The sequence below is a fragment of the Ochotona princeps genome, chromosome 14 (assembly GCF_030435755.1).
Source record: "Ochotona princeps isolate mOchPri1 chromosome 14, mOchPri1.hap1, whole genome shotgun sequence".
NCBI lineage: Eukaryota > Metazoa > Chordata > Mammalia > Lagomorpha > Ochotonidae > Ochotona > Ochotona princeps.
The window spans coordinates 22,151,993-22,440,350 of record NC_080845.1 but is presented as its reverse complement, the minus strand read 5'-3'; the positions used below and the strand labels follow the sequence as shown (position 1 = coordinate 22,440,350).

Sequence of the window (288,358 nt, the reverse complement as noted above, 5' to 3'; positions counted from 1 at the left end):
GCAAAAAAAGATCCTAACCAAAAGAGAGAGAAAATTGGGTTGATATTTGAACCCAGCTGTTGAGGAGAAGAAGAATCAGGAAGATTCCCCATGAGATCACATCAAGAACCTTAGAATGAGAAAACTCTGTGTCTCTGGCCTAAAGCCTGAGCTGCCACAGCAGTGAAACAGCTTCTAATTTTAGATATATTAAATAACTGATAATGACATGACCTTGTTAAAAAGCCATGTTGGAGGGGAAAAAAGGAGACACTGTTAAAAATAGCATGCAGTCTCCCAGAGGAAGTTGCCAGGTAAAATATGGTCTCACAACCATCATGCAGGCTCTAAACGATGTGCCAACCAACACTGCTACCAAATGTGGGGTGGCCCAAAGAGTCTGCATGCTCTCGGAGACATTCTTTGCAAGTCCCCAGCAAGGGGACCTCAGCATGCTGAATCATGAAGGAAGACATTTACCCTGGGAAAACAAAGAGGTAACAGGACTGAATCCTTAGTCTCAAAGGGCGGCCAGTCTAGTCATGCACATGGTGGCAACTCCAAGACCTGCTGCTGCTGTGAGCAGCGGTATGACCACAAGCTAGTCCTAACTGGGAAAGCTGCCTCATGCCTTGCCTGAGAGCAGCTGAAATGTGGCTGCTGGCATCCTAGGAAACAGGCATCTGCAATACAAAAACCTACATAAAACCAGCAGGCCCCACAGGGAGGACAGGGAAATGGCAGCAGCGGCTGCCAGGCAGAATGGACCGGACCCCCCACCCCATACAACTTCTCCATTCTGCCTGGCACTGCAGACACACCTCAGTGACTTGGCTACCTCAAGCATCATTAAATGCTTTTAGCAAAGCTGTCTCCAAGGAGCAACCGGCTTTGAAAGCCAAATTGAAAAAGGTCCATCTGATCATGTAATTGGAGAGAAAGTCGGATCAGTGCCATGATAACACATTAGAGGCATTTGGAGATGAATGAAGGGAAGGAGGGGATGGCTAACAATTAGCAGGGTCCCAGAGGGCAGCGATGTGGCTCCTAGGGAGGCAGTGCTGCCAGTCACTTTCCTTCCGATATCACCAGTCCATCCCTCCCCCAGGGACTCCAGACCCAGAACTTGCTGAGCACCCCTTAGCCAAATCTCATCCAAAAGGTTTTGTGTCTGCGGTCCAACCACACAGCTGAGAAACAGAGGCTCTCACCAGGAGCCTTCAGCCTTTCTAGACAACACCTGGAGACATTGTGGGTTGTCACTGCTGAGAGGGGTTTTTCTACTGGTAGTCCGTGAGCAGTGGCCAGGAAAGCCAGTCAGCACCCAGTGACGTCGCACAACTCCCACAACGAAGAATTATTCAGCCCAAATGTCAACAGTGCTGAGGCTGAGAAAGCCTGGTTTCAAATAATGAATGTTTTCTGACCTTTCATCCTTTATAGACTTCCTTTATTTTTATACCTTGGAAGGCAATATGTTTCCTCTTTAAAACAAAAGAAATTGGTTTGCCTTATCATCCCTACAGTAATGAAAAAGTCCCTGCATGGAAGATGCTCTCACGATGTTTTCTTATTTCTATTAGAGAGTCTGATAGAATTTGGAAGGTGTGGGAGATGACTGTGGCGACACTGTCAGAAGTAAACAACTGGAGATTCACTTGGTTCCTGCATTAGAAGCCAAAAAGTATCCACTACACACTTCTGGAGACCCCGCAGTTTAAAACAATGCTTTGGAAAAACTTGATGTGAGGATGATGATCTGTGAAGAGGAGGATGCTTGCTGGGAGTGGGTGGGACCACACTACTGCCTGGAAAAGTCTTTGTACACAATACAATATCTTATGAGACTTCTTGAAACCGTCAGTGCTCCCCTATTACACACGGGACAAAACACTGCTGTTCTGCCTGTGGCTCTGACTGGATTTTGCACTTGATTATTTCCTGGACCATTCCACCTCTCTTCCACTGAATACCACACATGTCTAGCACATGTCCTTTCCTGAGCTGAAATGCAGGTGTTTGCCCCTGCCTGCAAGACTCTTCATCACGCTTTCTCATCCCAACTCCCAACTTTCCTTTTGGATTTCTATCAAACGTCAACCACTCCAAGGAAGATGCTCTCTTTGGCGCCCACCCAAGCTCAACAACCCTACCTGAGCCTGGTGCTGCCCTGAAGAACTCCCAGAAAAACCTGTTCCTACCTCCACTACAGCATCTAGCATTCAGCTAAGTGCACACTATCACTATATGCTTTGAACATGACCTCCTGGGCATCCCTGTGAGCGTGCACACACACTCACATACTCACACTCACACACACTCACACATACACTCGTCTGACTTCCTAATCTGCATCAAGGCTTGGGTCCTCAGTATCTTCTTGAGAAAAGTCAGAAGAAGAGTATATAGAGAGGAAAGAAATGGATAATGAGCAGACAGGAGAAAAGAAAGAAACAAGGAGAATGGAGAGAAAGAGAGGAAAGGCAGGAAAGAAGGCAGACTAGGAAGGAGGAACCAGGAAAGGGCAGTTGGGGAGGGAAGGAGAGAAGAATGGAAAACACATTTTAAGAAGAAAGAGAAGAAAACAGGAGAGAAGAGAAGGGACATCTGTTTCATTACCACATGCTTACACGTTTCTCTACTCTCTGGATTTGAGGCAAATGCCTACATTACCTCGCTTTAAGAACACATAGGGGGCCCGGCGGCGTGGCCTAGCGACTAAAGTCCTCGCCTTGAAGGCCCCGGGATCCCATATGGGTGCCGGTTCTAGTCCCGGCAGCTCCACTTTCCATCCAGCTCCCTGCTTGTGGCCTGGGAAAGCAGTCGAGGACGGCCCAATGCATTGGGACCCTGCACCCGCGTGGGAGACCCGGAGGGGGTTCCAGGTTCCCGGCATCGGATCGGCGCGCATCGGCCCGTTGCGGCTCACTTGGGGAGTGAAACATCGGATGGAAGATCTTCCTCTCTGTCTCTCCTCCTCTCTGTATATCTGGCTGTAATAAAATGAATAAATCTTTAAAAAAAAAAAAAAAAAAAAAAAGAACACATAGGAACTTTGTTACTTCAGACGCACTTGCATGATTACTTACCACAGACTAAGCATCCTTAAACCCAAATATCCGAAGTCCAAAATGTTCCCGAAGCCAAAGATACTGAAGCACTAATATAATGTCACAAGTGGAAAAATCTGCACCGTGACTTTCTTTCCTGCTCAAACTTATTAAAAAAATATTATAGGAAACGTCCTTCGGGCTAGGTGTATAATGCATATAGAGACTATAATGAGTTTCATGTTTAGACTTGGATCCCATTCCCAAGATATATCATTATGTCTATGCAATTTGGAAGAAAAATCTAAAAATAAAAAATATTTCTGGTTCCATGCATTTTGGATAAGGGGTACTCCATCTATAATCTGTTGTAAGTTTTGTGATATTAATCTGTGCAGCTTCATTGCATAGTGTGTCTGCAAACATTATTTGCTAAATAAATAAAAAGGTAAGAGAACCCATGGAATAGTGTTAGTCACTAATTTTATTAATGAAATTCTCCTGTGTGTGGTTTTGGTTTTTTGTTGTTGTTGTCGTTGTTTGCTTGTTTGTCAAGAAATCAGGAGAGGAGCTAAGGTTTGGGCTTTTTACCTTCACCTAAATTTGTTCTGCTTCTGGAGAGACCTGCTCTAAAGCATTCGAGACAGTGGCATATACATTCTCACTTTAAAAATCAATCCCAGGAGCAATTTATTACAGGGAAATTTCCTGGACTCCAAGAAGCACCTTGAAGTCAGGAGATGATTAATTTGATATAACTGAAGAGCTGCAAACATCTGCTCCCCGTTGACATCTGCCTCTCATTAAGTTCTGGCCCTCTGTCTCCCTCTGCACTGGGGGCTGGCTTGTGCGTTGATCTGGTAACTCTAATTATATGGTAAGCCCAGTGCTCAAGGCCCTTGTGCCAACCACCTGGTGGGGGCTCAATAAAAATGTGCTCTATGGCATTGTATTCCAGATCCACCCTGAGCACTTTGAAAGTCTTCTGTCACTCCTAAATAATAGAAATAGAAAGCAGTAATGAGAGTGGTGAGCATATTGTCATCTTGTAGCTCTGGTTAAGGCTGAGTCGGAATAAACTCAAACCCTTGGTTGATGCACATAAACAAATCAGTCCCATGAAAAACCTTCCAAACATGCTATTTGACATCAGGTTTTGCAATCACTCTTTAATTATGCCTCTCACTCCACTATCCTCTTGCCCCCTTATCCTGCCATCCATGTCATTGTCTTAAATTACATCTCTGATACTGAGCCACCTTATTGAGAAACTTCCGAGGCTCACCCATAAATACACATCACCTTTTCAACATTCACTTCTAACCTTCTGGAATACACATAACTTCTGTTCCAAGGACTTCTTGTGGAACAGCCCTGAGTTTGGATCTCACCGTCTGAGTTAGTCTGCTTGTATTCTTCTTTATACATCCATATCATGTCTTGTGTAACACATGGAAAGTTTCGAGGATGTCCATCACTAACTTGATTCTATGTCTTATGAAAAAGGAAAAAAAACCATTTATTCAGACCTAAATACAGCTTCCTATTGGTAACTCAGAAATATTGGTTCTAGAACCACCTCCTCATGGTTACCAAAATTCATGGATATTCAAAGCCCTTATATAACATGGTGTGTGGTCTACATATAACCTATTTGATTCTCCCATTAACTTACTTAAAACTTTGTGTTTAAATGACACCTATACATATGTATAAATCTATAAACATCTGTACACAATATTGAGTGCTATTTCAGTACATATATTCATTGTATAATAATCTAATCAGGATATTTAAGCTAATCATTAACTTAGACATTTATCAATTACCTGTGATAAGCACATTCAAAATCCCCTTATTGCGGGACTGGCATGTTGGCTCAACATGCTTACTCCCCAGGCAGGTTCAATGGTCAGAGCTGATCTGATCCAAAGCCAGGAATCAGGAGCCTCTTCTGGGTCTCCCACATGGGATGGGAAGTGGAGCAGCCAGGGCATCAACTGATCCCCATATGGGATCCTGGCACATACAGAGTGAGAACTTTATTCATTAGGCTATCATGCCAGGTCCCTGGAAATAAATCTTTTGAAAAAATAACCTTACTGTTATGGACTATACTGTATTTTATTGTTTTATTGTTAATTATAGTCACTAAACTGTGTAATAAAACACCAGAACGTGTTCTTTGTACTTAGATGTAGTTTTATACCCATTGACCAGTCTCTCCCCACCTGCTTTCCTTCCTACCTCTAGGAAGCACTATTCTATTCTACATCACAATGGTATTAGCTTTTGGAAATTTTACAAATATGGAGATCACAAAATATTTGTCTTTCTGTGCTGGGCTTGTTTCACTTGTTAAATTCATCCAAACTGCAACAAATTATAGAATGGCTGAACCTTTTTTTCGGGGTGTGTGTATGTGTATGTGTACATATCACCTTCTCTTAATCCATTCCTTTGAAAGTGGACACTCATTTTGGCATTAGGAACTGTTTTGCAATAAACATCTTGTAAGTAACTATACCTAAGGCAATGCAAATGCCAAGTAAAGAGCTGATTTGCTCTACTGACAAGAGAAAGGAGTGATTACAATTTAGGTAACTCCTTTTTCTGAATATTTTCGATGAGTTACTGTTAGAATCTAAGGATGATGAACCTGCAGCTAGAGGGACAATTGTAAATGTATGTCTTCATTGTAGTCTTTCAAATCTACAACCAAAATTAGAGCCTGAAAACACTCAGGAATGCCTTTACCCATTTCTCCCCTCCCCCCACGCTTTTCTCGTACATCTAGGCCAACTCCATGTCTTTCCTTCCTTACTCTAGGCTCCCATTCCAAAATACCCATCCTGTAGCTCCCCATGCAGGTTCTTCTGTCTCCTTCCCTGAGAAAGCTTTTTATTTCTGTATCCATCAGCCCCCGTAGCTTCTAAGAATTTTTCCAAAGGAGTCCTACAGCTAATCCATAAGCAAAACAATTCGTCCTGCCAAAAGATAGGGTAGGGGAAAAAAAACACTGAGAGCAAAAATATATTACAGCTTGTCTTACTCTTGTCACACTATGGACTCTACACGGAATGTTCTTTGGCCTTTGCTAACCATGAATACTGCTGCCAGAACAAAACCCAAAATAGAGGCTCCCCTCCCCTGCTCTTCAGAGTGTCCAGGATGCCCTCTTGGAGTATTTGGCACTCTTTGTCTTATCATATAGATTTTGGTACTATTGTAGTCTTACTACTTTTGAAAAATCAGGGGTAAATCTCATCAGTCAAGCCCCTGTCTACTGTTCATTACTTATCCAAATATCACTTACAAAGCAGTGGCTTTCTGCACTTTCTTTCTGACCTTGATTGGTCATCCTTCTGACGTCAGAGCAGCCAGCACTAACTCACTATGTGAAGTGCAGTGGATTGTCTGTTTCTCTACATCACCTGCTCTCACCTCAAACACATGTGTACATTGAAAACAGGAAAATCACTTGCTCATTCCCAACTTGCCCAATGCCTGACCAACAGATGTTCTCAGAAAATGTGCAAAGAACCAGTGGCATGTGTGCCATTTCATGTGAATCACCCACCTCCAGTACCTAGTCCTAAGCATGACTTCATAGGTACTTGAAGCATTTCTCTTGATGGATTTTCCTTTTGGATGTAAATTTAAGTAGACTATTCTCTAAAAATGTTCTCAAAGTGAAAAAATGGTTCAGGAAAAGGGAAGGATTACAAGTAAACAGGTCCAACCAGTTTCTTTCCCTCTGGATACAAAGCCAAGCTTGCAGTTGTCCCTAAGAGAATCACACTCGGGTGTGATAGCAGGCTGACTGTAGGTCCTCCTTCTACAACCTGCAAGGCTGCAAGACCTTTCATTTCTGTATTGGAATATTCTGTTAAACTGGACTCATGTGGCTCCTTTGGTTAATGGTGACAGAAAATGTGACTCCAGGGCCACATAACTGTGAATACTACTGGCCTAGAAGCTGGAACAGATTGATACAATTGGCAAACCCCTCCTAGGCTACTCTTTGCAAGAGGGGGAGAAAATAGAGTGATTAAACTTAATCACTATTATGCATTATGCAATTAATCTCCAGCATCCCTGGACAGCTCTCCATGCTCACTATCTTAACACCCAGCCCACAGAGATGGGCCCACTGACTATGTGTCCAGTGTATAAAAGAGTCTACACACAAACTCTTTTCCAGTGCAGTCCTCCTGTACAGCAAGTGATTAGAGGAAGGAGGGTGTATTTTCTTTGACAAAGTGTCTGAGTCAGAAGTTTCAGGTCAATACAGACTAGGAAAGTGGCTACTGGTTTTTGTCCATGTATAAACCCAGCTCCAGCCCCAAAAGTGGCTTATGAATCCATTTCCCTTGACAGAAATCAGGTCAGACTCTGGCATATATATGATTCAAGCCAATGAGGTGTGAGAGAAAATCTGGAGAACTGTGGGAAAGTGTTCTTCAACAACAACAATTGAAAAAAAAAGTATTTCTCATTCTTCCCCTGGCCATTGTCCTGTCTGTGTTATCTTCAGCTTCAGCAGCCATTCTGCAATCAAAAGAGAAAGAGGCCTTGTCGCTGTCCCGCAGCGATGGACTTGGTGCACGGAGCCGATAATAACACAAGTGGACCCTGACTGATGGTCAAAGCCGTAGTTTATTAGTGGCATCAAACTTTATACACTGAGGGCCATACAGGATAAGGGAGGAAGTATTGAGCTCATCAACAAAACCATCAATGCTTTTGTTTGGAACTCTTTTGTCTTGTATATTCTACCAGGTGTTCTCATATACATACTGTCCACTCAACTGTTCTTATGCAAATGATATCCAATAAGGTAAACAAAAGGTAGCCATTTGGTTATTCTCCTCCAAATATTATCCAACCAACTGTAATCCTGTGCTCACTGACCTTCTACGGTCACAATGTCCTCCTACAAGGCCTGAGGAGGGAAGACAAGGGCAGCAGAGGTGATGCCGCCACTGTGCTGCGGGATGGTTGGCACTGGCACCTGCCGCCCTCTGGAGTTCTTGGAATATGAAATGGTGCATCTCTTCAGTGTCTCAACCCAACCACGCAGAATTAACTTTCTGCTATTATTTCAGGCCTCAATAATTTTAACTCATCTGGATCATCTGAATCACTAAAGCTTTGGAGCATTTAAATATCACTCACAGGTGCTGCATTGTCACGTAGAGTGAAGACTCTGTACCAGTTTCAGCTACTTTCCCTTCAGGTTCTAACCTTACTTCTGTACTCTGTTCTAGAGATGCCCTGGCTTCTGTCTGAAAGAAAAGGGCTTTGGGCAATGGCAAACATCATGATATTTTCAATATCCTTTCATTCCATTGATGAAGTTCCTGTCCATAGCCAACACTTGGTTAGGTTCCCAGTGAATTAAAAGGACAAGTGATCTGACCCCTAAGGAACCTTGAAACTGAAAAGCTATCGTTTAAACAACTGAGTATTCGTATCTCATACAGCCATTTGTTTATTTTATTTATTCAGCATTTAGTGAGCAATTGATCTATGCCATGAATTCTACAAAGGACTGAGGATACAAAATCAATGGGCTTTTTATTCATTCAACAAACTTACAATGAATTTCTACTTCATGACAGTTAAGCACTGAGAATTAAATTATGATGAAAAAACATGCAGAACCTGCCCACAAGGAACACACAGTGCAGACAAACATTGTCTGGGAGAGACAGCCGTTTATCATACATTCACACAAACATTAGGTGAAGAGGAGGAATAGGACAAATGAGAACACTCTAGAGAAAGAGAATTGCAACAATGATACTGAAACATCAGGGAGGATGGACAATTCCAAAAGTCCAAGCTTGTGTCACTGGAGCTCAAGGAGAAAGGGGGAAACTCTCTTTACATTGTCCCTGGAGAGGCAGGAAGCAAGGAAGGGCTAGACCACAGAGAACCTTGGCAGCATGTTGAGATATGTGGATTTATTTTTCCTAAAGTTCCAAATGAGACATCACAAAATTTTAAACAGCATAGTAAACTGATCAGATTTTTCTCTAGAGGGCCCATACTTGGAGTTTGAAAGAATAGTATAAAAATAACGTGAAATGAGAAATGACTTAATAAAGGCAATGGCGATGGTCATGGAGAGGCAAGGGTGGATGGACGGGAGATGCCGAGTAGAAGTCAGCAGAAGATAACATTAATGATTGAGCAAGGAAGGAAAGATGACGTGGTGAAGAGGATGCCCACTGGGGGTTTTGAAGGAAAGTAGTTTGAGAAGGTATGCAATTTCAGTGTGGTTGCTTAGCCACATACTGTATCCAAAATTAGGCCACCAAAGTGAGACATTAAGACAAACAAGTGTGAGACTCCAGAGAAATGTCTGGACCACAGAAACAAATCTAGGTCCACAGTGTAAAGGTGCTATTCAAAGGCAAGAACATGGAGGAGGTTACGCAGGAAAAGAATAGCAAGTGAAAAAAGGGCATCCCAAGAGACCCCTGAGGATGATCTGGGCATGTTCAGACTTGGGAACAAAACTAATGGGAACAAGTGACACACATCTGAGCAAAGACTGAAGCATGCCACACAAACCAACAGACTGCTAAATAGCACATAAGCTTCCTGCTACTGAAAGCATGCCCTTGTGAAGAGATAATTTTAAATGATGTCTTTATATGACTGAAATTTGTAAGAAAAAAATAATGATATGACTGGATTCAATCATTATTTTTTAATTCTGTATGTTCTGTTGATGGGCAGTGATGTGCAAATGAGAGATTAAAATAGATGTTTCATTAGTTATTATAAATTTATGCCATGAAATTTATTTTCTTGTCTTCATTTCGAAGAAATCACTAGTTATGCTATTATAATCAAGGTTCTCATATACTCATGTTCTTTTCATAGTAGTTTCAAAATAGACAATTGAGGCAATAGCTTCTGGAGATGTCAGCATAACTGTTGAAACAATGATTCAGTTCAGAAACTAATCATTAATTTTTTATATTTTGCTCAGATATTGTAATGAGCACAACATATAGTACACATTATAAAATATTTTATCTTCATCATGTCTCATGGTCATATCAAGATCTGTGAAGAAAAAAATCAACATTCAGTGTCTACTTCACACTCATTTCATTTAACCCTATGCATATACCAATTCAAGAGTCATATGAAGTGTTTAATTTTGCAAAGGTTTCTAGGTTTCTGCGGGTCACTAATGTAAATCCACATTAACTCATGAGTGCCCCTGAAACTATAAATGGAAAAGTGAAAAAAATGCAAGAAAATGGGAGTTTTGCACTTTGGAGAAACGACATTTCATTATGCAAGGATGCATTGCATTCATGCCATCTGAGAAGTACGATTTGACACATTAATTAATTTGTCTTTTATCTAACCATTTCTGCAGCTCAAATCCTCCCTACACACACAAGAAGTATCCATCTCTGGATTCTGAAGCAGCACAGCACACCAACCTTCATGGGACTTGCACTCAGGCATCCATTATTTGGAGAGTCTGCAGCAGAAGATGGAGATAAGGGTCTCTGTGGGCCATGAACAGTGTTCATTGCAAGAGTGGCTGTTTAAGGCTATGAGGTAGACTAGGGTAATACTCAGTCCTGGGTCTCAAGCACTTGGGTTTTCTCTTGAATTTCCTGGGGCAGTGTGATATGTGGGACCATTTAAAAGAATCTATTCAGGGCAAGAGATCCGTTAATAAGTTTAAAGGCTCGTGTGATGAGCATCAACAGTTAAAAATGAACAAATCCCAAAAGAACAAAATATCAGATACTTTCTATGATATAAGACAACTTTCATTCAAAATACAAAGCAGATAGAGACATAGGTAAACATGTACATGCATATATTTGTCTGGAGGAACTGTGTAATAAAGACTAGCATTGTCTAGAAGTGAAGATACATTGCAGTGTGCATCGCTACTCCCAAACAGAAGATGGATTCCCAATGTAACTGCTAAATATATCTTGACAATAAGATGCTGTACTTTCTATTATTGTCTATACCTATAATGTCATGATACAATAAATAGCAGAATGACAGACTTGTGACTGTTGTTGAGCGACTCCACTGTCGAAATAATATAGAGGAAAACAGTGGAGTGTATGGAGGCCAGAAGGGGAACTCCCTAAGCCTACAAAACCGTATCATGAAAAATAATTTTTTTAATGGATGAAGGGACTCCCATGAAGAAGTTTGAAGTGGAACAGCTGACAAAATCCAAAGTGATATTACAAAAGTAAAAGGAAGAGGGTCCGGAAAGGTGGCCTCATGGAGCCCCTCAGCTAGGTCAGAGCACCCACTGGTACAAAAAAAATGCCAGGTCTGGATGTGGGCTGGGCTAGCAATAACAACTGCTGGTGCATGCAAGAGCTGGGTCTGGAGATGGGGCGGTCTAGGCCACATCATCCTCAGTGTGCACAACAGCCAGATCTGGGGACAAGATGAACTGGGCTAGACTGTGGCACTCATCAGCACATGTGAAAACTAGGTCTGGGGAGGATCTGGAAGAGTTCCTCAGAGCTTCCCCCAACGAGGCCACAACACTTGCTGTTACAAGAATGAGCTAGGTCTGGGGACAGGTGGGCCAGACCATCTCATGAACCAGTTCACACAGGAACAGGGATTCTGGGGTCTGGCAGGGCCAGAGTAGGCTGTAGCATCAACTAGCACACACAGGGATCAGATCTGCATACAGTCCTGTATGGGATTGGGATGGAGGGGAGTGGTCATCCTGACCAGGCCATGACACCAAATAGCACACTGAGGTTGCATCTGGGGACAGGTCAGGCTGGGCTGCTCTGCAGAATCCACTAGCACACATGAGAACTGAATCTGGAGACCAATTTTGTAAGGACTCCAAGGAATCAGTTGCTGACTCTGTCAGGAGAGACAAAATATAAGGATGCACATGAAAGACAGTACAGCTGGCCTCTCTGATTCAACGGAGGAACTTGAATGCCTCACCAAAAAATGGAAAGAACAGGTTGAATAGCACTACAGGCCAAATGTTCCACCAAGCATGTAAGGCTATGGACATACAGAAACATAGACAACCAAGAAGTATTGAAAGTTGTATCTTATACCTGGGGCAATGAAGCCATCTCAGAACAATCAAGACCACTCAAGTACCATTCTTAGAAAATTCTCCTCACCATCATGGTCCCTGGGATGAAACACAAGGACCATTTCTGTCCCCTGAAGCTGATGTGATCTGGTAGCAAGAAGTGGTGCAGCAATATGCCCTCTGACTCCTAATCCCAAGGTCACAGGAGGGAGGGAGTGGTCTTTACTCTCACCCACCTCCCCCCATGCCTTCTGATCTCACCCAGAGACCTGTATAGGTCTGCAATCTCCTTCCTATTTGACAAACTTTTTTAAGTAAATAATGTATTTAAATTTTTTTTAAGTAAGGCATTGGAGTTTTTAAATGGCTGCTCCATATAAGGGAATGTTATTTAATAATGGAAAGGAATGAAGTGCTGAAACATAATGCACCATGGATGAATTACATTATAGTAAATGAAATAAGTAAATCAAAAAAGGTATATATTAGATAGTGCAAACAGTATATGTGAAGGTTAGACAACTCTGTGGAGCCAGCAAGTACTTCAGTGGCTGTCAGGAATTGTCCTAGTTGGAAGGAATGAGGGTGACTCTTAGTAGATGTGATGCTTCTTTTTCAAAGAGAAGAAAATGTCCTAAATTTAGATTGTTGCTGGTTGCCCAGCTCTGTAAAATATACAACAAACCTTTGAGGGGAAACTTCCAATAGCTGGACATTGTGGTATGAAAGTTGAATCTCAAAAAAAAATGCTTTGGAAAACAAAAAACAACAGATAGGAAGTGATGCCACTACATGGGAGGTCTCAGCATTCTTTGTGTGCTTGCACCAAATTCTGCCCACTTCACTGTGAGAAATCAAATCTTGGGACCTGTTAGGTGTTTAGGACTGAATAGTCTACCATGAGAACTGGTCCGGTGCCCCTAAAATAAGTAAATAAATAAATTGGTCTGCCATTCTCCAAAATCCAAGAGAATGAGATGAACTGCTCTATAATGAAGGTCTTCCACACTAAAGTAAACTTGAAAACAGAGGACACTTATGCAAAAAAAAAATCCATTTACTGTGTCAGTAATTTTCAGCATTTCCCCTGCTGTTATGATAGATAATTGAATAAAAGCTTTTCCTTTCCTACAACAGGAATCAGTTTCCAACTGATCCCATAGCAATTCAGTTTTGAGATTTCACTTTGAGACCATGGCAGCAGAGTTCATGTGAAATACATGTGTGCTTGAGTAAATGCAACCATTTGTTTTTCTTGAAGCAAATACTGAGAACAGCTGGAATAAAACGAAAGAGGGAAAAAATAAAAAGGTTAAAATTTCCCCCAAATTTATCAACAGTGTTGCAGTTACTTTAGTTGTGGCCATTTAGGTCACTTACACATCACGTTAAGACTCATGTCTTTCCCACTCCATCAGTTATTCAATAGTTACGTGATACAAGGTGCCAAATGCTAAAATTTCTGTCATTCATGACATATTAGTTCTAAAGTCCGTAAACTGGCTAATCGTCATGACCTGGCTAATATGTACCATTGACTTTACACCTTCTAAGAATCAACTATTGAAAACCACAAGGTGGGAAATGATACTTATAAGCAGGCATTATGTAATGGGAACTTAACAGAGATCTTATCACTCTAATAATAATGATTCTATGTAATAGGAAAATGAACATTTGCATTTTTATAAATTCTACAACTTAGTCATGCACAGCAGTTTGATTTTTATGAATTTAGAGTAGATGTTATTGTCATTTCCATCCTTTAGGTAGATAAACCAATGTCACTTAAAACTCTTAAATGGCTGCAGTAGATCCCTGTGCTGGCTGCTTCCAGAGAACCCAATCATTAGTACTCACAGTTGAGCTTTTAGCACCCATTTTCCTCATTACATTTCATGGAAGCAAGGATGCATAGCTACTGACACACAGTGTGTGCTTAGTAACAAGTTGGTAAGTTGAATTGATGAAGTTCCTGCAACAAGCAAAGCATAGCTACAAGGTATCAGATCAGCATCACCTGATCTGTTAAAGACCTATATTTTCTTTATCTGTTGCTGGTGTTAACCTACTCAAAAAATAATAGCAAGATGCCAGGTGAGACAGTTAGACTAGGAATGTATTCATTTTTCTATCCACAAGGCACCTGTGGAGAGTGGTATTTTTATATATAGCTCAATGGTCATATACCTTTATGATCATATAGTGCAACTGTTATATAGCTTAGTATAGTCATAAACTTGATTGATCATATGTAACCAAGTCTTCCCATGCCTCCATGGCATATGGCTTAGAGGTTATATAGCCCATTGGTTAGTAGCCCAGGGGTCACATAGCTCAGTGGTTGAGACTCAAAGGGCTGTGTAAGACAGATTGTACTACCCTCTCCTAGACAAGCATCATTGGTCCTTCCCAAGCGTTGGTTTTCTCATCTGAAAACTGGAAATAAGAATAAAAATCTCTTGGGGCCAGCACTCTTGTTTGGTGGGCTAAGCTACCATCTACAGCATTGACATGCCCTGTGAGCTCCTGTTCTAGACACACATGTTTGTTTTGGATCCAGTCCCTGCTAATGTACCTGGGAAAGCAGCAAAGACTAACCCAAGAGGCTAGACCCCTGTACACACATAGGAGACCTAGAGAAGCTCTCAGCTCCTGACCTAGTCTCAGCTCTTGCACCCACTTACCTACCTCTACCTCTCTGAAACTCTGACTTTCAAGCAAATGAAGAATTAAATTAAAAAAAACCTCAGGAGGTTGTGTATACAGTCAATTTACATTGTTATCATTACCAATACCATCAATCTTACTATTGTTATGGGATCCTAACAAAAAAGGCAGAAGGCTTTTGGGTTGAATATAGCATTTTCAACATCAGAAAAGTCAGTTTGCTGATTACTGATATTCGATTTGGAGATGAAAAATGTTTCAGTCAATTTTCTGCAGTAACTGATAAGGACAGGTTAGCTCTGTAGTGTGCCCTGCATGGTGCTGAAACCACCATGGGCTGCAATGACAATACCAGCTTCCTGTAGAAATGTTCATTGAATTGCCAGCTGAAGAACCCAGGGAGACCTGGAATGTCCTCTAATTTGCTTTTACCATGCCTGGTTCATTTAACTTCCTCATTCATTGCTATGTTTGATACTTTTTTTTTTCTAGACAATTACTACTCCTACTTGATTGTTTTTAAGAAAGGGAGCATTTCTTTTTCAAGCCCAGGGACCTGTAGTTCTTTCATTGACAAGCACATGTTTCTCTTTACTGCTTGATGTTATTATTTCTGACCCCAACTGATGGTTGTGAACAGAGTTTCCCTACTGTTGTGGTCTGAAGAACTATGGTCCTTTTTCACTGACCCACTTCTCCTCTCGTTTACTGTCCCCTGCACTTTTCTCTGCCTCTGAGCCTGCCAGTAGTTCAGAGCATGAGAGAATTGTGTTGTTCAGATGTTGACACGCCATGATTATCTTTGTGGATATTAGCAAGACACAGCATGAGGAGCCAAAGACTTGGATGTGAATTTGGGTGTAACTGTGGAGTAGATGACTGCATTTTAGCAAGTAACTCCATGTCCTCACAGTTTGAATTATACATTCATAAGGCAGAAACAATCATTGTAACGCCCACCTCACTTTATTTGAAAGGCAAGGCTGTAGAGAGAGAGGGGGGCAGAGATCAAGAAAGACCAAAGTCCCCCATTCACTGACACTCCGCAAATGACTGCAAAGGCCTGAGCTGGACCAAACTGGAGACAGTAGCCTAGAACTCCACACTCACAAGTGTGGCAAGGGAGCAAGCACTGGGACCATCTTCTGCTAGTTTCCCAGGTACGTTATCTGGAAGCTGGATCATTAGTGGAGCTCATATGGGATGCTGATGTTGCCAATAGTGGCTTCTCCAGCTGTGCCAAACACTTGTCACACAATGCTGCTTTCTTAATGACTGGGTTATTGCATTATTCCAGGATGTTTCTCCATTTTGTCTAGTTCAATAGTTTTTCTTTTCCTCCACTGTGTAGACAGATAACGATAGCCAATGCTCTATCTCTATCCTTCTTCCCTTATTACAGTGTTTGTCCTGTATTACTGTTCTTTCCACTATTAACCCTAGACAGATGCCTCACAGGGTACAGAGTCAATGAGATGTTTGAAGAACAGCACCAACTCGGACATCATTAAGAAATACTGAGTGACCTGTCTTGACTGTAAGTTTTATGGAGAATAGTGCCATGAGGAATAACTTATGAGAAGATGGACCATTCAGAATGGGTGAGGTTTTAAAGGAAAACTGTTACAAAAGATGAGAACATTTGGAAAACATAATGAAGTAAACAAAACATATAGAAATATATAGCAGATGTATAGACCATATGCAAGATTTATTCATTCAATCAACAAACATTTATCAAACCCTGGATTAGTTTCCTATGGTTGTATATCAATTCATCTTAAACCTGGTAGATTAAAACAAAAACGAATATGTATTATCTTGTTGTTTCCATGAGTCCCAGGAGTCCCTTCATGGCTTTACTGCTGGGTTCTCTCCTTGAGGATTCACAAAGGTGTTGGCTGGGCTACATGTTTTTCTTGAGTCTTCGTTGGGAAAGAACCCACTTCCAAGCCCACTCAAGTTATTGGAAAGCTTTATTATTGCAGTTGTATAAAGTGAGGTCCCATTTCTTGTTAGCTGTAGGATGTGGACAACAATCAGCTCTTCAAGTCCATCCTCTTCTTCTTTACCATCACCACCTGTTACAATATAACAGAACCTAATCACAGGAGTGACACCAGCCATGTTAAAAATACACAAGGGAAGGAATAGATAGGGCATGTACATTAGGGGTTGGGATTCTTGGGAACTTTCTTGTAATTTTGTCCAATACCAGCATCTAACATTTGCCAAGCAAATGCTTAATAAAAAAAATGATACAGAAAATAATTTGGTGTATTCTTTGCCTTCAAAGAGTCATGTTTCAAATGATAAGTATATCTTCGCTTCAGGCTAAAATATAGGATTAAATGAGGAAAACATTTGCAAATTGTTTACTGCAGTGCCTGACATCTGAAAATTAGTGTTCATACAAGCTAGTAATTATTACCAAATAAGTGAATACAGTCTGTTAAAGGTTACATAATAAAATCTGGTAATAAATTTCTCAACAAGATATGGATTGAGAGGAGAAATGCTAAATTGTTTTGAGAATTTGGGAAGGACTTCAATATAAGGAAGCCACTTTACTATAGTCTTCTCAAAAAAATCATCAGGTCAGCCTATCAAAGTCTAGTAAGATTCAGTTAGGAAACTTACACAAGCTTGCCCAGTTATTAAAAGATGAAGGCAGATTTCACATCTAGTTCTTCTGAACAGAACAATGTGCCTCTCCCGTGTGTGTGCATGAGGGAATAGAATAACAAGGAGTCCAGTTTATCCCGAGTGAGGAAGGTGTGGTGATGGGCACAAGATAACAAGCTTTGCAGAAAACATGAGTTCCCACCATTGACTATCAGGGAAGGACTCTAAAGTTAAAACGAAAGTGAATTAAGCTAAAACAAGAAATCAGATGCATGTGGAAGGAGGATTACTAATACATCAACAAAATGTTATTTTAGAGTGATTAAATTGGCTGTGATGAGAAAGATGTATTTTGTAAGAGGACAAGAAAGTGCACAGGCAGGAGACGAATCAAGAACAACAGACTGAGACTTCAGATGCGCAATCGCTGGAACTTGAAGTCAGGGTAGCACAAATGCAATGGAAATGAGCAGTAAACAGGAATGGAACAAAGTCCTGGGGAGGTCAAACCCATCCTCAGTGCTACTTAATGCTTCTTCCCTAAACTGGTCTCCTCAGAGTCTAGGCTTTAACCAGTCTGGATCTCTGAGATATTGGTAGCTCACTTCACCACCACCTTGTTGATTTCTCCTGTGGAGCTGGTTTTTCTCCTAATACCCTCTGGCAAAATCTTAATGTTTTTCAATGCACCTAAAATCTGCACCAGGTCACTTGGCGTTTTGACACCTCCACTCATACAGGTCCCTGATTGATTCCGAGTTAATACTTCAGCTTATGGTTTTTTCTTACTGCCTATGAAGAGCTGAGCCAGGTAGGAAGGTAGGGCGCTGGTTCTCACTAAGATTTGCATGCAATATCAACCATTGCCAGGGAATTTTGCTATCTAATGGGTGCATGGGTTCAACAAATATTTAAAGTCTTGTATCACTTGAAGGCTCTGAGTTACTTAAGGTGATATGACATACATTCAATAAGCATCTTCAAAGCACCTACAAGTTCTTTGGTTTCCAACCAGAAGCAAAAATTTGCAGTGTACAAGTGAGCTATGAGGTGAGTAGCTTACACAAGACAGTGAACTGAAGGCTACAGCACTGGGAAGGGATACATTGAGGCAGGCAGGATATTTCCAAAGCGAGCGCCCAATCTTTTCCTTCCATCTAATTTGGTAAGGCAGAAAGAGTCCAGCATTATCAGTCATTCTGGTTACTCAGGGGAAAACTGAAAAAAAATAAATTTTGAGTAAAACGCCATAATTTTTTCAAAGTCAATGATACCTTTTACAAAGACAAAAACAGGAAAACACTTTACATGTTCGACACGAAGGTTTAAAGTAGGCTCTTGGGCACTATTTTGAACCCTAAAACTAAATAGTATGCTAGATGTTTGGAATAACATAGCTAACCTGGCTTGAAGAAGCCCCACATTCTTTCAGGAGAGACATGCATTGTAAGACCAACTTTTTTTAGAATGCATCTTCATTCTTCAGATTTTTTCAACAATGAAGATATCTGGTAGAAAAGCAGAGGAATGAGACCAAGTCAATATGAAAATATGAAGGGAAGTAGCAAGAAAGAAATAGGACACCTCAGGGACTCAGAGAAGTCAAAAAGAATTCAAATTCAAAAGGAATGGAAAACAGTGACTTTCCAGTAAATGTGAATACAGACCTGAGTCCCTTTCCTTGGATAACTAGAGTAGTTTTCATTTGAGGCAAAATACAATTCGTTCAGTTTATAACAAGTTGCACCTGATGTTACTATAAAACATCCTGTGAGCAATATGCAATTGGCTGGTTTCACAATAGAATTGGAAGGTTGGGAGAAAATAAGAACTAGAGATGAGGAATTAGGGGTCACCTACAGAGGTATAAAATGTTGGAAATTATGGATGTGAATGAGTGCAACAGAATATAGTGTTTAGAAAAAGCCAGGAATGAGAACGTCCAACAAAGTGAACTAAAAAAGAATATTTGGAAATCAGAAAAGACCCAAATTTCTAGAGCCAAGAAAGGAGTTTTTGTCAACAAGCCATTGATTCTCTATTTTCTCCTGATCCAGCTCATCCCTAGTACAGTTTTTAGGGGAAAATAAAAGAAAAATTAATCTGTACAATTCTTTTAACAGGGCTTATTTTCAAGGAAGGCAAGAATTGGTACCCGATGAAGAGTAGATACTGGGTCTTAGAGGGAGTGGAGTTTGATGGTGGCCTGAGTGGCTCATTTTGTCTTACTAGTAGGAGAATACTCTTTCCGCAGCTGAAGATAAGGAAACCACTCATTTAGGAAGAAACAGACTTTGCTCTTATTCTGCAAAGGCAACAGAAGCCATGAGCAAGAGATTCATTATTTTCAACTGTAATTCTCCAGTATTCCTAACGCAAATATTGTTCTTCAGACACATACATTTACCCAACTTCAGAGCAAGAATGCATACATGTTCTTAAGTTGCAACTATTAGTTGCAGTCAACTATATTTTTCTTAAGAAAAATCCATTAAGATCTACTTTAAAAAGTAGAAAAATGAAGCAAGCCAAATGAGGAGTTCAGGAGACTTGAGATGTGAATTTTCAGAGAGTCCCTTCTCCCTCCCTTAATCCTGCTTTTTTGTCCTTTATCCATTACGTGGGATTAGTTCTTTGTAAATTTGGATTTGTACTGATGAATTAAATTCTTGGCAACCGCTGTTTCTACTGACTGGGTGCTCCTTTGTATTCTTTGTAAGATCTATAACTCATTGCACCTGTTGCATCTGAATAGTCAAGTAAGTGTGTGTGTGTGTGTGTGTGTGTGTGTATTCCTTAAATCATTCCACAGCATTCAATGTAAAAGGAAGAACTCCAGAATGAGGTAGGGGTTGTTAAAAGGGGGACTGAGTTACAAAGGCAAATTGTAGAAACATTTTTCTTGGCAGTCTTTTAAAAAAAAATGCCGTGAAAGGAGGTGCAGTGTGCATTGGTGCTCCTTTGAGGCAATGCTTAGAAAGATGCATTCTGAAGACCTTGCTAGCCTTTGGAAGCTACTGTGTGTTTATAGCAAAGATAAAGCAAAGAATTTGGTGGTCCTCCACTCAAAATAATATGGTTTCTCATGGAGTGAGTGTAGATCAGAGTGATGTATGCGTAACCTACCCAAGATAACACAGCTGTGAGTAAAAGACAGCTAGAATCCACAGCACCTTTTAAAGCTCTCTCCAAACATGCAGTTTCACATCACACCATACAAATATTAACCAGCTGACTAGCAAGGGCTTTGCAGAGAAGCACTATATTTTCATCAAGTTTCACATTTCTGAAAAAATTACATCAGAATTTATGTCAGAAGGATGCTGTATTTTTTCCAATGAAATAGATTTTTTAATGGAAAAAAGAGTAAGTGACTCGGATATATATCTTAGCAACTGAATAAACAGGTCTACAGAAGAAGCATTTTTGGCTTCACATGTTATATATTATTTATAATGCAATCATTCAATATACTAAAGATTGGGCCATTAGTTTCATAAAATAATACATTCTCTCCTTTTTGCTTCAAATTCAGAGCTCTTTCTGAGATGGAATTTGGCCAAATGGAGCACAGGCATCTTCCTTGAGGTTCTTGCTTCTTTCCGGCTTTTCCCTATTCCCCACTTCTGCCATCTACCCACATGATAACTATGAATGAGTCTTTTCTGAAACATCTTAAAGCTGATCTCTCTGCTACCTGGCCTCCAAAAAGGCAGAGCAGTGTTAGCCATTTCAGAGATCAAAATACCTTTATATGTACACATAGACATGCCCTCTGTTGCTGTAAATGGACTAATCTGGACATTAACATCAGGATAAAGCTGGGAACAAAAGCCCCGAACAAAAATCTTCAGCTGAGAAACTTAGGTGTCTGAACCTTTCATGCTCCTAACAACTGCTGTGACTTGCTATTTTAGTCTATTCAGTCGCTATAATAAAATACTTGACTTGGTAACAATTATGCTGCTCACAGTATTAGAGACTGGGAAATCCAAGCTCAAGGCATCAGAGGTTTCTGGTAAGAACTCTCGGCTCCAGAAACAGCACCTTCCATATATCCTCACATGATGGAAGGGGTGAATGAACTCCCCAGACCTCTTCATAAAGCACTGAGCCCATTCATGTTTACTACGCTAAAGGTCCCACTTCTTATTACTATTGTATCGGTGATCATGTTTCAACGTACAAATTTGGACCATATTCGGACCATTGCACTTGCCAAAGTATTGTTTTTACCTGGGAAAACTGAGATGACAGGTGGAACGCATTGGTCTAGAAAGCCATTTCCTACCAACTATTATAGCACTGCAGACAGAGTTGTCTGTTGAGAGACTGCGAACACACACACACAAGGTGTGTTATGAGAGGAGAACTAACGGTTGAGCATCATGTAAAGCTTGGACTCTGAGATGTTCAAGCAGAAAAAGAACAGGAGGAATGGCCTGTAAAAAGATGGACTTCAGCTACATCCCCACTGGGTATGAACCCAGTGTCTCCCTAGATGCTACCAACATGTGACAGTGCGGAAATCCATCTTAAACATGTTCACTTCTAGTAATCTGGGGAGTATCTCTCATTCCAAAATTCTATTTCAGTCATTAATCACCTGTCTAAATGAGCCTTACCACAGTCTGAGAAATGTAGATGTTTCTCCTGCCAAAAGTAAAACTTAAGGTTAAGTTTGGCTTCAAAAATTGTTGTGCCCCAGATCCTCCTATATCTTCCTTAATTAAAAGAAGAATGTCAAATATTGTGTGCCTTCCATTCCATGAGCTGCCATCAATACACAAATATCTAACATTGGTTGAGAATTCACATATTCACACTTAACGTTGATTCTTACTGTGTGCCAAATATATATATATATATGTATACACACAGTATATCCTGTACACTATGCTATATACATTACCTATTATGTGTAATATATGTGTTATACATATTCTACATCATGATATCACTGTATTATTGCTGTTATACATAAATACATTCATACAGGTATAATCAATCCCATAAGGCATATGTACTTTACAAATAAAGAAACTGAAGCATGCAGTTTATGTTAATCTGCACATCTAGTCAGAGCAGAGCTGGAGTCTGCAATCAGGCAGTCTAGCTCAGGAGCACATGTTGGTTTATTATATGTTGGGGCTGATCACTATGTGCCTGGTAAGGCCATGATTGAACAAGGAAACAGACGTGTAATTACAGTGAGGTAGCACACTGCTGGCTGAGCTGGATCAGGATGATTAGGATTGTTTGCCTGGGAGGATACCAGGCCATGGTACTCCATTCCCAAGAGGAATGTGTTCAGAGGCAAGAAACAGCTCTGGGAGGCATGGGATTTTCCCTAGGACAGGCCATTGCAAAGAGGTTGCGAATGCTCATGAAAGTGAAAGTAACAGGAAACCGGAAGGATTGGCAGAGGCAATGGGACAAAGAGATTTAAATGCCAGTTTGTTCTTTTCTTCTTCAAGAACCACGGATTTCTGGTTGTATGTCTATGAGCAGGAGCTGTGGCAATAAGGGCATGTTGTGGAGGTATCACTGTGTGAGACCTTTGGGGAAAGTTGGACTGGAAAAAGAAAATGTGATGGAAGTATAAGTGGAACCCTCTTGAAAAAACCCTTGTCCACCAGCTTTAGGCAACTGCCTAGGTCGCCTTGGACCCGGGCAAGTGGACCCGGGGGAAAAGCAATCAATAGCAATCAATAGCTGCCAGACATTCTGGACCTGGTTAATGCAAAATCTGTGTTAACTGTATTGTAGTTGCCTAATCTTTTTTTTTTTTATGTTTTTTCAGATATGCAAAGAACTTGATGCATTGCCACAACACACCATGCAACAGAAAACAGGATGCCAAGCCAGACATGCCACTTGGGGCCCCAGGCACACAGCACACCACCATGCAGTAGGAGGGCTATAGATTACCCAGGGAAGGAGTTCTTGGGATTTGTGAAGGTGGGGCTTCTGAGGGCATGCTTGTCAGGCGATGAGTGACATCTGGGGACTTCCATGGACCAGGCCATTGTACTCTCAAGTATATGAGTTAACTGAGAGAGGATGGTTTAGAAAGGGAAAATTGGAGGACATGTCTGGGTCAAGCTAAGACATTCATCTGGGCTAAGTAGCATCTCCCACTGCCAGCCAACACACCCGAAAGCTGGGGCTGGGGCTGGGATGCATGTCTGGTTGGGCTAAGCCACAGTCAGAGCAGGGGTTGGGCCATATCAGGCAGGGCTGCAGCAACCACTAAAATGTGAGACAACCTCATCTAGTGACAGATTCTGTAGGGCATTTGTGCACTCACCTCTGTGGGACTGTAGCACCCACTACTTTGTGCAAGAGATGCAGGTGATGACCAGCTGAGCCTGGCTGGACTGTGAAACCCACCAATACTTGCAGGAGTCAGGAATGGGAGGAGTCTGAGTTGAGCCAGACTACAACACCCACTGGCATGTACAAAAGAGACTTAGGGCAAACCATGTCGCCAAGCAGGGTTGTGGCACCTGCCAACACATGTTAGCTGGGCCTAGAAGGGGAACTTGGGAAACTCCACCACTAGGCCACAGCTCCCACTGGGGAGTGCAAGAGCCAGGGCTGTGCGTAGACTGGGCTGGGCAAGGCTGCATTACCTGTTGGCATTTGTGTGGGTTGGATCTAGAGGTAAACCATACTGGGTAAGGCCCCAGCACCCACTGACATTCACAAGAGACAGAATTGGTATGGGATAGGCTGGGCTAGACCATGGCATCTGCTGGCTCACATGAGAACCGGGGATGGAAGTGGGCCTTGTAGGGGAGCTATGGGAACTCCTCTGCTAAGCTGCAGCTCCCACTGGTGAAAGTGACAGCTGGGGCTGGGGGTGGGTGGGTTTGTAGCATGCTAGTTTGTAGCATACACTAGCATGAATACGAGCCATGACAAGGTTCAGGTCAGACCAGCATTCCCAGGATGCACACAGGAACACGACATTCAAGTAGCTCTTCAGAAGCTGGAAAGCAGGGCAGGCTGGACAACCCTCGATCGAGCTTTGCAGCAAATGTCTATGGATACACTAAGATGCACTTGGTCAGCCAAAAAATCTTGGAAAGATTTCTTTCTTAACCCTGGCACAATGAAGTCTCAGAACTATCAAAACCACTCAAGTAACACCCGCAGAACATTCTCCCCCACATCAGGGTATCTAAGGTGTCATCAAAGGGCTGACCCTCATCTCTGGTAGCTGATGCAGTTTGGCAGCAAGGAGCACCCACCCTCTCTCCAGCAGACACAGAAGAAAAAAAAAAAAAAAAAGAAACGAAACATTTGTTCCACTAACCTTCGTATATACCTCAACCCTCCTGATTGTAATCAGAGGTCCACATGGGTGTGCAGCCATCTCAACTCTGTAAACAATATAAAAATTTTTAGAAAAGGGCTCATGTCAACCAGGCTCTGATGAAAACGTGAGTCTCCCCATTTTCTAAAGTAATCTTAACACTTTCAATCATTAAGGCCAGCATGATGGTGTAGTAAGGTAATTATCTGCCTGTGGTGCCAATATCCCCTTTGGGCAGTTGATCATGTTCTGGCTCATCCAGTTCTCATTCAGTTCCCTGATTATGGCCTGAGAAAGCAGTAGAGGTTGGCTTGGAACCCTGCACCCATGTGAGAGGCAGGAAAGAAGCCCCTGGTTCCTGCCTTTGGATTAGCCCAGCTCTAGGAGTTGCAATCCAGTGGAAGGAAGATCACTCTGTTTCTCCCTCTCTACATATAACCCTGACTTCCAAGTAAAACAAACAGATCTTTAAAAATTAATCATTTTTCACTGCATTTGGGTCAAAATGCCAACTCTGAGATCTTGAATGGCCTGGTAATTGCCTCCATTAAGGCCTTTACCCAGACTCACTCCAGCTTTACAAATTTAGCCACACAAAAGACATCAGTTGCATTGTGAGATCTGCCAATCTTATTCTCTCCACACTTTGCGCATTTCTTGAATAGCTAGCTCATCATTATGTCCATTCTATAGATCAAGTAAACAAAATTTAGAGAATACATCAACTAACCCCAAATCGTATCAATCACTAGAGGTGGTAAAAAAGGGTAGAAATCCAGGAGCTATAAACCACTTCAGAGCATTTTAGTGAAGGTCACAGAATTTATATGTAGATCTCATTTTATGTCATACACATCTTTCAGAAAATGACTTAATCTCTCTGTACCCCAGGCTCCTCTCTTAAGTCCTACTAGTCATAGATTACCAATTCTCATAATTTGTATATTGTGTCTACTGTGTTCTATTGGTCCCAGGTTGCAAGGAAGATGTTGTAAGATGGAAAGTATAAAGACATCCTGCATTCTGCTACTGCAGGGAATTACTGCTCAGCACACTGTGCTTTTTCCTATCCATGCAAAAAAATATAGTCTTAAATGAGCAGACAAAAATAGTGACTAATCCAAATCATTGCAACTAAAATTTTCAGTCTTCAACAACACAGCAATATAATTATTAAAACTCAATGAAATCATATCTACAAATAGGTATTATAAACCCTTGCACACACTTCTTTCTGGAAAATGTGTGATATTAACAAACAGCACAATGAGGACTTGAAAGATTTCATTGCAAATTAAATCATTTGAGCATCACAATTTAGTGCCATGGCTCGAATTTCCTGGTTTTAGGGATGGGTCCCAGCAGTTAAGCTGGGATTGTTACGGGCAGGTATCATGCAACAGAGCATCTGGAACCAATTTCAACTCCAAGACTCTGGGAGCCAACAATGATGGTTCAAGTAGTTGGGTTCCTGACATTCATGTGGAACATTTGGATTAGGTTGTGACCAGTTGAGGACTGAATCAGCAAGTAGAATCAATCTCTCTCCATCTCTCTCTCTCTCAATTAAAACAAACAAAATTCTCTGAACTTTGAATATAGCCTGACTTAAGAACTTCAAGTCCACCTAAAAGTTGCTATCTCAAAGATGAAAATCCAAAGCACAGGGAGTCCAACACATACACAAGTTAGAAAATTACATCTAAAGCCACGAGGAATGGAATGGTGGAGATGCTGAAGAGGAACCTTGTTCAAGACTTACCATCTTCAAAAAAGCCAGCCTTGATACCAGAAAATTCCTGACATACCAGTTGTCTAGATCACATCAAGTTACGACCAGCACTTTTACAATCATCATCCTCAAGCATTTATGGCACTCTGACTGCCCTCTTGAGTACTGTATTTAAAGAGCATCACATCCGTTATCCAGATAAACATCTGCCACAACTCATTTTAGAGTGTGCAACATGGAGTTTTTCGTGTGGGAAGCACCTCTGCTTCAGTTTCACATCTACATTTTTGGTTTTCTAAAAACATTTGTTTTATTTGTTTTAAAGGCAGAGTTGCAGAATGAGAGGTGGAAGAGAAAAAGAATGTCTCATCTACTGGTTCATTCCCCAAATGACGACATTAGCTAGGGTCGGCCATGCTAAAGCCAGGAGCCAGGAGCTTCTTCTGGTACTCCCACATGGGTTCAGGGACCCAAACACTAGGGCCTTTTCTTAAAACTTTCCCATGTGTATCAGCAAGTACCTGGGTCACAGTCAAGCAGTCAGGACTCGACCATATCACAAGTGGAGTAGTCAGTATTTGATTGGCAGCCATATGGAATTCTGGCCTTTCAGATCACAGCCCTACCCAGTGTTCTACAAGGCTGGACCTCACACCTGCATTTTGCAACATCCTTTCTAATTATTTTCATGTGTTTATTTTTATTTATGTACTTAACTATTTTTTATTTTAAATTGCCATTGTTTTCTTTATCCTTGTCCATTTCTCTGTCCTATGGACTTGAATTCAGACCACCTCAAATATACCCTCCAAGGTTGATAAACATCTATGTAGCTATTTAGTTGGTGGAGTAACCTACAAGCAATAAATAATTTTATTTATGTTAACCCAGTAATTCATGTATTCACTAACTCATGAAACAGCACCGAGCACCTATTCAATGTCAGCCTCTGTGCTGGGGCTGGATACGATAGATAGATATAGTCCTTACTGTTCAAAAGTTTACTCACAGACTCCCTGCAAGCAAGGATCTTCCCAGTAAGCAAAAAACCTCACCCCAGGGACTATGAGAGCTGGAATCTGAGTGTGAGAAGATGAAGAATGAAGCATAGGGTGAGAGTTTTTGCCTGGAGAAACATGATGGAAGGCTTGCTGAAGGAGATGATATTGGAGCTGCACTTAAGGAATAAGCTAAGGTGTCTGGAGGTGTGGGAAACAGGGATCCCAGTCTGAAGGAGGAGATAAAACAACTTCTTTAAGTTGTCCAATGGAAGAAGAGTCTATCATGCGTGGGTGGGCAGAACTTTCACACGTGGGCCTGCAGATGCAGGTTGGTTTTACATTATAAAAATTCTTGAATGTCCTCCTAGGATACTTATTTATGTTTTGCCCAACAAGCTGTGAAATCATGAAAAGATCTCCTTGAAAAGTGATGCTGGCCTTAGGGCTGAAACAAATGTTCAATATGAGAAGCAGTTGTGAAGGATAGGCCGCCACTTGAACAGATCCAGACGAAAGGGCGTCACTGCATGCTGTGGAGGTAGAATCGGATTCACTAGGGATTAGTGGGTGATGGTTGGCAACATTTTGGAAAGAATGAATGTATATTTCCTTGTTTTCACCATTTATGTTTTGGAGGTACAAAATGTCCACGAGCTCTCAAATACATATAGAGACACATAATTTTTAAAATGAGTTTTTGAAGAGTACAAACAAACCTCATTCAGTTACCCAAGACAAAATGTAAAAGCTCTTCTGGACCCTCTCAGTGGTGCACGATAGAGAAGAAGCTCTGGTACTGCTGCCTAATAGCATCGTGGATGTTGTTTCTGGGGTGCTCTTGGCTCTCAATTGGAGGAACTAGCTGAGATGATCCAGTCCCGACTCTCAAACTCTGTGAGTCAAACACTTGTGATGAGGGACGCTAACACTGGCCTTTCCCAAGCTGACTCACCTCTGCTGCAGGGGTTGCTTGGGGACCAACCAGGAAATGTGAGTTCAATCAATGCAGTTAACATCCCGCGTTCCATTCTAATGAGTTGGAGACCTGGAAATCTGCTTTCTCCAACTTCTCCCCCTGGACTAGGCTGGGTCCATGAGATCTTCCTCAACTCCCATGGAAGAAAGAGCCCTCTTGTGAGGCCATTTCGGCATCTGAATGCTTCAGTCTGTTTTTCCCACAGGGTCAGTTCCAAAGCCAATTACTCTCTTCGCATTGTTCTTACACTGATCACGTAGGACTTTGCCACATGCATACAGCCTTCTCAAGTAGCTTTCTATCCATCCTCTTCCCAGATAACATCCAGGAATCTGCCTCCCACAGATAACATCAAAACTTCCTCCTCAATGGTTGCCCGCAGGGGTCTCCACCTCTGCTCCCTTCCAGTCACCTACCTCAGGGAACACCCATTCTTTCCACCACACCCTTCTATAAGTCAAGGCTTCCACAAAGCAGCCCCTGTATGCTTCTGACTTCCTCATTTTCTAGTGACGTACAAAGGCGAATTCTATATGTTACCAAAAGCTGAACTTCTAGGAGATGCCTACGCCAGAATGCAAACTGACAATGCCTGATTTGCTGTCTGCAGAATTGGCCTTCCTGCAAGTAGAGCTAAGCTCTAAGTAACACTGTGTTTGAGTGTGGGGTGTCTGCTCGGGCTCGGAGCTCATTTGCTGCCCTGTTCCACACAGAGAAAGCTGAGACTCTCTTAGCCCCAGCCTCTCCATGCATAAACAAGGCTGAGAATACCACTCACCTGGTATTGCGGTGCAGTAAATACGAAGATGCATGTAAGCATTTACCACAGAGTCTGCCATATGGCGTGAGCTCAGGAAATCCCAGTCATTATTATTATCATAATATCTTTGTGCATAAATCTGTCTGCAACTCTGATTGTTTTCCTGGGCCGGATTCCAATGAGTAAAATCAAAATCACTGTGTCAATGAGTAGTACTTCACACATGGTGCTTAAAGGTCCCCCAAGAAAGTTGTAGAGCAATTTATACACCCAAAAACTATGCCTGTAGGAGGGAAGGCGGCATCCCTCGTAGCAATGGACTCAAAGGGCACCAAATGCAGAGGACTGCAACACAACCACTGGGACTTACATTTTCTACCATCACTGCCTTTTACTTGTTTCGTACTTGTTCATTCTTCTCTATTCACCTTGGTTTCAACAGTTAAAAGGAAAAGATTTATTTGTTTGAAAGAATGGCAGAGAGAGAGGGAGAAGTTATTTCAAATGCTAGTTTACACCTTACATGGTTGTAGAAGCTAGGCCTGGCCAGTCCAAAATCAAGAACCCAGACTCGGGCCACAGCACAAACTAGTGAACATTAGGGCCAAGACTGAGAGCTGATTGGGCCCAGTTGGGCGACAGCACCCACCATCATGAGCTGGAACTGGAGACAAACCTAACCAGGCCAGGCTGTATCACCACTGGTAAATGCTGAGGTGAGATGGGCCATTTTAGACTGGGCCACTGTGCCCATCAGCACACGGCAAGCATGAGAACCAGGACTGGGGGCAGGCCTGGATAGACAGGCAGTGGCACCCACAGGCATGAGTGTGGGCAGGAGGGTAGAGTTGGTTGGGATGAATTAAGCTTCAACCTTCAATTATGTATACAAGAGCTGGAATGGGAGATCAGACATATTGGACCAATCAGGGCTGGGGACCAGCTCAGTGGGAGCTAAGGGGGCCACTCTGACTGTGTTGTAGCTCTGACTGTGTAGAGGGCAGGGTTGGGCTGGGTTGCAGCACCCATTGGTTTGCATAAGAAATGGGGCTGGAACTAGATCTGACCTAGCAATTATAATTAATAGCGTGGAAGTAGGCTGATATGGGTGAAAGAATGAGCTCAACTTCGTACAAGTAGGCGCACACACAAGGGATAGGACTGAGATCACCTCGGACAAGATTGATTTGAGGGTCTCCCCAACTAAACTGCTAGACTATGGGGAGAGTGGCAGGACGTGTGGTCTGACAATGGAGTGTATCTGTCAAAACTGGACCTCTTTAGTGGCTTTGATGGAGCAGTGGACAGCATACCCAGAGACACATGCAAGATAGATAGATCAGACCTTTGGAGCCTGCAGAGGACACCTGCTACCATAGCAGAGGAAGGAGGGCAGAACAAATTGATCAACTACCCCAGTGAACCACAACAGCAAATATCTGAGCAGAGACTCAGAGGTGAACTGTATTAACCAATGGATGTTGGAGGGATATCTTTACCCTTGCATCTACAAGATCAACGGCATTTCAGAACTATTGAAACCATTTGAGCAGAACCCTTGAGGTATGCTCTGCATCGGGAACGTTGGGATAGCATTGGATGGCCATTCCCCATCCCCAGGTGCTGTGGCGGTTGGGAGACTGGGTCTGGCTTCTCCCCTTGTCTCTCCCTTTCACACAGATACAGGAAAAAGGAAAAGATATTGTGAAAACAAAAGTCTCACTAATTTTCCCTGGATCCTGGGCCTTTCCTACCCTCATCAACTATGTAAACATCATCACAAATAAAACTAAAAAAAAAAAAGAAGAAGAAGAAGAAGAAGTCAGACTCCATCAGACCTCACAAACAGGTGAAGGGGCCCACACACTTGCTCCATCTTCTGCTACCTTCACAGGAGCATCAGTAGGGAAATGAATCAAAAATGGAGCATCCAGGCCCAGCAAAATGGCTCAGTGGCTAAATCCTTGCCTTGCATGCACTGGGATCCCATATAGGCATCTGTTCGTACCCTGGTTGTTCCACTTCCCTTCCAGTTCCCTGCTTGTGGCCTGGGAAAGCAGTCAAGGACAATCAAAAGCCTTGGGACTCTGCACTTGCGTGGGAGATCTGGAAGAAGCTCCTGGTTTCTGGCTTAGGATCAGCTCAGCTCTGGTGGTTGCGGAATGAGGCTGTGGATAAAAGATCTTCCTCTCTGTCTCTTTTTCTCTGTAAATTTGCTTTTCCAATAAAAATAAATAAATTTTAAAATGAATAAAAAGAAGTATAGCAGCTAGTACTTGAACCAACACCCCCATGGCATGCTGGCATCTCAAAGGGCAGCTTAACTCACTGCACCACAAAGGTGGTCCCATTAGTTTTGTTTAGGTTGCTTTAATAAGAATCACATGTGGGCAATACCCTCCTCGGGTATTTTATATAACTACATATTCAGAAGAAATGTGCCTATGTCTAATCATAATAGCTGTCAATATTTTCTTTTCATATTTTCCATGAATGTATTTCATTTATTTTAAAAGTTGTCATTTTATTATTCTAATACATGCTAATGTAGACTTTTCCTGGTTTACGAAAGATTGACGTAACCATGTTTCAATTTCCAATGGCAAAAAATGGCAAGCATTCGGCAGAAGTTATACTTTGAATTTTGATATTTTCCTAGGTTATGCCACAAGATCCTCTCACAATGTTTGTATTCCATCATGCCTAGAATTTGCCTATCTATGGCCACTGTTGTGTAAGTTAGTGATGAGTTCCCACCCTTAGATTATTCTGTTTTTCACTTTAGTTCAGTAGCCAGTAAATTACAGGAGCAATTCAACATTTTATAACAAAACAGGCTTTGCGTTAGGTTACTTTGCCCAACTGTAGCTTGACATGACTGTTCTTAGCACATTTAAGCAAAACTATACTAAGATACTATGTTTGGTGAGTTAGGTGAATTAAGCATATCTTCAACTTAGCACATTTTCAATTTGCCGTCAGTTTGTCAGGGTATAAGCCCATCACAAATCAGAGGACATGTACTCACACATTCCATGTGCTCATCTCTAATGGAGCTCAGATCCCGCTCTACAAAAACCTGGCTGTGTGCACACAGGTTAGTGCCATCACTGTTCTGGGCTCTTAACCCATCTGTATCAACAATGAGCTCAGTTCAGATCAGCTTAGCTCCTGTCATCTGACCTTTGTTGATGTCAAGGTCTCTCAACCTGAGATGTTATTGAATTCAGAGCATTCGTTTTTAGCTTATGTGGTTGGGGTGCAGGAAGGCTGTCCTGAGCCTTAAGAACACTTAGCAACATGCCTGACTTCTATTATACAGACATCTCATCCAAGTTGTGACAGCTGGAAATGTCTCTAAATATTGCCAGATATCCCTTCCATGTAAAAAAAAAAAAAAAAAATCCCCTGTTGAGAACCACTTGCTGTACGCTTCAGAGTTTCAAGCATGGAGTGTAAATAGAAGAGCTGGGTCACATGGCCTATAACATCCGTTCCAATCATAAAATTCCAAAGGCCAATGAAGCTGTGACTGGCTTGAACTTACACCCACCCACATGCCACATATTTGAGAGAGGCCCTTGTTATCTCTCGTGTTCCGTTCATTAGTTGAATTCCATGGGAGTGATGGACTCAGTCATTCATAGCTTTGTTAGACATGACAAATGAAATATTCTAACCACAGATGTGGATCCATTGGACCCAGTCATCAGTCAGGTGTCTTGAGGACATTCTATTTTTAGTTTTTCTCAACTTTTTTTTTTCAGATGTGTAATATGGGGTAACACTTAAATGTGACAAGTACAAAATGTACCTCCTATATTTGGAGGAGGAAGCCTGCATGGGAAGCCATCGGTTCTGTGTTTCTCTGTGTGATAGGATCACCTCTGTGTCAACTCCTAGATATTTTCTTGGGGTTCGGACCCAGTTTTCGTCTGACTGAGATGTTTCCACCTATGCAATGGACCTGGAGAGTGACTTTAGTTCCAGCTGAAAATGTCAGCAGAGTGCTGGGAGAAACGAATCTGTTGAGCAGGTGTGTCTGGAATCTGGCAGAGAGGCCTGGGCCAGGGCCAGGACCACGGCTGGTCCGAATGCCTTCTATGTTGATTCCCTAAGCCTGAGACCTAGGAGTTCAGTAGAGAAGATCTAGGATCAACACCCAACGGGCAGACAGTGTGAAAATTTTTCCTGAGGTTTTCTCTGCATCTCTCGCAGAACACGAAGAGGACAGTAACAGGAGGATGGTCTGAGTATGAGGCCTTCACCCACCCTCTTTCAGATCACCTGATCTGAGAGAAACTCCAAAAATAGCTTAGAATCTGGGCCTGCCTGGGAGAGACATAAAGATTCATCTACACGGAAAGGTGACTGCTCCAGCCAGTCTGTGCTAATGGCCCAGTCTCTCTCAAATCTGGGATTTATATAACTTGCTCCTACCCTCTGTCATTGCCAGCCGAAACGCCTGAATTCTCTTAATTCCAGAATGTAAATTATTCCAATTTTGAGGCCATCATTTTAAAGCTGTCAAAGTCAATATTTTTAACAACCTAAAAAAAGAATTTTTTTCAACTGGAAAATGTCTAAACAAGTTGTGCTTGAAGTCCAGAGACAACTTCTAGCAAAATCTATGCTGAGGTGGAGAAATACCCTACCCCGACTCCACAGCTGGAAACATCAGTTTGTCCCCATCTGCCAGAGTTCATGCATCAGTCACCAGCATTGATCATATTCTACCTGCAACCTTCCACTTATGGACAAACCATTTGTCTTTGAGACTCTAAGTTGTTTTTTTTTTTAACAGAAGTAAATTCTTAAAACAATGTCACTCAATACTTGGTCTCGAAGGAAAGGGGGGGAATGTCCTTCCCATATTTCTGTACTTTCCAAATTCTTTTTCCATTGCTATTTGGAGTCACTTAACCCCCACGCTCTGAGCTCTACTGTGTGCCAGAGACGCAATCTACGGCTGCTGGGATAGCTGAGAACTTCTCAAGGTGAGGGGAAATATTTTCAAAGGATCCCCTCTATCCCAAGTCAAGAGAGGAGCGAGAAAAGCAGCTTTTTAAAAATTTTTGCATCAGTTTCTGTGCAGGTGAGTCACCACCCCTATCTGACTAACTCTCCCCAGGCAAAACCCTGGGATTGAAGGAGGTGAGTGTGAAAAGGGAAGAGCATGCGAAGTGGAAACTCACGCCTGAGCACTGGGGGGGGCGGGCCAGCCTGCAGGAACGTGGAGCCAGCAAACAGCCAGCCTGAGTGAGTCTCATCAAGTTGGACTGGAAAATCTCTGTTATGGGCTCATATGCTGTGCAGAAGCTGGAAAACACTCCATTCGTTCCTGTAGCTCTGAAGCGGGATTAATTGATTGGTCTCATATGAACCTAAAAGCTGTTAAGAGCAAGGAGGATAAAAAGCAATTCAAATTGCTTTATTACCATTTTCAAGTAAAGTACCAGTTTAGTCCTCAGCCCTACTGTGAAGCAGCGGGTTTCCAGATATTGACTGTGCTGGCATGTGTTCCTACAAGAGAGGAAATGCCTGGGTCTAAAAAGCAGAAACATCTGCTCAGATCTCTGGCAGGCCTGCTGCTGGAGCCTGGGAGAGGGCTGGGGGGAGCCTCCAGGTGGTATTCCTGCAGTCAGGAACCAGGGCAGACACTCCCAAGAGGGGTGTTTCCCATGGGGGTGGAGTTCTAGCTCCTTTTAGCGAATGTGATGTCTTCACTCTTTTAATATAGGAAAGGAAAGATTGTACGTGGTTCTAAAAGGCAATCTGCAGAGTTTGACACAAGGCAGCAAGACAATTATAGCGGCTGTAATGATAAAGATAATAATAGCCATCATGTAGTGCTTGTACTAGTATATGCAAGGTACTGAGTACTTTGCATATATTATCTCCCTTATTCTTTAAACAACATGACAAGCTGGATGCTGCCATAAACTCTTTTTCATACATGAAGAAACAAAGGCACATGGTGGCAAGTCACTTAGCCAGTTTCACCAGCTGGCAATTACAGGAGTTGTTTCAAATTCAGTCATTCTGGCTGCAGAATCTGTACTCTTAACTACAGCTATGATGATAAATAATGCATGCTGCTAGAATTATCCCACACTGTTTGTTTGTTTGTTTGTTTACCTTTATGAAACTACTGCGTATTCCTTAGTACTACCTCTCATTTTCATATGGACACATTGAAGCTATGAAGTGATTGGTTCAAGGTCATGAGGATAAGAAGTGTCAGAGCTTGCCTTAATTCCACATGGAGCTCTTTTTGTAATAAACTGATCACCTTTTTGTGATCTGCAATGTTAGACTTCACCTACACTTTCTATGTGGGACTCTATCTTAGAATGTCAGTAGTGAATCAATCATCATTGATAATACTAACAATAGCAACCATTGCTGAGCACCTGATGGACACAAGTTTAACCCTCTCAAATCCCCGTACTTCAGGCATTTACTATTTCCATCAATAAAGGAAAAAAGCAGTTGTAGTTCTTTCTTTTTTTTAAGGTGTGTTTACTGATTTAAAGGAAGGGTTAAAGAGAGAAAAGCGGAGACAGAGAGAGCTCTTTCATCTGCTGGTTCACTCTTCAGATGGCTGCAATAGCTGATTTGGGCCAGGCAAAAACTGCGAGCTCGGAGGTTCATCCAGGCTTCCATGTGAGTAACAGGGGTCTAAATACTTGGGACATCTTCCATTGCTTTCCCAAGCACATTAGCAGGGAGCTGGATTGGAACTGGAAGAGCCAGAAATTGAAACAGTGACCCAAAGGAATGCCGACATCTCAGGCTGTAGCTTAACTCACATACCACACTGTTTCCTCAAGCAGCTGTATTTCTATACACTAACACTGAACAATATAATGGATGAATTAAAATTTGAAATATTTAGAAAGTTAGACATAGCGTTAACTTATGTCCCAGCAATTCCATTTTTGAATACAAGAGAAAATTGAAAGGAGGAAGTCACATTGACATTTGCAAACCCACACTTGGCATCATTGCTCACTATGACTAACAGGTGGAAGCAACTCAAACGACCACCAAAGAATGAATGGATAAACAAAATGAAACATATATACAAAGGAATAGTCTCTGTTCTGAAATGAAATAAAACTCTGGTGCAAGCTATAACATGGATGAGTGTGAAGATACTACACTAAGCAAAATAAATCAGACACAGAAAGGCAAATGTTGTGTGCTCGCACTTATAGGATGTGCCTAGAATAGTCAGATTCATTGAAACAGGAAGTTGAATGGTGGTGGCCAGTGGCTGGTGGGAACAAGAATGGGAAGTTTTTATTCAACTTTCGTCCCTAGGAATCTGACTACTTTAGGTACTTCGTATAAATATCCCCGCTCAGAGCTGCAATTTGAAATGATGAAAAAATCCTAGAGATGAATAATGGTAACACTGAACAACAACGTGAAATACTTGATGCAATTGAATGTCCACTTACAGGGGGCTGAAACGGTCAGGTTTCCGTCAGGTGTATTTTACTACCAGAAGAAAATAAACAAATAAAAACAGAATAGAACAAAAAATCCAAGATGAACAGACTTGCCCAAGATCACACAGTGATGTGTAACTGGTATAGCCTACGCTAGAATCTGCAGGTTCCTCAAGTCCAGCTTAAGACTATTCATGTTTGCTATAGACTAAAATAAGGCTCAGAGTAATAGAACATTTGTAAACACAGTTAAATATCAAATAGCTTGAAAATGAACCAAACTCATTGCTTACTGTTTTCCCAGACTTTCTAAATAAGAGGAAACTCACCAAGCTGGTGACAGTAGTGGTGATGACAGCAAACCTAGCGTGTCCTGAGGTCTCGGCCAAAACGCAATTAACTCAGTGTCCTGAACACTAATGTCTAAAATTAGCCCAAATCCACTCCTCAGCTAACTCAGGTTTCGTTTTTGTTTTTACCTTAATGAGACTATATAAAATCTCAGTCAGAAATCCACCAACCTTCCAAGTTTCCATGGCTTTGCTTTTCAAGTCTCTTCGTATATGTAACATTCTTTGTAAAACAGGGAAATCAAGAAAATGCCTGAAAACATTTAAAATTTCAGTAGTAGGGCCCGGCATGGTGGCCTAGCGGCTAAAGCTTTCACCTTGAACACGCCGGGATCCCAGATGGACTCCGGTTCTAATCCCGGCAGCTCCACTTCCCATCCAGCTCCCTGCTTGTGGCCTGGGAAAGCAGTCAAGGATGGCCCAATGCTTTGGGATCCTGCACCCATGTGGGAGACCTGGAAGAAGTTCCTGGCTCCTGGCTCCTGGCTCCAGATCAGCACAGCATCAGCCGTTGCACTCACTTGGGGAGTGAATCATCAGACGGAAGATCTTGCTCTCTGTTTCTCTTCCTCTCTGCATATCTGACTTTGTAAGAAAAATAAATTTAAAAAAATTTCAGGAGTGGAGCTGGGTTGGTCTTCTCTTCCACTGTCAGGTGCACACTTGTTAGGCAAGTCAGAAGAAACTGTGTACTCCATGCTAACGCGTGCTTTTCAAAGACAACAAAAATAGAGCGCATGTCCTATGTCCTGGCTGCTGGATTACTCATCCAAATGTCTATTTCTCCTCACCAAGGGTTAAGAAAAGGAGAAGAACAAAACAAACAAACAAACAAACAAACAAAAAAACACCAAGGTCTGTAGAACGGGCTTATAACAAAAACTTGAATCACCAAGTCCAATCAGATTACTTTGAATTCTCATATCTTCCTTTTTCCCATGCTTCACAGTATCACTTTCAGCAGCATTTTTGCTGAAATTCTGATTTGCCTCTTTATTAACGTTTTATTGCAGCTATCAGAAATCTCAGCTATGTAATACTTCCAATAAATTAAAATATTAAATTTCCAATTCCATTACCCTTTCAGCCAAAAAAAAACCCCTGCAGGAAGTAACTTCGTGTATAAAGGGAATTTTAATTGCTCTATTTTTTTTCACAGCAACCTGCATATGGTTATTGATTTTTCTTGAACTGTGCCTAAGTGTTTGGAGTGATGGAAATTGCTTGCCCTCTCCCCTTTTCACTAAGTCTCTATATATCTTGTCCATTCCATTAAGAACATATGTTAACTATAAAGAATACTTGTGCTATCAAAATGCAACCTTTAAAACAAATTCTATTTCATTTTTTTAAGTTCAAGGCTTTTTTATTGGAATTTAACAGAAAAAAAACTTTCATATGTCATATAATTCCAACCAGCTATTAATCAACTTCAACCTAAAGATCCATACTTCTCTTTCCCTTCAAAACATGTAAGTTCAAGGGCTCGAAAATCACTTTTAACTCTAGGGACATTTCAAACCTCTCTCTGATTATGTCCATGAGAAATATTAGCTGTTATTTCAGCTTTGGTAATTCGGATCTATAGATTATTTCTTTTGTATACCAATACTTCTGTTCATGCCTGTTGAAAAAGCAAATTGCTTGGATGTGTATTGTGAACAGACTACAGAAGCGCCATTGAACAAGCCACCTGTTCTTTCTTCTTTGTGTACTCCTTCGGAACACAGTTCATGGTTAGGCTCCAAAGAGGATGGTGTTGCAGTCATTGAACTGGCTGCTGCCTCAACCTTACAATAGTTCTGTAGTTGCCAGCTTCTCCAAAGTAAGATGCCCTTGGGGAGATTTGACCTAACTATTTTTTGCTGGTTTTATGGTCACTCCTATTCCCACCTCCCAGGCCCCTTCTCTAACCACATTTTCCTTGCAAAATTCCAGCCTCCAGACCACTTTCAGTAATGTGTGAGTTGATTAAATACTAATAAGAAGTTGTGTTTGGCAGACATTTGATGGTGTACAGAATACTGTTTAATTGAATTTGTGTTTGTATGCTAAAAGAAAAAAAATAGGGCTTTTTTTTGCTATGAAGAAAAATGTTTTTATATTCACAATCTCACAACCCACATCATCCTCTTATCATGTCTTAAGGAAAAATAATATATTTATACACTGTAGTAACAGAACGCAAGCTGTTGGTTGCTCAGTATCACAAGGGAGGAGATTCATGGTGCAGAACAAGAAGAGATATCTGAGGGGTAACAAGTGCTCTACCCTTGACCGTGGTGCTCCTGGAACTACACACATTCATTCGCCAAAAGTCATAACCCTTTACACCTGTGCACTGATTACGTCTTGATAAAACTGGAATTCAAGTGTTAAAAAAAAATCATTTGAAGAGACAGCTATAAGAGAGAGAGAGAGAGTTCCTGTCTGCTGCTTCGCTTTTCAAATGCCTGCAACAGCTGGGGGCCAACATTGGATACCAGGAAGCCCAACTAGGCTCCCACCTGTTGGCAGAATTCCAATTACTTGAACAAACAGTGCTGTTTCCCTGGGTTTACATGATCAGGAAGCTACAATTCAAAGCTAGAGCGAGATATCCTACTCAAGTATTCCGGGGTAGGACACAGATGTCCCAATCAGCATGGTAACTGCCAGACCAAATGCTCATTCCTTAAGTTTTAAAATAGAGATATATTCATTAGGAAATTCAAATTGAGCTCCAAGTTACATATCCTGGATTTATTTTTCTTTTTCTTATAGCATCACTGAAATGATAGTAAAAGAATGCATGAAAGACTTTCAAGGACAAGGAATACAGAAAAACATTTCCAGGGGATGAGAATTGAACAGATTTTATACGTTAACAGTCAGAGGAAACGACAAACTCAGTAGCAACAGATGGATGAAAGCAATCATGAGAACTTAGTGGGCAGTTTCCCCCACAGAACCCTTGAGGGCGATGCGAGGGAAGCATGGTAGCAGGAGGGGACAGTAAGAGGTGCGAGGAGGGACTGACTCCATGTCTGCGTGCAGCGGAGCGGCACACTACGCCAGCCCCTCTTTCACTCTAGAGAGCGACAATTACCTCTTCTTCAAGCTCCTCAAGGATTGGGCAGAGGTTATTCCAGGGTCCCAGATACACAGACACCAAGCACTGCGCAGAGCAGGGCTGAGGGGCGAGACGGACACAGGCCACTTGGAGGAAAGTTCACTTCCTGAACTGTGGCCCCTTTCGCTCACTTCAGATGATCAGCACAGATTCAAAGTCAAAAAAAGGTTTGAGGATCTCTCTGTGGACAGACCGGCTTTGGAGATAAGGCTTTCACACAAAGCCCATTTCAGGTACTCTTGGTTCTTGATCTCCCTGGAGCAAAGCCTGTAGGATCTAAGAGTATTCTCCCAACACACACACACACACACACACACACACACACACACACACACACACACACACAGATTTCAAATAATGGCTCAATTTTAAATAAGAGCAGATGGTGGAGGATCATTAGGCATTTAAGAAATACTGTCAACATGATTTTTTAAAAGAAGAGTTGAAACAAACCTTTTTTTAAAAAGACATGTGAAGGAAATAGGAATGAGGGACAGAGGAAGCTTAAACATTTTTTTTAAAGAACTGCACATTTATTTAACATAAAGTGATGAGATGATAGCATATCCATAAAAAAAGTAGATGCCATGAAAATTCATTAATTAGAGACAACAGGAGAGTTGTTATATACTGAAAATATAGTAGGGTTTATAGAAGTCTTATGGAAGCATTGAAGTAGAGGAAACCTCACATAAAACAAAATAAAAAGATAAACATAGTAAAGAGAATCAACTGGGAGGAACAGCATCCTGATAACAAAAATTAAAATTGAGATTCCCTCTTTGCAAGCATAAACTAAACAGAGTCCAACATCTTATAGTCCAGTCTAGTTCCTCAGCTTCCCGGGGAGACCCTGACCAGTCCGAGGGCAGAACCATCAGATTATCAAACCGATCAATTGAAGGCTCCAACATACCCTCAGCAGGGGGAGGGGTGGGGTGATTTCCAGTTCCAACGAAACTGTATCACATAATACAATGTAATCAATGAATAAAAAAAAAATAAAAAATAAAAAAAATTATATGGAGAGAGAAGCAGAAAAAAAACCAAGGGAATAGATTATGAAAAGAATAAAGAACAGAAATCTTGAAGCTAAAGGGTCACATGAATGCCTAAAACAAAATCAGGAGCAAACCCTCATGCATGCAGATTATCACAAAATTTGAAAACAACAGAAATAAGTACAAAATGCAAAAGCTTCCAGAAATAAATTACAGATCACAACAAGCAAACGCAGCAGGGATTAGACTTCGTAGTACCCACATTGACTATATTCAGTGAAGGAAAACCTTGAAGTTTGTGGGAGAATTTTTTTTTTAAAGATTTATTCATTTTATTACAGCCAGATATACACAGAGGAGGAGAGACAGAGAGGAAGATCTTCCGTCCGATGATTCACTCCCCAAGTGAGCCGCAACGGCTGGTGCACGCCAATCCGAAGCTGGGAACCAGGAACCTCTTCCGGGTCTCCCACATGGGTGCAGTGTCACAATGCATTGGGCCGTCCTCAGCTGCTTTCCCAGGCCACAAGCAGGGAGCTGGATAGGAAGTGGAGCTGCCGGGATTAGAACCGGCGCCCATATGGGATCGCGGGGTTTTGAAGGCGAGGACTTTAGCCGCTAGGCCACCATGCCGGGCCCTGTGGAAGAATTTTTAATGTAGAATTTTACGTGAGCTGAATCGTTTGAATTATTAAAAAAGAAATTATATACACAAATTCTTAAAATGGCTTGTTTCCTCAACATTTTTTGAAGCTGCTGAAGGATACACCTCAGCACAAAAAAGGACTGTGCCAAGAAAATGCAAGTTAAAATATTTAGGCGTAAAAGACTCCAAAACTGGGGAGTAGCAAAGGAAATTTCCTGCTATGCAGAAGGCCTGAAGAGAAAGCCAGCTGCTTTATGCGAGCAGTGCTGAAAAACCTGAGAAAGAACACCACAAGAGACGCACGTAGAATGAACACTTACATGGTTAAGCATTTGGAAGAAACATCACTGTGTGTTCATACATCTGTTGATGTGTTCAAAAAGCATTTCCATGTGATACATAAATGGAAATTTAAGTAAACAAACGGGCAATTATTAACCACAGGGGGAGAAAACTGTATGAGCACAAATATATGCTACTTGGCTAGACAATGATATATTTAAGAAAATAAAAATAAAATGTCCATTGCCTAGCATATTTGTTGTATTATATAGCTCGGTATAAATGAATGTAAAATTTGTTTTTGTATCCAAAAAGACAGCATTTGTTGTAGGAGGATTAACTAACCAGGAAAAACAAAAGCAATGTACTAGAAATAATTTTGAAGAAGTCCTCTCTTCTGTATTCATACCTGCCCCTCATGAACCTTCTGGTCACTAGACTAAGGTGTTACCTTGTGTTTTGAATCATCACTCAAGGTGCCTTCTTGAAACCTCCTTTTTCTCCCACACTACTCAATCTAGAAAGAAACGCAGGTTCAACAGGATTAGGCTGGCAGCTACATTTTTGTAGGATCCCTGGAGAGTGGTCAACAGCAGGTGTTTCAGTGCTATGCCCTGGCAATACTCCTGAGAGTCACTGAGGAGGGCTGCCTGGCTGCTGATTGTTAATATAGCATATGTGTTTTAAGGACAAACCAGCTTGTATCAATCAGTATATTCCCATAAAAGTAGTGTTTTAACTAATATGATTCCATTTGTACTATTGGCACTTTCAGAATCTTGGGATTGCCCACATCATTGCCTTGCTCAGTGACTCTCAGAAGTCCCCTGGTGGACACCACTTTGTCATTTTGCCTCTTCCCACCATGCATTTTGGCTTTTCCTTATGGATCCAGTGTGTTTCCACCATGCTCACAATCTTCAAAGCCGTGTAAACTTGCTACCAACAGTATTGCCAGGGCATAGCATTGAAACATCTCCCGTAGACCACTTTCAAGGATCCTACACAAATGTAGCTACTCGCCTAAAAGATCTCACATTGCTGAAGCAACATTTTGTTTCCATAGACTTCAGTGTGCTGAATCCAACCTATACTTGTGCAGGATAGTAGGAAAATATCATACCTTTATCATTCTAATTGAAGGTATTGCTATGACAACTGTAGTTATGTTTATGAATGTTCTCAATTCCTTCTCCCTCCAGAGTTTGAATCATCTTCAAAGGACTGGTCCAGGGTACAATTCTTAATATCTGACATAGATAAAGGTTGATAAACAGAAGCTATTTATAAAAATCCAAGGTGTGGGTATAAGAATAGACATATCTAGCTTTAGAATAAGTTGTTCTCCATAAAGCTCCTCTGCTTGTACATGGAACACAAGTAAGCCTTCCCTCAGAATTACGGATAAATCTAGTCATGTCGACATTTTAGCAGCAACAGACTTTGCTCAGGATACCATAACCCATCATTCAACAGGCACCTACCAGAATGGATGCTGCTCTCTTAAGGTAACCATTAAAGGGAATCCTGGGGGTGGAATACTTATTTTTCCACTTTTGAAGGCAAGAGCTGATGTTCACTACATCATCATCTTCTCCAGAGCGTCTGTCTGGGGTTGCGGAGGTGAGCAGGGCAGGGTCCACTCCAGCCCTTTGTGTTAGGTCTTGCGGCACAATTCAAAGGTGTCCTTGCTGAAGTGAGAAGGCAGAATAGCCATCAGTCACATCCTGGAAGACACGCTGTAGGACAACAGACACAGTGTGTGCAGCGGATGTGCTGTATTGTGGTGGGAGAGAAAATTACCTCACCCAAAGGAGTTGTGTGGTTTTGACATCCCCTTCGAAATTCAAGCTGAAATTTTAATTGCCACTATAAGGGGACTGATAGGTGGGACCCTTAAGAAGACATTAGGTCATGAGTGTTGTGCCTTCGTTGATGAATCTGTGTCATAGCTGTGGGGCTCGATTAGCTGCTTTGATGGCAAGTTAGAACTTCAGCCCTTTCTCCTCTCTGTGTTTTGCATGAGCTCACTTGCCTTTCTGCCATAGAATGACATGTCAAGTAAGCCATCAAAAGATGCACGGCCTTGTTCTTGAACTTCCCAGCATCTAGAAACATAAACTGAATTTACTTCTACTGCTTACAATGTACCCAGTCTCTGATATTCTGACATAACAGCAGAAAATTAAATGAGACTGTGGTCATGCCTCAAATGGCTAAGTGATAGTCATTCGCTTGCTCAGCAACAGAAATTCAGTCTCTACGCAGGGACATAAACTATAATGGACACTGGACAAATAACTAAATGGAGGAAAAGGAGACTTATTCTCATAGAGAAAGAGTGAAATATTACCACTACTGTGTTTTTCTTCTGGGACTGCCATAATAACTCAGACTGTTTGATTAAAAGTAGCAAATGTTTACTCTTTCTTATATTTGAAGGAAACAAGTCCAAAATCAAGATTTTGGGTTCACCCTAATCCAGTATGACCCCATCTTAACTAATCACATCATCAAAACTCTGTTTCCAAGTAAGTCATAATCTAAGGTTCCTGGTAGAACATAATTTGAGGGACATTGCTCAGTGAAGTACACCCATATTCAGAAATGCTCAACAAGTGTCTGGAAAAAATGTAGAGTATTCCAGACTCAAGAGAGTCAAGAAAACTTCTAGGAAGATAAGAAGAAAGTGAGTTACTGAATATTCAAGGCAACTGCTTACTTGTAAGGGAACAACCACACCTTCACCCCAAAGTCATCCACAAAGAACTAACTTCGTTCAATTTCATTGAGTTTTCATTTGTCACATTCAAGTTCCTAAACTACCTCCTCTATAAAGTGTTTCCTGATACCTTTCTGTCCAAATTAAACATTCATTTTCTGCACTATGACCACTTAGCATCTGTGATGTTAGAGGAATGGGAGCTAAGTATCAGTTGTGTCCTCTATGACCCAGGAACATGCTATTCACACTCACATACTCAATAATTCTTTAATACAGGGCCTCAATTCTAGAAACAAAAAAACTAAAACTCCGAACTAAGTGACTCAAGTAGCAAGGTAACATCTGCTCGGTAGGAGTGTGTTGTTTCAATGCACATATTTTCTATGTGTAGTTCTTGGTATTGGGCCATACTCTGCCTCCCCAGGTCTGTGGTGGGCCAGCTGAGAGTAGGGACTTCATTTTTCCCCGCAGCATGGAGGAGATACCACTAGCACACAGTGAATGCCCGTGAGGGTTTGGAAGCCCATGCGCTCACCCATAGCTAACTACATCCCCTGCAACCTTCCTCCAACCCTGCTTTCCTCCCAGGAGGAAACCAGACCGGCTGGGAGTGTTCGCACTCAGAAAAATCCATCTCCTAGCAAGCATTCTTTCAGTCCCTAAGGATTCTTCATAAGAGCTTGCCACTGCACTGCTCACAGGGCAGACAATGTGCTAAACCAGCTGTTTAACACAAGAGGCTCCCCGTCCCCAGAGACCTGAGACAGGCTCCTGAGACATGCAATATGTCTCCATTAGCCAAGTGACTGGCTTTGGGTGTGCTTTCTAATTTCATATTCCTGTGTTCGTTAGCAGCAAGCCTGCCAGAAACTCAGGGCACCAGCGCTTTTCAAAACAGAGAAAAATGTATTACACGGTTTTGAGCAATCTGCTTTTGCTGGACCCCGTGCCACAGAGGCTCGGATCCACCATAACCTGTGTTCCTTAATAAAGAGCATGCTGACAAGTGCATACTGGGCCAGATGAGAAAGGTGATAGACAGGAACAGACAGAGCCAGGAGAGAGGTACTGACCCAGCAGTGAGACACGATCTGGGTAGGAAGGCAGCTACCCAAGTCCAGATGTTCAGGAGGGCAAAGGAAAGGGGTCAAATATAGCAGGTAAGATCTTGGACCACAGATTTGGACCCAATTGGTTCTGAATCCTGACTCTGCCACTTAGCAGTTCTGCAAACTTGGACTTGGGATGCCTCAGAGCAAATAAAGGAACTTGCAGATTCTTCTGAGGACAGAATAAAATAATGCTAGCGAAGATGTTAGCACACGGTCTGACCCTTGATGCACTAAAGCTCTTTGCAGGCTGATTTCAGTCTCCTTGAGAAGGCAGGGCTGGGCCAATAGTGACCAGTCTTGTATCAGAGGTATCCTCACAAGGAGTGGAGGTCTCTAGCACCGAGTTCTCTTACTAGGCAGCAAAGCATGTTCAAACTAACCCCTCATGGATCAGTAGTAGCAGAGTCCAATATGGTAGGCACTAACAACCTGTGGCTTTGAGTTGCTCGGACACATTGAGATGCGTCTTCAGCACAAAATCCACCCTAGATTTCAAAGACATCGCAGAAGAAAAAGTTAGAGATCTTACTAAACTTTGTTATGTTGAAGTGATATATTTTTATTATATTGAGTTAAATGAAATACATTCTTAAAAACAACTTCACCTGTTAATAGCTTGTGTGTGAAACAACTAGAAAAGTAAGTTGCACCAGTGATTCAGGGCTCTCCTGTGCTGCTCATATTGGTTTCTTTGTTTCCACATGGTGTTTCTATGGGATCATGCTGATTTCAGCCAGTAAGTGTGCTAATCATTGGGTCAGACTCAGGGACTGCTAAAGTCTGAACATTTGTGTCCTCTCCAAAATCCATGTTGAAGCCTAACCCCCAATGCTCCGGTAGTCGGAGATAGAGCCTTAGAAGGAGATTAAGCCATAAAAGCTCCTCCCTTGAGAATGGGATTAAGTCTTGTAAAATAGGGCCCACAACATGAGTCACTTTCCCCTTCCACCCAGTGTTACATGAGGATACAACAGCCAGCCCCTCCCGAAGATGCAGCATTCAGGATGCCATTGTGGAAGCGGGCATCAGTTCCTCATCTGACATTGGACTTGCTGGTTCCTGGATATCAAACTTCCAGGTTGCAGAACCATGAAATACAAATCTCTGATCTTGATGAGACTTTTCAGGCCCAAGTATTTAGTTACTAGTGCCACAAATGGACTAAGACAGTTTCCATGTGTTAGGAGAAGTAGCACATCAATAGGAAATAAAGGCAAGCAGAGGTCCCAAGATAACACAGGGTCTGGTAGGTACTCAGGCTCAGTACTTAGAAGTTGCTTTGGAAACACGGCAATGATGAGTTCAACACACTTAACTGACCTCACCTCTCCAAAGGGAGAAGAGCCTCCGACAGAGGGTCATGCAGCTCTAAGTGAGCTCTGCCGATGATGCAGGCAAGCCTATGGGCTTCAGAATCTGCACTGTGCGAGAATAAGGTCTTCAGCAACCAAAAGTCACCATGTTTGGGGTTATAATCTTGGTAACAGGCAAATACCATGAGCTCCTCTCTACATGTCAATGACAGAGATAAGGAATTAAGATACCTCCCTCAAAGGAATTCACAGCCAGATCAGAATCCTATGCCAGACAAGAATTCAAAAGAGGATTCAAGAGAAGCAGGAGTTTTGAAAGAAAAATTATAGCACATTGAGTGTGTTGTTAACTTCTAATGTAGACGTAAGGATGGGTCTTAGAGAGCTCTGACTCAGAGTCTTCTGAAAACACACAATTATGGTTACACCTATCCTGAAGACCTAAGGCAGTGAAGGAAATTCTTAGCCATTTCCTTTACTCTCAGTCCCAAACAGCCTTTGAAAGTGAATATGTAGGGCCTGGCACAGTAGCCTAGTGGCTAAATCCTTGCCTTGCATCTGTCAGGATCCCATATGGGTGCCAGTTCCTATCCTGGCTGCTCCACTTCCCTTCCAGCTCCCTGTGTGTGGCCTGGGCAATCAGCAAATAATGGCCCAAAGTCTTGGGATCTTGAACCTTTGTGGGAGACCTGGAAGAATTTCCTGTCTCCTAGCTTCGGATCTTCTTAGCTCTAGCTGTTGCAACCATTTTGGGGAGTAAACCAGTGAACCAACAATCTTTGTCTCTTCTTCTCTCCGTAAATCTGCCTTTCCAATAAAAATCAATAAGCTAAAAAAAAAAAAGAAAGGGCATATGTAAAATCTAAACTGAAATCTCCTTGAAAGGATGATGTCAAAATTGCTGACAGCAAAAGCGCAAGTTTTCCAAGACTCTTCATTAGCCTTAAGTGAGTAAAAGTGAATATTTCTGCCAGTTAATTTCTGCAGAGTAGAGATTCAGAAATTTAACATGTGAGCTTGCTCCCATTAAGTATAAACAAAAATATTTTAGTGGAGGAGAACATGAAAAACATGGAAGATTGAATAAAAACAACGTTTTTCACTTCTGAGTCCTCTGTGATATGCATGGCTTTGAGTTTGGCGGTTGTTTTTCACACTAGCATCAGACCGGATTTCGCTTCTCAGCCTCCGAAAGCATTCCTATCAATTTGTCTGGACATCGCATGTGTTCCGGTCCATGCTTTTTGAAGACCACTACCAGATTCAACAAAGCAGGTTAGTCCTCAAGTGAAACACAGATTTCAAAAAGCCGTATGGCCATTCCAAAACCAACAACACAAGCCGACATTGACTGCTTCTCTGTGACTTGGAGAGATCTCGAATAACTTCTGGAAGCCATTACAAGTCACCTCTAACAGATCTTATGAAATGCCCATTCCGTAAGACAGTCTTCAGCATTTTGGCTCTGCCTCTTTCTTTCAATACCATGGATGACTCACCCCTGTAACTAAAGTGACACAGGCTCATCTAACAGGAAAGCAAGTGAGGCGAGGATCCTCTGTACTCCCCAGTTCCCTGCGCTGCTCTGCTGTGCTGTCCTGAGGCTATCCACTAACTCAACTGGCAATGCCACTGCAGCCACTGCTGCCTGTGTTTCCTCTCCTTCACACATCGTGGTACACACTGGCCTCTTCATGTGTTAGAGAAGAAGGATAAATTACTGTCTAACGTTCTGGGCTTCTCCCGTCTCTGAATGCCCTTGCCCCGTGTGCAACAAGGGAAACTGAGTTGTGTAGCCCTTCACTGGGTTATAAAGGTGATTCCCAGCAAGTCACTTGAGAAGGCAGGCTGGAAGACAAAGTCACAAGGACAGCAGGAGGGCACACAGTATAGCTTTTCCATGACACAGCATGCCGATTTGTTGCTTCTCACATGAAATGATAGCAATATAGATCCCAGTGAGAAAGGGGAGCAGGCTAGGATATGTTAAGCAGCAATGTTCATTAGATGAGCCAGACATGACCAAGTTTACGGAAGCTCATAAGATGTACATATAATCCAATCTCCACCAGAAATAGTTTCATTATTGTGTTAATGATGATAATAAAAATATCCATTTACTCTTTTAACACTTATATCTTAAGTCCCTGCAATGTTCTAAGCATTTCTGTGAGTTTTGGGGACACAGCAGTCAATAAACTAGGAAAAGTTTCCACACATGAAAAGCAAGTTTATGATATGTCACATGTGGATAGGAATGTCAGGGGCTGTGATTTTATACAAAGTGATAAGGGAAAGTCTCAGAGATGAGGTAGTATTTGAATAGAAATCTGGAAAGAGCATTCCAGAATAAATAAAAGCAAGCAAGCCCCCACTGAGAAATCAGAGGCAACTAAGGGGCTGGTATTAAGGGAGCCAGGAAACGACATAGCAGATAAAGTTGGGAAGGACACCAAGTGGGCACAGCCTGTAGCGTCTTCAGTACAGGACATCCTAATTTATTTCCTTACTAAATGTTGTGTCATAAAATTCAAAAACAAATAAAAGCCACCACAGTAACACAAATTGTCACCAAAATCAAAGCCTTTAGGAGTCTCTTCTACCAAATCCCAAATGCTAATATCAGTAGGGTTTTTTGACTCTCATTAATAAGTATCTCTCTATATAAACTATATATTTTATTAGTTTTAATACTTATGTATCTCAAGTAATTGTGTATGTTAAACAATTATTTATTAACACAATAAATAAAGTAAGTAATATTTGCTTTTTTTCTTAAGATTTCTTCATTTGCTTCAAAGTCAGAGTTACAGAGAGAGGAAGACACACAGAGAGAACTTTCATGTACTGGTTCACTGTCTAAAAGATTGCAATAGCCAGTGTTGGGTCAGGCCCAAGCCAGGAACTTGGAACTCCATCCAGGTTTCCCACATGGATACAAGAGGCAGAAAGACTTGGGCCATCTTCTACTGCTTTCCTGGGTTCATCAGCAGGGAGCCAAATCAGAAACTAAGCAACTAAGATACACACTGACACTCATATGTGACGCTAGCAGTATCTTAACTTGATGTGCCACAACACCAGGCCATTAATAAATACACCTTTGTCATCTGTGTCTCTTTTGTAAACAAGATACTGTGTTTTACTGTTTAGTCCATACAATGTAAAATTCGCCATTATGTTTAGGGCTCAGAATTTATTGGGCTTTGCTGGACTATGTCCAGCGCTGACTCCATGTTGGGTAATTTAAACCTTGTGACAATCTTACCAATTAGGTGTTACTGCTCCCAATGCATAAGTTATAAAATAAAGCTCAGAAAGATTATTCTTTACCCCATGCCGACCAACTGATAAGTGGCCACATCATATTTCCCACCCAAATGTCATGGCTCTATGTCTAAAGTTATGTGTCATTCTCTCCTATCTTTCTATAAGGAAAATGCAAATGACAGTAGATCTCCTCACTGAGTGTTAGAGGTTTGGGAATAAGATGAGCTTGATCACTCAGAGATTCACACAGCTTACAGGGTATGCTTAGACCCCAAGCAAGGGACAACTAGGGAAATGTGATCACTTGCTGCCTTGGCCTTGTGAAATGGAGGTAAGTTGACTGAGTGCTCTGCAGCTCTGACCTCCTACAACTCCAACCTTGCATGCATAATGGGACCCTGGATAAATTCTAACTTTTTCTGGACAGAGGGGTTAGTATAGAATCTGTCATAGTCAGGAGGCTTGGTTTCTAATAAGAAAAGTTTTGTTATTAGGTATCAGACACATACCGCATCTTTCTTTTTCCCAGATGTTAAAAGGAGACAGTATCTATCATGGATCACAGGGCTTTTTGTAAATATTTTCTAAGACAAGATTTACAAAAGCACATAGCACACAACCGGACTGCAGGAAGCATTATCTGAGTTTGAATCTATGGGTAACATCGCTTCCATGACACTGAGCTTGTTGCTAGTTTTTACTGCAAAATCCACAATGTAGAATAAAACGGAGTGGGAGCGGTGGGAATTCAGCCCACCTCATTTGCCTCACTCTGTGCATAGGCCTGAGAGAAGTTTGTGCTTGATGGAATTGCCAGGATGGGGCAAGCACCAGGAACCTTGAAAGTGGCCTTGGCTGAGAGCAGGAGCTAAGGTTTTAGAGCAATATTGAGAACGGTAGAAATTGAAAGAACCAGCTATTTTCATTCTAAGCAGTTGTCAGAGATAAATGCTTGAATACATTTTCCGTATTTATCCTTTCCCAGACTATAAAAGCTGATTTGTTTATGCAAATACCTGGACACTGTTCTTGGAAATCTACTTTGGAACAGCATCTAATATGGAGATGTTGGAAAACTGTGTATAAAATTTTTTTTAAAAAGCCTGTTTTCTATAATCCAAGCAGTGTTCTATTTGTGTGCATGTATGCATGCAGTAGTGCAAATTTGCAATGTCTTTAGGTTGAGTTGTGTTTCTGCATCCTTTCTACTGCTTTACAAGTGTTTTCTCTGGTGCTGGGTGTTCAAACAAGAGCTCGAATGGTCCCCAATGCAAAAACAATCAAGGTCTGGTAAACTCCCCTGTAGAACTCAGGACACAAGACTCAAAAACACAAAAGAATTCATCGAAAGAACTGAGAGCAACTAGCTTTCTAAGGGATTCCTGAATTTCTGGCAGAGAATACCAGTGACCCAGGAGGGTGAAGCTGGCCTCCTTTAAGTAAACTGTTTTGTAAGCTCCAAGCAATATTTGACCAACAAGATGCTGCTTATCCTCATGAGGACATGTTTGTTCTTGGGAGGGTTGTGATCACAGCAGGATCTGAAACTGACACCCACAGGAATATAAGAGCCACTGTGCGATTCCTCACCCCCTAAACTAGGAAAAGAACAAAAGCGATACACTAGGTTTGGTTATTTTAAAATCTCCAGGTTGATATTTTAGCATCCTATGCAAAGTTCTATGTAATAATGAAGATTCCAGACTCTGATGAATATTAAAAATAAAAGGGTGATGATTGCATATGCCTGTAAATATTCATACACCAAAATCATCAAACAGTACACTGTAAATGGTGAATTTTCTGCTGCGATGGGAATCATTTCTCAATAAATCTGCTTAAAAGTGGAAGAGCACTTTTTTTTGCATAGCTTAGAGAGAGGTCAGTAATGAGGAACATCTCTGCCCACCACTATGACAGATAAATATTTTTCATATGGCTTCTATTTTGATGTCTTCAGTAAGGACCATACGGTAAGATCCTAAAATTTAGTAGAAAAGTTTATCATTGAGTAAGGTACACCTGTACAGTTATTCTTTCTGTGAAAGCAAGTACAAACAGAATAATGGAGTTTATGAAGCAGGGATTAGGAACAAAGGACATTCTTCTCTCTGTGTGTCTTGGTCTGTTTGTTCAGGAGTCTTGGAGCTGAGACCATATGAGCTCATCTGAGCACGTATATATACCGTGGACAACGGGGCTTCTGCACACAAAAGCACCCCCTTAAAGTCCCTGAGCTAGAGTTAAGTACCCAATGTCTTATAGATCAGGTGCCCATTTGCAAGTAATTGTGTATCTACCATTGAACCTCTAGTCAGATTCCCTTAATGAATCATATTCTTCTCTGTGTGTTGCATACTGTATACTTTTTCTACGTTTTTGCTTAAGCCACCATAGCAAACTGGAAATAGACATATATTTTCTTGCAGTTCCAGAGGCTAAAGTGTACAACTGGGTCTCTGGTGAGGCCTCTCTTCCAGCCATGTAGGTGATCACTTTCTTACTGTGCTCTAACCTAGTCTTCTCTCTGTGCTCCAAGGGGGAAGGATCTCTGGTGTCTCTTCTTACTCTTATAAGGATGCCAATTCTATTTTTTAATGGCCATATCCTTATAGCCACATTTAAACTTAACTAGCTCCTTAAAGTCAGCTGGGGGTTAAATCTTCTAACATGAATGTTCATGGAGGGCACAATTCAACCTGTAAGTCCAGTTCTTTCCTCCATTTCACATTTCACACCTGAGAAAAATGGAACCTTCACTGAAGAAAGTGAATAAAGTGTCTTAGAGTAAATGTAAGAATAAATCCAATGACTCAACTGGCTAATCCTCCATCTCCAAGTGCAGTATCCCATTTGGGCACTGATTTGTGTCCCAGCTGCTCAACTTCCCATCCAATGCTGTGCTTATGGCCAGGGAAAGCAGTGGAAGATGGCCCAGGGCCTTGAGACCCTGCACATGGGAGATCCAGAAGAAGCTTTTGACTCCTAGTTTCAGACTGCTGCAATTCCAGCCATTGCAGCCATTTGGGGAGTGAACCAGCAGATGGAAGATATTTCTGTCTCTCCTTAATCCACACATATCGCTGTTGGATTTAATGTATTTGTGCAGTTTGTTCAATATATGAATATGGGAAAAGTTGAGTAACAGGAACAAATACACCTGTGGGGAGAAGTGAAATCTCAACAAGTCTGGGGTGATGTCTTGGAGATGTATCATGGGGAACTATAACAGCTTCTGTCATTTCTTCCCACATAGAATTACCATTCCCTTGCCAAACTTGAAGGTTTTGATCTGGTTCATGAAGAGATGACAACTTCATTCAAATGATTCTGAGTAAGAAATAAAAAGTATGATCAAAACACTAGGGAATCCAACTTTGCATAAGGCCACACTAATGTTGGCAAAGCAGGTGACTAGGTGATCAAAGTCATGTGCAGCTTTCAACACAGAGAAGTATCCTTTAAGCCACAACAGCCTAGAGTTCTTACAATCACAGAGTTGCCTACCCTGAAGAACATCCAGACTTTTCGTCTTCTAAAACCTTTCAGTGTTGGGCCCGGCAGCGTGGCCTAGCGGCTAAAGTCCTCGCCTTGAAAGCCCCGGGATCCCATATGGGCGCCGGTTCTAATCCCGGCAGCTCCACTTCCCATCCAGCTCCCTGCTTGTGGCCTGAGAAAGCAGTTGAGGACGGCCCAATGCATTGGGACCCTGCACCCATGTGGGAGACCCGGAAGAGGTTCCTGGTTCCCAGCTTCGGATTGGCGCACACCGGCTTTTGTGGCTCACTTGGGGAGTGAATCATCGGACGGAAGATCTTCCTCTCTGTCTCTCCTCCTCTGTGTATATCTGACTTTGCAATGAAAATAAATAAATCTTAAAAAATAAATAAATAAAAAAATAAAACCTTTCAGTGTTTTCCCACTACCCTGTTCCCCAGTTCAGATACATGCTTGGAGGAAATGGAAATCTTATAAATTTTTAAATATCCCATGGTAATAATGGCTAAAATGCCTTCTAAGGGTATTTCATTTATCCATGAAGCAAATATTTCCTGCCTTTCTCTTATATAGCAGATGCCATTCTAGCAAAAAGCAATAGAATAGTAATTCAGAAAAGATGACTGTCCTCAAAACACAGCTATCCTAGCAAGGAACATGTGTTATTGTGAAAATCTTAATGTTCTTAGAGCATTTGGTCAGAGACCATCAGAGACGATTGTGTCATTATCTCAGGTAGCACACCTCTACTACAACCTACAATAAGCAGTGTTGTAAAAAGGTAGCATGGTCTGTATTCATGATTAGAAACCATGTTTCAAGCCCTGACTTCATGTCTCACTTCGTGTGTGTGTGTGTGTGTGTGTAATATCCACATGACACCAGGAATTGTACCTCATGCCAGAGATGCAGAAATGACTAAAGGAGAGAAATAGATTATTGCAATATAATGGGCTAAGTGCTTCAAATGAGTTCTTATTGCAATGGTTTGAAATTACACCGAAAGGGGGTGGTTTGGTTCCTCTGACGTAATGTAGACACTGTCAGAGAAGACTTGAAATTTGAGCTAAGTAATTGAGAAATTGGCATTTCCTATGTAGAAAAAGTGAGGTTGGTCTAATCTCTACACTACTAGAAGTAGATAGCATTTAGAGAAAAAAAGCAAAGAAAAGAAGAATTTGACCTTGGAGAATTTCAAATAGGTGGGAGGAATGTGTGGCATACATACTGGCCAGAGATTTCCTTGGTTTTCTAGATCGTTTCACAAATGTAGCTTCCACATCTTCACATTTTAAAAGCAGAGAAGTATAAATAAAATTTGCCTCTAAATGCATTACTTTTCATGGTATCCACATGCACACACATGCATACAGATAAATATTTTAGTCCATAGAGTAATTCAACAGGAGTAACAGTACTGAGGTGCTTTTTACTTAATACTTGGATGATTTTCATTTTAGCACTAGGTTTTCAAATTGGACTTGCTATATAAAATATCTTACCTCCTACTGAAACTCAAGAATTAGTCTCAACTGTCAAAATTGAGCACAGCAGAACCTTCATCAAAAGAATGAGCATTTGCATTTTTTGAATCTTTGGCTCAACAACCAAGTGGTTCAAATTCATTGTGATTGTGGATGGAAAGCCATCCTTTGCCATGAATCAGAGAATGATCGGTGATAAGAGGGTATGCTGCTTTATAAAAGCTTCCTGGTGTCCATTCAGAAAGTGGCCTCCAATGACTCCATGGCCCATCTTCCCTAAAGAGATCAGATAAACAATAAACATGGATGCATCATTTTGGTAACCTTGGGTCTGGTTGCCACATAATTCCAGCCTTCTGTCTTCCAGGCACATGGCCATAGTACCTTTCTTCTAAGAGCTTGTTCTAGACTCCTCAAACTGTTTCTGCCCTTTGCTCATGATAGCTAATGATAATGGCTGCTTCCTCAGACTCAATGCCAAATGAGGATAAGACAAAACCATGACTATAGGATGCGAGAGAGAAATAAGCTTTTTGTTGTTGTTGCTACAAACCAACTAAAATTTGGGTGTTATTCGTTCTTAGGCATATTGCTATGCTGATAACATCTATAAGTTTGAGGGCTGAGTTAACCAAATTTTGAAAATACGATTAGTCATTCATATATCAAACACAGAGCACACACCATATGCTAGTATGCACTAGGTATTTTATCTTCAATTTTATTCTCCATGGATAAGTGGGTATATTTTGTAAACAATGAAATGGATTCAGAACAGTTTTAGGGTCAAAACACAAGCCGCATCTTTTTACTGTAAGCTTGCCTTCTTCCTCGCCCTATACTGTGACTTGTCCCACTACTCCGGTACAATGCAGTCTTGGCAAGTACAAGCCTCATCTCACCAGAAGTTTGAATCTTAAGGTTTGAAACTTGACTTGAGGGTCCAGAGCAGTAGATATGAGGCTAAAGTCCTCATCTTACACACACCGGTTCATGTCCTGGCGACCCTGCTTCATATCCAGCTACCCATTTGCGCCCTGAGAAAGCAGTCAAGGACAACCCAAGGCCTTGAGACCCTGCTCCCATGTGGGAGACCCAGAAGAAGCTCCAAGCTCCTGGCTTCGGATCAGCTCAGCTCTGTCCATTGCGGCCACTTGGGGAGTGAACAAACAGAAGATCTTCCTCTCTGTCTCTGCTCCTCTCAGTATATCTGATTTTCTAATAAAAATAAATATATCTTTTTTTAAAAATTGACTTGAATCCCATCTCCACATTTTATAGAAATCAAGAAATCAAATCCTTGTGCAAAACTTACAAATTCCAAAAGGGCCTACAAACCCAAGCACTTGTCTGTCTTCCAGAATTCGAATCCCTCCTTTGAATATGACCTGTAAAATGTGAAATGGAATGTAAAACTAAGCATTTGCATTAATTTCCATAAAAGCAGACATCATTCAAAAAAACTCGTCACACACACACACACACACACACACACACACACGGTAAAGGAATTTGAGGTACCCTTTAGATCAACTGAGAAGCACATCTTAGATACTTCTAGTCATGAAAGTTCTTTCACGTCACCCTACCTCTAGGAGAAATGATCTCTGAGCAGAACAACTAACACCCTACCTGCTCCTTGTTCCTTTTTCCTCTCCCTTTACCACCTTCCCCCATGTTTACCCTGAAACTCCGAACTTCCAGTCCTCTGTCATTCTAACCAAGTCATTTCTCCCTAGTTCCTTCTTTTTGACTTGTACAAGTAAATTAGCCTACACTTCTAAACAGTCAACTGTGGTTTTTTTCCCAGGTGCTTGTTTCTATCATAAAAACTTTAGCAATATTTCTTTTCTATTTTCACTGATATTAGGTAAAGCTCTTGCAAATGTGAACGTAGATTCAACCTTAAGATGATATCTATTGTATTCTCTCATTCAAGATTATCTACAATCAGACATGCCTTGAAACTATACTAAGCCATGTAAGACATGGAAAACCTGGGCCTCTGACCTTAAGATGTTTGCCTTCTAACTGAAGTCTTAATGGCTATTTTCCATAAAACAAGTGAGAACTTCTCCAAGTCCTTACATGTGTTGCAGTATTTATGAAGACAGCGGCAGTTCAGTGAGGAGCTGTCATGATCAAGGAGAGGCTGGGATGCTGAGATATGTAGGACTAAATGGAAGTATGCTGTTTGGTAAACACAAAAAAATGAGAAGCTGTATTCCAATCAGTGGATAGAGCACAAGTAAGTATAAATCAAAGCATACTAACAGGGAACATCTTGGCATATATGTGTTGGCAATATTTTGCTCCATTCTCTAACTTCATCCCTAGAGTTACATAGCGAGAAATAGTTGTATTATGTGCACATGTATGTATACACACACACATATATATACACGCGTATGTGTGTATATATGTATTTTAACATAAGCACAAGACTCTTTCATATCCTAGTAGTTCTCAAGTGGTCAGTTCCCCCAAAATAGTGCACTGTGATTTAAGCTAATGGACTGTGCCTCCAAAATCCAATCTGTTTCTAATAACTGAAAAATATTTATGGATAACATTTACTCAGCTTCAACTTCTCTCTCTTAATTTTTTGTTATTTTCACAGAACTGTCCACTTTCTGACAACAAACAAATTGCAACTAAATATTAATGAAAAACAAGCTGCACTGACTTGTTCTTGGTGTATGTGTATACTCATGGACAAACACTCAGGGAGAGGGCCACACAGGCTCTCTGTGTGCAGAGATCTGGCAGAGCCAGATCTGCCGGAATTTACAGCTCTGCTTTGTGTCCTTTCTTTGGCAAATTCTTTAATCTCTCTCTGTGTCTCAGTTTCTTTTGTTAGTTCATGACGCTTAAAAATCACTTTGCAAGGTCAATGAGAGAATTGAGAAGCACATTATGCAATATACAGTAATGATACTAACATTTGCTGAAAAATTTTAATGTGTCAGGCATTGTCAGAAACAGGCCTATTTTGCAGTAAATATTATTGTTTCTATTATCATTATTGTCAGAGCTCCTAACCATAAAGTTGTTCCTGAGGCGTGTAATGGAAAGAAATGAATCATGATTTCATAGGGTTCTCAGATGGGCTCCATGACTGTCATGCTCTCCGCTGTCTGAAAGACATTTGAGGAATCCTGCATTGTTCATCAAGAAGGTTGATGTCATTCTTCCTTCCCTTGCACTTTCATATCAATAGCTTTCCAACTAAATTTCAGCATAGAACATTTGCTTCTCGTTGGATGAAAAATCCTTGTTCTGAAGCCAGCAGGCCATCTAGAATTCATTGACTATTCTGATGTATGCTAGATGAGAAGAAGCCCAGGAGGCAAATGTTGAAGGTTTTATACTTGTACTGCTGCTTTGGGGTTTCTTTATACATGTATTACAGACAGGGGTGCAATTTTCATAGTTATGTAGTTCTCAAATGTTTCAGTGCTAGAATCATGATCAGAGCCTCCTACGATGACTTCAAATTTGCCACTTGTAATCACAAGATGAATTCTTAGTGAGATGGAGGAAATTGAGCAAGATGCATTGCAAATCCATTTTTCTATTCTCTGCATAGGTAAATTAATCCTTACATTACCCTGACACCAAGTACATTCTGTGCTCAAATGGTTACTCTGGATTAGACTGAAGAGTCCTTGTCAAGCATCCTTCACAGAAGTCATGGCTTGGATGCTTTCATTTAGTCCTCAGCCAGAAAGAGAAGTTCCAGGAAGACAGTGTTGACCTCATACCATATGTCATGGTAAAAATTCTCAGAGATTCTGCTTTTCCCAAGGTGAGGACATAAAATTAGATGAACAAATTATTAGAGCAGCACTTCTCCCTTAACCATTAGTCATTGTTTACAGATTGACATTTTACAAATAAAGTCAAGCCACTGGTAAGGACAAAGCTATTTGCACGGTAGAGATGCCCTCTGTGTGTGGTAATGTACATATTTCAAGATCATTCTTTTTGACAAGACCATCATAAGCAAAGGTCTATCAGGTCCTCAAACAAGGTGGTCATCTTTCGAATTTTACATTTTTGTGGGCTATCATGTGATTCTTCGTTACATGTCTGCAATATGTAATGACCACATTGGAATAGCTAGCAATTCATTAAACATCTTAAAAATGTTTGATTATTGACATGCAATAATTGTACTTACTTCTGGAATACAATGTGCTATTTCAACATGCATATAATATGTACTCCAGGAATACTATCTGCGTCATCAGAACTGTGTGCCTAAGTCTCCTGGAAACCAAGGACATAGCTCCCACAAGAAACACTTCGCACAAGCATAAACAGAAATCTTGACACTGCTCACTCACCAGGTCAAGGGAAGTATCCATTCCAGAATTTCCATAATTAGCTTCAAATTTATCCAAACTCAACCATGTTTCAGGTACTCACATTAAAGCTCTACTCATAAATTCAACAATATGAAGTACAAGTTCTCCAAAAGGAAGGATAATGTTTGCAGATCATGTTCACCATAAAACCATTTGCCTGGAATCCAGAAACAATGATAGCAGTGACCATAATTGGTCATTTGAGTACTCAAATACAGTAAATGCCAAGGGTCAGAGCAGAATCAGAGAATACAAAAGTTAAGCTGCTTGCGATAAAGACTTACTAATAATGATTATTAATTCTAAGCTTTTCGTGTGGATCATTTTAAAACAAATATTGCACCCAACTGTCACAAATTTTTGCCAGATAATTACCATTATCTTCATTTCAGAAATAAAACAGCAAAGGATCAAAAGTTGTGAGTTGTCTGAAAACCTAATTTAGCTGAGCTGGGAACCAAAAAAAGTTTGACTTCCTCCAGGTCAGATGTATTTCTCTGTACACTGAATGACTATACTAATGTTTGTGTGGTACTCTTTTTTTTTTTTTGTATTTTAATTGCCTCGTTTTCTAAGAGAGCCCTCTGATGTAGGTATTACTATTTTAGCTTTAAGGAAAGGAAAATTGACTTTTCAAGACAATAAGTGACAACTAAACACCATACAGAGAATAAGTGGCAATTCTCTTCCAACGACACCACAATGCACCTCCTCAAGAATTTGCAACAAAACTCAGTCATCAACCAAGAGAATGAGAGTCAAATGGAACCGACTTGTGGTAGATCCTTAATCAGACACATTCCATTTAACTTTTTTCAAAGTCTGTTGCCATGGTTGTTAAGACCAGCATGCATTCCTTGAGATTACAACAATCTCACAGCTGACGATGCCTGGAAATTGCGTTGTGAGGTGTCATTACAAGGAGAGTGAAAAAAAAAAATTAGCTTGTACCAATAAGCTCTAGTGCTTCAGGCAGCTATTCCATTAGAGATTGTATTTAAATATTTTTACTGACCTTTGCTGTTATTATCATGACAAAAGAAGTTCACGGGCTTCATAAAGACATTGCTGAGTTTTTTAAGTAGAGCCTGAAATTACACTTCAGTATCTCAAGTCAACTACAGCCGTTATTATGCTCTTTTGAGCAAATACTATATGCCATAGTCCTCTATATCTGTATTTTTACAAGGTATTTATCATACTGCATACATAACTTTAGTACTTTTCCCATTGAACATTATTATATGCACATCATTAGCCCTAAGCCACTGATTGTTTTTATTCTATTGAGCATGATTATACTGATTTGTGTATTCTTTCCCAGTACAATACTAGCCCTTCCAGATATGTCCAATTGTTTTCTATTATAAAGAATATAGAAATGTATACTAAAAATCATTATGTAATTAATCACGTACAACATATTTTGCATACACATGTATAATATATTACAATATATTATAAAGGATATAACATAAATAATGAATTTTCAATAGGTAGGCCTATTTCTTTGGATAGATGCTGAGAGATGGAATTAGGGGGAATCATTGTTATGTAGCCCCAAGCAAAGCGCTTGGCTAATGTTCTGCCTCCACTTCTGATTCACCTTCCTGCCAATGTACAGTCAGGAAGGTAGCAGGTGAAAACTCACGCACGAGGACTCTGCTACTCACATGAGAGATGTCCAATCCAATTTTCCCCATTCACACACAAATTCTGACATTTATTTGAGAAAATCTAGACTCTCTCTTTTGCTACTATGAGCATGCTCCCAACCGTAGCTTCATTTTTAATTTTTTCCTTGGAATGGGCCATGCTGTCACAACCGTTCTATACACAGTCCCACAGCTTCACCAATCTGCTTGCTTACTAGTGTTTGGCTTAGTAGTTTCAATTTGGCATTGGTGGAGAGCTTCATTCAATGTTGCAGAGAGAGAATATCAATCATGGTTATGTCTTTCACATAACCATGGGAAGACAAACTCATAACATGCATTGGGTTGCTTGATATCAATTCCACAACTGTAAATCCCAAGGAAAAATGTTTGAGCTTGGATTGAAACATCAGCTCCACCCATTTAAGCTATTCTGTTAATACTTTATCAATGTTCTATCTACCCTTATGCCCACTACTATGCAGGAGTAGGATTAGGTAAAAGCTCTACATAGTTTTTAAAATTATTCATCTTTAAAGATCTATTAATTTATGTGGGGGAAAAAAAGAGGTTTAGAGAGTACAAGAACCAGAGAGAAAGAGATCTTCCACCCCTGGTTCACTCCCCAAATGATTTCAATTGCTAGGCTGTGCCAAGCCAAACTTGGAAGAATTTCATCTATTCTACCACAGTGGCAGTAGGGTTCCAAGTATTTGGGCCATATTCTCCTGATTTTCCAGGAGCATAAATTGAGAACAGCATGGATAGTGGAGTAGCCAGGATCAGCATTCACATGAGATGGTAGCATCACAGACAGTGACTCAACTCACCGTGACAAAGGTACTCTTGAGATCTTCAAAAAGTTCATGAAAATACATGCAATGAATTTCAGAAGCTTTCTGCATCAAAACTGAGCTCCTATTGAGTTGTTTTACAAGTATTTTAAATTACGCTCATAAAATATAATCCTTCAACCAGGAAAGCAGCAAAGGTTATTTTTATATCTAGTGTTCAAATGGATGACCAATGCTTCAGTAGAAAAGTCATTAGCATATGTTTAGAGGTCTTTGCTGTGCAGAAACACAAACTGTGTCTTGAACTCTAGATATAAAATCAACACAGCAAGTGTGTTGACTAGAAGAGTCACAAAATAATCTGGATCACCAGGGTATAGGAACATCAGCAACATAGCCTCACTGTGTTTCACTCTCAGGTATAAGCTCAATGAGTGAAAAGATTTAGAAGAAAGCCCTCGCATATAGTAGTTATGGCATACCTGTTCCTAAATTAAAGCAAGGATGTTAAACATTCTTAGCTCTATTCATTCATCTATTTGTTCCAGAAACAAGCACACAACACCTAGTCTCTGCAAAGCATCATGTCGAATACATAGAAAAATAAAATAAATTCTTGGGTTTCTAGACGTTCATTGTTTGGTGAGAGACAGATAGACACTGGAACCTGTATAGTTGACTTAATCTTTTTTTTTTTTTTTTTTTCAGATTTTATTGTTATTGGAAAGCCGGATATACAGAGAGGAGGAGAGACAGAGAGGAAGATCTTCCATCCGATGATTCACTCCCCAAGTGAGCCACAACGGGCCGGTATGCGATGCCAGGACCAGGAACCTCTTCCGGGTCTCCCACGTGGGTGCAGGGTCCCAATGCATTCAGCCGTCCTCGACTGCTTTCCCAGGCCACAAGCAGGGAGCTGGATGGGAAGTGGAGCTGCCGGGATTAGAACCGGCACCCATATGGGATCCCGGGGCTTTCAAGGCGAGGACTTTAGCCGCTAGGCCACGCCGCCGGGCCCGTGTTGACTTAATCCTACAACAGTCTGCACAAACTAAAGTGTGGGCATCAACTTACAAGAACAGAGTGGAAGAACTTGTCACTCTTACCTGGATACGTTTTGGTGGTAGTCATAGAAGCTTTTTAAGAAGTTCATTGATGGGAAATTTATAATTTGCAGTGTGAAAAGGAGGCTAGTAACTCCCAAACCAAAGGAAATGAACATGTAATTCATTGTAATCCATACTGTGACTTCCCCAATAACATATCTTGTGATTTTCCTAGTACTATTTGATCATTCATTCATTCATTCACTGGGTTTTTCAAGCACTATGCTGTAGAGTTTAGAGTAGGGATTCTAGAATTCCTTAACTTGGATGCCCATTATAAATGACAATTACCCAAGCATTATATATCTGAATTAGCTCTTCTCTAAACTGTCTGAGTACCTACATCTTGGGATTTTAAAAAATTGAGTTGATACATACAGACTACTTAGCATAACACCTAAAAATGGTCAGTAAATGTAACTGTTATCCATCACTATGCTAAGCTTTTAAAAAGGGCAAGGATCTCTTAGGGAAAGGATAGAGCTTATGAAGACAAAGATGATTAACACTGCACTGAAGGAACAAGTTAGTTCAGTTTGATGCTTGTGTAGAGTATGTGGTTGAGATCAATGGTTACTAAGATCAGAAAGATAGTTGCGTTGAAATTGTGAAAGATCTTGTAAAGCATATGAATGAATTTGAACTCTATCCTGCAGGCAAGGAGACAAAGGAGGTCTTTAAGCAGAGAAGTACTGTTACTGCACTTTGTGGGGGGCAAAATATTGTGTTAGTCAAGTATGGCAGAGGATGGAGAGAGACAAATCCAGAGACAGAGATATCAATAAAAAATGCTCACCATATCTTGGCCAAAAAAAAAAAAAAATAGATAGTGGCAATGTGTGAGGTGGGTTCAATCTGAGGGAGATTTCTAAAGTCAGATTAATGTAACATAATGATTGGCGATAGAACAAAAGAGAATCAAGAGACTGTAAAGGTTCTAGCTGGAAGTAAGAAAGACAATTCTATCATAGGCAGAGTAGATTTTATTGGTCAGATGAGTTGTATGTATATGCAAAACAAACTAGTGGAACTGTTGAATGAACAGTTGGAAATTGGATCTTGAGTTCACTGCAAAACTTTGAGCTCAAGCTATAAATTTGGAAGTCATCAGAACAGTGAAGAGTGAAAGCTCTGGGAAAGATGCCAAGAATGGGAGTTGAACATGCTATCTTCTTGGTCTATTGCATTATTTTCCCTGGGATTCACTCTTCTGAAATGAAGTGTAATCTATGTCACATGGTCTCCAAAAATAATGTCTTCAAGCCATCCTAGAACTATTCAACTTTCACCACACTTATTACACAAAATGCAACCATGTTCAATTCACTCCATTGTCTCATGTAAAGGAAGCATTCAGTGACATTGAACTCCTCAACCGAAAAAAAAAAAAGCTTCTTGGACTTTCAGGATTTTGCCATCTCTTGACACAAACCATGTACCCCCATGATGAACAAATTGCCTCAATTTTTCTCAGTCACAAAATGCTGGAGGATTAAATTGCCCATTTTTTTTTTTTTTTACAAAACTAAAATAATCCTCAGAGAGCAAGTGCATACAATCTGACCAAGAAGCCCAGGTTTTTATTATAAGAACCGAGGTCCAAAAGCCCCTTTATTCTTTACAATTTAACTTCTTTTACAGACTTTGAGAGTAAACTCTTTTCTACAGATAAGTCTAGACATTTTACCATATGTCAGGCACATAATAACTTACATGACTTTTCCAGTCAAAGAAATTTGATTGCAGATATTTATAAATGGTTTATAGTTTTACCAGTTGCACGTCAACCATCAGCCTTAGGTTAGTTATTTAAAGGAAATGAATGGTCATACACCACACCATCATTCTGCATAATACTCCACCATTGACTTGTTTGGATATAAAATATTGACATGAATAGTATTAGCAAACCATCACACGTTATCGTGGTCAAGCCAAATGGCGAAACAAAAAAGGGGGATAGAGTACTGAGGATGCCCTCGAGCTGCTGATGGGTAAGATTAACCAGAATGCTTTGGTAACTGAATCATTGCTGAATAAGCCATGAGTTGTTGTCAATAAGAGCCAGTTATAGCAAATTCTCAAAGAAAAAGCATAGAATAAGATTTAAGAATCTCTGGATCACATCCTACCTTCAATCTTGAGCAGACAAATCCTTCAGAGGCATATTGCTTCCACACAAAATACGGAAAATTTTCACCCATAAAATGTTTTAATGTATGTGAAAGTATTCACCATGGTGCCAAGTAAATAAAGGCTTGCCACAGAACCAACACTGCCATCAGTTAAAGACCTTCAGATCTACTTAGGACAGATACTGAGTCTTTCCCCTAAATACACAATTGGAGAAAAATGAAAAGATCACAGATCCTAAATCACGTTATATTTTGATGACCCGTCTTCATAGTAACCATTAGCACACTGATACTTGAGTGACCAGAAATATTAAGAAGCTTCCATTTTGATTTTGTGGTTTGTCAGACTCTCCACAATAGGAACTTACCATTACAACATGAAAGTCAAACTCAAGTAGTAGAGTAACTGTCTACATGGAAAAAGGCAAGAAAGGAAACATGTGAATTTGAGATAAAACAGATGGATTGGCCATCAGATTTAATGAAGTGTTGGGTGGAGAACTAGTTGCCTCTAAGACTCTACCTTAGAGTTGCAATGATACCATAACATAGCATGTATAATATCTTACACAATTTTCAAACCTGTCTATTCTTTATAAAGTTTTACTATACATACTCTCTTGATCATAAAAATTTATTGACAGGCAATCCCAAATAAATCCCACAGGAAATAAAGACTGGAAGAGAGAACACCTAGCAAATAAGTAGTCAGTCCTTTGAAAGTCAAAGAATATTTAATAGAGTTTGCCAAGATAAACAACATTGTTTCGAAGAAAGAAAATCTTATAATAAATTAATATTTAAAAGCTCAATTTCATAGCCCAATAGATGCCATTCTCCTTATACATTGGAATGAAACAATCCATAGTTAACAGGTCCTCGCCAATGTGAAAATGAGCTCTGGGTCCCACCTGACATTTACCCTCTAGTTTGCTACTGATACAAAGAGAGATTAAGGGACCTGGTCACACAAAGCCAATGGAGGAGGTTTGAGGCTGCATCTTATTCACCACCAAATCCTATCCAGCCAACCATGCAACTTCTTGGAACCATCTGTGAGAAGCTGTGGACTTTGCCATGTTGGGCCATTTATCCAGGCATGATGTTTAATTAGTGCACACAAAGTTGATGTGAAAGGCTTGGCAGCTCATCCCTTTACCCCTGTTGAGTTCATTGCCTCATTAGAAAAACCTTGCATGGCTGACAAGCCAGAAATAAACTAACAAGCACAATTTCCACCATCTATCCTGGAAGTAACTAGCATTTTTATGAAGATTTAAGGTTTAAAAGGTGTGCTTATGTGGGCTGTACTCTATCTTATAGAGTACTAGACTGAGCACATTACCTGGGATTTGAAAGTCCCAAGAGTTTCCCATTAATGTCACTGTATTACACTAGCAAAGTATGCTCTCCTCTACATGTCTCTATGACCAGGAATTTAACAGTGTCTGCATCACAGGGAGTTATTAGTTAACTGAAATAGTATATACAGAAATAAATATTCCCATTGGTATATTTTGGCTTTGATTGCCTTGGCTTTTGGAGTCTTTTCTAAGAAGTCTTTCCCTGTTTCTATATCTTGGAGAGTGCTTCCTATGTTTTCCCTTAATAGTTCAATGGTTTCTGTGTGTCGATTTAGGTCCTTGATCCATTTAGAGCTGATTTTTGTATACTGTGACAGGTGCAGGTCTTGCTTCTTTATTCTGCAAGCTGCTATCCAATTGACCCAACAGCATTTGTTGAATAGACAAGTATTTTTGCCTGAATTGTTTTCCATTTTCTTGTGAAAGATTAGTTGACTATACATGCGTAGACTCCCTTCTGGTATTTCTATTCTGCTCCACTGATCTTCTTCTCTGTTTCTGTACCAATACCAGACTGTTTTGATAACTACTGCTCTGTAGTATGTCTTGAGGTCTGGAAATGTGATTCTTCTAGCTTGGTTTTTATTCTTCAGGATAGCTTTGGCTATTTGTGGTTTTTTGTGCTTCCAGATGAACTTTTGTATCATCTTTTCTATTTCTGAGAATAATCTTGTCGGGATTTTGATGGGGATTTCACTGAATCTGTATATTGCTTTTGGTAATATGGCCATTTTGATCATCTTGATCTTGCCAATCCAGGAATGTGGTAAGTTTCTCCATTTTTCAAGATCTTCTGCACATTTTCTTGTGAAAGAAACAATTAACAAAGCAAGGAAGCAACCAACAAAATGGAAGAAAATTTTTGCATACTACACAAGTGATAGGAGACTAATATCCAGGATTTACAGAGTTTCAAAAACCCAGGACAGCAAAAAAAAAAAAAAAACCCTGTGAAAAAATGGGCAAAGGAAATGAACAGACATTTTTCAAAATAACAGATTCGAATGGCTAACAGACATATGAAAAGATGTTCAGGCTCCTTAGCCATCAGAGAGATACAAATGAAAACCACACTGAGGTACCACCTACCTCCAGTGAGACTGGCCCACATTCAGAACTCAACTAACAACACCTGCTGGCGTGCATGTGGGGAGAAAGGTACCCTCCTTCACTGTTGGTGGGAGTGTAGGCTGGTACAACCACTGTGGAAATCAGTATGGAGACTGCTTGGAGAATTGCAAATAAATCTGCCATATGACCCAGCTATCCCGCTCCTAAGAATATACACGATAGAAATGAAATCTGCATACGAGTAAGGGATCTGTAATCCTATGTTTGCAACAATGTGTAGACAATAGGATGCCGGACTGTCTGACACTGTGTGTACCAGCAATGTCGGGGCACACTTAAATAAAAGACTGATGGGATTATGACTCCTTATGAAGGATTATACTATTGTAGCAACGTGGAGAAAACCTGTCAGGGGATGGGATTTTGGGGGTGGGATCCCAAATCAAATAAATTTTTTTAAATCCTAAATAAATAAATATTATTTAAGGTTGAAAAAAATATTATATACAGAAATAAATGCCACTCTACAAGAGTTCTGTGATTACTGATGTGATGCAAACTGCTGCCTTGCGACTGCTCTATCCATTTAATCTGAAGAGCAAAGTGGTTGGCTGTGTGTCTAGAGCGGTGATGTTCCCAAATGTATATTCTGAGTGGACCAGACAGCCAATGACTACAGAAAAGTTAGCCAAGAACATGGGAAATGGGCAAACACTTCACAAAGGAACAAACCCAAATGGCAAATAAACATATGAAAAAATGCTCAAGTTCCCTGGCAATAAGGGAAATCCAAATTAAAACATCAATGAGGTACCACCTAACACCAGTAAGACTGGCCCACATGAATAAAAGCACCAACAACACTTGTTGGCGAGGTTGCGGGGAAAAGGGAACCCTACTCCACTGCTGGTGGGGCTGCAGGCTGGTACAGCCTCTATGGAAATCAGTATGGAGAACATTCAAACAACTCAAATACAACATACCGTATGACCCGGCAATAGCACTCCTAGGAATATATCCAGAACACTTGTTTTATGAGAAACCAACATGCACTCCTATGTTCATAGCAGCACAATCAGTAATTGCAAAAACATGGAAGCAGCCAAAATGCCCATCAACAGAGGATTGGATAAGAAAGCTATGGTTCATCTACTCCATGGAATACTACTCAGCTATTAAAAAAAACAAAATGCAGTTCTTTGTGGCCAAATGGGCCAAACTGGAAACCATAATGCTAAGGGAAATGAGCCAATCCCAAAAGGTTAAATACCACATGTTTGCCTTAATTTAAGATGATATGATGTTATGTATAACATGTTATGTTTTGAATGTTATAGGTTGTGTATAAACTAAAATTGAAATATCAATGAGGTGGTCACAGAAGGTGGCTGGGAACTCGCATTTACTTTTAACATATTGGTTACTCATTACTATGTCAATTAATTCCATGGTGATGTAAATTTTTGCTGATGGTATGTTGGAGCTTTTAATTGATCGGGATGATAGTCTGCTGGCTCTGTCTTCAGACCAGAGAGTGTATACCTAAGAAGCCGTTGAACTTGACTGGACAATAAGATGCTGGACTCTATGTTTGGTATATGCTTGCAATGGGGGAATCTCAACTGAACTTGAACTGTGGTTATGCAACAAGGTGGAGGAATCCACCATGGTGGGAGGGTTTGGGGAGGGATGGGGAGGATCCCAGTACCTATGAAACTGTGTCACATAATACAATGTAATTAATGAATTTAAAATAAAATTAAAAAAAAAAAAGTTAGCCAAGAAGGCCATAGAAAGAAACTCAGGCAGGAAAGCTGGCATAAAAGGAAGAAACATCTCCAGATAAGGTCTCATTGGCAGCTCAGCTCTCTTAGAAATTATTTTCTAGGTAAGCAAGATTCTTGTTGGTTGCTGAGCCAGTATAGTTACGCTCTGCCCATTTGAGTAAAGGAAATAATGAAAGAATGTTAAAGTTTGACTCTAGAACAAAGGTCTTGCCTCTTGTCTTCTTGTTTCTTCCTTTTCTTCTTCTTTTGTGATTGTCCTAATACTTCAAGTCTGAATCCTGAGTCTCCCCAAGAAAAGAAGCTGGGGCTCACCCAGGAAGTGTGTTTGAAAGAAAGCGGTGATTATCTCTCCTATCCTTCACAGTCAAATAAATATTTACAAAGTAAGGACACACAGCATACATTAAAATTAATGCTTCGCACAGCTTTGGCAATGTCTGTCATATCTGTCAATGTTTCCATAGCTCCGTGACTGTGAATGGCTCTGCCGTCTCTCAGTGAGAGCTGCCATTTTCCTGATGGTGCTCAGCAGGAGCCTGGGCTGATTACACACTCAGAGCCAGAGGACAGGCAGCACAGCGGACGAAAGCTCAAGGGATAGGGGACGAGATTAAAAAGTTAGCATTCAGTGAGGTCTGTGGCTGCTAGATGACGTTTTTGGAGAGCAATTTACTGGTGATTTCAAAGAAAGCAAAGGGGCCCCACCTAATAAGAACATCCGTGTTTATGGGCTATTAACTAAAGAAAACTGACAGTCATTTCACCTTGGTTAAGGAGTCTATGCAGAGTATAATGTCGTCTGTATGTCAAGTTGTCACCCACCCAGGGGTTTTTAAGAAGGGACAGTTTGCACTTAAAAGATATTGATGTGTGTGTTTCCCCAAGTGTCATTCACCCAGTGCCAGTGCAGCGTGGAGATGTTTGGACTTAAGTCATTTTATTTTGTTGCTCTTCCCCTTTTAGGAGCAGCGTCAACTCCTGACACTAATCTGGCTGCTGAAATGAAGGCTTCCAGTTTCATTAATGGTATATTTATGATCCCATTAAAATGCAAGCAATCTATTCTTCTTCCTAAAATATATATATGCCACCATAAGAAGCCACATTTTACAGCTTTGCTCTTCCCATTGGGATCTCAAGTTCATCTGTAGCTACTGTCACCAGCAGAAGAAAGGAAATTTAACTGGTTGTTTTTGAGTTAGCAAGAGATACAAATCTGGAGAATTGTGAAAGTGGAGAAAGCCAGAGGTGAAACAGGAAATAGCAGACAGAGGGATTTGTGTTACGTACTTGACTACATTTTCCCAAGTAGTCCAAAATAAATTAGTGACATTCCTGAATGTACGGGAATGTCTTGCTTCATTCCAGCTGTGTTTTCTCTGTGACTCACACATTAGGGTCCCATCTCTTCATCTCTAACATATAAGTAAGTAGAGTGAATTAACAGTAATGCCAGCTTCATGAGGGTTTTCTGTTTGTTTCTTAGAAACGGGTGTTATCTTTTTGTGAGGAAGAAAGTCAGTCCTCCCTATCAACATATTGTACAAAGGAATATGCTTTCTGATAAAATATAGTCTAAATCATAAGAATAGGGTTGGAAAACCATTACACAGGCTCTATTCTGATGCTTCTAAGCGTTACCTGAATATTTGGAACATCTTTTATTGTTCCCTTACAAATGGAAGCAAACAACTTGCACATATAATTACAGCATTCAAAGTCAACACAAGCTGTGTTTCCCAAAAGTAAAATCTGCAGTGAGGATTCTTGTGTGGGTGATTTCTTAAAGAAATGTTCTCTAGAGTGACTGGTGACACGAAATTGTGAAAAGAAAAGGGAAGAAGCTATCCATGGTGTAAGATCAGGTGAAGTTCTGCCCTCAACTGAACCTATGGTAAATGAACAATGCTGCAGTCCAACCCATCTTGAGGCAAGCGAGCAGGAACATGCTACCATGATGCCCTTAAGTACTGGCTCCACAAGGCCCCCAAAGAATGCAAACCACCAAGAACTTTGACTCTTGGAAGGCCTAGCAAAAACTTCCCAGCAGTTCAAAGGTAGTCTTCTCAAGGTCATGAGACATTGGATAGTTAGCCTAGTAGTTAAGATGGATTTGCCCCTTATCAGAGTATCTGCACTAGACACTCAGCTCCAGCTCCTGACTCCAACTTCCTGTTATTCCAGAGCCTGGGAGGCAGTAGTGATTACTCAAGTATTCAAGTTAGAGCTGGATTGTATTCTCAGTCCTAACTCTGGCCATGGCCCACCCTTGGCCTTTGAAGTTATTTGGGCAATAAACTGGAGGAGAGGAATTCTCACCCTCTCTCTCTTTCCTTCTGTCTATCTCTGTCTCTCTGTGTGTCCATGTGTCCCAGATTAGTTTTAATTAACTGTTTAAGATAGAAGCAATAAAGGTTATCACCAGTGGGCCCGGCGGCTTGGCCTAGCGGCTAAAGTCCTTGCCTTCAAAGCCCCTGGACCCCATATGGGCTCCGGTTCTAATCCCGGCAGCTCCACTTCCCATCCAGCTCCCTGCTTGTGGCCTGGGAAAGCAGTTGAGGACGGCCCAATGCATTGGGACCCTGCACCCGCGTGGGAGACCTGAAAGAGGTTCTAGGTTCCCGACTTCGGATCAGCTTCGCATCGGCCCGTTGCAGCTCACTTGGGGAGTGAATCATCGGACGGAAGATCTTCCTCTCTGTCTCTCCTCCTCTGTGTATATCTGGCTGTAACAAAATGAATAAATCTTAAAAAAAAAAAGTTTATCACCAGTATAAACTTAGAAGAGAAACATCCAGGAACTGTGCAGCATATCTGGGGGAAGTTGGGGAGTGCCAACAGTGTCCATTGTAACATGTGACTTCCACTTATTCGTGAAATTATTTTGTACCTACTATGTGTCAAATATTTGGTCAAGTTCTGGATCTCTAAACATCAACAGGAACTCACTTTCTGAAAGAGTTCAACACCTAGAGGAAGGAACAGACATGCAAGGAGCTCACCAAAATATAAAGTACTTGGTACCTTCGCAGAGAGAAGTGCTATAAAGTCTCAAATGAAGAAGCCCGAGGCAAGTAGGGATGAGTTTCACATACAACATCAGACCAAATGTAGTTGTAAGTGCTAGACAATTTTGAACTAGTCCTCAGAAGCATCATAAAGGGGTGAGATTCTCCACACTCAGCTTAGCTGATCTCTAATCACTCCTGCATTATTCTTATTTTTTCTGAGATATCCAATAAATATTCACCCAGAAAGCATTTACTATATGTCCTCAATCCATTCCAGGAACAGCAACAAGCATGAGAAGGCAAAGAGAAAGATGAGCCCTAAACCCTGCAGGAACTCACATCTTTTCCCTTTCTGGGAATTTAGATTCTTTATTTTTAAAAAATGGGGTTCATAAACTCTGACACCTGTCTACACCCAAGAATAACGCATGTAAAAAATGATCTAGATGGAAATGCTTCAAACAATTAAGATCTTGGAAGCCTCTGGAGAAAAATACCAACAAGCAATTTTTCTTTTTTCAGCCACAGACTTACACTATTCTCTTAGAACAAATAACTATCAGCCCCCATGAAGTATCTTAAATGTCCTAATCTATGGCCCAAAAATAAAAATAAAAAGCAAATGAATCATATGCCCCCTGTGACAGTCACTACTACAGCAGCCAAGTTACACCACATAGAAGAAGGCATCAGGATGAAGAATGGTTACACCCTAAGCCCAGAAGTGAATATGACGGTTAATCATAAACTGAAAAAGGAAAGTGCATAATGTGGAGGAAAACAAATTCTACGTAACTAGTGCTGCTTATTTTGTGCCGTAGTTCATTGAATGAGTTGCTGTTCCCTGTCCATTCCAAATTTTACCCAAACTTACCTATCTAATCAGGTCCTTCTCTTTTTTTAATAAAAAGAAAATGCATTTATGTGAAAGATAGAATGAACAAGCAAGAGGGGCAAACAGAGACATTTCATATACTGCTTTATTTTCAAAATGGGTACAACAGTCAGGTCAAGGTCAAGCCAAAGCCACAACCAGGAGCTCCATCTGAGTCTTCCCCATGAGGGGCAGCAGCCCATGGACTTGGGTCATGCCCCATTGTTAATCTTTTTCACTTATTTTATTTTAACATTATTATTAGTAGTAGTATTTAGGACATAGTTCCACAGGCTCTGGAATTTCCCTTACCCCCCCCCCCAATCCCCTTCTCCCATTCACTGATTTCCCCCATATTATCACAATAGTATAGTTCCTCACAGCCATAAGTCCATCATTGCGGGCATAAACAATGGCAGAGATTTCAGCATGTAATTGAAAGATACATTCAACAGTTTCATTGGGAGTGTATCTTTTATCTGGAAGTAGAGATGTATACTGCATTTTATCCTCACATCTAGACATGATAGTCTCCATTACACAGTTGTAACCCCTTAAATGAAAAGCGACAAAACAAAATCAACAAAAGGGAAAAAAAATAGAAACTTACAAACTCCATGAAAAGAATAACATTCTACTGAATGACTAATGTGTCACTGAAGAAATGAAAATCTAGAATATTCTTGAAACAAATTATGCTACTGTATGACCTATGAGTCAGTGAAGAATTTTATATATAAAAAACTACTTTGAAGAAATGAAAACTAAAAACAAAAACAAAATTTGTGAGATACAGTTTCTACTGATCTTTGTTGGTGAGATGTATCTTCTGTAGGCAACAGATAGATCAGTTTTGTTTTTTAATCCAGTCCACTAAAGTAGGACATTCCATTGATGAGTTTAAGTCATTTACATTCAAGGTTAATGTGAATAGGTAGTAATTGGGTCCTTTCATTTTAGCAATGGGTTGTTCATTGTTTGATTTAGTCTTCTGTTGTTATTTTACTGGATGTTCTTCACATTTGCCTTTGGTTTTGGTGGGTGCTATTCCTCTTCTCTGTCAAGAGAACATCTTGAAGTATCATTCATAGGGCAGGTCCGAAAGAGGCATATTCTTTGAGCTTTTCTTTACTGTGGAAGAATTTTATTTCATTTTCAAAGACAAAGGAAAGCTTTGCTGTATACGTTATTCTGGGACAACAATTTTTTGCTTGTAGAATCTGGAATATCTCCATTTTCTTCTGCCCTGTAGAGTTTCCTGTGAGAGGTCAGCTATGTCTGATTGTGCTCTTACATATGTCAACTGATTTTTTTTTCATGTGCACATTGAAGGATTGTTGTCTTATGTTTAATTGAAGAGAGATTGACTATCATGTGTCATTGTGAAGATGGCTTTTGGTCAACCCTGTTGGGAGTCCGGTGCCCCTCCTATATTGTTCCCCAGTTCTTTCTCCAGATTAGGGATGTTTTCCTTTATTAGTTTATTAAATTCATTTTTAAACCCAGCTTCTCTTTCCGCACCTTCTGGAACGCCCATAACTTATATATTTGGCCTTTTAATAGTGTCTCTTAGTTCTTGAATTTTTTTTTTTTTGCTTGACTCAGCTGTACTTCCAGCTTTTGTTTCCCCATTGTGACAGGAAATATCTCCCAATTCTGAGATTCTTTCTGCTGCCTCATTCATTCTATTATTGAGATTTTCCACTGATTTTTTTTTTAGTTGGTTCTATTGCATCCTTCATTTCCAATAATTCAGCTTGATTTTGTTTCAGTGTTGCTATTTCCTGCGTGACATACTTTTTAAATTCCTTGATCACCTGTATGTTGTTGGTAAGAAGCTTCGTAATGAGTTTTCTGAATCCTGCATCCCCCATTTTCTCAATGTGTTCCTCAGTTAACTCTGTGGTTGGCAAAGGCTTTTGCTACTTTGCATGGGAGTCTTGAGAAATATTCATTTCGCCTTTGTCTCCTTTTTGCTCTTGCTCATTGTATTTCTGGTTATCAGAGTCTTCTCCTTGGAGCAGGTTTCTAAGCTGTGTTACCCACAGTTCTACAGTTTGATTTTACTTATTCTGGTTGGTGCCCAGTTCTTTGTTTGCAGTCTCTTGTTCATAGTCACTCCCTCCAGCGAGATTTAGGTCTAAGCACTTTTGTTAGATTTCCACCACAGTTTCTGTTGCCCCAGCTCCTGGATCACCACTCTCCACCTCCTGTGATCCTGTCCTGGGGCTGTAGCATTGCCTGTACAAACTTTCTCCCACTTCCAGTTGGAGCAGTTCCCAGGATTAGGGAGACACTAAGTGTCCTTTATAGCTAGGTTATTGGTGGTACTGATCTTTCTGGAACCTGTTGGCTGTTATGTCTGAGGGCCACACGGACCTATTTTGACCTGTACTATGCCAAAGTCAGTATTATTTTACCTGTGGGACCAATGCAATACACTGAGCTGGACATGAGTTTGATCCCAGAACATGCAATGCGCAGCTTACTATTGTCCCTATAGTCTCATAGGTTTTTCTACACTGTACAAAATGGCAACCCATGTGCCTCTTGTCGAGTTCCTGATCTGTTGACCGTTAGGTCTGGGAGCTACTCAAACTTATTTTGGGGTAGAACCTGTAGGATATCACATGGTGCAATGTACTAAACCAGAAATGAGTTCATTCCCAGCTTAATGCTTGTGCAATTCTACTTTGCCTTTGCCTCCCTTCATAAAACGGCACCTGAATCAGTTGGTGGTGGGGGTCTGGGCTGTGAAATCCATCCTGTTCCTACACTGTCTGTTTGGAATCTACTGCTGTCTCTCTGCTCCTGGTCAAATCAAACAAATCAGCGAGATGGGTAGTTCTTTGCCTCGGTTCACCTACTGAAATCCCAATGAACTATACTTCCCACCTGGCTGCTGGTGGAGCTCAGATCACTGCTCACTGAATGCCACTAGGTTATCTGGTCACTGCAACACCACAGCACTGTGTTCACTGCTTTCTTGTGTCCATTAGTCTCTAGGTGCCCCTCTGCTGTCAGGCTGTCCTCTCCTATTTCCTGGAATGCGCCCTCTGCTTCACCCTGGCTAATGACTCTCTGTTTAAATGTACGCTTACCCTATTCCACCATCTTCATTCTCCCCATTGTTTTTCTGGAAAGAATAAGAGGAAGCTGATCTCGAAGCATAACCTACTTGAATCTGTGCAGTGTTGGTATCAGGTTCTACTTTTTTGATGAAATAGTTAAGATGGACCTTGTCTTAACATTAACAATACTTGCTGAAACACAATTTGCTGATTTTTCTGCAAATTTCCCACCTGATGTCTTAACTTCCTTTGATAACCCCCAACTAGCATGTGAATTATATAAAGGTAAAAATTTATCTTTGCTTTTCAGTCTCTCAAAGAAGAGTGCAAGAAAAGTCCAAGAATGGAAGTCAGTCTGGCTACTGGAGGAATGAAAAATCTTCTCAAGTGTCCCCTCAAATTCCAAAATGTGGGTGCAGAGAAACACTCTATAATGGCAATAATGCAGATTAGTCATAAACTTAGTGAGATTATCATGGAAATGAAGTAGAGAACAGGCTGAGATCAGGATCTGACACGACAAAGATAGCAACCATAATCAAACAGTTAAAGCAGGTCAAAGTGCAAGAAGCAATTTCAGGAATACAGTCAAGATCTGAACTGGCAAGAAATGAAAGCCAAGAAGACAAAGAAATCAAATTTGAAAATTGGGTCTGGACTACATTGTACAAACAGCTGTCTGCTGAGGTCAGCCTCTCTTGGCTGTAAGGTGTCCAATCAGAATCATCATTGTGTTATGTTCATGGCCACCATTTTGGAGTAAGAAGCTGAATGTCTTCATAGAATTTATGAAATTCTGGTTTTGAAAATGAGTGCTCTTAAAAACTTCACCAACCTTCTGCTCTTGTGGTTAATATGCTGAAAAGATTACAGAAACGATGGAAGGAGAAAGAAAAACATACATGTCAGGCATGCGAACAAGTTCCCAAGATACTTCTTTTTGTTTTAAATTAGTATTTTTTTAAATCTGTGTTATAAAGGTAAAAGTTGGTAGAAATGAAATAAGTAGGGAGAAAAACACTTACCATTGTCTATAGAACATTTTATTATGGACACTTATATCTGCACTGCCCATTAATGGCCGCTGTAGTGTCGAATAACCACATGAGACTATTGGACACTTGAAAACTGAATTGAAAAGCTTAATTTGTTTTTACTTTTTCTATGTATAATTAAATTAAATTGGTGCCTGTGGCCAGGAGCTTCCATATTGGACACTGATTACCTAATCATCAACTTAGAATGAAGAGAAAACACCAAAATAATGAAGCTGAAGGGAGAAGATTTTAAAAAGAAAAGATTTGCTAAATCGAAAAAGTGCTGAGAACGGGTAACAAAATTGGTCAATAGAAGGGAAAAGAGAAAAAGACCATCTGGGAGATCTGTTTTTATTTAGGAGAAGACATGTTGCTAGGAAATATATCAGTCTAAGACCAGCGTTAAAATAGCTTAGCTAAGAGAGGTTAGATTGGCAAGAGGCCTTGTTAGGAAACATCAACTGGTTTCTACAATCTGGGAGAATGTTGAGCTAAGAATTTCTCCCGTGTATGACTATCAGGCTCCTAAATAAAGCCATGTGCAGTATCTGTTTCAGATTTAGATTGAGCCAAGGAACATCCCTAAAAGTTACTTTATTTGATGCTACTTCCTGAAGGATGGAAGCTCTCATTGTTTGAAAGACAGCTCTGACTGGCTGAGTCTTGAACCCCATAAAAGAACACTACAGAAAATAACACTCATGCTTCAGTGCGTTTCATTGATTTATTGCATGTGTACATGCTCATGGAATTTTCTCATCAATAGAGACTCAGATGGCTTCCTTTACTGATGAAATTAGAAAACTCTCTACACACCCACATGGACCAAATACATGAATTCACCTTGCCTTTGTTCTTTCAGAGATGTTTTTTGATTCCTGGGAGAGTCCAATGAGATCATTAAAATTTTTGAGGACAGGGAAATGCCCACATGAGAAAAAGGAGAAGCCTGCATTCATTTTGTTTAAGCACAAGTTTTTCCAAGATCAAGTGATTTATTTTGCACCTTCCTCCTTAAGTAGGCTAAATCCATCTCACCACCATGCTTATATGTTATCCAAAAAGAGCTAACCAGTGAAAGAAAAAGTAGTATTGTCATGGAGCTAAAATGTTTCAGGAGCCTTCCCACAATGATGAACTTCGTGATATCAAGCATTTCACTATTCATAGGGGGGGAACTGGTGAAAAAAAAGTGATAAGACCCACACCAATTGTCCAGTGGCTAAGGAAAAAAAAAAAGGCAAGAATAACCCAGGTTTCTTTCAGCCAAATCCTACGTATCAGCACATAATCTATGCCCTGCTTCTTCCCTACCTCAAGGCCGTCCATAAAATAAAATTATATTTTTCAAGACAAAGGATTTTCCACAGTATAATACCTTGGAAGAACTATCAGGTAAGCAACAAAGTATCAGTTCATCAAGATTCTCACTGCTAGACCCAGTAGTATGCAACAAATAGAGCTCACAAATGTTGATCACAGGTGAAAGATGCTATTAGGCGAAGAGGATATTTAAGTGAAAAAGAAGAAACTTTTTTTAACTTTTGAACTTTTTTTTAAGTTAGTACAAACCAGAAATCTATGATGAGCATTTAGGTTTGAATTAGTAGCTGATGGATCAGAAGAGCTACCCTGTACCTGCTATAGTCCAGACAATAAGCTAAGAATTTTACAATTCCCTTACAGATAAAAGAGTTGATAGGTCTATCCTCATTACCAGTCATTACTTTGGTAATAAGCAGCTAACCCAGCGGCTTTCACATTAAATTCCCCTGTTTTAGAAAACAGACACTGATTGAATATGTGGCCTTTGTTTTTCCTCTGGAAAAAAAAAATACTCAACCCTAAAGACAATAAAACTGAAAGATGGAAAGAGTATCACCAAGTCATTGAGTCATATTCCTGGAACTTACTGTGCCTTTAAATATTTTTCTATGTGAAATAATGTTATCTATGGTCTGTATGCTTGTCTGTTAATTCTTGGCAGAATTGTCCCAATTGCTATAATCTATTAGCCTCATTTTAAAACAAGGACATTGAGGCTTGGAAACTTTAAGCTCTGAAGTCACACAGGCAGTCAATAGCAAAGTCAGGATTTGAGCACAGATCCACCTGATTTCACAGCCTAAGATTTCAATTATAAAGTGAACTGGACCCATTTTTATGTTCCCAGAAATTGTGGTCACTAACAATATCAGTATGCTCTTTATCTCACATTAGGGAAAGTGCCAGACTTAACAGGAAATTACCAGGCCAATTACCTTTTTGGATGTGCTAGCCATGATTACTACTAGAAATGTGTTCATGCACTTGAAGTGTCTTGGTTACTTTAATCGGTCTAAAAGTACCATCTTGTTATTGCAATAGATCTGTAAACTACCCTAACTCAACATGAATTTCATACATCCCATGCCTGCTGTGGACAGTACTAGCTCTTCCACAGCAAGTAACACTTTTTAGACCACCTTGCACAAGTTCTTAATTGTAATGAATACATGTACTCAGCCCTAACAACAGTCAATGACAAAATCCTTAAATTTGGATGTTAGTATCACACAAGGGATGAATTCATATTTCTCATTCCCAACCAAAAATACATGCAGAGAGTTAAAGAACTAGATTTGTAAACAGCTAATCACAGCACAATCCAAGGGGATTCTTGAAGGCAGGTCAACCTAGAGACTAGAACAGTTAAATTAATGGTTGCTTAAAGAAAGCTACACGCAGCTGGAGACTGTGGAACTAGACCTTGAAAGATGATGCTATGCTTATCTGAGCAGGCAGCGTCATGAAGTCAGTAGGTCCCTCTAGGTAGAGGTGACAACAAGGACACATACACAGTGATGTGACATTTCTTATTGTAGTCACAGATGGTGGACCATTGAAACTGGACATTGCTTGCACTAGAAATCAGTTATTCCACATTCAAAAGTGAGAAGAGATCTTTATAAAAATATCCTTGAACTTTAAGATTAAAATAATAATAATGATCATTCCTAGACATTTAAAAAACCTTCTATATAAAAGGAATTTTGTATAATTCTTTAAGATGGCATTTAAAACAATTATTATTTATCATGTACTGATGAGAAAACTGGATTTCAGAAATATTGAGTGTCTTACTGATAACCACATAGCAAACATTTAACTAAAATTTTAAGTAAGATGCCCTTTCCAGCAAAGCACCAACTTGTCCCTTTGAGTATCTCGTAAACTAAAGGTCACAGCAAAATTATCATACATATTTACATTAATGCCAATGAACACAGTGAAATTACTGAGCAAATCAGGAATTGGGAAAATTTTACATTTTTAAATATATTTTTCTCTCTGCAATTTATCTTTTCCCAAGTGATGCCCACCTGATTTAAAAACAAAAATCAGGAACATTGTGAGTGCACCTAACCTATAAGTGGGATAGCTCCCTACATGTCTATTTTTTTAAATTTACATTTGAGAGTATTTATTGCTTTCTTGACTATCAAATAATTTATATGTATTTCAGAAATTGTAGAGGGAGGAGAAAGCACTCCATTCAATTTTTGGATGCTTTTATTGTTTCTGTGCATGTGCAAGGGTACTTCAAGAAGTACACAGAAAATTCCTGTAGTGAAAAAACTGTACATCAATTTCAAAACTTCTTTTTCATAAAGGAGTTAGCTTTGCGGCACTGTAGAATAAGCCACTGCTTGCAATGGCTCCAGCCCGTATTTCCAACCCAACATTCCTGTTTATGCCTCTAGAACGGCAATGATTGTTGGCCCAAGTTCTTGTACTCTTGTCACCTATTTCAGAGATCTCAATGAAGTTTTGGCTACTGGTTTTGGCTTGTTCCAACCCTAGTTGTTGCAACCATTTGGGAAGTAAACCAGAGGCTGTAAGTGCTGCCTTTGTGTGTTATGCTGCCTTTGACATAAATATAACTTTTTTAAAAAGGTTTTTTTCGTCTGGATGCAGGGATGAATGTTCCATTGTACCCCCAAGTCTGTATATGATAGACCCTAGTACTCCATCACTATACATTACCATAAGTGAGAAGCCATGAAACGAGGTAAACAACCGGTATGAGTTAGAACAGCCACATCAACAACAACAACAACATCAACAACAAATTATAGCACCTTTAAAAAATAATCACTCGTTTCTCAGGTTGCTCATCAATATCACTGGAAAAGGAGACACACAGATTATGTGAGTCATTGAAATCAGTGCATATTAAATAAGTCTTACTGTGGGACAAATCATACAGTTAATAGCAGACCTTAATCCAACTCAACTGAAGATACTTGAACACTGGCAGCCTATTTAGCTGTTTCTTCTCAAAGTCGGCAATCTCAACTGGCTATATCAAACCGAATGGTGAGAAAGTCATTCTGAGACTTGCTCTAAGGCAGTCACAACTTTCTGCTTCCTGCAAGGAAGCATTCATTTCATGAATTTAAAATTTCAAAAGGCTTAAATAACACTTGCTGATTCCTATGTTCTAATCTTAATGTTATGTCTATTCCACCTAACACATAACATCAGTGTGTATTGAGATACAAGTATGGACATTGAACTCTGAAACAGTAAAGATAGTTGTTAGTCCAGTGATGGTCAAAGGAGCAACCAGAAAACAAGAAAATACTCCTAGGTCAGCCAAATGAGAAACCTAAAACCTTATCTCTCACTGATGCTCCCTACGAAACATAAAATCTTTGAGAAATATTACCAGGATACTGATCTGAAATGTACATGATCATCACTTAAAATAAAAAAAGATTAGCCATGAATCCACATCTATATAAGTTGAGTGTGCAACACCTTACTGGGTATACCCCACTTCATGATATGTCAATGAGAGTTCGTGCTACTCATACCTCATCTCTGTGCTAGTGCTACCATGAACAGCACCGGATTTTGCAATTAACAGCATTTCCAGCTCCAAGATCTGACTCCCACTCACAATGAATAAAGGTTCTCTCTCTAGACCAGTGGTTACCAAATTAAGTTATTTTCAAGAGACTTGTCTATGTTGAGAATATTCTTCATCCTTGTAGATGCTAGCTCTGGAAATCTCTTAGGGATTCATTTATCTTCACATATTTTCAGTCACTTGAGAAACAAGCTGATATGTATAGATCACTCATATACAAAGCATGGTGTGACGTGCTTGGAGGAATTACAGTCAAAGGAAATACTATTTCTGATCAAAATAAGCTGGGAGCCTGTTAAGATAAGCTTGAATAACAAAACGGTATATAACACAGGGGAATATAGGGCCAAATTCTACATTATGAGGAAGGTCTTTCTGAAGTTCTAAGAGGATGATAAGGTTCTATCGGCTCTAGATACTGAAGTCAGAATCTAAGTTCAAATCGTGGTAGCATGATGTTCTAGTTGAGTGACCTTGGCAACCACTTTATGCCTTTGAACTAGACAGCTTTGTCCCCTTCCTGCCATAAAACTCTATAACTCTCTATGACTCATCTTGAGATACAATGAAGGCCAAATAGAGGCCAATAGAGGAACAAAAGAGCATTCATGGTAGCAATAATGAGAATCAGAAGGAAAGTAGATTGTATGTGTCAGGGAATAGCCTGAATAGATGACAGCCATGCCCTATAGATTGAGAGCTAATTAGAGAAAGAGATAGAGACAGCAGAAGAGAGTATTTGCAAAACCGGGTGCCTATTATTTCTCCACACCTAGAGCCTTCCCATTGAATACAAATATCAGAACACTTAGCCAGCCTCCCACAGAGAACCATCCAGAATTACCAAAAAAAAAAAAAAAAAAAAAAAGTTGAGTTCAGAATGGTTCTGGTTTGGGAACTTGGGTTAGAAATCACTTTGTTGCCTGTGAGAGAAACCCATTTACAATAGTATAAGCACAAGAAAATCCTACAATTCGAGTTACGGAATATAACATTCAAATCTCATGTAACCTAGAACATCTTCAGGAATCTGCTCATATCATCTAACTTTGACCCACAGGATTTCTTCCTATGCTATACAACTGTTTTACTCTCTTCTTCTTAAGTATTAGGATAGTTAGTCTTGCTCTATAGGTAACATAGGCACACTTCCTCCTCTTTACAAGTCTAGAGTGTCAGCCTCCAGCACAGTTTGTTTTTGTGACTGGTTTCAATATTTAGGGACGGTACTTCATAGGCCACCAGTCAGCTAATGGGTCTGTAAGACCTCCCAAATTCCTTAAGTGATCAAAGACCAAACAGAAGTTGGACAGCCCAATTCTGCTCTTCCCAGGACTTCAAGCTGAATGAGCTAATCTAGCTAAGTAAAGAATTTGCCTATGGCAAGCAAACCATCTACTGTCTTTATTTTAGGTTACTGGTGTAGGATAGCTTAGACATTTAGATATCTTACAGATTAAAATGGCTGTGTGAACTGATCTAATGACTCAACTATCATTTATAAACTGGTATTTGGAAGAAAATAGGCTCCAAATACTATATTGTCATAAGCTTTTGTAATAACATCTATTTTAAAGAAGCTATCTCTGTATCATATCTGCCAACTAAGCAGCATATATTAGAAGATCAAATTCAGTCTCATCTTGATTTCACAAGGATATGCCTCCATATCACAAAATCTCCAACTCTTTTGAGCACAAATACTTTTTTGTTGAAGACGAAGGTCAATCTCTCAGAAAAAAAAAAATGTTAAAATAATGGATGAGTGCCTAGAAGGAAGGTGAGATGACCAACCTCTCCGTGTGACATCAGGGAGAATTTTAAAAGGGAACTAACTTTCATTTGATGTCAGTTGTAGGCTATTTACTATACCAAGAGTTGAAGATGCATTATCTTCTTTAACACTCATAAAATTCCAAGCAGAGGATATTGTTTATCTCACTCTCCAAACAAAAGGCCTAAAACTCTAAAGACAATGAACTGGTACAGAGTAGTAAAACACTTTGTAGACAAAAACAAAATAGGAGTAAAAAATCCATTAAAAAGACTAGGTTAGCATCTGTGACTGTTTAGTAAAATTCCCGACACATCTTTAACTCCTCACTATTCACTTTGGCATACTTAATGGAGATTCCTGGTTTGAGAAGGCCCAGCAATTTACATATGTTGATAAAGTCTAGATATCTTCAGCTGAACTAGGTCAAGTTCTCCTTGTCATACCCTATTTTCTCCAATGCTGAGATTTAGAGCAATCTGATTTTGTAACTAGTTCAGTATGCAGAGTTTACATAATTCAGATGATCTGCTTGTCTTTCCTTCAGTCTGTTGATGAGCTTTCTGAGAAAGAAATTGGTAGCAAATGATGTGCACGCATACATTCGAGTGCATAGATGCATGAAAGCAAAAAATAAAATAAAATAAAATAAAAACTGCACCAAAACTCTTGTCGTTCTTGCCCCCACACTGCTGTGCATGCTATGCTCCATGAGCAGATTATTAATATGATGAAGGGGGAAAGTCATTTACCTGGATAAGACAACAGTAGTTGCAAAGGACAAAACCATCTAAATGTTGAAGGTGTGTAAAGAAATCTAGGCAAATATGCTTGCCTAAGGAAACAAACTAAAATCTAGTCAGTACAGACATTTCAGAATGAAAGTGGACCAAATACGGAAGAAGAAGTAGAAGATGAAATAAAATATGCTGTCAGAGTAATCTTCAATGCTGGCCCTAGGGGGATAAACTAAGTAACCTAATAGGTGTTTTCCATCCTTGAATTCTATGACTAGAATAGCAATGAAGGTTTTAGCTCAGAATTGGGATGCTGCAGACAACTTAGGAGGTCTGCAGGAGGAAGCTTTTATGTTACCTACCCACACCATGTCTGGCTTAAACCAGTGCTGACTGATTTCTATTTTCTGAAGTACTCACTCACCATAACAACATTTTTACACACTGTGTGCAATCATCATGCACACATGCATGCAATTACGGCTCAAGATACATGAGCATTTGTGTACAGATACATTTTGAAAGGTAATGTTCATCCCTGCTGCATCGCTTCTCTGATTTACATTCAACATGTACAGAATGAGAGCATATTTCCTTTGGAGAAGAAAGAACAAAACACTGGCTGATGTAGGTTGGAATTTATGGGTCAAATATTAATTCCTTGAATATTTCAGCAACTGAGTACTACACTTAGAATTTGCAATGTTTATCTAAAATGATGACATGAGCTAGGGAAAGAGGAGAGAAACAGGGGAGAAAGTAATAACTTCCTTCAGACTTCACTGTCAACATCTCCTGGTCTACCTCGTAAAATTGTTGTGATCATGCCGTTAAAGGTAAATATATGCTCATACTGATCACATTAATTTCTGCATGGTGGTAATGAGTTTAAATTACATGTAAAAATATTGAAACTAAATAACCACTAATGCTCCTGCAAAGGTTATTAAGAACAGAAGATTTCTCCAGATGGTCTAGAAATTATGCTGGTTAAATCATGGCTAAACAATGTATGGGTCAAATTCCATGATCTCAAATTCAATAGTTTTACTTATGATACTTTTTATGACATTATGTGAGTTGATAAATGTAGTATTAAATAAGCAGGTCTTAAAGTATGAAACACACAATGTATTACCTGGGGCTTTTAACATTTCAACAAACAGGTATTTGTTGAAATAGAATTGGACCCACATAAACAAAATTGTCTTCATGAATGTGAACCTGATATGACTAAGCTCAAAATTCCATACCACATGTTCTTTCCATTACTAAACACTTTCAAGGATGTGCACTGACTGTATGTGAAAATTATTCCTATGGCATATGGCATCAAGTTCTAATCTATGAATCTCACAACACAGTAAATTATTATAAAATCCAAACTGAAGCTGTTACATTTAAAGGCATTCTTTCTAAAAGGCTAAATGCATGAAAAAAATTTCTCAATAACTCTTTCAGCATTTAATTTTTTCAGAATAGAATTTGTCCATTGTGGGAAATGATTATTTCATGTTTCGCCTTTTCATCCTATTTTCCCACTTTGTAGTCAATTAACACTAAAAAATAATATTCCTGATTAGAGTCTCCCACCTTGGGTTTTCCCCCCAAGTTCAGATGCTCAAGTTTATCACAAAAAGAAAAAAAGAGAGAGAGAGAAAGAAAGAAGAAGAGAAAAATCTTATGGAGACGCTCACTGTACAGTTTTAGACTAGATAGCATCCTACACGGCAGGTGCCACATAGTGCGGTTCAGAATCCGCGCAGCCCTCGTTCTCTCATGCATTCTTTTTTGAACTAATAGTTATTCACGTGCCAGAAGCTGGTCTGAGTGTTTCATGTGGCTGAAGACAGAATAGCAGTCAAGTAATGAGCAGAGAAAAACCCTACATTTCTGAAACCAGGTTCTGATTATACAGTACTCCTTTGTTAACAATAACTGCTTGTTACCTTATGACATTACCCTTTAATTAGGAATGCCAATACAGGAAAGTGTTAACCAGGTCATATACCTATAATCAAATTTAAGATACATCCAAATTATAAGCAGTGGTGGAAACAGACACTCATAATAATAATGATAGTAATATAATAAAAAATAGGATCTACCACCTATTATTAGCATGTGCCTGACAGAATGACAAACATCTACATGTAACCACAATGTTACCAATTATCTGAGGGTGGGAATTATACATGTGTCTTGTTCAAAGCTCTATCTCCAGTGTCATACAAACTGAAAGTGTTCAACATTACTTTGCCAAAGGAGTAAAGAGATAAGTGAATACATCTATGAGCTCATCAAATGTGCTTGAGGATGGTCCTGCTAGCCCTCTTTACAGATGAGCAAGCTTAGATACAGCTAGATAAGGTATTGATGACAAGACTAGACTTTAAATTCAGTTCTGATTGATTCCAAGGTCTTACGATTATTACTGCTCAATATCAACATCTCCTGGTATCGTGATTGGCAGTCTGACTCTCATTAAATCAAACTTTCTTGAGTGACATAAACATATTAATGTCTTTCATTTGATAACGACTTTGATCACCTAGTATTTTTCTAACTTGTCATGCTAGCCCTTTAAATACTAATTCTATGTTTCTTGTGAATATTCTTAACTAACTTCCTAAATCTATATTTTAAAACAGGTGTTCTCCCTTTCCTCCCACAAAATTCAAAGGTTATCTTAGCAGGAAGAACAAAGAATTCCAGGAGTACACATGGTTTCAGTATTCCGAGACACCTTCTTCACATTGAGACCTTGAATAATGAAAGCTATAGGCATACTGGCTAATTCTCATCTTCCTGGATGAGCTGTGTGAGCCTAACTGTGACATGGCTATGAACCTCGATTCTCCAAGTGTAAAATGGGAACAAATAGAAGCAGTAACAGTCAAATGCAAAGTTTCTAGCACATATGTAACACATAAGAAACTCAAATTAAAAAATACATATATATATATATCTCCTCAAAAAAACCTGTTAAAAATATGTGAGCAATTAGAGCAGAAACAGATATCAATTCATAGTAATTAATCCACTCTAGAGACCACCAATTGGTAAGTAGAGGTGTTAACCTGGAGAACTCTGGAGTGACAATCTTTTACTGCCTTGGCTTATGAGGAGTCAAACCCATGGTTTTCTCTAAGAAGGTGCCCAGAGAGACAATCCTTCAAGGACTGTAGAAACACAGAACTAGCCTGATCGTGGCCCCAAGTATTACTTCTGGGAAATCAACGCCAGCTCAAGTGAGGCGAATCTCAGGAGCACAAGATGGCAGAGCTCGAATTTTTGGAACAAGAAGAACTCTGAGGTCCCTTTCAGCAATCGTATTGTGATTCTAAATTCTGATCAGGTTGCAGGAGTAATACAAATGTCCTCAGATAGCTTGTAAGGGTGTCAAAGCAGAACACAATTGTACTGGAGGAGAAAAAAAAAAGAAAAGAAAACCTTCAGTGGGACTTGTCTTCTGGCAATTGGCAGAGGCAATAGCCTGCAGAATGGAAAGCACGGAGAATAAAAATGAAAAGGTAAGAGGAAAACAAAAAATCTATTTCCTGCTACATAACCATCCCATACAGGAACTGTTTTAAGTCCCCTTCCTGTACAGCTCCCTGCTAAAGCACCTAGAAAAGAAGTGGAGATGTCCCAAAAGCTTGGGTCCTTGCACCCAGCCAGCAGACCCAGATGAACTCCCTGGCTCCTGGTTACAGGATGGTCTACCCTGACCATTGAAACCATTTGGAGAGTGAACCAGCAGATTGAAGATCTCTCCCTTTTCTCTGTTGCATTGCTTTCAAATAAACAAAGCAATGCTTAAAAAAAAAAAAAGAAAGAAAAGAACTTCACATCACCCCAGCATGTAAACCCTATGGTAATGGAGAAGGTACCTTTTTTTATCGGTGTGTCTGTCTGTCCGTATCTCTCTCTGACTCTCCAAAAAGAACACATTCAGTGCTCTGTGAATTCCGTGTTCAGTGAATCTTCCTAAATATGTGATTCCAAGTGCAGCCTTAGATAGAATATTCTAAAAGCATACAGGAAAAATAACATATCAAATTTTACAGTGCAAAGAGAAGGTTCCTCTGTCTAGCTTGACAAAACCACCAACAATGCACTGAATGCCTGATTTGTGCCTTCTACTGAAGAGAAATACAAAGCAAATTTCAAAAAAAAAAAAAAAAAGCTTTCTGCCCTCAAATATCCTGCATTTAAGTAGCAGAGTTTATTGATCTCTAAATACAGGTAAAAAATAATGTGCTGCGAAAAAACACAAATTTAAGAAAACAGAAGAACACTTCATGGAGAACGTGTCTAAACTGATCTTTCTGAAATAAGCAAGATTTATAATAAGAAAAAAAAGCAGGAAAAAAGTTCTCTCTAATCAAAAAATATATATGGACAAAGGCCAGGATCAATCAACATTCTCAGAATGCAATATGCATGATCAATACACATGAAGAAACAGAATTTGGCTTACAGGTTAAAATGTCCAAAACCTGAAAAGGAGTGCTGAAGTTAAGATTCCTGGTTTCAGCGGCTAATTCCAGGTTCTTGCTGCTGCGCAGCCTGAGAGGCAACACAAAATGGCTCAACGAGTCCCTGATACCCACGTAGAAAACTTGACTGAGTTCCTGGTTTCTGGTCCCAGCCTGTCCCAGCCTAACGATTGTGGGCAATTGGGGAGTGAATCAATGGATGCAAATACATACACTCTCTTTTTCTCTCCTTCTCAAATAAATAAAAAAGCAGAAAAAAATATTTTGAAAACTTAAACTTACGGATGCGGCGTGGTAGCCTTGTGGCTAAAGTCTTCGCCTTGCATGTGGCAGGATCCCATATGGACACCATTTCTAATCCTATTGATGCTGCTTCCCATCTAACACCCTGCTTGTGGTCTGGGAGCAGCTGAAGACAGACCAAGGCCTTGACCTGCACCAGCATGGAGCTCCTGGCTCCTGGCTTTGGGTCAGCACAGTTACAGCCACTGCAGCCACTTGGGGAGTGAATCATCAGATGGAAGATCTTCCTCTCTGTCTCTCCTATCTGTATATCTGACTTTCCAATAAAAATACATGAATCTTTTTTTAAAAGATTTATTCATTTTATTACAGCCAGATATACAGAGAGGAGGAGAGACAGAAAAGAAGATCCTCCGTCCGATGATTCACTCCCCAAGTGAGCCACAACGGGCCGGTGCGCGCCGATCCGAAGCTGGGAACCAGGAACCTCTTCCGGGTCTCCCACATGGGTGCAGTGTCACAATGCATTGGGCCATCCTCGACTGCTTTCCCAGGTCACAAGCAGGGAGCTGGATGGGAAGTGGAGCTGCCGGGATTAGAACCGGAGCCCATATGGGATCCTGGGGCTTTCAAGGCGAGGACTTTAGCTGCTAGGCCACGCCGCCGGGCCCAAAACACATGAATCTTAAAAAAAAAAAACTAAACTTACAGTTCAAAAATAAAAATTAACATAGTTTTTTTTTCATTTATCATATTAACAGCCATTTTTATATGATATATCTGATACTGGCACAAAGGGGCATATTTTGTCTAGTTCTGATAAGAGATCAAACAATATCCACATCAAGATCCTCAGATATGTCAACATAGTTTTGATCAGCCAATCCAAATATAAGGTCTTTTTTTATTTTAAGGGGGGGGAAATTAGAAATACAGAAAGATGCATATCTGTTCTAAGTTACCAATTCCTTATAAAAATGAAATATTACAATGTCCAGCATTATCTAGTAAAACATATCAATCCATTATTAGAATATTTAATAATGTTACAAGGTGTTCATAATACAAAAGATAAAGAATTAGAAATGTATAGACATATTTATTACACAGTACTTTGCTCTAAAGCAAAAACCTGAAATATATCTAAAGATATAATCCATTTCACAATTATGAAATTATGAAGATCTTGAAAATCAAGCTCATGAATGTTCTGTGACTTGCAAAGCAAACTCCTGTCAAAAGATACTTATATTATTATAGTAGTGTGTAGGAAAACTATGCAACCAACAGTTTGAGAGGTGGAAGATGGGTAGGCCAGAAAGAATATTGTTCCTATGCTGTTAACTTGCAGTGTTTCCAAACAATTTAGACCATAGCCCACACCACAGATAAAATGTGTGACAGATTTCACATTGTGCCCAGTACACTCATACATACAAACCTACTTCAATACTTTCTAATCAGTTACACCCTACTCTTCTCTGCTCTAGAACATCACTTTTTTTTATCCTAGTCACCATCCATAAAAACTGCTTTGGTTTTTTTTAGTTATTTTTCTCTATTTGAAAAGCAGAGAGAATGAGAAAGTTTTCCTCCGTTGGCTCATTTCCAGAATGTCAGCCACAGCAGGGCTAGGTCAGTCCAAGTCCAGAGCCAGATGTTAGGAGCGCCACCTGGTCTCCCCTGTGAGTGGCAGGGGCTCGGGTACTTCAGCCGTCATCAGCTGCATCCCAGGGTGCCCACTGACAGGAAGCTGGATCAGAAGCAGAGGCATGACTTGAATCCACCCATTCTGTCAGCAAATGTGAGCTTCTTAACTGTTGCACCACTGGTCTATCTTCACAAAAATGATTCCACAATTGATTACATCACTTTGAGAAAAATCTAGCCTCTCTATCCCTAGTAGTGGTTCTGAAGAATCAATCAAGTTCCAGTAATGGATTAAAACCAAGAAGAAGCGAGTGTATTCTAGAAGAAGCTAAGGTCAGGAGTATCTTTGATCCCATAAGGAGAAATATTTAGGGAGATTTTGTTCCCTTGGTCTCCCTTTCTGCCATGGAATGTTTCTGAGTTTGATGAATCATTTCCCATCTAGTAAGGGAGATAACAGTCCTCGGCCTCCCAGAAGAAAGGAGCCTAGAACAGATGTTCACCAAGTTCAGATGTGAGCAGTCATTTTAGCTGGTATGCCATCCAATCAAATTCCTAACATAGAAATGTGAAACAAAAGCTCACTCATCAAAACAAGAAGATAAATCAGCAGACTTGCTGGTGTAAACTTCCTTGACTGCACTCTAATAGGTAGTGACTGTGGACAAAAGTCATGTTTTCTTATTTTCTGGCAAAAAAAAAAAAAAGATTCAGTGGTTTTAGTGAGAGATAATCCAGACATTTGGGGGCAGCAAATGAAGTAGTGACATATCTGCAGTAGCAGCAACTGGACTTAAACCTAACTGGATTTGGGAAGAAAGGAATGAGACAGAAAGAGAGCGAGAGGGAGATATGAAGAAGAATGGGAAAGAATACGGAAGCATAAGGAAGATTAAGGAGGAATAAGGAGGAGAAGGGAGGACAGAGGGATAGGAAAAGAAGAACGATCAGGAGGGACCTGCTCTTCAGAGAAAGGAGAGATTGGAGAGTGTTCTGACACCATCAACAGATGTAGGAAATATGGGAAGAGCCTTTCAGGAGAAAAGAAAGCTACTGCAGAGAAAACAAAGAGTTCTATCCAAATCAGGGAACATTTAAAGCAAAGGAATAAAGGTGTTACATTTTTCCTTGGAAGTGCTCCTGTTTCTTATGGAAGAAAGCAGAATATGAAGCTGAAACAAATAACAAGTCAACTAACCTAATGACTTTTCTATGAATTCTGATTTTAAAATGAGCCAAGATTTTGCCCTCTTCACAAGGACAACGACAGCAGTACCCAACAATTGAATACCCTAGAATTTTTATCTCCTTTTGCATATTGAAAGTCTGAACTCCGAGAAGTGTTCAGAAATCAGTTGGTTCTGATGCTTCTTGTGAATGCCTGTTCTACCCCATGGCCCTTCGTAAGCAGTGAGCCTAGAAATTTGAGCATGAGAAGCAACAAGAAAGCTCTGTCTGGGAAAGGTCAGATGGAAGAGCCACCTCTAAAAGGAATTTGGAATATTCTAGAAGCCAAGAGTAAAAGATTTGCCTCACTCAGATTATAAAACAGAATTGTTGATAAAATCCAGGACATTAGGAAAGAGTTCTGTACTATTTTCTTTATGAAATACAGACCCAGTGAAATCAATCTTACAGCTTTACAGTCACTAGGAAACACCATTCCAGAAAGAGACCAGTAAGGAAATGCTTTCAACACTGGTTTGCGTTTTCTTAATTAATCAGAAAAGGGTTTTCAATTATATCTAAAGGCTATCAGTGGACATAAGTTGTACATACTCTAGTAAATCAGGAAGAATCATATCTGTGAATAGATTTTTATTAACAATGGCTTAATCCTTTTGACATGGCACCATTGAGTCAGATACGCCTCATAAAACCACGGCAGATCTTGGATCCGCAAACACTAGAATTTTAACTCTGCTTCCCCCACCTGCTAGTTTAGTAACTACAGTTGAACAAGTTGTAGCAGAATTTGTCTGTCTGTTTCGTCATCTGGTAAACAAAAACAACAGTGCTTACCTTACATAATGGATGAAAGATTAAAAGAGATCAAAATGTGAATAATGCAGTGAGGCCAGTGCCTGACACAGCAGAAGTTCAATGAATAGTAGTTAAGATGATGAAAGAGAATTTAAAAAAAAAAAACACTATAAGCTAGCTTAGAAAGATGTCATTTTTTAGGCCACAGGAGTGAAATTAATTCTGGAGATCCTTAACAGAACAAACATACTGAAAAATAGATGCTTGGTTGTAACATTCGTATTCTTGATGACCTTGAAAAAGATACATTGTCTTCTCTGGCTCGGATTTTGCAGAAAACACCAGAATAAAAACACTTGCCTCTAACCTTTCCAGAAAGACAGTTTGCTTTTTAAAAGATCAGTCATGGTCTTAGAAGTTCACTCCATCAAAAGTCAGCCCAGCTTTTATCTTTACATAAACACATACCAACTCACCATCAAACATACAGATGCAAGTGTTCCAGGCACATAAGAAGTCAATCTTTGGGGTCTAGGTTTTCAGAAAGGACATGTGGCCAGCCTTCTATAAAGCCCATGAAACATTTAGGTATTGGTATGTTGGGAATTTCTTCCTTAAAAATATTAGAGTGTGAAAAAAAATAGTGTGTATATTTAAAGTGTATGTCTTTTTGCACTAAGCCTTGGAAGAGTTGGAGCACAACTGCTTGCTCTCCTCAGGATACAACCTGTTTAAATATGATAGAAATTGGTGACAGCCTTCCCTCACCTCTCTCTTCTCCAGGACAAATCATCCTGGTGCCTCTAACGACTGCAGAGCATGCTCAAATGCCCTGAATCTATTCAAGTGCTTGGCATCCCATGGACCTTTCATAAAATACTGTGCACAAACTGGCTAACGGGCTGACTTTTGCCATAGATCTTATTTCCCAAACTTCTAAACATGCCTGTAGCTTTCCTGTCCAAGTTCAAATATAGTATAACACATCACAAGTGCTGAGAAGCCGGAAGTCCACCACTGAATCTGGCACTGCAGTCCTGAGTGGAAAATACCATTTGTTTCCTTGGCAATCTCTCCTCGGTAACTGGAAAAAGCAGGGAGCAAAGGGTTAAGAGGACTGCGGAAGAGCTGCCCTCCACCCCACCAATGCTGAAAGGACATGTAGGGTGGCAGATCCTATGAGGAAAGTGGCTGGAAACAGGTTGAATTCCTGGTGCTTTTGAGCAGGAAGTTGGAGAAAGGTCTAAAGGTCTAATGGTCTCATTAAGAGATTTCTTCTACTCCACAACAAGTTTACAATTGGGACATCTCCTTGCAGGAAGAAAAAACTCCACCAGCTAATGGAAAGTCACTTTTGCATTGAGAATTGGCTAGTACAGAGGATGGAAGGCAGAAGACCTTTCCAACATGTTAAGAGCCAAAAGAGTACCTTTTAGTGTTTGTTTTGATTGTATTTATCTGTAACCCAGCAACTGGGTCCTGATGCCAGGAATCCAAAAAGAACACTGCTGATGACTGGTGTAGGAAAAAAAAAAGAATTCCTTTTGTGTTCTTACTTTTATGATTCTTCTTAAGGTGAGTGAGAAGAGCTGACCAGGAGCTTTTGAAGCTGTTTGGAACCCTTACTCATTTTTCTAACAATAGTCCCAATGATTTATAACACCACATGCTCTCATTGGTGGTTTCCTCTTTTTATTTTTGAAGACAAGACACAAGTGGGAAATGTGAATCTTGAGGCACAGTTAAGCTGATCTTCTAAAACAACCAAATGAATTTTCCAGTTACTCTACCCTCATCTTGAGGCTTTCCTTCCTCAATCACCGAGTTTCCTCCATTCCAAGGGCAGCCACTCGTGCTCAGTCCTGTAAAAAATTTGGGGTTTCAAGGACTCCTTGCAACTCTATTTTGCTTTATATAATCTTCTCTGTGATAAAAGGAAAATTGGTGTATCCAAATATGGCATTCATTACCTCTATTATGGAGTAACACCAAAATTATCTCAAAATGGATTTCAAAAGATGAATAAAAAGATACAAAACTGGTGTCTGAGTTATTCTTCTCGTTTTGTAATCATCCAGGTCTTCATGCAATCCAAGCTAAATTTCCCCTTTTTAAATGTGTATCCACTTTCTTTATGCATAACTCCATGGAACTAGAAAGGATATGTGGCTGAGTGTGCATGCGTGTGGTGGTGGTCGTGGTGGTGGCAGTGATGGTACTGGTCTAATTTGGTTCACCATTACCACTCAGGCATGTGAAAATAATTGTTAGTGCAATCCTTAACCTCCTTTGTAAGATAAATTAATCTGAATTTGTATGATTCTTCCATTCCCGCGGGCCTTACTGAGTATTTTAGAAAAAAAAATCTTTGTATTAAAATATTTCATTGTTGCCTGACAAACACCAAGATTTTTAGAATATTTTATGATGTGTTGATTCAAATGAGAAAAACACAAGTAAATGTTATCTGACTGGCCAATTTGGTGACAGGGTTTTCTGATTAAACATTCTTCACATATTAAATATTTACAGTTTCAAATATAGTTGATAACAGAAACTATATACGATAGAATTTAATCATTCTACTGACTCGCTTGGCATTTTTGAAGCCTCCATAACTTCAATACCAGTTTTCTAGGAGTTCACCATGTAACTTGATATTGGTAATTTGCAGCTAAATATGATAAGAGTACTCAAATCAGAAAAAGCAGTACAAGGGAAGCCAGCTATTAAAGGTCTACCAGTACACCAGTGACTTCTATGTCATTATTATTGATATAATTACCAATTACCTATAAAATTTTAATTATGCAGGATAGGCATTGTGGTACACAGGGTTAAGTGACCGCTTGGGACACTTTCCAAATGCCATTATCAACAGTGCTGGTTCCCATCCTGACTCCTCTGCTTCGAACCCAGCTTGTTGCTAATGCATCCTGGGAGTAAACAGATGACATATCAAGTCCTTTGGCCCCTGTTACCGACATAAGCAAGCCAGGTGTCATTCCTGGCTTCAGCTCTGCCCAGTCCTTGCTATTGTGGGCATCTGGGCAGAGGGCAGTAGACTTTTCCTCTGTTTGCTTCTCAAGTAAATGAAAATAAATAACATTTTAAAAATATAAGCTAAAATTCAAACTCTATCACTTACTCCAAAATGAGATGGTAGAGTAGGTTAAAAAATAAATAACCAAACTCTGCCAGTTTCACTTAAACTTAAGGTTGCAAAAATGCAACCTGATTTTAATTTCCTATGGAAATTTCTAAATTTTTAGAACAAGTAAGTTCCTCAAGCTAAAAGTGAAACATGTGGTACATGCTAAAGTGGCAGAAAGTTTTAAACACTCTTAAAAAGGTTAAAGGAACTTGAAAATCAATGAGTGAAAGTCACCCCAGTAGAAATTTTGACAAAGAAATACAAAGGACTACTAATTTTGGAAAAAAATACTCATTGTAACAGAAAAACAAATAAGATTGATATAATTTCAAATTCTACTTTCTTAATAAAAATACATAATATTGGTGCAAGTATTCTTATTCTAGTGGTAAAAATGCAAAATACCAAACATTTCTGGAGAATTTGGCATTGTATGTCAAAAGCCTTAGAATTACATTTACCCCATAACACAAAAATTATTACTCCAGGAATTTGTCTTTAGGAAATAACCAGAGTTTTAAAGTAACTATCCAATAATATTAGGTTGCTAAAGTAATTGAATGTCTGACTTGCTGTTAAAGTGGTTCACACTGATACAAACAAGGCTGAGGATAAGGAATGAGCCTATTGTCATCAATTTTCTGGAACTGAGTTCAGGATATTGTCCAAGATTTGCATGGCATCAATCCATCACACAAGATATTTTTATTTATTAGACTGTGTTATAATTTACATTTACTTGATAGGCTCACGGACAGAGAAAGCTCACTGCTTCTCTCCCCAGAAGCTTACAACCCATCCAAGTTTCCTTCATTGGCAGCCAAGATCATATTGAACCGTCATTTCTGCATTAACAGAAAGCAGGAGTCAGGAGCCAGAATTTGATCATGAGTGCAGGTAGTCCAATATGGGATAATGGCATCAGTGTCTCAACTGCTAGGCCAAATACCTACCCCCAAACACCTCAGAGTGTAGAAGAAAACTAGCAAAGCTCATCTTAACTAAAAGCCATCACTTGATTAACAAATTACAATCACATCCATCTGCTTCCTAGGACAGAAACCAGTACCTGGAGTGCTAAAAAAAATTGAATTCTTATTTTTTATACCTGATATTGAAAACACTTTCGGTAAACAATAGATTTGGCACCTTTTGGACCTATTTTAACATGTTTTACTAAATCTAGTTATAGTGGCAGGCATTCGGGATAGTACTTAAGATGCCATTGTTTCATGTTAGAACATCTGACTGCTAACATGCACCTTAGAAGCTGACGACTCAAGTGCTTGGTACTCTGCCATCAACATGAGAGATGGTTTCGGTCTACATAATTGTACTCATTTAGGAACTGAATCATTAGATGGAAGATCTTTATTTTTCTCTGCAACTTTCTGCCTTCCAAACAAAATGAAAATAAATCATGAAAAACATTCCTCCAAAGTGTTCTTAAATATGCATTGTGTTTCTATGTCTCAAGATTGTATGTCATCTTGACCCCGCCGGCCATAGCTTCCTAAAACTGCAAAACTAGAAGCCACTCTAGAGTACGCTATTATTCATAGAGCTCTTATGTTCTGGTTTTTAGAGTTGCCCCGTAAGTACCTATGAGCTATCTCCTTCTCCATCTCTCTCTCCAATCCTTTGTGCTACCTTCAGTTTCTCTGGGGCACCATGTATGTGTTCCTCACACAAATGTTCCTGCACTTCATTCTCACTGCCACCCCTTTGCCCATTCACAACCTAGTGATTCTCAACCCCAGGTGACTCTTTTTTAGAACCTCTTTTTCTGATATTACTTCACTATTTGCTATTTTTTTTTTTTTTTTGTCAAGGAAAATGTCATTGACTCTTGTATTATAAGCCCTCACAAACATCCACTTCATCACCCCCTCTAAAGCCACCTTTCTGGAAATCACAAGGGGTATCCTTACCACAGATGCCAACAAGAAATTCAACAGACAGAGCTGTGATTGGTGTCCAGGTGTCATTTGCACCTTGAATGGCGCTTTTAGGCGAAGTACAACTAACAAATGCAATCACCTGTACTTCACCCCAGTCACAGCTATGGTTTAACACCTTTCATTTGGGCATGGTGCGATAGCTTAGTGGCTAAAGTCCTTACCTTACATGCACCTGGGATCCCATATGAGCACCGGTTCATTCCCGGCTGCCCCACTTCTCTTTCAGCTCCCTGCTCGCGGCCTGGGAAAGCAGTCAAGGATGGCCCAAAGCCTCAGGACCATGTACCCTCATGGGAGACCCAGAAGAAGCTCCTGGCTCGTGGCTTCAGATCAGCTTATCTCCGTCCATTGTGGTCACTTGGGGAGTGAAACAGTGGATAGAAGATCTTTCTCTCTGTCTTTCCTTCTCTCTGTAAATCTGCCTTTCCAATAAAAATAAATAAATCTTTTTAAAACGTATAAGTCAAGTACTAAATCCTATCTTCCTTTCTGCACTGTTAATGCTTTTAAAATCTTACCGACATTCCAAAGACATTAAAAACTTCCAAGAAGGGGCCCGGCAGCGTGGCCTAGCGGCTAAAGTCCTCGCCTTCAAAGCCACGGGATCCCATATGGGCGCCGGTTCTAATCCCGGCAGCTCCACTTCCTATCCAGCTCCCTGCTTGTGGCCTGGGAAAGCAGTTGAGGACGGCCCAATGCATTGGGACCCTGCACCCACGTGGGAGACCCGGAAGAGGTTCCAGGCTCCCGGCTTCGGATCGGCACGCATCGGCACGTTGCGGCTCACTTGGGGAGTGAATCATCGGACGGAGGATCTTCCTCTCTGTCTCTCCTCCTCTCTGTATATCTGGCTGTAATAAAATGAATAAATCTTTTAAAAAAAAAAAAAAAAAACTTCCAAGAAGTTTCCACAAGTGGTTGTTTGCATCACAATTACACCAGCAAAGTGTAGATTCACTAAGGGCCTAAAACTGGAGACAATTATTATTTTTAACAGTATCCAACATCTACATTACCAAATTATTAAGCGTGCATTTAATTTTTATAGTTTCTGCATCTTTAATGTATAGCTAGTAGTGGCATATTGGGAAAATATTAAGACTTGTTAAGATCCCAGTTCTACTTGGAAAATAATTACAAAGCACCCCTTAACTAACAAAAAGGTGGGAGGAGTTTACAGAAGAAATGATGAGATCAAAATGTTTGGGGAAAAGAAGGTATTGAATAAATAAAGTTTGGTGATCAAACACCAATAAAAGAAAGAAGATAACATAGTCTTAATTCTGGAAGATTTGAAAGAAATATCAATCTCCATTGTCTTGATAATTAGAAAAAAGTTTCAATTTTAAGGAAATAATTAGAACATCTATGTATCTGCAAACTTTAAATATACATATTTATTAATTCTGTAACTTCTCATTAGAAATGAAGTAATAACTACTTAATACAGGTGGAGAAAAAACAAAGTAATAAACCATAATGATTTGGATAGAGAAGATGGGATGATATTTCATGTGTTGGGCTAATCACATAATCCCAAACTGAGTTTCACTACTTTACCCTCTTTTTCTCTGATCTTCTAAAACTGACAAGTTGATGGATAAAAATATTTATGAAGAAGAGGTTGGTCATGGGGTGGGCAGTTTGCACAGTGGTTAAGATCACACTTAAAATGCTCATATACCATACTGGAGTGCCAATATTTGAATTTGGGCTCCGCTTCTGATTCTGACTTTCAGTTAATGAGGACCCAGAAAGGCAGTTCTTTCAAGTAATTGTGTTCCTGTCTCCCATCCAAGTACTAACCAGGCCTTACCCTGCATAGCTGACAAGCTTGGGCACGTTCAGGGTGGTATGGCCGGAGACTATGTTCCCGTTATACAGATGCAAGGTCCAGATTGAATTCCAGGCTCCACAATTTGGTCTGGCCTGATCCCAGCTATTCTGGGTACCTGGATAATGAACCAACTGATAGGGGTGTGTGTGTGTGTGTGTGTGTGTGTGTGTGTGTGTGTGTACCTTTCAAGTAATTAAAAAAAAAGTAGTAGAGAAGAGGCTATGCATCACTAGAAGTGGAACTTTGGCTCTTTCGTGTTTCTGAATACAAGTCCTATGGATAAACTTAAAATGCTGATAGAAACGGGATCAAAGTAGGAAGAACATACTTGAAAACAAATATTATGTTGACCTAAATGTTTTTAGACATGCATATAAACTCATAAAATCAAATAAACATTTCAACAGATATTCACTAACAAATAGGTAAATTTGTGTTGACTGACAATGCTGAAAGATTAACAAAGTAGAGAAAAACAAGTATTTCGTTTTGATTAAACAAGTGATAGTACCTCATCTATACCTTTATAATCAACTAAAATCATTTAGTATTTGAGTGAAAGGGAGATTAAGATCTTATAGAGCAATCTCCATTGATTTATAACTGATTTATTACACAGTAATATCACAGTACATGTGATGAGTCTGTGGTTCATTACAGAGTAATTTCACAATATATATGGTGAGTCCCTGATTTTTACCAGGAGCTATACTAGGTGTTATACATGATGAAATAAATCAAATCCCAGATCTCAACATACTCCTGCTCCAGTGGCAGGAGAAAACAACATACAGATGAAGGAATTGTAATATGTTGGATGGTGCTAACAGAGACATACAGTATATGTGTGTTGCCTGTACGTATTTGTGTGGATGCAAGATAACATCTCAATAAGCTGACATTTAAGTCAACATCTTGGTGAAGAGTGTATCCCTGGGGATATATAATTGCAGAGAACTGTAAGAAGGAACAAATATATAGAATCAGAGAGCAAAAAGGAAGCCAGTGAGGCTAATGCAGTCTGTGCTGGGAGAACAGTTAATAGCTGGTGCAACAATAGTGGGGATGAGGTTATATTGAGAGTTCTATAGTGCAAGATCATCGGATATACATTGAAGTTTTTTCTGTATGAGTTGCAATATAAAAACATACCAGTCACTTGATCTGATTTAATATCTTAAAAGGACCACTTAAAATAAGCTTTAAGAGGTCAAGGGTACAAACACAGAATTCAGTCAGGTAGTGATAATATTATCCAGTCAAGAGACATAAGTAGCTTGGCCCAGACCAGCAAAAGAGAAGTTAAGTAATGACTACATTAAGAATATATTTGGGGGACCCAGCGGCGTGGCCTAGCGGCTAAAGTCCTCGCCTTGAACGCGCCAGGATCCCATATGGGCACCGGTTCTAATCCCGGCAGTTCCACTTCCCATCCAGCTCCCTGCTTGTGGCCTGGGAAAGCAGTAGAGGATGACCCAAAGCCTTGGCATTCTGCATCCATGTGGGAGACCTGGAGGAAGTTCCTGGCTCCTAGTTTCAGATCCGCGCAGCTCCAGGCGTTGCAATCACTTGGGGAGTGAACCATTGGAATCATTGGACGAAAGATCTTCCTCTCTCTCTCCTCCTCTCTGTATATCTGACTTTGCAATGGAAGTAAATAAATCTTTTTTTCTTAAAAAAATAATATATTTTGAATTGGGGGAATAGGATTTAGTAATGGACTGAACATTAAAAATGAGACAGTAAGGAATGAAAGATGAAGCATTAGGGAAAATGGAGCTGTCATTTATTATGAGAGGAGACTGGGGGAAATAGAAATCGATTATTTGGTTTGGGGTATGTGAAGCTGATGTCTACTGGAAGACGAAGTAGGCATGCTGTGTATCACTTACAAGGCATAGATTGTAGAGTCCTTGCATGGATATGGTACTTACACAAGTAGGGTATGAGTTTAAATAGCCAAGGGAAGAAGTCTGGATTAGGACTTAGATTTCTCCAACAAACAGAGATAAATACATGAACATTGTTCACCCGAGGACACTGAGAATACATGGCTTGTGCAACTGGAGAAGCAAGAGATCCGCCTCATGTCCAGGGAAGAGTGCCTCCATGAAGCAAGCAACCACAGAGGCAAGCACAGAGTCCAACGAGATTTGATCAGGGCCCATAGATTAGATTTTCTGGGGTTTTCATTTTTCTGTTTTGTTTTCATAACATTTCATTCCCCCAGTAGACTGCCATCTTGCCTGAGCTAAAAGATTTTCAAGAGCTGCTAATTCATTAACATGATTTGGTGAAATTACAATAGGAATGTGAAGGAGAATGTCTGGTTTGTATTTTTCCAAAAGTAGACCTTGTAGAAAAAGTCTGTTTGTTTTTGTGAGGTTACAATAAAAGATGTAATGATGAGTATTTTATTGTTCTAAGCAACGGCTCAATTTCATAGGTATTCTCTGAGGAAGCAGGCATGCCGTGCCTTGGCATCAGCAGAAGGTGCAAACTGGGTTAACTGGTCAGATTCATTGGTTCTAAGTTTCCCACCAGAGACCCGAAATCCTGAACATTTTCATGTTTCCTTGTGTATGTCTCATGGTGCGAGCAAAAGTGAGGAAGCATGGATATGGAATAGGAAGTTGTCTGCATGCCAAGAACCGTCCGTAATAGCGGCAGGTGGAATGAGTGGATGTAGGCATCTGTTAGTAAGGACAATGCAAATCTGACTCTGGTTGCACAAGCTCATTACCACTTCATAGCACACTGTCTGAACTGCTGTATTTAGACTAGGAACTAAATCATTTGAGTAAATGGTCAAGCGACCTTTTTAAGTGCCTACCAGATTAAGGAAAATATATATATTGAAAAAGATACTAGTTTAAAGCAATAGTTATCATGTCTTGAGAGCAAAACAAATTTGACAAACAGTATATTCCTGGATATTTCTGGAAAATCTTCAAATTTCTCCCGTAGGAAAAAAACCAGAAAGAGGATTAGTAAAATGCAAATATTATCAAAGACATACTTTAACCTTATTGTAAAATATATAATTTTAATTTAACTAGTACCAAGAAATATTTCATCTGGCTGATAGAAATATGAATAATTATTGAGCTTAATAGTGGATTGCCAATATGAATATCTCATTAGAAGCGAGTTATTCACAAGTTGATTAGAAAGAAAGTTACAAGTTACTCGCTAGAACTACTGCCTTAGTTTCAGGAAATAGTTTCTCTATAACTAATACTTGTTTATTAGACAGATGATATTTGTATGAGGGAACTCCAAAAATTTCACAAAAGTTACAGGTGGAGTTTAAAAGTATTTTTGCACCAAATAAGCGTATTTATTGCTATTTTTGTTTTTTAATTAATTTGAGATGCAGAGACAAACAGAGTTCCGTTCAGTGCCAAAAGCCCTACATGATGCCTGTCGGGCCCAAGCCAAAGTCAGAATTCCTGAGTCCAACCCAAGTCTTCCATGTAACGGGATTGCAATGACTGGATTTATCCCCCCTCTCAGAGTTCACATCAGCAGGCAGCTGGAGGCAGGAGTGCGGTCAGGACTCACACCTAAGCATTCCAACATGAAATGTGAGTATTTCCACCAGTGGTTAACTCCTAGGGGACAAATGTATGTCCCCAAATTATCTTTCAATTCTGGCGTGTCTGTGTGTGTCTTCCTGTCTCTTATTAAGGCTCCTTTCTACAGGGAACTTACCCACACTGCTTTCCCTTTCACTGGCAATACAGAAGAGCTGAACTCTAGGTTCTTCCTGGAAATCTCAACTGTTTCCAACCAGAAAAGCACCTGTTGCAAGCACTGACATCAATAGAGAAGTATCTGGAGCATAGGAGCCGATCATTTCCTCCAGAGCCTCTGGACCATCCTGGATGAGACTAGACCCTGACAGACAAATCCATGCACAAGGATTGCTTTGGCTTTTCTAGAATTGTTCATAGCCGATCAGGACTAAATATTGTCCCTCCAGCCTAGCAAGGTGATCCAGATGAACTCCATGAAAGAAATGACACTTATTTTTCTAAAATGCCAAAAAATAAAAAACAACAATAAAAATTCTTTTGCATTTATCTTCTGAGCACCTTGCTCTATCACTGTTGGTGTGAATTACCTGTTTTTGACCAACTCCAAATACACATGCTGGAGTTTATGCCATGCATTCTCTGTGCTAAATTTATGAATGTTAGCATTTTTACACTTCTATTTTTGTCTTTTTGCAGATTTTCTTTCTTTTTCCATTGCATTCAATTTCTTTTCATAATTTGATCAGAAAGAAGATAAATGAAAGTACAAATGGTAAGCTGATAGGTAGATTGAATAATTTGTGAGCATGTGGAAAAGAATACAGAGATTGGGATCCAGTAACAACAAACCCGACCAAAACAGCAAGACACCCGGTAAAGAGGTGATGATGTCTTGGTCCAGACTTGCAGTGGATAAGCAAGTAGTAGCTACGTTTAAGGTATGGAATAATGTTTTCTAACTTCAAGAACAAATATTCTGTTTCTAACAGTGTAGGAACTCAAATGTGAACTTGAGTAAATTCATTCCTAGTTGGACAGTGGTAACAATAAGGTTTGGTTGGCAGCATTAACAAAAGAAGAAGAATGAACGAAATTTTTCCCACTTGGAAAGAGCTCATTGATATTGCAATTCAAAATTCCCTTCTTGGACCCAGTGCGGTAGCCTAATGGCTAAAGTTCTCGCTTTGCACCATTGGAATCCCAAATGGGCACCAGTTCATGTCCCGGCTGCTCCACTTCCCATCCAGCTCCCTGCTTGTGGCCAGGAAAAGCAGTCAAGGATGGCCCAAAGTCTTGGCACCCTGTACCTGTGTGAAAAACCTGGAATAAGCTCCTAGCTCATGACTTTGAATCAGCTCAGCTCTGGCCATTGCAGCCACATGGGCACTGAACCAGCACATGGAAGATCTTTCTGTCTTTCTTTCTCTGTGTGTATCTGCTTTTCCAATAGAAATTAATAAATCTTTTTTTTAAATTCCCTCCTTTCACACTGATCATTCTAAAAAGATGACAAAATCATCTTTGAGGATTGAGGATTTCATAAAACCAGAACAGATTTTGTTATAAAATGGAAATCAACATCAAGGCTGAAAATGTTTGACAGTCTGAAATGTGGACTTACTTTAAAAAAATAAGCACAGTCATATTGTCTGAATTTAAGACGGAGAAAAATTAAGACCTGGATATACCACTGTTTGTAAAAGTAAACAAACAAAAGGGGCCCAGCACAATAGCCTAGTGACTAGAGTCCTTACCTTTAATCCTTTGGGATCCTGTATGGGTGCCAGTTTGTGTCTCGGCTGCTCCACTTCCCTTGCAGCCCCATGCCTGTGGCCTGGCACAGCAGTAGAACATGGCCCAAGGCCCAAAGCCCAAAGCTTTGGGAGAGCTGAAGGAAGCTCCTGGCTCCTGCCTTCAGACCAGCTCAGCTCTGGCCATTGCAGTCACTCGGGGAGTGAACTAGCAGACTCAAGATCTTTCTGTCTCTCCTGCTTTCTGTGTAATTCTGACTTTCCAATAAAATAAATAGATCTTTTAAAAAGTAAACAAGCAAAAAAAAAAAAAAGGAGGGGGTGTGGAGGAAGGCTGAGGTGAATGATTTTAAGCTGAATTAGTACCAAGAAATCATAATATTGTTATCAACAGCTAGAGCCATTCTGTCAATATCAATGAGGGTTGAATATCCAAGTGAAAGTTCTTTTGTACTGGCTTGATACCGCAGTGCTTGGTTTCCAAACTGTCTTTTAAGGACATTATCAGACATGCATCCGGAGAAAGACAATTGAGACGAAGGTGGCTTGGGAGATTTAGCAATAACTGAAGAAACTTGGGGGTACATAAGGAGGAGTAACACTCAGGTTCAGTGTAAGGCGGAGTGTTGTGGTTGTTTTTATTGGAAAGGAATGAAGACTGGAATGAATTCAAATTTTTGCAGGAGTCTCCTACAGAAGACAGCGTGTATCCCAAATTCCTCCAAAAGGTGGGGAAAACAGGATTAGAAGCTGCTTGAGGGTAGAAACCCTGTCTTTATCACCCTTGCATACTTGGCAAATCCAGTATCACTGGAGGTGTAACTTGATGCTTTTTGAGATCCAATGTTGCAAGACAGATGTTGGCTCAGAATAAGACCATTAGCTATTGAACGCAGCTGTCCTAAATTCAGATTTCAGAACCACCCCTTAGCTGTGGAACCCACTCAAGTTACTTAACTCTCCTGGATGTCAGTTTCTGTTTGTCCATTGCGTATATCGGTAATTAGCTTTTGTTTCTCCTTGTGAAGCTTGAATTAAAGTAATGTCTATGGAGAGTTAGTACAACGTCTGAAACAACAATGGACATTCAATTAATTGTAGTTGTTAGTCTGGCAAAAAACTATTTGACAGTCGTCCAAGAATTCTGACACCAGATAGGAAGTTGAAAAAAAAAATCTTCCGCTTAATTCTGCTTCTGCTTGATTTAAAGATTCTCTGATTTCTTAGCATTATTTTCTATATCCTGTAGAGCATATAAAAATGTTTTAGAGTCGCATTTATCTCACAGAAGTGAAAGCATCCAATGAAAGCAACCCCAAGTTGCTCTGTAGAAGGGAGTGTTACTCCCCAAATGCCAGGGATACTGACTGACACACAGAAAAGCATGCCATAGGCATTGGATGAACGAATGAATGATCCAACAACGAAGTATTTAAGTCATCTGAAATGATGAGCCATTCTGATTCCCTTTCAATGAAGATTTCAAGTGCAGATGCTTGATCAAATTTGTGCTAACAGGCCATGCTTTACTGAAAGTTCAATTAAGAAAAGCAGATAATAAAGACTATAGTTTACTTATTTGTAATTACAGCCATTTAAGAAACTAACATTTTGGGACCTACTGTGCCTTGAACATTTGTCATAAATAACCTCACCGTATCTGCTAACAATTCTGGAAGGCAAATCATATTTGACCTATTTTATACATAAAGCAGTAGAATCTTAGAACACTTGAAGTTATCTGGCTCATTATCCGGTAGACCCAGATGGAATTCTGGGACACTTTGGCCGGCTGCAAGTTTTGAGGGAATACAGACACTTGTTCTCTCTCCCCGTCTATGCCTTTCAAATGAATTACAAACAAACAAACAAACAAACAAACAAACAAAAAAACCCAACATTTTTTTCCTAAATGATTAGATCATCTTTTCCTAATTATATCACTGGAATTCTTGGTAAATAGTATTTATGCTTTATTACATATGTTTCAGATATTTTCACCAACTCTACCACTTGTCTTCATTTTCTTCACCTATGGAATTTATTAGGCAAATTAGCTATTCGGCCTTCTGGATTTTATGTCATCTTGGAAATCTCTTTCACACTAAAGACTATAAAAATGTTCTTCCATAACTTCCAACACTTTAGAGTTTTGTTTTTCTATGTTTACAGGTCTATTCAATTTGGAATTTATTTTTGTCCATGGCATGAAAAAGGAATCCAACAATTTTTCCTTAAGTGGAGAAGTTTTTCTAAAATTAAATTTAAAATGCATGATTATTTCTGCCTAATCTGAAATGGCATTTTTATTATACACTAATCCTCATGGGCTGCTTTTGGACTTCACATTCTGTGTTATGATCCATTCTCTGTCCTGCGATTTGTTTTTCATTCTTATGTTAATACCACACTAACTATGGAACTGTATTTTTACAATGCATGTCATGGATTCTGACAGAATTAGTCTGCACACTAATGTTAGTTTTTAAATGCAGCTTTTCTTTAGGATCATTTTTCAAGACAAGGCAGGGAGCCAGATAAAAATCGGAGCAGTCAGTATTAGAACCATCGCCCACTTGGGGTCGTGGCACCACTGCTAGCCTACTGCCACAACACTGGCCTCCAACATGGACAGCTTAATGGGTGCTGTTATAGATTTGTAGCTATTACAAGGAAAATCAATACCCTTGCATACGGAGGCTTTTCACTTCAGAACATGGCGCATATCTTCATGTTTCATGTCTTACAAAGTCTTCCTGAAAAATTTCTAGGTCTCATAGCAAAGGTCTTATAAATTTCATTGTTTACTCCAGATACTTCACAATTAAAAAAAAAAAAAGACTTTATTTTTCTTGGAAAATCAGATTTACAGAGAGAAGGAGAGACTAAGATTTTCTATTGGCTGGTTCACTCCCCTAGTATACACAAGAGCTGGAGACGAACCAATCCAAAGCTTTTTCCCGGTCTCCCACACGGGTGCAGGATCCCAAGGATTTGGGCTGTCCTCTACTTCTTTCCCAGGCCACAGGCAGGGAGCTGGAAGGCAAGCAGAGTAGCCGGGATAGGAACTGGCGCCCATATGAGATGCCGGCAGATGCAAGGCAAGGATTTTAGTCACTAGGCTATCATGCCAGGCTCATAAAGTTTTACTTATGCGTTTGGTTTGCAGTGTTTGATTTTAAGAGGACAGAATAACACTGATACAGGATAAAAATCTTTAACCAAAATTTGCCACAAACATTTCTGTACTATTTAGATCTTTTCCACAAACACTTACTGATTTCTATAATAGGAAGCTTAAAGCTAAACAAAGGGAAATGTTCAAAAAGTTCATGGAATTGCATGTTATGAAAAGCTGAATGGTTTTCATTTTTTGCACCATAATAAGCATAACTTCTTATTCCATGTTTCTACAGTTTCTGAAATGCCCTCATACATGCATATATTTTACAAACAGTAAATGTCAGTTTCTGTGAGGTGACAGACTGGGAATTTAACTGTTTTCTTTTTTCCTATACTGATTCATTTATTTCTTTTCTTCTTCCTCTTGAGATGTTTTTCATTGCTATATAAATTCTTAGAAAATTATTCTTTTCATCTATTTTCAAATGTATCGATATAATATTCCCAGTCTCCTCTGTGTCTGAAGCTATGTCTCTTTCTTTATCTTAATGTCATATATTTGAGTTTTCTTTTTTTCATCAGGAGTGCTTAAGTTTTCTCTTTGTAGTTTGATTAATAAAGCGCCTTGCTCATTTTCATAGAATTCTGCTTGTAGCATGCAATTCGTCCTACTTAAATTTTAAAGCAGCTCCCTTAACTGAGGGTGTTTGTGCATTTTAATTATTTTATGCTTTCTAATAACTACCTTTAAAAGTAAGCAATAATTTTAATTTGACTAAATTGGGTCACATTGTTTAAGTTCCAATATGTGGCGATTTCATTCTATTAACATTGAATGATAATTTACACTGTTTTTTTTTTTAATTATGCTTTATTTTTATTTAGTTTAGTCTACTTGAAAGGAGCAGCCATGAGGAGTGGGATTAGAAGAGAAAGAGAGGGATTTTCCATTCACTGGTTCATTCCCTAAATTCTGTGATAGCCAAGGCTGGGCTAGACAGAAGAATCTAGAAACTTCATCTGCACTGTCCCCATGGGTGGCAGGAACTTGAGCTAACATCCACTCTCTTCCCAGATGGTGCAAAATGGAGTAGCTGGAACTCCACTGGCACTCTGCTAAGGAATATGCATTCCCTAAGCAAAGACCAGACCCCTTTGTAGCTTGAGTGTTTCACCTTATCTAAATAAGCTATAATTTCAATTTGGCATTCCTCATAATTGAGAGTCAATAAGGAAGGTATTTCACAACTTTCTAATAGATGTTTCGTATTTCTATACTATGCTAGTTTATTTTGCAGCCGCCAGGACTCCAACTGGCACAGATCTGAGGCATGTGGTAGTAGTTTAACCTACCATATCACAATGCCAACCTGATTTTTCTTAATGGTCCAGAAACACTGGATGAGAACGTCAACCACTCAGTGTGTCTGTGCACACAGCTATCTAATCAGATTGGAGTCATGTGTCGTTCAGTTCTTCCGTATTCTTTTACAGTTAAGGTTCACTTAATTTGTCATTTTTAAATGAGAATCATCAAAAAATCCACAATTATCATTACGGTTTTGTCAATTCTTCTTTGTCTCTGTAATCATACTTTACATATTGAGAAGATATGTGGATAATAAAGCAATGAATTTTCCCATTTGTAATTAAAGATTTTTTTTCACTTTAGTATCTTCACTGTTTTATTTTTCTGATATTACTGTACTTTCTCCTGCTTTTTTTTTTACATTAGTTACCTAATTTCTTCTTAATTTCTTCAGTTTAAAGCAATTTCCATACAATTAATTTCATTTGTGGCCTATTTAAACAGCTATTTGCATTTTTTTTCTTAGAATATCTTGTTTTAAAAATCTTCGGAACTGAATCTGTGACCCTCAGAAAAAAAGACAGAAAACATTATCTAGTTTGAATAATTCAGATAATAAACTTGATTACCAATCTTATGATTATCAATTTTGGTTTAATAATGTATCGGTATTTCTTTTTTTATTAAAAAAAGACTTTATTTTTATTTGAAAGGCAGAGTGGCACAAAGAGGAGAGACAGAGATCTCCCATCTGCTGGTTCACTCCCCAATGACTGTGCCAGCCAGAGCTAAGGTGGTCCGAAGCCAGAAGCTTCTGCCAGGTCTCTCATATGGGTGCAGAAAGCCAAGCCCTCGGCTATCCGTTGCTGTTTTCCCAGGCCATTCGCAGGGAGCTGGATCTGAAGTGGAAGAGTTGATACTAGAATGGGTACCATTATGGGATGCCAGTGCTATAGGCAGAAAATTAACTCAATATGCCACAGCAAGCTGATGAGCATCTATATTTCAATAAGGTATTGACACTTGTTCCGAAAATGGATGCAAATGCATTCATCAGCTTTATTCTAGACATTATTTCTGTCTTTGTTTTTGTGTTCTCTACCATTAGATCTTGTTCTTAAAACTCCCCTCCCCCTTTTTAGGTAGTATTATTGGATTTTCTTGTTCCTCTTTTCATTAAGGAGTCTTGAAGTTACCCTTTTCTTTAATCACTTTCTCAGTGTGATGAAAAGTACAACACTGATCAGTAGTATAAGGTGTTACACTCAGAAACTCAAATTAAACTGTCTTAAAAAAAAGGCTGATAAAAACTTTTGAATGAATTTGATTCACCAATGTGTCTGTAATTTTATAAAATGACAGTCAATACTCGTGTACTTGCTGAGGGAATATGTACATATATGTAAGTACACAGATATCTGAGGAAGATGCAAATAAATGGAAATTTCATTCAAATGTTAAAAATATCTAAGCAATATTCAATTTTGTAAACTTTTTAGTGCAGAGAAATAAATCTGATAAAAATGAGTTAATAAGAATCAGGAATAAAACTGACATATGTTTATCGAAGTATTCAGTCTAGAAACTTATTATGTAATATATAAAAATTAAGTGCGTGATAAAAGTGACATTTCAATTAAGTGAGTGAAGACAGGATTTTTTAAATGATGCTGTGACAACTAGTTAAATGATCTGGAAAACAAATATGTTTGTTCTTTATCTCAAATAACATAAAAATAAATTATTTGTAAATTGTGGAGTTAAACACAAATTTTGAAATTCACAAAAAAACACGTTGACAAAGGACTGTTCTGTTGGGGCTTTTGAAAGCTTTTGTAATATTGCACTCTGGATAGAAAATTATAAAGAAGATCCTGGGTAAAGTTAAATTTAAAAATTATACGTGTACCAAAAAAACATTAAGCTAAAAGCAAATACATTTCTAAGAAAAACTCATTACATGTTATAGTGGGTTATTATCCCTTATCTACAAGTGACATTGCAAATCAATGTGAGGACATAGACACATCATAGTAATAAAACAAATAAGCAAAATGCTTATACTACCAAATCATGAGAAGGGCAATATGGGAAAAAATTTGCAGTTCTCCCTGCATTTGGGGAATAGATGAGTTACTTCTTCGGTTAACGACATCCCTGTATTTGCTCAATTTACTGTAATGTACTTTGCATGTACATGTATACACATAGATGCATAAGCAGATCACCATATTGCTGTGCTGGGTCACGGTTTGATGCCTGACACCGGGGAAGACTGGGACTCTCTTAAATCAGTAGCTCTAAGTTCAAATCCCAGTGTTAGGTGAATGGTCTTGGGCAAGTCACTGAACTACATTTAGCTTTGCTTCTCTAAAAATAAAGTATAGAAAACAGTCTATCACAAGTTGTTGTGGAGAACCTGAAACTGTGTGTCAAAGTGTTTTGCATCATTTACAAACGGCAGAGGACTCAATTCTGATGTGTGTGTTTGGGATTTCAGCAGACTCTGGAGTGAACCTTCTCTGTCAAACACTAGCGGGTCTCTGATGAGGGCCTGGGTTCTAGGGGGTTGTTCAGGTGACGGGCAGCTGGGGATATGTAAGATTTTTGCTGTCCATTAAGTAAATGGGACAGATTATCTGCTAGACCCTCTTACAGGTTATCATCAAATTCAGTTACAATCATCATCTTCATCGCAGTTCTTCCCTATCAGCTTTCATTTCTAGTGTCCGCAGTTAATTCGCCAAGTTCCTACCGTCATCTCATGTCCATGACATTTAAAATGACCTAATTTCAAACTAGGCGCTCTATGACAAGTCAGATGAGACTCCTGATTCAGCTCCTTCTTTATGGATAGATGGGATTACTCTGGGAGTTTTCCACAGTACAGAGTAAATGCGAAAGAAGCAGAAGAGTCGCTTTTCCCCCCATGTGGTCCATGGACTATAGAACAATGATGTATTTATCTGTGTCTATTGTCATAGAAAAGAAAAATAATTTTAATTTCCCATGTGAAAAGTCAGATATACAGAAAGGAGGAAAGACAGAGAGGAAGATCTTCCATCTGCTAATTCATTCCTCAAGCGGCCTCAACGGCTGGTGCTGAACCAATCTGAAGTCAGGATCAGGAGCTTCTTCCAGGTCTCCCATGTGAGTGCAGGTTCCCAAGGCTTTGGACCGTCCTCTACTGTTTTCCCAGGCCACAGGCAGGGAGCTGGATGGAAAACTGGCACTCATATGGGATGCCAATGCATACAAGGCAAGGACTTCAGCAGCTATGCTACTGTGCGGGGCCCCTACTTCCCTTCTAAGCTTATATAAAATTCATTTCAAATGGAAAGATAAGAAATATAAGTAGTAGATTAAGCCACTGCCTACAGCACCGGTGTCCCATATGGGTCAAGTTCAAGTCCCTAATGCTCCACATCTGATCCAGCTTCCTTGCCAATGGCCTGGGAAAGCAATGGAGGCTGGTCCAAGTCCTTGGGACTCTGCACCCATGTGGGAGACCTGGAAGAAGCTTCTGACTCCTGGCTTCAGACCAGCCTACCTCCAGCCATTTCAGCCATTTGGGGAGTGAACCAGCCGATGGAAAATCTCTCTCTCTTTCTCAACTCTGGCTTTAAATAAATAAATACACCTTAAAAGAAAAAGAAAAAAGGAGTTGGAAACCAGACAAAAATAAATGGTTATCACTAGCATCAGTTTTTTCTTTATTCCAAGCAAATGCTCTTCTTCATTTTAAACCTCTTCTTTACAAGTAGTAGGCAGGGCCCGGCATGGAAGCCTAGTGGCTAGTCCTTGCCTCGGATGCCAAAAAACAAACCAGAGCCCATATGGGATCCCAGTGTATGCGAGGTGAGGATTTAGCCACTAGGCTATCGCACCAGGCACACACAATTCTTCTTTTTTGAAACAAGATGCATTGTTAAAAACTTTTAAGATTTATTTGGTTGTTTTTTGAAAGGCAGAGTTACAGAGCAAAGAAGAGATAGACAGAACTTCCATGCATTGATTTTCTTCCCAAATGACCAGCGCTGAACCAATCCAGTATTTTTTTTTCTGAGTCCTGGCTTCTTCTGAATCTCCCACATGGGTGTAGTGACGCCAGGACTCAGACCGTCCTCCGCTGCTTTCCCAGGCCACAAGCAGGGAACTGGATGGGACGTCGGGCAAGCAGGACTTGAGCCAGCGCCTCTCTGTGATGTCAGCCTGAAAGGTGAGATAGGCTACTACTCCACAGTGCTGGCTGCTATTTATTTTTAATTCAAAGGCAGATTTCACAGAGAGGGATCATCCATCTGCTGACTCACCGTCTAAACGGCCACAGTGGCTGGAGCTGAGTCGGTCCAAAGCCAGGAGCCAGGAACTTCTTCTGGGTCTCCCACCTGCGTGCAGGGGTCCAATGACTTGAGCTATACTCCACTGCTGTTCTACGCAATAAGCAGGGAGCTGGATGGGAAGGGGTACAGCCAGGACTCGAGCCAGCAACCCTGTGGAACGAAGGTGTCATAGGCAGAGCACCAGATGGCCATGGCACAGCACTGGTCCCACACAATTCCTGAAAACACTTCCTCTCTACCATTTTCTCCTCCTCACTATCATGGATTTGGCATATGTACTATCAGACTGGTGCTTTAGTCCAAAAATCTTTTTTTTTTTCCACGAAAAAATGTAATTTATATAGTGTACAGTGAAAACATATATAAATAGCCCTTGAGATCTCTGGTTTCACAGATTTTTTTTAAAAAGTTTTTCTTATATATATTTGTAAGGCAGAGACATACATATATAATATCTGATTGAGATATCTGATTTCCTTCAACAGCTTGAGTTCAAGCAGGTAGAAACCAGGAGCTGAGAATTCAGGCTGTGTCTTCCACATGGGTGGCAGGGCTGAATTGCCTCAAGGATCATTTCTGGCTTCCAGGGTGCACATTGTGGCAAACTGGAACCAAGAGCAGCGCTGGGACTGGATTCCAGGTGCCCAGGTACGGATGTGCGGATTCCTGATGGCGTCTTAGTCACTGCTTGCCGACGTGAGAACTTCAAGAGTGTATTTAAAAATGTACATGCTGAATGAGCAAGCAGCACAGGAATATGCAAAATAGTACTGAAGGTAAGATAAGATGAATTTTGGAGAAATTGCCAAGAAGTTTGAATTTTAAAACAGAACTCAGACCAGCTCTCTGTCTCTAATCAAATCACTTTTCGTCTCTAGGCTTCAGTTTAGTACAGGGAGTAAGAATCTGAAAGCTTGGTCTTTCTGCTGAAAGAGGAGCTTCAAGCTGATGGGTAATCTGTCTGTTAATCAGGTGACTTTTTGTTTGTTTGTTTATTTTGTTGCTATTTTGGTTAGTCCAAGCATACCTGATCTAAGGTTACTCTCTCTCTTAAAGAAAATCTTTTTGAGTAAGATTTCCATGTTAAAATATAAATTAAGGCAACACAGTAGATTTAAAAGAAATTCAAAAAATATTTTAATAAAATGTTGCTTCTTAGTAGCTCCTTGTCAAAGAGAAATGTTCGAATTATATTCTCCTCGTTGGCCAAATTCTTGCTTCACTTTTAAGTAAGTAAAACAAACAAAAAAAACCAACTAAAGTTCTATAACTTTAGATCAAAAGTAATGTGATTTGGAAGCCAGCAGTTGATGAGGCAGATCACTCACCCAAATGATCGGAGTTTATCTTTTGTTACTCATCTTTGCACCCCTAGTACCTAGCTTTAGGTATGGTATATAGTAGACACTGAACAAATTAGTCAATGGTTAACTGATACTACACATGTCTCATTTTAGAACAACTAGGATGATAGAACTGTAAATTTAACTTCTACTGAGGGGAGAAATAATTCCTTTTGGATTTTAGAGTGTCACTATTGAAAGTATATTCTTTGGTATCCAAAAGTCTATATACAAAGATTCATAGGGTTTAGTTTAATATAAGTTATCAGGATTTCTCTTCCTTTGAGAACTGTTCAAAATCGTGAACCAGTTACTTTTGTCTTCCCTTAGGCATGTCTCCCTAGGCGCAGACACCTGGCAGCTGGTTTCCTAGGTTTGAATATGGCTTTATGAGAATATATTTAGTTTTCTGTACGAGATCAGAGAAGGTGTGTTACTGCCTTCACCTTCTTCGTATCTGGAGGGCCTATGGTTCTCCAACTTGAAGTTCTCAGACAAAACTTTCGACTCAAGAATTCAAAAATAAATGATCCATTAAAGGTCACACACTCAAATGGCAACAAAGATTTATCAAACTGCATTGAAAGAGATTTTCACACAGGCAGGGAAAGCCCACCATGTTCAGAGGTGTGTAACAAAATGGTGAAGTGTTTAAGGATGGTGTTGAGACTTCAGAAATAGTAATGCTGCCTATTTATTTATTTTATATTATTATTTCTAAAATCATCAGCTGAACAGTTCTCCAAGGAGAATTTACAAAATGGGCAATCAAGTGGAAGTTGGGGGGGTGGGGTGTATGGGAGGGTAGAGTATTCAGGAAACCAGAGAATTTTTCCTTTTTTATAGGTCAGAACACAAATACTGCGACAGTGGCATTAGAACAGCCATACTCTGTTTTACCTGAAATTTGTATCCTGTTACTGCAGCCTTCTAACCTCCTCTTCAAGTGAGCCTTCCTGCGGGGTTGGTAGAAACTCTCATCCTCTCCAGAGAGGCTTCCCTTTGCGAGCTGGGTCGCCTTCCTTTTTAGTATTTTAATAACCACAATGATTTATAGACTATCCATGTCCTGCTAAAGTTGGGCAAGTAAATGGGTCATATTTGCTTGGGTCACTCTAATGATGGGACTTCACTATTTCTTGAGCTAAAATTGTAAGATTTATTATTCCATTAATACTCATAAAGTCACTTTTTTGATGAGCTATAATTTCTCTTTATGAGGAGTCTATGTGCCAGTCACCTATGATAAAGGAGAAGTAAGCCCAGACTTCCAGCATATTCATAATCCCTGGAACATGGACAGTATTGAAGTCCCAAATGAAATGGGCTGATGATGACATAGGGTACAGTAAGAAAAGGTGCATTTCAAGGAGTCAACATGTCCCCGGGGAGACTTCCTTCCCATTCTTGGCTGTGTACAAAAACCAAACTTTTCCACTTTAATTAAAAACATAAAGGTTGACCCCGATGGAGAAGATAGCCCACCTAGGAGCTTGCATTATTTTTTGTGAATATTCTTACAGAATGAAATAATAGGAGGTGTGAACTTTCTTCTGTTGTCTAAATGGCCCGCTAATGGTGAGAGATAATTACAGTTACCTGAGTGCCAAGTTTATTAAGGTTTTCACTATAAGCTTCAGCCACAGCGCTTTCCTCGACTGACCCAGCTTTCATTTAGTTATTTCCATTTCCCTACCTCCAGGAAAAAAATAAAAAACCCTGCCCAATGAAAACCACACCAGCCCCAAGCAAAAAGTCCACTCTTAGTTAAATTTGTTTCAATTACTTCCCTGTAGAGTTATTGCACTTGCGACTTTTAAGACGTTGTGTATATATCATACATATATGGGGGGCAGCATTGAAATTTTAGCCTTTCCATGTTCAAAATGCGGGATTATGCAACAGTTCTGCAATAGTTCCCTTCACAGCTTTGAGAAGTCAGTTTGCTCCTAAGCAGACAAGAGATGTCTTCTAAAAGACCATCTTGCGGTGCTCTATTTGGGATGAAAACTTAGCCAATGAACCCTTCCCCACCCCACCCCCAAGCACCCACAACAGAAGCCCGAAAGGCAGCAGCTCTCCATCAGTCGCTGGAGCTCCTCGTTGTCTTTGTCCCTTCCAGACGTGGAGGCTTGGAGAGGAGGTTTGGTTTCCAAGGATTGGAGCGTTTGAAGGGCGGGGCCATCTCCAAGTCCATCTCCCCTTTTTGTCCTCTCCTCCTGGGACGGGAGGGTGGAGCCAGGTCCCCCCGCGGTCGCTTCGGGAGCACTATTTCGGTCGCTCGAGGTGAGTCTGCAAGGGCGGCAGCCCGGGTCGTGGTAGCGCAGGTTAATTTCTTGAGTTCACCGCAGTCGGCCGGCCAGCCGCCTCCCGGGTCCTTGCCAAGTGGGTTTACGAGGTCTGGGGCGTGCTGGGGCGCGCTCCCGTGGCCGTGAAAGACTCCTCCCCGGGGCTGATTCCCCGACTGTGGGAAGCCCTCCGGCGCCCCAGGAGCCTGGGAAACCCGAGGTTTCCTTTGACCTCGTAGCTCGTCCTCCCAGAGCGCCGCCGGGTTCCCTGCGCGCCCGCTCCTTCACCCCGGGCAAGGGCGGCCCCCATCTTTGCACTTTCCGACCCAAGCCAACCCTGGAGGTACCTTCACGTCGATGCTGATTTTTATCGCAGTCTCCAAAACCCAGCAGTCAAGGGAGCTCTCAACCTGAAATACGATTGTGATTATTTTCCCGGTGCAGGGCTTGACAGAAAAAAAAAAAGTCAGCTTTTTATTATTATTAAAGACAAAAAGAGGTAAATTATCAGCCGGGACCGTGCAGGGACGGCGGAGCCCTGGCGCGCTTCCTCCGGTGGCCACGAGGAATTGATGGGGGCACAGCGGCCGCGCTCGGACGCCCCTGGGGTCCGGGTGGGGAGGAGCTCGGGGCTGAAGGGCTTCCCCAGCTCCCTCGGGGCGCCTGGAAGGGGGAGTCTCCCGCTCGTGCACAAAGCCAGGATCCTAGGCGTCCGGGGCAGCCTCGGCGTCCTCCTCTCGCCTTTCTTCGTCCACTTCTCTTTCTTTGATTCGCGGTTCCCTTGTGCCTGCGTCCTTTCTCCTCCTGGTTCTCCCCGCCGACTTTTTCTCTTCCCTCTCGCGCCCCCTCCTTTCTTCTCCACCGCACGCGTAGAGTGTCATTTATTTATTTATTTATCACCCCCGCCATCAACACCCTTTTAGGGCTCCAGAGCTTTTCAATGCGAGTGGGAGGAGAAAAGGGCAGGAAGTGTTGACTGGGAAGGGGTGAGACCGTGTGGGGCGGGGGTTGGGGGACAGCGGTGTGAGAGATTTCTACCCGGGAATATACAATCGGGGAAATCTTGGGGAAGAAGGATTTAGATCTGCCTAGGATACCCGGCTATCTGATGGGAATCAACTCTGTGCGCGTCTCCTCCAACCCCTTCATTGTACGGATTTGTGGGTTTATCGGACTGTTGTTTGGGGGAGGGGAGGGGCGAGTATTAAAGCGGGCGTTCTTGCCCTGGATCCTCCACACCGGCGCCTTCACCGGATGCGCGCTCCTCAATGCAAAGGAATCCAGCAACATCCCCCAATTCAGACGCGGACAAAAGAAACTTTAATTAAGGTCTCTGCCCCGCGCGCTGCGTTTTTCTCTCTCCCGAGGCTGTGGATGTCCAACTCCGGGATCTGAGAACTAGAAATGGTACCACCAGCCCATGCCCTTGAACGTCAATTGCTCCTGGCTTGCTGCCTGGACTTTTTTTTTTCCTGATACTGTCGCCCACTCCTTCCCTGACCCCCACCTTGTCAAGTTAAAGCCTTAGGAGATGTTTGACCTGGTGGAGGTGGGTGGGAGAGCGAAGGGGTGTGTGACACCTTTGGGGAAAAAAAATAGCTCAGAGCAATTTAAGGACAATTACACTAAATAAAAAATCCAGGTGTGAAAGCTTGTCTTGGCTCTCTTGTCTCCAGCACCATGACACCTTATCATTAGGAGAGCTGATTGTGACTTCGCGAGCCTTTAGATGTTCAGCCAGAAAGTGCCAACAACACAGGCTGGAGGGTGTAAAGTTATTTAAGCAGGCTTTTTTTTCCCTCCTCTTGGTGCGCCGTCAAAACATTTCGCAAGTTAGGAAAAGAAAGTGGTGGTTCCGAGCCTCAGAATGATGGGTTCCCTCTCCTCCCCCTCCGAACCCGCTTCATATCAGGAAATAAAGAAAACGCACAATGAGTCTTTATTTCAGGGGAGAAGACTTCAAAATACGTGCCAGTCATGGACAATTTGAGCTTTTCACTGGAGGTACTCACACCGCAAGCTGGGAAGGAATTAAGAAGCCCCACGTGGTTGATCTGGGCTTAGACTTGCAACCTCCAGTTCCCCACGCATGTTCTTGGCAAAGAGTGGCCTCTGGATGGATGCGAGTGAGGACCCCTCCGGGGCCGGGGCTCGGCGCCCGGGGCAGGGCTGACGGGGCGAGCGCTCCTCTGTGGGGGCTTCCTCCACCGGCCGGGGCTGCCGGGCGCCTGCGGGACGCGAGCGCGCACGCCTCGGCCGGGTGGCCGCGCTCCTCGCACCGCCTTCTCCTCAGGTCTTTTATTCATCTCATCTCGCTCTTCCCCTTCTCCTCCTCCTCTGCCTCCTTCTCCTCCTCTTCCTCCTCCTCCTCCACCACCACCTCCTCCTCCTCCTCCTCCGCCGCCGCCGCCACCTCCTCCTCTTGCATCTCACTGGCCTGGCTCTGTGTTGCTCTGAGTGACAAAGACAATGTCCCAGCCGTAACTTTGCAACCACCTTGCCTCCTTCTGGGGTTCGGAGGGAGGGGAGGGGAGGGGGGACAGCAGCCGCAGCCTCAGCATCTCCTCCAGCGTCTCCTTGCTCTTCTCCGGCTCTTGGAGAATTCTTCTCTCTCTCCTTTTTCTCCCCTTAGCCCTTTCCTCATTTCTTTCCTTCTTTCTTTTTCTCTCTCTCTCTTCCTTGGCTGCACGTTGTTGTTTGTTATTAGCAAGGCTTCGCGCACCCCCTGGTGCTCCGGCGTTTTGTGTGGCAGCAGAAGATTGTCTTCCTTCTCTCTGTCTTGCTTTCTCTCTCCCTCCGGTTGCTCATTATTCAGAGAGAGACACAGAGGGAGGGAGAGCGAGCGAGCGAGCGCGCGAGGGAGAGGGAGGAGAGGAGAGAAGAGGAGAGCGAGGGGAGAGAGAGTGAGAGGGAGCGGGAGGGAGGGCGAGAGGGAGAGGGAGAGGGACGGATATCTCAGGTCATCTGCAGCTGCAGCGAGTCTGAGGAGCCGAGGAAGGCAGGGAAGATGGCGATCCTCCATTGCTGAGACCCGGCAGAAGCACATGAGACTCCCAAACAACTTCCACAACAATAACCCGAGCAGGAAGAGGAGAAAGAGAAAGAGGATAAGGAGGCGGTGGGGCTGGAGACCGCGAAGCACCTTCCGGCGCCGGGACGCTTCTTCCGTAAGTTACTGCAATTAAGCAGCACCTCGGGGTGGTCCGGGTGCCCCGGGGAGGAGAGCGCGGGGTGGCGGAGGCACCGACGCGCTCATTCATTCGGCCGAGAAGGGTTGGAGGCGCGGGGAGGAGAGGAAGTCCCCTGCATGGACTGGCTGTTGGGAGAGGAGAAGAAGCCAGAGAGAAGAGGAGGAGGAGGAGGAGGAGTGGGGGGAGGAGGGAGAGCAGGAGGGGGAGGAGGAAGAGGAGGAGGAGAAGTCAGGGAGGAAGAGGAGGAGGGGGAAGAGGAGGAGGAAAAGGTGGTGGTGCTGGTGGTGGCAGTGGAGGTGGCTGTGCTTTTCCTGCTGGCTGCTCCTTCTGCGGGGGGTGCGGGGGGTAGCGCAACGCCGGGGCTTAATTAATTTCGTGTAGTTTCATGAAGAGAGGAGAAAATAAGAGATGAGTGAGAAGAGAGCTGGAAGCTCCGGACGGATGCTCCGAGTGTGGGGACAGGATAGGAACTGAGAGGGGGCGGAGGGCGGGAGGCTGGAGACCTGAGCCGGGCGCCGGCGGGAGCGAGCGAGGGTCAGGGGAGCGAGCGCTCCGAGCGGGCGGCCCCGACCTGAGCGGGTTGACCTCTTTCTTTCTCTGTCCCTCTCCTTCCTTCCCTCTCTGTCTGCCTGTCCCCCGCCCGATGGCAAAGCCCAGCGGATTGGCACCCCCCTCTCCTCAGGTATTTGGTGGTTCTCTCTCTCTCTCTCTCTCTCTCTTCTCTCTCTCCTCTCCCCCCCACCCCTCTCCCCGAAGTTGGGATGCGGGGTCGGGATGTGACGGGGGGGGGGGGGGGGATGGGGGGTGTCCGCCGCCACCGGTGGTGCTGCCGGTAAGGAGCGAGCGAGGAGCTGGGGGCGCGGGCCGGGCCGGCGGGGTCGGGGGTGGGGGGGCTCAGGTTCAGGAGCAGCTGAGGAGCTGTCTCCCAGGCTGGGGCTTCAGAAGCGTCTGGTGGAGGAGGACAACGGTTTCTGGAGAGGAGAAGCCATTACACACGCTGGGCTGTGCTCTGAGGAGGAGAGAAAGGCAGGCAGGGGCTTGGGGGGGCGTCTCATTCCTGGTGCGGTTCCCAGGGGTCTGCCCGGCTTCCAGGCACGAGGGGAAGCCGCAGCCGCCCCCCTCCCATTGGAGCGACCCCTCTCTTTGCCTTTCTTTATCTCCCTGTCCTCCATTTGCAAGCTGTCTGCTTTGGTTCCAGTCCAGACTCCACAAACACAAAGCTCCTTCTCACGTTCATCCTGCAGGCTGCTCACCATTCCTGAAGAAGGAACCCTCCTTTTCTTTTCATTGTGGCTCCCAACCTACAGGCTGCCTCGAGTTCCTTTGATATTTCTTCCCAACCCTTCTCTCTTCCCCTCTCAGAAAAAGGAGAAGAAAAGGAAAAAAAGTTTCTTTTCTTTCTTTCTTTCTTTTTTTTTTCTAAGCAAGTATCTGGGATGAAGAGACCAACCAGTTGGGGCTTCCTCCCAGGGCTCCCCGGGGCTGTGTCTGAGTGTGTGTGTGTGTGCGTTGGCTGTTTGGTTTGCTTTGGTTTTGTTCCTGGAGATTGCTGGCAGGGTTTTGGATAGAGTGACTAGTTGGGTTTGAGGGCTGACAACTGAGTCAGGTAAGCCGTGTCATGTTGTAACTCCACCAGAAAATGGAGGAGAGCGGGTTTCCAGGAGACGAAGCTGAGATGAGAGAAGTGTTTATAAAATTATGGATGTCTCCATTTTGAAGCTCTGTTGGTGATGGCTGGAGGAGGAGGCTTGCTGCTTCTTCCTGCTCCCTTCCAGAGGGAAGCCTTGTAGTGGTTCCTCACTTATCTCTTCATTATGCAAGGAAATGAGGGCTTTGATGGGTTCCTCAGCTTTCTCTCCCACCACAGGAGTGCTTGCCCAAGTTACTGGGGCATTTGTTTCCATTTTCAAGTAAACTTTTAGAATTTTTATTCCCCCTTTTGAGTGGACCTGAAGGGCTTTGACCTCCTTCAGGAAAGGCAAGGCAAAAACCTGACCTGTGTCTCCTGAGGTCTTCACACAACTTAGGTTGCTCCAGGTTTCCTTAAAGTCACCAAGAAAAATTATTTCTTTCTAAAGATGATGGTGGTGGTCCTGAGCGGTGATTGTGCTTTCTTTTTTTTTCCTTTTGAGTTCTGGGGTTTGATTATCAGCCTATTTTCATATGTTGCAAGACTTTGTGACCTGATTTGGGTTGATTTCTGCCGAATCCTCCAAATCCTGCGGCAGTGCTGAGGAGCTGACTGGCTGCTGGGCACAGCCAGCTCTCCAGGTTCTGTATTTCTCTTCAGGCTGATCCATTTGTGTGCTAGGCCTTCTTGGAGTTCCTTTGTTTCCCTTTCCTTCTGCTGGCCGCCCCTGCCCCCCATGTTCTGTAAGTCTTGAGGAATATCAGGGTATCTTCTTAACAGTGTCACCAGAGAAACACATTTTGAACATATGTCACTTGATAAGACCTTCTGTCCAGGTGACTTCATCTTTTTAATTGGGAGGGATTTATTGATCTTCCAGGAAGACATTTTGCGAGGATGGTTTCACGAAGGACTCAGTGCCATCCCAGTCCACACACATTGATAGATTAGAACTCTGGACAGATTCGTTCTACGGAGTGTATGTCCTGGACTTCAGTAAAGGACTAAATGTTGAAACGCTTCAGGAATCTCTAAAAGCCAACCATAAAGATGTTGCTTTTCCATTAAGGAAGGTAGCCATCTTGAGGATGAAGGAGATGTTGGAAGTATTTGAGATGGACTCTTGAAGCTAGATGAGGAGGGTTCCATAGTTGAATGAAAACTTGGAGGAGATTCGGAACTAATTAATAGAAGGAGGCTAATTGGACCTGACTTTCCACTCAGGAGAAACATAGGAAGGTACCAGCTTCAACAGAAATAAGGAACACATTGGTGAGCGACTCGCACCAGCCTTTTTCTTGCTTTCCTGTCTCATTATGTGTCACACTCTGTGTGTGTGTATGTGTGCGTGCACACGTGCATGTGTGTAAAGTTCCTTATATGCATATTGAAGTGGTTTTAGACTCCAGATGTAATTCTATTCTGTTGAGTAGCTGGTAGCAGTGTCATTCAGTAAATGCACAATGCTGCATATGACAACATCACATTTTTTCAAACCAAACTGTTGTGTCATTAATTGAGGGTTATTGTTCTTCTGAGGAGTGTGAAAGGAGAGGGGAAATGTGTGGTTTTTTTAGCTGATAATTGTCCATGGTCAATGAAGTAAAGCCCTGTTTGTACAGATGAAGATGTGTGGTTTGCATTTGATGAGTAGTCTCATTTTAAAATTCTTCTGTTCAGATTCCTGCTCTTTTGTTCAAAACCTAGGTCCTTTCAAGAGCAATTCAAAAAATATTACTTGGAATCATACCTTTCATTATTCATTTTTTGAGTGCTATCTTTTGATATTATTACTTTGCCTCTTAAGTGGAATGTACAAAAAAATCTTGCTTGGAATCATACCTTTCTTATTCATTTCTGAATGTATCTTGGAAAGGCATTAATGTTATATTTCAAGTTGCTATTGCCTGTGTGGGTGCTACATGTTCAAACTTGGATGTTCAAATGCAGTTGATAAAAAGAGTTATTTGGGAAAGTAATTACCAGATAATTTTGTGTCTAATTAACCATACATATTTATGTAAACAAACACATCCTATGTTGATCCTGAAACAAACTTTCATGACATCTTTTTTTGATTGTTGCTGATTGTTGGACAGCTGATTAATTAATACATTCAGTGGTTTGGGCTGGGAGAGGATCTTATAAACTGCTGGTCCAGCAGCTAGACTTAGTACAGTTTCCACTTGGCAGCCCACTGTTTTGGTTTCTTAGTAGACAGTCTTGGAGTTAAGCTTTTCTGGAGGAAAAACAAATAATTAGATATGCAGATGGGATTTGGAGTTTTGAGAGTTGGGTCTCACTGGTCTCCAGGACATACTTCCATGTCCACTGTGTTTTGTCAAGTTGGGGAGCTCTGTACTCCCCAAGGAGGTGGTTGCGCATGGCATACAGGTCTGAGCAGGTTCAAGTGGTTTGGATTAACATCTTTAGAGAACAAGAGTGTCCAATGAACATCCTCATTTCGTGGATAAGCTCAGAGATCGTTTCTGGTTTTGAGACATGAAGTTTGTGAAGTTTAATATGCAAATTTTTGCCACAGTTCTGGTATATCACAGAGAAAAGTTCTGGAGAAATATGTGTGATCTGCGATCTACACTGCCAAACAAGCAATTCTTGTTTCATCTGCATATTATATATTCTTTTTCTATGGGGATTATATCAATGATGTTAAATGATATCGAATGGCTCCATCCCACCACTTCCCCATTGGAACTTGAGATGACTTTTAAGGGAAAAAAGACTGTTTTTGCTAATGAGTCTTTTCAATGACAGTAGGAAGAAGGAATTCCAACTTTGCTAATGAACTTGAGTACTTGTGGTCAATTTTCCTGAAAGAAAGGAATGGTCAAGTTGCCTTGGGAAAGAATCTTATTTTTTGTGGGATGAAGTTGAGGAGGGTCTAGTTCGTCCTGAAGTATTCCTTACTGCTGAAATTTCTTCGTTAGAGTAACCATCCTTATCTTGTGGTATGTGTGCTTTTACACACTTCCAATTCACTGGATCATGGGTTTTTGTTTGTATTGAATAGCTGAGTTGGTGACTGCAGGATGATGACACAGACACAAACTAGGAAACATGTCAATGTATGACTGATGATTGCTATATGAGAACTAAAGCAATTCAGAAAGAATTTGAGGGAAAATATTTCCAGAGTCTATTTCTACAATATACTGGTCTGGAAGGAAAAAAAAAATCAGCTGGGGTGTGTGTGTGTGTGTGTGTGTGTGAAAGAGCAAGTATCCTGTGGGCTTCTCATACTGGTGCAGTTGATGGCTTTGAGAGAAACGTTAGCTGGGTGTTGGTGACCTATTAATTGATTATAAGAAAAGAGAGGGGAGTGTAGATAATGCTTAAAGAAAATTCCTCTCCTTGTGTGATATGCCAAGACATCTGGCAGATGTTATGTTGGGCCCTAAGGAATGGACAGTTTAATTTTAGCCCTAGCAAGGAAATGGGAAGTTCTAAGCTCTTTTAATAGCACAAGTCTTAGTTTGGGGAAGGTCGCTTAAAAAAAAAAAAAAAAAAGAAGAAAGGAAAAGAGGCATTTGGCATAATAGGAAAAAATTCTAGGCAATGAGAAATATAAGCTTAGATTTTGGGGTGATAGACCAAAATATTATTTCTTCAGTAGAAGTTGGCATAAAAAATATTGAAAAGTGGTAGAGTACATATCTGTACCACATTAGTGAGGAATATTAGATATTTAGTAGTTGCCAGGTAGTACTTCCAATTTAGAGGCTGGCTTTGTTTTAACGCCTTGGAGAGAGAATATATTTCAAATGTCCTCCTTCTCCCTGCATTTTATTGAAGAGGAGACTGGCACAGAGACGAGAAGTGACTTGCCCAAGGTCAGAAAGTTCAGCTGTAACAAAGCCAGGCCTACAGCTCAGGTTGGCTGTCTCCAGCACAGTGCCCTTTCCACTACCCCAGCTACACATGATTGTCACTGGTTGTGAAACAGCCTCTCTCTTCTCCAGGGCCCAGGGCTCTCTGGGAATCTTGGTAATCACACAGTCTTGGGGCAGGAGTATGGATTTTTGTTGGTTCTGTTGTACATGATGGGAACCCAAGGCTTCCGTGGCTTCATTCAGAGCCTGATTTTGTTCATGTGACTTTCAATCAAGCTGTAGTTACTCGGTTTGTAGTTGTGCTTTCCTTTCAACGCCCAGGGCTTGGGAGTCCTTTTCAAATGCTCTTCTTTACAAGTTTGTCTGGGTCTCTTGCAACTTACAAAAGTGCCCACAATTGGACTCTGAGGATCTATTTTGCAATGCAGTACAGATTTAAATTGGCTTCTTTCAGAGATGCATTTTGTAATACAGATGAATGGCTAAGAGGGTGAAATCCAGTCTAAAACAATCACTGGTGATTTTTCCAGTGTCCCATACTCATTCAAAACCATGCCTTTCATGTATCATCCAGAGGCCAATTCTCTTACAGACCAAGGGCCAATTCTTTCCCATTTCATATACATATATATGCATATGTGCATCTGTATGTAGATAGCCTCAAAATGTCTTTTTAACAACAGGCAGTTTAACCATGAGCAGTAGGGCAGTATACTATAAGAAGGGTAAAATAAATTTCCATTCCTAATTCCTCTTGGACAAGGAGAAGTAATTTTGTAAAGAAGAGTGATGTTTGGAAGTTTCCACATTTTCTAAGCTTCTTCCAAACGAACACATAAATTCTTAATCCAGGAGACAGTCTCGAGAAGGTAGTGCTGGATGTGGACTTCTGGCAGAAACACAGTTAACGCTGTAAACAGTCGAACCTCGGTGTGGCACTCCTCCAAATGAGTTGACTGTCGAAAATAAAATGTTCCAGAAGAACTGGGAGAACAGGAAAGAAGTTAAAACAGCATGGTTTGCATGCCAGTACTGAAGGAAGGAAAAAAAAAAAACAAGGCAGGGTGGCACTGGAGAGAAGATAATCTGAAACTGAACTGTAAGACGCCGGAGAAGATGCTTCCACATGTGGGAATATTGACTTTGGTGAATTTAGATTGTATTTGCAGTTTAATAGGAAACTCTTTTGAATTTTTCGTCCTGTTGAACTTTGCTTCTGGAGAACTGCACGACTGATAAATGGGAAGTCCCTTGGAAATGATTTGAATTTACATTTTCTGCTTGGAAAAGCTACCCTACAATTTATCTTCTTTCTAAGACCTCCTGTTCTCATTCATTGAAATACATGTAAGGTTTTTTAAATTCTTAAATTGTGTGGCTCCCATACAAAGTTGATTTTTTTTCCCCAAGGGCCTTCAAAAGACATAGGGTGGGATATTGTGACCTGAGAGAGGGATTAGTAATTGTCACCTACAAATGCATTGTCTTTGCTTGCTGGTGAGCAGATTAGGTGGTGTCGTCAAAGCATTCTTGCCTAATTCCTAGCTGGAGACATTTCTTCTTGAGTTATTCTTGGAGGGAAGGTTTTCTTTTTGTGCCAGGTCATGGATATTTTGGTTGATTTCCTTGCTTTCATGCATATGTTTGCTTGTTTAGCTCATTGCATGTTGCTTCTGGATATTAATAAAATACTTCTGCTACGCCTGCCCACTAACTTCATTGAAGGGGTAGAGCTTCCTCTTCAGGATGAAGGATGGTTGGTAGATACTTGTTCAAAAACTAAATACTTGAGTATGGGGATTGCATAATGCAGGAATTATTTGCTAGGCTTTTGAGTAGACTTTCCACAAAGATCATACAGGGAAAGAAGGAGGGGAACATTCTACAAGGCATCCATGGGTCCTGATTAAAATGTTTGTGAATCACTTAGGAGGAAATCATGCATGTGCCCAAGGTGACTAAGAAATGACTTACCTTTGGATTCAGATTGGTCTGAGCACAAAAGGAGCTGGAGGCCCAGGCAGGACAACTGTCAGAGTAATTAAGGCCAGGATTTGTGGAGAGGCTTAGCGGCCACAGAGCCCAGCTGGGGAAGGCCAAACGGGTATCCTAAGCCCTCGTCTGGCCAGTTGAACCAGAACGCAAGCTAAGGCCTTCACATTTGGGAATTCTTTTTCCCTGTAAAGATTTAAGAATGGAAAGCTATATTCTTCAGTTTTGCTCATGTTAGCTGAGGGTTCCTTTCAAGCTGAGAAATGCTCGAGTTGAGGGAATATGATTTCTTCTAAGGGAACATTCTCCCTGTTAACACTGCACATGTGCCTATTACATTGGACTTATTACTCGGGGAATAATTGTGCAGTAGCACAATGTGGGATACTTGAAAGGTGTTTGCCACACAAAGGTTCCAATACTCACCTGCAGATTAAGAAATGGGTTTCTAAACCATCTCATTTCTATTGCTAATGAAAAGCTTTGGAAGGCACCTGTGAATTAGAGCTCCAGCTGCTATCATGGTAGGGGAAGTTAGGCCTTGAAAGGATATATGGATTAGCCCATCAGAAAAGCAAACAGTAGCATCAGCACAAGTAGAAAATAGACAGGGTTGTTAAGCTAACAGAAAAGTAGGCTAAAGCATGGCTGTAATTATATGGTGGAAATTTGTTGGGAAGGAGATTGCTTGGATGGGAGAAATGAAAGAAGAGGGTCTGAGGAATAACTGACAAGTCAAAATAAAGAGATCTGTCCACTGGGAAGAGCCTACAGGAAAAAGCTTTCAAGAAAACAATAAAGCAGATAGAAAAAGACCTTGTACTCTGGTACCTATTGCATGTGAAGTGCGAAGATCAGCACTCAGATCCGCATTCTTTGGTCAGTTCCTATTGGAAAAAAATAGAAATGGGCTTGGAAAGTAACTTCTCTGACTTCCAGGTCACAAATTCAGCTTTTCTGATAAAGGACAGATGGAAACTTAAAGGAACTGGTTAGGAACCCTTAGGATTTTTCTGGAAAACGAACTGCATAGAGAATAAAGCACGAAAGAAAATAGTTCAATTATCACTGGACAGGAAAACATGACCCTTCTGTCTAAGGCTATTCAACCAGTTCCTCTACCCACATGCTGGGTATTAGAAGAAATGAAGAAAAGGGCATGCCTACTGCAGAAGGGGAAGGGATGGACCAGGATTCCTTCCTGAGATCTAGTTTGTGATTTAGCCATTTTCTTGAGCCAACTCTCACAGGCTCATCTGTAAATTTAGTCCCTGCATTTTAAAATTTAAAATAAACCTATTGTGGTCCAGAGTGTTTAGCCATCCTAATCCTAATTACACCATCCCTCTGTGTTATGACCAATTAGTCAGCAGTTGAATACCAATCATTCAATCTAGATTGTCAAGAACCTGATCTAGGGCTCTTTCAGTTAGGGGTGAAATTTAAACTATGGGTTATAGATTAAAGATGGCCAGTGACAAATGCCAGTAGAGACCATGTAAAGATTTCATCGTGACAAGTACTCCTCACCCGGAGTCTTAACCTGTAAGTGTTTTGGGTCTTAAATAGTCTTCTTTGCAGACAATTAATTTGTATGTAATAGTGGCTACTGGGAGGAGAGTTTATGTGAAAGAGACCATTTTCATTTGAAAGTCAGAGTTAAACTGCAGCAACTCACTCCTTTCTGTATTGTCAATGGAATATTGCCTGTCCTAACGCTAGACAAGAACCTCAGAATAAATATGATTGTTTCATCAAAAAAGGCCTGCCAACTTCTCTATAGCATGGGAAAATCACACAGACTTTCAGAGAAGTACTATTTCCCCTTTTCAGTGGACTCATAATTAATATGAATACTAGGTAACTTTTGTTTAATATTTAATATGGTCTGGGAACTGTTCATATGGTAAAAGAAACCTAGGCTTGGGAGATAATTTGCCCAATTTCATTCAAAGTTAGGGAGTCATGAGTCATAGAAATAGGGATTTGCTTCAGTGTCCTGGTTCTCAGCTGGTGGGACCTGGCCTTGCTTTTCACTTATTTGACTAATAGCTTATGTTCCTAATGGTTTATCTTTACCAATTGCTTCTGCCAGGAGTATATCCTTGGTGTTCTGGAAGGAAATCTGAGCATAATGAAAAATTAATTGTAATATATTTGTTGATATGACAGATACAATGTATCACAATAGCTGAGCAAGGTGTTTAACTGAAGATAACTTTTTTGTTGTTGTTCTTACAGAGGAAATAATGGGGAAAAAAAGAGAGAGAGAGAGAGAGAGAGAGACAGTGGAAGAGGACTCCTTAGAATATAAATCTCCACTTGCCTCAAACTCAGTAGCGTGAGGTACTTAGACACAAAGGTTTTTGAAAAGAGAACTTACTGTTGAAGCAGAAACAATACGCCGTATGACTTTTGAAACAGAAAAGGTGTTTTTCCTTTTTCTTTTTTGGACATTGTTCTTCAGTCTCAGTGTCTTATATATTAGTGGTTGTTACTGTAAGCCCCAGATGTGTTTTCGACAACTACACGGACATTTGAAAATAGGTTCCACTCTCTGTTGGTGATTTTTTGGAAAATGGTGCAGATTTTCTTAGAAGTGTTGGTCTCATAGTCTCCATTGCCTTTAGTGGTCACCATGTGCTCGTTGAGATCATGGAGACTTCATGAATGTTTGGGGAATTATCTGTCTCTCCCTGTAACTCTCCAGTACAAGGATGCTACTGTTCAAGGGTTACCAAAAATACCCTTGATAGAGTAACAAGCTGTTCTAAGACAGATAGAGCAAGTCCACATTTTCTTTAGAGATCCAGGGCAGTAGGTTTTCTGTGACACAAGTAGTTGCACACGAATTGTTGAAGTCTCTTTAGTGCCCAAGCAACAAGTGTGGTTTTGTAAATTCTTAACTTGGGAGTGGATCTGTATGGGTTCCCACCATCCATAGGGGAGACTGGATGGAGTTCCCACTTTTCATCTAGCCCAGGCCAGGCTAGCAGAAGCTTCTGGGTTAGGAAACCAACTGATGGGAGTGAACTTGCTGATGGAAACACTTTATCTTTCTCCCATTGTGTCTTTCTGCCTTTCAAATAAAATAAGTAAATAATTTAAGATAATTCCTCCGACCTTCAAGATCGGTCCTTGTTTCTTCCACCTTCCTCTTAAATCTTTAATGAGACATCTACCCTGGCTACCCTGAGGAGCTTCTCTGCAGAAAGTGAGGTGAATTAAGGTGCTAATGAGTGTGGTGACAATCAGGAATAAGGTGCTGAATTTGAGAACTCGCTCATCATGAGAGACCACCAAGGAGAGGGAGCCTTGGAATATGTGCCAAGGAGGTAAGCTGCAAGTTTCTGTATGCAGGCCAGGCGGAGGAATCGACCATTATCTTGAAAAGAGAAGAAAGTCACATTTTCACAGAGATTCCATGGTATCATAAAAGAACCCATTGTGTAGATGGCATAAAATAGCATGCATTTAAGAAAGCAGAATTGCATCTTTTCACTTGGGTGGTAATTCTCATCATTTGTTCCATCTTCTTTCATGGCTGTGCCTCCAAATAGTAATTGTGGGGTGCTGAGGAATGAGGGGGTTTTGAGAAACAGATGTGAATTGTCCCATGTTCTGCTCAGTGTTTAGGAGCCCCTCGCCCATTCTTTTCCTGATCATTGGCTGAAGCTTGTTAATAATGAATGAGCATCACCCATAGGTCCTGAAATTAGCAAGTGTTAAATGTTATGTGATTATTAGGGGAAAACAAGATAATCGAGTCAGTGGGCTTAATTAGGTTGTGATTGCCCAATTGCTGCTTCATGGTAATTATATTCATAACCCCATTTCTAGACGTCAAATACAATTATCAAAATTGACCCCGTCACAGGTGAGTGTGAGTGATCTTATCTGAAGCAGTTTCTGAATGGTGAATATTTCCTCTCCTTCCCTCTTGGTTTCTTCCCTGCCTTAATTGAAAGGTCAGTGGCTGTGTGACTTTGCCTGTGATCATGCAGCTATTGTAGAGCTTGTATTGGTGCCCATAGAAAACTAGATTTTTTAAAACTTTATAGAGTTAAATATGCTAAAAAATTTTAATAAATCACCAGTTAGGGACTTGAAGCCTAAAATTTCAACATTGAGAAGATTGCACAAGAAATCTTTTTAATAGATATAACGTGATTTCCTCTGACTCAATCTTTTTTCTTTATAAGGCACAATCTTAAAATGAAAGAGAATCTGTGCTTAAGTAATGTGCTTAAGGAATGCCTGATCAATATGATCATTAAAGTCCAAAGAACTTTTAAATATGTGACCCCATCCAGTCTCTGAAACGTGGGCAGTTTGCTGCCAGTGTCTCCTTGTATAAAAAGAACATGCTAATGGCAGGGAAATGACTTAATGTTTATCTCCCAAAGGAAGGTAGTGATTTCTAGGAAATACAAACAACCTGTATCAGAAATGTACATGTCGGTGTGACACGGAAGCATTAGTCCAGGTCCTCACTTGACAGTGTTCCCTTTTGGACATTTGATAAATGTAAAAACAATTCGCTTGAAATTTCCACTCAATGGCTAAAACTTTTCTTTAGATGATATGTCTGAAGAACAACTGGGATCCTAAGCTGTTAGATGAATTGATTTCAGGAAGTTTATGGGACATGGAACTCAGAAATAACGGTTTATTTTGAAGTGTGTGTGTGTGTAGAATGGAGGGGGTTAGGGAGAGCTTTTCTGGGTGCTTCTTGATGAAACATCAAGAAAGCTGTTTCTTTTGAGTAGTCATTTCGGTACAGCTGTGCCCATTAAGAAAGTGGAGTGTACTAGGTGGAGCATCCTGTTTGGGATGCAAAGCACAGATTGAAATTGGCCTCTGTCCCTTCCTGGCTGTGTGACCCTCAGTGTCTCTTAACATCTCTGTTTCCAAGATTTCCTACCCAGTGACATGAGAATGTAATATGATTAAAAAATGATATGTGTATCTAAGGGTCCTGTTTCCTAAGGAATTCTCAAAATGATAGTTTCTTCCTCATAGATAGAGAAATAGAGATAGCAATTTTCTCTTCAGGCTTTGCCACATGCATCTATGGCCATTATGTTAGTCATTTTGTCTTTGATCCCACACTCAGTTTTTTGACTGTAGCCTGTAGTTTTTGTGCCGTGTGTGGCTTTAGTGATTGGTGGGACTTGCTGTTGTTGAACACTCACTGGTGAACACTTCTTCTTTGGAATTGCTGATCTGCTTGAATGTGGACCCAGCAACCCATAGCTCTGTGTGTGCGTTCAGTAGGATTCTGTAAGCTATGTAAGAACTATGGCAGTTCCTCTTAAAAAGTGCATTGATGTAGTCCCCCTATTTCAACCTAGTTGAGCTGTTTCTTGAGGTGCTATAGAACATTTTTGATCCATTTGAATTCCTTGAGCTCTTTGGAAAAAAAAAGATGTTATTATAGTTCCTATTATTTGTTATCATTCTGGCAAGAATGATGTGTCTGAGAATATCATTGTTATTGTAAGGAAAATATCCCGATGCTGGTTTATGTTGGATACCTCCTTGTTGCTTTGTTTGTAGCGCTATCATCCAGCAAATAGGAAGAGGGCATCAGAGTCTTGCTTAGAAATGCTTTGTTTTTCTCTGTGCAAATGTTTATTTTAAAAGTCTGTGCCCACTTGATCTTACAAATGTACTTAATATCAGATGCTTTGAGATCTCAAAAGTAAGGGAGCTAATTATAGTGTCTTGTGTATAGATGGTATTTCAAAATGTGGAAAATGTGGAGTGGTTTTGGTAGGACATAACAGGAACTCCCTCTGTTGACTCTGGCCAAAAACATTCATTAGTGGCCTCATTGGTGGCAGTGTGGCGGTGGTGGGGATGATGGTGGTGGAGGTGAAAAACCTGTTGGGGATTCTTTTGTGGAACTATGATTTTTAAAGGTGAAAAAATGCACTCTAAATTATCTATTTATATTATTTTTTAAATATTTATTTACATCTTGGAAACTTCTAGCGACTTAAGTATCAATGCATTTCTTGAATTATAAAAGCTTCACGATTGCCTCTTTCAAAGTTTTTGAGGAGAGAAAAAATGACCATGAATTTCATAAGTGATACTCAGATTTCCACATCTCACAAAACCGGAGATAAGGGAGAGACCTTGAAACTGAAGGAGTAATAGAACTATGAGTTACTAGTAGTTACTGTAATGCACAGTGCCCCTCCATCTGTTAAGAATTATGGAATTAATTTTTGGAACTGAAATCAAGAATTCCTAGGAGACCAGAAAGGCTGGGAATAGGACAGTTTTCCAATTTCCTTGAGATTTGAGGATGTGAGGGAATACCACCTTCACCGGTACTCAAATCTGTACTTGGCCCAGCAACTTTACCTATGTGTGACCCCAGAGCAACAGAAAAAGCGCTTGGTTTTGGAGAAAGACTTGCATCCAAGTTCCTACCTTCTCCATTTTCCTGCTGCCTGAATTTGAATCAAGCTCCAAATTGCTCGTAAGCTTCTGTTTCTGGGCTTCAAACTGAATTGCTTCACTGGTGAAGGCTACAAGGCATAATATGTGTAAAACACCCAACATCCGGCCTAGGGCTGCAGAAGCAGCCACTATGCAGTTCATTTGATGAACTAGTACCCACCCTGTGACGGGAGGGCACACCCTGTGAGGAGGGCAGACGGCCTGCTGCAAGGCATTCATACCTGGTTTTACATGTCAATTTAGCAGTTGTGGGATGAATTGCAAGGAATTTAGTGTCTTCGTTATCAGAAGATGTGTTTTATGGAAGCTGTTAGATTTAACAAATATGTGCTCATTCATTCAGTCAGTCATCAAGCATTTGTTGAGTGCCTTTTGAATACTAGCTTGACTGAAATGTTCCCAGGTGGTCAAACCCAAGGAATGCGTGATCTTTCCACCAGGGTTTTGTTGGACCTTTTGTCTTGGTAATTGTAGCAATTATGATGGAGATGGGTGTCCTTAGTCACATTAAAATAGCCTGAAGCCAGGGAGCAGTGACCCCATGGCTTAAGCTGTTCATAGTTAATTCCTGTTTAGATGCAGTCACTGCTGCCTGTTTGTATGTTTACAATATAATTTGCTAACCATGTACTCAGTGCTACTGTGGTTCCTAATCTGGCAAATCATTTAAATATTTACTCCAAGATATCTTGTTCTCTCTTGGTGTGAAGTTGAGTTTCCAGTTATTTTTAGGTCATTTTCATCTTAGCAACCCTGCTGGAGATGAACCAGACACACTGCTGTAAACTGTCCCCACATTTGGATAGAATTTAATAAAGTAAAGTTTAATGCTTTGGTCCCAAGAGGCAAGCAGACCATCTGGTTAACAGAAGGTTAGGTCAAGTATTGCATGGCTGCTGAGAGGGCCACAAACCAGTCCCGACGCACTGGTAATATGTCCAGTTGCTGAATGCATTAAGCATTGAAATGGTGCTTTCAGGTCTGCCGAGCCAGCAGTTCTGTTACCACCGCTGTGACGCAGGAGATAATTCAGCTGGGCAAGCGGCAGCATGGGGGTGGATCTACAGTACAGGATGTGTAATGTCAACATGAAGGATCGGAGCTGGCAGAAGGAAAGGAAGCAGTCATTTCATGCCAGTGCAGGAAGCCCAGGGAGATGCCTCCCACCCCCCACTCCCCTTGTTGCTTGTCCTCTTCTGGAGCTTTCCCATTATGTGTTAAATGATTACCTTGTGCATGGTCCATGGCAGAACTTCAGTTGATTTTCTGCCTGTTTTGGAACCTGTCAGCACAAACAGAGTAAACCACATTCCCCACGCATGGAGGGCGGGCAAAGGGAAGAGTTTGCTGCACAGACTGGGAGGAGTAGAAAAGGCTTCATTAGGCAAGAACATCTTTGTGCTTGAGATGGAATCCCATTGTGTGTCCCTTTGTGCTCAGATTTGAGACTGGCCATCCATTCAAAGGCTGCAATCATCTCGGAACACTGCGCTGCAGCTGGAGGTCTGTAGAAGGCTGCAGAATGTTTCCAGTGATTCTGCCCAAGCTTAGCAATTACATAATTGCTATGTAACTAGAGAGAGCCATCAGAATTGTCTACTTCTCTTGGAAGGAAAGCTTCTGCAACTTGAGGAGTTGTTTTCTCTTGTTCAACCTGAAAGTTGATGAGCAAGTTCATGGAGCTACTAGGCTGCAACCAGGTCCTCTCTCTGAGAAAGGGAAGACGTTCACACATATATTTGGCTGGACGCTCAGTGGACTTCACAACTGTAGTAAAGGCAGAGCAAGCACGACTCATGGGCTCTTGGGATAGTGGACCCTTTAGATCAGCTGTACATGATATTTGACTTCAGATAATTGAGTGTGTGTTCTGGGTGCATTCAAGGCATGGAGATTTCCAGAGCTCCCCTGGAATGGGACCCATGAAACTGTCTGATATTATTGAAATTGAACCCTCTCAATTTCTACTATCAGCTCAGTAAGAGAATCATAGCAGATCTTTGCAAGAAAACTTGCCTCAGATGCAGGTCACTTTAAGCCTCACAAAGCCTGGATATCAAAACATGTTGCTAAAGACTGGAATCTTTTCGGTGCCTCTTCACCCAGGGAATGGAGCAGACTGCACAGTTTGTGAAGACCTCACAGTGCAGGAATGAATTCCTTCTTTCAGCCACTTACCACTTGTTTTCCATCACTGAAACAACTTTGAGGTGAAGTTGGTTAAATGTAGGTGCGAGAACCAGTGAGAAGTCCAGGCCCCATTTCATCAGATGTAAAATAGTCATCTAAAATTAGCCACATCTCCTAACCCAAGTGTGGACTCTGTGTTTGTTTATGTTAAGTAGCCCTACATCTCAGCAATCCTGCTGGTTTTGAGGAGCTGCTGGAATAAAAAGAGTGTTTGTCGAGGTACATGTTCATTGATGGTGTAAGTTGGGGCTTTTATAACTGTGTACTCTTCTGTTTTTCTCTAGTTAGATGAGTTTGTACTCAGTATCAGGGAAAAAATATAAAGCCTTTTGATTCCCTTGTGAATGAAAAAGCAGTGCTCAGTAGGCAGTGTGAGGGCCTGAACTTTCATGATGGATTAGGTCCACAGATTCTAGACCTTTAGCCTTTAGACTTTAGCTTTTTCTGAACGTCTTGGTTTTAACAGTGAGGTTAAAGGATGCAGATGGTTTCTTTGAGGATTTTGATTCCTATGAAATTTCAATGAGGGCCTGTCTTAGCAGTGAGCTTTTATTTTATAACAGTCTGGAGGGGGTATGGAATCACTCACGGTAACCCTTTCCTGCGTCATTCCAGGCAGGCCTTGGCACGCTCCAGCCTATGAGTAAGGACAGCAATTGGCCGGAAGACCCACTGAGTTCATCTTGCTTCTTATCTTAGGAACTGACTTGACCTTGCTCTATCATCAGTGTTTGGGCACTCTGAGAAACCCTAGACCATCTTCCAAGGGTCCAGGAGATTATATTAGGAGCAACATGCACTCGGATGAGAGAGGAACACTTGACTCTAGCACAGAGGCCACAATAAGGGAAGTCTTTACTATCAGCATTGATGCGCCTGTGAAGACCTTGGCAGTGAGGACTGGGGTGTGCAGTGGAAAGATCATATACCTCAGATGATGAGTAGCTCTGTGACCTTGAGGGAATGATTACATTTCTGATTCTTAGTTTTCTTATCCAGAACAGATAGTGTACTTTGTAAGGTTCACGTGGGAAGTAATGAGGTCATGAATGTAAAATTGTGGTGCCCAACCTGATATATAGGAGGCATATAAAAAACATGAATTCTCCTTTCTTCCTGTCGTTACATTTCTAAAAACAATGATTGATTGGACACTCTTAGACGGAGACTATCTGATTACGAGTCAGAACGCACTGGTATTTCTCGTGAAAAATCTCCATTAGGGGGATCCTTGAAGCTTCTACTGATGGGAGTGATAAATACTCATCTTCTTGACTTTGGGGGCTAAAAAGTGTCTTTTATTATATGGTGCCTTTTAAGAGCCAGTGTGTCTCCTAAATGAAACATGGCTCCCAAATCTGGTCAAGGGGAAGAAAAGTACCTTAACCTCTGTCCTATCTTGAATATTTTGTAGTAGATTATTTATTAAATTCCTTAGATACAGTTCTAGTTATTTTTGTTTTGACTATCGCTATGCAACTTACTTCTTAAAGATAAAACCTGATCTTTTCCAAGAATAGGACAAATGCGAGAGATACTTGCTTATCCTGAATCCTAAAAGCCTCCATCATGTTAGTGAGTCTCATCTGCAAGTGTTTTCTTTGAGCTGTAGTATAGTGCACCAGTCACTATGTTGGTGCTCTAGGAAGTGTTGTTGAGGGTTTTCAGGGGAAAAAAAAAATCTTAATTATCATTTTGTAAAATATACACTGATGGACAACCACTGGTTTGTTTCATGATCGGTGACTGAATGGGACCAGACTAGAAGCTACAGAAAGGCAAGCTGAAACTCTGCCTTGTCTACCCTGCTATAGAAACGGGCAAACAGTTTGTGTTAATTCAGTAAACCACCTCTTCCCCCAAATTTTAAAGGTTTGTTTATTTTGAAAGAGTTTCAAGATGGGGGAAGGGAGAGATAGAGATAGAGAGAGAGAGAGAGAGAGAGAGAGAGAGAGAGATTGATTCCATGTGCTGTTTCCCTACCCAGATGGTTGTAATGGCCAGTGCTGAGCCAGGCTGAAGTCAGGCACTAGCAGCCTCTTCTGTGTCTCTGACATGGGTGACAGGGGTGCTTGGGCAACCTTCCACTGTTTTTTCCAGGTCATTAGCTGGAAGCTGGGTTGGAAGTGGAAAAGCCATGACATGAACCAGTGCCCATGTGGGATACCAGTGGCACAGGTGACAGCTTTATCTGCTGTGCCACAGTGCTGGCCCCTAATCCCAACATTTTTTAAAAGATCAGATCACACCTAATCTCTGTTACCCAGGTATAGCTAGATTTCTGAAACAAAGACGTGTGTTAGTTTCTTCTGAGCAACTATAAATTATCACTAGCCATAAATAGCATTAAGAAGTGAGGATTTGACCAATGTAAAGAGGAAAGTTAATGTAAATTCTTAATGAAGGTAAACTGCCCAACATGCCAATCCACATTAAATAGATGTTGAAAGTAAGAATGTTTGCATAGTTATCTACATTAAAGAAGTTAAGGAAAAGTGACGCGTAAGCTGGTGAGTAAAACACCCTAATTCCACACATAGTGCCTGTGTTTGCTGCCTGGTTCTGGCTCCCGACTCCATCTTCCAACCATCATAGACCCCAAGAGGCAGCTGTGATGAATCAAGTAGCTGTGTTCCTGCCATCCCTATGGGAGACAAAGATTGAGTTCCTGGCTTCTGGTCAGCACTGGCTGTAGCAAGCATTTGGAAATTAAGCCAGCAGATGGGAATTCAGTATCTCTCTCTGCGTCTTAAATTAATACCAAAAACAGAAGTTTTCTTGTTGGTAATTTCTAAAAGATGCTCATTTGAGGAAGACAGTTTGTAAGTATGAGCCTAGATGACCTGTAAGTGCTTTGTTAGAGTTAGATTTTGTGAGACTGAGTCTGAAACACAGGAGAGGAAAAATTCAAACTCAAGAATATTCAATGATTCAAGGCCATTGGTTCTGGGGAAAACATTTCTGTAGTTTCAGGTTAAAAAGAAAGAGCCTTTTCTAAGACTAATGGACTTAAGAAGCTTGAATGAATTGTGGTATGTATTCCATAGAGTACATTGGTAGTATATAGAGAAGTGAATCTGAATCTGTAGTGTTTCTTTTAAGTTGAATGGGATTGGCAGGATGAAGCAGTGGAACCATGATAATAGTCATGGTCTTTGAAGATAGTCAAGCAGACTCAAAACACGCTTCTTCATTTCTGACTTCTGTTCTTGAACGTTTCAATGGGATGATTTAGAGTCTTGAAAGTGTAGTATGTGCAGGAGCCTTCTAGGGATTAAGTGACCTTGTAACATTAAAGAAATCCATGGGTCCTGTGAGTTCCAACCTCACTGAAGGACATATTCTGAAGAGCCAGCTCATTAAGCAAGCTTTTGAAGGGTATGCGCTGCAGAGCAGTTTCCTGTTATTTGGTTAATGGTTGACCTAGTTCTATTGCCATATGCTTCCTGGAACGCATTCTAGTATAAAGTGTGTGTTAAAGCAAGACTAGGATAGCAGTAGCAAAGTCAAAGCCCTTCTGAGGCACAGACCAAATTAATACTGGCCCAGTGGAGACAGAATATTAGTCTGCATAGCAAATGAAAAGACTTTTCATGGTACTGTTTGCTAATGCTGCCTTGAAGCTTCAAGTTTCATCCTTATTCATTTTACAGAGTTGCATTTTCCCAGACTACTTTGCACATGAGACCTGTGTCATTAGTTCATTTATTGTCCATGCTACTCCCTGGGTAAAAGTGTTATTGCAAGATTAGATTGAGCTCATGACAAATTATTTAGTTTTGCCTTATTATCTTTGTATCGCATGCAAGGGGTTGGTGTATCTTTTTGTTTAAAATTTGGAAGGAGTCCAGAGCTAAGACTGAGGCACGTTTTTATATATCTATCATTTTACCTGGAATTAGCAGCCATAGCTGTTCATTTAGATGGATAAGTGAGCCCACACAAGACATGGGACTGGTAAGCAAAGTACACCAGGCACACAGTGTTTGTTTGAGCAGCTTCAGAATGTGAAGAATCTGTGGGTCTAGTGTGCTAATTCCTGGGTATTTGGGTGGTAGTAGAGGAAGCTGTTCTACTCTCTTCAGTTCTCGTAAAGAAAATGTTTGAGGAACTACAAAAGTGTGTGTGTGTGTATAGTGGGGGGAGGGTGGACAGCTCCCTTTGAAAAGCGTTTTGAAATATCACCCTAAGGTTGTGGTGTGGGGCAGTGATTCCTAAACGAAGTGGATATTCAAGGTTATTCTGAGGATTGTGAAATGAAAAGTGATTCATTAAAAATAGAATTTTAGATTCAGCTGCAGGAGAGGGAATCATTAAGTCTCTGGATCCTCGAGTGTGTATTCTTAGAAGTCAAGTTTAGGAGCCACTGGCCTTGGGAATGCAGCATCATTAAGCAAGGGAGGAAGAAGCAGCTCCAAGTGTTTGACTGATTTATATGCACTTAGTAGGAAAAGGAGTTGCTGTCAGAAGTTGATATTTGTAGCTGCTGGTAATTTGAGCTATGGAACAGCCTTTTCTCTTTTCTTCCGCAGGAATTCAGTACCTTCAGGGCACCTTAAGGGTGCTGTATACTAAGTGATTTAGGTTTGGGAAATATCATCACACTGGCAAGCTACTTACTATGCTCCACCACCACCACCACCATCCTTCTCTGCCCCCTCTCCTCTCTCCCGCCGTGGAGACAATGTTAGCAGAATATCTGTCATTCATCAATTAAATTGGATGCAATTTTTTCTCATTAATACATTTGGCAGAAACAAAGGGAAGTAATATCATGTTGATTTCTATGTACAAGAAATTGCTACTGATCCACCCAAATGCATTTTGTTTTATTTTTCTACTAACAATAAGGAAATATACTTGCTGACCAAGGGCTTACTTTACGTGGCTTCCCTCCTGGCCTTAGTAGAGTCACTTGCTTCTAGTGTTAGGCTACCATTAACTAAAAAAAATTTTTTTTTGTGAATCAGAGTGAATTGGTTGCCAGATAAACATGATCTGGTGGTTAATAGCATGGCTGATAGGCAGCTGATCCTCAGTCCTGGTTAGTGAACGTTGCCTGAAAAGATAAAAGTGAAGTTGGAAAGATGCAAATTCTGCTGCATTGCGCTGCATGTGGTCAGCATGAACTTGCTAGGATGCTTCCTGTATTAACCTCAACAAAAAGGAAAATGATCCTGATGCAGAATTTAGCAGATCAGACACTCAGGCTTCCTATGTAAATGCAAAGAAATTATTTCTTTCCTTGACCTGTTGACTACCTGTAAAGCAACTGCATCAACCATAAAACATCCTGCTCCCGCAGAAGGGAGTGGCTCTAGAATAAATGTTAAGAGAATTGGGTGTTTCCCAAATTGTAGAGATCCCACAAAGGGTGAGAATTAGGTGGGTAGAAGTAGAACAAAAGAAACAAGTAGAAAGAAGGAAAGAAGGGTGCTGGTATTTTGGCATAGTTGGTTAAGTCACCCTTTGCAGGTGGTGGCATCTCCTCTCAAAGAGCCAAGTTGCTCTGCTTCCCTTAGAACTCTTCGCAAATGCACCTGGGAAAGCAGCAGCAGATGACCCAAATACTCAAGGCCCTGCCACTGTGTGAGAAACCCAGATGAGTTCCAGACTCCTGTTTTGGTCTGGCCCAGCCCTGACTGTCACAGCCATTTGCGACCGAGTCAGGGGACGGAAGCTCTCCTTTGCTCACTCTCTCCCTCTCTTTCAAATAAATAAATAAAATAAATATTTTGAAAAAAGAAAGTTGAAAATTTGTCTGCCAACAATTTTTTTTAGTGGCAAAATCCACAGTGCTGTCCCAAGAACTTGTATCATGTCCTTGGCATGCTGAGAAGCTCCAAGAAGGGAGTATAGTCTGTTTAAAGTTATTTTGAGGAGTTGGACACTATCTGCTAGGCTCCTCCTAATGCTTACCCAAGTTAAGAGGTTGAAGTGCCTCCAAGGCTTTAAGTAGCAGCTGGAGATGTGATCTTGTTAACCCTGTGATGTTGCTGAGAAGTGACTCACATCACGGTGGCAAATGATCCTGTCTCCTTCCAGCTGCTGCAGCAGAAATCAGCACTGGGTCACCTGTTAAGCATATGGTGCAGAGCTCATGCTACCGTCAAGAACTTGAAGTGGCTTTCCCACATGCGGGACAGCCCTTGAGGACAACATAATGCTTCAGAGCCCAGCTGTTCCCAAAGAGCTTCCAGTACCAACCTCCACCCCTACGCCCAACCCTCACCTAAGCAACTGGGACAGAAGTGGATGCCGGAGGGAGTCATGTTCTCATAATTACGTGCTCTTAGATATTTCATCATCTAGATACATGGTGGCTTTTGTTTTTCTCAGGAAAAGGTAACATATGTTCAAGATAACTTAAAGTAATATGTAATGCCTGTTTTGAGTAAAAGCAATGTCAAATATTTTGTATTTTATTAAGTAATAATCAAGAGGTAACTTATGCCCAAGATGTGTGTTTGTTGGCCTTAGCATGATGGAACCCTGTAGCCTCATGATGACTCATTGATCATTGCTGATCTGCAAAAAAAGAAAGTCAAGGTCAAGTGGTGAGAAAGTGGTTGGGGTTGTTACCTCATCAGACTACTCACTAAACTTTATCTTTCCAGTGTGTTTATGTAAATCCAAACTTAGTTTAAGGCTTGAAGTGCCTTTCTGTTCAACTGGGTGAATGTGCCAGTTGTTTCAAAAGTTGATAAGGACTCAAGAGTATCCAACTTGCAAGATTTGTGCCACTGCATGTAGGCAATGATTGGAGATTCTGATTTTAAAAATACAAATGCGGGGCTGCTGCCTTGAGGATCCACACTCAGGCAGTGAGCACATTCTGAATCTTGTTTCCCAAACACATATCGGTGTCAGCTGTGTGTGCACGCACGCACGCACACACACGAAAGTAGAAGGAAGAGATTGTTGGAAAAGAAAAGGGTTACGGTCATTTGCAGCAAATCAAAATTACCAAATATATGGGCCATCCAACCCCATCGTGGTGCAGCTCTGGACAGGCTAGAGTGACTTGTCCGAAGTCCACAATGTTAGAAGTTAGAGAAGCCTGAAATGGAATCTGAGTTTCCTACCTCAGTGATCCATGCTGATTCCACTCCAACGGTGTTGGCAGATAGCTTCTATTTCTTGTGCCAATTTTGATTGATCGGTAGAGACTGCCTGGAGCTCTACTTTGAGGATTCTGTGCCTTGTCTCAGCTTGTTGGAAAAGAGTGTGGAGATGAAGCAGAGAAGGCGGCAGTAGGCGGGAGAGGGTAAATGACAGGCAGTGGCACTTCCCCATGCTTGGCTGTCCCTTCCAATTATGTGATTTAAAATCCCAGACTCACTCCTTACCAAAACACTTTCTCGCTTGGTGTTTGTGCAGGCATCTCCTTTCCAAACATTTTAAAGTAAAGAGAATTCTTTTGTCAGAATGCAGGAATTACACACATTGTAGCTTTCCAAGATGACTTATCCAGGTTAGCTAACCTGTTAAAAGATTTGAACCCATGGTTGGGTTTTTACCATGATTTTATCAGTAGCCTGAAGAGCTGCTTTCTTTTTGTTGTTGTTGCTATAACATGACTTTCATTTCCCTTTTCACTACCATTCGCTTGCACGTTGCTCCTGGATTTTGTGTTCAGTTTGTCTTTCTTTGCCTATATCCTTTAGGAGATCATATGGAACATCCTTAAATCCCCTCCCTCAGTAGACAGGAGTAACGAAACAGGAATTCAAAGAGGTCACACCTTTTGCAGGTAGCACAGAGGCAAGTTAGACTTCAGGACCCTGACTGAGACATGTACTACGAGGCACCCTACCTGTTGTAAAGATTTTGAAGCAAGAAGGAACCTTGGTAGTTATCGATTTAATCTCATTTTAGAGCCAGAGGAATTGAACTCAAAAACATTTAAGGGATTTGCCCAAGGTAACTAAAGTTGTTAAGTGGCACAAAATCCTCTCTGGATCTTGAGGAACGCAGCCAAGTCCACACTGTCCATTTCACCCTCCCCCCTTTGCCTTCTTTTTCTTGTTTGTTTCAATGAGACAAGTGGATTCGTTCATGAAATTTCAGCTGGCATGATTGCCTTGCATCATATTAAAATTTATAGATTTCATATAGCTAGAATGATCACGCTGTGATTGAAGAGGACATTTGAGGTTGTCCTTAAATAGTTTATGTATTAAATTTAGAAGGAAAAACTTTAGTCAGAAATTCCCTTGTAATGTGATCCTCATGTGGTATGAAGCATAACTGTGGAACCCTTTCTGCTTTCAAGATAAGCTGTTGTGAAGATGAATGTAGGGGGAACCATGTACGTGGCAAAGCCATGGCTGTCCAGCACAGTGTTAGGCGCATGTGTTACTGTGTAAATGTGGACTTTGTTTATCCTTGAGGACATAGTGCACCTGCTACCACAGCTCTGTCTTGATTATCCGCTTATGTACAAACTGATAATACTTTACTGAATAGGGTCAATTTTTGCCAAGGAGGCAGCTTCATTGCCCAGGTAGAGTAGTCTGTTAACATCTTCCTTGAGAAGAATGCTATTGATAGCAATAGAAAACACACCATTGTCATTTCCCATTCAGAAGCACCTGTTTCCCCCTCTTGACTGGTTTGAGAAAGAGAATATGGGACTCTTTTATTTTTTTTTCTTTTAGCATCTTCATTATCAGCTCTTTTGGCAGTGCTGCTGTCATCTGTTTCTATTGGCTACTCTACCTGTATCACTTTGTTCGTTGTATTATCCATTGAGATGGGAGAGGCACCCAGATTTCTGAGAGGTCTCAGTGTTCCAGAGTGTTGACTCATAGACCTCTTAGGAAGTAGGAGATACAGGCCACCTTGGGGCTTTTGTCCTCTGATGAAACATTGCGTTTTGAAATGCCACTACTTATAGAATCATCAATAAAAATCTTTCCTTTGTTCCTTCCAGAACCTTAGATAACCTTGAGCCTTTATTTTGAAAAACAATGGTATAATTTCTCCCCCCAAACTGGGAACAAACCCCTCCTGATTCCTTTTCCTCACAGTCAGTTGTATTGACAGAATGATCCCCTTTCACTTTAACAAAAAGATTGTCTTTCTAGCTTAAAATATTCCGGATGTGCTTTAACTTGCCTTGGGGTCACAGCACATGTCTTCCAGGACTGATGAGTCTTGTCAGTTGCCCCAGGGTGAGAACTTTAATAAGCAAATTGCACATACCTGGTTTGCAAAATATTGGCCTAATCGGGCACCTTGGTGGAAGTCAGTACATCCACTTTTCTGTGTACACACTCCTCCTCTCCACCCGCTCTGAAATGGAGGCCTCAGAAATGACTGGCTTCCCATTTATCATGTAAAACTTTCCTATATCTTTGCTCCCCTGTGCTCTGGTAGCTCCAAGGGTTGTGATTGTTAACAAGCTTAGGTTGTTGGTGTCGCTGCTGCTGTATTTGGGACTTGAAAGTAATTCCAGTAATGGGATGTGGTATCTGGATGATGGAGTCTGGTTCAAAGGGAACAGGACTTGAGAACTCTTCTTGGTCAGGCTGTGCATCCCTCTGCCCTTCTCTTTGATTTATGGCTACCACTGTTGCTTATACAACCTTCTCTGCTCAACACCTTCTGGGTTAGTTAGAAAGCAAAACAAAACAAAAAACCAGCCTGTTTTCCTGGTACTGAAGGCTGAAAAATCAAGCATACTTGCATTTTGCTCTTAGTCAATCACTTTGCTATTTGTTTATTGAAATTTGACTACTTCTTAGGCTTTGAGCTAAATATTGGCTAAAGAGAAAGACTAGACTCTGTCTTCTAGAAGCTCAGGATTTAATTCTTACCATTTTCAGTCCTCACTAGGTGTGACACATGACCACACCTCAAATGGGCACATTGTGGTGTCTTTCCTTTAGCTTCTTTGCTTTTTCTAATGGTTGAAGAGCAGCTTTCTCAGATAAAGCTGCTTGGACATCTTTCCTGTCATCTTGAGGTCTTCAGAAGCAGAAAGCAGCATCGGTGCCTGTGCACATCCAGACCAACTCATTTGTTTGAGTGTTTTATGCCCTAGATTAGAACTTGATTCCATAGTGATCTCATGTTCCATCTGCCATCCTTCTGATGTGCACAGGATTATTTGACAAGGTGTTTTCTACACTGGTCAACCTATGTGTTATTAGATAATGTGCGTACACATTTGTAAAATAGCTCATGGAATTTATTTATCTTCATAATAAGTATATAGAGAAGGCTTTACTGATCTTGACTAGGCTAAGCGTGATGTCTTCAAATCTATTGTCAGCCTACGTTCCTCTGCCAGTTGGGTCAATGGGATGTAAAAATTTCAGTCATCTGTGTATCAGGGTGACTGAGTTTGAGTTCAGACTCTGTTTCTAATTACAGCTCCCTGCAAATACATACCCTGGAAGGGAGCAGTGGTGGTCCTAGCACTTGGGTCCTTGGTACCTATGTGGCAATCTGGATTGAGTTCTGGACTCCTGGCTTCATCCTTACCTAGCCCTGGCAATCACAGACATCTGGAGAGTAAAGCATTTGAATGGAAAATATCTGTCTCTGTCTCTCCCTGTACCTTTCAAATTAATGAGCAATAGGGGTTGGTATTGCGGTTCAGGGGGTTAAACCAGCAGCTGCACTGCCAGCATTCCATATGATCTGTGGTTCAAGTTCTGGATGCTCTACTTCCAATATAGGAAAGACACCACAATGTGCCCATTTGATAATGTACCTGGGAAAGCAGTGGAGGGAGGATGGATGGCCCAATGCTTGAACATGGATAAATCCAGATGGAGTTCCAGGTTCCTGGCTTCAGCCTGACCCAGCTTTGGCTATTGAGGCCATTTGAGGATTGAAATACTGTATGGGAAATCCCCCTCTGTCACCCCTACTCCAAACCATAACTGTGAATTTCAAATAAATAATTCTTTTAAGCATTAATGCAAAAGAAAGATTGAAAAATTAATTCCAAGCATTAACCCAGTCACACCCAAAGTACTCTTTCTAGAAACACATGATCTTCTTGTCTGTTTGAAGTTTCTCACACACATTTAGGTGAGTTCTTTTATCTGTTTCCAGAGACCTTGTTAAATAAAATCCTTTTATTTGCTAGTTTATTTGAGAGGCAGAGAGACACTCAGAAATTGGCTTAAAGTTTCCATCCACTGGTTCCTATGCATATGCCCCGTTCTCCCACTGAAAATTGGAGCCAGGAAATCAATTCACGTTCTCTCATTTGAGTGGCAAGAATGCAACTGCTTGAGCCATGACCACTGTCTGCAGAGTCTGAATGGCAAGACGCCGGAGTCAGGACCCACAGTCAGAGATGGAACCCAGGCACTGCAACTTCTACTCTTAAAAACTGGCCAAATGCCCACGCCTTGCGTCCCTTAGGAGCATTCGAAGGCAGCACATGAAGCCACTCAATAAAATAGCATATTCACCATGCTGCTGTTACTTTTCTATGTCTGCAGCTCTGGTTTTACATTTATTGCGTTATGCCATTAGGCTTAACTGTGTCTATGATGATAGATATTTGAGGCTTTTCCCCACTCACACTAGCAAACATTGACTTATGTGGATAGTATGGATGAATGTTTCACATTAGCCAAATCTGATTAGGTCACAGGGTATATGGTTTGATGTGGAATTGTGGAGGTCATTCCCTTTCTTGGTCCTCTTTGCTGTGTCTCATGTCACATCATGCTGTGACATGAAACAATATTTCATCCTAGGGAGTGTATAATGGACTACGTTCTTCAATTATCATGAAATTACTGCACACTCTTGCCTGGAGACTTCCTAGTAATAACAAAGAGATGACCCAAGCCAGTTTCTCTGTTTTATTCTTGAAAGCTAAATGGCAGCCACAAAATCTGAAAGTCTCCTCTGTAGCTTTCTGATTAAAGAAAAAATAAGCCAGACTTTTCCTTTTCTTCTTTCGTTTTTTTTTGGGGGGGAGGGACATAAAATGTGGCTAGTACAGGGAATCAAGGTGATTTTTAGGCAATTTAGTGGGAATTAGGAAATTGTTAAAGGTAGAACAGAAACTGCACCAGTTGAAAAAATGCAATGATCGATTTCTAAGAAATGGGAGATTGTTCAGTATATTTACAGTAATGAAGAGTTTTTCCTGGAATAAAAGTGCCAAAGAAATAACAAAAAGAGTCAAAAAAAAGAAAGAAAGAAAGAAAGAAAGAAAGAAAGAAAGAAAGAAAGAAAGAAAGAAAGAAGGAAAATTTTTATCCAAATGATGAAGTCCATGCTTGGTACTACTAGAAATTCTGAATATTTCTTGAGCCCTCCAAATTTCTTGATTTTTAAAAAGTTATCATTTAATTTGTAAAATCTTTATTCATCTTGGTGGGTTCTTTTTCCTTGAGCTTTCTGTGGCCTCCGAAAGTTTCAAAACAAGTGATTTTTTTTTCTTCTTTCTGTTGGCGGAGACACACAATGGGCTGCCTTTCCCCTTCTCTGGGGAAAGAATGGAAACATAGCAAGGAGCCAGGGGCACTCCATACGGATCCACATTCTTGCCTCTGCTTTTGAAGTTAAGATGGTCACGAGAGAGAAAAATATTTTCGCTTCCAAGCCTAAGAAAAGGACATTCCTTTTCGTCTTTGGCGCCCTTGTTTTCAGGATGCTGATTTCTCTCAGAATCATCCTCAGTACCATTAATACAGCCCATAGGAAAGTGAAGTCACATTTCCAGGTCCTTCTGCTCCTTGCGTCCTAGACTACAGAATAGGTGACTTTTTCTTACATTTTTCTATAGTAGCCTAGGGTATATTTTCCTGGCATTTTTACCCCCTCTGGATTAATTCCCATTGTTGATCAAGCACAATCAAGAGAGTTTTCCAAAGAGCCCCGAGAGACCCATCCACACATTCTGTTGGGTTAAACAAAGAAAAAAAATCAAAAAAACAAAAAAGGTTTAGGTTTCACCTTGCTTTAAAGCAGAAAATTTCGGAGGAATCATTTTTCTTTTCCTTTTAGGAAGATTGGGGTTTTTAGGTTAAATTCCACATTATACAAATTCCCTAGTGACAAAGAACCTATGCAATCAACAATTTTTTCTTTAAAATGCATTTTTTTTATTGATAGAACACTGAACTCCATTTAAAGCTGTTGATTAAGACTTGAAGACAGAGTCTGAAATTGGTGGTGGCCAACGTCATTGGTAGAACTAATGGACCATCTGAAAATTATTAGCAGCTGGTTTAACAGAGTTTTAATAACTACAGCTGTGTGAGAAAATCCAAGCACAAAGAATTTGGAATGTTCCCTTGGAGGTTCTTTCTCTTGTTCTTAATAATCCTGGCATCCACTGAATGAAGGTACAGCATAGAGGAGTAGGGAGCACTTTATGAGTACAGATTCATGTGTAAGACTCGGTGTGCTTTATTTAGATTTTTGACTTTTAAAAAAGTTCAGGCATCGTTTTTCACGCAACCTGCACACCCATGTCCCAGCCAATAACCCCACAACTTCAGGGAGCCAAATGTGTTGAGAGAATTTCAACAGCATATCTAGGAGTTCTCATTCTTTTCACTTACAATTTTCACCCCACATTTTAATCCTGTTTAAGGACTTGTGGAGTTTCATTCATCAAACTCCAAGGCAGTGGAACAAAAGACAACTGGAAGACACTCCACTTTCTAAATACCTCTTTCCTCAAAACACTGATTTGGTCCCTGCTTTATATGACTTAACAGAAGAATAACTGGCTGAGAGTTTTGTCTTCCTATGTGGAGGCTTACAAGTAACACATAAACCTGCATGTATGTCTGCATATACAAGCAATCTTTGGTCTACAAGAAGTATGCTTGTTTCTTCCTTCTGTCCTCTGTACCTTGCTGACCCAGAGGCTTGACATGGAGAAATGCTGAGAGCATTCCACTGTTACTGAATTCCACAGCCATGACTCACCCTTGCCCCAGGCTTCTCGCCTGTGCCTCATCCTATTCCTGCTCAAAGTCAAGAGTTCTGAATCTCCAATTACTGACTTGGGAACTTGGGAGGAAGAGGCAGGTTGGGGAAAGTGACACAAGTGAACTAAAGCAAGAGTCCTCTCCTATGTCATAGAGAAAATTGCCAAAATACATGATCAAATCCAAAAGTATGGAAGTGAGGTTTCAGAAACTCTCTTCCTTCCATTGGCTTATGCATCCTTTTATAATTGAATCAGGGGCTTTCCAAATACACTATATGAATTTGGTATTTACTACAGCCTTACAAGGCAGAAACACTTCTCTGTGATCCAGGGAGGGCAGACAACTTCCCCAAAATTATAGTTGGTTGAATGCCAAGGATAGAGACCCAAACTTTTGTCTTCTGACCAACCCTTTCCAGTACAGCATGAATGAATCATCCCTGAATGACAAATGCTTTGTAGGCTTTTAGAGGAAGTTGGGGATATTCAGGGGACATCCTCTAAGCTTGTGAGGATGTATCATCATAGAAGAAAATCGCCATGCTTTCAACAGACCAGTCCTTACGGCCATGGGCTAAGATGACTTGCTCTGGCTTATGTAGGATGGATTTTAGTGATGATTCAGGATATGGCAATGATTTGGGGAGATGAAAGAGCTCTGTGATAATTGTTTTTATGTCTGCTGTACTCAGAAGGGCTCTACCACAACTCATCGCCAAACCAAAGCAACAGTCTCTGACGGAGCAGGAAAAGGGCACCGTCATAATTGCTTTTTCTTTTCTATTGCTTTACTCAGAAAGACTCTATATTCTGATGCGTTCTCAATGCTAAGGGTACTCTGATACTCTGGAAAGGTCAGGAACTGAATTCTAAGGGCCAGATGTCTGCCATCTCTGTTGTCTAATTTGATTCTCACTGTATGGTTGTGCGGTAGGCCCATTTATCCTTATTCATATTTTGCCTATGAAAAGACTGAGGCTCAGACATCCTACGTAACACTTAAGTTCCATTGTACAATTGTACTTGCATAACTCTATGAAGCTGTTGAGAAACTGGATATTAGTTTTTCTGAAGAACAGAAAAGTCCATGAAAATAGTGGTGAAGAATTATTGACCACACACTGTGTGCCAAAATAATTTTTATGTATTACCTCGTTTATTCCTTACTGTAATCGTTTGAGACAGTAACATCTTTACAAATTTTACAAATGAGGTATCTAAAAAAGACCAGCCTGACCATGTTGGTTATAGTGACACTATGATTTGAGGAAGACTCCAAATATCTTCTTAGCTAAGTAATACAGACGACGATAAAACAGATACAACTTTTTGAATGAAAGGGATTCATGATGGAAATGTAAAGACAGTACAGGACTGTAAGCACAACAGCCAAGATGATTAGATTGGCATCTTAAATCTCTTAACCCAGATGTTCAGCTGTTCTGGGTGACTATTTCAAGGTGAATGCCAATGAAAACTCTTGACAACTGTTTTGTTCAAAGGGATCTTTCTGGGTTATCTAGGCTTCTGCTGTCCACTGCAAAGAAGCAAATGATTTTAAAAATTGGTACAGGTTTTGTGGTGATTGTTGATACATTATTTTTGCATATATTTGGCTAAGTAAACTATGCTGTTGAAATTAAATATGCTTGTCATTGGCTGCTAGAAAACCTGAAATTACATATATGGCCTGAATTATATTTCTCTCTGACACTGTTGGTGTAGGTAATTTCCTTGCTATCTAGTTAAATAGAAAATATATGAGGGTGCAGTTACCCATGGTTGATGGCTTGTCTCTGGGCACCATCTGCTTAAACTCTTCCAACATTAAGGCTGTTGCTTCTTGAACAGTATTCTGCACCTTCACAGAAGCTGTTGTTAAATTCAGCTGAAAGAACTTTTTTTTCCATATGTGTAAAACAGACTCTTTTTGACATATGTCCCCAAAAAATTAAGATTTGACCATAGCCCATCAGTTAACCGGTGGGATCAGGAAGTGGTAGCCTGCTCAATTGATGGTGTTTACTGAAAGTTAGCTTTTGTCCATTCTCTCATTTTAACATTGGGTAGATTTGACCCCTTTCCCTCACGTCCAGTGCATCTTCCTGGCTCAGGGCTACTTGATCTCATCCCTGGACCATCTCAGCATCTGCTTTAGAGCCTGTCTCCCCACCCTCTTCACTCCCCAGAGTTCTTCATTGTGCTGCCAAAATATTCTTGAGCGGACACAGCTTTCATTGTATCACATGCTCCTGCATCTGGATGATAAAAGCTGCCCTCTGCTCTCCAAATGGAAGGCAGAGAGGGAAGGGTGGGTCTGACACTTCAGACTCCATAGATGTTATCTTACTTAATCCCTATGAGATGACTGTTTTTAAGCCCTAGCATGTAGGTGAGGAAGCAGTTCTGTAGCTTGCCTGAGGTCAGGTGGTGGGCAGTGGAATTAGATTTTTTTTCCACTGTTTGGATGACCTCTTGTTATCTTTTGTTCTGCAACCTAAGCTGTCCTGCTTTGACTCCCTAGCTTCTAAGGATGTTCACCACTAAATCCACCCTCTCCAGTTTTTTTTAATGGTCATCATTCTACTTTGTATTTGAAAACCATATCATGACAATCCATACTTCATTATATAGTGTTGGAATTCTTCATTTTCTAGTCTTTGGTGTTAATCTTGTCCCAATTCTGTTTTCATTCCTCTGAGCAAGAACATGCCTTTATACCAGCCTTTTGTATTTTTTTTTTTTCTGTCTTCTGTGTATGGAATCACACCAGCTATTGATAGTCATTCAAATGTTCAATAAGTTGGTGATGTTAGAACATTACTTCTGATCAATAAATATTTGATTTGGGTTCAATTGAAAATGATTTCTTTTTTTTTTTCTTTTTTAATGAGGGCAGAGGGCTCTAGGTCAATGATTTCTCATCTGCCAATGTAGATGTGAGAGGGAGTCAATCTTGGCAATGAGCTAACGCAGCCACGCCAGACTTTACCTCATGGAGTTTCAGGTTTCCCACCTAATCTCAGCTCTTATTTGTGGTTAGAGGTGGTCATGTTTGGTATCCTATATATCTCCATGGGGTAATGGACTGTATTGCTCTTAATATTTCTTGGAAGACACCTAAGATGATTCTGTGTGTTTGGAGGCTAAAATAGGTAGTCGCTTGAGGACAGAATCTTTGTACTCCAATGGGGTTCACTGAACAATATTGAACTTTAAGTGGAGTGGTCAGGCAGTGGGGTTCAATGATCGAGTAAAGTTTGTGTTCCTGCCAAACCTTGCTGGTTGTATGGGACACACATACTCTCATTGGAAGCTTATGAAGACAGTTAACAAAGAATTGACATTTGGCCTATTTACTAATAGGCAGTTAGTGTTCTGTGATCAGTCTTGGCTGTGCCTCTTTTGTTCACTTGCCCATGTTATTGTGTGCACTCATACTAAGTATTTAAACACCAAAGTGATCATAACACCCGCATGTTCCCTAAATGTGGGTTGGCGTGTTGACCAGCCATTCTTGGAGCTGAAGATTTTTAACAGAAGGAATATTTAACTTGCTTTCTTATTAATCTCAAAACACTTAAACTCTAAAAATATTATACACACACACACACACACACACACACACACACACACACACAAAGCATAAAAATCTGGATAACAATTGGAATTGAGACCAGGTGGAAGTTCTCTTCAACTCTGTCTCCAAGGAAAACATTTCACTGTGAAGTGTTTAAGATGTATGCTTTCTAATCTTTCCTTTACTTATACATAGTCTATATGTATGCATTATTATTATCATTACCATTATTTGAATATTACCAGGAAATGCATTCCAGTTTCCATCATATTTTTTTTACTTAATATTAAAATAGTAAGAATAATAAAAGCTTCCTGCAAGGGTTCCTCATGGAGAAGTGCAGGTTTTGGCACGCAGGTGAAGGAACAAACTGCCTGGGGTATTAGCTCTGAGGGCAAGCACATTTCCCTACACTGTGTTGAGCTTTGTCCATCAGGGATCTCATTGTACTTTAATGTGTGAATCTTTGAAGGCTTACTTCTTCTAAGAAATTCCACAGATATCATTGTTTAGAGACCCCGTTAGTTTTATTTTTTTTTGCCCGATCATTGTGTTTTTCATCCCCCAGATACACCAGTCCTCTGGAATGCAGTTAGGTTTTATGAGTGAAAATTGTGTTTTGTAAGGACACTCTTCAGTGTCTGAAATTTTATTGCCAGAGGCAGGAACAGTATAAGGAGCATAATAATGTGCACGAGGAAATGAGAAAAGGAGGACGAACGTAGAACCTGTCATTAAGTCCAAAAATGCCAGATCTGCTAGGAAATCTTAAAACAAAGATGGCATTGAGATTAGAGAAGGAGATGAGCTGTGGTTGAGAACAGAGAGGTAGAGATCCTGCCAGAAAAGGCCCCACTGATCTACCTTAGAATCGCCTTCAGCCACAAGCCAGGTTCCAGTCCCGTGGCTGGATGGGAGCAACTAAACCCTTGCAGTAATTCTGATTTGCAGCTCCTCCGTGACATACAGCTCCCCCAACACACACACAGAGCCCATCAGTTCATCAGTGTTATTCAGTGGCTGCTTTTGTCTTTCCTCAGTGCCAAGACCCTTTCCCTATTTATATGTTTCTGAAAAATGATGCATGTTACAATCAAAGTGCGTATTTAATGTGAATAAACTTTCCGTTGCAGATTTATTACTAATCTTTGTCTTATGATACATTTATTTCCAAATGACAGAAGAACCATTGATAGGTTCCAAACTCTGGCTAGAGTGGGGTTCAACAATATGCAGTTTGTACATTCATGGAGCTCGGAATGGATTGTGGAGAGACAGGCAATTCAGCAAGTGGCACTATATGACAAATGATTGGGAGGTTCAGGGTCACCATGGAGGGGTTTTGATCCAGTCTTCAGGTGCCAGAGAAACTTTTGTAGAGAAAGTGGTCATCAGTGGGGACCATTTTGTCCCCTGAGGGCATTTGACAATGTTGTCAGAGAGGTCATGGGAACACCGCTGGTTGCCACTCTTGGGTCGAGAAGCCGCTACTGATGATGATATAGAGGGACATCTGAGGTGCTGCTAAATACCCTACAATGCCCAGGAAAGCCCCCATCCCAAACAGTTGTCAAGCTCCCAGTGTCAACAGCACTAACAGTGAGAAATCTTAGTCTAAATTGAGACTGAAATGTAAATACAAGTTGATGAGGGGATATGTTCCTCCCCTGAGCCACAAGGGCACATGGAAGGCAGCTGTGTAAAGGAAATGGTGGACTGTGGTGGAGGATGGCACGTAAATGATGGTTAAGTAAAATTTACAGGGAAAAATATCCTACTGTGGGTCTCAAGGAAGCTATTTTTGACCATGGTTGAATTTGTTTCTAGCAGAATGAACGCTACAAAAGCCAGGTAGGACAAAGGGCGTGGAAAGCTTGTTTGGGACAAGGAGGAATTATTGAAATGATGGTCAATTTAATGAAATATTTATATATGCAGAAACTATGCCAAATGCTTTGACAGTCATTAAGCAGATTATTCCACACAATTTTGTGAAATATGGATTGCTTTGGATGAGGTAATAGGGGTTTGTAGACTTCACACAGATTGTCAAGGATAAATATGAGGATAGCTGATAAACCATGGAATTGACTTCTTAGAGACCCCTTTGACTCTACCTATTGTGTTTCGCTACAGAGGAAGGTAATCCATGGGGATGTGTGTGTGTGTTGTGCATGTGGTATTTGTGCTTGTCCCCCTGTGTGTGTGGAATGAGAGCTGACGGTGTGAGTGACTTAGCTAGTAGCTTACATGAAATTGAAGATGCAGAAAGGATAGTTAATAGGTGGGTTTCCAGGTGGCAAAGAAGAGAATTGGGAAAAGAACTCAAAACAATGGGGGTGGGAACACCTTCAAGTACAGTAGGAGGATAAAGAGGAAGGAATGAGGACCTGTGTTAATGAGGCAGGAAAAGGCAGAGAGAAACTGGGGGACACAAGGGCAAAATAGAAGCCGACTTGACTGTCAATACCAGATTATTGGGTAGACCTAAACGCATGAATTGTCAAGTCCAATCTGAGGATTTTCAGGAAAATGTGGGAGGAAACGTTTGTTTAGGCAATTCCAAGGCTGAGATGTTACTGGATGGTTGAAATGGAGGGCTAGGCTTTATAATATAAACTCATTCACAGGTTTCCCTCAACCTGCTTCAATTCCTTTAGAGAAGAGAAAGAGTGGAAATTCTCTTTTCATGGAATTCCAAAGGTTTTTAATATGTGGATAAAACAACTTCTTGATTGAGAATCAGTTTTCTTTATGATCTGAAGACTGGACTTTCTAAAATCATTGCTTTTGGGTTATCTGATACTATTGACTTAAGTGGTCATAAAAGAATCCCAAGCAGTATAGAAACAGAAATGTTATGGTGAATGGAAGAGTCAAAAGTGTTAGTACTTAATAACCAGTATCTTGTCACATCACTATTGCCGTACACTTGAATCTTTTAAAAAAAAAAAAATGAAGGGTTTTCTTGTGTTGGTTGCAGGGAACCTAGCACTTGGGTTGTCTCTTGCTGCTTCCCCTGGTGCATTGACAGGGAGCTAGATTGGAAGTGGAGCAGCCAGGACTTGAACTAGCTCTCATATGGGTTGCCAGAATTGCATGCAGTTCATGGCTTAATTCACTGGCCACCATGTGGACACTTTAACCTTTTGAAAATATTTCCAGTCATTAAATAAAAAACGAAGGTGTCATTCATCTGGGCCCACATCCAATTTACTCAGCTAAGGTAAATTTATCTTACTTTGAAAACTTGCACTCTCTTTTCCAGTAGTAACCTTTCAACTTTGTTTTCGTGTTCAAATGTATTGGCTAGCATTTCCACAAGGATGCTAATAGTGACAAATTTTGTCTGGTTGTTAGCTGAAGTTTTCTGAAGACTCATCAGAAAATGTGATGCTGTATTCATCCTAAATTTCATAAAATACCATTCAACTGCTTCTATAATAACCAATTCTATTTTCTTTTTGGACTACTTAGTGTACTGGAGTACTGTTAGATTTTCTGGCATTGAAACTCTATGTACAGTCATATCTGCTTGGTCTTCCAGTGATCTTCCATTGTTTTGTAATTTTGTATTTATTCTTGTAATATTTATATGCTTTTTGTTATTTTGTGATGAGCTTTTGTATCTGTCAATTATGATGGTTTTGAAAATACATTGGAATTACTCTTATGCCACAGATGAAAACTAAAATCTAAAAAGCATCTGATTCACTGATTCCTTGAAATTTCTTAAGATTCTTGCGGTTGGGGTAGCTTTCAGATCGTTTTCTAGTTGTCCACTGGTGTAGGTTTTTTATGGATTGTCATAATACATGTGTTTCCAGACAACCACACATTAAAGTTTTCAAATATTGCCAGAAGTTTTTGATAGTAATTTTAAAATTACAATTTATTGTCCATTCAGTTTGTAGATCTTTTCTGCCTTCTACCCTTCATTTTCTGTATTTGTACTGTTCTTTTTCTTAATTAGGCTAGATGATAGCTTTTATTTGATTTGATATCATATTAAACTTCCAGGTAATTGCTGAGGCCAGCTTTGTGGTAAAAGTGAATCAAAATTCATTGCTACTTACAAGGCTGTTATTCCATGTGAGTGGTGGGTTGAGTCCCAGTTGCTCCATTTTCTTTCCAGTTCCCTGTTAACGCGTCAAGGAGAAGACAGATGATAACTCAAGTGCTTGGGCCCCTGCCACAATCTGGAAGCTCCTGGTGGTATTCCCGCCCCCTGACTTCTGCCTGGCCCCACCTGGCCATGCAGACATTTAGGTAGTGAATCAGCAGATGAAAGATCTCACTCTTCTTTCTCCTAGAACTCTGTATTTCAAATGCATAAATAAATAAACCTTAACAAATATGTAGTAACCGAGTCAGTTCTCTATTGTCATTTTGATTTTGTGATTTTCTATCTTTATTGTCATTAAGTCTTCCATCTCTGTTGTTTCTTTTCCTCTCCCTCTGTTCTTGAGTTAGAGATTTTATTCAATTAATATTATGGTTTCTTGATAAAATCTTTTCAATTTATAGTTCTTATGGAGCTCTTAAAATACTTGCTAATTTCATATTTAAATATGTGACATTTAATGTCACATCTTGTAGTTGAGTTTTCGTTTCTGGTTATCACAGAAATTAGGAGACTATTAATTTCCCAAGCATTTGGAATTTTCACTTTCCCACCTCATCCCACAGTTTTGTTTTAGTGTAACTAGACATTAAGATCTTCCTTATCCCCAATTTGTAATTTGCTATCTCTTAATTCTGGTACAAGTGGCTTTTACAAACCTCTGTTGGCACTGGAAACCTTTACAGACGTCCTCCAGATATTTCCATTGGAAGTACAACTTCTATTTGAGGACATAGAATGTGAGTTATATCTCTTAACTAATTTTCATTAGTTATATCAATTATAGTTTTAGTTGTCTTCCTCCATTTAATCTGTTAAGTGCTTCCACTTTTTTTTTGGTTATAGTTTGCTATTTTTCTCTATAATTTTTCTTGAGTGGCATGATGATTCATAATAAATCTCATTGTGGGTTGTACTCAAGTGTTGGTCTTCATCTTGAAAGCTTTTGATTTTAACCATGAATAATATTAACCCAGAGCCTATTTTCTTTTGCTTTGTATTGACCATATTAATTTCAAACTTTTTGTATCACTTTGCGCACGTGTGTGTCTCTTAACGAAAGGACAATTAGATTTCTGTCTTAAAATTACACTGGGGGGTCTTTTCCGCAGAGAGAGTTATCCAATTCCCATTTACTGGTATAACACACACATGATTGTAATTCATTTTATGCATTTCCTTTATATTTTGTACCATTTTCGTTGTCCTCTTTTACTGTAAACCTAAATTTCTGCTAGTATAGCAATGAAGCATAATATAGCCTGTTTTCATTAACTTTAATTAATCTGCTTATACCTCTGTTTGAAGAAGTGTTAACTTCAGAACAAAGGCGTATCACCTACTTACTTAAATCCTGCTGTGAATGTTAAGAATATTCACCTTACTGTATGTTTATTCTCTAGTATCTGAACATGCTTACCTCTTTATTTTGTCATTATGCATGAAGACTCCTTTTTTAATTGTGTATATTTCCATGGTTATTATTTAGGAACAGTTTGTAGTCATTATGATTATTACATTTATGGGATGATATCTGTTTTGCAAGTATAATAAATTATTTGGTCTTAGCTCTCCATGTAAATAGATTTGATATTCTGCATATCTCTAACTTGTCTATTCTTGAGACCAGGATTTTCAAACTTCTCTTGGTTTGAATGCGCCATACATTGTTTAGTTGCTCGTGTGCTACAAATTCCGAGTAGCCCTATTGGAAAATGACTTTCTAATATTTTTGTAATTGACTGGAGATGAACCACGCAAGTCTTGTTTCTCATTAACATTCACTCACTTTTCCTCTCAGAGTCAGAAGTCACTTTTTTAATTGCATGATTAAATGTATGCATCTTAATGTTCATACGGTTTGACTTCAACAGGATATTTCTTTTAATGAGTCTATTTTTTCCTGGGATGTCAGATATCCTTTTATTCTGACAATTTTCTATCATAGATTTCAGAATATTTTGTTTTGGCTTTGTTTTGTTTTCTTGTATTTCTAAAATGCCTTTTATCTATATATTGGATCTCTCTTTTCAAATCTTCTTATCTGTCATCTTGTCAACGTGCTTTCATCTGCTTTTTTCCTTTGCATTTTGTGCAGTTTTTGAAAACTGCTTTCTGCATCATCCCCTTTGCTTTTGGTCTGTGGGTACCACCTCCTTTAATATATTTGTTGGTTCTGCAATGGTATTGATTTTGTCACCCATTACTTTCTTCAACTGCCAGCTTCACTTTCATCTCATTCTGATGTCCTTTGATCTCCTCGGTTATAGAATCTCTATTAATTGTTGATGATGATTTCCTTGTATGTCCTTTTCCTTCAGAATAGATTGTAGATTGGTCATTTCCCTGCTATTTCCGTCCCTTTGCCTTCCTGCTATTTTATTTTCTTTCTTCTCTTAGATTTGGACATTACTGTAAGCTTTCTTTCAGCCTGCGGATGATGAGGGACGACCTATGTTTTCATCTCAGCTCCTTAGTAATTCGCTTCCAAACCTTATGTCTGCATTCTAATGCTTTATCTTTCTTTTGTATCTGTAGTCTTCCATTAATTTATAAGGATCCTGATTGTGTTCCTGGGCAGGATACAGTGGATGGATTCTATCTTTAAACTCTAGGTTTCTCTTTTAAATGTTCCTTTTGGTCTGAGGAACACTGTTTTGCTCTTTTCAACTCTGTTATCCTCCAGCCAAGTTTTGTTTGCACTTTAAGATAGTCATTATTTTTCCTTGATTCTTTGGTTAGTTCATTGTGTGTGTGTGTGTGTGTGTGTGTGTGTGTAGTTTTTGAGGGATTTCCAAACACACTTGTTTAAGATATAGGTTCTGACTGTTTACACTATAGCTTCGTTGTAACAAATGACCTCTCCAAGTTTGAAGGTGTTCTCTGCTATTATTTTATCATGAATGGTTTCTGTAATGCAGGGTTCTTGAATGTTGTGGATGTAATGAACTTAGTGTTTGTGAAATAAAATCTTCTGGTTCTCTCCTTTGTGGATTACCATGTCCTGCTTTGGAAGTATTGAGAACACCATGTCATAAATGATCCTGAAATTATTAATTAAAGGAGAGGAGCATCAGTGTTAGCACTGCATTGGCCATAATATCCATTCTTTCAAGAACCGTAATTTTCTTTTATGAGTGCACTCTTACCTGCTTTTGATGTTGGATATGCAACTTGGTATTTTCCCATTAACTGCTAAATAAGAAGACAGATATTCGCAAACACTAATCTGTGTAGCTATAATGTGCTCATCTAATCCACCGTGTTCAAAAGTAAGCTTCCAGAGTGATGAAGAGGTTGTTTCATATTCAAACCGGTAATCTCAAAGGTGGTTTCTACAGGAAAGAAAACTTGAGCAGGCACCAGCACTAGTGTCAGCGTGTGTCAGAATCCACGCTGTGTGCCTACCTGCCGGTCTCACTCCAGTTTGAGGTGGGACTTGAGAAGTTGTGTTTCTAGCAAGTTCTTAGGTGTTATGGGTGCTGCTGACGAGGGTACCAGACTTCAGGAATCATTGCCTTAAAAGAAGGCAATTATTTGGACCTTTAAAATGTAGAGAGAAATAGTCTAGTGAAGAAAAATAAATGATAACACACATAGAGATCTTAACAACTTTATTGCTGAGTTATTTTCAGAATAACGGCAGACCCTGTACTGGGAAAATATTTAGAGTTAAATTTGATTCCCAGGCATTCTGATAACGTTTAATATTTTAAATCTAACAGATTGATATAGATACCCACTATGATACAGATGGATAAATACATAGTAGATAAATTAATATCTTACTAAATATAGAAGGATATCCTAAGTTATGGTTGGCTTCAAAAGGCAACATATAGAAGGTTGTTGGGGAATGAAATTAAGAGAAGTTTATGTTGGTGTAAAAACTTTGTAAGACATGTAAAAAAAATTTTTAATAACATTGTACATTCGTGAACTTTATAATGATCCTTCCCTCTTACAATATGCTATCAACAATATTGTGGTATTACTGTTTGGAGCCACTCACTAGATCTGTTAGGAGGCTGATATCCCTGCCAGGCGCTGTAGGACTGATTCTTCTCTTTTCCATTTTACGTGAACTGACCCCGATGTTTCCAGATACCCCGAAGGCTCATTCAGCCAGACTCTTCAGTAACTTAGTTGGCAGTGCACATTTTCCATAAGAAACAAGACGATGTTTCTCATGGGGTAGATTTGGCAGGCATAAAGCTACTACATAACCTTGTTCTGATTCCATGAGGTTGGATTCTGAAGAAAGATAATTCAATGTTATAGCTCTTGTTCTTGTGTGTATACCTTTGTCAGCAACTTTCAGTCTTTCAAATGTGTTTGCTCAGTAGGAACACACAGCTTGCATGCTTAAGAAGTTCTTTGAACAGTCGAACTGCAGACAATGGATATTGCACCTATTCAGTTAACTCTACAGAATGTGAATTCAGGGCATAGGAAACACTGGTAGTGCTGGCTGGAACTTGCTTCCCAGGTGAAGAGGCTCATTACTGAGAATGTATGGGACATAGACTGTAAGGGTGAAACAATCTTTGACACACTAAGCAACATTTATGGATCATCTTAGCTACTGATGTCCTTTCTTCAATGATGGGATTCAGAAATATTTTTATGGCAGCAAAGATTTTGTGTTCAAGAAGGCTTGAGCAGTTTACGTTTCTTGAGATTCCATTTTTCTGACTCTGAAAAGTAAGGTGCAGGACCAGGGTGAATTGAGTGATCTTAATGATGATAGGGAATATCATTAGCCTGTACATCATTACTTTCAGAGCATAGTCTTTGATTTGAAGATAACACAAATAAGATTCAGTAGGAAAAAAACTGCTCCTACGTCATTCTGTTACACTTGCCCATATGTTAACATTCAAGGTGAATTTTTCATCCTAGATTTTCTGGAATGCTTGGCAATCAAGGAATGAAAATTCTGGGGTGTTCAACATTGTAGTATAGAGTGGAAAGCTGTCACTTAATGCTGACATCCCAAATAAGTGGCAGCTTGAGTCCTGGTTGTTCCACGTCCAACCCAGACCCTGCTAATGGCTTGGGAAAGGGAGGCCATGATGGCCCAGGGTTTGGGGCACTTGCTACCCACAGGGCAGACTGAGATGGAGTGCTGGGCTCCTGGCTTTGACCTGGAACAGCCCTGGCTGTTGCAGCCATCTAGGAAGTAAACCAGCGGACAGAAGATTCTTTCTCTTTTTTTCTCTGTTTTCTCTTTTTTCTCTGTAACTCTTCCAAATAAAGAAATAAATCTTTTTTTAAAAAAATGAAAGGTTTTAATGGAAGAAAGCAGAGCAGGTTGTGTCAAGCATAGTCATATATGATGCCCCAGATGTTACATCATTTTAGGGCAGCTTATCAGTGTGACAAATACAGGGTGGAACAATGCACCCAGAGGAGCCCTCCTCATAGGTACATGAGGAAAAGGAGGACGGCCACCTACTTAAATATCAAGGACAAGTGAGAACTTAGAATTCCTGGTATCCCAGGAGTCAGCTAATCATTATGATGTGGTTTCCTGAGCCTTATTAATTGGAATAAGACATGTCCTTTAACTCTTAAGTTATTTTTTTTTTGCCTTTCTGGTCTTGAAGGCTTTCAGAAATTGCTTAGGTTCCTAAATGTTTCCTTTGAATGGGTGCTACTGCTTAATTTTCTCCTGGAAATCAGACATGCATACAGTCATTCATACTGTAAGTCTCATCAGGGCCAGACCAGTGCTGAGCCCTGGGGATAGAACAAAAACGAACACTATTAGTTGTCCTCTGAAAAGTGATTTTGAGTAGCCTGGGGCTTCATTGCTTTGGAAGAAGATAGCTTTACACATTGGATAAAAGAAAGTATGCATTGTGTTTGTAGCAGAATTTTTAATTATTATCCACATGCTTAATTGTAGAACTTGACCACTTGTAGTGACATTTCACCCTTACAAACTGCATTGCAATATCAGCAATGCAAGGGCCTTGACACTGAACAAAGACCAGTAACATGCCTTTATCTTGGATTTTTCTGAACGCTTTTGGTAAGATATCTAAATCACAAAAAAAAAAACCCAAAAACTTGTGATATTATATGGCATAAGGGCGGCTAATCAGAACTATTCATTCCTAAGGTCTTGATGGTTTAGAGAGAACTTCTTGATTATCTGGTCCAGATACTCACCAGACAAGAGCCCCCAGGTTATGTTCACTGACTGAGAAAAACCTAGAAACTAGCTTTGGCACGACTGATGTTTTGGTTTGCATTATTCTTGTTTTTGAGGGCTTTTCTATGCATTGTGTCATGATTAACAGCATCTCTGACTACTCAATATCCTCATGTTGTGATATATGAAAATGTCTTCAGGTATTGTCAAATATCCCTGAGTTGGAGGCAGTGGGGTGCAGAATTGTCCCTGGTTGGGATGACTGCTTATTGATAACATGGTGTCAGTACAAGAGCCCAACCCTCATGATCAATCTTTAAAAAAAAAAAAAGTTGCATTGGACTCCTTTCATTCAGAAACTCTGTGTTTTGATTCCTTGAATTCACTCAGCATATACTGAGTATCTGTTGAGCACACTGTGTACCCTGTGCCTAGAGCTAAAGATACCAACATGAACAAGACAGATATAGACCTGCTCATAAAGTGCTTAGAATGTAGTCCGGGGAGACAGACCACAGAGAAACAAGTATTATGTCAACTATGAAAGAAACCAAATATGGATGTCCTGGGAGAGGGGTTGGAGTGGTGGCTCACATTATGTGGAGTCATCAGGGAAAGCCCCTGGAGGATAAAGTCTTTGAGCCTAGACTTGAATGATGGGGAGGTTGCCATGTGAAGACGGGCATTTATATTTCTGAATAATAATACGAAGTAAAGGAATGAATTTAATCAGTAAAAATTCTTTCAGAATATGTGAAAGAAGTCTTGTAAAACAGGTCACCTGTACTGAAAGGTTGAACATCATGATCTCATCTCTTCATCTAGCAAAATGTTCAAAGTGAGGCCTCAAAACACTTGCTCAGGGTGAAGATGGCAGACAGAGGCATCACACCTGCCATTTTTTGACTGTTAGTAACCCAAGAACAGATTCTTTTTTCAGTGGCTGGATAGGTGTTTCTTTTTTCTAATTGTTGCTTTTTGTATTTTTTTATTTTCTAATTGTTGATTTATGTATTTGTCTAAGAGACAGAGAGGTGGGGAGACATAGAAAGAAAGAGAGAATAGAGAGATCTCTTCCATCTGCTGGTTCACTTCCCAAAGGCCACAGTAGCCATGGTGAGGCCGGGCTGAAGCCAGGAATCAAAAGCTTCGTGTGGGTCTCCTGCATGGGTGGATGAGGCCCATGCACCTTGGCTGTCTTCTGTCAGGCCATTGGCAAGGAATGGGATTGGAAGTGGGGCAACTGGGACATGAAATAGTGCCCATACGGGATGCCAGTATCATAGGTGGTAGCTTGAACTGCTATGCCTCAGTACTGGCCACTTGCTTCATTTTGGTTTGGGGAAGAACAATCTAATAATGAATATGCTGCAAAACTTAACCTTGCCAGACAGAAGTGGGATTTGTCAAAGATGAATGTTGGCTGGGGCTTGGCCAAGTACCTGAGCACTGGCATATTGTCATGTGATGAGGAAGTCAACTATTTTGAAAAAAAAGAAAAAGGAGAAGGTCTAAGTCTTGGTTGTCTGCCGGTACCATTCTGTAACTGCATACTGTCTTTTTCTTACTATATGACACTATTAGTGTGGGAAGACAAGGATGAGGAAGCTAACATTCTCAACAGGTTAGTTGGCTAGTTTGATGAGGAAGAAGGACAGCCTTCTGACAGCTTCTCCCATAGGTGGAGGCCAAGAAAAGGAAAAGCGAAATTACCTGTCCTTGGATGGGTGGCTTGAAAGTGTTCCTGGCCCACATAGGATTAGCTTTGGTTTGCCCTTGCAGAACACAGGTTGCTGGTAACATTCATCCTGACAGGATCAGGATGATCGGTTTGATTAGGAAACATGATTTGGAAGCAGTTTTATCTGATGTAAAATATTTGACTGGAAAGGTCACTATATTGACACCTGCACTTGGGTAGATACTGACTCAGGTTAGTTTTCCTTTAAAGAAAGTGACTTGTCTACATGTTTTGAACAAACCATGAACACACCACAGTGGACAAGTGTCAGGGAGATGAGGTTGGGATTTGGTAGAGTTTTAGCACATATAAAGTTCTGGCAAAATTTTCCCATACCCTCCACAAGTCAACAACCAGACGTCTTTTTTTTTTTTCCTTTGCATGATAATAATAATGAGGAATGAGAAGCTGCTAAAATGGTGTCTGGATTCCTTTACTGAAACCACTGAATTAAGACGTGGTGTGTCTGGCTGCATCATAGGTGTCAGGAGCAGTTTTGGTCTTGACGACAAGTCAGTCCAGTTGAAGCTCAAAGGGAAAGTACTCCTTGCATGTTTTGGTCTTTCATGATGTGGAATATGACTTTTACTGTGGTTTTTGCTTACTCTGTGTCTTAATCAGTTCTGTAATGAAGACCCAGCAGTGTATCTGCAACTTCCCTTTAATTTTACAATTTTTATAATGAGCGCTCTTGTAGTGTGAAAAGTGTCTGTAGAAACCCAGCCAGCATTCTGACGAGTCTCTAAAGGAAGACCATCATTTTCTGTCTCTGCTGGATGGGTGAGGTTTGGCTTTGAGGAGCGAAATCAGTTATCTCTTGTTTCTGAGTGCTAGGGCAAGGATGACTTCCAAGTTTCCGAGGAACTTCCTGATGAACCCATGACATCTTAAGAGAATGCCTCTATCCTTGTCACTTCTAATCTATTCCTTTGACACCAAGAATGGTTTTTCATTTTTTGAAAGAACATGATGAGCTGGGATCTCATTTGTTATGGTTGCATTTTGAGATTTTTAGTGTGTGGGAATGGGTCTTCATTTTGTTTTGTTTCTAAGTCACAGCCAGATTACTGTCAGGACACACACGAAAATTTGAGTTATCTGCTAGACCACAGGTTCCCCTTTCCAGACAATGAAGTCTAAAGCTGCTGAGATACCACCCTGCTTCCTCCCTTTCTTTTCTGGTCCCTTCTCTTCTTTTATCTCCTTGTCCAAATCACACGCTTCCTTTTCTAAGGACAGGAGAGCTGGCAGACTGCCTATTGGCCTGCTGGCCTCAATTAGCCTTATATCATTACAAAGGAATGCGTGAATTCTCCAGAAGGTATGTAGTAGCTCTTTGTGTGTAGCCACTCACTACCTGCTTTCATAACAGGTCATTCTACCACAATCACTTCTTATTTACATAGCCAACATTTTGAAGCCACTTGGATTATATCCCTAGATGCTCATCTCAATTTATTGATGATCCCAAAGGTATCTGCTATGAAATATGACTCCAGTGTGTGCTGTAAAAATTGAAATCTTTATGCAGGATAGCAGACCCAAAATAAGACAGAACCTGAAGACCAACATCCTTATCCAAAAGGCAACTGGGTTATTAATCTGCAAATTGCCTACTTCGGATGTTGTGCTTGTGGACAAGTTCCTACAGATGGACCAGGATGAGCAGTTACAACAGAGGCCACATGCATTGGCAGCACTCGGTCTCGTGGTATTTCTCTGCTACTGTTTAAATCCAGTCTCATATTGGAGGTTGCATATGTGACTGCAAATTAATCCTTTCTCTTCTGAAAATTTGGTTTTGAAGAACAGCTGTGTCTCCCTTCTGAATTCCTTAATTATTTATCCTTCCTGATATGTTAAACCTTTCATTAGTGTGGTAAATTGCCAGTAGTACACAGAATTGCTTAGATCATGTAGCAAACAGTATAAGCATTTGATAGGACATTTGAAGACACCACATGGCGAGTCAGGGTCTATAGCAGCACTGAAAACTGTGAGATCCGTGAGTGGGGCATTGTTGGAAGTTATTTGCTGGGTTATTTTACTAATTAATTTATTAGAAACAATAACTGGGGACTACCACATATGTCATCCGTACTGATTCACACATGGATAGATTTTCCTCTAGCTTTTGTTAAATTTGGAGCACACATGCTCATATCTGAGTTCAAATTAAATCAAGAAAGTTAATCATTATATGTATTTAAGCATTTAAATACACATATATCTTTAAAAATTAAATATCCCATATAACTACTATCCCTAGAAGAGATTTTTTTCACAACTTCTTGTTATAGTACTGCTAAGAAAGATAATTAAAATTAATTTCACTTTGGTCATGACAAGAGTAAATGACTACTAGCATTTATAGAACACTCCTTGGCACTGAGAACAATAAGCCAACCTTTGCAAGTTTATTAATTAGTGTTTTTTTACCCCTTCTTAACTTTCTTCCCACAGTCTGGGGTCTTACAATAAAAAATATTAACCACCCAATACTTCCCACAACTTGTTGAGATCATTCTGTCAACAGTTTCTGATATGTAAATATATTCTTAAGAACGATTTTTGGGTCTTCATTTCCTGGTTTTGGGGAAGCTGTGCTATTCTGAAGTTCATGCATTCCATTACCTGCCCTTGGATAATTGGTTTCTATATTCATTGGAAAGGAGAGCAAAAAAACCTCAAATAAGCAACAGGTGCTCACTGAAGCCTTTTATTAGAATTGTGATTGAGGAGGACAGGGGAATGCAGTGTCTTATAAATGAAACTAGGTTTCTGGAGTGGACAGAGGTAAAGCACCTTATGGTGTTTCTGGTTCAATTTCTCAGAGGCTTTGAAGGTTATAATTAGTTGCTACTGAATCACATGTCTGTGGTGCTTCACAGCTTTATTTCTGGTCTGCAGTCCTGCAGTCAGAGACCAGGTTAGATCCAGGAAAGGCCTGTGCATTTTAATTTGGTTGCTTCTTGAAGACAGCGGGGGTTTTGGTTTGAGGACCACATCTATGCTCCTGGGTCATTGAGCTGAAAGAGTAGTGTTTACCAACCGACCTGGCCTAGAGTTGATGGGGGCAGCCTTGTAAGAATGCTATGAACTGTCCAGGATGACACCCGTTCTCCAGTTACAGCTGAGCAGTGAGTTGGAAGATATGCACGATGAAGCTGGTTTCTCTCCTGGCTCCTTCAGAGGAGCAAAACCTGAGGCTTAAGAATGGATCCTTGGAATTCTGAGCACAGAAAGTGGGTGGAAAGAGGTATAAATGTGAATCAGTCTTCTTAAGATAAAGGGCAGCCTTGTGTCCATAATTTCCTTTTCCTCTTTCCTGTGTATCTGAGCATGTTCCAAATCTTTGGCATGATCCCTGGATGTTTTGTATATGTGTTCGTGAGATTGTCAAACATGGACAATTGGATTTTTGGGTTTCCCATCTGAACTCCAGTTTGAAATTCTCAAGCTAAGCTAACATTGTCAACTGAACTAAACCAATAGTAAGTAGAACTGAGGACCAATGAATAGTTAGGATGGTCTCAGAGTTTCATGTTAGGCGAGCCGATCACATTAGGTGATGGGCTATTTTTGGATGAATCTGTTTTCACCTAGCAGGCATCATCACGTGGGCTGTTGAGAGTCACAGGTGGTGTGTGACCTTGAGGGGCCTGGAGATAGTGCATTGAACATAGGAGATGGAAAGTGTTGGGTGGATTTCAAGATGCATCTCAGAAATAGCTTTTTCAGTTAAGAAACTTCTTTCTGCTTCTGATTTTGCTGATTTGGTGAGAAAAAAAATATGGGTAGTCTCATCATCACAGCATTATTGAATATAGTAAGTGCTAAGAAATGGAGCCTTTCAACCTTCAGTCATAATTTTGTAGAGTTTAGGTTAGCCTCAGCATAGGTGCTCCTCTGGGTTGATGAGACAGTCAAGCATGCAGAAAGCCTGCCTCCTGCTCTCTCCCCTCATGGTTAGCTTCTTAAAGGATCGCCATCTGCTGCAGAAATAGACTCTTTGGGTGATGAATGGGTCAGCTGCAGGTCCGTGTCTATTCCCTCTGTCCTTTGTCCACGTCGACTCCGTCTTTCTCCTCCTCCCACCCTCCATTTTTGCATGTGCGTACAAGCAAGCACCTTCTCATAACCTACCAAGTTTCTGTTTCTTTGGTTGTTTGGGCCATGCTAGTAATTTCTGTTTCTGTCAGCGTCTTCAGGAGAAAAGTACACAAAAGCAAAATGGCTTTCAAAGTAGGCTACATCCTTGTTTCAGTCCTTGGTGCCGACATCAAATTGAAGGCCATTCGGCCCTGCCTGACTCTGGTTCTCTCAGCAGCCTGCAGATTAACCTCTTCTAAGGCTCTGAGCTATTTTTGAGGTAGAGACTGCAACAACATGAAAGCTAGAACCCATTAGGAAATCACTTTCATCATCTCTTCTTTTTCCAAATCAGTGCTTCTCTCTCTCTCTCTCTGTGTCTTTTTTTTTTTTTTTTTTTTTCTGATCTCCTAACCCTTTAATCTCTTTTGTAGCAGAACAGGGAGATTGTTAGTTTGTGTTTGTAGCCAGCAAAGTTAGCATCCTGGAAAACAGCTTTGGAAGACTCCAAGCTATCAGAGAACTGCACAGGGAGGTGAACCTCGTCTCCAGGTGGATGACTGAATGCCGAAGGTGCCCTGCTTTGCTGGTGCAGAAGTGTCATTTTTGTTGACGTGGTGCAAAGCAGGCTCAAACTTTCCAAAAGACACACAGCAGAAAGCCTTTTGTGGCGTTATTTCTAAAGGCTTGAAGTTCTGAAGGGAAGAGATTTTGTTTTCCTCTGGGCTACACAATGGAGCTTTCAGAGAACCTCTTTTAAAAGGAATAGCTGTGGCCTTTGTGTTGAAGGGTGTGTCGGTTGGCAGGGTGTGCTGATGCAGACAGACTGGCTGGTGATTAACAAAGGTCATTAGACTTTGGAATCTGGCATACAGCTTCGGATGGTATGTCTTCTGTGTGTGGAAGGATGACTCCCAAGAAGCCAAAGCCCTCTGGAGGTTCCCCGAGCTCACCCCTAAATCCTTCTGGAGGCTAGGGTCTGGTCCAGGGTCCTGCTCGGCTGAGACTAATGAACCAGCGTTATCAATCATGGAATAAAAGAACCTTTGGAGATCTTGGTGAATGACATTTGAGGAGGAGAAAGGTGCTGCTTTGCAGGGAGGAAGGAAAACAGTTCATTCTTTGTTGGGAAGAGAAGAGCATAGGAGGAGCCCAGCCTGCCCTCCGAGCCTTCCTTTCTGATTGTCAGCCTAGCAGAATCCTAGAGAAGCCATGTTGTGAACGGAGAAGAAGCCCTGAGCTAAAATGGCTGCTCCTAAAGCTCAGAGGACTAGGGCAGCTTAGTGAGTCTTAGAGCTTCCGTGACGCAGGAGCTCCTATCTCTTCAAAGTGTGATAAACACATTCAGCAGAGCTGTAGCTTGTTTGGCTGAGATGAAAGGACTCAGCTTGGGGGATGGGAGCTCACACTGGATGATCTGCTTTTTTTCTGTGAAGTGTTCTAAATGCAGGAGTCGTCTGCACCATGGAAAAATTTGTTTTCAGGTCTAATGGACTGTGCGAAAGGAGAAGCGGGGTGGGGCCTCTGTGACTGCTGTAATTTGATCCAGAGCTGATAGCAACCTCTTCCACACAATTTGGGTTGGTGCTTAGACATCAAAGCTTGTGTATCTGGAATATTGAAACTTCGTTAGCTGAAAAGATTCTGGTGCACAGTTCAATGTTTATTGAAAAAGGATAAATTTCTGGGTGAAAAGAAGAGAAGGTAAATATCCGTGTCTCAGTCTCAGTTTGCAAGCTCAGTCTGTCCAAAAGCTGGACTTGCCAGAAGTTATTTTAGCAGTCTATCAGGAGGAGCATTCTTTCTTAGAAAATCCTCCTGCCATGACTCCTTTCACAGCGTTGACATGTTATTACTGGACTTGGTTCCTCCTGCAGAAATCATTTATCTCTTATGGCAAAGTTATAGAAAATTGCATCATAAAATAGACTTGGCTGCAGCTTTAGTTCTTGGACATCTGGTTCTAGATTGCAGTGACTCAATCGAGTTTGTGGTAAGTTTAATGAAACAGCTCACTCATTAAGATAATAACAGGGTTTCTCCACCTAGGATATACATTAGGATAGGAAGAACTACGCCTTTCGAATACTTTTTTGACTTCTTAATAGTGGGGCTTTCCGTTTTGTTAGTATGAAACTTTCTGTGTGATGTCGGCTCTATTCCACACCGGGTTCACGGCGTTTTACATCCAAGTATGCACTTCAGGTTTGTAAAGGAGAGAAGTGGAGAAGATTAAAATCATGATTTAGAAGTCTGGTTTCAAATCTGCAAGTTGCCCTTTTATGTGAACTGAGGTGCCAGGTTGCAACTAGAAACTGGAAACTGGATTGTCATCTGAGGTTGGTTGTTGGAAAACCTCATGAGAAATATTTTATGACCTAATTAGATTGGAGAAGCTGTTAGATTCTAATTGGTAGGTAGTAAATGAATAAATAATCATTTAGCTTATGGGGAAAAAAGCCAACTGAACTGTTGGGAGAGGGAGGAAAACAGTATACCCTAATGTCAGTAAAGATAAATAAAAAGCTGCAATAAAAGTTCTCTACCTCACTACTCTTGAGATTCAATACTGAGAAGTTTCTTATTCAAGAAGAAAAGGAGTCCAAGGCAAAATAAAACTCCACAGTATTAAGTGACCAGGAAATTTGAATTCTGTGGAAATACTCAGAAACTAATAAAACTTTTGAAGTGGCAAAGATTTCCTTTAACAGCAGTTGAAGATACATGAAACCAGAAAACATTTATTATTTTTTTCTTTGAAGTTACAAAGACTAGGACCTCATCTATGTTTTATCCAATTGCCTTTCTTTGGCCAATGTTCCCGTTGCCAAAGTGCAGTAAAAGAAACATTACCATATGAGAATGTTGTCCTTGGATGGATGTGTAAACCCATCAGCTTCAGGTGTGTGATTAATGCATTCCTTAGCATCTCATACTCTGACTTCTGCCCCAGGTTCCTGATGTGAGAGGCTAGATCCAGGCCATGGAGGTGCTTCAGTGTGATGGCTGTGATTTCCGAGCCCCATCGTATGAAGATCTCAAGGCACACATCCAGGATGTGCACACAGCCTTTCTGCAGCCCACTGATGTTGCTGAGGACAATGTGAATGAGCCCCGATCGGGGTCCATGAATGCCAGCAACCAGACAGAAGTGGAGTTTTCTTCTATAAAGGATGAGTTTGCGATTGCAGAGGATTTATCAGGTAAAACTGCTCTACGCCTAGGATATCACATATATTCAATTACTTTCATTTGCCTGTAGCCTAGTGCTGTGATTTTTGATAGAGCATGGCTTAGGCCTATCAAAAGTTCTAAATATGTATTTGAGAAGCGCTGAAACGTATAACATTCCTATTTGCTGATTTATTTCCTGAATACTTGGGCCTAAAGCCAGGAGCTGGGAACATAATCCAGTTTTCCCACATAGACTGCAGGAACCAAATCACTTGAATTGGCACTGTTCCTTCCCAGGGTCCACCTTAGCAGGAAGCTGGAGTCAGGAGCCAGTCCTGGATATTGACTTGCAATATCCCACGTGGGACCCAGGGCTCTTAAAAATGAGGCCCGTGACTTAGTTTCCTTTTAGAGAACAAGGTAGTACCTTGCAAAGTTCCAGAACAGATATCACAATTTATGAAACAGATTTTCTTTTTAAAGCTGTGTGGCTCATTCATGGAAATAAGAGTGTGTACAGCTGTGTACTGAATCTCCATTCATGAGAAGGTACAATACGTGAATGTTCATTATACTCCGTGAATCCTCTTGAAACCTCATCTGGAAATGTCAGGCATTTTGAATGTGATGTTTATTAATGAAGAAAAATTGACAGTGTACTGATCAGCATGATTGAATAATTCTTTTGTTTTGCTTTTCTTCTCTCACCTACCTTGTGCTTTCTCTTTAGGTCAAAATGCAACTGCCCTGGGGACTGGAAGTTATTATGGCCACAGTCCAGGATATTACGGTCAGCATATTGCCCCTAATCCCAAACCAACCAACAAGTTTTTTCAATGCAAGTTCTGCGTACGCTACTTCAGGTCCAAAACCCTCCTCATAGAACACACTAGGAAGGTCCATGGAGCTCAAGCTGAAGGGAGTCCAACAGGGCCCCCTGTCCCGGGATCCTTAAATTATAATATCATGATGCACGAGGGCTTTGGAAAGGTCTTTTCCTGCCAGTTTTGCACATACAAGTCACCAAGAAGGGCAAGAATAATTAAGCATCAGAAGATGTATCACAAAAACAATCTGAAGGAGACCACAACTGCCCCACCTGCTCCTGCTCCAATACCAGACCCCGTGGTTCCAGCTGTGTCCCTGCAGGACCCCTGCAAGGAGCTACCAGCCGAGGTTGTGGAACGTAGCATTTTAGAATCCATGGTCAAACCTTTGACCAAGTCTCGAGGCAACTTCTGTTGCGAGTGGTGCAGCTACCAGACGCCGCGCCGAGAACGCTGGTGTGACCACATGATGAAGAAGCACCGTAGTATGGTCAAGATCCTTTCCAGCATCAGACAGCAGCAAGAAGGGACTAATGTACCTGATGTGCAGAACAGCGATGATGCCAGCCCCCCTTCCAACTCCTCCTATCTGTCCATGAATGCTGCAAGCCGGGAGATGCCCAACACACATGTCTCCAGCTACAGGGGCTCCATCGGCAACTCCATCATGAGACCCAATTCTTCTTCAGCTTCCAAGTTTTCACCCATGTCTTACCCTCAGATGAAGCCGAAGTCACCTCACAATTCTGGTCTGGTTAACCTGACTGAGAGATCCCGTTACGGGATGACTGACATGGCCAATTCTTCTGCTGACCTGGAAACTAATAGCATGCTCAATGACTCTAGTTCTGATGAGGAACTCAACGAAGTAGACAGTGAGAATGGCTTAAATGCTATGGATCACCAGGCATCAGGCCTGTCTGCAGAGCAGCTGATGGGCTCAGATGGCAACAAGTTATTGGAGACCAAGGGGATTCCATTTAGAAGATTCATGAACAGGTTCCAGTGTCCATTTTGTCCTTTTCTCACCATGCATCGGCGTAGCATCTCCCGGCATATTGAAAACATTCATTTATCTGGAAAGACAGCGGTCTACAAATGTGACGAGTGTCCGTTTACTTGTAAGAGCTCACTAAAACTTGGGGCTCACAAACAGTGTCACACGGGTACAGTGTCCGATTGGGATGCTGTGAATTCCCAGAGTGAAAGCATTTCTTCCTCTCTGAATGAAGGTGTCGTATCTTATGAGAGCTCGAGCATGAATGGTAGAAAGTCAGCAGTCCTATTGGATCCCTTACAGCAGCAACAGCCACCGCCACCGCCACCACCACTGCCGCCGCCGCCACCACCGTCACAGCCACAGCCACTCCAGCAGCCACAGCCATCACAGCTACAACCACCACATCAGGTGCCACCCCAACCCCAGCCCCAGCCACCAGCAATACAGCAACCACAACCACCCACACAAGCCCCACCCCTGCACCCTTACAAATGCACCATGTGTAATTACTCCACCACAACTTTGAAAGGGCTAAGGGTCCATCAGCAGCACAAACATTCATTCTGTGACAACTTGCCAAAATTTGAGGGACAGCCCTCCAGCTTACCATTGGAAAATGAGACAGACAGCCACCCCTCTTCCAGCAACACTGTGAAGAAAAGTCAGACCTCAATTCTTGGCTTGTCCTCCAAGAACAATTTTGTAGCTAAGTCCTCAAGGAAGCTCGCTAATGACTTTCCTCTCGATTTATCGCCTGTGAAGAAGAGAACCAGGATTGATGAGATAGCAAGCAATCTGCAGAGTAAAATTAACCAGACCAAACAACAAGAAGATGCAGTGATCAACGTGGAAGATGATGAGGAGGAAGAGGAAGACAATGAGGTAGAGATAGAGGTTGAGTTGGACAGGGAAGAAGAACCAACAGAACCACTCATGGAGGTTCCCACTTCCTTTTCAGCCCAGCAGATTTGGGCAAGAGATACCAGTGAGCCTCAGAAGGAGCCCAACTTCAGGAATGTCACCCATGACTACAACACCACCAATGGGGCTGAAATTGAGCTCACCCTGTCTGAAGATGAAGAGGATTATTACGGCTCCTCCACAAACATGAAAGATCACCAGGTTCCCAATACCGCTCTGCTGAATACCCAAACGCCTATCTATGGAACTGAGCACAGTAATGAAAATACGGACTTTGGTGATTCCGGAAGGCTTTATTATTGCAAACACTGTGACTTTAATAACAAGTCGGCACGAAGCGTTAGCACCCACTACCAGCGCATGCACCCATACATTAAATTCAGCTTTAGGTACATCTTGGACCCCAACGATCACAGTGCAGTGTACAGGTGCCTGGAATGCTACATCGATTACACCAATTTTGAAGACCTCCAACAACACTATGGGGAGCACCACCCAGAAGCCATGAATGTACTCAACTTTGACCATTCGGACCTGATCTACCGCTGTCGGTTTTGTTCGTACACGAGCCCGAATGTCAGAAGCCTGATGCCACATTACCAAAGAATGCATCCCACAGTGAAGATCAATAATGCCATGATATTTTCAAGCTATGTTGTAGAGCAGCAGGAAGGCCTGAATACTGAATCCCAGACCCTAAGGGAGATTCTGAATTCAGCTCCCAAGAACTTGGCGACATCCACTCCTGTGGCTCGTGGTGGTGGCATGCCGGCTACATTTAATAAAAACACTCCTTCAAAGACCTTTACTCCAGAATGTGAAAATCAGAAGGACCCTTCGGTCAACACCGTTGTTGTTTACGATTGTGACGTGTGCTCATTCGCGAGCCCCAACATGCATTCTGTCTTGGTTCATTATCAGAAGAAACACCCCGAAGAAAAGGCTTCCTACTTTAGGATCCAGAAAACCATGCGAATGGTGTCTGTGGACAGGGGCTCCGCCCTTTCTCAGTTATCATTTGAGGTGGGTGCTCCAATGTCTCCCAAAATGTCCAACATGGGTTCCCCACCCCCCCCACAACCCCCGCCACCAGACCTCAGTAATGAGCTTTACTACTGCAAACACTGCTCCTACAGCAATCGGTCAGTTGTGGGAGTGCTTGTCCACTACCAGAAAAGACACCCAGAAATCAAAGTCACTGCCAAATATATCAGACAGGCTCCTCCCACAGCTGCAATGCTGAGAGGGGTCGAAGGGCCCCAAGGCTCCCCTCGGCCACCTGCCCCCATGCAACAGCTCAACCGAAGCAGTTCTGAGAGAGATGGCCCTCCTGTGGAGAATGAAATGTTCTTTTGCCAGCACTGTGATTATGGGAATCGGACGGTCAAAGGTGTACTCATCCATTATCAGAAGAAGCACCGTGACTTCAAGGCCAATGCAGATGTGATCCGGCAGCACACAGCCACCATCCGAAGCCTCTGTGACCGGAACCAGAAGAAGCCTGCCAGTTGCATGCTTGTCCCCACTTCCAGTGTGGAGCGGGACAAAACGAAACTGCGAGCACTCAAATGTAGGCAGTGCTCCTATACCTCCCCCTACTTCTATGCACTGAGGAAGCATATCAAGAAAGACCACCCTGCCCTGAAGGCCACAGTCACGTCCATCATGCGATGGGCGTTTCTAGATGGCTTGATAGAAGCTGGCTACCACTGCGAGTGGTGCATCTATTCCCATCCAGAGCCCAGTGGTTTGCTTCTGCATTACCAGAGGAGGCATCCAGAACATTATGTTGATTATACTTACATGGCCACCAAACTCTGGGCTGGGCCAGACCCTTCCCCTCCCTCCCTCACAATGCCAGCTGAAGCCAAAACATACCGATGCAGGGACTGTGTCTTCGAAGCTGTCTCCATCTGGGACATCACTAATCACTACCAAGCATTCCATCCCTGGGCCATGAATGGTGATGAGTCAGTGCTGCTTGATATTATAAAGGAGAAAGATGGTATTGAGAAACCCATCCTCCCCACCGAAGAGTTAGCAGGCCCTATGAGTTGTGAAAACAGCATGCCCATCCCCCTCCCCGAGCAGGAAACTGAATGCCCAGAGGATGCGAGACTTTCCCCAGAGAAAACCATGCATCTGACTTCAGCCAACCCTGCCATATCCTCTACCCCATACCAGTGCACCGTGTGCCAGTCTGAGTACAACAACTTGCATGGCCTTCTCACCCATTATGGGAAGAAACACCCAGGCATGAAGGTGAAGGCCGCTGACTTTGCCCAGGACATCGACATCAATCCCGGTGCGGTCTACAAGTGCAGGCATTGCCCGTACATCAACACCCGCATCCATGGCGTCCTGACCCACTATCAGAAGCGACACCCGGCCATCAAGGTGACCGCCGAGGACTTTGTGCACGACGTGGAACAATCTGGCGACATAACCCAGAATGATGTGGAGGAGACCAGCAGGATTTTCAAGCAAGGATATGGCGCCTACCGATGCAAACTGTGTCCGTACACGCATGGCACTTTGGAGAAACTCAAAATCCACTATGAGAAGTACCACAATCAGCCTGAATTTGATGTCTTTTCCCCATCTCCCCCGAAGCTGCCAGTCTCCCTTGAGCCCGAGATAACCACTGAAGTGAGCCCCTCCCAAGTCTCCATCACCGAGGAGGAGGTGGGAGAGGAGTCCATGTCCACTGCTCACTTCTCTACCTCGCACCTGGTCTCCCACACTGTGTTCCGGTGCCAGCTTTGCAAGTACTTCTGCTCCACGAGAAAGGGCATTGCCAGGCACTACCGGATCAAGCACAACAATGTGCGGGCCCAGCCGGAAGGCAAGAACAACCTCTTCAAGTGTGCCCTGTGTGCCTACACCAACCCCATCCGCAAAGGCCTGGCGGCCCACTACCAGAAGCGCCACGACATTGATGCCTACTATACCCACTGCCTAGCGGCCTCCAGGACCATCAGCGATAAGCCCAACAAGGTGATCATCCCATCCCCCCCCAAGGATGACTCCCCGCAGCTGAGTGAGGAGCTCCGGCGGGCGGTGGAGAAGAAGAAGTGCTCCTTGTGTTCCTTCCAATCATTCAGCAAGAAGGGCATCGTCTCCCACTACATGAAGCGCCACCCGGGTGTATTTCCAAAGAAACAGCATGCTAGCAAGCTGGGGGGTTACTTCACGGCTGTCTACGCAGACGAGCATGAGAAGCCGCCGCTGCTGGAGGAAGAGGAAAGGAGCAGCTTTGAGAAAGCCGAGGTGGAGGGCGAAGCGCAGGAAATCGAGTGGCTCCCGTTCCGCTGCATCAAATGCTTCAAGCTGTCCTTCAGCACGGCGGAGCTGCTGTGCATGCACTACACTGACCACCACAGCCGGGACCTCAAGAGGGACTTCGTCATTCTGAACAGCGGCAGCCCCCGCTTGCAGAGCTCCGCCTACCAGTGTAAGCACTGTGATAGCAAATTGCAAAGCACAGCCGAGCTGACCTCACACTTGAACATTCACAATGAGGAATTCCAGAAGCGTGCCAAACGTCAGGAGAGGAGGAAACAGCTTTTGAGCAAGCAGAAATATGCAGATGGTGCTTTTGCAGATTTCAAACAAGAGAGGGTAAGGATATGTTTTGATTTCCCTTCCCCCAGGAGGCCTCTCGTCACTGGTGCCCACATGCACTTCTTCGTTGCCAGCCAAACTGCTGCAGGCTTCCTAGTGACTTAGCTTGCCAGAGAGCTCAATAAGTCAATTAAACATTTCGAGCCTGATTATTCCCCATTCTATGCTCTCCGCGGTCTTCCCCCCACCCCCACAACCCCTGCCCTCCCTCCCTCTGACTCGTCTCAGTGCCCCCCAGGGGAGGTTTGGGGTGGTTTCTATGAATGTCTTTCTGCCAAGCAGCCTTATCTGAAGCCCAGTTACACAAGGATACTCACTCTTTCCTAAGGCATCGGTGGGCTGTCTCTTGGTATCATTAGCACTGCTCAGCTGTGTGGTCTTCAATGTTTGCTACGTGAAGCTAACATCTCAAGGAGTAGAGTTGTGTTTTTTATTGCTATTTTTTAATCAAGAAATTCATTCCTGGCACAGCTACGAAATGTTTCACCTGCATAGTTGGGACTGGTTCGAAAACCAGATAATTTGTTGGTGGTGATGATGAGCTACAGAGAAATCTCTACTCGCAAGCCGTAACATATCTGGGTTCCAGGGACTGCATAGTAGGCAGTGTGCCATGACTCTGATGAATTTGTCATATAAAAACACTCACATTTATCTCCCTTGGTTTTTAACCTGCTTTAAAAGAAAATGTGCTAGCAAGCAACAAGAATTAAAGCTGACAATTAAGTGGAAACCCTGAGTACTAATGGCTCTCACTGTGTTTTACCAGCCTTTTGGTCACTTAGAAGAGGTGCCAAAGATCAAGGAGAGGAAAGTGGTGGGCTACAAGTGTAAATTCTGTGTGGAAGTGCACCCAACGCTCCGAGCCATCTGCAATCACCTCCGGAAGCATGTCCAGTACGGCAGCGTCCCAGCAGTGTCAACCGCTGTGAAGGTGAGAACCGGGGAAGGGCTGAATGAGTGGTCTTGTGTGTGAGCAGTTTGAGTTATTTATTAATCCCATTGTTTAAATCAGTTCAAGGCAAGAGTGTCTTCGCAGTGTGGGCACGCCTGAGTTATGCTTGGTTTGGTTTTGTTTGTTTTGATTCCTTTGCAGGTTGGACATTCCTCATCTTTCTGTGTCGGGAAGAGTCGAGTTTTTAATCTGGTTTTCTTCCATGTGGATAGTTGCGTGGGAATAGAACCTTCTGGATTCTCAACCTTGTGTTCGAAGTGCCCTTAAGTCTTCACTCCTCCCACTTGCCTGAGGTTCTGAAAGGAATCCCAAGGGTCCTAATCCCATCATCTGAGGCTCCTTTTACTTCCTGGCCTCTTCCTGTTCTCATCTGGCTGAGGGTGTAGAGAACTCAGAAGTATCTGTCTTCTTCTAATTCTGGATCCTCTGGGGAGGACAAAAGATGTTAAATCTGAAACTGAAATCCTTCAAGTCACAGTTGACCCCGAGAGCTCTCTGACCATCATCTCGGCTCCATCCTCTCTCCTTACATGGTGCTGATAGGGGCTTTCCTCTTCCCCTGCCCTTTATTGAACCACTTGCTATAAGTGTCGTGACACCCAATAGCAGCCACTGTTTGGATAACAGACAGCCTGTTATTTTTAAAAGCAGAAGTCAAGTCAGGGTTCTGCCCTGTTCGCTCTGGACCTGTGACTGTCTTTTTGTCATCATCCCTTGGTCTTGCATGCTGTTTTGTTGAGTTAATGTGAAGGAAACCTTCTGGGCTGGGCAAAACAAAATTAGCATAGAGACAGCCCCTGTCAACAAGTGTCTGGGCCCCAGGCTTGTTTCCTGAAATCATACAAGAGAGACCAAGCTAGCCCTTCCTGTGTAATCAATAATCCAAGAAACTACCTGGAAAGAATCAAAAATGGGTGACTTCAAAGCAGACTCCTCCTCAATGTTTTGGTTGTGTCGTTGGCTTCTAAGCATGAAGGCATGGTCTCCAGGGGTGTGGGTAGGGCGCAGAGAGCAGGGTATTTTGCTTTGCTTTGCTTCTAAAGGATGGCCCAAGGCTCTTAGATGCCCATATATCTCTCTTCTTTCCTTCCTTTTCTCTGAGCCATTTACCCTTCCCAAACATTGCTAATTTAGATGGGATTTCTGTTTGAATTTTCTTTTCGGAGTGACAGAGCCCCCATCAGACTTTTTGGGCAAAAGCAACCTGTGCCCTGATAGATGACTCTAAGATGACTACCGAGGCATAAAGCTTCTCAATCAGGCTTGCCCTCTCTTTAGGGGGCGCTGGAGAGTCAGGGGAAGAAGATTGGACAGGAAATGTTAATGAGTTTGGGAGAATGAAGGGAGAAGCGGAAAGCTGGGAGCAATGACGATGGATATTTATTTTGTTGGTGGGGCATGTGTGTGTGTGTGGTTCTCTTAGCAGGAGGCTGAAGACCCTTCCCACCTTTTCCTGGATGGATTGGAAGCAGCCAAAGATGCCAGTGGCGCCCTGGTGGGCCGGGTGGATGGTGAACACTGCTTGCTTGATGGAATGTTGGAGGATGAAACCCGGCCGGGGGGATACCATTGCAGTCAATGTGACAGAGTCCTGATGTCCATGCAGGGGCTGCGTTCTCATGAGAGGAGCCACCTGGCCCTGGCCATGTTTACCCGTGAGGACAAGTACAGCTGCCAGTATTGCTCCTTTGTTTCTGCTTTCAGGCACAAGTAAGTGTTATTGGTGGTCATAGTGATTCCTAAGACTTTTCAATAAAAAGTCAGAGAAGCCTGGAGGGGTTAACGTCCCATTCTAATACTCACACCTGTGGCTATTTTTTGCTGTGGGCTTCAGTCATTGCACCTGTAAAATGTGGCTGAGGATGGGAGCTTGATTAAATGGCATAAAATTGGGCAAATACAGGCATTCAGGGCATTGCTCTGGGTTACTCAAGGAAAGACCCAGCCACAAGGAGTAGACCAGTTGACCAGTGGAGTTGTGATCCATTCACCGAAATCTTAATAATTGTGTGAAAACCAAGCGGCTAAAGAGATACAATTAGAACTGTTAACTCAGGTGATGAATGAATCAATGTTTGAGGTTTTTGCTATTTTTTTTTTAAAGATCTTGAGAGACAAGGCAGTTTTTGAATGTTTAAAGGTAGCTTGACGTACAAGAAGGTTAAGAGGAGGGAACTCAAGTTATTCCTCATTAATTTGAAAGAGTAAATTTGGGCAAAAAAGTGAAGGGTTTGAGAAGAGGCACCTTTTCTTGCCATCCTCTTTCATGTGCATAAGAGAGAGAAATATCCAATAGTGCATTGGTGAAGGTGGCTGCTGTAAGACTGACATGCTGTTTATAATAATTAAGATGCAATGACAGGCTTTTTGCTTCTTTCAGAAAGATAACACGCTAGTTAGTAGCAGAAGGTTTCTACAGTGGCTAAGATATGTTATAAAGTCTTTGTTACTACATACAGCCTGATATCTAACCTCAATATTAGATTCATACAACGGCATTAAACTCATAGTTCTCCCAAATTAAGTATTTATTTAACATCAATCACTTTGCAGTGGGACTTCAGTAATTGTGAGTAAATGTGTATTCTCCTGTGCGAAGCGCAGTGTTCCGGGGGGAATCGAAATAAGAACCGTACATAGTGATTGAGGTAATTCAGGGTCCAGGACAGGGTTCCATAAAGCAAACACACACAGGACACAGCAGAAGAAGGCACATGTGTTTTCAAAAAGTCAATAAAATGCTGTGTAGCTTCAGAGAAAGGAAGCATTACATCCACTTTGAAAGAGGTCTGTAGCTGTTATGAACTGAGAAACATCTGAGTCAAGTTTTAAAGTAGGAAGCTAGGACTTGAATAATTTGGAAAGAACATACAACTGGGAGGAAAAGAAGAGAGAGCATAGATTGCAGGGGAGATTTCAAGACACTGGATGGCTGGCTGGTGCTTCAGTTTGACTAATCTATTAGTTACATGGAAAGAAAGATAAGGTCTGATACCTTGAGTGGAGACTGTGCGTAGAGATTTTAAAAGCCAGGAATTAGTACCACAAATGACTAGTTTAAAATATGAAATGTGCAAGGTAGTCACAGTTGCTAACATTTAAATCTGATAAAATTCTATGTGCCTTCAAAGTATTGTATCATTACATTCTCAGGACAGCCTTGTGAGGCAGGATTCCGTCAGTATCTCCACTTCATGGATAAGAAAATTGAGGCCCACATTCCATAAGGGAGTGCCTGGTTCCAATCTGAGCTATTTATACAGTATAACTAGCTTCCTATTCGTATGTCTGGGAGGCAATGCATACTGACTTAAGTACTTGAGTTTCTGTTACTTATGAGAGAGACCTTTTTGGAGTACTTGGTTTCTGGCTACGATTTGGCCCAGCCTTGGCTGTTGGGGGCCTTTGGGGAGTGTCTGTCTCTCTCTCTCTCACTCTGTTATTCTACCTTTCAAATAAATCAGTAAATCTTCAAAAAACTGAGGCAGTGCTAATAGTGGAACTAAGCAGTTAGTGAGTGATAGTGAGAATAGATCTACAAGACTCAGAAAGGCTGACATTGTGTATGAATGACAGATGAAGTACAAATATTTCCAGTTTGGTTGACTGGGGGAATAGTGGTGCCAAACGCAGAAGCCAGGAGATAAAGGGAAAATGTATGTTTTATACCAAAAATGGATCATTTTTTAAATACATGTTGAGTTTGAGATAGCTAAAGACAGGGTTGTCCAGAGGGACAGGAAGACATTGCTCGAGCACTCAGGTGACACTCATGTTCAGATGGTAAGCAGTATCATCCTCATATGAATCATTTAGCCTGGAATTCAGTTCTCTGGGATATTGATACAAATTAGAACTCTGCCTCACACATTGTATTGTAAAAAAATGTTTAAACTAACCCTTGTTATGAAATATTGTGGGGTCTTTACAATTAAATCATCTCCTAATAGCACACTGTTTAATAGCAGACATGGCTGAGCTTATCAGAAGGGATGACCAGCCTTTTGATCACGTGGCTGCTTCGTCCTTCTGATGTGGTGCTTCTGTGTTAATAGAGACACTGAAAATAAGATAACCCACTACAGTTAGGTTAGCCCCTTAGAATCCGCCCACCACCCCACTCTGATGTTACTGGATGAAAGTAGAATTGAATTTAAAAAGAAACTCAGGCTTTAAAAATGCTGTCTAAATTCCACTCTTACTGGATAGTTTAGTGCACTAGTGATGGAGATCTCACTCTATCGGCAGAAAAATCTTGAATTTATTCATATCCTACTCTGTCCTTTGAACACACTCTTCCAATCAAAAAGCTCTGGAAAGGGAAAATAAGTGTCCAGCATGCCCTATTTGCACTGCCATGTCTCTCCATCCAAAAAGATCTCTTCTTTTACCTTCCCTACTCTTAGAGTAAGTCCAACAACTCTTGCCACTTGATTTGTTTACTATTTGCTAAGTGTCATTGTTGAACTTTGAACAGCTTGGAAATTGGATTCCAGGAAGAGAGCAATGAGAAATATGTGGTATGCAATGTTTAATTTTGTTTCGTTCTTCTTTTCTTCCTTCTGCATCAAGTTTGGATCGCCATATGCAAACTCATCATGGACACCATAAACCATTCCGATGCAAACTCTGCTCCTTTAAGTCCTCCTACAACAGCCGGCTGAAAACACATATACTCAAAGCTCATGCCGGTGAGTGGGAATCTGTGGTGCACACATTCTTCAGCATCTGGAGTTTGAGATCTGATGGTCTTTGCTGAGTTGAATTTCCAATCTGTTGCCCCATGCATGAAAATAAGTTATCTCTGAAGCAGTTGCATGTCCAAGTTTATTGCCCTCTTTTAAAGAAGAAAACAAAGCACAATTAAGGAAATTCACCCAGCACCAAAATAATTCAAAGCCATGTCACTTCTATCACAGTTAAATTTAATTCTCTAACAGGTTAAAGTTAGCCTATTTTTAAAGGAAATTTCCTATTTCTCTTGCATTTTTAATGGAACTACAGATAATTGTTATATAATAAAAATGATTTCCAATGCAATAAAATTAGATTCCTAAAGAAGTTCGAAAAGACAAAGAGAATTCAAGATTGGGGAGATTTGCTTTTAAAGATTTCCATGGATGCATTTTTGTACGCCCAGTGAGAAATGCCTTCAAGTCATTAGTATCCAGGAGTTTTGTTGATCTCTATTATTCTATTGTTCCATCTCTTGTGTTCACCTGAAGAACATCCCTTATCTCCCAAGTTCTACACTAACCACTGAGCATGTCGTTTTAAAGGCTAGGTGTTGTGTACCTTCTCTTGTGCCTTGTAAAACATGTATAACACTCCTCATTGTAAAACCTTCGAGAACCTGGATCCTTCACTTTTGTCATCTCCTTGTGCCTTGGGCAAACAGGGCCATGTCCCTTTGTAGTCTTCTGGGTGTTGAGTCCTGTTAAGCTGACTTAATATAGTAAGACCACCCAAGCCTTCCAGATGCCCCATATCACACTAGGAATTGGAGATGGACTAGGGAGATTAGCTATATGGACTATTTTTTCTACTTATTAGTGTTTTTATATCTCTGGGAAATTTCCAAATCCATGAAGTAAGTCCCTTCAGGATTTAAAACCACTCTTTTGTAACTTAAGTTATTGTAAATTATTCAACTGGGACAACATCCTAAAGAGTTTTTCCCATAGGTCTTGGCCTCGTCCAAAACACTTTAGCAGTTGGGAGGATGGGAACGAGTCGGCCTGTGGAAAGGATTATTAAAAAGAGTGTTAAAGGCTGCACACTGGCTCTAGGGAACTAAGCTATGGTGCATGTTCTGAGAGCTTTCTGGGGAGCCAGGCCTCTCTGAGTTGACAGGCTGCAGAGAAGGAAGCATCCAATAAGAGGAAATGTGAACAACATGATTGGTTTCTCCATAGACCTTGGAACCTTGGTCTCCGTGGCATGGCTCTTACCACTGGAGGAGGTTTGGCTTACAATACGTTTTCTAAAAGACTTTTGACTCATCTCTTCTAGATGGATGCATTTTCTTTTGAAGTAGCTTGAACTTTTGAAATCCAGACCATCTGGATTTGCATTCTCAGTTTATGTAACTCAAAGCCAGCCATCAAGGGTCATATAAAAAAAATAGAATAAAAAAATATTAAATGTAACACATGACATGTTGCATTATTTAAGTAGATTTTGTCACTGCCTGGACATTATCGCCTCACACCTAGGTGATGGTTAAGGAGATAACAGGTGTTGCTGTCTGATTTCTCTTTGAACTTCTGCTCTGCCTTGTAGACCACCACCTCTTTTCATTGCTACTGCTGTTAAATGTGCTATATTTCTTTTCAACCATTTTCTCTAAATATGTTTAACATGTGTGATTATAATGTTACTTAAAATACATTTTGCCTTTCGATTTTTAATATTTACTATTACACGCACTTCAATAGTTTATTCTAATGAATGATAGTTCATCAAGAAGGTATGCTTGCATTTACTTAATCATTAGAAATTAAGTTTGTTTTATACTTTTCTCGAGAATAAAACATGTGGATTTTGAATAGAGCTTTCTGTGTGCTTAAGCATTTTTCCTTAGTAGAGCCTCCCAGAAATGGTAGTGTTGGGTTGCAGCCATGAGCATTTCTAAATATATTTTTAATTTAAAAATAAAACAAGATCAATTTCTCAGTTGATCAGACTAGTGCATATCTGCCCCAAAACAAACATGTACATTTCATATAGTTCTTAACATGTAATTATTTAAAAGCTAATTTATAGCAAAAGTAAATGTTCTTAATTTGATCATAACAATCTGTGCTATCTTTCAATAGCATAAAATTAATTGGAAGGGTACTTATTTCTACTTACTGTACTCTTTATTGAAGAATACTAGACATACACAAGCTATTTGCATACATGAGTACACCTCTCTGTGCTAGAGAATGACTTATTTCATTTACATCCTAATTAGTGAAGAAAATAAAATTATACATTGGAGCTTGTGAACTGGTCAGAAAATATAGAGAGGATAAAAATATATGTAAGACTAGGAGCAATATAGTTATCAAGAACGTAAAGATTGAGAATATCATAAAAGAACTTGAAAATGGCTGGTTGATCTGGTTAAAAATTACACATGTTATTTTATGTGGTTGAAAAGAAATCTTGACTAAAAATTGATATGGTCATTTCTAGTGCAGAAAGGGAGACGAAGAGATTGGAGACAGTGATATATGTAGACCATTAAGTGTAGACCGTTAAGTGTCAGTATTGTTGGGAAATCAGCCTGTAGCCTCATCCATAGAAGTACAAAATGAAATGCAAAAGGGGCCAAGTGACTGGGTTATGGAGCCTTGGGGAAGACTTTCAAGCTTCAAGGAGCACTGAGGTTGTGGGAATAGGCAGGTGAGAGCTTGTAGGCCAAAAAGCTTGAGATGCCCTTATCTAGAGTGAATGAACTCTGCCCTCTGTTTTTCTCCCCTGTGTTTCCTGTCCTTCCCCTTACCTCCACCCTCTTCCAGGTGAACATGCCTACAAGTGTTCTTGGTGCTCATTCTCCACCATGACAATCAGCCAGTTGAAGGAACACTCCCTCAAAGTCCACGGAAAAGCCCTGACCCTCCCTAGGCCGCGGATTGTCAGTCTTCTCTCCTCACATGCCCATCATTCCTCCCAGAAAGCCACCCCGGCTGAAGAAGTGGAAGACTCCAATGGTAAACATTGGCCTCCAGGCCAGAATTAACCACTTAATACCGAGATGGATTGGGATCAGTTGTCAGTCATTCTTTTCCAGAGGAGATTTGTGTGTGTGTGAAAATAGAATGGCTCTAGTGAAGGAATCAACAGAAATAAGTTAAAAGATTATAGACATTGAAAATGCAAAGGAGAAGTAAATGTGTGGAATCATGATGGAAGTGTCGGCCATCGCTTACGTAAGCATTGCTTCTGCAAAAAGCTTGTTCTTTAGCATGGGTGAGGTGTGGATACTTTGTGGGTTTAACGCAGAAAGCAATGGAATACCAGGCAGATGTCTGTTTTGGGTTGACCTGTATCCCATGTTGATCGATCGATTCAGGGATCTATCTATCTGTCTATGTGCTATGGATATGTACATTAAGTACACAAAATTCAAAATAGGAATGGGTGGGGTGAATGGGCCAAATATGTTTGAGTGAGTCACATGACAGCTTAGAAGTAATGCAGTGATTTCTCAAAGCCCCAGGGTGTTCAGAAACTATTGAATCAAGGAGACTTCCAATGCGTAGATTTGGATCTTGAGAAGAGATACCAGAGGCCTTGGAGAGGGTCTGTTCATTGCCAATATGACTAAAAGTGTAGAACAGCAGGGAGAGGTCAGTCTTGGAACTTGCAAGTTTGGCGATGAGCAGAGTCTATTATTTGCATGACACCTAGGACCACGCCTGATTTGACTGTATAACTCAGCTTCATTGACCACAGAATCTGATACTCAGGACAGAAGTGGAAAGTCTGTAACTTCTTGGCCATATCCAATACCTAGGCTGTGTTGTCTTCCAACCCTTAGTAATGCTTGAACCCCTTCTAGTATCCAGTTAACTGCCACAAGCTTAAATACTTCCCCAGGTCAGGAAATAATTCCCAGGTCAGAGCACCAGCTGTCTCGTGGTCTACTGTTACATTCTTGGGAGGAGCTGAGTAGACAGGAGAGAACATGGAGCAAAAGCCTGGATTTGAGTGATTGGATGTTCTCCTGGACTTTCTTAGCCTCTTAGACTCATGTGTTAAAATAGTTAATGAGACTTTCCTCAACCCATCACCATGAGAGGAAAAGTACACATGTAAAACTTGTATAAATTCACACATAGTGTTTAATCGTGCTTATTTTTTTTTTGAGGGGGGCAGTTTAACTTTTTCTTGCTGGACCCGATGCAGTAGCCTAGAGGCTAAAGTCCTTGCCACACACGCATTGGGATCCCACGTGGGCACCGGTTCGTATCTCGGTGACGTCCGCTTCCCATCCAGCTCCCTGCTTGTGGCCTGGAAAAGTAAAGAAAATAAAGTAAATCTTAAAAAAAATTTTTATTGCTTTTATCATTTCCATGATATAGTTTTGTAGGTGTGGGGATTGCCCCCCTCCTTCCCCTTTCTCTTTCACATTTTTCCTCCCACCTTGTAGGGTTGCAGATTGCTTTTTCATATGCAAATTTCATTTCGTTTGGATTTGTCACCAGTGAGATATCTAGGTCATATGGTAAATCAGTTTTCAGCTGTCTCAACACTGCCATATTAACTGCCATAGGGGCTGCACTAGTGTACACTCCTACCAACAATGGAGTAGGGCACCTTTTCCCCATGGCCATGCAAATAGTGGTCATTTTAATACTGTGATTTTCACTCTTTGATTAGAAATTCTTTGGGACCAGTTATATCAAGTGTGAATTTGGGGTTATGATTAGAATTTATGATTTAGAATTTAAGACAAGAGACTCAGGTTAACCTGAAATGTGGTTACCTAATTTGTCAAAATAGTCTAATTTTCAGATTATCAAAAGAATAAGTTAGGGCCTGGCACAGTGGCCTAGTGGTTAAATTCCTCACTTTGCATTTGCCAGGCTCTCTGTTCTAATTCTGGCAACGCTGCTTCCCATCCAGCTCCCTGCTTGTGGCCTGGGAAGGCAGCTGAGGTCGGCCCAAAGCCTTGGGATCCTGCACCTGCATGGGAAACCTGGAAGAGGCTCCTGGTTCCTAGCCTCAGATTGGCTCAGCTCTGGTAGTTGTGGCCACTTGGGGAGTGAATCAGTGGACAGATGATCTCCTCCTCTTTGTATGTCTGACTTTTAAATAAAAATAAATAAATCTTAAAAAAAAGAATAGATGAGCAATTCTAATTTGTTAGGCTGTAAGCAGACATCTCTAAGAGGAACGTGAATGGTTAAATCCTGTTAAAAAAAACTGGCTTTGTTTAGTTGCAAAACTTGGTGGCTTTTCTCTTGCAAATCATTAAATATGTTAAATTTCCTCACTCCGTATTAATCTTTTTTGTCTTAAAGGATTTTTGTTTAACAAAACTGTTTTGATGGTTATGACTGTTAGTGAAGGAAGCACATGATATCCTCAACTGTTATGTAGTAGCTTAAAATATAACTGGGAGGAAACTTTGTTATCTGGTTTTCTTCTGGAAAAGCTTTGGCAACTCAAATTTAGGACTGATGAGAGTACAAATATGGGGCAAAAACACAAGTCCCTTAGCACCTTGAGACTGTGTTCACTGAAAGCCTTGCTACATTGCAACCACAGGACAAAATTGAATTTGACCCAAATTGTAAGATCTCTATTCATGTGATTTTTAGCTAATTGTTTTTTCTATGGAGCTGTTGGGTGAAACTGATCCAGTCAAGCACCATTCCCAGCAATGACTTCCTGGGATATTTCGCTTGCTGTTACACCTTTGTAATCCTTTCTCCTCCCTTGAAATAAAGGTCTTCAGTCATGGCCAAGGGAATTCCATAGACCACGTCAGCCAAGCCAGGAATAGTTGAGGTCAGTCAGTTTCATAGGCAGGTACTCTCTACCAATAGCTATACTGTGCACAGAAGAATCTGAAGGGACTCCAGTAAAATTTAGCTCTCCAGCAGCTTCAAATCAAATATGTACAAGACATTATGAATATGTGCATTTGAGTAAGCTACAAATTGAACCCAAAGCCTAATATTTTCGGGGAGTGGTTCTTGGAAACAGGACTGTGACAGAGAGAAAGGTGGTAACTTAGGTATAATACTTTCACTCTGTGTTTGCTCAGCCATGGCAAGATAATTCGCAGTATAGAAAGTGAAGTTTTTTTTTTTTTTTTTTATCCTTCTTGGACAAGAACATATTGATTGTGAAAGCTCTGCATAGTAACCATTATTGAGGCTCAGGATCTTGGGATCTGTGCTGTTTTTAGTGTATATAAATAGCCTATATTAAGGGCCTAGAAGCAATGAATTTAATTCAGTGACAAAATTCCCGATTTAAAGGTGTGGTAAACAGAAAGAAGGCATCTAATGGCCCAATCTCATGAATGATTAATTATATGGAAAATAATTAATAGTTTGTTCATTCAGTAAGTGCTTTTTCTTGAATTCTCACTATAGAGCTTGCATAGTTTTTACATGGCCAAAAATGACTAGGGAGGCTCACGGTGGGAAGACCATTTTCTGGGAAACAGGATGGTGGATTCCTAGAAACTGCTAAGTCTGGAGGATAGAAAAACAGCTGTGGGGCTAGACAGTAGCTTGTAAATCATGGTTTGAATGGTGTTTGAAACACACATGTGAAATCCAATTGCACATTTTAATAGGGAGAAGCTGTGGGGCTATTGGCTCTCAGTGAAGGTTTCCCACACTACAGATGCCAGGACACCATGAACACACAAACCAAAAATGTGTTGCAGGCCTGGGGGGAGTTGAGATCCATAAAACCAGGGAAATCACCAGTGTGTCTTTGGCTTCCTGATTCCCTGGTGAGGTCTGTGGATAAAATGAGTTGACATGCTTGCTGCTGTTTGCAGTGGTCAAATGCTTGCTGTCCTGAGAGTGAGCAAGTGTTCTCTCGCAGAGGGAAACAGCCTAAAAAAGAAGGTAGTTCCTAACCCGCTCTCTCTCTCAATCCAGAGGGAAGCCAAGAAAGCAGAAATGAGAAGGTGGAGGGGAGATTTCACCCCAGCTGGCAAGCCACACACCTGTTCTTTGCTTAAACAAGCTCCTAGGCTCCGAGCTGTCAATCTTAACATGTTTCACCAGCATGCAAATTCTCTCTATGTTCTCCATGATCAGTTGTTGGAAAGGACAGCAATGGCTGTACAGTATTGGTTTTGTGTATAGGATAATGGGAAATGACATGAAATCGCGATTCTAAACAATGCATTAAGGAGAAACAATAAGGTTGTCAACAGAAGGCAGTGTGCTGCTGTGTTTTTGTTTACTGTGTGTTTTCTCTTGCTTAATAAAATATAGGCTGACTTTTATCAGGCTGCTTCTAAGCCTCTGTTTTCAATACAGCAAAATACACACAGCTATAAAATAACAAAGAAACTAGGACAGTGTAGTTTAGCTAAGAGATTTGTTTAAGTCTGAGAAACTACCCAACGCATGGGCAATGGATGTGTAATTTACAATTCAGTCCCTTAGAAGAAGTCAAGCCAGAGGTGACTGTGCATCTTTTTCCTCCCTCAAATTTCCCCCAATGAATAGATTATTGTATTCTACCCCCAAGTTAGGTTGTATAACATTGCCTGCTGTAGGAAATAACTATGATACATTTCATGTGAAACTAAAAGACACTGAAACCAGAGACAGAATGAATAAAATAGGTGGGAGATAGTACATGCACAACTAATATATATTACACATATACACACACATATACATATATATATACATATATTTTGTGCCCATGCTCTAATTATCAACCCAGAGAAAGCAAGAGTCTACCCAACAGAGAAGCCTTTTGTAAGTTAGTAGACAAACATTATAAGGAGATATATGCCTTTTTCAATGAAAGATTTTGTTACATCTCCCCATTCTAAACTCTAGAACCATACTTGAGAATAAGTGCTCTTTTGATCAGTTCTCTTCAAGGCACCCCAGGCACTTGACTGTGTATCATGTCGAGGTCCATGTCCTCTGCCTTGTGTTCCCTCATTGCAGGGCAGCCTCCCCGACAAGTGCCGATGGACGTTTCCTGCCTTCTCTGGACCCAGGCACGCGCCACAGGCAATGTTACTTGCACTTCCTCTGCTTTGAATAAGCTCTGCTGGGAGGAGGATTTCTTCCCTGTGTACTTCTCTCTGAGTCCACGCCTTTCACTTTAAAGACTGATTTGTATTGGCTTCAAGTGTATTCTGATTGCTCTCATAAGCCTATTCTAGTTACTTTAATATCATTTTCTTAATGTTCCCTTTGGATTTGGAGATATGCTGTTGGTGCTGTCCACTGCTTCTCCAAAGAGCGTGGACTTTTTCTGCAAGGATCAAGTAGAAAATATTTCCAGCATAAGAGTCATGTGGTCTCAGTCACAGTGGCCCATCTCTGCCCTGTGAGATACTCTGCTCTCTGCCCTAACCAGCGATTCCTAGAAGGCTTCACTGTTTTCAATTCAGTTCAACATACTGAGTCTCCAAACATGTCGAACTCCACAAAACCAGGTTACACAAAAAATAAGTTTATTTCATTTCTGTTTGAGAAGCAAGTTGTAAAATATAAACACTCTAGAGTTGAAACCTTAGGGACTGCTTTCACTGATGCTTTCTGATGCAATTATGCTGCCAAGACGCAAAAGATCTTCCTTGACAAAGAGTATTTTCCATGCTATCATTGTTTCCTGTAGAGTCAAACCTTATGTGGAAATGGGAAACAAAGAAGGGTGAGACAGGATGTAAGCCTTTCCATCCTTCAGAGAGAGACAGAGAAAGCGTGGGGAGGCAGAAGAGGTAGACACGAGCATAGAATGATCACTAGTAGCCTGACGGCTTTTAGGAGCCAATGCATGTCGTCATTGACCCTAGAGTGAGTTATTTCATTCTCTGTCTGTATCAGAGGGAACAGTGCTTGGTGAGGTTAAATCCAGATTCAGGGCAGCTTCAGAGTGAAACTGGGCAAGAAGACTCATCAGTAAGTAGGCATTCTGTTCTTCCTAAACACATTTCCCTTCCAGCTTTTAACATGAAACCATATAGTGTTTAAAATAAGACTCATTTTGGATGATTTTGTGTTGGTTCAGTTGCTCCAAACTGGAAGTCAAGGGTTGTCGGACCTTTTCTGGAAAGGGACCAGTAGAAAATATTTTCAGCTTTGTGAGTCACCCAGTCTCTGTCAGAACTACCCAATTCTGCCTTCATCATGTGAACACAGCTGGTCTGCAAACTACCACGGCTGTGTTCCAATGAAACTTTATGTGTAAAGACGGTGGGGAGACTAGGTTTGGGCTATGGATAGTACTTCACTGATTCATGCCATAGAAGATGGGGAAATTAACAACAGTACCTACACAATTAATCCAGTCTTCAATATATAACATTCTAGACCTATACATTTAATATACGGAATATTCCTAAATGTAACTAAACCTGTAACTTGACCTAAATATATCCTTTGCTTCATGTATGAAATATAAGGTTAAGGATAGAGCTTTTAAAACATTAATGTGTGAATTACATTGAAACTTAAAAGGAAAAGCTTCTGTAAGAAATGTGTTGAGTCCAGCTCTAAACTACCAACTCATTTAACCTTGACTGAAGCAATACTTGACACTTAAAAATTAAGATCTGAGATGCCAGCTTTTCGAAGAGAAGCTTTTCAGATCTCTAAATAGGTCAGACATAAAATTCAACCTTTAAGAGGATCCAATTAGTTGCTAGGGCATCAGACCTTCCATGCAGGTTCCAATAGCAATCAGATTTCTCTTGGGGTGAAAGAAAAAAGAGGTGGTTTCTTTAAAAATGACAATAATGAAATAGAGACTCTCAAGTGAATAATTGTGAAGTACAAAGATTTGCGTCCTTTATAACACATGGGATGTAAGGCATAATTTTAATGACTTGACTATAATTTTTAATAGGTTCTGCCGGTCTCAAAATTATCTGACCAGAAACTACTAACCTTCCTTTTTTGACATTAGAATTAAAATGTGATCTAGAGTTTATTTTAATGCTTATTCTAAAGAAAGACATTTCCACTGAAAAGGTTCAGAGATACGCATTGAAGTTTCTGGATGTTTCTTCTATACCAGGAAATTGACAGTGGTTAAAATATTAGAACTTGGCCTCAATGACTGATAGGAATCCTCTAAAATTACCACCACCCCAAAAGGGAAGATCATATGATAGACCCTTCCTAAGAAAGCCACCTGCTGGGATCTCTGTGACTTTTTGAATTAGCCACAGTTGAGTATGCCAAGGACTAGAAAACATTTCAAGTGTAGACCTTGCATGTCCTGGGAACCCAGTCAATTAACCCATCTCCCTCTTGCTACGCCAGCCAAAGCACTTGGTCATCAGAAACATAAGCATTTGCTACCAGACTTATTCTGAGCTGGATTCCTAGCAGTATTAGAGCTTGCTTCGTTGATCCCCTCTGGCTTTTGCATCTTTTGGTGAACTGCTTAGAGATTTTCTTCTATCTTACGTAAGATCAACTGTGAGAAACGTCTAGAAGAGGAAAAAGGAACTGCTTTATTCTTTGGCAGAAAATGTATTTGATTATTATCCAAGTGATAATTGAATGGCTCATCTCCTTGAAAAGAAAATTTTCTCTTGTCCTTTCTGAGTCCACCTTAAGTTGTCTTTCCCTGGTACTGAAGCTAGGTATTCCAACCTTTTTTTATTTGAAACAGAAATCCTTCCAACTGTCTTGAGACGTCTTTTACTCATTGATCCTCTCTCTTTTGAATACTGTTCTGCATGAGAAAATTTGACACAGGCAGAAGGAGGAGAATTAGAATTGGGAAGAGTAGTATCCGTGAGCCATAATTCTAAGGCAGAGATCTGACCAGGCAGGGTTTTCTCTGGTGAACTTGGGTTGTGGACAGGATTTTTTTTTAACAGCAGGCATGAGAAAAGATGAAAGAAATAGCATTTAAGAAACATTTTATTTTAAAATGAGACTATATGAATTTTGATGGTGTCACCCAGGAAACTCACATCCAAATGCTACACACCATGACTTGTTAACTAGTTCATAATCCTAAATAACACCCTGCGGAAAAATCCAAGTAGTGGTGGTGATCATGAAACAGAAATTAGTGAAAAAAGAAATGATGGCCAAAGTAGCATGAGAAGCAAGCATGTAGGTAACAGGAGCCACTTGCTTTATATAAGGTTGGATATCTTGTTATTGAAGCCCAGGAAGGGATCTGTCCTTCAATGGAGAATCTTCAGAGTCATCCAGCTCAACCCAAAGATGTTGGCTAGGTGCAGGGCCCAGCTAGAGTTTCATTACTGGAGCACTGCTCCTAGAGAAGTCATTCCAGGACTGGGTTCTTCAGCTTCCTCAGGGACACAGAATATTCTTAGATGATTCGCACAAGTCAGTCTCCTTATGTCATCTGCTATTTTCATGCAGTGAAAGTTCTCCACCAAAGCTACAATGGGCAGTACATTGAGTGATGCAGGACCTTCTAAACCTTTAATCCAGTTCTTGATTTTTCGCATTGTTAGTTATTTTTTCCTCTTGACCAATCTGAAAGTCATTCACTGGAGTTTACATAAGGTCCTTGAATGTCTCTTTGTTCAATTCCTGAAGTTATTAAAAATATCATTTTTATTTTATAGCTTGTACTGATGATCTTATATTTTTCATTGTCTTTAATATGAAAGTGCTTCCAAAAGTTTATGCTGAAATGGGATTGATAAGTCTGTTTTGGTGCTAAAAAGTTCTGAAATTTTATGTAAAATGTTTTGTAAGGATTGCTTTTCATGAATTTTTAAAAATACCCTGGATGTGTCATGAAGCAAGGACTATGAATGATTAGTCTCATAGGGAAGGAAACTAATACCTGACAAATAGAACGAGACCAAAAACTCTGCAAACACGTGTGCAGTGGCACTTCATTTCCTTCACTGATTCTAAATCCAGAGCCTGTGCCCTTAATTGTTGTATCTCATCGAAGCAGAATGATCCAGGTTGACTAAGGCTTACAGCTACTTCTAGATTTGGAGGCTATGGAACCTACAAAGGAAATTAAAGATACTTATAAAACATCTTTTTAACATAGATCTAGAGCTTAACAGAGACACAGAAAAGTGTTGATGTAAAAAACCAGAATATAATGAAGTGAGAAATGGTGCCTCTGTATTTTAATGACTCTAGCTGTGGAGAGAAGGAATTAATCAGGCATAGAGGGCTGCATGGAAGAGATGAGAGTCATGCTGGGCCTTGAAAGGTGAGTGAATTTGGACAGTGGAAAGAAAAAGCCTCTCCAGGTGGCGCAGAAACGGGCAAGCGTACAGAAGAATGGATTCTGGGTTGAGGAAGGAGACCAGTTAGGCTAGAATGGAAGGTGTGGGTGAGCCTAACAGGAAGGTGGAGATGGAGCCAGGCCCTGCTACTTACCACTGCGAAGACGACTTTGGATAAGATATGTGTTCCGTAGGAATGATCAGTGGCAAGGTGTCTTTTCCCCCTGGGAAATTTAATACGTTAAGCTGGCATCTCTAGGCCTGCCAGAATGTGCATGAAAGATACACACACAGGATGGTCATCTTTTAAGATGGCCAAATGAATAGATTTGGTTTTCCTTTCGATTACAAAAGCAATACCTATGACTGAAGACTAGCTTTCTGGCAATATGTAAAATACAAGGACGTTCATAATGCTAGCCTCTGTTGCCATGATAATCTCTGTGAGCAGTTTGTTATAGATTCATCTAAATATCTGTTTGATGAGTAGACAAACATAGGTTGTTTTATTAATTCTTTTTTTCAGAGGGTCCATGTATAAAAATCATTTTTCTTTCGTATGGTTTCCCTGTCACTTTGGTAAGTTCCCTGCTACTTGACACACTACAGGTTTGAAATATGAAAAGTCTGTAATCTCAACACATGCAAGCAAGCACATTGCTATTGAAATAATAAATGAGATACTTAAGACTTCAAGTGTTTTCTTTATGTGTGTGATGCATGTGTTTAAAGCAGAATTCACAGAATCTTTGAAGCTTTGCCAATGGAAAATGAATTAATTTTCATTTTAGGGCTCACTGATTTCCTCAAAACTTATTGATACAGGGTCTCTTCCTATCATAACTTAAGACTTAAGTATGTCTAAAATACAGGCAGAGGGTCCATAAGATGGAAGCAAGCTCAGTTCTCGTATCACACAGAGGGAGACCTTTAGAGAGGACAAGTTCAGTGAGCAAAATCATTAAAGATAGAACCCTCCTGCCACAGCATCTTGAGAGGAGCTCCAAGAGAGGAAAGACCCTCCCAAAAATGATGAAAGTAATGTTTTTTAAGCACAATTTACATAAATAAAGTAACAGTTAACAATCAGAAAGAGGGCAGGGACAAAACCCATCAGAAGGCCTGATTGTATTCTTTCTAGCCTTAGGATAAAACTAGAAACTCAGAAGAGATGATAATTGAACCTTGCTAGAGGTACCTTCTAGGCAAAAACATGTGTTTTGTATACGTGAAGAGAATTCCTCTTCTCTAGCAACAGTTAAGAGATAAATGCAAAAACATGTTGGGTGTCTCATTCACTTCTGTTGCTAGACTTGCCCAATTGCCTTATAGTGATCAGGTGCCATAGATATCTCCCCAGTTCAGCTGGGTGCTCTGTGAGGTTAATATCTGTGTCCTACTCATTTCAGAGTTCTTGCACTTGGTAGACCTTTCATTAAGTATTTCTTGCATTGATTTTAATTAACACTGTAACGGTAACTGCACATAAGGAGAGCTGAGAAAACAAGAGTCTGTGTGTGAACAAGCCTAGAGACCTGGGTGACGACAGCTCTGTCCTGCAGCTCGTGTGGGAAGAGCCAGAGGAGCCTGGTGCACATACACTAAGGTGTACCAACCTGCCGTGTGTCACTGACACCCAATGGCACTACTAATCCCTTCTACCCTTTGCCTCCAAAGTAACCAATAGAATCCAAGAACAGGATTGACTGTGTGCCCTTCCTGCTATCTCTTGAGAACATTTCTGGCTTCTTTCATTTAATGGTTCCTTTGCAAATGCCCGCTTTCTGTTTCTTTTCTTCTTATCTTCTGAAATGTTCTTTCTCCATGAGCTTGGTGCCAGGCTCATAGTCTTCCTTTCTGTTTCTACTGTAATCATCATGCTCTGGAATTTCAATGTGCCAGACCCACTGGTGATACTTCAGCAGCTGCTTTGGTCTCCTCTGCTAAGGACATTGGACTTCATCCTGATTGTACCCCAGGTGCCCATCTGTAGGTGAATTCAATGTAACTGCTCCTTCTACAGCTTAAACTCTCTGGCCACGGCTGTGAAGGTCTTTATTTCCCTGTCCAACCTCTTCTCTGGGAGTAGACATTTTAGAGGGGTTTTATCCATCCTGATTTCTCTGGTTATCTTGTCCTTTGGTTTCCAACCTGTTAGACCCTAATCCTGGGTAAGTCACATTCTGTGATTTTTTTTTTTTGATACCAGCCAGTCTGTCTGTCTCTAACCTCTATCTTCTTCTATGTTTCCAGATCATTTTTGTTAATCACAAAGCCAATTTACTTTTAAAAATAAATTGAGGGACTCCCAGTGCAGTAGCCTAGTGGCTAAAGTCCTCACGTTACCTGTACTGGAATCCCTTATGAGTGCTGGGTCATATCCTGGCTGCTCCATTTCCCCTCCAGCTGCTTGTGCTTGGGAAAGCAGTTGAGGATGGCCCAAACCCTTGGAACCCTGCTACCCATGTGGTAGACCCAAAAAACTCCTGGCTCTTAGCTTCAGATCGGCTCAGCTTTGGCAGTTTTGACCATCTGGGGAGTGGACCAGCGGACAGAAGATCTTTCCCTCTGTCTCTCCTTCTCTGTAAATCTTTCTAATTAAAAAAATCTTAAAAAAATAAATCGGGACGAGAGTGATGTGGCACAGTCAGCTAACCCGCTGTTTGTGCGGCCCACCGCCTATATCGGAGTGCCGGTACAAGCCCTGGGATCTTGCTAACATGCCTGGGATGTGGCGGATGGTGATGGCTCAGGTGCTCCGGTTCCGGCCACCCACACGGGACACTTGTGTGGAGTTCTTTGCTCTCAGATGTGGCTTGGCCCAGCCCTGACACTCAGCCCTGACTATTGGGCACACTTAGGAAGTGAGCCAGGGGATGGAAGATACTTTCTTGTCTGTCTTTCCATCTGTCTCACTCTGCCTCTCAAATAAGTAAATAAATCTTTGAAAAAATTTATCTCAGTATAGCATCAATTTACCCATAAGTACTCTGAAGGATTTACTTGAGTGAAAAAGATAGAAATAGAGATGTTCTGGAAGTTGCAAATAGCTACTGTCTATCTCGCCTATTCCAAAGCAAATGCAGTGAGCAGCTGTATAGTTAATAGCTGTGGCAATTACAAATTATTGTACTTGTGAGTTGTGATTTTATTATTACTGTGATTTTACAGTATTTTAAAATTTTGCCCATGGGTAAGTTTTTAATTAGGGATACAGGGAAGGAAAAAATGAACAAATCTTTATCTACCTTGCATGCAAGCTTAGAATAATGCTGCTAATATGTCTTATAGAAAAAAACAATAATTGTGATAGCTGAACCACAGGCAGACGGTGAAATGTTAAGTGAAATTCCCCATTAACCCATTAAAATCAGTAAAATCCATATATTGTTATGGCAACAATAAAATAAGATCATTTTTGCTAGTTCATCTGCAGTTAAGTTTTTGCATCTCTTATGTTACCTTTCATGATGGTGGTCTAAAATTGAAATAACCCTTTAAAAACCGATGCCAAATCTAAATTTAAGAGTAGAATGATTTTTTTCTCTGTTAAAATAATAGCTTAACATTTTATGTACTTATTTCATTTTACTTGGAATGCAGGAAGACAGAGAGGGAGGGAGAGACTTTTATCCATTGCTTTCCTTGCCAGATGCCCATGACCGTCAGTGCTGGACCAGGCCAAAGCCAGGAGTCTGGAATTCAATCCAAGTCCCCCATGTGAGTGTCAGAGACCAAAGTGCTTGAGCCTCCCAGAATATGAATTAACGGGGAGCTGGGATGGAGAACAAAGCTAACCACCCGGATACGGGAGGTGACCTTCCCCGGTAGTATTTTAGCTCCTACACCAACTACCTGTATCTAAAGTTTTAATTTTATAGTAATTGTTTGGATGACTTCCTTATATGTGTCTTTGCTCATGTAGTTTAACAAAAATATTTACAGTGCTTTTCACTGTATTTTTCCTGTTCAGAGATTTCCAGGGAATATCTTTACCCGTCACAGTATGCCTAAGGAAGGATATTGAGCATGAAGATGTCACCCCATTGCTGAGCAGAAAAGGGTTTCGAATCTATGGGATAGAGAAGTAGTGACTCTGTGCAATTGGGAAAAATCAGAATTCCTGAATGAGAAAGAAAGCTTTGTAAACTTGATGGCTATTTTTATACTAGTGATCATAATCCCAATAAAAGGAGGTGACACTATCTCAGTCTGCCATATAAAGCAACTTTGAAGAAAGTGCTGAACCCAGGCTAGGAACCCCAAACTCTGGTAGACCAGGTGGAATCACTGCTCATGCTCCTGCACTTCCTTGATCCAGAAGTGCAGTGAAAGATATTGACAACAGAAGGTCACAGTGGGGTTGCACCGCATGGCTGTCCATGCTCCCCACACGTTCCAGAGCGCTAGTGAAAGGAACAGGTCTGTGTTCCATGGGCATCTGGTTGCGGTTTCTCCCCACTATAGAGTTTTAAAATCACACTGCTGCTATGTGTCATCAAGTTCATTTTTTGTTAAGCTAGTGCCTGGAGGGGTCGTGTTTTATCCCACTGGAGCTTAATGAAAATGATCTTTTTGAAACTTTGTAGCTTATCTTTACTACAACTGTTCAGGTTGCCATGGAATGGCAGATGTCAGAGTTTGGGGTCCTTCTCAGCAGCTGCTGCCAGCTCACGTGTAGGAAGCACCGTGCTTGTATAGTTAATGACATCTGCCAACTTAGGCGGGCGTCCTATCTAGCTTCAGCTCACATGTTCATTTGTCCTCTGGGAGACTCAATTTTCTACTATGCAAAAATAATAATGGGATTATTTCCAGTATCAAATGGAATAAGATGTGGAACTGCTTTCAAATTTTCTATTGCTATGGAAATATTAGATGGTATTAAAATAGTATGGTGGAAGAAAAGTCATCAGATTACATTCATTTGTCATCAGGCAGGGAAAGGTGGACTCTTGTGTTTTTGTATGAAAAAGACAAAACAGTTCCTCACTGGCATCAGTAGCTGAATGAAGTTCCTTTATTCATGAGCCTACTTAGAAGCTCCAAACCAATTAGTGTTTGGAGAATTTGCTTTGTCTGCAGCCTTTGATTTAAACTTTCTTAACTGCATTGCATCACCCACACAAGGAACTCCTTAGCATTTGGTTTCCTAATGGGATGGTAGGATGCATGTGTAAGTCCTAGTACCAGACAACATTATCACTATTATTGGCATTTATCAGTGCTTCTTTTTAGTACTGTCCTTTAGTGTACATGTATGGACTGCATACCTTATAAATCACATCATTCCCTTCACACCAGTGTCTCTGAGCTGGGAACTTCCATGACTGGCTCTCAGTGGTTGTCAGAAAGTGAGAACAGGCTGAGGGAAGGTAGGTAGTGGGCTTGTTTTGTAAGTAAGCCCTGGCAGAGTTGGCGTGAGGGCGTCATTAAGCCAACTCCAAAGCCATGTGCAGTGTTGAGCTGCTTCCCAAAGCCTCATTTTTTGGGTTGGTATTTTTCTCCCCTGGAAAGTCTAAAAGAGGTATCCATCAGAGCTTCAGGAAAGTATTCAGAGTTTCAAATATTCAAGTCATTCTTAGATAAGCATCTCAATGATTTTATGCCTGCGGTTGCAGTCTCATCCTCCATATCTCTTGAAAGAATAAGTATTCCCAGTGCTCTCCTTCCTTGCCACTCTCTTCTCCCGAACTGCTGGAATCTGTGTGCCCATGGAAGCTATCTCCAGATGTGCTCTGTGATTGGCTAACTTCAGTGACATTTTCTCTTTGAAAGTCACTCCTGGCTGTGGCCACCTGCTGCCTGCCTTCTTTTCCTTGCTGTCCCCAATGGCTTTCATAGGGGTCACCAGTGACTCCAGGCAAACAGGCCCACAGCCTCTGCTCATGCCTCAGCTTTCTTGTTTTGTCTGTGGCATTTAAAGCTGCTGACCTTCCTCCCACACTTCCATCATGCTGTGTGTTTCTGCTCTTCTCCACCTCTCTGATAATGCCTTCCTTTTCCTACTACTGTTGTCACAAGATGCTTGGGTCTGCTTTTTGTTCCTCTCCTCTGCATTCCCCTGTCCTCTTTAAGCAACACAGGGAATCACCTCCCACGGCTCCACTGTCACCTAAGCCTCCAGCGCCACCCTCTACAGTCAAGCCCCAGACTCTGTTGGACCTAATTCTTGCTTTCTCCCCCCCTGGAAACCTAACTAACCCAACCCTCACCTTGAAAGTTCTCAAATGAATTCATGAATTTTCTTCCGAACTCGTCCCTCTGCCAGAGTTGTCCTTCTGCTTCTTTTGGTCTTGTTGAACCCATTTCTGTTCAGATCCTGTTGTTTAGCTCTGCTTAATTCTCCTCACCTTCATCCTCCTCCCTTCTCAACTCTTACACAAACGATTACCATGTTTATCCTGCAGGTGCGATTAAGAAAATCCCACGCAGCGTTCTTCATGGTGATTCCCTGGTCTTTTCCTATCTGCTGCCTCTGTGTTCCTGTGTTCTGGAACATGTGTCTTTCTTCTCCCCCTTGGGCTTTAGTTTGTGCTGTGCTCTCTTTCTTCCATTCCCACACTACAGGTGCTGCTTGTCTTTCAAAACCATTTGCAAATTCCTTCACTTCTGTGATGTTTCATGAAGTCCCAGGTAAGAGTCTAATCTTCCTGTGAAATCGCACTGTGCTGCCCCACCTCTCTTGCGGACATGTGGTTCATTCTGCCAACTCTATAATGTGACCAGTTCCTATACTCTAAAAACTGGGCACAGGGCCACTTCCTAAATTAGAGGTTCTATAAGTATAAAATGAAAGTTAGTTGCAAAATGAAAGCTAATTGTGCCCTGTGAATGGTCGTTATAATTGTTTAAAATAGTAGATATTGTATCTCTTTACAAAATAATATTTGACCATTGAGTTCAGTGTGGAGTCCAAAAAATAAGCCTGAAGTGATCGGGAATTGACATGGAAGTTAAAACAGAGGGGTAAAATACAGCTCTAGAAACATTTCGAATGTTACTGAGAGTTACTACTTGGGAAATAGACCAAAGGGTCTTCGTTGCTGACTACATTGAGCAGTTTGCTGCATGAGGGTATACCTGTTGGCCCTTGTGCTTCCTTGTTTGTTTGTACATAAAGGATGGATAGGAAGCAAGAAAGGCAGCCTGTGTGTGTCAGCTTTATAACACTATAACACACACCTGAGGGAAATTGCTTCTGAAGGAAGACCATGGATTTCAACTCATGGTTTTGGAGGTTCATAGTACAAAATCCAGCAGCCCCAGAGATTGGGGGTCTGATTATGGCAGTAGATGGCATAGGATCTGTGCAGGAAGGCCTGAGTAAGGGTCCAGGAAGTAAGACACCTGTCCTGTGTCCCTGTGTTCTCTCTTTTTAAAGCCATTGTTCACAGGGCCTCATCCTTGTAACCTAGCCCAATGCAAACACTTCCTAAAGACTCCCTCTTCACACGCCCTTCAGATTCCCAAATTAGATCAAGCCCTTATCTTCTTGAGGATAGTTTATGACTTCAAGGTTTAAATATCTATCTGCATGAACTGGGGAGCCGTTTACATTTTTATTTTTTTATTTGAAAAACTGACATGCAGAAGTATGGGGTGAGGCTGGCACATATAGATTAGGTGGGCAGAATGAGAATGGATCTTCCCTCTGCTGTTTCACTTCCTAAACGACCATGTGGCCAGGATGGGGCAGGCAGAAGACTGGAACCTGAGACTCCATCACGGTGTCCCTTTAGGGATAAGGGGCCAAGCATTCTGGCCATCGTGTTTTGCTTTCTCACATACATTAGAAGGGAAATACATCGGAACCAGAGCAGCTGAAGCTCAAACTGGTACTCTGAGAGGAGACACTCATGTCTCAACTGGCTGCTTAACCTGCCGTGCACCCATACTGGCAAATGCTAAGCCAGATCTTATTCAACCCATAGCACCTACCGAGTGTCCTTCTTTTCTGCCCATGGGTAGAACTGTGTTCTGTTCTACAAGTGAACATAATGTGTTCATACAAATAGTACGAACTGAATTTAAAATGACAGTTCTTATACCCTGCTGACATCCAGAAGTGCAAAAATAGTGTGTTCTACTTATTAACAAAGCAAATTAAGATATCATGGGCTGCCGCTGATAGTCTCTTGACAATAACGGAAATGCTGCTGGTTAACGTTTTTCAAAATGTGAATCTGCCTTCCTTATCTGAGAGATGGTTGTAAGCACAGAAAAGGTAAAAATGAGAGGCCACAGGCTCTCTGTCCCCTTAAAAACCTCCGGTGGCTTCCGCTTAGCCTTCAGAATCTTTTTGGCTCACGTGAGCCTTACTGTGTCTTCCTTTTTGCAAACTAAGCTATGGCCATGCTGAGTATACTGTCTTAAAGCAGACCTGCTGTCTTACTCCTCTGGTCCTTTTGTTTCTTCTTTCTAGAATTTCTTTTTTCTTTTACCCTTCCAAGTATTTCCTATGTCTGTTGTGGAAAAAAAAAAAAGGAGTGGGTGGGGCTTTCTTTTGGCATAGAAGTATGGATTTCTCAAGTTAAGTAATGGGCTTGTACTAAGAGATGTCCCATGCTTAACTGAGGTAGAGGTTCCCAGGGAAGCTGAGATACCCATCTCCCTCATAAAATGAAGAGCATGGAGCTGACATTGTGGCTAAGGGGTTTAAGCTGCCATCTGTGATATGAGCATTTTGTATGAGAACCAGTTTGAGTCCTGGCTGATCAATCCGCTTCTAATCCAGCCTCCTGCTAATGTGCTCAAGAAAGCAACAGAGGATGAGTTCAAATAGTTGGTCCTCTGCACCTATGTGGGACATCTGGATGAAGCTCCTTGATTCTGGTTTCAGCCTAACCCAACCCCAGTTGTGGTAGCCATTTGGGAATGAATCAAGAAATGGAAGATCTTTCTCGCTGTCATTCTTATTCTCTCTGTAACTGTGCCTTTCAAATGCATAAGTGAATCCTTAGAACATTTAAATAAAATAAAAATCCAAAAGTCCATAAGCTCCAAAAAGTTAATAAAGAAAAAATATCTCTCATAGTTAACAGTCAACCAATACCTATTGACTAGGGGTGAAGTGGTGAGAAATATTCTCAAAAGAAGCAAGATGACAGAGGGGCCAGTGGGTCGGGAATGATTTAGGCTGTCTCTCCAAAATGGGTACCAAAAAGTTGCTCAAAGCTGGAGATGATCTTTCTTGAAGAAAAAAAATTGACCCTAGAACAGCTGCTAGGAAAGCCCTCCACTGTTTGGGAATTAAATTTGCTGTGATGGGCCGTTTTGTAGCAAGCTGATTTGTGACCATTCTGTGCACGTTGTTATCTAACAAAATGGGGGTGAATTGTTTAGCCTGCGGTCTTATTGAGGCTGAGCCTTGCCTTTGAGTTTAATTCAGGTCCCACATCAGTGCCCTCTGCACTTCAGCCGTCTCCACCTACAAAATTAGCTGACAGGTTGCTGCCAGCAACAGTGATCATGGCTCTGCCCAGAATCAAACAAAGCATTCAGAAAAGTCACTGCTGAGCAGCTGCTGTGTGCCTAGAGCCTGGGTGAATATGCCATGTGTTTACAGCAGTGGAAGAGATCCCCATGCCACTGAAGGAAACCCAATTCTTTTGTCTGTAGAAATTCCATAAACGCTATAATTCCATGCAGAAGTCACACATTATAGACTTTAATTGCCGGGGAGCTGAGGCCCATACACGCCTTTCCTGTGTGCCAGGCCCTCCTCTTCACCTGCTGGTCTCATACAGTCTCCACACCCCTCCTGTGCAGCCGCCAATGTCATCTCCATTTCATGAACGAGGAGCTGGAGCTCTGCTTGGTTGAGAATCTCTGGGGTTGTAAGCATCCTCATGCCCATGCCTGCAGAGCTGCCAAGTTCCCTCTTTTCCATCTCCCTCTTCATTTTCCCCATCTATAAATATTAATTCCTGTTAATATTCCTGGGAAATATTAATTCCTGTTCCCCAAGATCACAGTAAAGATCAACCGGGGACTTTGTAAAAAGCGTTTGACACAGTTGCTGGACACAGAGCTGGCTAAGACAGTGAAAAGGGAACCTGGACCTCAGTATCTGATGCCTTGACAGCTTACACCCTGCAGTGGAGCCCAGCATCAGTGAGCAGTGTTCCTGGAGCATGGAGTGGGTGGAGGAGTTATCCTAAAAGAAAAGCCAACTGCTCTAATAGGGATTAAAAATATAGCTTAACCCAGAGCTAAGATTGTCTTGCACTGCCGGGGAATAGGCGAAAATAAAAGAAAAAAAAAAAAACACAGTAAGAGGCCCACTGAGTTTGTGGGTTCAGAGATTTCCCCCCTCAGGGACAATTTTAGAATAGCTGTGTGCTTTGAAGCATGGCTGCTCATTGCTCTTCTTGATCAACCATCGCTTTTCTCACCTGATTTTCTCGCCATCACTTAGAGCTCTACATGTATCTAAATATATATCCTTATACCAAGATATGTTCTTTCCTCCTGATTATCTAATCTTTTAAGAAATCTCTGCAGTGGTTCCCTATCCACACTCTCACAGCACTATTCAGAGGCGGCTGTCCATTGTGGCCAACTCCTTGAAGTCGGTAGGTATCTTCCTTCCAGTCAGGTCTTGAGGAGGGGGCACCGTGGCCTTGCCCGTGGCCTGTGAGCTCTAAATCCCATCTGAGGTTGTTCGAAAGCTCTCCATGGTTGAGGCCAAGTCATTTATATAAAGAGGCTTTTGTATTCAACGCTTTTCGTTGGGTTTTTCAGTGTGGTAAAGACATCTATGTGATCTAAACGAACAGCAGGAAATGTTACTTCCTCATCACACAATTCAAGAGTCACAGGTGAATTATGCATTTGGTATTGTAAGAGCATCTCAATTAACAATGGCAGATGGCACCCAGAGCTTCCTCTGAAAATGTTAAAAAGGCGTCACCACCACAAATTCATTTGTTTCCCTAAGAATTCTCAGCCTAGTTTAAGGAGGATTTTTTAAGAACACACAGTTTGAGTTGCAAATACTGTTGAGTGCAAAAGGAATACCTACGATATTTGCTAATGACTGGCAGAAAAAGAACATGTTTCTGTAACTGGGACATGTAGGGACCCCAGGTTATGTTTCTGTTTCTCCCTTGACTGTTGGGGAACATAAAGCCATCTCTGCCTTCCCGAGCCACCACAAGCCCTTTTCTGCAATATGAAAAGTCTGCGCAGGGCAGATCTGGAGTGCATTCCTGATGGAAGAAATGTTGGCAAAACATTTTACACAGCAAAAGTGCTTTTCTGAATACCTGAAAGTAAATCATGACCACCTTGTCCTGGCCATTCACATTGGACCACAAAGGGCTGTATTTGTGTGATCTTGGGCAATGATTATCAAAAGTTAGGTTGTGTTTAAATAAATGGTGCCTGTACTTTGAGCATCTCATAGAAATCTGTGCCTACAATGGGTTGCAAAAGAGGAGGGAGAGAGAGCTACAAATTGAATCATCTAATTGCCTTCTAGATATCTTGATGTCAACTACTTCAGAATTTTGATGTTTGATGATTTAGGTTCAGAGCCTTTGGCTCTTGGGCTGGTCATTGATTCTGAATTCCATTGCATTCAAATACTGAAATGTTCAGAGGCCTTTGTCCAGGTAATTTTAAAAGTTTCATGCTCATTTCAGTAAAAATGGGTCAGTGTTTCAAATGGGAAGTGTACAAAGAGCCATTGTGGTCAATTGGACTTTCCTTGTGAATGTGAGTTTTCCAGACTACTATTTTCGATTTGGACTATTTTTGGATGTTTTCAACATGTTTCTAAAGAACTTGTTTCAGGCCAGGCTTTTGAGCTAAGCTGAACTTAAAAATTACAGATACATGTGCACACATGCATGAGTGGATAGTTTGAGTACATTGTGGCAACAATATGAATATAAGGAAAGATGAAAGGGGGACTGAGCACAGTGGTTCAGAGTTGGATTTTTTTTTTCTGCAAGAAGAGTTTAGGGAAGAAGAAGAAGGTTTAGAAATAAACACATCGCAAGGGGAGAAGAAACAGGGAAGCAGAAAGCTAGCTAGGTTCATTTTCCAGATGAACTTAAAATAAACAACCACAAGGCATACCCACCAGCAATGACAATAGACTGGTGAATGAGTCCCAGAGAAGAGTTTCAGGTGATCAAACCCATCAATGTTTTGGACTCATTGAAAGTGTACGAGGAAGAAAGAAATGAACCAACAATTTATTCTGATTTTGTCAACTAAGTGAATGATGAAGCCAGTGGCTGGATAAATACAAAAAGGCAACCTGTATTTGTCCCGAAATATAGAACCCAGTAAACTGGAATCCCCTTCAGTCCTCTTTTTCTCAGGTTAAACCTCCTGGGGAGAATGACATCTCTAGAATGACATGAAACTTCATACAAAATGAGGCTTTTGAGAGACCTTTCAATGAACTTCACTATGAAGTACGGAAAATATGAAGAGTTAAGTATGGATAGGACACTAAGTCTCAAAAAGGTTACCCGTCGTTTGCTGTGATTTGTCATCTTTAGGACTAATTTTTTTTGTTGTTGTTTGGATTTTTTTCCTCCTACTCCATGATCGTATTTCAAGGTTTTGTTTTTACTCATCAGAATGACAGGAAGTTTTCAGTGTGTGTTTCCTTCAAGTTTGGCCTCAACCTTATTTTCAGGATTAGGCGTTTGTTTTTCCATTTGCCTCCATGACAACCAAGCTCAGAATTCCTATATATAGTCATTTGGCGTCCATTGTCCCCTGGCCATTGTATCATAATCTTGTGCATCCAGGCCAGAGAGCTCCACTGATGATAGAAGACAAGGAGGTGCCAGAGGCCTTGGCCTGGAGATTTTCAAGACATAATCAAAAGGAGGAAATAAAACTAATGCGACTACCTCTGGAGAATTATGTGCCCCCTTAGGCCCTGTCCAGAGAGAATTGAAATGGTTTGTGTTCTAAAGCTTAGTTTCTGATACAGTTCTCTTTTGGAATGGTCCATGAAGAACATTCTTGAGAATCTTCAAAGGAAATCATTGGAAAGTTTTGTTGGTGATTTGTAGTTTTTGCTTTTTGCTCTTGATGCCAAATTCTGTTTAGTGTTATAGCACCAAGTGAGAAAGAAGGCAGTTAAGTGGAAGGACAGTGAAAGTCCAGATAAAGCCTAAGACATGTTTTAAAGTAAGTAGGCTCCTTGAGTGAGTAAATCAAGCCGACAGCTCTGTGTCACATAGTCTTGTCGCAACTCCTAACAGTTTATACAGGGAAACTCTTGAAAACCCTTGGAAAATGGTGCTCGCTTCGGCAGCACATATACTAAAATTGAAAACCCTTGGAAAATGAAATCAAGAGATTGGTTTCTTTTGGTACAAAAATTTTCAATGCATGTTGTTTTTTTTCATAACACAATTTCCATGAACTTTTTGAGAACCATTCATGTGTTAATTCCTCGTGAAATTAAGAAAGCTGTCCATAAATTCAACCCAGCAAATATTTTCTTAAGTATCTTTCCCGGAACTTCTAAGCACTTGAGCTACATCAGTGACAAAAACAGCAAGAACCCTTGCCCTGTAGAGCTTGTGTTACATTTTGGATTGACAGGGACAGTACCAGTACCTTATGTGGCTTCCTAGCCACAGGTGTCCACAGATTCAATCTAGCAGACAAGTTCTTAAGAAGCTTAAATAAGTCATTATGTGGATAACTGAAGTTAAGCTGGTGAAAGATCTAACAAATCTATCTAAAAATACTTAAATGGATTATCTTAAAATGCATATCATGAAATCTACCCTCTCATCAGATTTTTAAATATACAGTACAATTGTGATACCCATCTGTGTATTGTACAACATGTCTAGACCTTTTTCATCTTACATGCCCAGAACTCTATACCCATTGAATGATTCCTCACTGTCCTTCCCTAGTCCCTAGGACACAGGACTTTATTTTCTGTCTCTAAGCTTGACTATTTCAGGTACTTGAACTCAAATGGAGTCATGTTACACTTGTCCTTTTATGGCTGGCTTGTTTTTCATAGAATAATGTCTTCAGGTTTCCTCCATGTTGTAATATATGACAGCATTTTCTATTCCCCCACCCCATTATTTACTTATTTGAAAAGCAAAATTACAATAGTTGGGGGAGAGGAAAAAGGAACTCTTTGATCTGCTGGTTTGTTCTCCATGTGGCTGCAATGGCCAGGTCTAGGAAAGGCCAAGTCCTGGAGCTTGGAACTCCCTTCCGGGTCTCCCATGTGGGTAGCAGAGGCCCAAGAATTTGGGCCCTCTTCCATTGCCTTTTCGGGCACATTAGCAGGAAACAGCTAGAGCTCAAATTATTGCTTGTATAGGATGGCAGCATTGTAGGCAGTGGCTTAATGCACTGCGTCACAATGCCAGTCCCAGCGTTTTCTAATTTGTAGTGCCGATGGTATTCCTTAGGAGCATATAATATGTGCTACATTTTCTTTCTGCATCGGACTGCTGATGGATGCTTGGATTGTTTCCTGACTGTTACAAATAACACCGCACTGAGTGGCAGTGCAGATACTTTTTGAGATATTGATTTCAGTTCTTTTGGTTAAATACCCAGAAGTGAGACTGTTGGATCTTATGGGAGTTCTGTTTTGATTATCTGAGGATCTTCCACACTGTGTGCCATAACTGCAGCACCATTCCACATGGCCACAGGGCTCTAGTTTGTCTACATCCACCCCAACACTGATTTCTAGGGATTTTTTAATAGCCTCCATTTTAACAAGGAAATTTTTTTTAAATTCTTAATTATATTTTCATTTAAAATGTAAATGATTCAGTCACTTGTGTTGTGACAAAGCACCAAGTCCATGTATTAGTCCAGCTCCTTTGATTGAGGTCTCTGGTTTCTTTCTTACATAAACCACATGCACATCGAATTGTACAATACCTCCAGTTTGTTTGTTTTAAGCGGAATGAGAACTTAAACATTTGAGAAATAATCTCAAAGCTGTCACGAATTGTTTTAGCAGTTTGGCTTGATTATTATTAATTTTTAATATGTATCTATTCTATTTGAAAGTCAGAGTTACAAAAAGAGAGAAAGAGAGAGAGATTCCATCTACTGGTTTACTACCCGAATGGCCACATCAGGTGAGACTGGATCAGGCCAAAGCCAGGAGCCAGGGACTTCATTCGGGTCTCCCATTTGGATGGTTAAGGTCCAGGGAGCTAGATTAGAAGTGGAACAGTGGGGACTTGAACCAGCACCTACAGAGGATGCTGCTATTGCATGTGGGCAGCATCTTAACCAACTGAGCCACAAGAGACTGAAGGTATGGTTGTAGCAGGTAAAGCCACTGATTGCAGCATCAGCATTCTATATGGATGCTAGTTTGATTCCCAGGTGCTCCATTTCCCATCCAGTTCTCTAGGAAAGCAGTGAAGGTTGGCCCAAGTACTTGGGCCTCTCACCCACTTGAGAAACCAGGAAGAAGTTTCTGTCTCCCAGCTTCTGTTAGGTCTAGCATTGGCTGTTATGGACATTTTGGAAGTAAACTAGTGGACGGAGGATCTCTGTCTCTCCCTCTATCTCTGGAACTCTGATTTTCAAATAAATAAATAATCTTAAAAGTTTTTTAAGTAGCATTCAATGTAGTCTTCATAGAAATAACACATATACCTATGTTTTATGTCTTTATACTTTGAGTAATTAGCTTGAATAAATTCAGTAACAAACATAATTGGTACAAGGGAGTTTGTGAACAAATAAAACTGATTCTAGGTAGCATGAACTCAACCACTAGAAGCAGAAATGGATAGGCCTGCTAGAGGGTGAAGTTGAACCCAAGCCACATGGCACTGTCAACATGGGTCCTCATTGACTATGATGTTTTAGAGCTGGAAACACTGATCTGGCCATCACTGCTGGTGGAGGAGGCTGAAGAGGACATAGTGTATGAATCGAACATGAGGTACAGTGAGATCAGGGCAAGAACCACAATGTGAGTCTATTGGAAAATGCAGAGGAGGTGTGTATTAGCCAATCTTTATTTCCATAACAAAACACCCGAGGTAGACTCTTCATGAAAGAAATATGTTTATTTAGCTCACATAGGGCGGTTCAGGAGGTTCAAAGGCTTGCATCTGATGACAGTCTTGCCAACAGGGAGTCACAGAGTCCCGAGGTGGCATGTGGTATCACATGGCAAGAGACATGGAACATGTGTGTCTGTCTGGTGTCTCACCTTCTGCTTTAAAAAGCCACCATGTTTCAATCATGAGAGCTTCACCTTGGTGATCTTATCTCATTCGAATGTTCTTGAAGGCCCCACCTCTAAACACCAAAGTCATGTTAAGTTCTCAACTGTCATGTATCAATGGGAGTTCAATGTCAACAGGTGAGACCTTAGGAGACATATTCACACCACATCCAAATAAGGTGATGTTTCCATTGAATTTTAAAGGAAGTAAAAGGATTTGCTAAGGATAAAGAAAAAGGGTATGAGGTAGCCCTGGACAAAGATCCCTAGGGATGAAATATGAAGAACGCATTAAGAACTCGCCTGGAGGCTGGATATGTGCGTGGAACTAGATTTACAATCTCTCAGTACTGAGTTAAGAAATGGAGACTATTCTTGCACAATAAGACATAAGTTATCATAAACATACAAGGGCTATGTGAGTCTTACAAAATGTATCCCAGCCAAACTTAGAATAGCTCTTAGAGGAAGGAAAACCAGGCAGGAGACTGCTGGGTTGCCCATGTGGCACTAGAGGACCTAGGTGAACAATGGGTGGGAAAGGCAGAGGAACGGAAAAACAGAAATTGGGGTTCAAGTGAGTCATGGCTTGAGACTGCAGAGTACAGTACCTGTTTAAATGAGTTGCCACAGGAGAGGGAGAAGACGGACAACTGGATGGGAGAACTTTACACTCCGAGTTTGACCAAGGATGTGGGCCAGGCACTAGCATTCAGGAGACAGAAGGAGATGTTTGGAGAGAGATGAGGTCAGTTTTCAATGTCTTGAATTACAGGACTGCATCATAGAACTCCAGAGTTTTTTTGGCTTCAGATGAAGACTCAAGTCAAAGCAAAGATCAGTGATTTCTCATTGCAGCGGAATTCTCTCTTCGATTGCTACAAATTCGTAGGTCATTGTCACATAAACAAAAATACTTTGACTATTCTTATTAGCAGTTGCATGATAGATGTTGCATGCCATTCTTAAAGTTTCCTGGCTATTAACAAAACTTAACAATTAGCTGGAGTGAACTCTCTTACCAGCTTAATTGGGCTGTACTCCCACCCAGAGACTTCAGCCATTTACAATTAATTCTGTTTAAAATATCCACAGGTAATACTATATTTCTAGTTCTTTATTCCACTTGAGTTACTTTTCTGTAGGAAATTGCCATCTGTGCATTATTTTTAACTTTTCTATGATAGTTCAGAAGTTGGAGTTCTTAAACTGTCCTGCACAAAACTTACCCCACCCTCTGAGGTACATGTTTTTCTGTTCAAATTCATGTGCTGTTCTCTGTTTCTGTACCCAAGGGAAATTAAGTCACTTTCATGGTGATAAGAATGTGGTTATTTCGTTTCTGACTGCTTTGTCAAAAATATGATTTAAGGTGGAAGAGTGGTGAATTGAACGATTAGTATCTGCATGTCGGGTGTTCATTTCATTGATTAATACAGTAATTAATACTGGTCACGTTTATTAATGGACAGTCGGGGGTTTCCCTTAACAGCAATTGCCCACCTTCTCCACTCCCACATTCCCTCCGAGTTCAGGTGCTGCCAATTTTCCCTTCCAGTCTGCTCTCTCTTTGGAGATGCCTCTATTAAAACGGTATTTTTTACAGTGTATCACAATCAGTGATTTGTATGTCTGTCTGAGACAGTAATTCAAGACTTAAGTCTTACTGTCCTAGAATAAGGCCTCACATGAACTTCGATGCTGTACAAATACTTGCTGAATGAATAGATCATCCTTCAATTGTTCACTTCCCCCAAATGAGGGATAATTTAATCATTTGCCCCAGTCAACTCAAGATTTACTTGCCAACAATTCTTTTGTCTCCTTCCACCCCCTTGGTACTTGATTCACACAGAGCAATGAACCTGTCTGCATGAAAATCAAGTTCACCTTCCCTCACACCTTCTACTCGGAGCTGTAGAAAATGGAGAATTGATCCTTCGGTGCACCTGCGCATGCAAGGGGGCTCTCCTCTGTGGAGTCCACAGCTTACTGCCCAATTGATTCTTACTTTTCCCCATGTCTTCCTTGTTCTTACAGAACTGTTCAACTCTCTTGTTATTGTTTGTTAGCTCTCTTTGCCTCTTTCATTTCTTCTGTCAGTGGAGGAAGGAAGGCCTGTCTTTTCAGGAGTCAACTGCTCCTTTATCTCTTCTATGAGATCTGAGTTGCTAGAAAGCTCCAGACCAGCACATGGCCCAGCATGAAGACAGTGTAAACTAATTGGTACAGGATGAGAACTGTGGATCCACAACAAAGCTCTGTTCTGTCATTTTTTGTTTGTCCAGGGGTATTTTTTTTTTTTCTGTCATATGCCTTAATCTTGTCTAATGTGTTATAATTGTGTTTATGCTGCTGGTATCTGGAAGAAAAAATTAAGAAGCCCCAAACTGAACCTCACTTGCCATTGACTGGTGTTGTGGAGAGCTGGGATTAACCTAGAAATGTCCCATTTGGCTAGGAACTTGTGAAAATGAGTGGGCTGGGAAGGCTCATCTGGAATCCAGCCCTTGTCTGGTTTGCAATCATGAACTCTGCAAGCGTCACTGAAAAGCCTCCATGCCCTGTTGGCATCTGTGCACTTTTCTTTCCCCAGCCAAATCTCACTTAAGGAATTCGATGGTTATAATTTGAACTGGACCTATCAGGCATGTAAATAAAGCATGACATTAGGCAAACAGGCTGACCTGTATGTTCTGTTCCTGGAAATACTTCCTCTGCAGAATCTTGCTGTGTTTCTATGAAACACCTTGAAATTTTGGAGATTCTTTTTTCTCCCATGAATCTTGTTTTATTAATTTTTTTCATACAAGTTGCAAAATGCTTGCTTTATTTTATTTTATTTCAGAGATTGCTTTATTTGAGAGACAGAGTTACAGAAGAGAGTAGAGATAAGGAGAGAAAACTTCCATCTGCTGGTCCACTCCCCAAATGCCCACTATGGCTGCACCTGAGCTGAGCTGAAGCCAGGAACAGGAACTTCATCCAGGTCCCCTACATAGGTACAGGATCCCAAGCACTTGGATCATCCTCCATTGGTTTCCCAGATGCACAATCAGGAGCAGCCAAGACTCGAACTAGCATCCATATGGAATGCTGGCATTCTAGACAGTGGCGTAACTCATTGTGCCGCAAGGCCTGCCCCCAAAAAGCTTACTTTAGTGTTTTCTTTTTGCTTTCTAATCCATCTTTTATCATTGATATCAATTTCAATTTTTAAAATTATTTCAGTCTTTCTACCCATCTCCTGTTTTTAATTTCCCTTTAAAAATAGCTTTACTTAAATATTTTACTTGAAGGCTAGAAAACACTGACTTCTGGGATCTTCCATTTGCTGATTCATTTTCCAAACACCTGCAGCAGCCACAGTTGAGCCGCAGTAAAGCCAGGGACTCAATCTGGGTTTCTCATGTAAGTAACAGCAACCCTAGTGTTTGAGCCGTCATCTGCTGTCTTCCCAGGGTTCACGTTAGCAGGAAGGTGGAACAAAAGTGGAGCTCCAACAAGGGGTACAGGTGTCTCAAGTGGCTTTTTTTTAACCCTGTGTCAAGTGACTGCTCTATTTTGTGTATCTGAGTGAATTCTCATGTTCTCTCTCATTCTGCTGACTGGTTTCATAGGACTGTAAGGTTAATGCTGGTTATGGACGCCTCATTGAGAAGGCGTCACAGCCAGGTGGATCTTTGTTCAAATCTGGCCCTGCATCCCAACTGTATGGATCACCAACCAGCCTCAGCCTCAGCTACCTCATTGGTGAAGTCAAGAAGAGAACCTGTTTATTCCATAAACCACAATGTGGAGAATTAACTGCTGGTTGCTCTGTAATTGCCACACCCTGTGTAATTACTTGGACTAGGCATGCTACACATGCAGTTTGATCCTGATTTTGCAAAATAGAATTATTTTTTCTAAACATAGACATTTTGTAAAATGACTACTACATATAACTTCATTCAGTTTGATTGTATAACTCCCATCATAAATTAGATTTTAATTCCCAAAACTTGGCTTCCAAAGTCGGGCCCTCTTATTTTTTTCTTTTTTTAAGATTTTTTTTTTTTTATTGGAAAGGTAGATTCACATGGAGCAAAAGGGACAGAAAAATCTTGTATCTGCTGGTTCACTCCCCAGATGGCCACAATGTCCAGAGCTGAGCCCATCTGAAGTCAGGAGCCAGGAACCATTTCCACGTCTTTCACATGGGTACAGAGTCTCAAGATTTTGGGCCATCCTCTGCTGCTTTCCCAGGGCACAGACAAGGAGCTGGATGGGCAACGGGCAGCTAGGACACAAACTGGTGCCCATATGAAATGTTAGCACTGGCACACAGGTGATTAGCTTGTTGAACCATTGTGCTGGCCCCACATCCCGTTTTCGAAGGTGTATCTTTAAGAAGTTTTGTTTTAAAAGATTCTTGCTTGTGGTTCCATGGAGGGCACCGCCACTGGCCACAAAGGTAATCAAGATATAATTTGCGTGGCCTACAGTTGGGTGCAGAATTTCCCTCTGAATTCACATCAGTGTGCATCGGCTTCTGTGGGTCTCCAGGACCACGAGTCTGGACCTCCAAACACAGGTTGTTTTGCTTTTCTTTCCTTGAGCTCAGGGTGAAACTTTTCTTAATGATGATTTTTAACTTATGTGACATGTCCTTTGCTGCTAACAATCTGCCTTTCTAACCTGGGCCCAAAACAGCCCTCTTCCTGCTCTGCAGGCTCTGTGCCTTATGAACACACTGGAACTTCCTGTAGCATGTGGGTTTTGCTAAGATTGGTAGACTTCAGCACACCTTAGTCACCTAGTGACTTTGTTACCTTACTGCCCAAAGTGCTAAAATAGTACATTATTCCCAGGCTCAAAGTGAGAGAGAGAGAGGGAGAAGAAGAGAGATTGAGAATGTTGGCACCAGAGAAGAAAGTAGAATTCAAAGACCCAAAAAGCTCTCATCTGGGCATTATATATATATATATCCCAAATGGCAGGATTTGCTTTTTTTTTTTTTGCAAATATACCTGTTCGTTTGCTTTTAATTGGGAGGAAAAAGGTAGTTTGTCTCACAGATACCTGTGGTTATACCTTTTTCAATGCCATTTAGGCAGGGTGATGACCCTCTTTTCTTGGAATGTTTTCCCTGAGCCTTCTTGCATTTTAATTCTTTAAGTTTCCCATAATATATAAATACTGGAGTTAAAATTTAGAATCTTTTTTTTTTTAAGATGGGTGAAATAATAAGGAAGAAACACATGTTTTCTAAAAGGAGAGACTCATCCCTTGAAGGGGCTTGTTTTGAGTTGGGTCTGGTGGCAAGTAAGGGAAGATGATTCGTCTGGTTTGTCATCTAACTGGCAGCTGTTTCTTTTCAGTTTTGCTTGTAAAGGAATTGGAGCAGCCAGTGCTGCTCTCCGAGACACCTGCCAGCATCTGTACTAACTTGTTGGTCCTCTCTGAGCGTGTACCATGGGCTGGAGGGGCGAAAGCTGCTCCAGGGAAGGACCGGGTCCTGGGGGTTTGTTTTGATCTCTGCTTGGATTGGTATGTAGTGGACAAATCTCGGTCAGGAGGAGCTGGCTTCAGCCGTGTGGGTCGTGGAATCTCTGCAGAGCTGTGAACACAAACTAGCACCAACACAGCCTAGGGGACCAGAGATTTGTCGGGGTGCTGGCTGGCAGTTCTCAACCAGCAGCTAAGACTGTTAAGAGAAAGTGGAAGGAGTGTTGTGCTTCATTGTTTGCATGTTCTAAGCAACAACTAGTCTTGAGGGCTTACACAGAAAACATCTCGAACAATCCATGAAATGGTAAACAAACCTGTTATTGAAGGCAAGAATGAAAAGTTGACAATTGCATTATTGTGATCCTGAGAGGGTTCATCAGCGAGGGTAGAGGAATAAAGAAAACGGAGATAAAAGACATGAATGAGTTCAATGAATCCACTTGTGTCAGTCTTGTCTTCCTTTGTCTCTGGTTTACACCTGGTAATGAACCCATGGAGGCTCGCAGATCCTGTTCAAGTTTCCTTTTGTTTTATTTTTGTGTGTGGCAAGTTTGTTTACAATTTCCAAAGGGGTTTTTCTCCATCTCGAGGAATATGAATTGAGGAGCGGGCAGGAGGAGCTGAGAATGGGAAGGTGTTTTAGTATTTGGAAGTTGGGAAGTGTCAGCCTGCAAGTGCCTAGGCTGCTCTGCTGTTGTCTGGCTTGGGGAGGAGGTCGTGGGGATGGACGACGCCAATTCCCGCAGCACGGATTCTGCAGAATCCCTCCATGGCCCGCCCCGGAGAATCACCCTTTGGAAAATCGAGTGTCCATCAAACCAGGAGGAGGCTTGTACAGCTTTATGAATGCTTTATGAATAGGGCCCTTCGTTTTCCTTTCAAGGAAGGGGCCTTGAAATCCATCTGTGTAGGAGCCATGGACGTCATTGTGCCATTCACAGGCAGCTGTAGGTTGCGGAGTGCAAAGTTGTTGAATCCCTAACCTTGACATTCAAAGCAGCATGTTGGGAAAAGGTTCAAGACCTTTCTTTTCCTTTCTCTCTCCTCCCATCCCATCTTTTTGTGTTCTTTTTAATTTAATGAAAAATAAACCCGAGATTTCCCCCTTCTCCTCCTGAAGTCAGATTTCTCCACCACACACAGGCACAGCTCCTCTGGGCTAAGATTTGTGCCTGTCATTCCCGACATTTTCTTCAGGATTGCCAACTTGAGAAATACCTTTCAGAGCAACTTGTTTGGAATTTCATTTTAATGGGATTTATGAATAAATCTCCATCTTAATGCTGACTAAGCTTTAAACATCTATTCCAGGAGAACACTATCGGATTTTTATATTTTAAATTTTAAATCGCGTGTCTGTGAAGGCATAAAGCATTTTTATGTTTGTGAGAGCTGCCATGTGCTTCAGCGTTTCTGTGAAAGCCTGGCTTGAATAATTCTGGGCTGCCGAGAAGGCGATATTGCATCACCTCTTTGCTGTGTCCCGTGGGCTCCTGCATGCATTACGCAGGTGCGCTCATCTCACCTGAGAACAGGTATTGTGTGACAACTCGTCCCTGCACTGCAATGTCTTACCCAAGACAGCTTACTTTCTTCTTTCACTTTGAGACCTTTAGCTGGGAATTTTAGTTTTAAGTGTCCCTGAGCCTTGAAAGTCACAGATGTGACACGTCCTATGTGCGTTTCCCACATTTGGGTGGCAGGAGGTAAGTGAAGAGGACAGACGGAATCACAGTTGACTTCACCCAACATATCCAAAGCTAACGGGGAGATGCTGGTCAAAGGACGCAGGTGTCCAGGCATCGGATGAGTAGGTTCTGTGGACTGTGGAGAGTATATTTAACCATTTTTTAGGCTTGAGATTTGCCAAGAGACTAGATGTCAAGTGTCTTCATCATATACAAAAACTGGTAGGGTAACCATGTGAGTGATGGATGTTAATGAACTTGATGGTGGTAGTCGTTTCAAGCAGTATATGCATGTATCATCATCACTGATGTGCCTTAAGTGTGTGTCATGTTTACTTATACACTACATCTCCATGTGTTTTTTTTTTCTGTTTTTCCTTCTCTGCACAGATTCGTCTTATTCGGAGCCCCCAGACGTTCAGCAGCAGTTGAACCACTATCAGTCAGCTGCCCTGGCAAGGAACAATAGCCGGGTTAGTCCCGTGCCTCTTTCTGGGGCTGCAGCTGGCACTGAGCCGAAAACTGAAGCCGTTCTTCACTGCGAATTCTGTGAATTCTCCTCTGGCTACATCCAGAGCATCAGGCGCCATTACCGCGATAAACACGGAGGCAAGAAGCTCTTCAAGTGCAAAGACTGTTCCTTTTACACGGGCTTTAAGTAAGTGGCAGCTTCAAAAACAAAAAGCAAACCAAGGTGACTGCCCCTGCTCCACCCCTCACCATACACTCCTCCCTTTTCTGCTGAAGCTCGAGAGAGTCCCTGTCTGAGTTCTGAGGCTGTCTGCTCCAGGCTTCATGTAAGGAGTTGGTATTCAGAAAATTGCTTTGCTGGGATGAGGCGCTGCATAGAAACAAATGAGCTGAAACGCAGAACCAGTGGGCTCCTGAGCCCTGTGAAGTTACAGCACAGAATACCCCTGACCCAGCACGTGGTGCAGTGTCTTAGCTTCCCAAAACCATCCCTACCCTTTCTTATTTACTTTTGAAAGAAGTATGTTCTTGCAAGCAAACTCAAAGTCAGCAGTTACTCCCTGTTCCCCTTGTATCCTAAGATGGTGGTCTGAAAATCCAGACAAGATGACAGCACTACAAAGGCTAAACCATACAGTCACAGATTGTTGCGGTTTAGACAAAGGGAGTCTGGTTTAGGGAAAGGTGCTTTTGCTCCTGACTGAACTGGTGAACTCAAAGAATGGATTCCTCCCTATGCTGTCATCTAAACTTCCCTATTTCCAATTTCATCCTGGAAGATCATTTAGGCTAGTGGTTACACGTGTGGAGTTGGACTGCCCAGTGTGAGTCCCATCTTTGTCACTTCTTATGACCTTGGAAATGTCACTAAGCCTGTGTTTGTGTCCATTTCCTTATGTGTAAAACAAAGATCACAATAGTGCTGTTCCTGTCTCATGCAGCCACTATGAGTAGCAAGTGAAGCGGGGTGACTGAAATACCTAGAAGAGTGTGTGGCGTGAAGCAGTAATTTGCACTGCAGTAGCATGGGTGGAAAGCTACTGTGGTCCAATGGCATTACTGTTAAAGCACACATCTAAAGCTACTATCTTCTCCTGTTGCAGTCAGGATCTGAGTCCTTGACCACTTTACTACCCAGTCCACAGAGAGAGGCTGAAGTTACTTTGTGAAGGGAAAAGTTTTATTTTGCTACCGGTTTTAAAAGTTCAGGTTCAGGATGGGCCAGCTCCACTGGCGTGGCCACTAACAAGGATGGCAGGAGTTGCAACGTGCATCACGTGACAAGACTACCTAGCAACAGGGTGGGTCCAAATTCAGTCTGTTTCACACCAGCTACTTCATAAGATAAATGCCTTCTGAGGGCAGACCATTCATGACCTAAGGACTCTGCACTAAACCTCCGTCCTGAAAGTTCTGAAAGTTCAAGAAGCACCGTGCTGGGGGCTAAGCCTTTAATGAACACGTGGCCTTTCAGGGACACTACGCTAACAGCTGTGATCCATACCACAGCAGTGAGTGCCCAAGCACAAAAAGTGAATTAAGAGAACAAATCTTTCTCCTACCAACATCTTAGCTGCTAGGGTATCATACAAAGGGAGTAATATCCCGCTCTATTATTTGGTCCAGTTAATTTGCAGACAGATATGTATGTGACTTGGAACTGAGTGAAGGCTGAAGGCCCTGATCCTGAGAACCTCAGAAGAGGCAGGTTTCTCCAAAGAGAAGCACTTAGGTTAATAAGAGGTCCTTGGCCAAACTTTAGTTTCATCCGTTTTGTTAGACTTTGTAAATTATGAAGGTTCAAAGGAAACAGGAAGAGGTGACTGTGCTGTTCCACGTTTGAGCTAGCCCAACTGTGAGTGCTATTTGCCTTCTCATTGATCATGGCTTCCTAGGCATGCCCTTGCCTTCAAGTAGGCAGTTTTGTCAACCACCCTAACTTTACAACAGTCAACTTGGACATGGAATTAGGGTACAGCACGCTAAACTGCTGCCTGTGACACTAAAATCCTTCGATGAGTGCCACTTCAAGTCCTGGCTGCTCCACTTCCTATCCAGCTTCCTACTAACACATCTGGAAAAGCAGTGGGTAATGGCCCAGATGCATCGGCCTCTGCTATCCAGGTAGAAGAGCAGCTAGAGAGTTCCAGGGTCATGTCGCTGGCATGGTGGCTTACTGGCTATTCCTTTGTCTACAAGCGGCAGCATCTCATATAAGTGCTTGTTCGTGTCCCCATCCAGCTCCCTCTTATGATTGGGGAAGCAGTATAGGATGACCCAAGTCCTTGGGACCATGTACCCATATAAAAGACCCAGAAGAAGCTTCTGGCTCCTGGCTACTGGCTTTGCATCAGCTCAGCTCCAGCCTTTGTGACAAGCTGGGGAGTGAATCAGCGGATGGAAGAGCTTTCTCTCTGTATGAATCTGCATTTCCAATAAAAATAAATCTTTTTTTAAAAAAAAGAGAGAGAAGAATGTAACTCCACCCCCCATGTCTGTATAACTTTGCCTTTTGCATAAGGAAATAAATATTATAAAAATTATTAAATAAGATCACCTCCCCAGCAGGTTTGATGAGGAGTAATTCTTAACAAAAATTTTCTTTTCCAATTTTAAATGGGCCATTTGTAATTTTCAAGAATAAAATGTCCAGGGAATCTTTTACATTTCAAACTGAGTCCTGAACTCAGCCAAGTGACAACACTTCCAGAAAGGAGTTATTGCACGTGACGATGCTGAGTTGATGGCTGGGTGGTGTGATTCCTAGCTTAAGGCTTTGAACCCTCAAGCAGGACAGTGGCACTTGTTTCTAAAGGGTATGCTGGCCAGAGTATGCAGATGAAATGAGTCCTCGTCACGTTCATCCGCTGTCTTCCAACCTCTCTCCTAGATCTGCTTTTACTATGCACGTGGAAGCTGGGCATTCAGCAGTTCCTGAGGAGGGCCCCAAAGACCTGCGCTGTCCTCTCTGCCTCTATCACACCAAATACAAGCGCAACATGATCGACCACATCGTGCTGCACCGAGGTAGCCTCCTAACTGCTTTCTTGGGGTGGAGGGGAGTTGGGGTGAATAGTGTTCTGTGAATGTGCTCTCAAGGTGGCCTGGTCCCTTGTTCCTCACTTTACCTCCAGGCGAGAGGTCACAGTGACAGCCAATAGCATGAAAACACTCCCTTGTTGGAGGGATTTCCTTCACCTGGAGAGAGCAAAGTGACAGAACTCTTACCCGGGGCTTCCCAGCATGAAGGATTTTTTTACTTGCTGACCCTTCTGCTACAACTCTGTAAAATGCACTTGAGCAAGGAATGAATGAGAAACAACACCAGGTAGTCGCAGGTGAATGTAGAATGTGAAGAGCTATGTGATTGCAAGCATATCCTTTGGGGAAGACAAAAATAAGTATTTCAAAAACAGGGAGGAGAGAATTCTTAAATACAGAAGCAGCCGATCCCTCCTCACCCCATACAGGATGAGCATACCTAACGCACCATTCCAAAATTCAAAACTTTTGTATCAGGTTAGGACACAAGAAGCTTCATATTTTGTAGCTTTTGGGATTTCATAATTTTGGCGTGAGAATGTTCAACTAACAATGCCTCTTCAAATATTCCAAAATTTGATATCCAAAAAATCTAAACCACTTTCAGTCCCATGTGTTTCATAGGGAGGAAACTCAACCGCCCATTAGAAAGTCCGTGGGCTTTGGCTTCGAATTCAGGTTTTGAAGCTCGTTCCGTTTAACATCTTTCTCATGTGTAAAAAGACATGATTGTAGCTGTGAGATTATAATTACTGGACTCCAGTGGAATTGCAGAATGAATGCATAGTGTATGTTACAGAAACATTAGGCTTTGCTGATAAACAGTGATGCTTCTTCTAAGTTCAGTTTAATTCTTCTTGGAGCCGAGTGTACTCTTGGCCAATGAAAACATTGTCAAACAGCAGGTTCCCTCTGCCGTGGAAGGAACACTGTTTATGTAGAAATACTTTGTCCTGGAAAGGTGTAAGCAACAGGTGGATGGAAAAAGTTTACAGGGAGCTGCATTTGCCAATCTCAGCTGTTGCTTGCATCTGCCATTCTCCCTGTCTCTTTCTTCACTTCCTCTTCCTTCTTATCTTCCTTTGCCTCTCACCTTGGAAGGTTTTCAATGAAATTGCCTCGTGTGCCTTGAAAGCTGTGTCATATGGTAGCCTACTGAGATAACATTCACTATGAAATGCTGAGTGTTTGGGGGTATACAGGTATTGCCTTTGGCTAATTCATTTGGTGATGTGCTAACCCATATGTCCTGTGGCCATCACGGAAGGCTGGACATTTGGCGTTCTCAGATGTCTGTCCTCCCTGTTGTGCTCTAATGGGATGTGAGGTCTTTGCTGGCTAGGGCATCCAACTGCAAGCTGGAGGAAGCAGCATGGGAATATTTAGGCAGGAATTCCTGGCCCGAGCTGTCTCACCTGGTGTTCTGCCTCAGTTCCCTGGCTTCCAGTTCCCCATGTGTCATGATGGCTCTATGCCCCGGCACAGCTTGGGTAGGGGCCATCAGTAGTGCTGCTGCCGAGCAAACAGTGAATCCTCACTTTCTGCGATCTCCTTCCTTCCTTTTCCCTTATCACTACCTGGCAGGTTCAGAGATTTAGTATCTAATGAGTTCAATGACTTTTCTCACTTGAGCTGAGGATTAAACAAAGGAGGAGGCACAAGGAGATTAAACACTATGGCCTTGAACACTACTCTGTAGCATACTACACTTAGCAAAGTATTGGCACACACACACAAGCATTTGGAAAGATAGTACTTTGAGAATACTTTGAATAGTGCATAAAAAGATAGAATTAAAGAGATGTGTATTTTGATGCAAAAACAACTCCAAATCCATGCATGCTCCATGGGTTTTTTGAAGACTTCCTCATATTAGCTGTATTCCTATTACAAATATATAAAACTTGAGGCTAAAGCAGAATACCTTTTGTTTTAATTGAGTATATTTATTTGTAGCCTTTCACTACATGAAATTTCTAGTGTATCTTAAAGATACCTTGACACAATGGTAGGTTTAAAGCCATTGAAGAAATTGAGGCCACTGCAAGATAAAGCAGAGCTGGTGAAAGCTCACAGTTCACATAGGATGAGACAGATAGGAATTTCAGTACTTAATGGATGTCGTGGGGTGCTACACATTTGTTAGCAGTGAGATGCAAGTCTGAGCCTGAGATTCTTTGTGGCTAGAGAGAGAAGAAGCCAAAATCGATTGGGCCTGCGGTGTGTGTGTGAAACCCGGTGGGTTCTCCTGAAACAAGGTATGATACGGTGTGCCTTGTGTCCTCCACAACATAATGAACATAATGGTGCGTTCACAGGAAATGTGAGAGCTGAACCAAAGTCACCAAACCAGGAAACTGAAACCACACAGCCATGTGTCATTACTTCACCTGCCCACTGGTCATTTTTGTTAAGATTTATTTATTTTTATTGGAAAGTCAGATTAACAGAGAGAAGGAGAGACACAGAGAAAGATCTTCCATCTGCTGATTCACTCCCCCAGTGCCCACAACAGCCCGTGCTAAGCCGATCCGAAGCCAGGAGCCAGCAGATTCTTCCGGGTCTCCCACACGGGTTCACGGTCCCAAGGATTGGGCCGTCCTCTATTGCTTTCCCAGGCCGCAAGCAGAGAGCTGAATGGGAAGTGAGACAACCGGGACAGGAACTAGCACCCATATGGGATGCCAAGGGGTGCAAGTGTCCACTGGAAATTTAATATGGTGAGGATGTCTGATGCATGGGCCATATAAGACTTGTGAAATCATTTGGTCTGGGCCCTGTGAAGGCTACTGCAGGTAGCACTCAAAATTCAATCAATCTAGCTGGCTAATTTTTAAGATTTGAATTCTGTACAACCCATGAATGTTATAAACATCCAAGTGAATCTTGGCAGAAAAAAAGAGATAGTTTTCTGAGCATTTAACTATTGCCTTCTTCAAAGTCACAATGCACCAATAAGAAAAGAACATGACATATGCAGATTAATACCGATAACAGCATTAATATCTACCACAATTATTGCTATTACTGAGTGCTTAGTAGGTGGCAAGCACTGTCCTAGCGCGTTACAATATGCCATGGCATAGAATTCTCACAAACCCTATGTGGTGGATATGATGGTTATCCTCAATGGCAAGGGAGCAAACAGATTCTGAAGCAGCAGGGATCCAGGTTGGTCTGGTTCTCAGGCCTTGCTTTACCCACAGACAGCACTTTCTCTCCTTGGGAAGATGCTGTTGACCTGTTGAGGGTTCTGGTGGCTGTGGCATCAGGTCCCAAGGATGGAAGTACCCAAGGACTAGAGGTAGAGATGAAGACCACCAATCCACAGGATGCAGAGTACCTGAAGACCATGAGCCTGCCATCTGTGTTCTCATCTCAAGATGGCAGCTAAGTGGAAAGCAGTCTTGACAAGTCAGGTGGCAGGGTTTTGGGTGTCTGCAATTACAGGTTAGAGTTGATCTCTAAGTAACAAGACGTGACTCCGCCTGCACCTGTGCTCCTCCTTCTCTGCGGATGAACAAACATCTTGGGTCTCCAGGGCCTGCAGACAACATCTTTGTGAGGTCTTAATTAATGAAGACACTTGAAAGGAAAGGCAGAATAAACAACTTTGAACTGACCCTCAGACAGGGCTGCTGTCAGCAAGAATGCAATTTCCACAGGTTTTTTTTTTGTCCAGGAAGGTTGATAGAAAGGTAGAAAGAAAAGAGAAAGAAAAGAGAGAATTCATTATTTCACTCATGGAAAAATCTGAATGGGAGCTAATCAGAGGTTAGTGTTGACTGTGACAAGAGAGATCATACTGTTTGTACATGGGTTCAGCAAGCCTTCACTGTTTGCTTATTACGTGCCAACATATGCTTGGTTCTTTGGGCAATATGAAACCCCTGTCCTCCAGAAAAATATGTATATGAAAGACAGTGAATGATGAGTATCTAGAATGTTCACCATGCAAACAGGTGCATTCCTGTTTGGGGTAGGAAGGGCAGTAGAGAGAAGTCACTTTAAACTTGGTCAACAAGCTAAGAAGATTTAAGATGGGTACATCCATTTCTTTTTTTTTAAGATTTATTTATTTTTTTATTGCAAAGTCATATATATAGAAAGAAGGAGAGGCAGAAAGGAAGATCCTCCATTCAGTGATTCACCCCCAAGTGACTGCAACGACTGGAGCTGCTCCAATCCGAAGCCAGGATCCAGGGGCTCTTCCAGGTCTCCCATGAGAATGCAGGGTCCCAAGGCTTTGAGCCATCCTTGACTGCTTTCCCAGGCCACAAGCAGGGAGCTGGATGGGAAGCAGGGCTGCTGGGATTAGAAGCGGTGCCCATACGATGTTAGCTGCTAGGCCATTGCACCAGGCCCAGGTACATTCATTTCTGAGTACTGGGGCAACATCATTTGGTTGATTGGCTTTAAACAGCAGAAATGTACTGTCAAGGTTGTAGAGGCCAAAAGTCTGCAACTGAGATGATCACAAGGCTGTTGATAGTCCTGGGGTTCGTTGCCCTGCCTTGGCTTGTAACTGCAACACTTTTTGCCCCTACCTACGTGAGTCTTCCTCCCTGTATGTATCTGTGTACCTTCTCCTCTTTACACCACCAGTCATTCACTTAGATTCTGATCCAGTATGGCTACATCTCAGCCAATTATGTCTGCAAAGATTCTGAATATCAGAAGAGTCACATTCTAGATTCCAACTAGACAGAAATCTCTGGGGAGTACTGTTCAGCCCACTCTTTGAGGGAACAATTTAATAAACCAGTGAGGTCAGTGGAAGCCATGTGTGTTTTGCAGTATGCTCTTAGAATATTCTAGAAGCCTGGAAAGACTAGGAAGCAAACTAGGACAAGCGCATTCTGGCCAAATTACGGAGGGTTTGGATACTAATGTAGAAGTCTGAACTTTACTCAGTAGAAAGATGAGAAGCCAGAACAAATTTTGATAAGGTTAATGATTACACACCTGTCGTACATGAGTTTATGGACGATTGAAAGCAAAGGATTATTAGACCCATCTCTTTCAGAAATTAGGAATTTAGCTCAGATCAGCATTTGATGAGATTGGCTTTCATCTGATGAGTTTAACTTGGGAGAAATTGAGGTTGGTGATAAGACTTTTACTAGCTTTTCATTCATTTCATATATATTAGCATCATTTTAAGCTGTAGCGATACAACCATGAAGAGTCAGGCAGAAAAAGGTAATATTCTGCTTATTCATGACAGCCAATCAATTGTTCCTTCTCTGTTCATGCCCCCGCCCCACCTACACACACATACACTTTCATGTGTATATATGAAGGTGCTTCCAAACAGTTAGTAGAAAATAGAATTAAGGAAAAGATAGCGCATAAAAACTTTGAAATCCATGCGTAGATTTCTCTTGGTAAACATGCTACATGAACATTTTGAAGACCCTGTGTACTGTGGATATGCGTATATCCTGCTAGTTCTGTCTCAGAGAATACTGATTAGTGTATGCATTGTATCTCTGCTAAAAATGTAGGTGCCTGTAGGAGGTACATTGCCAAAAGATACCCCATCCCGCATACATCTTGAGCCCCTGTCCCATTAAATATTATTTGCTCTGGGACGTCCCTCTGATGCTCGTTCACGCCTTGAAGTCCTCTCCCTGTGATACTCACACCCCCTTGGTGTCTGGGCACTATGACTGACATGTCCTGCACGTTGGTGCTGAGTCAAGAGATGTGACTCCGCCTGCAGGAACCTCCCTTATTCTCTTCTTTCGCTATGTAGTGCTGGCTCAGCTGACTCAGTTTACCCATCCAGTCATCATGAGGTCAAAGTCATGAAGGGTAGACAGCAAAGGGAACTGAGACAGTGTCGTGTCCCTCTTTGGGACCATCTATAGTGCCCAGAGCAGCTGCTGTGAAGGTAAGCAGGCACATTTGCAATTCTTAGGTCCCTCAGACTCACCTTTAGGTCATGCTACAGCTGTGCCAACATCTGCTTTGCACCCTTAGAGTGAGGCCATGAAAGTGGACACAGGTTAAAGTTTAAAGGTTCAACAGAGTACTGCCAAATATTTGTAAGACAGCACAGGAGCTTCTTCTGGGTCTCCCAAGCAAGTGCAGGGCCCAGAGCTTTGGGGCATCCTCCACTGTTTTCCCAGGCCATAGACAGGGAGCTGGATGGGAAGTGGAGCAACCAGGACACAAGCCAGCACCCATATGGGATCCTGGCACATGCAAGGCGAGGACTTTAGTCACTAGACTGCTACGCTGGGCCCGTATTTTTCATCTCTTCCTGCTTCATTTAGATGTGGCACATTCTAGGAAGGAAACCCGTGTGCGTTGTGTTCTGCTGTTCAGGAAGAATTTTTCGCGGTGATTCTGGATTCCACCATGGTGTGGCTTTTCATGGATTTGAGCCAAAGCAACGCTGCTGTGGCTGCGATTCTTGCCGATTTTTCCCCCTGAGCTCCACAGGAGCTTGACAGCAATGCACTTCTCAGCTCTGACTGCTCCACGGTGAGCGTGCCCGTGGGCTTCCGTGTGGCAGGGATCCGGGAGCCAGGCTCTGCCACACCAGCCGCCTTCTGAGGAGGAGGAGGAGGAGGAGAGAGACACAATCCACCCTGGAGTCCAACTGGAAAGTCATAATATTTTGCAACCAGCGCTGAAAGCTGACTCACAGTAAGTGTGATTCAGGCCTGGGTTTCTTACCCAAGGTAATTTTGAGAGGTGTGAAGTCAAGAAAGACCCACAGTTGTCACTGCCCCCATAAAAAAAGCTGTGAGCCCTGAGCGTCTGTACCCGAGGCAGGGCCCAGGCCTTCCTTACCTGGAAGCATTCCAGTCTCTAAGTTTATGTCCTGAGCTTGCCTAGTAATGAATAACCTCATTCAGCAAATGCTGTCATTCATTTGCTCACCTTTCAAAGTCTGGCTTGTTTATTTGTTATCTTTTTTTTTTTAATCTTGGTCATGTTTGCTGTATTTTGAGAAAAGTAATAAGGTTGACTTTTTTTCTAAAATTGGTGTCTTAGTAGGAATCCATGTACTTGAGAGACTTGGTACAAATGGGAAGATAGTGTGTAAGCAGAGAAATGACCCCTTTTCAATCCAGAAGATGCTTGAAAGGTATTCAAGAGGCCAATGGTTACCTTCAAAATCGGAATCCTCTTTATGTTTTAAAACATTAGGGGAAAGCGATGTGCAAGTACATAGAGCAGGTGTCTGGGGAGTGAGATTAAGTGAGCTTTTCTCAGGGGCTGAGGGGGAGGACGCTGGCTGAGGTCACAGACTTGTAACCTGGGAACTGTGACTTTGAGGAAGTGACTTCATTGATCAGTTCTCAGTTGCCGCGTCAGTCAACAAGAAAATGGACTGGCTTTGCAGGGCGTTTAAGAGAGTAAAACAACACAAAGAGGGCACGACACCCAGCAGTGCTTGGAACACAGTCAACTGGAGTGTCATTTACATTCATTGTTATTATTTGACCGTAGGTGTGTTATTCTGGATATTCATGACTTTGGGTAAAATTCACCTGGGACACAGAGTAAAACTGGAAACTGCTAAGAAAACTAACCAAAATGGGAGAGGGATTGCGGAGGAGACTTATAAAAAGGAAAGAACTGATTACTTACTATGGGAAGTAAGCACGGGAAAGTGACTGAATGGCTATTGGAAGGTGTTGGGACAAGACAGCATCCAGAGCAAACATAGAGAGCACCAAGGCGGTGGTCTTGAGGAAGGAACCAGTGAGATTCGTGGCAACCCTTACAAGAAACACCATACTCCGGTCGGTGGGGGGTGGTTCCCGTGGTGCCAGGGGCACCAGTGCCCGTAGAATCTTACCCAGAGCAGTGGCAGTTGATGCCTGATCCTTTGCTTAGAGCACTGATTCTCACCTGGGGGCTGATCTTGCTTCCCAGATTACGCGTCTCTGGAGGCACTTTAGGTTTTCCAAAGTGGAAAATGGCGCCACTGGCACCTAGTAGGTGGAGGGCACGGAGGCTGATGAACATCCTACACTGCACGGGACAGCGTACACACGCACACACAGTTCTCCAGCCCCTAAGTGGTAGTCTTTCTATTGTCAAGAAAGCCTGGGTTAGAGGACTTAGCATATCCCAGTCTGAGCTTCCCAAGACTCACTAGTTTATGCCGAAGTATTTTTTCCTCCGTTTATACCAAACCATGGAACTGAATAGTTACAAGGCTGTTAAACATTTGCTATTCTAAGAAAATGTGTGGATTACATTATAATCATGTGTTTCTTAGCTGTCTGCTATACTTTGGTTTAAAAATATTTATATTTCTAAATAAGCGGCTGACTCTTTGTATAGGGAAAATAACATATGCATTAAAGCTCCAGGAAGTATGTTGCAGACACCACCTTCCACGCTTCCTCTGCCCAGCGTTTTGCTGGCCAGTTAATCACTGCATTGAAGGACTCGCAAGGCAGCCACTGCCCTGCAGTTAGAATGTTACAGTTGAGACTCTGGCATGATGTTGGGTGTGGAGCTTCCCTCAGTGACCAAACACAGGCCAAAGGGCCAAAGAGGGGCTCCCAAGGGTGACATCAGCACATAAAATCCTGATCCTCTGGCAACGTGGCCACTCAGTGACTCCAGGAAGGATTCACGCCTTCCTGACTTTAAGCCATTGCTGTTTCTAAATGATGTAAGGATTGTTGTATGCGTCCACTTGTAAACTTTCAGAGTCTTCTAAAATCCAGACACAGCATGAGAACACATGCTATATTTGATTCTTGCATAAATAGCACAGATTTTAATTTTATCCCAGTTTTGGATATCTGGCGCGTGCGCTGATGCTCTGGGCAGACTGGTGTGAAATTTAATTTGAGCAGTTAAACACAAGGGTGAGAGAGTGCAGAATAAACAAGCACACACACTTCCAGCCTTACAGCATTTGGCATGTTAACGGGAAAAACGCCCGAATCCTCTCTCTCTTTTATTTTTTTCTCCTCTTCTGACAATCAGATTACAGATTGTCTGAAAAGGCACAAATCCTCCACATTTCCCACGCAACCCCCGCTTCTCCCTGAACATTTTCTTGTGGCCATTGCGTGTTCATGAGCTCTCCATAGCGGGACGTGGGAGTTTTAGTGGATGGAAGGTGTCTGTGTGTCCTTGTGCTCAGGTTCGGTATTGTATTGGAGATCCCCTTGCTTTCAGGACAAGAGGAAGAGTCGCGTGGAGAAAGGGAAACTGAATGGAACTGGAGAGTGGGAAATGATGCTGGGTAAACCTGCTTTCTCATCTCAACTTTGCCGTTGGTGATGTCTGTGGCTTTTGAAGAGTAACTTCAAGACTCCTCCCTCACTGTAGATCCAGCCCTGATAATGCTTGCTGGAGGAAGGCACATGGACTGATGATCCTTGCCATGATCATTAACATTGGGTCACTTTCACTCCCCCTGCCCTAATCAGCTCCATTCAGGAATCAACAAACACTTTGCAGCCCTCCCCACCTCTTTTTTTTAAGTTACTCTGGATAGTAAGTACGAAAAAGCTTTTGCTGTTGTTTTGCTGGAGGAAGCTGTTGCTTTGGGAGCCCAGGAAAAGCAAGCGTGCATGTGTGTGCAGTGCACTGATGCAGACCCAGGAAAGGTAGCAACACCGAATGAGTGATTTTCTTCTTATATTCCAAAGAAAGAACATCTGCTTGCCTTCAGTAAAACTTCCCATCTTTCCATTCAATTTGTTTCCACAGAAGAGCGAGTTGTCCCCATTGAAGTGTGCCGTTCCAAACTGTCAAAATACTTGCAGGGAGTCGTTTTCCGCTGTGATAAGTGTACCTTCACCTGCTCCAGTGACGAGAGCCTCCAGCAACACATAGAAAAGCACAATGAACTGAAACCTTATAAATGCCAGCTCTGCTACTATGAGACCAAGCACACGGAGGAACTGGACGGCCACCTTCGGGATGAGCATAAGGTACTTGCCTGGGATTTCCTGCCTCCCACCCTTAACACAGCCGTGGGGAGGGGCCACCCTGGGAAACAGAGCTGAATTGAGCCACACCCACTAGGTGGAAGATAGAAACATGAGCAAAGATAAAGTGAGATGTAGTTGGTTCTGTTACAAAAGACGGGTAAAAGATCCTTTCAGAAAATTATAAAACGCAGATGGGAGAAGGGCGATCACTCGTAAGTTCCATCGCCTGGATGCAGCTGTTTAACATTTTTTGTCTTTTTTTCTATGTCCACTTGCATTGATTTTACATAATTGTGATTATACTCTACTTAATATATTAAATCTTGCTCTTTTTTTCCATTATAACAAGGATATTTTCTATATTTAAAATGTTTTATCACAGGGTTGACAAGCTTTCTCCAAAAGACCAGGTAGAAAAGAATTTCAGCTTCACAAGGCAAATAGAGTTTCGGTGGTCAAGTATTTAATTCAGCCATTATAGCAAGAAAATAGCCACAGACAATGTGTAGAAGAACAGATGGGAATTTTTCCCAGTAAAACTTTAGTTCACAAGTAGGCAGCATGCTATGTGGTCAGCTGATCACTCTGCTAACTGATCTATTTGAACATGCGTCAAAAGGTTCCTAGAACACTGCAATTGAATGACGTTTATTTTGGTGCATTTTTGTTTGTTTGTTTTAAATCCTTACACAGGGGACCATGGGCTAGGCCTGTCCGTTCCATGCTGACATTCTGTGCTGGGTGCCAGTTTGAGTCCTGGCTGCTCCACTTTTGATCCAGCTTCCTGTTAATATGCCTGGCGAGGCAGCAAAAGATGGCCCAAGTAGTTGGAGGCCAGGATGGATTTCTTAGCCCAGGTCTGGCTGTTATAGGCATTGCACAAGTATGGAAAATCTCTTTATCTGTCTCTTCTTTTCTGTTGCTATGCCTTTCAGATCAATTAATTAAGTAACCCTTTTAAAAATACATGCATAATTATTTTGTAGTACATATTTTGTGTAAACTTTTCGGGACCCTTAACATGCATGAATTTCGTTTTTTTGTTGTTGTTGTTGCAACAAATGGGTGCTGATTTGAGTCCTGGCTAGTCCACTTGCAATCTAGATTCTTGGTAGTGTTCCTGGGATAGCAGTGGAGGATGGCCCAGCTGCTTGTACCCCTGCACCTCCATGAGATACCCAGAAGAAGTTCCAGGCTCCCAGATTCAATCTGACACAGCTTTTGCCTTTGGAGCCATTTGGGGAGTGAATCAGAAGACAGAAGATTTCTCTGTCTCTTCTGTCTGTAATTCTGCCTTTCAAAGTATTTTAAAATAATAATAATCGGGCCCAGCACAATAACGTAGTGGTTAAGGTTCTTGCCTTGAACGCACCAGGATCCCATATGGGCTCCGGTTCTAATCCCAGCGGCCCTGCTTCCCATCCAGCTCCCTGCTTTTGTGGCCTGGGAAAGCAGTTGAGGACAGCCCAAAGCCTTGGGACTCTGCACCCACGTGGGAGACCTAAAGGAGGCTCCTGGCTTCAGATTGGCTCAGCTCCAGCCGTTGCGGCCACTTGGGGAGTGAGTGAACCATCAGATGGAAGATCTTCCTCTCTGTCTCTCCTCCTCTCTATATATCTGCCTTTCCGATAAAAATAAATAAATCTTTAAATAATAATAATAATAATCATCATCATCATCGTCAATCTTTGGCAACAAGATTTTTACACCATGGGGGTAATCCCAGTACCTATGAAATTGTGTCATGTAATGCAATGTAATTAATGAATAAATGAATATTTAAAAAAAAAAAAGATTTTTACACCATGATAAACTTGACCTCCAATTCCATTTTCTAAAGATATTTTGAAGCGAATGCTTTCTTTGGGGAGAATTGATTGACTGGATTATTGGAGGACACAAAATACAGAGTTTGTAACAGAAGTCTCTCCCAAAGATTTGTCAATCAGAGTGTGGTGAAAATCATACCCTACGACCTTCTCTGTCTGCCCTGGGCTTATTGCTATATCCTGAGCTGAGACAGTTATTTTTGATTTTTGCATATTACCCCGAGCAGAGGAGGAGTTAGTATTTGTCTCCTGAGAAAAGCCTACTGACATGCTGTCTTAGGTGACCAAGGATTCCAAAACACGTACAAAATGTTCAACTAAGACATAATGGACAGAACTTCTGACATTGTTTCTTTTGCCTCGCACTGCATTTTTTATCAATGGAAACAGGCCTCTTCTTTTCTGAGCTGAGTTACCTGGATCTAAGGATTAGAATTTGTCTTTGGGGTGGGTGTTCAGGGAGCAAGCCCACTTTGTCACCTGTCCCCAGTGGTTCTGTGGTCACCTCTCTGCTTCGGAATGTGTCTATTTCTCAATGTGCCTGCCTAGAAGGTAGAAACAGAGAAGAAACATCTGAATTAGCTCCTTAAGAAAATTTCCTGTTCTTTCTACTGCCTGGACATGTCTCCCCAAACTTAAGGACATACCAGTTCATCTGCTGCAAACCATGCTTCCTTTATTCATCTTATCTTGTTTATGTAGCCACTTCTGACCGTTTTATTTTAGTTTTACATTTTTAGGCTGCTGTCACGGGACATGGCAAATCAGGAAGGTCAATTCTTCCCCTGTTGTTGCACTGGGGAAATGCGGACAGAGTTAGAACCAATAGCAGACGTGGACCCAGAGCCTTCGTGAGCTGAGGCTTTGGGATACAAGTCAGGGAAATGGGCACAATATAGATCTTTTGGAACCCAAAGGACCTGGGTCTTCATCTTTTCTCCACTGTCGTCTGTGTGTGCTTTGGCAAATTACCTAAATCACGGGATCTATTTTCTGATTTATAAACAGGTATCATGACACCTTTCTCAGAAACTACGTGTGATTAACTGACGGCCATTTATTTCCTCCGCTTGGAGACTCGCTGTGTTTCTCACAACACTTGTGTGTTGGATTGGACCCAGAATAATAACAGTGGGACCTATCTTAAAGGCAGTTCTGTTCCCAAAGGCCTAAAACATATTGTAAAATCACTAGTTACACCTTGCATTTTAAGAGGCAACTTTTCATATGATATGAGTATTTTCACGATGCCATATTATATTCTTTAATTTTTCTCTTTCTCCCAGCTGACTAGCTTATTCAATCCTATGAGCACCTAACTGAGGCTAAGGAACTAAGAAATTACCACTTTGAGCACACCTAATGATTTTCATCTTTGTCTCAATTGTTATTAGGTTTATGAGACTCATACTTGATAGCAACACTGTTTTCCATTTTCAATTCCTCCTCTTTCTCCTATATGCTGAACAAAATGTCACTAGGAATTTTGAAATAATTGTCCAAACATGATTATGTAAATAAAGAGGGCAGTGCTGTTGGAGCAGTTTTGGGCTGACAGAGTGACATTATGCTGTAGTTAAAAACAGTCACTTTATCAGGATGAAGGTCATACAGAAGGTTGATTTCCACATTCTTCGAAGAGGTACAAGGGTAATCAATGTACAATCGAAAGAGGATTTTGCTGACAATTTAAATGACCATAGGCATAAGAAAGGGAAAAAAAACACAACTTTTTATTCATAGGCATTTCAGTTATTGTAGGTAGTAAATTCTGTCTGAAAAATCTATAGAAAAGCTACCAGAACGTTAGTGAGTTCATCCACATTGCAGGAAATAAGATGACTACGTTAAAATCAGTTCTATTTCTATGTACTACTAGTGCACAACCTGAAAATGAAATTTTACACAGATAAATTCCACATATAGTAGCATCAAAAAGAAAAAAATGCCTAAAGATTGGTGACCTTGGATAGCAGTGGGCGATGATGCCTGTACCCATGTTGGAGACCTGGATGAAGCTCCTGGTTTCAGTATGGCCCAGCCCTAAACATTGTCCCCATTTAGGGAGTGAGTCAGTGGTTGAAAGATCTTTCTCCCTCTCCGTGTAACTCTTTTAAGTAAATCTTTAAAAACTAAAAAGAATAAATTTAACTGGAGAATGGCAAGCACCATACACGGAAAATTTTAAAATATGATTGTAAAAAATATAAACTACATTCGTGTAATATATACTATGTTCATAGATTAGAATATTCAATGTTTCTTCCAATATTGAATTACAGATTCAGCATAATTTTTTTCTGTTTAATTTCTTTCAAAATCAAGAGATTTTGTGTGTGTGTGTGTATGTGTGTGTTAGAAATTTCACAAGCCAATCAATCCTGGAGTTTTTATGGAACGACAATGACTTGAAATAGCCAACACAATGTGGAAGAAAGAGGAAAGTTGGGGAACCAACCTTTCTTAATTTCATACTTCATACAAAGCTACAATGATTGAGATAAGCTGGTACTAGTATAAATACATAGATAAATACATAAATTCTTGGTACAAAAGAGAAAAATCCAGAAATGGACTATCATTATCATTTTCATGTATATGGTAGGTTGCTTTTTAAAAAGTTAATATAATAGGAAAGGAGTAATTTTTCAAAAATGGTGTTGAATTGAAGCAATTGAATTTGTGTATATAAATTAAAACCCTTGACCCTTACATTGCTATATACAACAATTCAGTCTGAACAGATCATAAATATATGAGCTAAAACTATGAAATTTTGACAATAATAGAAAATTATGTGACCTTGGGTTAAGTAGAAAGACATTAGATATGACACAAAAGCTATCAACATTAAAGAAAATGATCAGTAAATTACACATGTCATCGAAATCAAACTTTTGATCTTCAGAAGACATTATTTAAATGAAAAACAATCAACAATGTGGAAGCAAATATCTGCAAAGTAACTATCTAACAAAGGACTTTGGCCAAAATATAAAACTCTTATAACTCAATACTAGGAAGATAAGCAACTTAAGCCAAAATGAGCAGAAGGTTTGAAGACACTCTAGCAAACAGAATATCCAGTGACAAATAAGTACATGGGGGAGATGCTCAACATGATTCTCCTAGGAAAATGCAAACTAAAGCAACAGGAAAATTGTGCCACTCACCCACTGGAATGGCTGAGTTAAGGGGTTGGTAGTATCATGTATGCAAAAATGTGGAAAAACTGGAAATCCCGTGTATTTTGGATACAGCTACTTTGGAGCAGTTTAGCAGTTGTTTCTGAGGTTAAGGTATGCATAGCAATGAACCACGCAATCCAACTCCCCGAAGGCGAACTGACAAGCAAAATTTAGTCTATTCATGCAATCAAATATATCTCATCAATAAAAGGGAATGAGCTGTATTGATACTCTGGACAAAATGAGTGAATCTCAAAGCTCATATTAGATGGACATAAGCCAGACACAAAAGACTGTATGTTTTATTATTCTGCTTAGGAAATTCCTAGAAAAGGTGAAATTACACAGAAAAGTAAACAAGAGACTGACTGAAGCTAGAGTTTACAAAGCCTACAAAAGAATTTCTTTGAGTGGTAAGAAGGAATCCTTTTTTATTTTTGGAAGTCAGAGTTACAAAGAGGGAGGGAGAAACATCTTCCATCTGCTGGTTCACTCCCTGGTGGTCACAATGACCAATGTTGATTCAAGCTGAAGCCAGGACCACACATGAGTGACAGAGGTCCAACACTCCATCTTCTTGCTAGCTTTCCAGGCCATTGACAGGAAGCTGGATGAGAAGTAGGGGACAGGCAGAACTCAAACTGGGATGTCTGGCCTTACTTGCTATGCCGTAACACCAATCCCAGAAGTGAATTCTCCAAATATGCTAAAAATTGAACTATTCTCTTAAAAAGTTCAGTATGTTATGCCTCAATATCTAAGACATATATAAATTTCCCAGAATCCAGTGTATAGTAGATCCTCAACAAATGTTTGTTTCCTTCATTGTTTTCCCATTAAGTTGATCCTGAGAACAGATAACTTGGCAAATATATTCAAGATGCAGATTAATGGATAAAATATCAAAACTGAAAATGGAGGACCAATGCCAGTTCACGTCCTGGTTGCTGTGCTTCCAATACAGCTCCCTGCTAGTGCACCTAAGAAGGGAATAGTATGGCTGCCTGCATGGAAGACCCAGATGGAATTCCAGGCGCTTTCGTCAGCATTGCCCAGCCCTGTATATTTAGGGAGAATATCAACAGATGAAGGCGTCTCTCCTGTCTCCCTCTATGTCTCATTGCCTTCAAATAAATATGTGAAATTAAATTGATTTTTAAAATAAAATATGAAATGGATTTAGCTATTGGCTCAATGGTAGAGTTCATTTATTGTATTTTTCTTTCAGTAAGACTAAAGATTGAGATCATTGTTCTTTAGATTCTTCTACAAGTAGCTTTCAGTAAGCTCCTGTGGAAGAGAAAACGTGTCAAAATAACTTAGAAGGATGTATTTTTCAGTCAGGTGATTTTATTAATCAGAACTGGACTCCCGGTTTCTGCATCCAAAGGTTGTAAAACTCAGGAATGCCTCTAAAAGTGTCAAGCTTTCCTGTTCATGGCCTGGACAGAATAGTGGTAACAGCAGGAAGAGTCCTTGAACTCAAATATATCATCCCATTTAAGAACCTAAATGTCAAGTGCACTTGATTTAGGCTGCTATGTTTATCCGCAGAAGTCAGAGGGCAGTAGAGAAAGCATGACAATCAGAACCCTCATTTTAGAGGTAACAAATAAAATCTTGTTCTCTTAGACCTTTATCTGTGTGCCAGTGAGCAAAGGATCACAAGTAATCTCCTAGGATCCAAAGCAAACAGAGCAGGCTATTGAAATTTTATTCTTTCATCCTTTGACTCTGACCTTTAAAAAAAAAAAACCCCTCCTAGGTCCTCTAGAATGTTGCCTATTGTGGGCTCTCTTGCAATCTTTTTCTTCTCTTTCTCTGAGTTAAACACACATGCACACACCTACACACACACACACACACACACACTGAAATTATCAGTGATGAGCAGTGCTAGTGAAATATAAGGACATCCCAGACAGAAACAGTCCTCTCTTTTCCCACATTCTATCATTGTCATCAACCACTTACTCTGCGATGTAAATATCTGTTTTCATTTTAAAACTTGTGTGTATAATATCTGCATTTGAAGTGAATATGGCAAAATGTTTGAAATTAAAATAAAATGAAATTTATTCTTTAAAAAACTCCTGAAGACTTGAAATTGTGAAATAATCAAGCCATACATATCTCACATTTGAAAACCATGTCTACTTTTTTGCTTTAAAAAAAAATTAAGTCTTTTTGATACCTTATTAGTGTTCTGTATGATTTGTTATCTCTTTGCTACTTTAGAGAACAAAAATATATTATCTCCAAATTGGTTTGGTCATAAAATTGTTCTGTTCTGTATATTAAATTTAGACGGGTAGACTATTCAGGCAATACACATTCACTAATTGAATTTAGTTTAAAATGTTTTTAATATTTTATACAAATGGAGTCTTAGGCAGCCAACCTCTAAGAAGCTCATATCTCTTCCTTTTTGCTAGTTTGGGGAAAATAGCAGAACATTAAACTGAGAAGGAAACTCCAATGGGTTAGTTATTTCAGTAAAATTGTTCATTCAGTTTTTTGGCCTACCAAAATACACAGTGGCAAGAGGTCATGGAAAGCATTTACCTCGAGAAAAGGAAATAATGATAATTAAAAGGAAGAATCTTCTTCCACTCCAAATCAGAAAACACACCTTTGGCCACGTTTTTTGGATTGTATTTCATCTCTAAACTAAATACTAGCCAGCTTTCATTGTATCAGTTCCAGAGATTTTCTCCAGAAAATGGTCATTACAACTTGCTTTGATTTGTCAGCAACATATCAGAATATATAGAACCAGAAGCAGATGAGCAGGAGGGATCACCATTTTTCAGAACAGTATTTCTCAAGCAGACATTTGAAGACATTCTTTACCTATAACCTTTGAAATTGTCTACTAAACTCCCCAGTGAAAACCAGCTGCTCAAATGGAAACTTCCATAGACCCTCCTGCTTCCTTTCTCATATTCGTTCTGTATCTCTCTCTTTTTACAGAGTACCCAGCATCCAATGCAAGGATCCATCAGAAAACAAATCAATAAATGAAATCACTTTTCCAATAGGGAACTTTATGTATCTTGTTTATTCATGTTAAGCAAAATGAGATGGCACCCTCAGCATCTTGGTCTCTGCCCGTCAGGTCCCGGAGCTTTGGCCAAGAGCTCTGCTGCCCAACCATAAAGCCCAGAGATGCTCTTAATGATGCCTTTCTGAGTCCTTGTGCCCGGAGTTGTGCTAAGACTTTCTAAATGAATTGACATAGAACAGACTTTGGCTAATTCAGGTTTGGCAAAATGAGTTTTTTGATTGATTTTAGACCTACCAACATCTTTGAATTCTGTGCTGCATACCTTTCTGAGTACTTGATGCTCATTTGTTCTTACTCTTCTTGGATGAAGTTTTTTGGTTTTTTTGGGGTTTTTTATTTTTAAGAAGAAAAACTCTTAAATCAGGCTACTGTTATTTCACATCAGGTTTTTTAACAGGACATTATCATTAATAGCCTTTCCCTCATTTTTCTTGTGGTCAGCTAGTATAACCATGTAGTATTTATGTATTTGGTGAGAAATTTTGCATTTCTACACATAACTTGCATTATAATGAGACATGCTTGAGTTGTGCTATCTGAATTTGTGAGTTTTAATCCTGGCTTTATTACTTTATGTTCTGTCTTCTTCTTCCATAAATATGGGGAATAACAATATCTTACAGAATGCTTGTAAAGGGTTAAATGAATGGCATAACTACTACTGCTTCTATTCTGAGCCCTTAATAGACATTTGATAAGTATTGAAACAAATCCCTGCAAGGAGTATTCAATGTAATTCTCTCATTGCCAAGCAAATTTATTTTATGGGATGTAGATCTTATGGCAATATTGTGAATTCTTTGTACTTTATGATCTCCCATGGGTTTTCATGTCAGCAGTCAGTTCAAATCACATTTGTTGTGTGTCAACTAGATGACTGACCTTATGCCCTGCACAGAGCATAGAAAGTGAAATAAAAAAATGTTTGCTGTCCTGGAAGAGCATATAAACAAGTCGATGAGACATGCTTAAACAAAAATACAGCCCAGTATGTGTGTGAACGCAGTAAGTGTGTGATAAAGGTATCTATAAAATAGGGCAGAGCAGCATAATACAGAAGGTTTGGTTTTGTGGCTCATCTTCCACAGAATTGTCATTACTGCCTAACTAGTTGCTGTGGCTGAATCTCTTTTTTCCTCCTGCTTTATTGAAGTATGATTGACAAACCACAATTGTTTATCATTATCTAGGGATGTAATAAGCGGAGAGAAGGAAAGGACCCCTTGTGGAAATGTAAATTAGAATAGCCATTATGGAAAATATTGTGCAGGTTCCTCAAAAATTAAAAATGCAGCTTCTCCATGACCCAGCAAACCTGTATTTGAATTTCCAAAAACCAAATCAATGCCGCAAAGAGATACTGGCCTCTCGTGTTCGCTAGAGCACTGTTAGAAATTCAGGACTCGGAAACAGTCTAGGCGTCGAGCGATGGATACATAAAGAAGATGCTGTGTCTACATACAGTGGAATATTACTAAACCATAAAAAAGAAGGGCTTCCTGCCTTTCATGACAACTTGACTAAACTTGAAATATCCTTTGTTGAAGCGGTTTTTAAAAATTATGTTGTCTATTCAAAAGGCAGAGGGACAGATAGCCGTGGGGAGACTAAGAAAAGAGATCCTCTCTCTGCCAACTCAGTCTCCACATGGTCACAGCAGCCAGAGCAGGGCCAAGCCGAAAGCAGGAGCATAGAACCCCTTCCAGGTCTTCCAGGTGTGTGTCAGGAGCTCAAGGACTTGGGCCATGTTCTGCTGCTTTCCCAGGAACATTGACAGGAAGCTGGGTGGGTAGCAGAGCTACTGGGATTCGAACTGCCCTCCCCTATGGAATGCCAGCCTTGCAAGTTGCAGTGTAACAGACTGAGCCACAGTGCCAGCCCCTCTTAAAATTGTTATAAAAACTCTGTAACTCCACAGATTTTAATTATGAGGACGTAATTTTCAGAATTCAAGAGTTTTCCTTTTTCTTTTTTACTTAGTCCTTTGACTGTCTACCTGTAAGAAGTCATACAGATCATACCTTATTGACTTTATTTCCTTCCAGCTTTTTTCCTTTCATTCCCATTCTGGTCTTTAAATACAGGAAAAGAAGATCTGTTGGATAGAGCAGCTGATATTAAAAATCAGGAATTGGCACACTGGCCTGTGAGCCAAATCTGGCTAACCATGTTTTTATATGCCCCATCGTTCTAAGAATGTTTTTGGTATTTTAAAATTATTGAAAAAAAAACAGAATAATGTCGGCTCAGATGTGACTTTATATGAAATGCAGGTTTATTGTCTACTGTTTTAAAAAAAGGGTTGTTAGAATACAGCCATACTCACCTATTGTTCGCTTTAGAGCTACCACACTTGAGCAGTGGTAAAGAGACTGGTTCAAACTGTTGGAAACGGGTTACTCTATCTGGCCCTTGACAGAGCAAGTTCGTCAGCCTGAGAATCCTCACAAGCACTGCATGTTCTGGATTTGTGACTAATCATCCTTGATGTGCAAGACAAGTCAGTGTTGTTCTCAGTTTGTATAGAAATGAGAAGTTCACTTTGGCTTAGATTTTAGCATTGACATTCAACATGTAGTGATCTGAGCATCTTGACCAAGGACCTCTAAATGTTAACTAGGAAGGAGGGGCTCATGCTTAGAAACCCTGGGAATGTGAAGTAGACTTGCTTTATCGCCAGCTCCCATGCCTGATGCCTGCACTGTAATCTGAAGGCAAAGAGTTCCAGTTTCATTCCATCAATATCAGGCATGTTTATGTCAATCTTTTCTAGGAGATGGGGCTTACCACCCTAGGACAATAACACCTGTTAACTTGGTCTTATTTGCAAGTTCCATAATACTTATTCGCATGTCACAGAACAGATCTAGACCACCTTACCAAGTGGCTAAAAGCCAGCACATAGAGAAACTGTTGTGAAATTTGAACTTAAATATGAGTCTTGAAGGGGTTTCCCAGTGTCATCATTCCTGTATTGTAGATACTACATTTGCACCTTACATTTTTGATGGACAGGCTCTGGCTTAGTGACCTTCATGGGTAAGTTTTGTGTAGGTGGGCATTCACAGCAACCTGCCTCAATACTCTTAAGGACTGTGCATTTCCACAGTCCACCTTTAAGAACACAATATAGCTAAACGACCTGTAAAGTGCCAACAATCCGCATTCTAAATCTCAAACTCCTGGGCTTTCTGTTTCTGCTTTTGTTGTGTATCTTTTGGTAAAACAAAGTAATGAACTGCTTTGCATATGAAGAGAAAAGAGTCAAACCCCTCAATGTGTCCTCAGCATCATAAGGCAGTTAGTCAAACACCAGCTCCATCTCCAAGTCCAGAAAATTGAAACATCAATGAAATCTGAGTCCTTGACTTCACCCCAGAGTTTCTCCAAAAAACAAATTTATTTATGTTTATTGGAAAGGCAAATTTACAGAGAGAAGGTAAGACAGAAAGATCTTATCCTTTGGTTCACTCCCCGAATGACCGTAACGGCTGGAGCTGAGCCAACCCAAAGCCAGAAACCAGGAGCTTCTTTCTGGTCTCCACATAGTTGCAGGTCCCAAGGACTTGGGCCATCCTCCATTGCTTCCCCAGGCCACAAGCAGGAAGCTAGATTAGAAGCAGAGCAGTGAGGACACAAACCAGCGCCTGTAAGGGATGCTGTGCTTGGAGGCAGAGGATTAACCAGCTGAACCACTGTGCCAGTCCCACCCCAGAATTTCATGTCTCAGATTTTACCTTATAAAATTAAAACTGAAAGTGGAAAAAAAACTTCAATGCAATAAGACTAAGTACTGCATTTTTAACAGTGCAAAGTCACCAATAATCCATTGTAAATTCATGAAGACATGAGGCAACTGTGGTATATCTGCTTGCTGTACTAATCTCCAATAATTCAAAATTACAGTTGTACAGGGAATGATGTGTATGCCTGGCCAAGCATCAAATGGCAGAAGGCACACGTGTGTATTTTAATATTGTACTGATGTCCATTAATAACAGGTAGAGAACAGGACTATAAAAACACAGTGACTTTTCAAAAGTTATTATGACTAGAGTGGTTGGATTTCAAATGAGTTCTTTTCTACTTTCCAAAAATTTGGTAGGCCTTTGTATGAAAGAGAAGTGTATTAAAATGGAGCTATCTAGTGACCAGGAGGTAAGAACAGCACTCACCCTAATCTGGACACCACTGAGCTTTAGCTGTGAGTGAATCTGCACTTACAGAGTTTGCAGCTCCGTCTGGGGAGAGGCCAGTCCTAGACAGTTACTAAATGGGTCTGTTCTCAAAGGGAGAGAAGCAGGATATTTAATCCTGGAAGTGGTTAGCAAAGCTCTCCTGGAGGAAGTGGCAGAGGCCAGGCTGGAAGCGTGAGGACTCAACCAGTGAAGAGGATGGCTTGAAAGAGCTCCAAGCAGAAGCAATGGTTTCTTCCAGGAACCACAGCAAGTTCAGGGTGGTGGGAGCGAGCAGGAAGACTGGTGGTAGATTAGGCAGCCCTGTAATTCAGAGACAGAAATTCAGATCTTTATCCTCAGGGCAAGCTGAGACTGACAAAGGGATGAAAATGCTCGTGTTGACCACACTGTAGAAGAGATACAAGAACAGGAGAGACTGGAGTGCAAATAGAACTAAAGACTGGGGTGTTTTACTGTAATCCAAGGAAGAGACAGTAATGGCCTCAAAAATGAACAAGTGTTTTAAATCAGGATTAATATTTGCATGGCAGACTTGGGAATTTCAAATATAGTAATAGCCCGACAGCATAGACAATTTTTATTTTTAAATCTTCTAATTGCATGGCAAAAGGCTTAGCTTTTACTTTTAAACCTTTTAATTGCTTAGCAAACATTGTAGAAGTCTCAGAACTAATCAGTCCTGGGTTAGCCGAAGATGAACACCCTATTGTGTAAATGTGACGTATTATTTTTACATTGTGCCAAATCCAAAATAGTTTTCCAGTGATGGGATGGGTGATTTTTGGAAGACACGAACAACTCACCTCCCACTACCCCCTCACCCCACCCCCCAAAAAGTCAGGAGCAAGAAGAGAAGCATTTGACTTGATGATGTCTCTTGACACCAGGAGCTCCATGAAAAGCAGGCGTTGTAACAGGGCCCCTAGAGCTGAGGATGTAGCAGCCTCGGGGAGTCTGTACTGAATGGGTGTGTGCATGCTACCAGCTGAATTAGAATTCTGGAGGATTTTTTGTCTTCCTTGGTTAATTATTTTTGTTTTCTGACGACTGCCTGTCCTTTATGTCCTAACTTTCAGTTTCTCTGGTTACTAGAAATTGGAAATGGGCAAAAAAGTGGCCCACAAAAGGTGGCCTCTTAAGCACTGGTCATTTTAAAAATAGAATCCTTCAAAAATATTTCAAAATTACTCAAACTGGAACCTTGCCTACTTTTCCTGAAATACAAGCAAGCCAGAAATCTTTTATTCAAGTATTTATATAAATTATTTTTGGTTCAGACGTACACTTTTGTGACCAAACAGAACTCCATAAATATGCACTACCAAAAGCCCAGGTTGGACATGGCCCACACACCCAGAAAGAGGAAGAAAATTACATTGGGCGGGGGAGGGGATTCTACTGTGTATCAGGTACTGTTCTTGCCTCCTTTCACAAATGACGGTATCAAGGACACAATGCATTACACTTCAATGGTTAATGATAAACCCTGATTCTGAAATGCAGGTTTCTATGACATGATCTATGTGCTTTACCTTTTGCTTTTAAATAATTAAATATAGGGCCCGGCGGCGTGGCCTAGTGGCTAAGGTCCTCGCCTTGAATGCCCCAGGATCCCATATGGGCGCCGGTTCATATCCCGGCAGCTCCACTTCCCATCCAGCTCCCTGCTTGTGGCCTGGGAAAGCAGTCGAGGACGGCCCAAAGCTTTGGGACGCTGCACCCGCGTGGGAGACCTGGAGGAGGTTCCTGGTTCCCAGCTTCGGATTGGCTCAGCACCGGCCGTTGCGGTCACTTGGGGAGTGAATCATCGGATGGAAGATCTTCCTCTCTGTCTCTCCTCTCTATATATCTGACTTTGTTATAAAATAAATAAATCTTTTAAAAATAAATAAATATATATAAACATATATATAAAGCTTTTATATAATAAAAGTAAAAAAATTAAACATTCATACAGGTGTGTATGGGTGAGGTACAGTGGATAAATCTTTGCTAGCAAACTATTGCAAGCAAGAAGCTTTGAAGACGATTAGCTGTAAACTTTAAGTAAAAAAGGGGGCAAGGGATTCCACAGTGGTCTCTTCCTTCTTCTGGCCCTGAGTTTATTCGTTTTTAAGACTGGCTCAATAAAGAGCAGAGCAAGCGGTTTACCCAGGCATTGGTAAGAGCACCTGTCCACCTTGTGCCGATTTGGTTTCAGAGTCAGCTGATCTCACTATTACAGCTCGTCTGCTTTCTCTGAGTCGTCTTCCGCTTTGAGGTGCTGCCTACCTTTTGTGCAACATGGCTGGGACAGTAATAAGTCTTTTCACAGGACGGCTGGTTGCCCTGATCCTCTGAATTTCTTTCTGTCACATTTGTCACAGTCCGTGGTGATGTTCCCATCTGCCAGGCATATGGAGTTGGTGGTGCTCGGCAAATCTTTGTTCTACCCTGGTCCCAGAGAATATTTTGGAATTGTCTTATAAATTCTCTTTCCTCTCTTGTGCCCTCATGACACTCTGTTTCAGCTGTGACAGCTACGGAAATCTGCCTTAGAAGCGAATTAATGATGTCTGCCTGTTCTTGAACTAAACTGTGAGTCTCTGGGGGCCAGAACCCACTCTCGTTCATTTTTGTCTGCTCCTCCTGGCCTCCAGCAAGAAGAACATAGCATCCTAGACAGAGGCATGGCCCATAGCTGTTTATTGCTTGGATTCTGTGCTACCTTGCAATTTCTGATCATGCCATGTGTATCATTGTAGAGGTTTTAAAAACACATTGATGAAGAAGATAAATGTTGTGCTATCATTGATAAGGAAATGCAAAATGGAAAATACAGGCTTTTCTTGGTATGGATTTTGGTTTCCCTTGAACGACCCCTGGTACTTCCACATTATTTATACAATAAAAGCCAACCATAGTTAACACTTCAAAGGGTTTTCAGGAGTTAATCTTGTAGGTTCCTCTTGAATAATCGCAGATCTGGTACATGGGTTGTGTCACCTTAAAAATAGCTGTAATGGGCCCGGCGGCGTGGCCTAGCGGCTAAAGTCCTCGCCTTGAAAGCCCCGGGATCCCATACGGGCACCAGTTCTAATCCCGGCAGCTCCACTTCCCATCCAGCTCCCTGCTTGTGGCCTGGGAAAGCAGTCAAGGACGGCCCAATGCATTGGGACCCTGCACCCGTGTGGGAGACCCGGAAGAGGTTCCAGGTTCCCGGCTTTGGATCGGCGCGCACCGGCCCATTGCGGCTCACTTGGGGAGTGAATCATTGGACGGAAGTTCTTCCTCTCTGTCTCTCCTCCTCTGTGTATATCTAGCTGTAATAAAATGAATAAATCTTTAAAAGAAAAATAGCTGTAATGATAGCACAAATACTGTTGACTTTTATTTACACTTGAGCTAAAAAAAAAATTGTCACCTGGCCTAAGTTGGAGCCACTCGGCACCCCCGGAATCACCATCGGATCATGGCAAAAATGATTGTGATGCTTACTGCTGAAGAACAGGATGCTTTTGGAGCCTCTGGTACTTGGGCAGTTTATAAAAGACACATCTTTGAATTCAACTCAGAAGATGTTATTTTTTCTTTTATTCTAAGCTTTGTGATACTGTTAGCCTCCTAATGAATACAACTCATGAGTGGGATAGTGAAAGTTCAGTGTTGAGTTGACCATCCCAAAAGAAATGGCAGAATGTGAGAATCAAGAAAAGATCCAGCTGCAGAAGAGTTAACATGAAAGTTTCTCTTGGGTCCTCAGGCTCTTTGGTCTTGGGTTCCAAGAACACTGCCATAGGAAGCTGATGTGGGAAAGGCTGTTATATTTTATATTTCCTCTTGTGTTTGGGCTTTTTCAGGTAAGCCGTAACTTTGAGCTGGTTGGACGGGTTAACTTGGATCAGCTGGAACAGATGAAGGAAAAAATGGAGAGCTGCAGTAGTGACGAGGAGGACAAGGAAGAAGAAGTGAACAGCAAGGCTGATGACACAGGTCAGTCCCTCGCAGCCCTCTTCATGCCACATGGCATCAGTGTGTCTATCCTGAGATGGAAGGCAGGCAGGAGGTTGTAGCAGGAGTAGCAGAAGGGAGTAATCCATCTTAGTTAAGCAGCAGAACAGACTGGGTTACGGGACACATCAAGGATTATGTCTTTGTAAACTGTTACCAGACATAAGAATTCCACAAAACACATTTTCTCCCTAATTATAGATACATGTTTCTTAAAAAAAAAAAAAAGGCGGGGGTGGGGATGCTTATGGTAATGATTTGTTTTTAATAAGGAACACTGGCGTCTAGGGAATTCTCAGAATAAGAACAAGCAGACAGCCCAATGGATGATATGTATTAAGAACTGAGAAGGAACTACCAATTGGACACTTACTTCAGCTGACAGCTGCTGGGGCGATCTCTGCAGAGGCGATGGAGGAGGCTGCAAAGCACTGTGGCGTCGCCACATGCCAAATGCGGAGCTTCTCCTCATATCCTGGAGCTCCGGGTTCGCTTTGTGAAAAGGAAGAGAGAGAGAGAGAGACCACATCGTTCATTCCACCCTGTAGTTATAGGATACACTGGAGAAGTTTTCATGGGATTCTTGTACTATTTTTTCCCACTTCCTATACCATGGAACTGAAACTAAAAGTTACTTTGATCTACTTCAGTTTGGAAATCCATGCATGGCTTGCTTTTTTCATAGTGTGGATTTCCCATGAGCATTTAGAAAACCCTTCCTATATGACTATATGCAAACGGTAGATTTATCAAAAACATGATAGCACACATATAAAAAAAATAAACGTACCTCCATGTGATGTGAAGAATGGCTTAATTGTTATTAGTTTGTGACCTGCTGGTTGTCACTCTGGAGCGTGTTTGTGTGCCAGGTCTAATGCTGGTGGCTTCTGAGCTACCTTTTTTCCTTAATTATATAGAGGGCTCTATCATTTGCTTGTCTGAATTTGGCCCGTTTCTGTTAATTACTATCTATATAACTGAGTAAATTATTTTATCTTCATGCGCATTTAGAATCCACAAATGATAATATCATTATTTCCTTGAGTTGCTGTAAAAAGTTTTCACCTTAAAAATTCAGATTTCTTTGAAGTTTTTTAAAATTATTGATTTTCCGGACAAATAAACAAAGTGCATATAATAGACACATAATATGATGTTTTTAAAATATCTAAATTGTTAGATGACTAAGTAGTTCATTAACATATGCATCACTTCACAGTCTCACCCAGTTTTTAGTGATAGAAACACTGAAAATCTACTCTGAACAATTTATGTATAAAATATATTGTTACTGTGTTTTTACAACATACACGCATGTTGTACTGTAGGTGTCTTAAGCATGTTCTTTCCATTATCTAAAGTTTTGAATGCTTTAACCAACTTTTTCCCCATGACCACACCTCCCAGCTCTGATAACCACTATTCTACTCACTGCTTGTATGAGGTCAAGTTTTTAAAATTCCACCTATAAGAGAGATCATACACAGTTTTGTTTTCTGTGCTTGAATTATTTCAATTGATGTTCAGCTTCATTCGTGTTGCCGCAAATCACAAAATATCTTTTTCTTTTCAAGGCTAACTATTTATTTTATATATGTACCACATTCAGTTTATCCACTCATCCTTTGATGGACGTTGAGATTGTTTCCATATCTTTGCTGTTGTGAATAGTGCTGCCATGAGTACTGGAATGCAGAGAATCTCTTAGATGTACTCAAGTCATTTCCTTTGTATAGAATGTACCAGTAGTGGAATCACTGGATCATATGGTACTTCTATTTTTAATTTTTGGAAGAACGTTCATACTACTTTCCATGATGGCTCTGCTGATTTACATTGTAACCACCAGCTTATAGGCACTCCCTCTTCTTGTCCTCATCACCATCTCTCTTTTTCTTTTTGGTAAAGCCACTGTGGCTTTGATTTGCATTTCCCTGATAATTAGTGATGCAGAGCTTATTTGCATAGACCTTTGGCTGTTTGTGTATTGAGAAATATTTATTCAGATCCTTTGTACATTTTTTAGTGACTTGTTTTCTTACCATTGAGCTCAATGCCTCATATATTTTAGATATTAACTCTTTATTACATGTGTGGCTTACAGAGGTTTCTTCCTGTTCTTCAGGCTCTCTGTTAATTCTTTTTTGTTTCTTGTACAAAAGCCTTATAGTTTAATGCAGTCCTATTTGACTTTTGCTTTGTTGCCTGTGCTATTCGATTGACATAAAAAAAAAATCATTGCCCAGATCAAATCAATGTCATAGAACTTTTCCTTTCAATTTTCTCCTGATAGTTCTATAATTCTAAGTCTTATATTTAGGTCTTTAATCCATTTTGAGTTGATATTTGTAGCAGTTGTGGAGAAAAAGATCGACTTGCTTGCTTTGTCATTCTTCTGGATGAAAATAATACAGTTGTCCCAGTACATTCTGTTGTCAGGGCTGTCCCTTCCCATGTGTGTGTTCCTGGCGCCTATTGCTGGACTCTCTATTCTGTTTCGTCAATTTATTTGTCTATTTTGATGACAGTACCATGATGTTTTGATTCTTGCAGCTTTATAGTAGATTCTGAAGGTAGTGTAATATCTATGGCTCTGTTTCCTCTAAATAGATCCGGTAATCAGCATCTTTCTGAATCTACAGGTTGTTGTAAAGGTTAAGTGATATAGCATATGAGATACTAGGCCAGTATCTATAACATAAGAACCACCTGATAAGTGAAATCCTGCATTGCACATGATATTGTCATTGTCCAGGTATCAAAATAAAGGTTCACAAGATATAAATGCTTGTCCAAAAACTCAAGACAAACAGAAAACCTCATAATGACAGAATTCAGGTCCTCTGACTCCAAAGGCAACAGCTTTTACATTGTAAAATATTTTCCCAATTCCCAGGCCAGTGGAATGTTCTTCTCTTAAGGGTATCCAGCCCTGTACTCTGTGGGACCAGAGGGCATCCTTAGGGTCCCTCAGTCCGAAGGACACTTTTGCAGGATGTCTTTGCTTCTCCTGCTTGCTCAACCTGCACCTAAGATGCCCTGTTTGGCAACTCAGTTTCTGTAAGCTGTTCCGTATTCCTTTCCTGGCCTGCCCCGACCAACTCATCGTGGTGCCAGGGCTGGAGACCACGGTTTGCAAACAGGGGATCCATCAAGCTATTGAACCCCAACCAAGACAGACTAGAGGAGCTGATAGCCACAGTGTCTTAGCTTGTTAAAACCCTGAAAAGTATGTGGACAAATAAAACAGCCTCACTCTATCAGTTGATTGTAAAATGACTGCTTTGATTAAAAAGAAATGGCATTAGTTCCTTTCTTACAAGGAGAATTACTGTGATCTGAGAAGGTTGTCTTTTTTTCCCTTTTTTTTCCCTCAAAACCATTTTACAAATAAGTTCTTCATGACGAGTTCTTAACATCTGTGCACTGTTCCCAGCGTCCTCTGGAAGAGGATTCTTTGAGGGTACAAAGCCTCCTTTTTCTTCATAATACTCAATGGCCTGCCTTTTCTCTTCTGGAAACAAATTATCCCTCTTTGGATATTATGGCTTTTTTTCCATCTCCAATGGGAGCACACATTGAATTTGTGCTTATACGTATGACAGGGGCAAAATCCCTTTCTTGTGACTCCTTTAAAAATTAGTAATTTTTTTCAAAAATAAAAAGTAGAGAATGAAAAGCATTTGAGAGTTGATATGGGGGTGGGACACAGGCCAAATGCCCCTACCGATCCAGCTGGGCCTTTCTCCTTTCTCATTCAGCATGGTGGCATCAGACCAGGTTGGTTTAAGTGGAAAGAACATCCTGGCCTTGGCGTCACTAGAAAGTGTCACATCCATGTTCATGAGGCTTTACCTCGTGGAGGGGGGAAAAAAAATCTTCCCATGGAGAGATGGGAGTCCCTCCCAGAGTGGGGGATGTAGACGAGTAACTTCCAGTGATGTTAATTAGAATTCTCAACCTCAACTTTCCCACTGCCTCCACATCCTTGGAAGGGCAGCTTCCTTTGTCTTATCTCCTTTGAATAAACTTACGATCTGTTTTCCACCAGATAGGTAGAGTCTTGCCAAGCAGAAGCAGCAGCACACAGGTTGCCTGGGGGAGTTTTGCCAGACAGTCTGGCTTCCAGGAGCATAGGTCGCGAGGTGGCTGTTAACTCGGCTCCCAGGCTGCTCGAGAACTATTTGAAGTGTGACAGGTCCTGAGTCGCTCCCTGCTTTGAAGATGAAATTGAGCACGTGCTGGTGGAAAGAACAGATGAGCAGTTTTGTGCCTTTTCTGTATTGAGATGAAGGAGTGGGTCCACTCTTGTTGGTGAGTCTGACTTTCATCGGACACCTTCAGTTCAGGGGGTTCTCAGCTGCGCAGAGAACCCCCCACCTCTAACTGCATTCCCAACCTCCTTTCTGGACACAAAGTTGGAGGAGACTGGCTGTGGCCACAGGGCAGGTCCTGCCTAGGAAGCTCAGAGGGAATTTGAAAGCAAAGAAACCAGGCATGAAGAAATCAAAATTAACCCAAGCAGAAGCCTTCCCAGCCACCCCCTCTCATTATGCAGTTGGGGAGGCTGGGAAGGCATTCTGTTGATTTCTTGCCCAAGATAATCCCTGCTAAGGAATTAATGCGTAGAGCAGATGGTGCTGTCTCATTTCCAATGAAAAGAATCGAGGAAGATAGTCTGTGCAATTATTTTTAATGGCTTGTGTGGTGATCTTCTTAATTTGTGAGAAAATGTTTCATCTTTTGTTAAAACTGGCCCAGTCGCATAGCTTTTTGTGCTAAAGATTAAGGCATCCCAAAGCCCCCTATCCTGTTAACATCACCCTGAGGATTTTAGTGGAGTGTTTCAGCCAGGCCAGCTTCCTGCAACATCCTGTGCACGGGAGGCCACGGTGATCAGAGGTGTAAAGACGAGCATCCTTTACTGGTGTGCTGCCCCGACTTTGCACTGCAGATGCAGGGCTGTCTGGGCCCTGTGGTCTATTAGCCATATGAAGACTTGGCCCTTGGAGGGAAAATGAAAGACATATGGGCGTGAGACTGGGCAACACAAAGGCCACATAAGCTCACGTCTTTGAGTTTGCTGGGACTTAGGGCCTGAAAACAATTCGCCAGCCAGTCAACATTGATCAGACTCTAGCATGTACCCAATGCTGTGCAGGAAACTGAACAACCAACTCAACATTGGATGTTTACAACAGATCTACATACCCTCCCATTCAAAGACACCACCAATTGCGAGTTGATGGTGGACATCTGGTTAGGATCCCTCGGCAACCTGGGGATGTGCTTTCGCAGCCTGGTTCATATTCTCCTACAAGCAAGGTTCTATGTTTACCGATCTCATTTAGGGCTCGTTGGCACCTTGTGGGGTGCAGATTATGAAATCCATGATTGACAACTGTCACCCTGAGCCTTCTGCCTTGCTGGAACCAGTAGAAACCCTGAGGTCTGTGGCACGTAACCCGGCTCGGTGATAGCTTTCTCTAGCCTTATGTGCTGGTCGTGGACAAAAAACTAACCTGTGACACATAGCAAATGAGGAGATGCTCCATAGTACTGATAGAAGAAAGGGATTATGTAGGACACAAAAAAGCTCAGAATGGGGCTCTTTCAGCAAAAAGGACTCTGGGTATTGGTGATGGAAGCTGTTGGGGTCCCTGAGGGGAAATGGGAAGACTCCAGGCCTGGGAACAGAAACTGTTTTGCAGAGTTGTACAAGGAATGCCCTTAAGGGGAAACGCAAGACAGCAAGGAATCTGGACGCTGCTTTTACTGCCTAGCCTTGCAGAGACAGAGACAGGACGGGGGGTTGCTGATGGAAGTGAGCTCAGATCTTGTGCCCTCCCTCAGAGCACAGGTCACATTTCTGCTTTTCCTTCACAGAGCTGATGAGATTTTCCGACCATGGGGCTGCTATGAACACCGAGAAACGTTTTCCATGTGAATTTTGTGGACGGGCATTTTCACAGGGCTCCGAGTGGGAAAGGCATGTGCTGAGACATGGCATGTAAGTTGGGCCATCCCAGAGGAGGAGAGAGGTTGGAGTTTTTGTGGGGGTGATGGTTCCCCTGACAATCCCATGACCCCTGTGTGTCACCTCTCCAGACCATGGTGGGAGAAGCAACTGGTCACAGAGTCGGGGTTTATCCCTTTCTGTTGGTTTTTAGGATGACCCATTGGTCCCACGCCAATCAGGAACAAATCACTTATGGGACTTACACACCCCATTCCTGCCCACATTCAGAAGTGCCTGTTCTAGTTAGTGTCCTTTAGCATTCACACACATGATGTCTTGTGGTATGGTCAGAATCAAGCTCTGTTCCTAGTTCTGGGCCTTGATCATTCCCATGCTTGCCTCCGGAGGGGAGCCCGCCTCATCCTGCCTCCCAGGTAGCTAAAAGAATGCCTGCCAAATGCTTACACAAGATCCCTAAGTAAAGCACCCCTGATCCCTCCAACAAAGAGAACCTAAGATCTGGTCCTTTTAGAACAAAATGCCCTGACACCTGAGAGCGCAGAAAGAAGTCTCCCAAGACATGGGTTCCATCCTCAGATTGTACTTGTTCCATGACTGGCTTTTGGGCCTAGCCCTATGCATCCTAATATCTGAGTTTCTCTTTTAAAGATCTGGTTGAAGAGCAGACTGATGGGGATGAGAAGGGAGATGTTCCATCTGCTGGTTAATCCCCAAATAACCACAGAAGTTAGGGTGGACCATGCTGAGGCCAGGAGCCAAGAACTGCAACTGGGTCACCACCTGGGTGGCAGGAGTTCCTTCACTTGAGTCATCCCCCACTGCTTTCCAGGCACATTAACAGGGAACTGGATTAGAAGTAGATTAGCCACAACTTGGACCAGCGCTCTGATATGGGATTCAGACATCCCAAGAGGGGCCATAACCATTGGGTCAAACCAACCTTTTAGTCATTTTCAGTCTTAATAAATATAGCCAACCTCTAGACTTCTAGGTTCAGTTGAATCTAGGCATAAGACAACTCCTCTCTGTTTCAGTCGAGAAGATGACATAAGACTATTATTTTAATCTAGAAACAAAATGTGGCATTAATCAAAATGTGTTATGACAGTGGCTATGTTTGTAGATGCAGATAGCTAAGAAGATACAGAAACACAGGACCTAAGTATTCCATATCGGAAGGACAGTTCACTCTGAATTGAGTTGAATTTCCATAGCCTTTGTCTAAAGGGAACCCCGGGACATTTTTCTAGAATTCAGGAAGTTAGAGCATATAAGCCTTGTGCTTAATTTGAAAGAAAAACACACACACACACACACACACACACAATTGCTCAGGTGTCTTTCTTGTAATTTTTTTTCCCCTGCCAGGGCATTAAATGACACCAAGCAGGTGAGCAGAGAAGACAGCCATCCCAAAGAGGCTCTGGAGGACAGGATTAAGATGCCTTCCATGGAGGAAAAAGATGTCAGCGAGACGATGGGAATAGACTTTTCCCTAAAGAACGAACCAGTAGCCATCTGCGTCATAGCTGCCGACAAATCTCTCCTGGAGAATGCAGAGGCCAAAAATGAATAAGCATTTCGTGAAATTCCTACTCAACCCTTACTTGAACCGTGATGAGAAAGTGGGAGGGCCAGCTTGGGCTACAAAGGGAGGGACAGACAAGAGAAGACAGAACAAAGCTGCTTTTTAGGACTGAACAATCTATTTTCAAAGCACTGGTACCTGTGTGAGTGAGTCTGTAAATTAAAGTTATTTAAATGGTTGGAATATGTGGTTCCTTTTCCATCACTACATCCTTTGTTCCGGATCTTCATCACCGAAGTTTCTTTTGTTGCGGAACATGGAAGCACCTGGCGTGGGCGCAGTGCGTTCTGTGGCGGTCTTGGACAGTAGCGGGAGACAGAAGCTCCGCGACTGAAGACTTCTCATAGGGGAACAACTTTCTGACGCACAACTTTTGGTGCGTTTTTCTAGTTTTAATACCTTAAGCTTTTTCAAGACCTAACTGCAGCCGCTTTGGGAAAAAAACAAAAAAACAGAAAACAAAAAAAAACTGCTTTGCATTAAACACTCACCTGTTTCCTAGTACCTCAAACTTAACCAAGGGAATTCTCTGCATTTGTCAGTACTACCTGTCGTCCTTGTGGTTAAATGTAGAGAGAACTGCTGGGCAAGATGGTGAATGGAGGAAAAAAAAAAGAGTTTTAAAGAAAGGAACACAATTGTGCTTAAAATCCCCATGTGGGTTTTATTTCTTAAAATACTGTGATTTTTTTAATTATTTTAGTAAAAAACAAAAAAAAAAAGAAACAGACTTTAATTATTAGCTAACTGTTTGTGAATTGTCATCCTTTATTCCAGGTAAGCTGTTTATTAGTGTTCAACTATAATTTAGAATTTGGTAGACTCATGTGAGCTAATTTTAAGGTGATTGTGGAATTTTTGTTTGCCACAAGTTTATTTTCTATCAATTTGAGTGTTACGAACACAGCACAATTCAGTTTTTCATAAGAATTGTTTGTATGTATGCGTGTGTGTTGTTATTGTTTTGATTTGGGACAAGGGGAGAGCTAGTTTTTCTGTGAATAGGAATTTTTTTTTTTTATTTCAAACATGGAAATAACAAAGACGTTCACTTTCCTTTTCTGTTTATTTAACTAAAGAACCAAACTTTCTCCGCACAGCTATGCAGCTCATGGGCCGCTGAGGAGGCCCTGTTCACGCTTTTGTTGCTCGTCAAATTAACACATTATCCGTCTCACACCAGCCATTTCTGTTAGGATAGGTTTGCTTTTGTGTGTGCTTTTCAGATCTTGTTTTGTTTGCATTGTGTTTGGCGGGGGTTGCTCATTTTATGTGGCAGACGGAGGGATGTCCTAGAATCCCATCCCTTTGGTGAGAATGGACAAGAAATGGCGTGTATCCTACAAGGAGCCTGGAGAACTACTTTTTTTTTTCTTTTCTCTTCCTTTGTTTTTTTTTTTTTTTTTTTTTTAAATCTAGCTGCCAGCTGCTCTGTTTCCCCATATTAGCTTTTTCGGGATACAGCAGCTTAGACTAAATCCAAGTCTACATTTCTAATACGTTCTGATTGTGAACAAAGGGTTTCGTTCCAAAAAGTATAAAAGAACTTTTTTGAAGCCTAGGTTTAGAAGCCTGTGCGTGTGTGTGAATGCGTGTGCTCGGGTGTGTGTTTATGCGTGCGTGCGAGTCCTTTGGTTTTCACGTTTGTTTTGTTTTTTTTTTTTTTACTTGGAAGGGTTTGGGGGTGGGGAGGGAAGGAAGGGAAGGGGAATTGCGGAAGTGACAGTGTCCCACACAGCTTCAAATAAAATCCATGGAGAGATGTTGCATTTGTGAAGTGCTTACTTGAAAAGCATGTTCTTCTTTTATTTTCTTGCTGTTAAGAATTTTTATTTTTTAGGATGTTTGTTTTAATTTAATTTTTTGAGGGATGGGGGCCATGATGTCGAAGACCTTAAAATCGGAAAAGTGTGAATTACCTAGACAAAGATTGATTTTATGTCCATATTTGTTTTAATTGGCCTCATTTCAAGTGTACTAAACAGTTCCATACCTGGATTGGGTGTTTGTAATGGTTACCAAAAAACAAACAGAAAAAACTACAAAAGAAAAGAAAAAGGAAAAAAAAAAAGAAAATAATTGTGACATGCTTTTATCACTAGTTTATTTTTCAAATAACATGTAAATATTGTAATCCATTGGATTTTGTTTTGCTAACCTGTTAAATAAAAATATGGGACCATTATCCTTTTAATAAGGCTAGAACGTCATTTTTTCTTTTTCAAACCTATACCTGGTATTTTGTGGCCGCACATTTTGGATGCATTATTATAATTCTGTTGACTGTAATGGCATCGAATTTACAACATTTTTTTGTTGTTTAATTTATACAGAGGACATTTTTTTCAGAGCTTGAGAGAAGAAGATAAATAGCAAAATGATAACCTATTGACTCCAATAATCAGTGTTTCCCGATACTTCATGGAAGACAGGGAAATTCTGCATCCTTGAAGCCAAGGGTTGAAAAACAAATAAAAAGCAAAACAAAGAAAAAAAAAAACACAAGTAGGTTATCCAAGTTGTTTGCAACATACATTTTGTAATGAAATGTGAGAAATTAATAAAGAATTTTTTTCACATGTGTCTATGTGCATCTGTTGTAAATCATTTACACATACAACCTCACATACAAAAGGCGGAAGTAAGAGAGGACCTCCGTCCAGTGCACACACATCAAAGCCCATTTGAATCTATACAAAGATAGAAAGCGAAGGTGGCTTTAAGGTGATGGGTGAGCCGGGTCCTTGAGATGGCTGTGTTTCTGCATCAGGTATTCATTACCAGCTGAAGGGTGATTTTCCATCAGCAATGTGAACATGATGTGTGACGCTTCAGAAGGACAAAGTGCCAGTGATTAAGCGTGGCCCAAGGCCCCCGAGCTTGTGAAGGCTGTCATTTTAAACTCGCTGCAAGTCACAGCCATGGGTGAGGATCCACCTCCGTGTCACCACCCTCACCTCACAGAAACCTGCGCCACAAACTCCGATTCAGCTTGCCCTGGCAATTAGCCCCATTACTATCCCAGAGCTGCCCTGTCGATCAAAGGCAAAATCTAGTCACGAGACCTGCAAGAAAAGTTAAGTTCACATCAACCACATACACTGTTAAACTCAGCACCCGCACAGTCTGCCTCTACCAAGTGTTGCAATGGCTCATGGATGATTTGTTCAGAGTTCATCCTAAACACTTGTTCTCACCCTTCCACAGTCTCCTTGGCCGCCTTCACCAAAGCAAAGTTATGGGAGTGACACGAGTGTGTGCAACATAATGAGAGGAAACAGAAAATTAGACAAATAGGACCTAAAGGGGAAATGAAGATTGAGTGTCAAACTAATGACAGCAGAAAGCTGACCAGAAATGCTTCCCGTGAGGTCACATGTTTGACTCTGAGCTTGTCTCTAGGCAAGTGAAAAAGGCCCAATCAGTAAGAATCACATTCTTACTGTTTATTTATTATCAAATGCTCAGGAACTACTCGACTGTTCCTGGGTCTGCAGGTTGAGAACTTTCCCATGTGTCATCCTAGGACCAAAAAGTGGCTGACGAAACCAACCCATTGCAAAACAGCTGGCCTCCAGCGCGTGTATTACTGAGAGTTTGTGTTTAGTCCATACTCCCCTGCTGTTTTGTGTAGAGGGAATAAAATCTAAAGGTGTACAACAGGGCCAGTCCTGAAATCTTTGGGTTAGTACAACTGAGGCTTGATTCTTAGGCAAATTTGCAGTGCAGGTTCAGGGGTGCACTTTCACCTGTTGACCCAGGAACCAAACTCCGTCTATGTTACTGTCATTTCAACACGTGAATGTGGAGATGTTCCACCTGCTCAAATCTCTCCCACGGTATATAGCGTATATATATCACTTCCTGTCTCACTTTTATGGACTAGAACCTGATCACTCCGCCACCTGCTGGGGACTCTGCCATCTACTTTATAAAATGTGCCCAGTAAAAGTGAGCTAGCAAGAACCGAAGAAAGCTCTGGTTAGCAAACAGGAGATTGAGACACTCTGGTCGCTGGAAAGCACAGGACACCGATTCCGTAAGCCACGTTCTTAACCAGTATTTTTGACAAGCAGTTGATAGCTCACAAACAGAGATGCTGTCCTATGGAAGAAGGGGGTCTGCCAGCAGCGATGCTAGTGGCTGTAGCGTTCCCAACTTCCTGTTGCAACACAACTTTGGCTTCACCTGTGCGATAATGTTAACACACTGGGGGAAGATGTCCTTGTTAGTGAATGTGCTTTTCTGTCCATCTAAGGAGTACGTTTCCCTAATCCTGTGAAACTGAATCATGAAAACTAAATTTTTTTAAAAAAGGAACACATCAGATCTAAGGAGGCAAATAGGAAATCATTTACAGACATTTAGTGAGTCTTCAGCCATAAGCTCAACAAAAATTAATCTAGGTGTTGTTCTTACATTGCACCAATACTTACTGGACCACTGTTTGCCCGCTGTTACGTCACAGCTATCAAAGGAGTAAGTACAGTCTAACAATCGTTTTTTCCTTTCACCGGCACAAAAAGTGCCAAAGAGTACAATCTTAAGCGCTAGAGAGAATATTTACAATTTATTTTAAAATTCTTTTAGAAAAGTTAATTTCAAAAATTAAGGTTTGCAATTAATCAGACAATTATTAGAGCAGACATCACAATAAAGTCATTCTGAAATCTCTAATATCCATACCCTGGAATTTTTTTTTCAGCATTATCATTCCTGGGCCCATCTTAAATGGTTGCAAACATAATCACCAATTTTATCACTTGCTTTTCTTTACTTAATTGTATAAATATTTTCCTTGTTGCTATAGAGTTTTCACAACTAAAAATGTTCAGAGCTATATATTGAATATAAATACTTCGCTATATTTATGACTCTTGAATGGTACTGAATATCCAGGTTATTTAAAATTTTTGTAACATTATAAATAATGCAGTCAACATCTTCATGGCTGTGGTTTTCTCAATTACTTCATTTTTAGATAATTATGCTAAAATAAATTGCCAATTGTTCAGTTAACTTTCAAAAGGGTATTATTAATTTGCACCAAAGCCAGTCATGAGTGGAAATAATAGTTTAACCATGCTCTTGGACATACAAAAGGGGACATACAGAGAGCATGGTCATAACTGGGTTCCTACATTAAACCACCTGGGTTTAAATACCAGTTGAATCCCTGATTGTGTCATCTTAGGCAAACACTTATATTCCTTTATACCATAGTTCCCTTATTTGTTTAGAAAAAAATCAAACAATACTTGAAGAATCATAATGCTTTCTTTTTTTGTGCTATTTTTAAACTTTGAGATTATTTCATCAGCCTTAATATAGTCACAATTGAGAGGCTAGCCTTTCAGAGTGAGCTGTCTTTACCGTTAAATCCCAACAACAGTCTGCTTAATTAGTCTGGCCCAGGGTCTGATTGGAGACCATGGTGTCAAATCTGATGATAGTCAACTAATGATAAATTGTTTATGTTGACTTCATTTGGGATAAAAAAAAAAATGACCTAGGAATTTGGAGGGGAGAACGATTGGCTGCCTTAGTGATGCAGAGTGACCTTGGGAAAGTTGGACCATTGAAGATCTTAAATGGTTGTCGTGCAGTGTAAATATGGGAGGACTAGAAGTGGACTGGGCCACTCCAGCCAAAGAGAGGAGAATACATGCACTCAGCAATAACAACACTAATAAACCTGTTTATCCTGAGCACGATGGGTGGCTTGGGTGATCAGATCAAGGAATTCCAAGAAAAAGTCACAACTAGAAAAATTGATCAGAGAATTCACAAGGGTCTGAAATGCCATGCCATTACAAAGGGGGAAAAAACGTAGTCATAACTTTAAGAATCCTGAAACCAAAACAAACAGAATTTTAAGCTAGAGTTTGACACCATAAGATTCAAGTTGAATAAATATGTTTGTTGAACAACTGTGAGGGTGTTGGTTGTTCACCTAGTATCTATCTCTATTTTTCTTACTAACATAATAAAAGTCTAATTTTTCTCGGAGTAGTGAAGTCCAGCTTTGGAAAACACATTTCACATGGAAATTTTTCCTTTTCAGGGATCAATGCTTCCTTTTTTTTCATATCGTTTTCTCTCCCCTTCAACAAAGTTATCTCCTTTCCAGTCATTCTGTAATACGGAGCAGCCATCTTGTAACCGCAAGACCTAAGATGGAACACAGTACATTTTCTAAAGTGCTACAAACTTAGGAACCAGAAAGAGCAAGGCAGTTGTTTCCTAGGTGTCCCTGAGGAGGGAGAGGGTTTGGGTTAAGACACTTTGGAGCTCTGGGTATTTACAATGGGAAGCTGTTTCTAATGGCTACAAAGCAACAGCCAATGACAGTCCAGACCAGTTCACCACATTTTTTAATTAACTGAGCCTCTGAAGAAAAAAGATTCCACATGCAAAGGTGAAATGGGGGACTCTGCATTCTCTACTGACAGCTCTGGTTGGCAGCTTCTCCCAGCTTTTGAAAGGAAAACCCAGCCCTTTTAGCCACATGAGGTCTGAGGAGCTGGGAGAAGGGCTGTGAAAGGCCTCAGTTGTTGGGGAGAACTACGGGGAATCTGCAGTCAACATGCCTCTCATTGCAGGTCCCCATGTCATATGGAAATGCCTATTGGAGTCCTGGCTACTCGGCTTCCAATCCAGCTTCCTCCTAATGTGCCTGGGAAGCAATAGACGATGCTTCAAGAACTTAGATTCCTGCCACTCCTGTAGGAGACCCTAAGGAGTCCTGGGACCCCAGCTTAGCCCTGGCTTCGCTCTGGCGGTTGTAGCTGTTTGGAAGGTGAACCAACAGATAGAAGAGCTTTCTGTGTCTCTTCTGTCTTTCTCTGACACTCTGCCTTTTGAATGAGTATCTGAATAAATTCTTTGTAGAAGAAGAAATGGGGAAACTTAGTGGTTTTTCCATCTTCCCTCTTTATCGACCTTAGACAGAAAACACAAAGGAAATAGAAGAGGAAGTATTGCATTAGAAAAGAGCAGGTCCCAACAGGCTTTCCTGGCAGGACCCACAGTGATACAGGGAACAGCATCTGACAATCGTGATCTGTAAGATGCCCTGACGTTATCATTCCCGTCATCCCCTGAAAATGTCAGATTCTTTCCAAATGACTGAATGACCCTGCCTGTCCCTGCAGTGTAATTTCTCTTTGGCCTTTGGGAATGTCCTGCCTTTTAAGAACTCAGCTCAGGTATTTATTTATCTATTTGTCTATTTATTTATTTATTTATTATTGGAAAGGCAGACCTACAGAGAGGAAAGAGAGAGAGGGAGAGATCTTCAATCACTGACTCACTCCCCAAGTGGCCGCACTGGCCAGAGATCAGGGATGGGTTAATCCAAATCCAGGAGTCAGCAACCCCCTCAGTCTCCCACATGAGTTCAGAGGTTGAAGGCTTTGGTCCAACCTCCACTGTGTTCCAGGCCATAAGCAGGGAACTGGAAGGGAAGTGGAATAGCCAGGACACGAACTGGTGTCAGTATAGGATGCTGACTCTTACAGGTGGAGGATTAGCCAACTGAACCATCGTTCTGGCCTCTGCTGCACAGTATTCCCTGACCCCCCCAAAGTGTCCCAGGATGTAAACTGCCACACTAATCCTAGCCAGCCTTAGTGTTAGTAAGCATTTAAAAAGACTCAGCATGGTCTGGGAGCAGCTCTAAGCCCTGCACACATGTCAGCTCATAGAATCCTTACATGCATTTTTCCAGGACTGCTTTTAACAAATGACCATGGAACCGGCGACTTGAAACTACCAAAGTGTTTTGCTGTCCCTTACCCAACCTTTCTCCACCTTCCTTCCCAGCCTTTAGTAATCACTATTCACGCACCCTTCGATAGCTCAGCTGGTAGAGCGGAGGACTGTAGTAATCACTATTCTGAGTGCAGATCGATGTTTTTGTTAACTTGCACATTGAGACGAACATAGAGTATCCATCTTTCTGTGTCTGACTTCATAGCATGATTTCCACTTCCATCCATTTTGCAGCAAATGTCAAGATTTCATTCTTTTTATGGCTGAATAATATTTCATTATACATATAGAACATATTTATCCACTTACCAATCCACCTCAGTAGATTCCGTATCTTGGCTGTTGTGACCACTGCTGCCGTAAACAATAAAGTGCAAGCATCTCTTTGACATACTGATTTCACTTTCATATAAAAGTAGTAAGTCTTAATGCTCCATGGCACAGTGCTGTTACTGTAGTTCACAATAATACATTCTGCTCTTGTGTCCTGTATAAAGAACTAGAAGTGAGGAGTTGGTGGGTTACAAATATGAAGACAAGGAAATAGAAAAACCAATCACCCAATTTGATCACTTTATGCTGCATATCTATGTTGGAACATGGCATTATACTCCATAAACACGCCCAGTATTAGATGCCCATCAAAATTTCTAAAATTTAACACACAATGCACACATACACACACAGAATGTGTTCTCTCACCACTCTGGATGCCAGAAGCTGGAAATCATGCTAGTTCCTCACTGAGGCTGTGAGGGGGACCTAGCTCAGATCTTTTTCCCAGCTCTCAGTGGCCAAGAGAAATTCTGGTGGGGTTTCGGTTTTTGGGTGGGTGGATTTTGTTTGTTGTTTTTTGGGTTTTTTTTGTTTTTTTTTTTTTTTTTGGTTGTGGGGAGGGACAAGGCATATGGTGTGGCTACGGTTTGAGTGAGTCCCTCCAAGTGTTTATTGTTGAAATTTCATCCCCAGCACGAGGCTTTAAGAAGATACAAATGTAATCCAACTGTGGTGTTTACAGTTAGGGACTTCAAGAAGCAAGCAGGGTCAGATGAGGTCGCCAGGCTGGAGGCCTCCTCATGCAAAGTCAGTGGCTGTTAAAGGAGAGGGAGAGAGAACAAGGGAGACACAGATTCCCACACTCCCTTTCTCTTGCTATGTGATGCTTTGTGCCACTTCTAGCCTGTTCCAGGAAAAGGGCTGTTACCAGATGTGGGCCCTGGAGCCTCCAGAACTGAGAGTTAAATACACCTCTTGACTTCATGAAGTTTCTCCGCTTCAAGTATTTGATTACAGAAACACAGGATGGACTAGGGTGGCTTTGCAGGGCTGTTACCCCAGCCTCTGCCTCTGACATCCCATCACTGTCTCCTCTGCATCTCTGTGTCTTCTCCCCTTCTCTTCGCCTCAGAGAGTGCCAGGGCTCAGATTTAGGGCCCACCCATATCCAGGATGATCTCATCTCAAGATCCTTCACAACCTCTGCAAGGACTCTAGTTCCAGAACAAGGTCACCTGTACACACTGGGCAGCCAGATCTTTGGAAAGGTCATCCTTCAGCCATCACAATCTTGTTAACAAACAGAGGAAGTGAGTACTATTGCTAGCTTCAGTTTAAGCACAAAAAAACCCTTTAGTGAAAAGTTAAATAATTGCCTGAGATTCATGGCTTAGAAAGGGTGGAGCATTCCAAGCAAAGAAAGTACATTCCCTTAATCATTGAACAATACATTTCTCTTTGTCTCATTCATTTCTGTCATACACAGAACCTGGCCCTGAATCAAGACTCAATAAATGTCTCTGCAAGAAATGGATGGAAGGATGATGAAATGTTCTTCAATGCCCCACCCCCACCCCTACTCAGTCTTTCAGTAGCTGAGACACATTGCTGTCAGATGCAGCTAGCCTTTTTAAATTCAAATATATTCTTGTTGATACCAAGTGTTAGTTCTCATCTGATTTGGCTTCGATGTTACATTTTCTTTCAGAGCTTGATATTGCTTTTTTAAATATCTTAGTAAAAATATGCAGCTTGGTAGATGAAAAATGTCTTTGTCTGTAAGTCCAGGGAAAACACAAGAGAACTGAGCACCAGCCCTGGCCCTGAGACAGTCACCTCGATCATCATCCTCCAAACTTGTCCAGGGCTAGAGACGGATGCGGAGGTCCCCCGGGTCTGAAAATCAGAAAGCAGTGGTGACTGCCCACGGAGTAAAGAGAGCAACAGCCAGAACTGGCTGCAAGGCGGGTGGAAACACATGGCCATGGCAGTGGAGCTGACTTTGTCACAACGCTTACTAGTGGAAGCACACAGGCAAGAGTGGAGCAGGAGTTATGGACTGGCAGGGTTGCGGAAGACATTGTTCTAAGAATGCAAGTGGTTTGGATATGTTTATTATACTGGAGGGAAGAAAGTTATGTCAGTCACCAACAAAGTGGCAAGCAAGCCCTGCCTGAGATCCAGGGCTTGCTAGAACAATTGACCTTCCTGACGATCACAGGAGGAAGAGGAACGGGAAAGTGCTGAGTTCATGCTGATGAACCTTGACCTTGAAGTAGATCCAAAGTGAGAGGCAGATGAGTCCATAGACAGATGGAAAAGAGCTGAGTGAGCGGAAAGGCAAACTAATCAGAAGTGGAACCCACGAGCTATGATTCTATTCTCCATGCAATAGAAAAGGCTTGCCCAGAGGGTCTGGGACAATAGGTCTTTTTCTAAAACTTCTTCACAACACTTGCCACAGGCATCACTTTCATCAACACCTGGTGAAGAAAGGAAAGGCACAAAGTCATGCTAGGCATTTGAAGGGATACTTCCTTTCCCCGCCCACTTACTGACCTGCCTTTTGGAGTTACGGCTGCAAAGCAAACTTCCCTTGTTTCTTCTCCCAGTTTTTCCTTGCCTTTTCTCCTATTGAAGTCACATCTCTGTTTGGTTTAGTTAACTGCACACATGACTTCCAAAAAACCACATCACAATGCAGGAGGAATGTAGCCTCTAGCAGCACTTCAGCAGCTTAACCACATTGTTTAGAGAGAGGAGCTGGGCAGCAGCAGTGCCTCTGAAATCCATTTAAGATGTATGAAAACATGAGATTGAAATTCTGATCTACCCTTGAAGCTGAAAGAGTCTATTCTGGGGCGCTAGTGGGATGACTGCAGCTGCAGGCCTGGGCCCATCCATGTCTGCTCAAGACTCCAGCTCCCCCTGGACCATCAAACAGAGAAGTCCTGCCTCTGCCTGTCCTTCTGTCCCTGATGGGGTGTCAACTGAGCCTTTTTCATGAGATGATGCTTGGGGAGATTTCATCAGGGTGAGAGGAAGACAGCAGTCATCAGAAGGTAAAACAGAAGAGGAGAGGAGGGGCTGGCACACTGGCTCAGCTGCCTAATCCTCCACCTGCAGGTACCAGCATCGCATATGGGCACCAGTTGGTGTCCCCACTTCACCTCCAATACAGCTCTTTGCCTGTGGCCTGAAAACACAATAAAGAATGACTAAAGTCCTTGTACCCCTGTGAGAGACCCAGAACAAACTCTTGGATTCAGATCAAATCAGCTCTGGCTCAAATCAGCTCTGGCTGGTGCGGATATTTGGGGAGTGAATCAGCAGATGGAAGTACTTTGTCTCTTCTTCGTGCAAACCTGCCTTGCAAATAAAAATAAATGAATCTTATTTAGGTTTGGATGGGTTGGCATCTGTGATCACCCACCATGTTTTCAAATTTGGGTCAGGGAAGGGCTCTACCCTGCTGGATCTTCTGCTACTAGCCCTCATGCTACAGTGTTGGAAGTTCCATGGCTCAGGGATGAAGCAATGAAGCTACAAATTTGATTAGCATGTCTGAGTTTTAATGCCATTTTGTAGAGTGTGGGTAATACAATACAGTCCTATGCAAGAGCAGACTTGCTGGGGCCAGGCTTCTTTGGTTTAAACTCTGACTGCTTCACTTACTCTATGGCCTTGGGCAATTGACTTAATCCCTCCACCACCCGTCCAGGTCAGCTTCTCTGTGTACTGATAAAGAGTTACTGGAGAAAGCAGCTGGGCATGTAGGAATGACTAGTCAGCTCTCCACATCTATGTGTTGCTCAGCCATGGAGTCGACCAACTGTCTGTATAAAGAAGTTGTAAACGACAAGTGCGTATTCCCTGAAGAGCACAGTGAAACAACTGTACTACATTCAGTGTTACCAGTGCGTTGGAGATGATTGGTTATGTCTGCAGATTATATGAAAATGCCACTTTATACAAGGGCCTTGAGCATCCTCAACTTTAGACATCCTTGAGGGGTTCTGGAACAATACTCCATGAATAGGGAGTGAGTCGAGGGAGACAGGCCTCTAGTTCAGAGACTTTCCTTCAGTCTGTGCACAACTGTCATTAGGGATCATCTTCATTGTTAAGTAGCCAACTCTTTAATGCCTGGGATCATTTGTTTCCAACCTGTAGAGGAGAGACAAGGGTCTCCTCACTTAGGTCAGCTTGGGATAGAAATAGATTTAAAAGATTTCTATGTATTTGTTGTATGATAGACACTTCATAGGTGGCCATTGATTTTTAATACTTCTCTGCTAAAGCTCCAAACACTGTACCTTCTGGGTCTTGCAAAAAAAAATCTGATGTGCTTGACATCTTCAGACAAAAATTGTGGCAATACGTGATTGATAACTAGAGCAAAGAGTTGGGATCTGTAATCAGACCCAGTTGGTTTGGAGTACCTCCTCCAGCATCCTCAAGGCTGAGTGAATTGTTCAATCTCTCATTGCCTCGGTGCTTCCCCGTATAAAATGGAGATGAACGGATCAACTGTCATGAGAGAAGGCAGTGCTGGGCTGGTAGAGACTGCAGTGTGTGCAATCCATGTTCCTTGAGCAAGGGTCTCTCTGGCTTTTCACTGCATCCCTACACCTATGAGCATGTCTGGCCTGCTATGAGAATGCTCACTACATCTCTGTGGCTTGATTGATAAGCAGCTAGGTAAGAGAACCATCGGTGCTGATTTTTGACATGAAACATGACCACAGGAACCTCATTATTTCACTTTGCTATTATAGGTTGAGTAGTGGCCTCCTTTTTAGATTAGCTCTTTTTTTCTCCTCTAGACTCAATTCTTTTTAAGTTTCCTAGAAACTGACATAAAGAGCTTCTCTGCAGTTGCAGAGGGTCTCCCATTTCCCAAATTCTAGCCAGTCACCCTGGCTTTCAACAAGCACCACACGTCACTGCCAAGAAAGAGGCTTCTCTAAAAACCCAGGCAATGGGTTGGCATGCTTCAGCCAGGAACAACAGTGAAATGTCTGATATCTATTCATTTTCCTAAACCAGCTACTTCATCTGGTCAGATTCAGAAACAATCAGCGGGCACACCTAAGCATTCACCCCACAGCAGCCTTGCTTGTGCATCTGGTGAAGATGCGAGAGTCTCTTGACTGGCATCCATGGCACGCTTTGAGAAACCCTAGAAACAAAACCTCCAAATAACTGGGGAACTGAAATCATGACAACAACAATTTTGATGGTTGTTATCAACTGCCCATAGACTATGGGAGAGGAACAGGGCTAACTGCTTTATAGGTTTCATTTATTTAATCTGTATGACATGCATATAACCAAGGAAAAAAAGGGGGGGAGAAAGGTTCCTCTCTTCCCCCAAGATTTATTGACCAAGTACATACTCAACTGTCTAGCTATCTTTAGCAAACTAATAAGCATGAGCTTTTGAGTGTAAAATATTCTCTATCTCATAGATGTCTAGAAGGTTTTTTCTAAAATCAAATCTAACCCTATCTCTAGTATGCTCACCTCTAACCTCCCATGTATCTCCACTCATCACTCAGGTCCATTTTTTGTTTATTTGCTTGTTTGTTTTTTAGTCGGAAAGATAGATTTACAGAGAGAAGGAGAGATGGAGAAATAGCCTCAAATGGCCAGAACCAGGAGCCTTTCTTGCAGGTTCAGGGTCTCAAAGCTTTGGCCCATCCTCAACTACTTTTCCCAGGCCACAGGCAGAGGGCTTGATTGGAAGTGGAGCAGCTGGGACACAAACTAGCACTCATATGGAATGCTGGCACTTTCAGGCAAAGAATTAGTCAGCTGAGTCATGGTGCTGGGCCCGAGGTCACACTTTAAATGCCACCTCCTCTAGAAAATGTTTCCCTGTACTCAAGTCTACATGAGGCTTTCCTTCCAGGTGCTACAATAGTCCTCAGGGCTTACTTACTCAGCATTGAAATATCCTGCTCACTTGGGTACTTCTCTCACTCCACGATGAGCAAAGAATAAGTCTCATTGGTTCATGTGCCTCAGGCCTGGCACCATGCCTGGAACAAAAGAATCATTGCTTAAGTTGGGATGTTTTGTTGCAGATGTAATAGAAAATCCCAATTCAAACTCATATTGGCTTAAAAGACAAGGAAATGCGTGAATTCAAAACTCATGAATAATAAAAAATGAGAAAATCACATGCTGTCCTAGAAACAACTACGATGGCAAACTTTTGGACCAAGTGGGAGGAGATGAGGGTCCTGTGGTGCCTTCCTGGAGTTACAAGGTCTCCACTGCAGGAACCCTTAGTGGATGAAGCACAACACAACTGTCTTCCATTGGAGTCTTCTCCCCTTAGCAGCGCTCTCACTCAGAAAGCAAGGAGGGCAGCTTTGCCAGTCAAGCAAGAGCATTTCTGGAGTTTAACAGGCACCACCGCACCTCATCGTCTCAGATCAGGTCCTAGATTCTAGAGAAGTACTTATGAGACCTGCTGCTCTTGTCTTACTCATGACTCAGTCTCTTCAGCACTCAATGCTTCAATAGCCAGGAGTCTCAGAAACAAGTAATAAACTCCAGAGCTTCTTGAAGATCTGGGCCTTCTGCCTACCCAACCCTCTTGGCACGGAGGTGGTGAGGGCAGACCGAAGCATGGTCTTTTACAATCTGATGGGTCTGTGTTGCAGCAGCAGAACTACCATTGACGTGGAATGGGCCCATGAGAAAATCAGTTACTTTTTGAGTCTTGTTTTCTTCATCTGGTAAATCAAGCTGTACATGAATAAAGCATTGCCTCTCTACCTTAAGGAACAGGCTTCTGCAAACTCTCAGAGCTGGAAAATTTGAGTTTGGAGAAATTGAGACCCTTCTGAAAACTGAGAAGTATGTGTGTGAGGGGATCTCATGAATGCGTGCTTTTAACTTTGTCTAAAATAGAGTTTAAAAAGATACAAGATGCCAGTGACATTTAACATGTATAAAAACACTATTAACAAGTGTTATTCAATTAATTTCTATTTATCACCCCTTGCTTGTAAGAACATCTTCAAGGACTCTCCCGCTTGAATTTTCAGGAAAAGGCTGAAAATTCAGGTTGCCGATAAGAGGCAGGCTATGGAGTGTTTATTGCTTGCTTGCTCAGTTCTTGCCATTGGATCTCCATCCATATATTCATTGTCTTGCTTGGCCATTGTTTTCCCTTTTTCCCCAGGGACCCAAGCTCAAGGCACTTCAAAGAATAAAGCCCACGTACCATCTGTCCACTCTAGAACTGCTGCTGGCCTAGGGCTCCGGAGTCTCAGAGAAACACCATCATTTACTCAATTACTCAGGGAGAAATGGGACCTTGGCCCTCACATTAGCTCCTTACCTCCAAGAGGGTTCAATTGTCCACTACATAACACCCCTTGAATCTGTCATCCTTGGTGTACCTTGACCCCAGGTGCCACAACTTAACTATCCTGTGCATCAGGATCGCTGCACCTGCTTTGTATACTCCAGCCCAGCAGACCACACAGCCGGCCTGGAAGTAGGCAGATGTGATTCCATTGCTCCCTTTCTTAGAATCTATGTCCTCCCGCAACTCCACCACTCCCCACTGTCCTGTCTTACCTCCTCCCAACTTAGACATCACTTCAGTCCCCGCCTTTTTCCTCTAGCACTATCCCTTCTCCATGCCTCTCCAAATTCTGCCCCAGTAGCTTCAAACACCTCCTTTCACTCCATCCCACATAATTCCTCATTACTCCTAAATACTCAACTCAGATTTAACCATGCTGTGCCTATTTGTTTTTTCTCCCATAACATTAGGGCTAATAGCAGTACCCACCTGACAGATTGTTGAAAGGAATAAATGAGTGGAGGCATGGAAATCATCAAGAATGGTACCTGACAGATCAATAGAGGTTGGCTATTAATATCCTTTCCAGGGAACCTTGGCCCTGAATCCTACTCCTTTCTCTGGTTATGTGCCTTTATGGTATCCCCCACACATCCTTCCTTGCACCCTGAGCAAACTGAACTCAATTCAAACCATCAAAATTTACATTCTAGGTCATATTGATCTCTGTCTTTGATCAGAGTGGAGGGCCAAGAGAGCCAAAGGGATACAGTGAATTTTAGTTGAAGAATGAATGTCCAGCTCCTAAAGTTCTTTTACGACTAGATAACATATGAAAGTCTCTCTCACCAGGGTGTCTGACAACACAGCCCTGAGATGTCTCGCCTTCTCTTTCAGCTTTCTTACAGAGACAACCCTGTCAAGCGGCTGGCTTAGTGGATGACAAGCAGATCTACCCTCTCCTTCACTTAAAAAAAAAAAACAGAAAAGATGAAAAGCACCATGAAGAGGAAAATTACTTAGTCATCACTGTCAATCTTGGCAAATAAACATTGCTATTACATACTCCAGGACTCGCGCAGCAACACGCAATTAGGCACGGGTTCAGTCAGCAGCACAGCGCGGCTTAGGTGAGCGCATGGGAGTCTGAGTGGCTCATTTGCACTGCAGAAGGGGGAGGCGGGTGTTGATCCTCATGCAAACACTGTCTCAAAGATTCCAAGTTAAATTGCACATTAATATTTTTTTAAAGATTTATTCAGTTTATTACAAAGTCAGATATACAGAGAGGAGGAGAGACAGAGAGGAAGATCTTCCGTCCGATGATTCACTCCCCAACGGAGCCGCAACGGGCCAATGCGCGCCGATCCAAAGCCGGGAACCTGGAACCTCTTCCCGGTCTCCCACGCGGGTGCAGGAACCCAAAGCCTCGGGCTGTCCTCGACTGCTTTCCCAGGCCACAAGCAGGGAGCTGGATGGGAAGTGGAGCTGCTGGGATTAGAAGCGGCGCCCATATGGGATCCCGGGGCGTTCAAGGCGAGGACTTTAGCCACTAGGCCACGCCGCCGGGCCCGCACATTAATATTTTTTAAGGCCCAACCCGGCTGATATGCTTTTTCTGGGGAAAGGAGCAGGAAGTCGTAGAGCTGTATTTCTGAGTGGCAGCAGCAGATTTATGATGAATGCATTGTTTTCTGAATACAAAAGTGATGTATTTTTCAATCTGAATACCTTGGAAAATATAGAAAACAATAAGAAGGAAAATAAAAATTCATAACAATCTTATATATTTGATCTGGCCATCCGTTTGACTCATTCTATATCTACATTCAGTAACCTACCCAGCAAACCCTCTCATCTGCTCCCACCGCTGTAAGGGCTATCTTGGATGTGGCCTGGATTCCTAGGTCAGTGTCTCTAGCCCTGTCTTCCTTCCCAGGCTCCAAACTAAGTGTCAAAGAGGCGGAGCCTGTGGCTATTTCATCGAGTTGAAAATTCAATACGGCTATTATACAGCACTTGCTTTTCACCTTCTACCTACAAAACTGTCTCCTCCAATCTTTCCTATACTAGCAAGTGTCACCATTACCCACCAGGTTGCTTAAGCCAAAAACTAAATATTATGCCCTTAACCTTCACACATACCTAGTCCCGCAGCAAGTCTGAACTCTACTTTCAAAGACATGCCAATTTCCGACATTTTTTTTTCATGGCTGCTTCCATTGTCCAAGTGCAAGAGGGCAGTATCTGCTGCCCAGAATATTGTAAGACCAGTTATCTGAACTTTGCTTTCTCTGTCCTTGGTACAATAGTCAGAAAGATAGCTCATTATTTTCTTCAGCTACATACCCAGAAGCAGAATTTAAGACTATGAATAACTTAAGGGTTTTAATTACCTATGCTTACATGTTTGAGTTGAATTCCAGAAGTCATCGACCAATAGTGACTGTATCAGTGAACCAGTGCTTGGGTTGTAACATAGCTTTTTCCAGCATAGAGTTGTGGTGTATCATGTTAAGCAGCTGCCTGCAACATTGGCAGCCCATACCAGAGCTCCAATTCAAGTTTCAGCTGCCTGCATTCAATACAGCTCCCATATAAGGTGGGAGAGAAAGATGGGCCACGTACCTGAGTGTCTTGAAATTCACATGGGGTTCCTGGCTCCTGCTTTGACCTGGCCTTCTTGATACAGTCTTTTGCGTAATGAACCAGCAGATGTAAGATCTCTCTCTCTCTCTCCTTGCACTCTTTCAAATACAAGAATAAATCTTTTTAAAAGGAAAAAGTTAAAATAATATCCACATTGTACCATACACTTGGCCAAGAATGAGCTTTTTGTTAGTTTATATTCCTATCTATCCCACTGGCTGAAATAATAATTGCTTCTTTGAGCATTTCACTTTTATATAGCTGTATCAGCTTTCAGCCTATGGAACAAGTGAATAAAAAGGTTGTTTGTCATGTGATTGAACTTCATATTTCTCTGGAGCCTCCATGTTGTCCAAAAAAAAAAAAAAAAAAAAAAACCCACCTTAACTGTATTTAATCTTAGGTAAACCCAATCATTTGGTATTTTCTCTGTCACTTCAAGTTTAAACTGAGTCCATTTTTGTTTTCATTGCTTCTTCCTCTTTTCAAGATCCAAGAATTCTCTAAATTGATAGTGTTGGTGGGGCTGAGAGATGCTTCATAGGATCCCCATACCGCACAGAAAAATGATAGCAACCTGGTTGATAGGTGACCTATAGTCTTGCTAAAGTCTGCTAAAAGAAACCATGTGGTCTTGGATTTAATTCCACTTTTATCATCTGCCGTGTCCACTGCCTCACCACCAACTTCACCTGTCAGTTCGCCCAAGCTTCATGTATGGTGATAGGAAACTTTGAGACACTCTTCCCTGGCAGCCTGGGGCCAGGCAATGACAAGAGCTATCTGAGTATCCTGCTGCCAGTTTCTCTTTGCTTTTTGTCCATGATACTGCTCTGGTGTTGCACTGGGGAAGGTTGCATGAATCTTTTCTTTGGCCTTTCCAAGTCTCTTCAAGCATTCTATCATCTCCAGGTCTGAGATTAAGTCTGGAGAGGGGAGAATTAGCGTGGTAGTCATGGAGATAAACAGTTGCCCAGATCCTTCCTTATGTAAGAAGTTGCTGCCTGGCGATAGAGAGTGAGAGCAGTCAGCAGATGGTCTCTAGCAGTCAGCTCCTTGCCCAAGGTCATGCCTTCCCCAGGGCAGCTTGAACCACTGCCTGACTACCACTGGAGAAGAAAGATCCAGCCAATCCTCCTGACTCATATCAACCTTGGGGAGTAGTATTTGTCAAGGAGACTTCCGCTGCACCAAGATCTGGTCAGGCTTGCATTGCACATAACGCTTCTCCCTCTGTGAGTCTTGCTGTCCTTCCCTCCTCTTCGGCCTTAATTGCTCCTCAGTATTTTGCACCTTAATCCGAAATGTATGATGAGCCCAGTCACATTCAAGGTCTGGTCTTTGGAACGTGCACTGCAGTACTCTAACTTCCTCTCAGACCCTCCGATTCTGCATAGCGCTTGGAATCTCCTTGGGAAGCTTAACCCTTCTCTATAGCAGTAGACTGTTGGCTTTTATGTGTCATCATCCAATGTCCCCAAATCTTCAAGCACACAAAAAAAGCCAAGCGTTTGAAACTCAAGAACTTTTTTTTTCTATCACCATGTTTTCTTTGCCAGAACTTTGAAGAGGCTCTTTTGAAATTCAAGATTGAGAATTGATGGCTTTGTTCTCTTTTGTTTGGCTGTGACTTCCTTTCCTTGAGGCGACGAGTTTGAACAACCTTAGCTGCTGCCTGAAATAAGTAGAAAGTTCTCGTGGTGCTTAAAAAGTGTGGACGTATGTGTGTGTGGAGCATGGGAAGTACTTGGATTAACTCAAAAACTCTTATCCTAGCTTAATGCTAAGTATCGGTAGCCATTTTAAAAACACTGAACTTCAGAATAGTTTTAAATTTACAAAACAGAAATCATAACACAGCAGGGCCCTTTTAAATAGTACTGATTACAGTTGGAGCTCAAATCTATGTTGTTTCTGAAAACTGGACATAGAAGGCAAAGTTATAGAAAGAGCAAATGCTCTCTAAAATTGTAATTGTCAGTAACTGAAAGCTACAGTTCTACCAAGAGCTTGGAAAAAAAACTTCTCCTGGATAAGATACACAAAGTCACCTCAAAGAAACAGGCTGTGAGTATACTTCAAACAGTTCATGGGAAACAGAAAAACAGAATTAAAATATTCAAGTTTACTTTCATAGACTAAGAGGAAACGGTTCTGTGCCCATTGTGGTGTATGCCTTGAGACCTCACAGCTTCCACTTTTGTATTCTGCAGAGCCATGACCCTTCAAGTTAGGAAATCGGCAGTACTGCTGAGAAGACTTTATGTAAAAGATGTGTAGAGAGAGAAGTCCTGAGATATGGTGGGAAGTGAGGAGGCCCAGCCATCCCAACATTCTGAGTGCAACTTCTGTTGACATGCCACTTAAAAACAGCAGGCATTGTGGCACAGTGCTTCACGCGGCCTACGACACCAACATCTCATTCGAGCATCAGATCAAATCCCTGCTGCCACACTTCCAATTCACCTTCCTGCTAATGTACCTGGGAAAATTGGGAAAGGAGAAGGGGATGGCCAAAGTACTTAGACTCTTGCCACCCATCAGGGATACATGGATGGAGTTCCAGGCTCCAAATTACAGCCACTTTGGGAGTAAATCAATGAATGGAAAATCCCTTTCCCTCTGTAACTCTGGGTTTCAAATAAACAACCAAATGTGTGGTTTTTTTTTTTTTTAAGATTTGTTTTATTTTTATTGGAAAGTCAGATTTACAGAGAGAAGGAAAGACACAGAGAAAGATCTTTCATCTGCTCATTCCCTCCCCAAGTGGCTGCAATAGTTGGAGCTGAGCCGATCTGAAGGCAGCTGCCTAGAGCTTCTTCCGCGTCTCCCACGCAGGTGCAGGTTCCCAAGGATTTGGGCCATCCTCCACTGCTTTTCTAGGCCACAAGCAGGGAGCTGGATGGAAAGTAGAGTAGCCGGGACATGAGTTGGCACCCATATGGGATCCCCATGCATGGAAGGTAAGGACTTCAGCCTCTAGGCTACCATGCTGGGCCCACAAATAAATGTTTAACAACATACAAATAAATAAATAAAACCCACCAGTACGACTAATACAAGAACCACCCAGCTGAGCCTGGTCTTTTACAGATTTATGAGAAGCAATATAACATTTTTGTTTTAAAACATTAAATTGTATAGTAGTTTGTCATGTAACTTTACATGACTGAAAGGAGGTGACATATCACAAGATTTAAGTCCTCAGGGCAGCTCTCCTAATTAGGAGATTCACTCATCAGACATTTTGGTGCATGTAATGTCATTTAATATTCAATTCACCTTATTCCTTCTGTGCTAATTCTGGTCCTACCCACCATCTTCCAATCGCTTCTTGATCCCTCACTCCTTCCTCCATTACTATGAAGTTATGACTTAGGGGAGAGAAAACATTAGCAAAAGATTTCAACAAATGTTTTCTCACATTATGTTTTGAGACAATTATACCTTACATACACCAAAATGCACAGTTCTGGATTATATATGTTTTTTTATTTTAGTGAGCTTCAGCTCACCTCAAAGAGATAAACCTCTTAGGTGTTGACAAAATTCAAATTTTAAGCCTCCAGAGCTGTCAAACAGATGTTACAAGCTATCCCAAGACAAGCAAGGCCACTGTGTGGGATTCCCATGGGAATGACATTCCTCCTGTTCTCTAGTAGCAATTCTGCAGTATTACCACTGTAGAGTCCTGTATGAAAAAGTACAGACAAGAAGAATAAAATAGATCAGTATCATGACAGATGCCAACATTTAAAGGCAGATGTAAGAGTTAAAAGTAGCCCGGAGAAATATTAGTATTAGGAAAATCAAAGAAAGAGGCTCTTTAAGGAATCAAGAATGTCACATGCAATGAAGAATTAAGAAGAATCTGGAGAACCAATGGATTTGCTCACATGAAATTGGCAGTTACAGAGAAGAAATGGAAGAAGGAACCAAGAAGGGAAAAAGAATTCCATGATGATGCCTTTGAGTTACATTAGACGGTGAAAGAGAAGGATTTTTAAAGAAGGAATTTGATCATATAAGCATTTAAAGTTTAAGGGTAAAGAAAATCCAGAGAGATGTGGTTTAAATTTAAAGAAGGAGAGAATGTAATGAAGCAGAGAGAAGATAGAATCTTGATTTACTAAAATAATAAGATAGAAAGACTAGCCTCAACAAAAAACACAACCTTCTATTATCTTTCTTTGTGAATAGAGAAAGGAGGTGAGGCAGGTGTTTGGTCTGGCAGTTAAGACACTGTTTAGGAGGCTGTGTCTGATAGTGGAGGACCTGGGTCATAGAATCAGCACGCCTCTGGACACCAGCTTCCTGTTACGGCAGCCCCTGGGAAACACCAACAATGGATCACATAACTGAGTTCCTGCCACCAAATGTGAGATCTGGATTAATACCCTGGTTCCTCACCGGGGCCCTCAACCAGCCCTAATACTGTGTTCATTTAGGAAGTGAACCAGGGGCACTCGCTCTCTCTTTCTCCCCCTCACTTTCTCACTCCCTGGTTCCTAAATAAAATTTTAAAACAAATAAGATCTATTAAATTTCTTTTTTAAAAGGAAAATAAAGGCACAAATGCTTTAAAAAATTAAGTCTCTAAAACAGGAAAGGGCACAGCACTGGAGGAGCTTCTGTGTGGTGGCCATTATTTCCTCTGTATTACAGCATGCAGGATCGCCTGTTGACAATGAATGGGGGATGTGGGCATGCTGGGGTCCAGAGGAGAGGAGTGAATTACAGAGCAGTGGAAATCAAAAGAAAGAGTGGATAAGATAGCAAAAGCATTGACTGGGAGGATCAGAAACATTATTGCAGGTGCAGAAAATTTTGGGAAAAAAGCTAGTGTAAAACATAACTATGCCCTGGAATTTGGGCGGGGGTGATCTGAATTCAGGAACAGGGGTAAAGAGAGCTGTGTGTGTGTGTGTGTGTGTGTGTTGGTGAGGAAGGATGTTGAAAGTGTCGAGTAGAGCTAAAACAACTATCCGTGGAATTTAGGCTAAGTTAAGAAAGGAGCAAAAATGAGATGGCTTTTAACCGAAGCAAAATTTTAAATGGGAATAGAAACATGGGACCAAAATTAAAGGGGCTTAAAACTTGTGAGGCCTCCATCTGTGCCTGCACCTGCCACAGCTGAGTCTGGTAGCTGCTTGGTCTCTCCTTCACATCTTGTTCCCTTTCCTAGGAGGCACCATCTCCTGCACTTACCTATTGGATCATTTGTACTACAAAGCCATAGAGATCCTAGGAAAGTCACATAAAACTCTATTATAAGCAAGGGCTCCCAAGAAAGACCTGTTGTTTGGAGAATTTCACCAAATCAAAGAGACGTTTTTTTGAGCTGGCTGCAGGATTGGGTGCAGCATTTATATCAGGAGACTCCTCTCTGGATTGCCCCGGCGAGCTCTTAGCTTTGGCACAGCTGCAAGTCCACCTGCACCACCACTGTGACTTGTGACCTGTGATCTGTGACCTAAGGCAAGTCAGTTTAACTTTCCTCATCTTGGAAATGAGTTCCCTTTGAAAGCTGTGATGTGGGCAGCATGAGACAATGGCTTTGAAGTAATGCAAGGGTTGGTCATGACTTACTTATTTAGAATGCCTCATCACAGTAGATTTCTTTGGGGCTGATGCTTTCACTGTAAGGAGAGCATCGATAGGCTTCCAGCTTTGACCCACGTTCTCCCAGGCCCTATCCAAATCCACTGAGGAGCACAGACAGGTGGTGAAGTCGGTGAAATATCCAGATCCTGGCACTGGTGTCTAAAGTATCTGCTTGGGTTGAAGCAGTGGGTCTCGGATTTTCACAGGGATGTGCCCCGGAACTTCTGACTTAACAGGTCCAGGGAGGGGCCCAAGAATTTTCACTTTGGACAAATTCCCAGGCACTGCTATTGTCCAGAAGCCCGGCTGTGTAGAACCATGTCTAAGAGAACTGCAGATTTGACACACTGAGTCACTCCCCACGAGGTCCCTCCGCAAAGCAGAGCCAGCAGGGCTGCAGGACAGAGGGATATTCAGCGAAGAATATGTGTCTTTGTTTCTTCTTTCCCAGTCAGTCATTGGTCGGAAGAAAAAGGCACTGGCTCCCAGTGACTCAGCTCCAGGGCTGGGTTGGCCAGCGGTCCAGGGAATAGAGTTTAACCACACACCTAAATGAATGGGTTTGATTGATAATTAAGTGAGTCATTTCGGGGCTGATTGTGATGACGAAGCCATGATTATGCTGCATAACAAGGGAGACAGGAGTGGAGTTGCCTGTTCATAGTGGGTTCAGAAACGCTTCAGGGAGTATGACACTGAGCCAAACACAGTCAATTTCATTGCTGTAAAGTACAAATTAAAATGTAATATGAAATCAACACTACTCAGAGGCAATGCTGAAGGAAATATTAAGTGTTTCCACCTGTCTTCAAACCTGCTTCTCACACTAGCAAATGTCAAGTTGAACGCTCACAAAAGAATCAAAATGCCAGGTTCCCCGCACTTTGGATACCGGATGGAGGCTCAGCCCAAGAAGGACCCAAGAAGCAGGAAGCACTGAGAATCTACGCCCCTGAACCCCAAGGCAGGGCAATTCCTAGCACTGGAGCCAGCAGTCTAAGAGACAGCGCAAGGCAGGCTGGTAGTTTCCAGGGTAGATGCTACACTATCTGATATTCAGGGACAACTGAAAGATGCCTCCCACAAGCCAGTGCTCAGCCGGCCTGGGTGACGGCTTCTGTAGCCACAGAGCCTCCAAGTCTAGTGCCAGAGAGGTGTGGTTGATAACTTTCTCTTGTAGCTAAAAACCCTGCTCGATTCTGAATAACTGCCAAATTACCTCTGAGATGAAAACATAAAAATAAAAAAATAGTTTTAGTCCTGCTTTTCCTCCCTTCTCCCCGTCTTGAAATACTCTTTTAGCCAGAATCTGAATTCCTTAACTGTCAATAGGGAAGAAAGGCAGGCTAGATGGTTTGTCGTTGTCGTCTTCTTCTTCTTCTCCTTTAAGATTATTTATTAGAAAAACAGAGTTGGGGTTGGTGGAGAGGAAAGAGAGAGAGAGAGGGCTTTCATCCACTGGTTCACTCTCAAGTTTCTGTAGTGGTCAGAGCTGGACAGGGCTGAAGCCAGGAGCCTGTGACTATTCCAGCCTGTCCCATGGGTGCCAGGAGCCCAAGGTCTCAGGCTATCCTCCTCTGCTTTCCCAGGCCATTAGCAGGGAGCAGGTTGGAAAGTGGAACAGTTGGCATTCGAACTGGCACTAATAAAATGCGAGTTTTGCAGGCCATGGCTTAATTGGCTACACCACAACACTGATCCTTGAAAGACATTTTCTACACAAAAATTCTGAGGAATTCAAATGAGATAAATATGGGGAAATGATTTGAAAATTCATATTGTATTCTAAAAATGAGTCATTATTTTTATTCAAAAATTGACACACGTGACCTCTGTATTCAATTTTTGAATAAAAATAATGACTCATTTTTAGAATACAGTATAGATTTTCAAATCATTTACTTTTTTTAAAAAGATTTATTTATTTTATTACAAAGTCAGATATACAGAGAGGAGAGACAGAGAGGAAGATCTTCCGTCCGATGGTTCACTCCCCAAGTGAGCCGCAACAGGCCGATGCTGCGCCGATCCAAAGCCGGGAACCAGGAACTTCTTCCACGTCTCCCACGCGGGTGCAGGGTCCCAATGCATTGGGCCGTCCTCGACTGCTTTCCCAGGCCACAAGCAGGGAGCTGGATGGGAAGTGGAGCTGCTGGATTAGAACCGGCGCCCATATGGGATCCCGAGGCGTTCAAGGCGAGAACTTCAGCCGCTAGGCCACACCGCCAGGCCCTCAAATCATTTACTTTGTCCCTTGTCAATATGAGTGTGTTTTCCCTTTTTTGTGGTCACCCATACCTCAAAGAGCATCTACTTCCAGCGTTTTCACTGTGAATTTCAATAGGTTGTTGGCTAATCTCTCTCTTCTACTGTCATGAGCTTCTCCAGGGTAGAGTCTTGGCTGTCATCTAGCTCCCTTACACTGCCTTTTATTACACAGTAGGATCACAGTCATTGTTAACTGGATGTGAAGTAAAATAATTTGCTGAGAGTTCCTTGATCATGGCACTGCATTCCAGTTCAGACATTCTGCCTTTGCTACCCTTCTTGGATCTGTAGCCACATGGCCCCAGGGACAAGGGAGCACCCAGAGGGATATGCTCCTGGTGAGGCCACTGGTTGCCCCTCAAGTGTAAGTCATGGTCAAGTGGATGAAGCACACCTTCAGGGGTAGCATGAAAAACATTTTTTAGGTGTTGGACTGACAGCGGAGTCCAGGAGAGAACTGGAATCTAGGGAGTAGTGTAGGCATCAGGATGAGTTGTTGATGTAAACTTGTCTGTGTTCCACCTGGCTAATTGCAGGTGAGAGAATCTGTCTACAGTTTCCAGTTGGAAATCAAACGAGCAATGTGGTGGCAGGGCTCTCCTTCTCAGGTATTTTGTAGCATTTGTTAAAGCTAATGTGAGGGAAAATGAGAATTAAGCCTTTTGGGAGCCTTGTTTTAGAAGGTTTTATATGGAAAAATATGGGGTAGGACTAAAACTAGCTTTGCTTTGTTTTGTTTTAAATTCAGAGCCAATTTTGGAGTTAATCTGAATTGAACAATGCTTTTAGCTACAAACAAGAAGTTACTAACAACTTTTCTGGTACTAGGCTTGTAAGATTTGTGGCCATAAATGCCACCCAAAATCTTACACTCTTTGATTTTTGGCAGAAGAAATGAAAGGAACTTCTTCATTTGGTTCTGTTTCGTCTTACACAACCTCTTTTATTTGCTTGTTCACCAACAATTAGTGAATATCCAGGATGGTTACTGGACACTATCTACCAACAAAATACACATGTTTTGTGAACCTAGAAGGGAGGTATAAAAAAAAAAGAGGCCTGGGAGAGGAAACAAAGAGGGAGAAGCAAGCAAAGAGAAAGGGATAGAAAAAGCTCTCCCCATTCCTGCATCTAGGGTCACACCATCCCTGTCCATTATCTTCCTGTCCCTCGATCCTCCTGTTGTAATTGAAGTTGTAGTTTTACCCATCCCAGCAGTGTTTCTTCGTGGTCCACATTGGCATTGCATGGTCCACAACTTCAGTGACAAATATAAAGTACAGGACCCAAAGAGGCTCAAAGAGGATCTTTCTGTCAGGCTATTAGAATACTGAGAGGGGGGTGGAGACTAGCTCTAAAAAGAAAATTAACCCTACCATTACATGCTTCTGGAAAGAAGCACTAAATGATGAGGGCATCTAATTACGTATTATAACACATGAGCATTCCTTTCCTGAAACACATACTTCGTGTTTGAAGTTGCGATAATGCTTCTTCCGGACATGACAAATGAAGAGTTAGTGAATAATACATACACCTACATGTGTGTTACTGCATTGGTGTTGTGTCTGAGGGGAGAGCCATCATACACTTGCATGAGCATTAGTACACAAACGGCTCTTTGCCTAAACCACATGTGAACCTCCTACTGCGTAAAGGGAAAAAAGCCAGGAAGGCTCTATCTGCAGCAACAGTGATGAGCATAATGGCATCCATTGTGTAACTTTTCTGCATCTTGCACTTGTGCTGGGTGCTTCTACACATAAGCCAGTTCTGCTGTCAGAACATCTGTGATCAGTTTGGTTGTCTTCACTTTCCTGATGAAAAAATAAGTGGTACCCCAGAACATTTATAAACAAGTTTTTTGTAGCGAGTGGGGGTCATTTTCAGGATCTACAACCTTCTTTTGCCCCGTACTCACCTCTCTGACTCTGCAACTCCCTGACTCCCTCACTTTGATCCAGTTCTCAGGACCCACACCTGGAGGAATGAGGTTTTGACTCTTTCACTTTACACAGTGGGAGGTGAACTTTCACTGAGGAAGCGAGGGAAGAGCAGATGCCAGTCAGGAAGGCAGCCAGCAGTAGCTCTTGTCCACGTCACGTGTGACAAGGCTGAAGAAAGTGGAAGTGGCTATTTCAGAGGGGAAGATAAGGAAGAGGGTGTAGTTGTTTTTTTTCAAACATTCCAAGTGGCTCTAGAGGGCAAGCCTAGGACATCAGATAGGGATTTCAGTACAAACATTCCTTCAACTCATTCAGATGTCAAGAGAATGGGGTGAGTAGAGGGAGGTGACAGGGTTTTCAGCAAACCAGAAAGTGGCCAGAGGAGTGGACACCCCTGGGTTGGGATTCAGACACCCCTGGGTTGACCCAGCTGTGCCATTTCTGTGACTTAGGACACATGACTTCAGATTTCAGTCCCTTTTCTGTCATCACAAATTGAGCCCAACAATACTTATTCTATGGGCTTGCTATGAGAATTAGGGATTTCACAGGTACAGAACGGCCAGGGACCAATGGAAACAGTAATACTAGAATCATTACCATAGGTGGGACATCCTCCCTTAGCACTGCTTTTTAAAATTCAAGAATCAAAGGCAACAGATGGAGTCCTGGGTTACACTACCTGTAGAGACTGCACCAAGATAAAGAGGTCTTTGGGAAACCTCTTGTCCCAAATCATGGACAGGTCTCTTCATGATTCCAGAGCAACACTCTTGAGAGCTCCACTGATGGGTGGGAAGCAGCAGCCTTGTTACAGGAACTTCTTCTCTTTGTATGCATTGGGGGAGGGGTGGGAGTTTCCCACATTATGTGTACTTCATCTCCGGTAAGCATCCAACTTGCACTCTTGGACTTAACCGCAGTGAGCCTGTTATCTACCCTCTATCTCTGTAAAATTCTCACTACTGTGTTTACAGCTGATTGATTGCTCCTTCCACAAACTATAATTGCTTCATTAGAGGCTTCAGATGGCTCATTGTGCTGGCAAGTTCCTGCAAAACTGCCTGCACAATTGAGGCCAGGCACACACCATTCGAGCCATCAGGGACTGAAGCATTTGTTTATGTGCATGTGTGTATGTGTATTTGCTGTTCTCGTTTTGTTTTCCCAAAGCAGAAGATTATCCATGAGACTGAATCTCACCACTGAGGGGCAGCTTGTGGGCAAACAGGATGTGTTCCTCAATGGTTTCAGCCACTCCAGGGCCTTGGTGTCCTTCCGTTTGTCCACACTCTGCTTTCAGATTTCTCCTCTGA

At 41.4% G+C, this 288,358-nt stretch overlaps 1 protein-coding gene across 5 annotated transcripts; it reads left to right on the top strand.

The window, feature by feature from the left end:
* Positions 1-121,205: 121,205 nt before the first annotated feature.
* Positions 121,206-262,128, top strand: ZNF462 (zinc finger protein 462). 5 transcript variants are annotated; one of them, XM_036496544.2, is made up of 13 exons: positions 121,206-121,340; positions 174,075-174,324; positions 175,026-178,066; positions 181,437-181,601; positions 183,229-183,332; positions 186,195-186,313; positions 189,131-189,322; positions 222,310-222,577; positions 225,281-225,417; positions 235,132-235,355; positions 251,478-251,610; positions 257,518-257,641; positions 258,980-262,128. In XM_036496544.2, the coding sequence occupies exons 2-13, from the start codon at positions 174,105-174,107 to the stop codon at positions 259,185-259,187; spliced, it is 4,935 nt and encodes a 1,644-aa protein (XP_036352437.2). In that variant the 5' UTR covers positions 121,206-121,340; positions 174,075-174,104; the 3' UTR covers positions 259,188-262,128. The 5 variants fall into 5 exon arrangements, with proteins under 5 accessions (XP_036352437.2, XP_004580985.2, XP_058528406.1 ...); XM_004580928.4 differs by having other exon boundaries at positions 175,026-180,664; XM_058672423.1 differs by having other exon boundaries at positions 175,026-180,664; positions 183,049-183,332; positions 258,980-260,403.
* Positions 262,129-288,358: the final 26,230 nt, after the last annotated feature.

What these genes read in the sequence shown, in the direction of transcription:
- ZNF462 (XM_058672421.1), top strand. Translation starts at nt 174,105, where the DNA reads ATGGAGGTGCTTCAGTGTGATGGCTGTGATTTCCGAGCCCCATCGTAT. An exon ending in CCACATCGTGCTGCACCGAG is followed by an intron (nt 225,418 to 235,131) that starts GTAGCCTCCTAA and finishes TTGTTTCCACAG; the next exon opens with AAGAGCGAGTTGTCCCCATT. An exon ending in CAGCAAGGCTGATGACACAG is followed by an intron (nt 251,611 to 257,517) that starts GTCAGTCCCTCG and finishes TTTCCTTCACAG; the next exon opens with AGCTGATGAGATTTTCCGAC.